At 45.2% G+C, this 288,358-nt stretch overlaps 2 pseudogenes; one reads left to right on the plus strand and one right to left on the minus strand.

The window, feature by feature from the left end:
- Positions 1-24,207: 24,207 nt before the first annotated feature.
- On the plus strand, positions 24,208-24,324 carry LOC136638073 (5S ribosomal RNA; annotated as a pseudogene).
- A 171,902-nt stretch (positions 24,325-196,226) lies between these two features.
- On the minus strand, positions 196,227-196,344 carry LOC136637239 (5S ribosomal RNA; annotated as a pseudogene).
- Positions 196,345-288,358: the final 92,014 nt, after the last annotated feature.

Consider the following 288,358-nt stretch of genomic DNA (forward strand, 5'->3'; position numbering starts at 1 on the left):
GGGATTCCAGCTTGTTCCAGGACTGTGTTGTTTGGAACTTTGTCCTGCCAGGTGATGCCGAAAATGCGTCGGAGGCAGCGCATGTGGAAAGTGTTCAGTTTCCTCTCCTGTTGTGAGCGAAGAGTCCATGACTCGCTGCAGTACAGAAGTGTACTCAGGACGCAAGCTCTGTAGACCTGGATCTTGGTATGTTCCGTCAGCTTCTTGTTGGACCAGACTCTCTTTGTGAGTCTGGAAAATGTGGTAGCTGCTTTACCGATGCGTTTGTTTAGCTCGGTATCGAGAGAAAGAGTGTCGGAGATCGTTGAGCCAAGGTACACAAAGTCTTGGACAACCTCCAGTTCATGTGCAGAGATTGTAATGCAGGGAGGTGAGTCCACATCCTGAACCATGACCTGTGTTTTCTTAAGGCTGATCGTCAGTCCAAAATCTTGGCAGGCCTTGCTAAAACAATCCAGGAGCTGCTGGAGATCTTTGGCAAAGTGGGTAGTGACAGCTGCATCGTCAGCAAAGAGGAAGTCACGAAGACATTTCAGCTGGACTTTGGACTTTGCTCTCAGTCTGGAGAGATTGAAGAGCTTTCCATCTGATCTGGTCTGGAGATAGATGACTTCTGATGCAGTTCCAAAGGCCTGCTTCAGCAGGACAGCGAAGAAAATCCCAAACAAGGTTGGTTCAAGAACACAGCCCTGCTTCACGCTGTTTCAGATGTCAAAGGGGTCTGATGTGGAGCCATCGAATACAACAGTTCCCTTCATGTCCTTGTGGAAGGATCTGATGATGCTGAGGAGCCTGGGTGGACATCCAATCTTCGGGAGAATCTTGAAGAGGCCGTCCCTGCTGACCAGGTCGAAGGCCTTCGTGAGATCTATGAAGGCTATAAAGAGTGGCTGTCGTTATTCCCTAAATTTCTCCTGCAGTTGTGTAAGGGAGAATACCATATCAGTAGTGGACCTGTTGGCTCAGAATCCGCACTGTGATTCTGGATAAACGCTCTCTGCAAGTACCTGGAGCCTCTTTAGTGCAACTCAGGCAAACAACTTTCCTACAACGCTAAGGAGAGAGATGCCACGGTAGTTGTTGCAGTCACCCCTGTCACCTTTGTTCTTGTACAGCGTGATGATGTTAACAGCGTGATGATGAATTTATCTAAGAAGCTCTGTATTATTGCGTAAATGCCAATAATAGTTTAAAATAATTTACATGGGAGAGAACATTTCTGATTAAAGCTCTATTAATTAATTAATTAAATTCTGATAAAAGCTCTATTAATTAATTAATTAATTAATTAGATTGACAACAACAAAAACCAATATGCAAAGAACAGCTTAGGCACATGCAGGGGGGGTTGTGATAGCCCAATCGTTTGACCTTTTCTTGGAGCCTCCAAGGACCTAACTAGATATTAGGCAGAAGATTTCTGTTTGATTCACCGCATCTTTTTCCTATCTTAAAAAATAATAATAATAAAACTGTTGAGGGAAGGGGCTCAATTTGAATTGGGGGAATGGCAGTTCACTTTTCTCCTCCATGCTGATTCCTAAACTGAAAATGCTCCCTCTTCAAGGTGCTGTTAGCTAGGGGGAAAATTGCAGACTGCTGCCTGGCAGTGAGCCTTTTCGGGGTGGGGTAAAGGGTAAGGGTAAGGGGTGGGGGAAGGGATAGAACTGGGAGGAAGAGAGCAGACTGTGGGGCAGACTGGGCATGGGAGGGGGTGGAAATGAAAGCAGACTATGCCACCAAATCCTAAGCCCTTTCCCACGCTGAAAAAACTGACATGGGTCTTCTCAGTTCTTTGCTACTCAATAGTGGGTGCAGATCCAAGTAGCTCCATAAGGGCTGCTGTTGCTCAACATAGGATAGGGGAAGGAGACCCTGAAGAGATCTCTGGGAGCTCCCTGACCCCATAGGATACAGCGGCAGCCACTTTGGCACGACTGTAACCCTGGGCACTAGGGAAACATAGGATTGGGCCCCAGATCATCTCCCCATGCCTGCTTGGGCAAATGAACTAATAGTGCACATAGTAAGGAATCTTGAACCATTTGGCCATGGCACACCCACTTCCTGAGCCTATACTGGACACAAAGGAAGTCACATCCTGAATGCAACTCAAATGACTACACAGTTTATTGAGTGAATGCTCAATAAAAGGAGGGTAATAAATCAATCTGTAGCAATGAGTGAAATTGACTAGCAAACCAATGGAGCTTCATATATTAGGGCAGCTTGCCTGACCTTTTTAAAAAAATTTCTTTTTCATTTTTCTTTTCTCATCAGTGCTCCAGATCTAAACTTGTACTACATGCTGTTAATTTCCCTTTAAACAGTGTCAAAACACATGCAGACTTGATCTAGGCCATATGTTCTTGACACACTCAAAACCAGAGAAAGGAGGTGGAGTTGACTATTGGGGACTATGGTGATTCTGTGAACTCCACTGGGGTTGACCTTCTTCTGGGACCTAGCAGTTCTAGTCTGAAGGTACAAGATTCACTTTCTCATGTTTGTATGTGCTAATACAGGTTGGTGCTTTTTGATGAGACCAGGGCTGCATTTCCAGTACAGCTTTAATCTACTTTCAAAGCACTTCTATTGCCCTAATGCATTCTGGGGAAGACTGCACTTTGTTAAGAGCTGTTAAATCTACCTGTTAACTACAGTCTCCAGAATGCATTGGAGGAATAGAAGTGCATTGATTAAAGCTGTGATGGAACCACAGCCCTGGATAGGCAGAGATGGAGATATCCAAATTTATTCTGTAATAAATTTGTTTTGAACTTTATAGTTTGTTTTGTCATGGCCCAGGCCCCCTGGAAGCCCAGGCCCTGGGGATTTTGTCCTCCCCCTCAGGCCTGCGAATCAGAGTGTGGCAGGCAGCTGGTTAGCTTAGGCATGTGGTTAGGAAGTTTACTCCCAGCCATCCAATGCTTTTGACCAGTACTTCAAGCCTCTAAGAAGGAGGCATGCAAGGAGAGGAAGAATCACTTTTCCTATGAGCTTGGAATTTTTGCTGAATTGATAAAGAGGACCAAATCTACAGAAGTTTGCTGGCAGACATTCAGACTCCTGGCCTACGAATGAAAAATGGAGAGTCTAAAGCAATGGTTTCCAAACTGTGCCCAACTGACTTCCAAAGAGCCAAAAATAGTGATTCTCTAGGAGTGCTGTGGGATGTCTCCAATGGCCCCTTCCTCCTGGTTCTCCCAGATGCCGCTGTCTTGGCTGGTTGAGATTGGGTGAGATCTTGTGCAATTCTTGCGAGATCTCATGCTATTTTAATGCTATTTTAATCCTGTGATGACCATGCGAGGTCTGTGGTACCACCCTGACACAGTGGTGGGGAAGGAGGGTCCTAGATCAAAGTAAGTTTGGGAACCACTGGTCTAAAGTACTGGATTGTGCAATCAGTTGATCTGCATGCAGAAGAGAAGACAGCATGGGGTCACAGTATGCCTGTCTTTGGTCTACTGAGTAGGTTCCAGAAGAAGGAGAACAAGAGAATAGGCCCAAAGGCAAGCTCCCAGAGAAACTTACCAGTGAGCTTAGGGTAGGTCCAGGAAATGGGAGCTAGAGCTCAGTTCAAGCAGTTACTAAGGAAATTTGTGAAAGACTGTTTGGAGAGGCATACAGTGGCATGTGGACAGGATATATACAAGTGCTTGTTGCAACCTTTGGTGAACCTTGTTAATTAGGTTGCAGGCAGAGAGCAAACAAGGTATTTCCATTAATGTTGGGAAGACTCCCTCCCACGCTTGCTTTCAGGCACTGCTGTTGGCCAAGGTCTGATCAACGTCCATGCCAGGAGGAAAACAAGGAGACAAAGTGGAGATGTCTGGCAACATATTGTGCAAGAGTATTTGGAATCTTGTGTGCCGTTCTGGTCATTACCTCTCGAAAAGGATTCTGGGAAAGGTACTGAAGAGGGCAACCAAAATGATCAAGGGGCTAGTGTGAATATTTGCCGAGTTTTATTTTAGAAAGAAAGTGACTTGGGTGGGGGACACAGTATGCATCCTATCCCCCACCATTGGGAACAATGCAGCCACATCAATGGGGTATGACCTGGATCCATTGGTGGGGGGGGGGGGAATAAGAAGGACTGGCAGAAGTAAGGGAAAATATTTTCTACTTACCTCTGCATAGACCTTCAGGTGGCCTATGGGGCTTCTTGGACCAGCTATACCTCTGGCATACATCTGGGGAGAGACAATGGACAGGCAGGCTCAGAAAGGGGATAGGATCCTGCTGCATGCTGGTGCCACTGGAATCCATCCCTCTCCCTCCATGCTCCCTACCTTCTTCTCCCTATCTTCCCCCTCCCTGCCCTGAAACTCCCCTGCCCTTCCCTTCCCCCCCACACAACACACCCTCACTACCAACTTCCCCCCAGTGGCAGAGCATCTGGGAGCCACTGTTGCGCACACTTTGCCACCCGCCTTTTGTGGACGTGCTAACAGTGGCCCAGTTTTCACATTGCCGTAAACACAAGCAGAGCGAGACTTGAGTATCCTTGAGAAGCTGTAGCCTTGGAGGGAGCTGGGCAGAGAACTTACCATCCTTTCATCCTGATAGGGAGAAAAAGGAGACATGGGTGCTTAGAGAGAAAGTATTTGCCCAAGAAGTTTGGCTGACCAGCCCATGCTGACTGCATCAGTTTGGCAGCACTGGGGGAAAAATGTGCAAGAAAGGGATAGGGTGGCTGACAAGCGTAGGGTGGGCCAAGGGAGGTAACAGGCAAGCATAGGGTAAGTTCACGGCTTCTGCACAGAGAGCCATTTAATTATTTTATTTTCTCTATAACCTGCTCTGTCAACTCTTTGGTTGAAAAGTGGATATTTTTTGTTGGCAACCTTCAGTCTCGAAAGACTATGGTATCGCGCTCTGAAAGGTGGTTCTGGAACAGCATCTAGTGTGGCTGAAAAGGCCAATTCGAGAGTGACAATCCCTTCCACACTGGGAGCAAGTGCAGTCTGTCCCTGGTCTGTCTCCCTGGCTATGGGCCTTCCTTCTTTGCCTCTTAGCCTCAGACTGTTGGCAAAGTGTCTCTTCAAACTGGGAAAGGCCATGCTGCACAGCCTGCCTCCAAGCGGGCCGCTCAGAGGCCAGGGTTTCCCACTTGTTGAGGTCCACTCCTAAGGCCTTCAGATCCCTCTTGCAGATGTCCTTGTATCGCAGCTGTGGTCCATGAAAAGTGAACCATGAAAAGTGGATATTTATAAGTGTGCTTAATAATAAGTCTTAATAATTAATTCCTCAAAGTCTAAATAGGTCTACTGTACTGAAGTACATTAGTTATGAATGTAGTACATCAGTGTAGGCCCGATGGCAGGTATGCCCTAAAAACCAGTCCCAGAAAGTACTTATGAGAACTTGTGAGAACATACATAGCATCAAAGATGATCATTTCACTTTTATTTTCTTGTTTGGCTTTTTGACATGAAAAGAGCTTTTCCTTCTCTATGGAATGTCAAGGTAGTACTATTTTTACAATAAACACTCTTAAAATGTTGCCCTTCAACATCACAACTAAATTACTATTTTCCCGGTTGTGTGATTGCATTAGCTTTTCTTCCCATCTTAAATTGCTTCAGTTCTGGGTCCTGTATACGCAGCATCCATTTGAATAATTTTTCACAGATACCTTGTCATATTGGTAAACAGAATTCAAATAAGTGGGGCTTATTATGTTTATTTACAGTGTATAATGATAACCTCTCCCATCCTACACAAGCTGATTATTCAGAGAATAACAAGAATTCACAGCAAAAATCTCGCCTACAGAGCTGAAGGACTGTTCTGTATGATCAAGTTTGTGTACATCACAGATACAGTTGTTTTCGTACATGTAATGCATAGTTCATATATCTTTCACAAGCATGATTGCTTTGAGCGTGTCCTTTTCTTTTGTCAATCAAATTGCTATGTTTGTGCAGAGGGGAAAAAAAATAGCCAAGTATATAGCTAAGAACAAATTTCCACATATCTTAATAAGGACTCTAATTCTAACATTAAAATGATTGTGCCCATTTTATAATTAACCTACGTAGGGAAAAAAATGTGTTTCTGTCACTCTGTTGAACATCTTTTTGTAGCAGATGTGATATTTTATGCTAATTCTTTCATTTGCTAGTTTATTCTGGCAAAAACCATTTCATACACACACAAAAAGAACAGAACAGAAAACAATTCTGATGGAAGTATTATTCTGCTTAAAAACAAGGCAATATACCAGCATAAAATTAGTGATAAGACCCTGCCTGCAGTCTTATGATCAAACTAGAAAGACATATAAAGAAAAGAAAAACAAGTGGGTAAGGAAAGACAGGGGCAAAAGACAGACATGGGATGTAAAATAAAATGTCAGCAAGTTAGAGAAGGTATGGGAGAAAAAAAGATGTCCTATTGTGCTTAGTGAAGAGATGACTAGTTCTTATGTATAACTTGATTGCTTATTCGGATGGTTGGTGTCTACTAGGCCAGTGGTTCTCAAACTCTTGCGCAGAGTTTTCCAACCACTCAGAGCCCAATCCTGGGCTCAGCACCGTGGCTCTGTGCCACCATGCACTGTCACAAATGTGCCGTAAGGCACATTTGCAAGCCTCACCTCTGGTCTCCTGCCCATGCTAGCCCAGCACTGGCCGGTGCTGGGCTAGCGCTGGGCTACCATGGGGTGGCGCCCAGCCTCTGTGGCTCAGTGGTCTCATGGACCACCAAGCTGCAGCACAGTAAGTGGAGCAGGGAGGGGGGCAGGGGGGAGGCATTCTAGGGAGGGTGGAGGCCGGCGGGGGGCGGAGAGAGGGAGGGGGAGGTGTGATGCGGAGGCATGACACAGGGAGGGGGTGGGCGGGAGGCATAACGGGGGAGGGAGGAAGGCAGGTCCGTGGAGTTCTACTCCACAGGATCCAAGGTGTTCATGGAGGGCTCAGCACCTTTACTAGCCAGCACCCCAGCACTGTCTGTTCTAGTGGCTGTCTGCTGGTATTCATTTGCATCTTTTTAGATTGTGAGCCCTTTTGGGACAGGGAGCCATTTAGTTATTTGATTTTTCTCTGTAAACCGCTTTGTGAACTTTTAGTTGAAAAGCGGTATATAAATACTGTTAATAATGTTAATAATTAATAGCCCCATTGCAGGGCTGCTTACCTTACCCAGGGGAAGGGGAGGAAAGCCCAGAGCGCTCAGGATCCGGCAGCAGCTGTTCTTGGCTGGGTGCCCAGGGCAGCTCAGGATTGGGTTGCCAAAATAGCGACACGATCCCAAGGATCACGCCACTGTGGGGAAAGCGGGGCTGTTTTTTATTATACTTTACATTGCTTTGGGGGTCCTGGGGGGTGTGGGGAGCCCCAAGGAGCGCTCTGCAGGGCTCCCTGAGGCTTGTAGAATGTTTTTTAAAAAAGATTGCAACCTACTTCCCAGTTGCAATCGCTAAACTGAAAGTGGGTTGCGATCTTTTTTTAACATTCTCTAAGCCACGGGGAGTCCTGCAGAGCACTCCGTGGGGCTCCCTACACCCCTCCCCCGGACACCAGCAACAAATAAGTAGCGTAAAAAACAGCCCCCCTTCCCCCACAATGGTGCGATCCTGGGGATTGTGTCACTGCTTTCCCCCTGAAGGGTAAAGGGCAGGCCTCCTCAGGCTGGGGGGTCACGACCCACCAGTTTGAGAACCACTAGGCTATTAGCATTTGCAAATCATGACTTCTAGCCTGGTAGAAATAAAGAAATCAGTGGTGTTATTGTTATCGTTTTGTGTTTATCACCGCATGCCAGGTGATAGTTGGTTTCAGCCAGACCAATGGTGTCCCACTGTCGCAAGTACAGGGTGGTGCTCCTTATCCATCTGACCCAATGTACCTCCCTGTATCTCCTGGACATGACCAGAAGAGTATTCTGGGGAGGCCTGGGGAGGCTCTCAAAGGCCTCCTAGGACCTTAGAAGATGGCCTCTGAAAGGCACTTCCGGTTTCTGGCTGAAACCAGAAGTGCCTTTCAGAGGTCTTTCAGAAGACCTCTGAGGTGTGGGAAGCCTTATGCAGCCTCGCCAGACCTCTGAGGGCTTCTGGGAGGCTTTTAAAAGGCTCTTTCAGTTTCAGCTGGACTCTTTTGATTGTGTCTGGGAGGTACAGGGACAGCCAACCCATGGATTCATTTATTCGTGGGTTTCAATATCTGCAGGGGTTCCGGACACCCCACAGATACCAAGGTCCAACTGTACAGTAAAGTAATTGCCTCTGTCCACTGTGCTACCATTTTGAGTCTGTCTCTACCAGAAGCGCGTTGAGACACTGTTTTGCACCCAACTGGTACAGGTTGCTGATGGGCCTTGAGTTTCAAATGAAAAACCAAAATAGATTCTACGTGCCTGAATTCTACCCTCCTTTACACTATACTAAGCTCCACTGTTGCACCTGGATAAAGTTAAAGTGACCTTTAAATGGAATTACCTCTGCCACTTGAAGCAGGCCACTTTTAAAACATTAATGAAAGGACAGTACAATTTCTTATCTTGGTCAGGCTTAGAGAAAATATATGTACCTCCCAGATCGTTTCTTTTTCCTTAGTGTTGCTACAACCCATCCAGAAACCGATGAGTTTATGAACTCATTATCCTCCTATAAGAGAGGTGATTGGTTACCTTTCTCTTTTCATACTTTTAATCAAAAAGTTGAGTTTCTGAACATCAAGGAGCATTCACTAAAGGATTCCTCTATCAAACTTTGTCATAACACTAGCTTATAAATGATTGTATGCAAACTGTTGTTATAGCCTACACAGCCCAGGCTTAGGAAAGATGAGGGGAATGAAGCACCGGGAGATAAAATTGATTTTCTACCCTTTTTGCTAGCTAATGATACCTAACATCCATCTTAACTTATAAGATCAAGGCTAGGAGCTTGGAAAACATTCAAGATCAATATTATGCATTATATTCCTGCTCCATGCGATCTGTAGTGAAGTTAATGCTACATATACAGTCTGCAGGTGGTAAAAACAATTTAGCAATTCCTCTCCGTGTGTTTAATGTGAGACAAGTGTGAGGACAAAGATGCCTCATCAGCTCTTTCCCCGTGGAAGTAGCATGTCTCCGCAGAGACAGAAAAATACCAAAGACGCAGGCATAATGGGTTCAAAGCGTGCTTCAAGTTCATTGATTTATGGTAGCCACAGGATCACTGAAATAGTGCCACCAGTGTTCAGAATAAAATATGTGAGCTTTCAAATTACACAGATAGGCACTGAGAAGAGGAAAAAATATTTATATGAGCGCTTTGGTAAAAAATATTTTCTTGAACTGACCCTGCGGCTATTGTTGTGGATTCACTCTATGACGGAAGGACACTTGGGGTGCAATCCTAACCCACTTTCCAGCACTGGCTTAAGGGCAATGCAAACATCCCCTTACCTTGAGGAGGCATCCATGACTACCCCCCAACTGCAGGATGCAGCACAAGCCCCACCAGCACAGCTATGCCAGTGCTGGGGGTTAGTATTGTGCCCATAGTTAAATTTAACACACTTATGGCCCCATCCTAACTCTAGGCTGTCCAACTGCCCATGTTTCTCCTCAGATCTGTGGCAGCTATTTATCTAGAATGAGGAGTCTTAGGGGGCAGGTTCAGGCTCAGAAAAGGGACTTGGATCCTGATGTGTGCTGCTGCTGCTGAGATTCAGCCCCTCTTATTCCCAAACCTGGTCCAGTTCCATTCCAAGATCTTATTCTCTGCCTGGTCCAGTTCCTTCCAAGATCTTCCCCTGGACTGTCCACAACCCAACCCACTGCCACCTTACCTGCTCTGGTGCATGATTGTGGTGCGCTTTGGGCTATTAACCCATGTATGTACTTCAAAGTACTACCAGAATGTAACATATTTTGTTAAAAACAAGCATCTATCTATCTATCTATCTATCTATCTATCTATCTATCTATCTATCTATCTATCTATCTATCTATCTATCTATTTCAACTTCAGGGTTCACAGATGACAAGGGACACCTGCCAAAATTTCCTACACAATTGTTCAAGGTCCAGGAACCCTAAAGATGCAAGGTTGGCCAACCCTGATCTAGATACATATGTGCTCCCTGTTAACAAAATATGCTACATTCTGGTAAAAATAATTTGATCTACATAAAAAGCAAAACCACACTTCATTTTAAATGGAGTTGATTGTTCTGATTCAAAACCCATTAGGTTAATTACAGGCTGTCCGACAAAACTGTGGCAAGATTTCTTTCTTTACAAGGTACATAATTGGGCTCCTACACATCAGTGTAGATCAAGTGTAAGGATAATGAAGGTTGGCCTTTTCAGCCACACTAGACGCTGTGCCAGAACTACCTTTCAGAGCGCGATACCATAGTCTTTCGAGATTGAAGGTTGCCAATACAAATACAATACTCTTCCTACTCTTTAACTTCCTGTTTAAGGCTTACAGTCACTTGAGAACAGGGTATATGACACCTGAAAAAAACACCTGAATGCACTGAATCCACTGAATAACTGTACAAGCTCAGTTGTCAAGGCAGGAAGAGGAGTTATGACTGTGTCGTGTACCAGGCTGGGAACACACAAAAGCATCCTTGGGTTTAACCTTAAATAACTGCCTGGTCTAACAGGATGGTTTATAACCAACTGGGCATCCAGTGTACCCCTTGATGAAGCTAAGTGGGTTTGGAGATCCAGAAAGTGGATATGGGCTAGCTAGGGGCTACTGTTCTTGCTGGACTCACAGCCCAATCCAATGTAAATCCCTGTGCGGCAACGCAACGGCTCTGGTGCGGGCTATACAGTCCCCTTGTCCTGGGCTAAACTCCAGGAACTGCAATGGGTCTACACGAAGCTGTGACAGTGATGTCGCTGGCACAAGTTCCTGTTGATCCATCCTGGCAGATCTGGCCCAGGAATGGCCTTGGGATTCAGTGTGCACTGCTGCCACTAATCCCAGCCCCTCTCAGGTTCAATCTGCTCATCTCCCTTCCAGAGACCAGCAAGGCTTTTCCTATCTCTAGAAGCCCTCCCCACTGTTTGTTCTCAAATGTAAGGGTGGTGGTGGTGGTGGTGGTGGTGGTGGTGTGTGGGTGTGTGTGCGTGTGTGTGTGTGTGTGTGTCAAAGTAAACCGGGTTGGGAAGTTCCTATTTTATAAGTTCCTATTTTATTTTTTCTTTATCTCTTTAGCATTGGTCTTTCAAATATGTCCTAAAGCACAATCCCCCCCCCCCAAACATGTCCTATTCCAACTATCCATGTATTGCTCCACTGAAATGTTGCTCCATTATCAGTCAAAGCAAATTTGATGGTCATGTGAGAGACCGGGAGGGTTGCCACCATTGCCTCACTGTTTTTTCCTCTGCTGGTAAGGAAAGGTAGAATTCCTGGAAGGAATGCCTGGAGCAGATTCGTAAGACAAGACTGAACCAGGAACAGTCCCAGATGGGGTGAGAGAGTTCATGTTCAAATGCTTTACAAAACCATCTAGAAAATACTGGTTCTGTCTAAACCTAACTTGCAGCTCAGCAAGACTCCGGGGAAGGTTGTGTAAACATGTTGCATGTGTCAAGCTATAGCATTTCTATTGAGCCAAATGTAAGTCATGTTGAGAGTACAAAACCGTTTCCCCCCCCCCCTTCAGCTCCGTGCTGGGTTCTGACTGGAGAAACTGGGCACAAAAGGTCGTTCCAAAGAGAAAGGAACCTAGACATGAGAAGTCTGAGTGGGTGACAGCTCTTGCTTCACATCTTTCCACTGGCGGTTGTAGAGAGGGGATGTCACTCAGTGATAGAGCACATCTGTGCATGCAGAAAGACCCGAGCTCAGTTCCCTTTGAGCATCTTCAAGTAGGGTTGGGAAAAAACTCTGTTTGAAATTCTGGAAAAAGGCTGCCAATCATTGTAGACAGTGCTGACATACAGATCAGGCCTATGCAAGTCTACTCAGACGTAAGCTCCGCTGAGTTTAATAGATCTTACTCCTAACAAAGAGATAGATAGATACTTTATTTACGATCATCTGACCAGCTAATTACAAACAACAAAACAAAATACACAAAATTTAAGACCAACACCCCTTTACACATATATAAAATCATAAAATCAGAGGTTTACACTCTCAATAACAAAGAGCATATAGTCAGCTTTTGATGACAAGCACAGGATTAAAACAAACCAAAAAAAGAGCACTGTACTATAGAACCCTCAGAAACTGTTAAAATGTATTTCATGTTAAAAACAAAATCTTTGTGCCTACCCCCTTGTTAGTAAGAAGGAAGGGGCTTTCATATAACCTTAGAAGGCTCCCTTTAGTGAGCAAAGAAACATGACCTGTGTTTTTGTAGGATATCACAATACTCAGAACAGTCATCCTTCTAGCGATCACAATGCTTTTTTAACATTGCTGGGGAGGTGGGGGTTAAAGGGTGTCCAACCAGTAGACTATACTATCAATTTGACTTCTATAGACTCTAACATACTGCACAACTCCAAATTAATCTCCAGCTTTGCCAGTATAAAGACCACTGCTGTTCTCTTCAGCTTCTGCTCTCTGTTGGGCCTGAAGATGGAATAGAGCTGTGGTTTTCAAACTCCCAGGGAGTTTGAAAACCGCAGTAAGTTCTTGCGGGGCGGGGGGAGGCAGCGGGGGTGGGGGGAAGACAGAGGCGTGATCCCCAGGATCATGCCGCTCAGGGGAGGCTGCAGGGGCTTAGGTACACTTACCATAGCCTCGTGCAGCCTCCCAAAGATGCGGGGAGCCCTGCATGGCTGTTTGCAGGACTCCCAGATGCTGCCAAAGTGAAAGTGGAGAAATTGCGCTTCACTTCCGGTTTAGTGGAAGCAGAGCGCAATCGCTCCACTTGTGAAATTTTGGGAAGCCCTGCAGACAGCCACGCAGGACTCCCCACACCCCTGGGAGGCTGCAGAAGGCTCTGGTAAGTGTACCCAACCCCTGCAGCCCCCCTGAGCGGTGCAAGCCTGGGGATCACGCCACTGCCTCCTCCCTGGCTCCTGACTGTCCAAGTCCCTTAAGAGAAAACAGGCCAGGGCCCACAGGCTGGGGCGTTGTGATGCCCCAGTCTGAAAAGCCCTGGAATAGAGTAACTTACATTTTATATTTTATCAAAATAGGAAAACAGTCAGGGGAACTGATGGAAAAGCCACCATTATGGTCTGTTCTTCATCCCAGAAGCCCTGGGGGCAATCTCAGATCAATGTTTATCTCCCTGTGAGGCTTATCCACTGAAGTCTCCTTATTCTTCCTAAGGTGTTTCTTGGAACTGTTATAGACTGCAGGCCTTTGGGGCTTTTACACCAGGTCAAGTTGGTGCATGTTTTCCTTGACTTAACATGCAACCTGGTGAAGAATGCTGGAGAAATGCAGGGGCATCAAACTCATTTCATACAATGGGCCAAATTGCATCCATGGCACCTCCTGAGAGCTGGGAATGACATCATTAAGCAGGAAGTGATGTCATTAAGCAGACAATGGCCAGTAATAAGCACTCTGTTCTCACATTAGCTGCTAAGGACAAAGAGAAAATGTGCAAATCTCGATCATATTTTCAAGATATGAGAGAACTCAATTATCATGTGGGTTGCGCTTTCAGCAGTACTGCTTCTGCCGAGGCATCATTTTACCACTCAGCAGGCAGCCCGCATGATAATTGGGCTCTCCCAGTGTATCCACAGCTTCTTCATGTTTCACCGCTCTTAGTCTGCCCCTTCCCCTGAGCCTCAGCAGAAGTATGGCACCAAATTATCATGTGGCCTGCATAAAGAGCTTCCACAGGTCACATCCTTGTGTTTGATAACTCTGATCTCCCTGCTCAAAATGTTGTGCCATTTTGCTTGGTCCTAATAGTACCAAATTATGGCTTTTGGGTGTATTCTTTCAACAGGAGCTAATAATATCAATGTTACAACACAAATATAATCATTTCCATGAGAAATGGGATCATCTGGTGAACTCTCATGGGCATTGCCACCATACGGGAGGGGTGGAATGGTCCCCCTGAAGATCGAAAGTTTCCTGAGGCAGTTTCCCTTTCTGAGATGCTACTGTTCACAATTCATTGGTTTCCCAACCTTTTCACTGCAGTTTAGCAGGAGAGGAAATGGACTTAAAAGAAAGTCTCCACTTTTACTTGAGAGGAAAAGGGGGGGGGGAGATACAGGATGAATGCAAGTGACCATTATTGCTACTCGGAGGCTGAACTTTTCTTCTCTTGGCTTCCCTTTTCTTCAGAGCGCCAACCGTGAATCACACCACACTGTGCAAGCATCCGAAAGATTAGAGTCATAAGGAAACAATTACCCACTTTTACAAAAGCACCAGCAAACAGTTTCTTCTAAAAAAAGAGATGAGGTCATTAACAATGGCTTGGTGGGGGGCGGGCGCGCAGGGAAACAGGCATACACAGATTAAGAGTCAGTGTTCATGAATCCCCGCGCACTAATTCTTGTCATGTAAAGGATCTTTGTGGCTGGTTCCAAAAGACTTCACAATGACAGGGAACGACTTTCAAGCAATTATGCAATGCAATTCTACAAGCTCTGCACAGACTGCTTCTGCTGCATCATCGGCCAAATACAGAGACTCCCAAACGATATCCGTTCCTTGTTAAGAATGAGGCAGCAGAGTTGTTAAGAATGTCTGTTCCTTGTTAAGAATGAGGCAGCATGGTGGACAGGTAGTGGACTAGTGAGAACTTTTCATCCACAGCCTAACTAGTCTCTGTGGCAGGATCACATCAGAGACCATAGCTCCATGACCATGCTGGGCTATTAATTCCATTACAATGCATTTTCTGTCTGGAGAGATCAACGGGAAGTTGGAGAATGTATCTCAGAATACAGCAAGTGTATCTATTATCTAGTGGTTTTTAACATTTATACTTACGACTTCTGTAGCAGAATGTCATGCATCTTCCGTGATTGTAAATACCTATTTTCTTTATGAAGATTAATCAACAAATTACTCTTGATCATATTATTAGCAGTGTTTTTAGACTCACTTCAAACTGCATTATGGCACCTCCTTTTAAATATTCACCATTTCTGCGTTCAGGTAACTTTTGAACTCCCATCATCACATTGCTTTTTTAAAAATAAACAAATACAATCATATGATTGTAACACATAGGAACATATGAAGCACTGCATCAGGCCAAAGTGCCATCTAGTCCAACTTCCTGTATTTCACAGTGGCCCACCAGATGCCTTAGGGAGCACACAACAAGAGACCTGCATCCTGGTGCCCATTGTGTTACCATGAAAGCATGAGACATATAAAATTATGCATGGGGTGGATAGAATGGATACAGGGAATTTCTCTTTCCTCTTGCACAACACCAGAGCAAGGGGACCACTAAAATTGACTGGCAGGAGAATTAAAACAGACAAAAGAAAATATTTCTTTCCCTAGTGAGTAATTAATCAGTGGAATTACCCATTAATCTGTGGAAACATCCACAGGATGTTCTGATTGCACCTGGCCTAGATTCCTTTAAAAGGGGATTAAAGGGGGATTTATGGAGAAAGAGTCCATCACTGTTTCAAGCTGTGTGGTGACTGTATGCAACTTCCAGGTTTCACAGGCAGCCTATCTCTGAATGCCAGATGCAAGGGAGAGGCCACCGGATACAGGTCTCTTGTTGACTTGTGTGCTCCCTGAGACATCTGGTGGGCCACAGTGAGATACAGGAAGTTGAACTAGATGGGCCCATAGCCTGATCCAGCAGGGCTCTTCTTATGTTAGAACATAAGAACAGCCCCACTGGATCAGGCCATAGGCCCATCTAGTCCAGTTTCCTGTATCTCACAGCGGCCCACCAGATGTCTCGGGGAGCATATCTCAGGGATGTTCTTAAAATATCTTTGTCTTTCATAGAAATACCAAATCCAACAGTCACAATTGTTGGGACATTCATGTATACAGTGGACAGCTGAAATATTGCTGAATTATGACAATCATAGTTCATAAGCCTTTGGTTTTTTTTTTTTGGTTTTTTTTTTTTTATACTGCAATCATAACTGTATACAATTTTGTGTGAATCTGTCAGACATTTTGCACATTCAGAAGCAGAGTCCAAAACTGAAGGAAAGGCCTTTGCTCATGTTGATTTCTAGGATTTGTGAACAATCCTGCAAAACAAAAATCCATTCTTTTCTTATCAAGGTGGGATAAGCACTGAGATTCCTTCCAGAAGGATACCATGAGGCTTCTAGGAGATTTGTAGCTTTTTGCTTGCAAGAAAGGATATCGGTATCACATTGTGTCCTCATCACTTGGCCTGTGGCCTGAGCATCAGATTGGGTCATGCAATTTAATGCTGTGAATAGAGGTCAAGTTAGTGGTTTAGTTAAGGGATTCTCAGACATTGGACTCACGTAGCCTGTGACTAACATGTGCTGTCTTTGGTGACATGATTCTACCTGATGGTCCTACCCTTTGACTTACAAGTCACCTGATTTTTGGCTCTCCCTAAATCCCAGCTGTCGGTAGGGATACTGATCTCTTCTTCTGACTCAATATTTCAGGACTGAAATCTTTATCAGCTCTTCCTGCTTCCTTTTGATAATTGTTGTAGAGTTCTTTTCTTTCTTTTTTTTAAAGGAATTTTGGAAACAAGAGAATTTAAACCAGGAAATTAAATGACAAAGTTAATTCATTATTACCGCAGAACTGGCAGCTTTATAGTGGTAATTATGACAGCGGAGTTTTTAAAGCCTTACAAAACTAATTATCACATAAATTTTTAAGATCCGAAGCTGTACCGCAGTCATATGACCGGCATAAGACGTTTCAGAGGAACATTTTTTTTCTGCTGATCTGGTGCAAGAAGGAAAGAGAAAGAAAGATCTGAGGAAATGAAGCACTTGCATTGGCACTTTGAATCTATTTGCTTTTACCCTGATGTCATGATCCCGTTTTACATGTGGGAGTCCAGCGTTTCTGACTTCCCATCCCCTGCCTCCAGAACCTCCGGTGGAGAGGAGAGATCACACACTGCCAAGTGCCAGGTTTTCAAACATTTTGTGTTTTCTTTCCCACGAGTTGTGTGACTGCTGCTTTGTTTACTCATATGCCCTCCAGACAGCAGGAGAACTCTCTTCCGGCAGAAACAGCAGCCTCCCTTCTCTTTGGGGGTCCAGGGATGGAAACGGCCCACCCTCTCCGGCTATTCAGGTTTTTCAGTGAATCAAAACTCTTAGCTGAGAAGCTTGTATCAGCTCACATTTCACATGCTGGAGCTGAGTTAAACACACACACACACACACACACACACACACACACACACACAAAAATATCGTATTTTACTTCCTCACCTTTCTATTTATTACTGCTGTCAAACTGTAATAAACACATATTTTCTACAATTATTTTCAAGGGAATAATTGATTTGAAGCTCATTATACCTGGGTCAGATCTGTTGACTCTTAATATCAAATGCTTTTTTTTTTTTTTCATTTCCACCTCAAAGGAGTTGGATTTTTGTTTTTCTTGCTGTAGATTCAACCATGCTTGACAAATAAAAAAAAAATTGCAGGTGCTGAAAGATGACAAAATCATGTTTATTGAATTGGTATCGAATTATCCCACTTGTACATACTGCTTCAGTAGCGCAAAGAGCATCAAGTGTGGCATTGGGAAAAGGTCTTCATTTTTTCCTAACGAGTGAGTCTGAAACATATAGAAGAAATTCACAAAGATTCTGAATGAGATATGAAGATTTTTTTACTCATACATCAATTTTATTTCTGCATGATGACAACCTTGTTGCTTGTGATGTGCAACACAAATTCGTAATTAAAAAAAAAAAAGACTAGCAAACTCTTTGCAATCGGTATAAAGAGGAAGAAGAAGGCTGGCATTTACCATCACATAATTTTCTGTAGGGCTCAGTAATCCTGAATGCACCATAGCAGGAAAATAAAATCTGTCTTAGAATTGTCAAATATTCCTTCACAACTTGGTGTGCAAACTTTCAAGTTGTATAGCACTTTTCCTCAGGGTTGATGTCCAGATGCAACTGTAAATCAAGCTATTTTTATCAGCAGTGCAAGTTGGAACAAAACTATATGGTTCAAGGTTTGCATGCTCAATTAACTACCAGTGGATCAGGAACCACAAGAGCAACCCCCAGCAGCTGGTTAGTGCTTTTTGACCTTGCTCACTTAGAGCCCAATCCTATGGTCCTCACTGCGCCTCCGCGGTGCGAATCACAGTTGCTTACCGCTGGGCTCCCGCCGGAGGTGGCTCAGCTGCAGCCAGCGCTGAGCCACCGCTTGGTGGGCGCCCGGGTTCTGCAGCTCAGCGGTCTCTGTGACTGCCAGGCTGTGGAATGGGGTCGTTCCCGGGGGCTTGGGGGAGGCATTCTGGGGAGGGGGGAGGCGTTTCCAGGGGCATTCCCGGGGGTGGGGGAGAGGCGGGTCCACACAGTCGAGCTCCGCAGAATCCCAGGCACTCATGGAGGGCTGCTTGCCCTACACGAGCGCCTTCACTTTAGCGGCGACCAAACAGTCACCGCTAAAGTGAGTAGTCCCATTGCAGGACTGCTTCCTTTACTCGGGGGAAGGGGACGAACGTCCCCTTCTCCCGAGGAGCCTCCTGCGGTGGCACAGGAAGCTTGGGATCCAGCAGGAGCCCTTTGTGGAGCTGCTGGGTCCTGCAGCTCCGGGCAGCTCAGGATTGGGCTGTTATACATTACTTGTGGCTCTTTAGCTTGGTGAGGGAGTGTGTGGGCAGCCTACCATCATGCATGGAAAAGAAAATATGTTATAGCTGCTCTGTGTGGCCCCTGGTGTGATTTTTTGGAAAAAGACTGCATGAATGTATCATGAATGAGGACATGATATATGTAAGAACCCCCAGGTGGAGCACACAAAGAGGAGGGTTACTTCTGGAAATGGATGAACTAGAGCTCAACATTGATAGCACTGCCACTAGGTTTAGGGTAATGGTTTAGGGTAGGTAAAACTGAATTCATCAGACCCTTCTATTTTCTAACCTCATCACACAGTTGTACAGAGACCACAGGTGTTGGCATCTTTGGTTGCTACACAAAGCTCCACATTTTTTTTCATTTTTATGGTGACACATCTGCTCTAGGGCCCAACTAATCAAAGAGTTAGTTTGGGGGATAGCCCAATTCTATCTGAGGTGGATAGCCCAATTCTATTCTATCTGTTGTGTGCAGCCATTTAAGATGGCAGTGCTCCGTCGGTGGCCATTTTGACAGTGCTGCCGCAACAGGTGGCAATGCTACCTGCCCATTGGCACACTTCCCTGGACCTTCCAGAGCAGGTAAAGCAGTGGCGAGGTAGGGAGGGGTCAAAACTGGGTGAAGGGGAGAAATGGAGGTAGGGAGGCTGCAGGAGGGGGTCAATCTGGTGACGAAGGTGAGCGCCATGTCCTATCCCCTCTTTTTCGAGTCCCCCTGCCCCCCTTTGGTCCAGGGAGGCTCATTGCAGAGTGGGAGACTAACAGAGGGGTAAGGGGTTTAATTCCCCTTTCTCTTTTGAAGCCTCCCAATATGCCTCCCCCACGTGGTACAATACACACATTTTCAGTGCAGCTGCACCAGCAGGGGGAAGAACAGGATTGAGCCATTACTGAACTCTATTTAATCTTTATCCAGGGCTGCAGAGAGGGAGCAGTTGCCAGGTATAATCTCCCAGGACCCCAACTTTAAATGGGCCCCCCAAGTAGGCCCCCCAATACAACCTAACCTTTGACAGGGTCTGAGGACGGATTTACCCTACAGGAACAGAGCAGGAACAAACCACACGGCTCCCAAATGCTCCAAAGCACATCCCTGTTACTTATGCAACTGGGACACTTCATCCAGGAATGGGGCAAATGGAGGAGGATCAGAAGCACAGGTGCAAAGGGGCCTATGTAAAAACAGTCCCTGATGCCCACCTAACTTCTCTGCAGCAATGTCCTCATATTTCACTATTTGTTGCTAGAGAAGCATAGGTTAGGATCAAGGAGGAATATGCGTTGACCAAAATTGATATCAAGTTGCTGTAAATGGGTGGAGAGTCAAATATAAGGCCTGCAGGTCGGATGCACCCCCCAGAATCAATTTTTATGATAATAAAAATTCCCCCAGAATCTCCATTATCACTGGGCTCTTCCAGCATGATAATTAAACTCTCTCATATCTTGAAATTATGAACAAGATTTCTTTTCTGTCATTTGCAGCTAATGAGTTTTTATGTGAGAATAAAGTGCTTATTTCTGGCCATCTTCCACTTAAGCTATTTCAGCCCAACGTTGCATTCTACGCAACAGGGACCAAATGTGTACATCTGTGGACTGGGTAAAAATAGCTTCATGATGTCCCTTCCTGCTTTATGATGTCACTTCTGGTCCTTGGCAGGTGCCACAAATGTTATTAGGCCCACTATAGGAAACTAGGGGCCCAATCCTATGCAACTTTCCAGCACCAGTGCAGCCACAGTGCAGCCCTAAGGTAAGGGAACAAATGTTCCCATGCCTTGAGGAGGCCTCTCCTCAAGGAGGAGGAGGACTGTCACTTCACCACAGGATGCAGTGCATGCCCCTTTGGCACAGCTGCACCGGCCCTGGAAAACTGGATAGGATTGGGCCCTAGTTTGAACAGCCCTACTCTAAATCATCTGAATTCACAGGCTTCTCCCTTTCCTAAAGAAAGGAAAAAGGAAGAGTGTTTTCAGACATCCTTACAATCAATGAATGAATGCACAATAATGGACAATAATGTCAACTTTCATTGTAGCTATTTTCAAGATAGAATCTACCTCACAGTGTAAACAGAATTCTGACAGTAAATGATTCAATAATGGTGAGGTTAGCAAAACCAAAAAAACAGAGACTAGTTTACAAGCCTCCTGATGGTTACATGATGCAAATCTTGCAAAGTTTCATATTTTACAGTTACAAAAACTGAGTCAGCACAGCCTGCGTGTAAACTTTGTTACTGGAAAATATTTATTGGAGACATCAGTTACTGTATATGTCATTTCCATTAGGCAAAAACATATTTCTTAACAGCAAGTGTACGTTTAAAGCAAAACACACACACAGTCTCTGCAATGTGTCATCTGTTGAAAGAGTAGCAGGAGATGCCTCTTAACATAATGGAAGACTATTATTATTATTATTATTATTATTATTATTATTAACAGTATTTATATACCGCTTTTCAACGAAAAGTTCACAAAGCGGTTTACAGAGAAAAATCAAATAACTAAATGGCTCCTTGTCCCAAAAGGGCTCACAATCTAAAAAGACAATCTTATTGTCAATACAAAATGGGGCTGTAGAATCATAAAGTAAATATGTTATGCAATATATCTTGTGAGGATGTCCGCTGGCTTTTTCACACTTTCTGAATACGGCTATGTACACTTGCCTTTATAATGTGCTTTTAAAACTCTATAGGTGCCCTGCAGATTGCCTTTCTTACCCTATTCCTTAATGATGCTAATCATCATAGTTTGCCTTTATAGCATTTTTTACAGCTTTCAGAGCTCTTCACATGTATTATCTCAGTAATCTTATAACAATCTTGCAATGTACATCAGTAGTGTTATCTCCATATTGAAGATGAGGAACTGAAGCTTGGAGATAGTCACTTATCACTTAAGGCTGCCCAACGAGTTCATGGCTCAGGTAAAATCTGAACCAGGGATATCTCCCTTCCCGGCCAGCGTAACTAGTGTTGCGCTGGTGGAGGCTGCTTTATGGCAGTCACAAAGCAGCGTCTACTGATGCATGCTGCGGATCCACTGGCAAGGAGACCAGAGTGGACTTCCACATGACAGCAGATACATGGGGACTTACTGCAGCAGGTAGGGCCACACAGGGGGAGGGAACAGGGTTGAATGGGGGCAGAAGGTGGGTAGAATGGGGAAGGGGTGGAAGAAATTGGGCACTGATGGGGCAGTGCAGAGGGCAGATCAGGGCTGGGCAGGGGTGGGATCAATGGCAGCGGGGCATGCCGAATCCTGACCCACTTCCCAGGCCTGATCCACCTTCCCAGGTCAATGTGGACTCACATGAGCTGGTGCAGGCCTGGGTTGAACCATAGCGGCTGCTGGGGCTTACTTATGGCAAGGAGACAAATGTCCCCTTACCACAAGGTGACCTCCAGCAGCTGACAATCCCTTGTGGGATACAGTGGTAGCTGTGCCAGCACCACTGCATCACTGTGTGGGGATTTAGTTAGGATTGGGCTGTTACAGGTATGTTAACTCTGAAGTAAGTCAAACTGAGTTCAATGGAACCTACTCCCAGGTAACTGTTAAAGCTTTAGTTTACTACAATACAAATAACCCGTCTTAGAATGAAGTAGAGTCTTTAGCATTATTAATATCACACTGCACGTAATGGAGCTAATGGAGCCATTTTGTTCCACTGCTTGTATAAGACAATTAGAATTCACTGAAAATAATAAATGTGTCACCTCCATGTGCAGGGCAGAATGGCACACTGAAAACGTACATTTTCCTGAGGTAAATATGCTGGTAGGCTACTGTGAACACACTTCTTCTCTGAAATGGGATCATGCATATCCACCAGAGTCTCAATTAATTCTCTGTTCTGTTCATGCCTTGAGGAGACTCCGTTCTAGGGAGCAGCATTCAAACATGTTAAAAATAACTGTTTTCTGACTCCTTCGGGTGTGCTGTCTGTTGAAACCTGACTACAAGCTTTAGGGGTTAGTAACACAGGAGGTTTATTACACTGGGTTATATACAGCACCCTGACAGGGGTCTGAAACACAGGCCTCCAGCAGTGCACTTCTAGTTGAATGGAGGACAGGGAGGGAGCCGTGTGGAGGCTGGGCTTTGCGCAGACCATTCACTGTGCCTGAATATGAGACATTAGTAGTTTTGCTTGCAGGCATTAAAAAATAATATGCCTTTGATATGTTTATTTATTTATTTGAAGTATTTATAGCACACCCTTTGGCTTAGGCAATGCTCCCAGGATGAATTTCATGAAACAAAACAATGGGAAGCGCAGTGTGGGGAGGTGCTGGTCAGCTTCTCTGTCTCCTTTTTTCCTCTTCTTGCTTACTGCTTCTCAAATGTTGCCACCCATCTCCACAGCTTGCTGGGAGGGTGGGTGGGATGCTCCAAGTGTGATCCAAAGTGTGCCCCCTCAACATTCCCAATGTGCTGCTTCCTGCACTTATTTAAAACAGAAGCCCAAATATTGCCTGGCCAGTGGTTGGGGAAGCTTCACCTCATGAATTTCTGCCTGGATTCATCCCGCTCCTTGTCGGTGTCGAACTGAAAAGCCGAAGCAAAGTGTGGGTGCCTGGAACCTAATTTGTAAAGCAGCACAACATACAAAGTTTTGACTGCTTACATGGCAGGGCAATTATGGGAACTACCTTACTTTACAATTTCCTATGCTGTGGGGGGCATCATAGAAATGATAAGCATTTGGATACTGATCTTACATCAAAAAGGTTCTTTTTATATTATTATTTTTATCCTTAAAACAACCTCATAGGGTAACTATTTTATTGCAACTGAGGCTGAGACCGGCTGACCTAATGTCACAGGCAGCCCAAATCCTATGCCAGACTGGACTGCTGGTCATAGCATTTTGTGACAGCAGAACCGATCTTTGCTGCTGCAAAATGGCTGCCGATGGAGTGCACAGTGCTCTGTCGGCGACCATTTTGGGAGCACTGCTGCAAGAGGAGGCAGCACTCCCGGGACATCGCTGAACCTCGTCACAACCACTGGAGTAGGTAAGGCAGTGGCGGGGGCAGGGAGGCAGTGAAACAGGGCAGGAAGGTAGAGAAATGGGGGCAGGGAGGCTGTGGGAGTCGGTGCATCCTGTGGTGATGGTGTGCGCCTTTGGCAGTCTCCCCACCCCTTTCTCTCCTAGGACATGCAACAGCTAAAGAGTTGGTGACCTATTATGGAGTGGGAGGCTTACAGAGGCGTAAGGGGATTTAAATCCACTTTCCCCTCAGAATCCACTCAGTCTGTTTCCCGTGCTGGTTACAGCATGTGCCTTTTCAGTGTGGCTGCACCAGTGTGTGTTTGTGGGGGGGGGGGAGGATATGATTGGGCTCCTAGTGAGATTGCCACAGCAGTGAAAAGCCAAACCAGGGTAGTCTGGTTTCATAACTTCGTTTTTCAGTCACTTGCTATGGTGCTTGCTGTGCTACCTCTCAAGCTTGTACCTAGATACATTCAAATGTTAGCAACTGTTACCCTGCACATGCCTGATCCCGTCTGATCTTGGAAGCTAAGCAGGGTCAGGCCTGGTTAGTACTTGGATGGGAGACCGCCTGGGAATACCAGGTGCTGTAGGCTTATACCATAGTCTTTCGAGACTGAAGGTTGCCAACCAACCTAGGTTGCACAGGATGCATGCAGGATGTGCTAGTTCAGCAACCGATCCACTGCAGAGAGACTCGAGTCAAGTTCCAAGTCTCTGCCTCCTTTGATTCAACTCGTGCATGAGTCTTAATGGGCGACCTTCACAACTCTGCTGGAGCCTTTTTGGGATTCCATTTGACCTGAGTCAGAATCTTCTAAACAGAGCTGCAGTGGTGTGTGTGTGTGTGTGTGTGTGTGTGTGTGTGTGAGAGAGAGAGAGAGAGAGAGAGAGAGAGAGAGAGAGAGAGTTCTCATTTAACACTCCCCTGATGTCCCCATCCCATTGGTAAACAAAAATTCTGCTGTTCTTCAGGTGAGTGCAGCAGTGCAGAAAGTGCCAACTGGTTCCTTACAAGCCGAGTTTCCAAGTCTCCACTTTTTCCCGAGAAAATCTCTTGAGTCCCAAGTCACTTCCTGCTTCAAAACACACGTCCACATAAGTTCAGGAAAATGTGTGTTTAGCTAATTGAGTCCAAGTCTTACAAGTTGAGTCACCCATCCCTATCCAGCAGTGGCTGGAATTGCCTTTTGAATGCCTCATGTGAGTTCTTGTGGCCAGATAATGGGAACATATTCTGAAGGCAAGCATTTTCAAAAGGCGGCTGGCCAGTGCCAGTGGAATGCAATTGTTCATTGTTGAAGGTGCCCGGCGAAAATAACACAACTGTCCAGGGGACGTTTTTTTCAAAATGCCTGACTTTGTTGAAAGGAACAATACTGCATGCTGCGCAGCCCCAAAGCATCTCTGAAAGATGAAAGGCGGACAACAGGCAAGAAATCAAAAGAAACATGATGGTTAAATTAAAATGGCATTTGGAGTTAACAAGATGGTGCTAAAGGCCAGAGCACATCAGGTTCTGGTCTCCTGCCAGCAGTATGCAAATGATAACATTGCTGTCCCTGTGGTCTTGACAAGGACAAGTCCTGTTGGAAGCTGTAAATAATTTATTTCTGCAGCCTCCTGATGCTCAGTAGCCTTTGCCATTGATCGCTCCCTGGCAATGAATGAATTGGAGATCTTGGAGATCAGCCTTCAGCATGGAGGCGCATGTTTAATTATTTGAAGAAGGCGTTGGCCCGCCATGACTTGCAGTTAATGGAGGGGCTCCCACTGTGATCTGTGAACCTCTCCCGCTCCACCGTGCCAGAAACGATTGGATATCAACCATTCCTGACAGATTTCTTCTGTTTTCCCCCTCAATAGCAAACTGTTCCTGCCGACTGCTGATCCCACCCATTGACTTTCCAGCTCCCCAAGTGCCTGGGATCAGTGTTGCTCCTAGTTTAACAGCACAGTAAGAGACCTTGAATCAGTGCTGGAACCAGATTTCTGGGAGGGACTGGGGCAAATCTCTGCCCTAAACCACCAACCCCGGCATTGTCTGTCAGTGCATGAGGTGCCACCACTGTCACCAGTACTGAGCATTTAGTAGTCAGCATGGCCAGCGAGTTCCTCTAACAGGCAGAGTCCTCAGCCAGTGACCAATTCATTAAACCTGACACTACCCCGCATTACATCCTAATGCCAGCTGGTGACCCTGTAGTGGCTACCAGTGCAGCAGTATCTCTGGGAGCTATTTCGAGACTCCCCTTCCCACTTTCCATAGCATCATCATGTCATATGGGCCTTCCCATAGCCAGGCCCATAGCCCATATGGGAGAAGGCCCATAGCCAGGGACAGACCAGGGACAGACTGCACTTGCTCCCAGTGTGGAAGGGATTGTCACTCCTGAATCGGCCTTTTCAGCCACACTAGACGCTGTTCCAGAACCACCATTCAGAGCGCGATACCATAGTCTTTCGAGACTGAAGGTTGCCAACAATCATGTCATATTAGAGTTCAGAGCCCTCATTGCAGCCTCCTGAGTGTAACCCAGCGCTCAGCCCCCAATCCAGCCCACCTACAATAAACTATTCCACGGTTTGTGCTTAAACAAACGCCAAACCTATTTTATTACCTGGCTATTGCATTTACAGTGCTCTTTTAATCATTGCTGTGAAAGTCGCTGCCCCTTCGGTGATGACAAGCACTGGATTTTAGATGTCAGAGTTGGAATTCTCCCCCTCCCCAAGAATCAATGAAAATCAAGGCATGGGTAACTTGTAGCACAATCCAATGCACGTCTACTCCGAAATAAGTCCCAATATAGTGAATGGGGCTTTCTAACTGTGCATAGGATTGCAGCTTTGTCTATTCAGAAGTAAGTTCCATTGAGTTTAAAGGGGCTTACTTCCAGGAAAGGATATTCAGGATTGCAGCCAGAGGTTTGCATCTACTTGCCACTCACACTGGGTGGCTAATTTCGAACGCCATATCAGGCTGTCAAAGTGCAAATTCCATTTATTTCAGCGTGCCTTTCAATGGAGCAACACCTGTCAGCTTGTTCCCCCCAGCGGCCATTTCCTTTCTGTGCTTTTTCTAGATGACTGGTCAAGCAATGCCGTATTCCCAGGGGGGCTTCACAGACACTTTCTAATGTTAGTAATGAGGTGGTTATACATTTATATGCAGGCTGCTGCCTCTTCAGTCATACGTAGCAGAGGACATTAAGTTTGTTTGCATGCATGGAAAGGATTGAAACATCAGCAGAAATGTATATTATTCACCCCGGTTGACTACATCACACTTCAGCTGTTTTCTGAGACAAGCCTGAGTATGTACTAAGAGATTTCATCACAATTACATCAGGTGTGCTTACCTGTGAAAATGCGCACTATCAGAAGGATGTTTGCAAACACAGCTGCTTAACCAAATGCTTGGGTGGGGATGCAGAGAGACCCTTGTGCAACTGGAGAAAAGGTCTATTGATTTCTGCATCTCCTCCTTCAGCTACAACCCATCCCCAGCTCACATCCCACATACAGCAAGTCCTCACTTAAAGTTGTTGCATTCAACCTTGTTTTGTTTTAAAGTTGGTTAGAGATTCTCAATTTTCTGACCTCTGTGTCCTCAACAGCTGCACATTGTAGGGCTATTGGAAGCTGCTTCCAGGTCACGCCAGGCCCACAACCCACTTCCTTCACCTTGTCGTGCCCCAAAATGTCTTGTGGGTAGCTTCTGCAAGGCATTCTGGGGTGCGACAATGCTTTCATGGCGCAACGCGAAAGCACTTGGGGAGCCCACCACTTGAGAGAGTGTTATGAGAGTTTCCTTATGAGGAAAGGCTATGGCATTTGGGCCTCTTCAGTCTAGAAAAGAGACGCCTGAGGGGGGACATGATTGAGACATACAAAATTATGCAGGGGATGGACAGAGTGGATAGGGAGATGCTCTTTACACTCTCACATAACACCAGAACCAGGGGACATCCACTAAAATTGAGTGTTGGACTAGATGGGCCTATGGCCTGATCCAGTGGGGCTGTTCTTATGTTCTTATGTTACTGAAGTAAAATTGGTTCCAAATCATTTTGCTTAAAGTTGCAGTATCCAAGTACCGATCGGCAACTTTAAGCGAGAACTTGCTGTAGTTCTGGGTAGCCTTGTAGCCTGCCAGAGCAACTTTTCAGAGCAGCTGAGAGGAGAAATCTGGAAAGCCACTTGTACAAGTTGAACTCTCTGCTCACAGATCCTGGACTCTTGACTTTTGGAAATAGAGCCCACAAGAAAACTCAGCAATAAGCAGAGCTGCTCCTCAGTTCTTCATTTGCATTTTGTCATTGAGTGGAAACAAAACTCTTGTGGTGATTGACACAGTGTTTGCTAGGTAAGATCGCTCCAAATCAAAGGGATGGTCTGAGCTCTATTCAAACTGGAGAAATGAATCAGTCTTCACTAATGAGGACTAGTTTATATTGCTTACCTTAAACTTTGCCCTATTTAGATGTTGTGTAACTATGGAGGGTCTTCACCATTAGAGAATGTGCGAGAGTATATTGGTATACCCTGATCCTCCTAATGCATTCTGTACCCCACCTAACATGCTGCCAGCATCTGTCTACGTGGATCTAATTGGCACCCAGGGGGAGATCTTCTCTGGGATTTGAAAAGCTGAGCCCACTGGAGCATGTCAGTGACTAGGGCGAGGCTCTGTGGCACAGAGGATATTTGGGAGTGTGCCACAGAGCCTGTCCTTAGTCACTGACATGCTCCAGTTAGATACTGTCTGAAAATCTGAGACTCCCTGCAGTTAGAAAACATCTGAATAGGCCCCAATGTAGAGTGAAGACCAAATGCTCACACACAGAAAACAAAATGGAAAACAAAACAAAACACTCTGCCTTTGAAGCTTCTATTGGGTGAGAGAACACAGGTATTTATTGTCAGTGTGAGGACCAGTTTGTGAGGGGCTCTGGAGCACTGGGTTTCCCATGGTACATTGGATTTCCACCTCCTCAAGCTTCTAGGGCAGCAGTTTTCAATCTTTTTCATCACATGGTAGGCTGACATGGCACTAAAATGATCAAGGCTCACCCCCAGTTTTTTGACAATTGACAAGGCACCCCCTTGGGGCTCACACTCCCAATGGCCCTATTAATAAATGACCCTCCCCAAATTCTCACAGCACACCTACATAAGAACATAAGAACAGCCCCACTGGATCAGGCCATAGGCCCACCTAGTCCAGCTTCCTGTATCTCACAGCGGCCCATCAAATGCCCCAAGGAGCACACCAAATAACAAGAGACCTCATCCTGGTGCCCTCCCTTCCATCTGGCATTCTGACATAACCCATTTCTAAAATCAGGAGGTTGCATCATGGCTTGTACCCCGTAATGGATTTTTCCTCCAGAAACTTGTCCAATCCCCTTTTAAAGGCGTCCAGGCCAGTCGCCATCACCACCTCCTGTGGCAAAGAGTTCCACAGACCAACCACACGCTGAGTAAAGAAATATTTTCTTTTGTTTGTTCTAACTCTCCCAACACTCAATTTTAGTGGATGTCCTCTCGTTCTGGTGTTATGTGAGAGTGTAAAGAGCATCTCACTATCCATTCTGTCCATCCCCTGCATAATTTTGTATGTCTCAATCATGTCCCCCCTCAGGCGTCTCTTTTCTAGGCTGAAGAGGCCCAAACGCCATAGCCTTTCCTCATATGGAAGGTGCCCCAGCCCCACAATAATATTAGTCGCTCTCTTTTGCACCTTTTCCATTTCCACTATGTCTTTTTTGAGATGCGGCGACCAGAACTGGACACAATACTCCAGGTGTGGCCTTACCATAGATTTGTACAGCGGCATTATAATATTAGCCGTTTTGTTCTCAATACCTTTCCTAACCAGAATACCAGGCAAGAATACCTGCCAACCATTCTTGGGACACCAAGGTGCCACAGCAGATTTGTTGAAAATCAAGGTGTCTGCTCCTCTCCTATGAAGTGACTGATTCTTGGGCAGCAGCTCTCATTGGGTGGGAGGAACAGTGGCTTCTGTGCCTAGCTGACTATCCTGTACCCCCACACCTGCGCTATTTAATTGATTTATTTTTTGCTTTTTTAACACTGCACTTCCTCCCAGGAGCTCAGGGTGGTGTATATAGTTGCTCTCCTCCATTTGACCTCACAACAACCCTGTGAGGTAGGTGAGGCTGAGATATAGTGAACTGGCCTAAGGTCACCCAGGAGGCTTCATGGCTGAGCAGAGATTTGAACCTGGGTCTTCCAGGTCTAAGTCCAACACCAGAACTAGTGCACCATCCTGGCTAGAGGTGTCCAGGAATTAGCCCAGCCACATAGGCTCTCTGGTGAGCCAGAACCCTCACTAGTGCCGAACCTTACTAACCCCAACCTTTCATAATGCCTTGTTTCCTCCCCCCCCCCCGCTGCTACCCTACCTAGGTGAAGGGTTATTAGAGGGGAAAGGATAAACATGGGAAAAGGATCCACACTGCTGCAATACCAATTAAAATCAGGCCCCTGTTCTGCTGCTTTCAATGACAAAGGCATTATAGCTGATCTTAGATCTCTTGCATCCCTCCAGTTTGGCCCTAAGCCTTGTAAGGCTGCAACACACAGGCAGTCTGAGATGACTTCTGCAAAATACAGCTGAGTTAGAGATGTTTTGTACAATGCTGTGATTCTGGAAACCTCAAAACCCAAGATAATAATCTCTGTTCTGCCAGAGCAATAAAACTGTCATTGCATGATTTTTTTTTTTTAAAGCGCTTCTGGCTAATTACCAATTATCATGATTACCACTGTTCAAAGAAGTGTATTTCATTCTAATCACAGTGAGGTGCCTCATTGCTGTTAATGTTACTTATATTTACGCATTACCTTATCAAACATGCTAGAATATTTAAGGCAGAGCACATGCAACAAAAATGCAAATTTACCACTGACTGGTCGTACCTGTGAAGATTATTTCTAATAATTCTTCTGTGACAACAGATTGAAGACTCCTTTTGCCATGTTAGGGGCGTTTTTTAGCTTTTAGCAGTCGTCTTCACAAACTCTCTTCCCAAGTGCATGGAATACAGACATGGAGAAAGCAAAAGCATACAAGCTAACCCCATGTCTGCTGAACTGTTGTGCTCAGGACTGGCTCGGATGGGAGGGCAGTGTGATAACTGAAGCAGGGAATATAGCGAGGGTGACCAGATGTCCTCTTTTTCCAGGACATGTCCTCTTTTTTAGCCTCGTGTCCTGGAAAAGAACTTAAATGTCCTCCTTTTCCCTGTGAGTGACCTCTGCAAACAGCACATAGCCTTCTTGAAATTAATAAGTTATATGTAATAAATTATATGTCATATAGTTTTAAATCTAATAATTAGTTGCTATTTTGCCAGTGTAGACTGGAGGGGTTTGTGTTGGGCTTTTCAGACTGACATGGAGCAGAGAACCCATAGGATCCATCCCCCTCCTGCCCTAGTTCCTCCTCCTACCCACCTTCTGCTGCCCCCCTGCCCCAGAACACCTGCCCCCACTCCCAAGACCCTTACTGCTGCCCAGAGCGCCTACTATGCTCTGGGCAGTGTCCTCCCAGCAATGAGTTCAGTGCCGACTGGCACTGGGCAAGCACTGGCACTGACTCCTCTCAGGGTGTCACGGACATGCCTTATTATTATTATTATTATTATTATTATTAGTAGTAGTAGTAGTAGTAGTAGTAGTAGTAGTAGTATTTATATGCCGCTTTTCAGCGGGAAGTTCACATTTGCCTTATGACACATTTGCAATGCCCAGCACCGGCGGTGGAGCTCAGCATCGCTGCTGAGGTATGTTAGGGTTGGGCCCTAAGACCCCAATCCTAACTCCTCCAGCACCAATGCAGCCACACCAACAGGGTGTGTGCTACATCCTGAAGTGGAGGGGCAGTCATAGAGGCCTCCTTGGGGTAAGACCTCACATTCCCAATGGGTCTCCTCTTACCTACACCACCTCTAGAGCTGGTAAATGTCCAAGGAGAGTAGGGGAAACAGAATGGGCAACAGGATGGGGATAGGATATTGGAGCACATTGCAGCCACCAGGGTCTACATCCTCCCTCCCCTGAACCTCCTCCCACTGTCCCTGCCCAGAAACTCCCCCATTCCTCTCCTTTCTCACCCACCCTCAACCCCTGAGGCAACTTACTCATGCAAGGGGAATTGAGATAGCTGCTGCAATTTGGCCAAAGTCACAACATTTGCAGTGGCAGCTCCAAAATGGCTACCAGCAGCATGCTGTACATACTACTATAAAATAACTTATGACAAAGGAACTCTGTTCTGCTAGTGCAAGGCAGCCAATAGGATTGGGTTGTAAATTTGTTACTTTTCCTCCTGCAGGGAGGTTTTGTTTTTATAAAAAAATGAGGAGCAGCATTTATTTAAAATTAGACCTCTCTCTCTCAAGCAGACAGTAGCATAGCTAAAGGGGGGCAAAATGGTACATACTGCAAGCATCATTCCAGGCAGCGACGGCAATGCACAGGAGATGCCTTTTGTTTTGGCAAGCACCTGCACGCTGCCATCGATCATCGATACCCAGATGGCTCTGATGGCGTGTGGGAGGGGATGGTTACACAGTGCATCGCGGTGCCTCGGTACAAACCATTTTGCCCCCTCAGCTATGCTACTGTACATATATGAGCACATGCACACAGAAATACACATGCTTTTGTACATACACTCACAACTACAATCTAACGCAGTACAGTCCATTCTAGCAGGTCAGGACTCTTCCACCTCACTCTCCTATGTATAAAACCACACCTCAGATACGCATTGGGAGGGAGGCAGTCAATGTCCAACAGATTGATGCACAGATTGGTCCTGTCTGTTTTCTGCCAGTCCACTGCTGATATGGTACCAAACTGTGCATTTCCTGCTGTACCAAAACTCCACAAAGAGGCCTCCTTCGCAGGCAGGTTAAAAATATCTGATTCTTCTGAATCATAGTCTTTAGTCTTCATGCCCGTTGATTACAGTGTCACTAATACTAGTCTTTTTGATATCCCTGAATGACTTTCTCAATTATCCATTCCCACCTCTGGAGAATTCTCTACACAAAGCTCTGTCAGTATCTGGTGTTTAAAAGGGAAAGCTGGATCTCAACAGGAAAAAAAAAAAGTGTAAACCTGGGTGTGGGTGTGTGATGTGGCAGCACGCCACAGAGTTAACATGCCAGGGAGCAGGAGAAATGCCAATTACAGATGTCTCAGCAAGTGAGGCCTGGGATCGAATCCAACAGAAAACCGAGAGTATAATCACTGTGTGCTGCATAGGAAAGGGAGTAAGCCTCTTAAAAAGCATTTGACTTTGCACTAATGTGGGATCTCAGCTGAACCCCACCCAGCTGCCTCTGTGTGAACTTGCAAGTAGATTCTTTCATTCCTGTCCTTGTGTTGATTTTGAGCCAACCGATCCAATAAGCCCTCACCAAAACATTGCCCTGGAGAATTGCAGGACGACTGCCTCCGACATGGCTTAATGAGCTACAAACAAGAGTTTACATGATGGAGGCATCATATTTATAGGTGAACACAAAGCGAGTTCACACATCAAAGGCGAACATGGCTTTGTCTCTCTCATGTGTATTTAGTGTGGGTCTTTGATCCATGCTCAGACTCACATCATGTTTGTATGGGGCACAACAGAGCCAAAATGAAGCTCTTTTAAGCTTTGTTATTGATTTCAGTGGAAGAACTAAGCATGTGCTTGATTCTCATCCATTGATCTCCATAGGATATTAAACCATTTAATTTCAGCTGGATGATTTCCATGTGCTAGGGCTTCAACAATCCTAATAACCACTCCTAAGAAATGGTTTCACCTCTGACTAGTTCTGCCTTCTTTGTAGTAGTAGTAGTAGTAGTAGTAGTAGTAGTAGTAGTATTGAGCAACATGCACAGTTTCTTCTGGAGCAAGAACTCTTCCATTGGAGAAATGCAGGCAAGGAAGTTTCCTTCAAAGCAAGGAAACTACAGCTGCAACCCAATCTTAGCAGGAATCGCATCAGTGTTCTCTTTTTATCCAGTCTTTCCACTCAAAGGCAGCTCACAAAAGCATTAAAATGATAACAGTCATTGAAACAATTTCTTTTAGAAAATCAGTTATAAAAACAAGGCAAAAGAGAGCACGCTTTTTAAAAAAAAATGTTGATGCTATGCTGCAAAGATTTGGCGAAATATAAAGAGAATCAGGCTGCACTTCTGTGCATGCTTATTAGAAAGTATGCTCAGTGTTGCCCCTAAAAATCAGCACAGCTGTGCAAAACCCCTCCCATGCCCGTGCAACAGCATGGCAGCATCTTCCTGGTATTCAGTGATAACATTTACTCATTTAAAATATTTTTTGACTGTCATTCCTCCAAGCAGCTCAGTGTGATATATGTGGTTCCTTCCCTCCTTTTGTCCTCACAACAACCCTGAAAGGTAGGTGAAGCTGAGAGCTAGTGACTGGCCCAAGGTCACCCAGGAAGCTTCATGGGATTCGAACCTGGGTCTTCCAGGTCTAAGTGAATCTCCAGAACCACTACACCAATGGTTCCCAAACTTACCAGGGGCACAGCATCCCTGTAGCCTCTTCTTGGCTTACTTGGGCACTGCCATTGTGCCGAGATCACACAAGGTCTTGCATGAGCCAAGATGGAGGTGCTCGGGAGAGCTAGTAGGTGAGACCACTGGGAACAGCCTACAACTCCCCTGTGAGGGTGCAGTGGTGCCCTATGGCAGGGCCTCTGAGAGGAATTGTATCAGGGGGTACTAAGTTTCTTTTCACAAAGGGGGGAGGGGTGAAAAAGAGTGGGGAAGGGTTATGATGGCGAGCAGAATAAGGGCAGGGAGGGGCGAAGCAGGGTGAGGGGAGGGTAGAGACAGCTGGAAAAGTCTTTGGAGTCCAGGTCTACCCACCCATGTGGCATCAGTAGTGTTCCCAGCATCCCCAGTCATGGTAGTGTCTCCTGCATCCCGTAAGGGCAACAAGTCCGAGTAGACAGGAAAATGTCAGATCCCAGGAAATTTCTGGGCCCCCTCCTTTGGCTCCTGGGTCCCCCTTTTGACCCTGGGCCCGGGTACAAATTACCCTCTTTACCCCTCTCTCCTAGGTCCTGCCCTATGGCACCATGGTGCATGGTTTGTGAATTACTGCACTACAGCATCCCCGACATCAGTTCAACCAGGCTCTAAACTGTTCAGCCGCACAGCTAAGCAGCTTAGCAGGAATGCTGCCCTTGACCAAAGTACAACTGATATCCAAGAAAACAGGCACAGGATTGAGTCACACACTTATTCCCTAAAAACCTTACTTTGCAGGGACAGGGCTGTGTACTGACATCAGGACTAGACAAGGGCATGCTTTCTCCCATGCAAGGAGAATATGGGAGACAGAAGCCTCTCCCACAGTAGATGTTCTCTTGTGAACAAACCTCAGAAGTTCTTTTTTTTTAGGTGATAATTCAAATGCTTCTATGTGAAAACCCAATCTTGGGTTTAACATTGTTTTATGATGAAGCTGTTCTTCATTTTTAAAGCGAAACAGACATTTTAAAAGTATCAGAAACAGTTCACAAGTATATCCCAAGGAGATAACACAAGCAATAGGGTTTGATTTAATTATTAGCTTTTAAAAAGGCAGCACTAATAATCAAAAGGAACCACTGTTGTTTAAATGAAATTATTTATTGTATAAATGGGGGAAAAAATTATTATTTTGGAATGGCACTCAGATTTTTGGAATGTTTTGTCCTGAAATATCGGTTTTATTCCCTGGTACTGTCGAAGAAAACTGAGAAGGGAAACTTTTAGAGTGGTTAGCTATTTAAGCAGGTACAGGCCAATCCAAGGGATGTTTACTCAAAATGTGTTCCAATGAAGTTTAATAGGTCTTACCTCCTAGTATGTGTAGGATTACAGTTGTAGCCAAAACAGCTACATGAGCTGCTCTTCGGCAAAGGAAATACCTGTAAATTTTCAAAAAGTTGATAGTTTTGAGATGATTTCACTGTTCATTGGGAAGGCATAGTTTGGTTTTGGTTTCTCTCTCCATTTCCCCCCCCCCAATATATGCAAAATTTCCTCCTCAACCACAGAGGTAATCCATTTAGAGTACTATATAGTTTATATCTGACCTTTAAAATACTTATTTTATAGATCTTTTTTTTTTAAATACCAGTGCTGCAGCTGAAGCAACATTTTGGTCACATTCATGCTAACGTGAGTGTTCAAATTCAGTGTGTTTAATAGTTCTACTTTGTACTTTCAGAATTCAACTTTCAATGTTACTTTCATTGAAAAACTCCTGTTAAAATCTTGTTGACAAATTTGAAGAAAATAGCATTCAGTATGTCAGCTTGAAAGTTCACTGGTTTTACTTGTTCAGCCATTCCTCCCAGAAATGTCTACATCTAACAGCATCCATCATCTGGAAATTTGGTGGGGGGGGGGGAAGAATTAGGATAATATATAACACCAAATCATTGTGCACAAATTTAGACTAGAATTTTGCATGAGAATTTCTCCCCCAATTTTCTTTTGGTTTCAGCCAATTATCCATTTTCATCCTAGCAAAAATGTTTTCATTTGAGCAGCTAATCTTCCACTTTTCTATTCTCTCTTTTTTCCCCCTCACTCCACGTTTTTTTCCCCTTAACCCTCATTTTCCTTCTAGCACCCCACCACATGATCTTCAAATGAAGAGGATAACAGTATATTTCCCCACCTAGAGATGCAGCTCTAGGGCAACTGCTGATCTCGCAGGTCTCAATTTCTGTCTCGATTTTAGGTGGCTTAAAGTAGATGCTGTAAGCAGTGGTATCACTAGGTGGGTGAGGGAGTGACACACCAAGTGACAACATGGGGGTGACACCATAGGAGGTGAGCCAGAAATTTCCTGGTTGGGCTGAACAGGAGCCCAATCCTATCCATCTTTCCAGCACTGATGCAGCCATGCCAACAGGGCATGCACTGCATCCTGCTGGAGGGAAGCAGTCATGGAGGCCTCCTCAAGAAGAAATATTTGTTCCCTTACCTCAAGGTTGCACTGTGGCTGCATCAGCATGGAAACATTGTATAGGATTGAGCCCCAGGGCCACATAGGTGGTAGATCTGGGCTCCAGAAACTTTTGGCTCAGACTGTCACCACCCTCCATGTGCCCCTGAGCACTACAATAGCCAGGACTTGACACAACAGCAACACAGTAACCAGGAAGAACTGCTGGAGCAAAAGTGGCACCAGATATATCCCTTTGTTGTTGTGCTTGTTATGCATTCTGCTCCAATTCAGGCTGTGTCCACCCCAATAATGTGTACAGGGATTTCTGTGTAAATGGGAATATTAATTTCCACATGAAGTTAGTGTCTTATTCATGTAACGCTAAAGCCTGGTTACACCTGAACTGTGCCAAGAGCAGACTCTTTGGTAGTCATAAAAACATAAGAGCATTCCCGCTGGATCAGGCCATAGGCCCATCTAGTCCAGCTTCCTGTATCTCACAGTGGCCCACCAAATGCCTCAGGCAGCACACAAGACAACAAGAGACCTGCATCCTGGTGCCCTCCTTTGCATCTGGCATTCTGACATAGCCCATTTCTAAAATCCAGAGGTTGCACATATCCATTATGGCTTGCAACCTGTTATGGATTTTTCCTCCAGAAACTTGTCCAATCCCCTTTTAAAGGCATCTAGGTCAGATGCCATCACCACGTGCTGTGGCAAGGAGTTCCACAGACCAGCTACATGCTGAGTAAATAAATATTTTATTTTGTCTGTCCTAACTCTCCCACCACTCAATTTTAGTGGATGTCCCCTGGTTCTGGTGTTGTGTGAGAGGGTAAAGAGCATCCCTCTAGCCACTCTGTCCATCCCCTGCATAATTTTGTATGTCTCAATCAAGTTCCCCCTCAGGAGCCTCTTTTCTAGGCTGAAGAGGCCCAAACGCTGTAGCCTTTCCTCCTAAGGAAGGTGCCCCAGCCCAGTAATCATTTTAGTCACTCTCTTTTGCACCTTTTCCATTTCCACTATGTCCTTTTTGAGATGTGGTGACCAGAACTGGACACAATACTCCAGGTGTGGCCTTACCATCGGTTTGTAGAGTCTTAGGGCGCAATCCTAACCCCTTATGTCAGTGTTTTCCAGCACTGATATAAGGGCAATGCAGCTCTGAGGTAAGGGAACAAACATTTCCTTACTTTGAGGAGGACTCCGTGAGTGACACCCAACTGCAGTATGCAGCACATGTTCCATTGGCACCGCTATGCCAGAGCTGGAAAGCACTGACATAAGGGGTTAGGATTGTGCTCTTATTAATGTAATCCTAAAGCCTGGTTATACCTGAACTGTGCCAAGAGCAGACTCCTTGCAAGTCTGTCCCAGTATTCTTTGTGTCCACACATATCTTCTGCCTACCACTTCACCAATATAACCAAAAAGAACTGCAAGAAGCCGATAAATGATTCCAATGAAAATAACCCCTAGTCAGTTTGTCTACAACATAATGACAGCCACAGATCAATACTACTTTAATTGAGTTTCAGTGCTTTTCTTGCTTCAGGACACTAGAAAGCATGTCATAAAGAAAGACTGGAACCACTTGATCAAGTCTTTTTTTTTTTTTTTCTGCAGCATTCCATACTCCTATGAAAAAACATGACATCTAGCAGGAAATAACAAGGACAGTGATTTAACAAAATTGTTTTCACAATACACAATAAATAAAAGAATACACTGGGTGCAATCTACTAAAAAAAAAAACAGCTGAAAACAGGACCTCTATGAACATCCAGTTATATATGTGCAGACCTTCATCATGCTCAGGAAGCCTGCATTTACAGGGTTGGGAGCAGGGAACACAGTCCCAGCCCTAGCCACATGTTCAGCAAATGTAAGGAGGTCAGGGTGTGGTTTGTCCTTTGGAGCAGAAAACAAAATAGGAGGAAAAAGCCAATTTTATTATTTGGTAACTATTTGCCCGCTACAGATGTTTGGAAAGTGCCAGTTGAACCCACTTGCTCCTTGGCAATCATAAGCATAATCCCTGCAGACTTGCGCACTAGTGGGTTACAGCCCAATCCTGAGCTGCCTGGTGCCCAGGCCTGCAGCGCTGCTGAAATGGCTGCTGCTGCATCCCATGAATGTCGGGCTGCTGCCAGTGGAAACATTCGTCCCCTTCCCCTGGGCAAGGTAAGAAGCCCCGCAATGGGGCTACTCAACTCTGCACTGGCTATTTAGCCGGCTCAGAGTAAAGTAGCTCCGTGTTGGGCCAGGAGACCCGACATAGGGCTTTGGATCTGGTGGAGCTCAGCTCCGCCGGTTCTGCCCCCCTCCTGTCCAGCTCCCTCTCCGCCTTCCCCATACCCTCCCCCCACCCCGGAATGCCTCCCTCCCCATTCTGACTTACTATTCCGCCACCCAGTGCTTGCACGGAGCACTGGGCGGCATCTGGCCATCCTCTGACAGACCTGGCCCAGCACCAGGCCAGCTGTGGTACTGGGCCAGCACTAACTGTCACAGGCTTGCCTTATGGCACATTTGCGACAGTGTTCGCTGGCAGTGGGCTGGCGCAAGCCTGTCATGATCAGGTTCTTAGTCCCTTGTCGAAATCAATAGGCCATAAAAAGGTTTAACGTTTACTTGACCCTGCCACAGTTTCTCAGTCATACAAATTAGCTGCCCAACAATAATACAGTATTCAGAATTTTTGAGAGCAGATATTGTAGTAAAGGGGTGGCCCAATTGTATATCCCCCCCACCCCCGCTGGTTCAGACATACCAAAAACAAGTGTGCTGTATCACATGGAAGTGGGGCAGATTGGGAGACATTGAATTCGATGGGTCTCTTTAGCATGCACCTGTCCAAGGAGAGAAAGGGGGTGGAGGCTCAGAAAAGGGGGATAAGATTCAGTGCATATCACTGCTGCTGGATCCATCCCGTCCCACAGCCTCCCTGCTCTGTTACCCCCCCTTGCCAAGTTTCCCCCCTTCCTGCCCAGTTTCACCCCTTCCCTGCTCTCACCACTGCTCCAGTGTGTTCAGGGAACTCCACTGATGGATGGGGTGTGCTGCTGCCTCCTGTGGCAGCTCTCCCAGAATGGACACCAATAGAGTGCTGGTCTCTTGCTCCAAGGAGGCCTCCAGTGGCCAAAACCCATCTGCAGGTTGCAGCAAGCACTACATTGATGCTGCTGCATCACTGCACAGGGAGTTATGGTGGATTGGCTAGATGAGTAGTGGTAGATGTAGATGAGTGGAGAAGAAAATATGGTTAAAGGGACCAAATATCCAAAATATGTGTTGCCTTTTTGTTACATTTGATTCTTCCAAAGGGAATGTAAACACATCCTTCCTTTACCTCCTTGTCCTTCAGGCCAATGTATATCCTATATTTACCAATTGATTAACAGAACCTGGACTCAGCAAATATTTCTAATGAAAATACCCCTCCCCCCATATTTCAGTTGTATTACAGCATAATGAAAACATTTATTTGTAATCTGAAAACATATCATCAAAGCAAACCAACTGAAGTGATCGCATTATCGCTTGCTTGTTTTTAAGTTAAGGATATTGCAAGCGTTCAACCAGGAGAGCTCAAAATATTGAACTCTCATAAGAACATAAGAACATAAGAACAGCCCCACTGGATCAGGCCATAGGCCCATCTAGTCCAGCTTCCTGTATCTCACAGCGGCCCACCAAATGCCCCAGGGAGCACACCAGATAACAAGAGACCTCATCCTGGTGCCCTCCCTTGCATCTGGCATTCTGACATAACCCATTTCTAAAACCAGGAGGTTGCGCATACACATCATGTCTTGTACCCCATAATGGATTTTTCCTTCAGAAACTTGTCCAATCCCCTTTTAAAGGCATCTAGGCTAGACGCCAGCACCACATCCTGTGGCAAGGAGTTCCACAGACTGATCACACGCTGAGTAAAGAAATATTTTCTTTTGTCTGTCCTAACTCGCCCAACACTCAATTTTAGTGGATGTCCCCTGGTTCTGGTATTATGTGAGAGTGTAAAGAGCATCTCCCTATCCACTCTGTCCATCCCCTGCATAATTTTGTATGTCTCAATCATGTCCCCCCTCAGGCGTCTCTTTTCTAGGCTGAAGAGGCCCAAACGCCGTAGCCTTTCCTCATAAGGAAGGTGCCCCAGCCCCGTAATCATCTTAGTCGCTCTCTTTTGCACCTTTTCCGTTTCCACTATTTTTCTCTATTTCTCTTTTGCACCTTCTCCTGCACAGATATCTGTGAGCACAATAAAAATGAGCATGAGTGCGCCAATAAATGTTTGAATTGTCGCAGATGGATTGACTGCTCTTTTTCACATGAACTCAGTGCTCTCAAAGGCTTGCCATTCAGTGCACATATTTGAGGCTTTGCAAGAGTTCTAACTGACGGTTCACAGAGACTTGAGCTTTTTCCAACATTCTCTTGGAACGTGTACAAAAGCTCAACTTAATTTCAGGTCAAACACGGATGCTCACGTGTCCCTATAGTATCTTCCTTGGTCCGATTTACTTTACTTCTCTGGCAAGATGGTTGCCACGAAACCAGTTCTCCATAGTCAGCTCACTGCATAGTCTGGCTCATAGTGTCACAAATATGCTGTAGCACATGTTTGCTATGGCTTGTGAGATGACAATGCCGGCCCAATGGCCTGCGCTGGCCTGCCAGAGCCACATCCTATCCCAGCATTGGCCTGTCAGGTAAAGTTACACCAGGTTGGGGGGGAGGCTGGGAGAGGGTGTTGTGGAGACGAGGAGGGGGCATTTCTGGGCAGCAGGAGGGCAGAATGAAGGGAGGATCAGGCCCGGGAGAGAAGAGGGATTGGCAGAGGTCTCCTCCACCATATCCTAACCTAATCACCATCCCGGTCAGGTAGCCCTGCATGGAGCTTCCTAGATTTGTGCCAGCTATATAGGTGGCTCAGATCCTAAATACCCCATAGGGTCAGATGGGACATTACTCAGGGTAAAGGGAAAGAAATACTCTTACTCCAAGGAGACTTCCAGCTACCTCCTGAGCTGCACTGGATGTAGCAAAGGTCATGTGGCCATGCTGTTCCAGCATAGTTTAGGTTGGGGCTGTTACACTATTTTAGCAAAACGTAAAAGTGCTGAGTATGAAGGTCATTCAAATCACACGGGTGTTTCCTACACCAGCACTGCTCTTTCAGCAAGGCTGCCAATGCTGACATGCAGTACCCACGTGTTCTCAGTAGACCATCGTTCCAATACAGTATGAAAACTTTCCAATGGGAAGAGATTTGGCAGCAACAATGACCCCACGGAGGTAAAAATCCAGTTGAAGTACCAGGAATACTATAGGTAACCAAAGCAAGAAACCTGCTACTGTGCTGAGCAAACTGAAGGAGCAGGCTTCAAGATTAAATGTGCAGCCCCTGAAAAATAGGAAGTGTATCTATCTGCAGTGCAGGCAGAAGGAGGTTATGCAAATCTTGCTGCAAGAAGGTTGTTCAGCTCTTGAGCAATCGGGAACTTCTGCTGGCAGCAGAAGAGGAGCTGAATATACAAAACTAAGTAGTTGACCAGTTTCTCGAGTCAAACTATTTTGAGGGTTTGCAAAATGTGTTTGTGCAACTTCCAAATGAACCATTTATGAGGGTGCCAGGAAACCACTCCTTGAACTCGACGAAATCTTTCCACCACAGAGGCTGCCCACTGGCCTGGTCACAGCAGTACTTGCTGCTTTCCCACTCTCTGCCTGAAGGTTGTAGAAACAAATGGAGAAGGGATAGAGTGACACCCCTTGCCAGCAGCATGCCATCTGATCTCACAGAAGACTCGGTTAAGGATGCTTGTTTCAGTGCCTGGCCTGGTGACAGCAATCGAGATGAAGAACAGTTGAAGGAAAGTCCTGATCCAACAGCCCAGTCTCAGCAATGTAGGCAGATGAGACTAGATAGTGGGAGGCTTGATCTGGGAACCCCGGAAGGGTTTGTAATTATCTTGAAGTGATGCCTGAAGCCAGTCTGGGGTGGGGGTGGGACAGGGCAAAATCCCTTGGGCCTGGCCATGACCAAACAAACTATACAGTACAAAACAAATTCATTACAAAATAAATTTGGATACCTCAGTCTCAGCCTATCCAGGGCTGTGTTTCCACTACAGCTTTAATCCACTTTCAGTGCACTTCTATTACCCCAATGTGTTCAGGACCTGGGAGACCCAATCACGCATCTTGCCTTGGGCCCAAAGCCAGCTCTTAGTGGCCCTGCCTCAACCTGCCTTAAGTAGAATGCTTTTGCAGCGGTATAAGACACCAGTGATTAATACACTATCTGTGAGACTATACCATCTCACACAGTTGTTCTGCTGACCAGCAAAATGTGACACGTGAGGGTCTGCACATCCTTAAGTGTCAGGAGATGCAGCTATCCATATTCCAGCAGGAATCGAATCATGTTTGCTCTGATTGGTCCCACTTAGTGGATCCCACACAGGCAAGCGTGTGCATGATGACAGCCATTGAAACTTATGGTTGGAGCTACAAAAGGGGTGTTTGTTTTTGGATGGGACAGGATGAGTGGGTTAGTGATCAGTAATGAGGTAAAATGACCCACACTATAAAATCACAAACAGCACAATCCTATGCATGTCTACTCAGAAGCAAGTCCCCTTATGTTCAATTGGTTTTGCTCCCAGGAAATTGTGTATAGGATCGCAGCCAAAGCCACTTCTCTCTGTACCCAGACTCAGTCCACCTTTACTCAGCTGATATATTTGTTCAGTTCAACTGACCCAACTCGCTTCCATTGTCATGTGAATCAAAAATTATAAGAACATAAGAAGAGCCCTGCTGGATCAGGCAAAAGGTCGATCTAGTCCGGCTTCTTATATCGCACAGTGGCCCACCAAATGCCCAGGGAGCACACAAGACAACAGACACAACCTGCATCCCAGTGCCCTCCCCTGCATCTGGCAATCTGAGGTAGCCTATTTCTAAAATTAGGTGCCTGCACATACCTATCAGGATTTGTAACCCATGATGGACTTTTCCTTCAGAAATTTGTCCAATTCCCTCTTAAAGGCATCTAGGTGAGATGCCATCACCACTTCCTGTGGCAAGGAGTTCCACAGACTAATTACATGCTGGGTAAAGAAATATTTTCTTTTGTCTGCCCTAACTCTTCCATCACTCAATTTTAGTGGATGTCTCCTGGTTCTGGAGTTATGTGAGAGGGAAAAGAGTGTCTCTCTATCCACTCTATCCATCCCCTGCATAATTTTTTACAATCTGAAGCTAGCTAGATCTCTCTCTCTCTCTCTCTCTCTCTCTCTCTCTCTCTCTCTCTCTCTCACACACACACACACACACACACACACACACACACACACACACAGAGTTATTTCATCTTTCTCTCTTCAACTCGTTTTCATAATCCATGGTCAATTTTATGTTCAACTTGATTCCCTTTCTGCAAAGGAAGATCCCTCCTTATCTCTTCCATTGCCAATAGCATCTTTCACAGGGCAGGGAGGGGGGGTACCAGCATTTCTCTCACTGCTCTGAAGAGCTTCTAAAGCCCACTGAACAAAGCTGTCAGGGCAAATGAATTGCTCCAGCCCCTGATGTTTGCTATTAACAGATCATATACTGATAGGATAATAACCTTTTTTCCTCCCATACATGAAAGGCATTTTTGTGAGCTGAATTACGTTCTATTCGAAAGACGTGCTCTAGATACTACTAAACTACTATAGACATACTAATAAAAGACGTGCTTCGCGTATAACTACCAAGCTGCTTTTGTGCTCCACATTCCTCTCCGTAATTTTGTGTTTGTTATCTTGAATGGATGACAGTAACCACGGATCAGCAACTGAAATATATTTGAAATGAGTACCACATGTAGGGTGTTTATGCCAGCCCATAAGGCCAGCTAGTGGAAGGGGCCTCTGGTTTGCAGAGCCCTGTTTTTAATACTTTGTGCAATTTAATATCAAGTGCCATAACTGGAATATACAATAGCGAGAAGAGAGAGGTATGAAAAAATAAACCGCTCATGATATCACATATTGGTTTCCAGTGAGGCTCCAGGGTGGTTATGTCAAACAAGTACCTACTTGTTTATTTTAATATACTCAAGTGATCATTTTTCTTCGAGAGAAGATAAGTGTACAGATTTTTAATGAATGTAAGCAGTTGCTACTTGTTTAAAGATTGGAAGGCAAATGGCAAAGGTTTTGTTAATAGAACAATAAACTCTGGGAGATCACAGATTCATAAAGGGGCTAAGTGAAGATAGGAGAATGACAAATAGTTTCAACTTAATGCAAAGTAATTCCTTTTTGCATGTATGGCTGCCAAGATCCACATTTAGGGGGACTTCCCCTGCTTTCCTAAAACCCATTCAAGAGGAATATTGTCCCTAATAAATCTCGCTAGGCAAATCAGGATCCATGGTGCTTAAAGTCAACTTCAGAAATTTCACCGGAGACCAACTCAGGAGCAATGTCCTCCTCAAGTCATAGGAAATTCAAAGAAACACCAAAGAGTTCCAGCAGGGTCAGCTAGGTCAGGCCCTGGCCAAGCTGTGGGCATTGGGCATTGGGGCATTGGGGTCATGCCCAATGCACCATCCAGGAGTGGGTGGAAACACTATAGAGTCCAATGCAGGACTCTGCTGCAAGGCCCCCAGCAACCTGGGCCTGATATTGAGTTTCAGTATTACTATTGGACAGTTAACCTTTTTGATTAATTCTGATTGAGCAAATTCACACTGGGGTGAATCTCACAGGCCCACCAGATGCCTCGGGGAGCACACAAGACAACTGGTAGGCCACTGTAAGATACAGGAAACTGGACTAGATGGGCCTCTGGCCTGACCCATTGGGGCTTTTCTTATGTTCTTATGTCGCTGTTTCACTTTCAATATGCCAACTGGCCAGTTGGCAAATTGGGAGACAGCAGCCCAATCCTATTAAAATCCTCCCATGCCAATGCAGCAGGGCCAGCACTGCTTGCGCTGTATCCTATGGGGGAATTTTGCAGTTTGGAGGTGTTCTCGAGATAAGGGGACATTTTTCCCCTTGCCCTGGGGAAAGCCCCAGCCCAGGAATGGGTCAACTTGAACCTACATCTGCTAAATCACTGGCTCAAATTCGAGTGGATCTGCGTCAGTAGATCTGGCCCAGGAATGGGTATAGGATACAGTATGCATGGATGCTGCCCAATCCCACCCTCTGGGACACAATTTGCTCATCCCCACTGCTCTCTACCCATCCCCTGCCCCTCTACTGCTCGCTATGGAGTTTACCTGCTCTGTCACACACTGGCAGCCCAATTCTGAGCTGCCCAGATGTTCGTCCCCTTCCCCCAAGTAAAGGAAGTAGCCCTGCAATGGGGTTACTCAATTCTACGGCAGCTCTGGAGCTGCTGCAGAATCAGAGAGCTCTGTATTGGGCCACAGAGCCTGACACAGAACTCAGGGTATGGGGGAGCTAAGCTCCACTGGTCCCGCCCTCCTTCCGCCCCAGCATGCCTCCTTCCAACCCTCTCCCTGCCGTCTCCAACCTCTCCTGCCCCAGAACACCTCCTCCCCACCTCCCCCCGTGCTCCCACCTACCTCTCCACCTCCTGGAGGTTTGGGTGACTGTCGAGCAGTGGAGCACTGGCTTTCTACCAGCGCTAGCTCAGCGCCAGCTGGCGCTGTGATAGCTCCGGCACTTAGCCAATGCTGAGGGCTCGCAAACGTGCTTTACAGCATGTTTGCGACAGTGTACGCCAGCGGTGAGCCAGCACACACTGCTTAGGGTTGGGCTCTGAGTCCTGCACTGCGCCAGCAGGATGGCGCAGGTCTTCCTGCCTGTGCTACTGACTCCAACACTATCGCAACATGCTTTACAACACGGTTGCCCCAGTCTGCGCCAGCAGAGCACTAGCTTTGCCATAGCACAATATGATTGTGTCTCCTGCTGGTTTCTCAATGCTTATGTCAGACTGGTGTCCATTTATTCTTCTGCAGAGACACAACAATACCCTTCTTTCTGCCCATGAGAAACTGGGCTGAGGTTGACAGACCAAGGAAAAGTTCAGGTGCATGGAGCAAGTGCAACACAGATACAAGACTGCAATATTTTTACTTGGTGCAAAAGTAAAGGCAGAAGGCTTAACTTTAAATTGCTGTGCTTTTTTTTTGGTATGTGAGTGAATTTGTAAGAGCTTTAGCTCTTCTCCTAAATCAAAGGCTTTTTGATCCACAAACAAAATATAAGGCAAAACAACTCTTCTTCCTTTTCATGTCCAAGTGTCACTGGGGTAACCAGAGAGCACCACGATAATAATCTCCCCCGACTGCCCTTTCATAGCGCTTGCATGACATGAATACATCTTTACGTTATTTTATGAGCTCTGAGCCAAGAAGTCATTATCTGGTTTGACTTATCAAGCAATAAAGTGAATGCATGGCTTGTTCAATGATCATAACATCTTTGCTTGACTATGTAGGGCTTACCATAAAAATTGTATCCTACTCTCCCAGAGCCTTTAACATATGTTTCTTTCAATGCATATAATATTCAACATCAACCACGCAAGAGCATATTAGTGGAGGGGGTTCTTTGAACTTCCCAACTAATTTCTTCCATGCTGGGTTCCAGAGGCAACTGTACGAATTCCTCTTTTTAGATTCATGTTTGAGGGTCACAACCTGTTCTCAAACATGCACGTTCTCTTTGCAGTCATCATAGGACACAATCCACTGAGCCCCCGAACTATTGAGGATTGCATTCTGGCAGCGCAAGGCAATTTATGATGATGCAAAATAAGGCCGCTGTTGTGAGCTGTTCAGCAAGCACAGCAGCAGTGAGTGGCTCTGCTAGTACCATTGAATGGTCACTGGAGATGGGCCATGAATGGGGAATGACTGAGTGTGTTGGGGGAGGAATTGGGGGCATGTCAGCAGAGGGGGTAGATCTTTCAGTTGTGACTTGCACCCAGATTCTATTCCTGTAACCCTTCCTCAGATCACCCCCTGGCTCTCCTTAGACCTATGCCAGTAAAATGGCTGGCAATGGTCTGCGGCAGAAGTTTTCAACCTTTGCCATCTCATGGCACACTGACAAGGCACTACAATTGTCAAGAAAACACCATCAGTTTTTTTAACAATTGACAAGGCACACCCTCCCCCAAACTCCCACAGCATACCTGTGGACCATTCACAGTGCACCAACGTGCTAGAATATAAGAATATAAGAAAAGCCCAACTGGATCGGGTCAAACGCCCATCTAGTCCAGCCTCCTGTATCTCTTAGTGGCCCACCAAATACCTCAGGGAGCACATAAGACAACGGGAGATCTGCATCCTGGATCCCTCCTTATGCATCCAAGTGCCCTCCCTTAATGTGCTGTGGCGCACTGGTGAAAATCACTGGTCTGAGGAGAGGCATATGCGATTGGGCAGCCTACTTGGATAAATAAGTAAACAAAATATATTCCTACTTTCCTCCTGCAGGCTGTTTGATCCTCCCCCCCCCCCACCATATCATGCAGCATAGACTCTATTGGCATGGCTGCATGCTATAAAATGGCTGGGGATAGGATTGAGCAATAGGTCATTATTCTATAGAAGCCTAATTAAAATGAATGATGCTGTGCACATCTGTATTTATGCACAACTCCCACTCATTTCAATAAGGTGATTGCAGAAGAACGTTCATTAGACTGCGCCCATGGTTGATTTAAATTAACTGGTATGCCAGTTGCCCTTCCTTTAGCATTAATTGTGTTGTCTTCCTTTAAGTGGATTGACATTCTGTATAGTCTCAACATTATGTGCACAATCATCTTTCATTGTCTTCTTTCCCACCCATCATAATTGGTTGGATTATTAATGTTCAGGAGTACCCATAACCAAAGGAGTAACATCTAAATTGTAGGGAGCAAATAGGTTATGTCTTCTTCTGCCCAGTCCATCAGTCACCACTTTTATGAGGAAAGCCAGGGGAGATAATCTGATCAGGACTACACTGGGTAAATAGATTCCCCATTCCCTAGAGGGGAAAAAAATAGTCTGATGCTACCAGACCTTGGTTGCTAGATAGTGCATTGCTGAAGGTGCTGTTCCCCATGTTGCCATTTGTTGTGATGAGCAGTAGTCCTTGCTCCAGTTCCTCCCTCTTTCCCCAGTTCTGCCCTATTCTGGGTTCAAACTAGTTTGTCACCGCCACCATAGACAAAAGCCAGTCAGAGTGAGGACATCTTTGACAGTCTCCCTCCTAGGTGAATTCCCAAAGCCGTTTGGGAATTCTCAAATAATGTAGAGGTGTGTTGCCAGGGCTCAGCCCCAGTGATGCAGGCCTCCTCGGGAGCAAGGGGATCCTCAGGAGCAGGAGGCTCCTCAGGATAGGAGAACCAAACAAGTACTGCCTAGATTCAGCCCCCAGGCAAAGGGTGTCCTGGGGAGTAGGACCTGAGTTCTCGAGAGAGCTCAGGATAGTCACATGGCCAGAAGGGGGGGGAGCTGTTGGGTTCATAAGGAGCCCAGCAGCCAGAGAGAGAGAGAGAGAGAGAGAGAGAGAGAGAGAGAGAGAGGTTGCTCTTTCTTGAGCTCAGGCTAGGGGGAAGCTATGGCATCCTCAGTACCTTTCCTTGGCCTGTCCATTACCGTGGAGGGACGAAATCCACTCATCTGTTTGGAGCATCACCTCTCAGAATTGGGGCAAGGCAGGAGGGGGCCAGCCCTTTGGGCAGCTGCCTGCTGCACCGGGGAGAGTGGCACAACACCCCAGCAACCCCCTCCCCTCCAGGCAAGGGGTCCAAGAGACAGGAGGCCCTAACAGAAGAGGGCAATACCTGGGCAGCAGACCCAACCCACAGGAGGGTTTCCAGCCGCCGACAAGCAGCCTAACCAAACTCTCTGGTTCACAACAGGGTCGTGGCACCCACCTTCGCTGGAACTCCTGCTAAACCTTGGACTGTGAATGCTGACCCCTTGTGGTGTAACAAAGTAGTTAAATGAGTGTAAAATCACTTACTGGAATAGATTTATTTATTTATTTATACAGGTATTTATATACTGCCTTTCTTTTGGTCGTCAGAGTTCTCCTCAGACTTTAATCCAAGGCGGTTTACATAGGCAGGCTATTCTAAACCCCCGTAGGGATTTTTACAATTGAATAGTTCTAGTCTTTCATAGAACTTCTCATTCCAGCTGGATTCCTTCCTGGTCTGGCCTCTCTCTGGCCCTTTGCCTCCCACGCTCCACTTGACGGTCCAAATTGCCTCTGCGAAGCCAGCAAAAGGTCTCTGTGGTCCATCCTTTGGAGGAGTAAGTCAGTTGCACCTTGCCTGCCACACCCCTTAGCCCCAGACCATCCGGGGGGATACCATCATGAACATCACAAGGTGTCACACATAAGGCCTGCCGGCTGAATGAGCCCCGTGGAAGCAATTTATCCATCCCCCATTATAATTGGGCTGTCCCAACTTGATAATTGGGTTCTCTCTTGAAAATATGAACAAGATTTGCACATTTTCTTTTCAGTCATTTGCAGGCTAATGAGTTTCTATGTAAGAGCAAAGTGCTCATTTCTGGCTATCATCTGCTTAATGATGTCACTTCCGGCTCTCAGTGGGCACTGTGAATGCTAATTTCGGCACTCTGTATGAAAGGAGGTTTACATCCCTGCAATAATGTGTAATCTGAGTTCTTGGGGAACTGGGATAAAGCTTTGATTGAGTTGAAGAGTTAAACACATAGAGTAACTTACTGGGAAAAAATTATATGGGGGGGGGGGGAGACATTGAGTAAGTTTACATCTATGACTTGGACAATGAAAGAGTCCTGGTATGTAACCTAGAAATACAAGCAGGAGATTACAGGCAAATTTTCACAATCAAAATAATTTCCTTATGCATCTAGCTCACTTATTCCTAATTGTACATTCTCGGGGTTTCAGTTTCCTGGATTCCATTACATGCTTCCAAACCCAAGGAGGTAGTTAGAACTGGCCACAAGCATTTTGAGGATGCCAGGGCAGAACAGACACAAGCAGCCTTGGACTTGACCTTATATAATCTTGGCCCAGTGATGTCATGGCTCTGTCTCAATGGGAGTATTATGGCCACCTGGCCATCCCTGCCTGCCCTGGAGCCCTCTCAGGGCCCAATCCTATCCAATTTTCCAGCACCCCATAACTTGAGGAGGCCTCTGTGAATACCTCCCCACCACAGGACACAGTGCACACCCCATTGGCACAGCTTCACTGGTACTCAAAAATTGGATAGGTTTGGGCCCTCAGTTGAGCTGGAGTATCCAATGGAAGGATGGCTTATTCCAATCTCAGCTGATGGACCTGCCAGGATCTGTTGTTCTTTAGATATCAGCAGTGGCGTCGCTAGAGGGGTGCGGGGGATGCGGGCCGCACCGGGTGACATGCACATCAGGGTGATGCGCACTGGGGGGGATGACACACTAAAATCGCGGTGGTTAGGAGTAACCCCATCGTGTTATATACCGTTGGATGTGGAATTTCAAGCAGAATGCAATGCAAAAAACCAGAGTGAAATATCTCCTTTCTATCAAATGTTATGGCCAAAAAAATGGAGAACAAAAAATGCATGGATCCCTATGGAAAGTGAAAGTGAGCCGTATTGCGTGTTTACTCATGAGAAAATGAATGTACCTTAGTCCGTCAGAAAGGGCAGGCTGAGAGGAATCCAATGACACCAGAATGGTCCTGATCCAATGAATGCAACTCCCAAAAACACCTGAGAAGGAAGCCCCTCCCTCCAAGCAGGCGAATGTATTGAGCCCTATGGAAAGTTAAACTAAGCCTCACGGTCAAGCAAATGTGCCTTGGCTGGTATGGAAGATCAGGTGAAGGAGAGTGCAAGGCTACCAGAATGGACCTGATCCTGTGCACCTGGAGCTAAACAAGTGCTCCAGAAGGCAACCTTCCCCCCCTCCCCCCACTAAAAAGGATCAAAACAGAGGCTTCAGCTGATAAGGTGAACTTTTTGAGACTTGCAAAGCCAGGTGGATCCTGACAGTGATCTGTTTTAAACAGAGAAGTTCTCAAATTGAACTGGGCACTGGGTAGGGCTGAAAACCTTACTAGTTTTGGAAGGGGGGTGTTATTGCAGGCAGACTACAGAGGAAATTCACTTGGTCAACCAAGGCTGGCTTCGGCTTATTTAATTATTTGTTTTACTTTAATTATTTATACTTATTTATTTTAATTTGCCTGATGATTTCACCTCCACCATGACATCACTTCTGGTGGGTCTTGGACAGATTGTCATTCTAAAAAGTGGGTCCCAGTGCTAAAAGTCTGAGAACTGCTGCAATAGGGTGTTAGTAAGTTGACACCCTTGGGGGTGTGTGACACCACTAGTGACCACAATCACTGAAATCACAGTTTGGAGGAATAATATCATCATGTTATATATCAATCAACGTGTAATTTCATGCAGAATGTGTTCTATCTTTGTTCTATCAAAAGGTACAGCCAAAAAACCAGTGGGGACAGAGTGATGGTACACCACCACTGGCATCCCACACCGGGTGACGCGAACCCTAGTGACGCCACTGGATATCAGCCAAAGGAAACCAGCAATACTGTCTGCCTGGCCCTGCAACTTCTTCTGCAAGGGTGACTATCTCTAAGTGTCTCAGGGAAACAATGGGGGGAGCAAGGGAAGCTCAGTTATCACACCACTGAAGATCCTTCAAAGAGCAGCACTTAGAGCAGCAGCAGTAACATCTAAGGACCAAAGAGAGGAGATCTTATATCCTCATTCCACTTTATTATATTTTTGTTCTAGGAAGGAAGGGGCTGGAGAGGCATACAAAATACTTAGAATCAAGTAAATCTAAGTGCTGTTTACATAAGATTATGTTAGAATTACAGCATCAAACAGGACTTTAATGATAATCTGATCTCCTTCAATAGTATTTTCCCCCAGGAATTAAGCCATCATCACCTATTGATGCTCAAACACTTTACCCTTAAAAGAGTAAACTTTCCTCTGTAAAATTCCAAAACTCTCCTGAGTAACTAGTTCCATGACTCATCTAACCTTGCACTTAAAATGATGTACAGCATTTTTTCTCTTCCTGATTGTCTCATTTATGAATTGTAGTCATTTTTTTCCCCTCCTTTTCTCACAGTCCAACCTTAACCTTCATCCCTGGCTGTTGCAGCCATGCCAGAAACAGACAAGCTGTTTCCAGTGGGTAAACTTTTGTAAGCCACCTATTCTGCAATGGGTCTCCTTGGACCTGTCAGCGATTTTGCTGGCGCAAGTCTGAGCAGAGGGGGTGTAGAGGGGTTAGGATCACAGCTGGAGCCACCCTTTCCCACAGTTTGCTGCCCTGACCTCCCAGTTTTGACCTCACTCCACCCCATTCTGTCCTCTCCTACCTCCCCTTCCACCTCTCCAGCTGTCTTATCTGCTCCAGGAGATGACCAGCTATCCCCCAATGGGCGGTTGAAAGTCACAGCCTTCCTGCTGGCACTTGGGCAGTGCACTACTATGTGAAATATACTATCATGTTCCCCTAATTAGGAAAGTAGAGGAAATCGGTGGACCCTTCCATCACAGTCAAGTTTTGTGAATTCTCTACTCCTACAACAACAAAAACCTGCAGTCATCGTTACACAGGCAGGACAAAAAAACCAAGTTGCTAAAAAGGAAGTTAATCAGGTATAGGGAAGGAAGCAACTAACAAGACAGGTTACAACTCCCTCTACTGCTGGAGACTCTTTAATTCTCTGTGACTAGACACTGGTGACTGTACCTTTTGAGTACACACTGGCGTGCCCTGCTCAATTCCTGTCGCCTCTCCAACAATAATTTCCCATTTTTTAAAAATTCTATATTATGTTTGGCCTTCAATTGATCCTTTACACATGGTTGGCAACCTTCAGTCTCGAAAGACTATGCTATAAGCCTACAGCACCCGGTATTCCCAGGCGGTCTCCCATCCAAGTACTAACCAGGCCTGACCCTGCTTAGCTTCCCAGATGAGACGAGATCAGGCATGTGCAGGGTAACAGTTGCTGGTACCATTTATTCAAAACGCCATTATTGTCTTTATTGTTCTCAGAATGTTGCCTATCCCTCTCATGCCCTGGAGGTGGGGGCATCCTTTGTCTTGTCCCATACCTGCACAAAGCAAGACTGGGAAGCTGGTTTCTGATGGGCAGCCCAATCCTGAGATGCACAGCTGCCATGGCATCCTGAGCATGCTGGGAGTCACCGGCAGCTCCTCGGGAGGACAGTCATCCCCTTCCCTAGCCTAAGGAAAGTAGCCCCACAATGGGGCTACTTGACTCTGCGCTGGCTATTTAGCTGGGTAGAGTAACAGAGTCCCATGTCGGGGCCAGAGGCCCAATACAGGGCTCCAGATTCAATGGAGCCGAGCTCCACCAGTCCTGCCCCCTCCTGCCATGCTCCCTCCCCCATCATGCCTTCCCCCCACCCTCCCCCACCACAGGACACCTCCCCGCACATCCCCACTTACCTTTCTGCTGTAAGGCACTCCCACAGAGCTCTGGGCAGCAGTCGCCCGTCCTCTGCCCGGTGCTGGCTCAGCATGGGCTTGCATTGAGCCAGTTCCTGTGTGGGCTAGGCGGTACATGTCCCAGGTATACCTTATGGCACATTTGTGACACTGCGTGCTATGAGTGAGCCGGCGCACACTGGTCAGGATCGGGCCCTGAATCGACTTAGTCAACTCCCCTCTACCATTGCGCGGTCCCCGACTTTTACGTTTTGACTCCACCTCCACTTAAGTATTTATTCTCTTTTAAAAGAACTTTTAAAGGACTCTTATCTCTCTAAGTGGTTTAAACTTATTGATTCCAAGCTCCAATCATTCGATCTGTCCCCCAAATCCCTAGCAGATATTAACCTCCACAGGGCCCATTCAATTATCAAATCTAAACTTTGGGAATCTGAATTCAACCAACTTTCCTCAAATCTTAACCCCACCTGTTCTCCCCAGTTTTTTGGTCTCCCCCCTTCACTTGGTCGCCCTTTTAATTATTTTAGTATGCTGATTAATCCTATTAAGAGGAGAGCGTTTATGCTCGCGAGATTTAATATCTTCCCCTCAGCTGTTTACTCTAGTAGATTCTCTAATATCCCGCGTGATCACAGATTATGTCCTTTTTGTACCCTAGAACCGGACACAGTGGGCCATATATTACTCTGTTGCCCGGCCCACCAATCTTTTCGAGATGCTCACTTGAAACCTTTGCTGTCCTCCTTCTCTGGTACTTTTACCGATCTTTTACCTGTCCTCCTGAGTGATAACTCGGTGGCCACTACTAATGCAGTAGCAGAATTTCTTTCTGTGCTTCTTAAGCTAAAACCCCTGTCCTGACTCTATATCCCCCTTTTGTTTCCCCCTGTTCCTCCCTCTCCAGTCCCCTGTTGCGATTTTCTCCCTCGGCAGTACAGCTAATATGCTGGTTATTGTTATCCAGTATATTGTTTTAATGCCAGTAAAGGTTTATGGACTCAGTCAACTGATTCAGAGGCCTGAACCTGCATCTGAACGGTCAGCCTTGCCCCAGCAGTTCAGGTCTACAAGCTTGGTGATCCATCCCACCCACCTGCAGGACAGTGTGAAATTAGCTGGTCACCTTTTGGTGACAGCTAGGAATTATGTTGCTTCTCACCTGATTGGCTGTGCGTGGGATGTTTTTGCCTATCCCAAATTCTCCTTATGGTGTGATGTTTAGCCCAGGCAATTACACATGGCAAGTATAGGGAAGGACAGGGAATAGGATTGAGGATCTGGAATGCACTCTGAGGGAGTTAGAACCAGAGATGATCTCAACAGACTGACTGAATCAGGGTTGTCGGCTGATGATCCCTCAGGCTTGAATGGTAAGTCTGGTCATTCAAGCCTGAGGGATCATCTCAAAGGTTGTCACACTTGGGGTAGGTGGAGCAATTTGGTTGCCTTGACCACTTTTCAGGGGTTGGCACTGAAAAGCTGGGGTTGTTCAGAGATGACCTCAAGTTGGAACCAGGGTGATCAGCTGCAGTCCAAAGGGTAAGCAACAGCTGCATCTGGTAGGTGCCTGCACTGAGGAGGGGTGGAGTGTGGTGGAGATACTGCAGGATGATATCTATGACTGATATACTGTAAATCAACAAGTATGACCCAATACTGTTCCAAAGGTGACCTTGTCTTGCATCACTGCAGAGGGTATTGAGGCCATTGTTTTCATTATGTTTGTATCATAAGAGTATGAGCCCTGTCGAATCAGGCCAAGATCCACTTAGTCCAGCATCCTGTTTCTCACAGTTGATTCTGGGTAGCCCACAAGCAGGAGATGAAGGCATATCTTTCTTAGAACATGGTGAAAAAACTCAGGGCAAAAGACCATCTGTTACTAATTCCTGTGCTTTGCATATGATGCTTCTGTAAATACTATGGAAAACATGGAATTTGAATAACTATGTCAGTACACTCTGTTGAATCAGTGAGGCCTTTGATCAACTTGCAAAATGAGCAGGATGGCATAGGTTGATGTATTGTGTTAGGGATTCTCATGATTTAAAAAAAAAATGTGTATCTTTATTCCATTCATTTTTCTGTTCCAAAGAAGCTCATTTGTTAAAATCATGTGCAGTGCAATCCTATCTTGTGCTGGAACAGGCAGGCCAGGAGGCCTGCGCTGTTTCCAGTGCAAGATATGGGCCCAGCTCAGTCGGAGGCAAGGGGAAACTCTTCCCCTTACCTCCGGGTAAGCCACCTCAGCCCCAATGGATCTCCTTGGATTTGTGCCACCTCCAGAGGTGCTCCGTGCTGTTGGGGAATGGGAGCTAGGATCTGGCATATCTGCAGGATCCCAGCGCCACCTCCTTCTTCCCGCCCACCCATCCCTAGGACCGTTCTCCACCCGCCCTCCCCCTGCCCTGGAACACCTCCCTCTCGCCTCCTCCCCGCCCTCCCCAGACCCCTGCATCAGCTGAGTTTGGTCAATACAACCTACCTGGGGCAAGCCGCTGCAGAGACTGGATGCAGCCTCTGTGCTCAGGGAACCTCCATGCACTGGCATGGCTTGCTCCTGGGGTGGCGCAAACATGCTTTAGGGCATGTTTGCCACCCTCCTGGACTGGTGCCAGGGACTTGCACCTGCCCAAGGATGCTTTAGGATTGCGCTCTTAGTTTCATAAAAGTTTTCTGTTTCAATTCTATCCACCGGCTCCACTGGTGGAATGCACATTCCACCAGAAGTGCATGGATGCTAGCGAGAGTGATATTTCACTGGCAAGCACAACAAGGCAATGCCTTGTGACTTTGTGCGCAGGCCACTAGAGAGGACACTGTCCACTGGTGCCGGTCAATTGGTGATGGTGGTGGTGGTGGTGGGAGGAACAGGGGTATTTCTGGGTGGAGAGGGGAAAAGAATAGGGAGTAAGGAGTGGCCTGGGGGTGAGACTGGCAGCAATGGCACACATTGGATCTTCTCCACTCTTTTCCCCTCCCCTTTCCCCTCTTGGACATACGGCACCAAAATAATTGGCAACCCCAGAACTTATAGAGAGGTAAGTAGAATGTTTACTTCCTGTTTGTCTTCAGGTCCCCTCACCCACCATAGGATGCAGTGTGTGCCTTTCTGGCATGGCTGCATCAACGCTGGTGGCAGGGTCAAGATTGGGCTGTTCATTTGTGTTTATTTGTCCCATTCATTTTCATTCCTCCTTAATTTCATTGGGAGACCCAACTGCTACTGCTCATAACTTCTGTGTTTTCTATCGCAATTCCCTAACTATTATGAGCAGAGGCAGAGATGTCCAAGCAGATCTGCTACCTGAATTGGAACAGATCTGTCAACCCTGGTAGCTTGTAATATACCCCTTAAAAATGGGGCTGTGCAGTCCGACATGGGACTCTCCGATTCTGTGCTGGCTCAAGAGCAGACTACTTCCCTTACTGGGGGGAAGGGAATGAAAGTTCCCTTCACCCAAGGAGATGGCAGTGGCTGCCCAGTTGCATGTTGGATGCTGTGGTAGCCATTTTGGCGCCATTGTAGCCCCGCACTCCCGGCAGCTCAGGATTGGGCTGTCAGAGAGCTGATTGAAATGGCTGTATGTGTGGTGGACTCGAGGGGGGCAGCAAGCTGACGCAATGGACAGGGAAGTTCCCATCAGCTTGTGATCCCCCCTCCCCAGCTCATTATGTAGAGTGTCAGTCAGCCTCATGGCTGGGCCAGCCCTGATCAGAGGACTGGGACTGTAATGTAATCCAGGTTGTGATCTACAAACCTGACATACTTAATCCTTTTAAAACTGATGGGGCAGCTTATTTGGCTCTTTCAAATCAACAGTTTACACTTTCCTGCTCACACCTTTCTTTTGATTCAAGAACTAAAGGATAGGATATCCCCACTGTGCATAAAATAAATGTGATCCCTTGACAATGTTGGCAAGACCTGCTTACATCAATGGGAGCACTCAGCAGAATCATCACTGAACTGAACATAATGTGTGCTCTCTACATATCTATCAAACAGAATATATTTTCCAGCCTACCTTGCCCTTATTAATGAACTTGTGTCTTTCCTCTCAAAGAGCTTGCGGTGGGCCTCTCCCTCATGTACTACATTTTATGTAGAGGAGATATACAGACATGCACTACAACATTTCTGTCAATGACAGACTGCCTATGTTGGCAACCTTCAGTCTCAAAAGACTATGGTATTGCACTCTGAAAGGTGGTTCTGGAACAGCGTCTAGTGTGGCTGAAAAGGCCAATTTGGGAGTGACAATCCCTTTCACAGTGGGAGCAAGTGCAGTCTGTCTTTGGTCTGTCTCCCTGGCTATGGGCCTTCCTTCTTTGCCTCTTAGCCTCAGACTGTTGGCAAAGTGTCTCTTCAAACTGGGAAAGGCCATGCTGCACAGCCTGCCTCCAAGCGGGCCGCTCAGAGGCCAGGGTTTCCCACCTGTTGAGGTCCACTCCTAAGGCCTTCAGATCCCTCTTGCAGATGTCCTTGTATCGCAGCTGTGGTCTACCTGTAGGGTGCTTTCCTTGCACGAGTTCTCCATAGAGGAGATCCTTTGGGATCCGGCCATCATCCATTCTCATGACATGACCGAGCCAACACAGCCGTCTCTGTTTCAGCAGTGCATACATGCTAGGGATTCCCTATAGGATGGTGATCCCATAAGATTAAACTTATGAAAATCACCCTCCCCCACCACATCACTGCCATTTTTCAAATCTGTAAGTGAACCTGTTATCTGACAATGAGCTTGTTGGTATGATAAATTTTTAGTCTGTTTCAAAGACACTCAGAAGAGGCAATGACTGAATTCAAGAATGGCCAATGAACCCCCGAAGATGCTTTCCACAGCTGAAAGTGAAACATTGGGACTAGATCCTACAGTGTGTTTTAACTTGTGGCTTAAAGATTCGAGCAACATGTTAAATTATGTTTTGATGGAGACACTGTTTGGTGAACGAGGAGAAGAGCAAAGTTCTTCCCCAATAAGGGAGGAAGCATTCTGAGATGGTCCTCTGTGCTGGCGGTGAAGAAAAATAAGCAGAAGAGGGCCTTGGCAAGATGAAAAAAAAATGAGTGTATGGAATCAGCTTCCAATACCTTTGCCTCATGGGAAAGGAGAAGGATGAGCAGAGAGATTGGGGATGCCAGGAGCACTGTCAATTCTTTTTGAATTTTTTTTTTTCCAAATACTGTACTTTGTGTTCTGTGATGGTTGCACAGTGACGAGATTGCATAACGATGCATTTTTCAGTACATATCCCCATCATTAAACAACACCTGTATTCAGAAATAACACACTGAAATCTGAAATGGTAGAGTTCCCATTTCTTCCGCCTCCACTGCTTTGTTCTTAATGAAACAGAAAAGTGGCAGGTCCAAGCCCAAAGCACTACCTAGCGTGGATGGTTGCATTTCCCTCTACGGTGCCATTTTTTCTCCCAGCTTTTAAGGAAAGTCCGTTTATGATGACGTCAACTCTCAAACATACTACTGCTGTTTCTCAGCAGCCAGTGGGCCAACAGGCATGATGACTACAAATGGTGGGTGGGGTTTTCAAGTATTTGTTTTCATTCAAACCACTTGATCTGCTTTAAAAAAAATATGCGTTTTGTGTCTATTGTTAACAGGAAGCCTGCTTGTTCTTCTGAGGGAGAGGTGTTTACATAGTTCAGAACAAGTCGGGATTGATATCTTGATGTCTGGATGTGCACAATTCCCCTGGGGCATTCCCTTTTTTTTTTTTTACATCAGCCAGACAACAACGTATTGACTCACACACACACACAGTTTGTCATGACTTATCGCAAGCCTGCATTCCTCCAGGCAACTGCCACTGAAATGTTCATTTTAGGAGAAAATCCTTTCTTTAACTTAAACTCAACCATTTTAGATGTGTTTTCAAATTTATTGAATGTTTTGTTTGCAAATTATTGGATGCCGCTTCCCCCACTGTTATGAGCTATGCAATTTTTATGAACACTGCTAATAAAAAAAGAGTTCTGTAATCTTTTGCCAAAATAATAAAAGTAGTGACAGTTATTGCTATGGGTGTGTGAGTGTTGATGATGATGAGTTAGGTTTTTATCATAATTTTGAGTGCCCAGAGCATATGATTTATTTATTTTTATAAAAATCCCACTTTCAAGCTCCAGATGTTTCCCAGAAGGCATACACAGGTATAACTTTGCTCCTTCATCAGATTGGCTTGGAAATGATACTTACTAGGTCAGGGCTGCAGTAGCAGTAATGCTCTCACCCTATGCAACCCGAGGATGAAAGGCCACAGGTGACCTTGGGAAATGTATTTCTCAATCTGTGTTTCCAGCATAGAATCAGATTAAAAATCTAGTGACATGACAACACAGGCATTCAAAGCAGCATCAAGCTGTAAAATTAATAAAAACTACAGATAAAAGCAACAACAAGAAAAACTGTAGCAGAAATGGTACCTCGATAATCTGCATGGCTATTCTCTTGGATAGATCAACATTAACATTTCATTAACAATCAGTGTTTTAGGTGGGCAGGGTACTGAGCTGAAAATGGGAGGCTAGACAAAGGCTATAAATGAGGGACTTGCCTGTTTAACTGCTCCTGCTCCTTGGACACTGTGCACACTTTGTTATTTTTTGTGGCTCAATTTGTTCCTCTGTTTCCCTGCTAATGCTTTTGTGCAGTGTCTTGTTATAGAAGTCTTCTGTCTAAGGCAGGGGTGTTCAAACTTTTAACAAGGAGGGCCATATCATCTCTCTGACACTGTGTTGGGGGCCAGGAAAAAAGAATTAATTTACATTTAAAATTTGAGTAAATTTAGGTAAATGAGTACATTAGAGATGGAACTTATATGAATGAATGAAGCGATAGCTCAAGGCCTATAAAAGATCTTGCGCGAAGCAAAGCCAGCCTTTCCTTTACTGCCACTGCTGCTTCACAGACGTGAAACAGCCAGCAGCGGAGGGAGCCCTTGGCCTGCAGCTCACAAAAGAGGTCAAGCAGTCAGCCCTTGCACTGAGAGTAGTCACATCGGGCCACCACAGGCTCCAGCAAGTCTCTGGGGGGCCAGAGGGTCATTGGAGACTGGGGGCTCCCTGCCGAACTAATTGGGGGTCCCCGAGGACTAACAATGGCCCCGGGCTGGAGTTTGATCTAAGGAATGACAACAGCCAAGACAGAGAAGCAGTTCAACCAGAGCAGGAGCTGGACCTCTGAGTTCTTAGTCATCTCTGGCAAGATTACCCTAAAAGATCTGAAGATGGCTAGATTTGCTGTTTCATCATAACCAGGCAAAGTAGCCTGAAACCTCAGGAAGTCTCATAAACCATATTTGTTTGACAGCCAGGATATTAACCAGTTGTATTTGTGCCAGAAAGAAAGAGGCACCCTGGTATCTATGGTTATATTAAACAGACTTCTACCAAAAGTGCTTGAAGACCTCCAACATTTTTTTGCTCACACAATTCTGGCAAAATACAAACCAGACTAAGGAAGACGTCAGCGGTTTCGGAGATGATCCCTAATTGGGCAATTGGATGTGATTCTGTGAATGAGTCACAGATGTAATTGTTTTGGCTGCATCGCCTTGTCTGTGTTTTCATGTTGTGGTTCATGTAAGACCAAGACGGAAACTTGCAGACGATTGATGTGCTGATACAGACAAGGCTTACAAAACGGCTATGAATTGTACAATCCAGGGCAAGGATCCCTGAACATGAAGCTTGGAGACAATTGGTCTTTGTGACACCGCTCTGGTGCAGCAATGCATTGGCATAATGCCTGTCATTGGCTTCCAAAGAAGTCCATGTGCAGCATGTTTAAACAATAAAGGTGATTTTTGCTAGAGGAGGAGGTGGCACACCCTTTTTGGCTGCTTAAGTTGCATTCTATGGCTTTGTCTTCAGAGCATTATTCTAATCAATGCTGGCACTAGGTTGCTCAGAGCTTCCACTGGGTCTCTCATGGCACCTCCCACCTGCCCCTTGATGGCAGTTTGAATAGTACCACTGCAACCAGTACTGATGGTTCAGAGGTTCGCTTGGCCTGGTGAGCCTCCAAGTGGATGTAGGTCCTTAGCCAGTGCCCTCCCTTGCTGGCCTCTGGTGCCTAGTCCTGTAAAGACTGTGGGTGTACCACAAGAAGCTTTAATGGTGAGCTGGTTTCCTGATCAGATAAGTGATTATACAGAGGCCTACTAGGGCCTGATGGAGGGGTGCAGGGTAAACGGGGTGTCAAACTCATTTCATACAGCAGTCTAAATAGCATTCATGATGCCTGCTGTGGGCCAGAAATGATGTCATAAAGCAGGAAGTGATGTCATGAAGCAGGTCATGACCAGAAATAAGTACTTTCTCTCACTTAGGAACTCATTAGTTATAGATGACAGAAGAGAAAATAAGCAAATCTTGATCACATTTTCAAGATACAGGATACTTTCCATTCTAGTGTGAGCCTAAATACTATGATGCTCATTTTCAGGAAGTGATGTTATGAAGCAGGTCATGACCAAAAATAAGCAGTTTTTTCTCACTTAGGAACTCATTAGCTATAGATTACAGAAAAGCAAATCTTGATCACATTTTCAAGATACAGGACACTTTCCATTCTAGTGTGAGCCTAAATACTATGATGCTAATTTTCAGGAATAATTTTCTATATTTAGGAGTGGGTTTGGTTTTCTGTATTACTGTATCTAGCTGCTGACACTGGGCAGGCAGATTGACCTGTGCTCTGCATTGGGAAGCCTACAAGACCTGGGCTTCAAAGACTTTTCTGGCTGTCACCACCCTCCCCCTACCCTGTTTTGCTGATCCTCACCCCTGTTCTGCCCACCCTCCCATCACCCCTGCTCTATTTCACCCCTCCCCACCCCTTTGGAAGGGACCCAGAAGGAAATTTGTACCCTCTGGTAGAATTCCTCTCAGAGCCTATGCTTGGCACCAAGCACTTGATACTTCTGAGATGATACTGAAAATAAATGGGGCTTCATTTAAAGCATTTGTATCCAAATTGGGCGTTATGCTGTCACTGGTCCTGCATTTGCAGGGGGTGGGCGGTGGACACAGCCACAGAGGCCTCCTTAAGGTCAGGGTATATTCAAGGATTCAAGTCTGAAAAGCTTTATTGGCATTAAATCCAGGTATATTTGATTCTTTATCGAGAGGCTGCATTGACACTGAAAAGTTGGATAGGATTGAGCTCTGAGGCTTGTAGGCCAGGATGACTGAGGCAGAGTTAGGGCCCACTGCACACCATGCGCTCAGCAAAATGGGTCACCTGTTTGCTGAGATGACTTGTTGTTCCATAATAAGACACCGTTTAAAGGAACCACTGACACACACGGCGAGTGTTTCCAAGAAGAGCCTGCTGAATAACGCTGTGTGTTGAAGGATTGTGTTCCCTTTCTGCTTAATAAGCACTTGTTGCAAGGCAGTGAGAGTGGCTGCTGTTGAACAAATCTTCTCTCGCATCCGGCAATTTAGAGCATGTTCAGAGAAAGGAGACTGCATGACACGGTTGTTTATTTGCATGTGCTTCCTTACTCAATCGCCGTCCCTGTAGCTGCTTGGATGTAAGATCAGACAGAGAGCACTGCAAGCTGGCACACCTCATGTTTCTGAAGCAACCCATCTGCTTCCGTAACATTAGATATGTCTTTGTTTAATTTCCCCCCACTGAGTCACTTCCTTTTAGCTGAAGGAGCTTTGTTCTAGCTTTTGTGCTCCGTAAACCATGTATCTTCTGGCGGCTTGAATTACAACCTCAACAGGCAAAGGTGAAGCATCTGCAGCATTACTCGGTGGTGTGCCAAGCACCATGATGGAGGAGTTATTGTGCCAATTTGTTTCCTTCTGAGCCAGTTCCAAGTCTGAAGGGCTCTTTGCAAAGTGTCCTGCATGAGCCCTGTCCTACATGAGCACTCTTCCCAGTGGTGCCACTAGGGTTTGCATCACTTGGGACAGGAGGCCAGTGCATCACCCCTATGATGGACCTCTTCCCATGTGGGTGGGGCAGTGCTCCAGGTGATAGGCACTGTGACGTACCATCACCCTGCCTTGCTGGTTTTTTGGCTCTAGTTTTTGATAGAATAGAGATATTTCAATGTGGTTTGTTTAATTGCTTTCTGCATGAAATTGTACATCAATTGATATGTAACCTGATGGTATTATTCAAAAATACCAAGATTTTTAAAAATTAAAATTTTTAATTTTAATGCGTCACCCTGTGCACGTCACCTAGTGTGACTTGTACCCACTGCACTACCCAGCAATGCCACTAACTCTTCCTCCTGCCCCCAAGAGTGAGAGCATCACTTACCTTGACAATGAAGCAAGGGCCTCTCCAATTTTTGGTAGGTCAGGTGAGATCACAGGCAAAAGCAATGATAGATAGACTTTTTGAACTGGAAGAATGGTTGCCTAAAGGTGGATGCCAACCTTGGTTCTTTTCACAAGCTGGGACCCTGGATGGTGTCACGGTTTGGGAGACCTGGAAGATCCTGGTTCAGATCCCAACTCAGCCATGATGTTTCCTGGGTGACCTCGGGGCAGTCACTATTCTCTCAGCCTCACCTTTCTCACAGGGATGTTGTGAGGACAAAAGGAGGACTGGAACCATGTATATCACCTTGAGCTCCCTGGAGGAACAGCAGTATAAAAATGAAAAAAAAAATTATAAAAATCATCATAATAAATAAAATACATTTAGCCCCAAATCCTAACCATCTTTCCAGCACTGGCATAGTGGTGCCAATGGAACGTGTGCTATATCCTGCAGTTGGGTGGCACTCACTGAGGCCTCCTCAGAGTAAGGGAATGTTTGTTCCCTTACCTTGGCGCTGCATTGCCCTTATGTCTGTGCTGGAAAGTGGGTTAGGATTGCACAATCTAAACTGGTTGCGCAACTGGTCCTAGTTGAGCATTGGGTGTAAACTGGGTGTAAATAAGTTCTTGGGATGAGGGAGACAGAATGGAGTCAGACAGTGGGGGGAAAAGGTGAGGTCCCCCAGGCCTGAGCTCAGGAAAGGTGTGACCTGGATGTCTGGGTATGCTGCTAAGCCAGGTATACCAGATTTTTAATTCTGCTGTTTACCATAACTCATTCTGTGGTTTTGTCTAAATGCCATTTTTAAGTCAGGTAAGAAAATAAGATCTGACTTGCTGGTGCAGATCAAAGATCTAACTGGCACTCCTTTTAACAAAGTAGAACTTCATTGTAGAAATGCAGCTCTAAACATTTATCAATAAATATGTAAACACTGACCAGCCAGATGTCACTGGGAAACAATTGTCACATGGCACGAGCCATTGTTGCATTTCCTGACATCAGCTAATCAAAGACGTGGGGTCTCTAAACATGAAGATAAAAGAAGTGCCTGAAGGATCACTGTTCTCTTAATGGAGATACAAATGCATTCATGTGCCACTAGTACTCCCATTCCTCCCCTCTGTTTACTATTTTGTTATCTTGCAGTCTCTGTGCAGTGTAGTCTTTTCCCTTAATCGGGTTTCTCTCCAGCTTGCATACTATCAAAATGGTGATTTTTAACTCAATTTATTGATTTATTTTGCTACATCACTGGCATAAGTTGGTCCGAGTTGGTCCATGCAATGGATCGGGACTGGGAATGGGGATAAAATATGGCGTGCAATGCCACTGCTGATCCTGCCCCCTCCCAAGCATGATACATTCACTCCCTGCCCTATTGCTACCCTCCCTGGTCCCGCTTCTCCTCCCTGCCTCCCCTTAGACCTGCACTAGACTTACCTGGTCAGGCAGTTGTCCCTGTGACTACCAGCATCAGTAGTAAGGCCCCAGCCTTTCCACCAGTGCAACAGTTAGAAGCACTGTCACAAAGCACTTTACAGCACTCATGTTCTTATGGTACGCCGGCTGAATAGGATTGAGTCATAAATATGTCTCAAACCTATTCCTAGCGTGGTTCAAAATGTAAATACAAACTGGCACAATCATTGCCAGGTTATCAAGGACCTAGAACAGTCATTTTCAACCACTGTGCCGTGGCACACTGGTGTGCCATGAATGGTCTGCAGGTGTGCTGTGGGAATTTGAAGGAGAGTGATTTATTCATAGGGCCATTGGGGAATGTAAGCCCCCCACCAACAGCATGGTATGCTTTGTCAATTGTCCAAAAACTGATGGTGTGCCTTGACTATTTTAGTACTTTGTCAGTGTGCTGTGAGACAAATAAGGTTGAAAATCACTGACCTAGAAGCTGGTGTCTCTGGCTTTTTGGCAGAACATCGGCTACTTTGCACAGGGACTCTTCTGTTGTGCAACCAGGATAGAGGCCTGATATGTTACTGGAAGCCCAATCTTCTGTTGAACAAGTAGGGCAGAGACCTGATGAATACTGGAAGGATTGTCATTGGCACCCTTAGAGCAGTGCCTAGAAGTCTGAAGAAATACCTTGACATTCTTGGCCTGGAGCAAATTGCACCAGCTTAGCTCCACACTGCTTGGAACAGCAATAATCCTATGGCAATATCTCTGCCATTCCCAGGATCTTGGCTTGATCCCAAACTGCAGGATATAACCAGGCCAGCACAGGCTGTGAGGAAATATTATACAATAATAACTCCTTGTGACATGAAGCTCTCTTATTGTGCCTGTTACTTTATAAAGTGTTGTCTGTTATAATAAATGAACAGACTCCTTTGAAAATTGTACCTTGCGTATGGTCCCCGGCTAACACTTCCCTTTTTATTGTAATCTGGTCTGTTCTGCTGTCTTGTTTCGATTTATGGATTTTAGGTGTTCATTGATTCACTCATTTTGTTATTGTTTTTAAATCTATACATGACTTTGAGTGTGGTTTTTTTTTGTAAAAAAAGCAGAAAAAATGGATTATAAATTCAATTAACCAACACTTTGTTTACGGTGGTAAATTTGAAAGTGGAGAAACATAAAAAAGATATTTCCTATATCTCATGATGGCCCACCAGGTGTCTCAGAGAGCACTTAAGGCAACAAGATACCTGCACCCTGTTGCATCTGATCCCTTGCATCTGGTATTCAGATACAGGCTACCTCTAAAACCCAGAGCTTGCCATGACTCCCCCAACCACTTCTCCACAGCCACACCTCACTAAGATTAAAATGAAACAAAATCAGTTCTGGATTTCTTCATTGGAATCTTTCCTTCTTCTGTTACTTGCTTCTACTTGAAAGTTCAATTAAAGAGCAAGCTATTTTTCTTTTTAAGCCAAACCGTTGAAGTGGGTTCCAGTCATTGAAAGGAAATAGATAAACACTGAAAAATTGATTTCAAAATACTCCTAATTCATATTAAACACATATTAGAGTGTTATCCTATTTATGTTTACTCTGAAATAAGTCCCACTCTGTGCTGTAGGGCTTACACCCAGGTAAATTTGCATAGAAGCATGAAGCCCAATCCTTCTGTGGGCTTACAGTGGCAGATCTCACAATCCACTGCTGTAAGTCTTGGTATGGCATCATAAAAGGTGTGCTGCTGCTCTGTGCTGGAGGACCACCAGCGCAAATGGCCAGAGGCCCCATGTGCATGGAAGCAGTGTGCAGAAGACCAGAGCAGATAAGGTGGTGGCGGGAAAGTTCAGGGGCAGTTTGGGGACGATCAAGGCAGGGAGTGGGAAAAGAAGGGGGCATACTGAAGGCAGGAAGGATGGATCTCAGAGGTACTAGTGTATGCCAAGATCCTATCCCTGCTTTCCTGGTCCAACATACTCTGGGGCTCCTTGGACTTACATCAGCTAAGTAGCTGGCTTAGAACCAAGGAAACCCATTAGTGGCCAGGTGGCCTATGGAGAGAGAAGTAAAAAATACCTCTCCTGGGCCATCTGGTCACCCTGCCACTACAGGATGTAATACTATAGGATGCAATAGGATTATTAAAAGGTCATTAATATTTGGAAGGAGGACTCAAGAAGATTCTCATTTCTCAATAGACTAGTAGACCAATGGTTCTCACACATTTAACACCAGGACCCACTTTTTAGAATGAGAATCTCTCAGGATCCACCAGAAGTGATGTCATGACCAGAAGTGATATCATCAAGCAGGAAAATTTTTAACCATCCTAGGCTGTAATCCTACCCACACTTACCCAGGAGTAAGTCCCATTTACTATCATTGTTAAAAGAAAGTACATAGTAGCTTGTTAAAAGTACAGGTCTGTGACATTTCCCCAAATGCAGTCACATACCATGGTAGCTTCAAGTCTTAAAAATAAAATATTGAAATGAATGGGGACCCATCTGAAATTGGCTCGTGACCCATCTAGTGGGTTCTGACCCACAGTTTGAGAAACATTGGATTAGACAGCTATCTCATTCTTATTTCTCAATAGACTTGAAGCAAATTTGTATGTACTACTACTACTACTACCACCTCTACAATAAATGTCAGCATTTCACCTGTGAACTTTACTCTCAGGGCCTCTGAATTCTCTGGGTATTCATAAAGATTATGTGATGCAATATGTTTGCAGCAAGCTGACTACTTGGAACCAGTTCCTCTCATTCCATTTCAAACCATGTGTTGTGCACAATTTGTAATCGATTACCCAAGATGAGACCCGAGGCACATTTAATGGGGATACGTTTAAAAGGGCAGATGGCAAAAAGAGCCTGCAGCAGAATCAGTCTGGTAGGCTATTTGGAAAGCAGATTCAGTCCAAATGAATCCAGGATGATACACAGCACAGTTGCTACACTTGGGGAACTCCATTAAAATTTCACACAAACAACTCCTTACTTCAGTCTCATGCCTCCAACTTTGCAAAGATGGAAATAGGGGTTTGCTGTAATACCCCAACTCCCACACAAAGGATTACAGCCTGAGGTGTCCTCCCCCACCTCCAGTATTCCACATTGCAGAAGGCTTCTGCTGGCCATGGGCTGTATTCATTACCCTCCCATTGCCTATCATCCCATGATCACAAAGCCAGGATTGCAAATGTCCTTTTGTTAAGTATACAACACCGCTGAATGATGTGTTCACATAGCAGTTCAAGATAAACCTCAACAGGTGAAGTGTATGAAATCACAGGTTGTGCCCTGCAATGATGTCCTAGTGCTCATGACTATGCATTTAGAAGCATGGGAACTAGAGGCGGGATGCATATTACTCACCCATCGATTGTTGGCAACCTTCAGACTCAAAAGACTATGGTATTGCACTCTGAAAGGTGGTTCTGGAACAGCGTCTAGTGTGGCTAAAAAGGTCAATTCGGGAGTGACAATCCCTTCCACACCGGGAGCAAGTGCAGTCTGTCCCTGGTCTGTCTCTCTAGCTATGGGCCTTCCTTCTTTGCCTCTTTGCCTCAGACTGTTGGCCAAGTGTCTCTTCAAACTGGGAAAGGCCATGCTGCACAGCCTGCCTCCAAGCGGGCCGCTCAGAGGCCAGGGTTTCCCACCTGTTGAGGTCCACTCCTAAGGCCTTCAGATCCCTCTTGCAGATGTCCTTATATCGCAGCTGTGGTCTACCTGTAGGGCACTTTCCTTGCATGAGTTCTCCATAGAGGAGATCCTTTGGGATGCGGCCATCATCCATTCTCACGACATGACCGAGCCAATGCAGGCATCTCTGTTTCAGCAGTGCATACATGCTAGGGATTCCAGCATGTTCCAGGACTGTGTTGTTTGGAACTTTGTCCTGCCAGGTGATGCCAAGAATGCGTCAGAGGCAGCGCATGTGGAAAGCGTTCAGTTTCCTCTCCTGTTGTGAGCGAAGAGTCCATGACTCGCTGCAGTACAGAAGTGTACTCAGGACGAAAGCTTTGTAGACCTGGATCTTGGTACTCACCCATATCGCAAATTAATTTGTGGAACTCTTTGCCACAAGTTGTGGGGATGGTCCCTAGCCTAAATGCCTTTAAAGAGGTATTGGACTGGTTTATGGAGGAAAAGTTCACCTCAGGTTACAAGTCATGATGGGTATATTCAACCTCCTAGTTTTAGAAGTGGGCTGCCTGAATGCCAAATGCAAGGGTGTGGCAGGTGAGCCACTGTGATACAGGAAGCTGGACTATATGGGCTTTCTGCCTGATCCAGCAGGGCTCTCCTTACGTTCTTATGTTTACCCATCCAGAGATTAATTAGAATCTTTAAAGGACTACTGCAGTTCTTTGCATTTGAGTTTGCCTGCTCATTAAGATCTGCCAGGGAAGACCTCTGGGCACCCTCTGACAGGTTTCACAGATTCAGCGAATGCAGACACACAAGGTCAACCTCATGACCACCAAGATGTGGAAGTCTCGGTCCCAGATGGCCCATTGCTGCCTCTCTTCTTCCTGTTCAACATCTATTAAAGACCTGATTTGTTTTCAGCAGGTCTTTAATTAGTTGTAGTTGAGTTTTGATTTGCTGGTGCTTATGTTTTGTGTGTGCTGTTGTTTACTTTTTCTGCTGCATTTTAATTCCCATTGTTGTATCTGAGTTCTCTAAATATTCTTATGTAAGCTGCCTTGAATTATTTTTGGTTGAAGAAGAAAAATCTAAATTCTCTCTTAAAAAAAAAATACTTGTAAGGCTCATCAAACTCAGTTGGACTTATTTCTAAGTAAGCATGTGTGGAGTCAGGCTGCATGCCATGATAGCAAAATGACCCAATGATTGTCATAAATAAGTCTCACTGGAAGGCATGGAATTGCTTGGAGCCTGAGCTCACGCATATGCATTTAGTCCCACTGAGTTCAGGGGGAGTTACTCCTGAGGAAGTGTGCATAGGATTGCAACCTTGGACATGAATAAGTTTTGGTGTGTGCAGGAAAGGGGCTTTTCAGTTACAAACTGAGCCATTTACATCATACAAATCAGGTTCAGAAATGGATCTAGGGAAACTAGGGAGTTTCTCCCCCTCCCCTTTAGTGGGGCACCTGCCCTGAGAGAGGCAGATACAACTGTTCACTTCTCCCATTGGCCTGGCTCCAACCAGAGATTGGCTCAGGCCACCCTCTAGTTTTCCCCAACAACCTCCAAAAAGGGGATCCAGGCAGCCAAATTACTTAGCTTACCCCAAGCTGGAAAGTCTTTAGGATGGACTTTGCAATTTAGGACTTAAGGGTCACCAATCAGCAACCCCAAGCCAGAGAGCATCTTATGATTGGTACTGGCTTCCCTCTGACCCTTGTTTACTTTAAGATGCACACTGGATTTCTACTCCTGGTCACAGGCTTGCGCTATGCCTGCAAGAAGTTACCAACTGACTAAACCACAATGCAGGGAAAATATTCTGGGGAAGGTGGAAAAACACTTAACCAATGGCCAATCAGGCAAATGTTACCTGGCCCTTTAAGAAATAACTCAATGGCTCCCTTAAAATGTTCTTTAGATATAGAAGAAGTCTAGGAATTGCACAGGACATAAGTTGTTATCAACAGAAATTTCATTCTTCATCCTAGTGTGCCTTTATATATAAAGTCAATCACATGGGTGTGTGTTTTTGTTGTTTTGCTTTGCCAGTCATTTTTTTTTTTTTTTAGGAAGGAGGTGTAGAAAATGAGGAAAAATGCAAAACAAAACCCACTCAGTAACAAAACAAGAAAAAAAAGACTAGTAAAATAAGGTAGCAGCTGGAAACAAGTTTTCAAATGGCAAAATGCAGCAAAAACAACCTTCAGTGTAACGTTTCCAGTTCAAAATGTATTTTCAGATGGGAAGGTGATCCAAAATAAATATGTCTGAAGCTGTCAGCAGGAAAAAGCAAGGCAGAGGAAAATGGATAGCCTTGGGTTGATTGTCCGATGTGGAGACCACAACAGAAGCAGACATACTGCAGAGCAATAAAAGACAGCGCAAGGCTTCTTCTCATAGAATTATGGAGTTGGAAGGTACCCACAAAGTCATCTAGTCCAATCCCCTGCCTGTATTAAGAAATCCTCCAAGACAGTGGTTCTTACACATTTAGTACTAAGACACATTTAGCAATTAGAATCTGTCAGGACCTACCAGAAGTGATGTCATGGCCGGAAGTGACATCATCAAGCAGGAAAATTTTTGACAATTGCAGGCTGCAATTCTACCCACACTTATCCAGGAATAAGCCCCATTGACTAGCATTGTTCAAAGCATATATGGAGTAGCCTGTTAAAAGTACAGAGTTGTAACATTTCCCCAGATGCAGTCACATACCATGGTAGCATCAAATCTAATATATTAAAAATAAAGTATTGAAATGAATGGGGACCCATGTGAAAGTGGCTTGCAACCCACCTAGTGGGTCCCGACCCACTGAGAAACACTGCTCCAGGAGCATCACCAGCAGGTACCAGTCAAGTCTCTGCATGAAGATGTTCAGTGAAAGAGAATCCACCACCTCCCTTCACAGTCTGTTTCATTGCCAAACCATCTTTATCATCAAGAATTTCTTCAGATGTCCAAACAGAATCTTCTCTGACAGTTTGTCCCCATGGGATCTAGTTCTACTCTCAGAGGCAGTTGGAAACAAATGTATTCCTTCTCCCATATGACAGCCCTTCAGTGATTTGAAGAGCACTACCGTATCCCCTCTCCTCTTCTCAAGCTAAACATACCAATGGCCTGATCCTATCCAATTTTCCAGCACTGATGCTGCTGTGCCAACAGGTCGTGCATTGCATCCTATGGTGAGGGAGCTGTCACAGAGGCCTCCTCAAGGTAAGGAAACAAATGTTCAGGACTCCGGGAATCAGTTCTGGAAAACTGGATAGGATTGGATCCCAAGTTCCCTCAACCTTTCCTTGTAGGCCTTGTGCAGAAGCCTTGGGAGAAAGTAATTCTTAGCCGTGTTGGTCCCACAGAACAACTAAGACCACCCTTGCTAATAGATTAACTTGTGTTTCAAATGGTATTAGGAAATTTTTGAGTCATACAAAACTCTGCACCAGATTGGGTGTTGAGGGGGAACAAAAAGAGATTGTGGTACATTGTCAGTTACATACTGGTTTCTTAGCAACTTGTAAAAAACTATTGCAGTAACAGAGATGCCTCTGCAGGAGCTGGTCTATATGTAAGAAAGGAAACAAACTGCTAGTGGTTCCAGCATCATGTGTGAATTGGCTCAGAATAAGTCTTCATGATGTACTGAACAGAAAAAAAAATACTTTTAATGAAAATGTTTGAGATTTATGCATGAAATAAATGAATAAAGAAGAAAACAAAAGTGGAGATAAGAATACTGTATATAGCATGACAAGGTTCCCCGCTAAATGAACATCAAAAACTAAGCACATAAACATGCATTTATAGCACAAACATACATTTACAGCTGACATGTGCTGTCGCAAAAGTGCTGTAAAGTGCTCTGCAGCAGTGTGAAGGCCAGGCACGCTGGTGGGAGAGCTGGAGCCTTTCTGCTGGCACTGATGGATGCAGGGACACCTGCTGGACCAGGGAAGTTCAGCATTTGGATGTGGGAAAGGCAGGGGTGGGTAGGGAGAGGGTGGAACGTGGTGGGGGTGGGCAGATTTGGCTAGGGAGCAGGCAGGACCAGCAGTAGTGCTGCGTGCCATATCCAGGTCTCCTTTCCAGGCTGGTCCACCCAATATGGATCAATTTGTGGACATGCATCAGTGATATTACTGTTTTACTTCAGAATGCAAGATGCAGGGAGGGCACAAGGATGCAAGTTGTTGTCTTGTGTGGTCCCTGAAGCATTTGGTGGGCCACTATGAGTTACAGGCAACTAAACTAGATGGACCTTTGGCCTGATCCAGCGGGGCTCTTCTATGTTCACTGGTAAAGGTCCAAGTTGATCTTTTGTGGCTGCTGGGGCTTACTCTGGGGCAAGGGGACAAATTTTCCCTTACCCTGAGGAGACCTCCACCAGCCAAAATTCCCCCACGGAATACAGCATAGCCCATTCCAGTGCTGCCACATGGGCACTGGGGAATTTAGTTAGGATTGGTCAGAAATGCAGGTCCCCAATTGCATGAACAGGCCAATGGGTACACAGTCTGTTCAGAATGCAGAATGAAAACATGCAGGTGAGGAGTAGGGATCTGCTGCTAAAATCCAGCTCTCCCCCCCCCCCCCCACACACACACAGTTGTTCAATAAACCTAGTAGTCTGGAAGGCCTTGTGTGTGACTAAGGGCACAATCCTAACCAGGTCTACTCAGAAGTAAGTCCTATTTTGTTCAATGGGGCTTACTCTCAGGAAAGTGTGGTTAGGATTGCAGCCTATATCATTATGAGATTGACAAGGAAATTTCTTGTTAACTGTTGTTACCAATTTACCATAAATCTCACCTAATCCAAGCCAGGTTCTTCTCTGTATTGGAGGAAACTTGGGTCAGTGCTTCTTCTGTCCCGGCTGACTCACTCCCACAGCTTGGAAATCTGCTACGTTTCTGCCACTCTCACGCCCGCCATCCAACCAAAGAGCATTTTGAGAAGTGCTGGGATAATTAGATGTTTCCTTGCAGGCTTTCTTTTGAAATGTGCAGCAAGTTGCGATTTTGCAAGCTGACATCTTCCACCGTTTCTGTTTCATTCCTCAGCCTGGGATGTAATTGGCGACTTATCTTGACTATTGGGTACAGATCACTGTGCACGTTGTATAGGACAGCTGCGGCAAGCTGCCCACTCCTTGGCAGAACAGAACTCTTCCTGGCAGGGTGGGAAAAAAAAGTACAGGGCAGAGCAGCCACAAACACATATAGCAACTGGGAGGAAGCCTGCCAAGGAGGGCAGCACTGCCAGGTCACAACCTTGAGAATTGTCCTGTCTTTTTATCAGCCCTACAGCTGTGGAAGAGGAAACAGCTGGGGCTGCTCCTGCAATCAGTGGTGTAGTGGTGAACTGTGAAATGCAGGAGCTTGTTAAGACCCCCTCTCACAGTCACACCCCACTAATATACAATAAGAAAATCAACATTGACTTTCTTCTTCAGAGTAATTTCTTCTTCAACTTATCCTTAACTCTGGAACTTCATATAGTACCATCAGTGTTTCTCAAACTGTGGGTCGGGACCCACTAGGTGGGTTGCGAGCCAATTTCAGGTGGGCCCTCGTTCATTTCAGCGTGCACATGTCAGACAAGAATCCAAGATCTGCGACCTGCTAGAGTACATAGCTTCGGCAAAGCACAGATGGGCAGGGCATCATCTGCTGAACAGGCGACCGATGGAGCACCAGAATCATGCACTGGATCCTGGACCACATCAAAAGAACCCCCAGCTGGCTGGCTACTCACTGGACATATATCTTTTCCAGGTCATTTAAACAACAAGGACTGCCACACTTAACAACAGCCGCACTAAGCCCAAAAAATATGGAGCGAGTCTGGGCCACATTGGGAAGATTGCCAATGAAGGTGGACCATCAAAGTAAGCCTGTATGTTAGACTTGATGCTACCATGGTATGTGGCAGCATTTAGAGAAATGTTATAGATCTGTATTTTGAACAGGCTACTACAGGTATGCTTTTAACAATTATAGTAAGTGGGGCTTATTCCCAGGGTAAGTATGGGTAAGATCAGCAGCTGCTTGGGAGGGTTAGAAGGGCTCTTCTTTAAATAAATTTTTAAACTTATACGTATTGTAAACTTTTAATTTACTTACTTAATTGATTTGTTTTGATTAGAATTTCCTGCTTGATGATGTCACTTCTGGCTATGACATCACTTCCAAGTCAATGACCTCACTTCCGGTGGGTCCCAACAGATTATCATTCTAAAAAGTGGGTCCCAGTGGTAAAAAGTTTGAGAACAACTGTACCATACATATTGGCCCTCTGTATCCACAGACTTGGAACTTGTGGATTTCATTATCCATGGGTCCAAAACTTGCAGGATCAGCCCAATATAAATCCTGCAGAGGCTATCGGAGTTGTGCTCTGGAGGGTGTTCTGAGATTCATGGAGTACACCACCCCGAGCTCCTTTGAGGAAAGACAGTATAGAAATGGGGCGGGGAAAATAAATAAATAAATTTCAAGATCAAGCTCATTTCATCCCAAGCTCATGCAAGATGCAAGTGAACTGCAATCATTTAAAACAAATGTATAAAAATTAAAGCACCAGATTAAAACATATCTCAAATAAATATAAAAAGTATATTAGAGTACTAGCCCCTGTGTGTTTATCCAGATGGAAATCCCACTGGGTTACACCCAAATACTTTTGCAGAGGATCTCAGCCTTAATGTGACATGAGCTACATGCTATCCCTCAGACAGCCCTTGGAAAAGATTACGGCCAGGCATTGACCTATACCCTAGACAAGTGTCTCAGTTTTCCTCCTGCTGAGCCAGATGTCTTCTCTTGGCTCAGTTCCTTGGAAAAAGACTTTCAAAGGCAACACCTGAAAACTTCTGTTTCTGTTGGAAACCTGCATCCACCACTAAACTTGATGCTTGCCCTTCAAATGTAGATGTGGTGTCTGAGCTTCTTTTGTTGTTCAAATAAGCCTAAAATGTAAAAGAACAGTCAGACAGCATTTCTTCTTTCCAAATCTTCAACTGTTATAGCAATCAACAGAGCCTTATGCTACTAGTTTTGGACTTTTCTTGTGTGCGTGTCATAGAATATTGATTGGCTACCAGAGGAGCAAAGGCAGCCAGTTTGTTTCGTTTTATTGAGTAGCAACTTCAAACTATGACCAGTTTATAGGCGCTGAGAGTCAAGAAAGTATAAAACTTTCACATCAGACCTGGGGAAATAAAATAAATTTCCAATAAAGTGATATAAACTTCACTTGTCCTGATAGAGCAGTTAACAGGAAGGATGTGAGCCAGGTTTATAAAATTCAGCATTTCTTCCTCCTCGCCCTCACTAATTCAGACTGATTCACCCAACACATACATGTGGCTTTTGCTAGGAACTGCACAGGCAAGAGGGTGTGGGTTCCAGCGTGTGGGAACCCAGCATGTGGGTTCAACAACAGCAACACGGCCTGATCAGATTGTGCACCTCACAATCATCAAATATAATTGTGCAACTGTTTATCAAATAATATGTAGAGACATCTCATGACTCAATGGGTTTTCAAAAATCATTTCCTGGCTATTTAATGATAGTAGGTGGAATCTTGGCTCCAGGCAAGACAAAAGACATATTTGTGTGACAAAAGACACACAAACAGGCACACACTAACTGACACCTGTGCATTCCCCCCCCCCCCCAGTAAATACCTTCCCACCAATGCCAATGGGAACATTTTTCCAGTCAAATAGCAGCTCAGGAGGCCGAAACTCGGATCAGCACCACAGCAGGGGCAGAGAATTAACCCCCGCAATGCCAAATCCCAATCCACAGGGATCAAGTTCAGCTGTTATGTATTACTAATCATATGCTAGTCATGCGCTTAAGTCAGGAGTCTCCAAACTTTTCAGTACAAGGGCCATTTCGTATATTTACACATTTTTGAGGGCTGAAGAAAAATCATCTTATAAATGAATGAATGAAATTCAAATGAATGAATAAGTTTTACTTGGATTTTTTTTTTTTTTTTGTAATGAGCATATGATTCAGAAGAAATGAGAAAAGTGACAGTTACAAAGAAACAATGCAGTGCTTAAACTGAGAAATGATATAGTGAGCAAAAATGTCAAATTCTAGCAAATGCTCTGACAAAAATAAAAAGTTGCTGCAGGCCTCATAAAATCTTTTGGTGGGCTATATGTGGCCCCCAGACTGTGGAGACCCCTGGCTTAAGTTATTGTCTAGTTTCATCTCAGGATTGGTGAAATTAATACTACAACCGATCCAACAATTGCCTCTAGTTATGAGTCCATCTGACCTGGGGTTGCTCAGACTCCTATGGAAATTGTTGAATTCATCCACTCCCACAGGCCTCTGCTGCAAATATTGTGTCCTCCCGGTCCTCACATGACCGTTCTCACTCTGAAGTCTTTTGAGCTTCCTTCGTAAAGGAAGAGTTGCATTCAGGATGGGAAAGGGAAGGGGTATGGAGCTGGCAATGGACCGACTGCTGTAAACTACATGGGCAATTAATGACATGTAAAGCCAGAAAAACTGTTGTGGTCATGGACTGCTGTTCTGGTTTTGGAAAAGGACTTTATGGTAAGTGAGGCAATATGAGAGGCTGCTGCCTCCACAGCCTTGCACAAACTGATGCTTTAATTGACCTTGGAAAAAAAAGTGTATATACAATAATTTATAAATATGATTAGCTACAGCAGCTGAAGCCAAACCACAAAATCAGGCCCCTGAACCATTACAGAGAGGAAGTTGAGCTGATTAAGACAGCTGGATTCTCCGCTTTAATGCTACCCGGGGGTGTAACGCTTAACCGTTTGGGTTAGTACCCCATTCTAGCACATGCAAACAGTTTGGGTGAGTGCCCTATTCCGGTAGATACTCTTGGATGAACATGGTTAGTAAATGACTTCACTGGGTTTTGATAGTAGTTCTACATCTGCCCATAATTAGGGCTTAATGGACCGTGTAGAGTTCACATCAGAAATGAAAGAGCACAAGAGACAGAAAGGATTTTATCCTAAATAGACCGGTTCGTGCTTTCAATGATGTTATACAACCAGTGTGGTCAGGATTATTATTGTTAATTTATATAGAGCCCCCCACCCCACCCCATGACCATGGTGCTTTTCAAAGGGTGAAAGGACAATTCTCTGCTCTGAGAGGCATACAATCTACAAAGGTAGACACGAGAAAAAACAGAGAAAAGGAAAAGAGATTGGGGTAGGTAGGGACAGAATCTGTGATAGTTTCAGTGATGCTTACTTTAGTTTAGTTACAGTAAAGGGGAAAAACAACTCCTTTTCTCTTGTTTTCCCATGCTGGGGCCCTTAGACTAGCTGTTGAGTCTCTGTATTCCTGCAGTGCATTTGAGCTGGTATCAAAATTGTTTCTTTCTTTATAAAACTTGTAGTCACTCGTAGCAAAATGTTGGCAGGGTGACTGACATCAAGACAAGTACTGAGTCTCAGTGCTGTGTGGAGGGCCAGCCAGTACTCCTGCACTATTGGCTGGTAGTAAGTAGTTTTCGGGCAGGGGGGAGATGAGGTGTGGGTGGAATAGGGTGGGGGGAGGAGGAACCAGGATGGTAGAGGGATGGACTCCAAGTTGGGCCTGAATTCCGTGTCGGGCCAGAAGGCCCGACATAGAGTCTCTCAAGCCTGCATAGGCAAAACAGCCAGCACAGATTTGAGAAGCCCGACTGCAGGGCTTGGGGCTTTCCCCGGAGGGGAAAGAGACAAAAGAGGGAAAGGGGAAGTGGGGAAGGGGTAGTCCCCTTCCCCGAGGAGACCTCCAGCGACCTCAGTGGTGCCGCTGGATGTAGCGATAGCCATTTTGGTGCCACTATACCTGGCAGAGCCACCTGCTTTAAGACTGGGCTGCCCATCAGTAATTAAAATCCCCACCCCGGCCCGATAGGGAAGCAAGGCTAATTAGGGGGTAACAGTTAATTAATCCCTAATGCCACTGGATGCAATTAAAGGCAGAAAGTGCAACAAGGACGCATCTTATTAAAGCACCGTAGCCTCAAAAAGCCTCAATAGTGCTTTACCAGGTCATACATCACAAACTGGGACAATGATTGCATTTTTAAGGAAGACTAAAAAGCAAAAATCAGGAAAAAAAGAGGACCGTGCAGAAAACTGTGCTGGAATGCAAGGTGGATGGCAACAACATCTTTGGTATTCCCAGAATAAGGGAATGCCAAATAATGGCGTATATTAGGTAGCTAGTAGAGAAGCAATCTATAAGGGTATATAAGCTTTGGCAGCTCAAGACCTGTGGGCAGCTACATTATTATTAGTCAAAACTACTTGAAGCACAGTCTGCAATGAATAAAAAAAATGAAAATATCATTGACTACCATTGAGTAGTTGATACATGATTCAGCCGTAGACCTAAATATCAACTAGGCATTGGCAGTAATGAACCTGCCCCATGGTGCCCTGGGGCGCAGGTTTGCAACATGCCACCGCCAAACGGATACTTACCTAGGCATAAAGGAACCTCATGTGACTCTCTGCAGTGTACGAGAAGCTTTCTGAGGTTCCTCAGTACTTTGGGTTTTGTCGGGAAACTGGAAGAAATATTTAAAATTGCGCAAGAAACCTTCTGAGGCTTCTGGCGCAATTTTAAATATTTCTTCCTGTTTCCTGACAGAATCCAAAGTACTATTTAAGACTGCACTAGAAGCCTCAGAAGGCTTTTTGCGCACTGCAGAGTGGCACGCGGAGTTTTGCTTGCCCACGAAATGGCTCTGATGGGCAGGTGGGGCTGCATGGCAGGCGCAGCGGGCGAGGCACCTGGGGCTTCCTACCCCACTCCCCTCCAGGCCTGCGACTGGGTGTTGCTGTAGTATTATAATGTTCCTAAACGAGTAGTATTTTTGCAGATCTGATGGCATTAACTGCAGTAATTCTCATCATCATCATCATCATCATCATCAGTTATTGTTGTATACTATTAATCTATAATATTAATATTATTATACAGTTTTTCAAAAATAAGTAGTTCACAAAGTGGTTTGTGCAGCAAAACAAATCAATACAAGTTACTGTGCAAATCCTGTGCACTTTGATGGTGCTGAATAAATCATAATGAATAACTGAGTTCCAATTGCATGCACTTTGTGCATGAAAACCAATATATTCTTTCTCTCATATGCATGCAGATCCACCGTCTCCTATGCATACTATCCTCTAGCATCGCCCTTCCAAATCCCTCTTGGATAAGGCAGTCTTTCATTTGCAGCCTCTCAGTTGGAAATCCAACGATTAGGATATTTTTAATTTGCACAGTTTTAGTGTAGAATGCATGTGCTTGGCTTGAATAAAGGAGACAGAGAGGCCCATCACTTGCATTTAATCACACCAAACAAGCTCTTTAAACAATTTGTTCTGAAATTCCTCTAATTAGAGCATGCCCTCCAGGTAATGCTCTGATCTGATTTACCAGTGGGTATAAATTAGGGACATTATGTAATTAGCCCAAAGACCACAAATGGAAGAAACAGCTGGGTGGCTTGGAGGGGAAGCCAATAAACAGCTCCCATGTGGCTCCTTGCATGCAGAAAGGGCCCCCCCTTTTTTGTGTGTAATAGGAGGGACTGCTATGCTTACCATGTTAAACAAAGAAGAGGGCATCTAATTCAATCAATGCATGATCAAAACATTTGTTTAAAAAAAAACGCTAGCTTTATATTCTGCAATTGTCATTTAGCAGATGATCTTTTCTGCGCTCAGACTTCTCTTAGAATTTATTTCCCGTAATGCTCTACTTCTGATAAGAGTGTTCTTGGTTGGGTTAAAGCTACATTCATTTTGCTGCCACCCCCCCCCGCCCCGCCCCTCCGGTTTTCTTTTTTTACCAGTCCTGCTGCTCTGCCCTACCAGGATCCAACACGCAGAAATGCTGCAGGTGTGTCTTTTCCTAGCATGGGGAGAAGAGGCTGAGAAAAGGATCAAGTGTTAATTTCTCTGTGTCATGCTGCTGTTGGAGGCTTAAAAGTAGGGCCATTAAAAAAAAAAAGTGATTTCATTAATCTTTCCTTGATTGCAGACAAGTGAGGACTGGTTGTCATTAATCAGTGGTAAGAGGATGCATTGTGCAATATGCTCAAAGGCAAATTCTAAGAGCAGCAGTCTTTTTTCTTCTTCTTTTAGTACATTACATGCAGATAAGTCTGTGTATGTGCTTGACTAGAATGGAAGAGTATAATCTAGTTAGCTGCAGGAGTAGGTTAGCATTAAAGTTCTAGGTTTATATAGAGAGTGTCAATATCGACACAAAGAGAGGAATTATGTGAAACTAGTAATGGGACAGACAACTCAAGGGATAGGGCTATAGCCAGGGAAGGTCTTAGGGCAATTTGGCTGATTGGACCAAATTGGGCCCCACACTTTGGGGGCCCTGCACAGCAGCGGCCACCTCATTCTGTAGCTGATGCTCTGGCATGGAATATTCAGCTACAGCGTGCAGCAGATGGAGCATAGTTGTGTGCAGCCTGCCCAACCACAGCCCCTGGGTTTGAATGACTCAGAATGCCCCCCCCCAAAGTTTGTTGGTGAGGGAGGACACCAGGATGCAACATGTTGTCTTATGTGCTTCCTGAGGCATCTGGTGGGCCACTGTGAGATACAGGAAGCTGGATTAGATGGACCCTGGGCCTGATGCAGCAGGGCAAATGTTCTTATGTCTTTATACTTCCATGTGCTGTGCTTTGCCCAGGGCCATCAGCCTCGCACTTGTTGCTGCAGTTCATCCTTATGAGTAGGGGGCCCCACAGGGGAAAGCAGGCCCCCAACAAAAATGTTTCGCATTCTAACAGTGTATTTGTGCAACTCAAGTTGAGTCAACCCGAGTTGAGTGCCCATACTCAGTCTTCATTCTTAATGCTGCTACATTCAGACATTTTTAGTATATAGAGAGCAATAATGCAGGGATCGGTTCTCAAGGTGCAAAAACTACTGGACACAAACTCTGGTGTCATAAAGGAAAAAAATTAAAAATTACACTTGTCAGATTAAATCTAGAAGAGGGATCTGCAACTAGAAGCCTCGTTTTTGCACAGTACAGGTCATATAGACAGCACATCCGTGTTCAGCTTGTATGAGTGCAGTTGAATGCAGAAATCCCATCCTGTGTATGAAGGTTGCTGCTGGGAGCAATCTCATTTGCCTCTTCATTTGTTGGTTGTTCCTGGGATTAAGCTAATCTGCTCAACTCTCTTGTCATAATCCAGGATCAGAGATGTCATGTATCCTCCTTTGAGTCAGGGCGTGAGTCATTCATTGAGGTTTCATAACCAGAAGTCACCAGTAGGATGTGGTGTTGTCTCTCAAAGATACAGCAATTCTGTTTTGACGATAATAATCTACAAGTTTAAATTAGTGTATTGTAGTGATTTATTTGTGACACTGCTTGTCTGTGTTGGTCTGGGATGATTTACTGGCTGCCAAAGTCATTGAATGTTTTTTTTTTTTTTTCTTTTGTATCATGATAGGTCTTTATTCTGTTTGCTTTTTCACAATGGTTGGTGGTTTTTATGGAATTTTGTTACGCCCTGTTGAATTTGACCTGGCAGAAAGATGGCACACAAATCTCCGATTTACTTACTTATATACAAATAAATACATAAATAAATGGTTAAAAGCAGCAAGTGTAAATGTTTCTCCGTTAGGGAATTAGCTATTTCGAAAAGCACTTGCATAATGGGTGATGGTTCTCAATTTCATTTTTTTTTTAAGTTGTATATATGCTTGCCTTACAAAGATCACTCTCATAGTGTTGGAAGGAACCAAAAGGCTACTGGGAAGAACCAGCCATGATTCCATTCTTGTCCTCTGGCCTTTGCTGTATATCTACGTCACATGGACCCTGGTACACCATAAACAGAAAGCAGGTGCACTGCAGAAGACGTCCATAGAAGATATTACTCCAGGTGCCGTCAGATGGGAAAATAATTGAAGCATTACAAAATGTGGATCATATTTACAAAGCCCTAACCATGACAGGAGTCCACAAAGCATATAAATACTTCTCCCCTGCCAGATAGCCAGTGTCTTTTGTCTTGACGTTTACCCTCTTTTGTTTGGAAGTGTCATCCCTCCCCACCTGAATTTATGTGGTTTCAGGTATCCGCAGGTTACAAATTCCCCTGTCACACTCACCTCATCTGTTTTTGTTTTGTTTGGTCATTTGCAGCCCTTCAAACTGCTTCCTCTTAATGTCTGCTTCTCAGCACTTAGTTCTTGCCCTCCATTAGAGGACAAGTACTCATTGGAGGGCATGTACATGTACTATACTACAGAGGTCTGGCCCCATCCTCAGAGTCCCATCCCACCTTCATGCATCCGTTAGAACAGGGGTGTCCAAAGTTTTTGGCAGGAGGGCCACATCATCCCTCTGACACTGTGTCGGGGGCTGGGGAAAAAAAAGAATTAGTTTACATTTAGAATTTGAATAAATTTACATAAGTTTACATAAATGAATATATTAAAGATGAACTTATATGAATGAATGAAGGTCTTGAAATAGCTCAAGGCCTATAAAAGGCCTTGCACAAAGCAAGGCTGGCCTTTCCTTTGCTGCTGCTACTGCATCACAGACGTGAAACAGTAAGCAGTGGAGGAAGCCCTCATCCCACAGCTCATGCAAGAGGGCAAACAGTTGCCCTCATGCTAAGAGCAGTTGCATTGGGCCAGTGCGGGCTCCAACAAATCTCCGGAGGGTCAGAGGCTCATTGGAGACTGGGGGCTCCCTGAGGGCCACATTGAGAGGCCTCGAGGGCCGCAAGTGACGCCGGGGTTTGGGCACCCCTGCATTAGAATATCTGCAGAAAGCCCCTGCATGTAGAACTGCACATAGAGGGGCTCTATACTGATGTGCTGATGAACATGTCCTGATCATGCCATAAAGCACCTTCCAGCAGTGCACTGTTGGGTTGATAGTGGGGAGGAAGGATCCTTCCTGCATGCATCACAGAAGCTCCAGCTGTATGCTGAGAAAGGCATGGTTGGGAAGGTGGGAGGGGTGTGGAGAGAGTGTAACCAGGGAGGGAAGGGTGATGGATGTGGTGGCAATGGTCCAAGGAGACCGTTGCAGAGCAGAAGGCTTATGCAGGGGTAAGGGAATTTAAATTCCCTTTCTTCTCTGAAGCCTCCTCATCCACACACACACACACACACGCACACGCACACGCACACGCACACGTACACGCACATATCCTGCTTGATATACCATGCCCATTTTTTGTGTGGCTGCACCTTTGGGGGGAGGATAGAATTGTACAAGAGGCTGATCTCTCCTAACTGCCTAGGACAGGGTATCAAACATAAGGCCTGGGGACTGGATGCGACCTGCTGAAGCTTTTTATCTGGCCCTCAATCTCTTGGCTACTGAGCAGTGCTGAGATGGCACTGCTGAAAGGGCAGCCGACATGATAATTGGGCTCTCCCGTTTCTTGAAATATGATCAAAATTTGCATATTCTCTCTTCTATCATTTGCAGCTAATGAGCTCCTAACTGAGGGGAAAAGTGCTTATTTCTGGTTATGACCTATTTCATGACCTAACTTCCTGCCAAATGACATCACCTCTGGCCCTCAGCAGGCATCATCAGTGCCACTCTGCCCACTGTATGAAATGAGTTTGACACCCCTGGCCTAGGATATTTGTCAGCAATGTGGAAGCTGGGCTGCAGAAGCTTCCAGAATGGAAACCTGATTAAATTTTCTAAAATGTACCTTTCCACTTTTGAGAACAGTCTCCAACCAGGAAATTCCTTGCCTGCCACTGTAGGAGTGTTCAGAACACTGGTGGGCACAAAATGGGGGCAGCTTTCATTTGGAGTTTTATTGAATTCGTTAAGCCTGTATAAAAGTGTACCTTACAGAGGTGTGAAAAATCTGTAACATGATGTAATGGTAACAGCTTGACATGTTCTTCAGAAATTTTCTTGTAAAAAAAAGAGTGCTGACTAAAGAAATGTTCTGAACAGATGTCCCTAAGCCGGGCAACATCAGCGTTCCTGGCGTTTAAAGTCCTGTTAAGCCTTTGAACCTTCTTAAGAGCGTGTATTATACAGAAGCTCAGCATTTCTATATAATATTTATGTCTGTGTTACAATGAAGGCATTTTATGATGTTGTATGTTTCAATATATCTCAGCGTGCTCACAGTTCAGTCAAGTGTGGCAAGTCAAAAAGTGACAAGAAACACCAGGCCCCAGAACTTCTTGGATTCCCATGTAGTCCTTTGATTTCTTCTTGTTGGCAACCTTCAGTCTCGAAAGACTATGGTATCACGCTCTGAATGGTGGTTCTGGAACAGCGTCTAGTGTGGCTGAAAAGGCTGATTCGGGAGTGACAATCCCTTCCACACCGGGAGCAAGTGCAGTCTGTCCCTAGTCTGTCTCCCTGGCTATGGGCCTTCCTTCTTTGCCTCTTTGCCTCAGACTGTTGGCAAAGTGTCTCTTCAAACTGGGAAAGGCCATGCTGCACAGCCTGCCTCCAAGCGGGCCGCTCAGAGGCCAGGGTTTCCCACTTGTTGAGGTCCATCCCTAAGGCCTTCAGATCCCTCTTGCAGATGTCCTTGTATCGCAGCTGTGGTCTACCTGTAGGGCGCTTTCCTTGCACGAGTTCTCCATAGAGGAGACTCTTTGGGATCCGGCCATCATCCATTCTCACGACATTACCGAGCCAACGCAGGCGTCTCTGTTTCAGCAGTACATACATGCTAGGGATTCCAGCTCGTTCCAGGACTGTGTTGTTTGGAACTTTGATTTATATGAACATATATATGATATTGTCATGCTAAGTACATCTAATCATTGGTCCATCAGTCCATCTAACTCCATGTAAGTGTTAGCTGGCAGTAGTTCTCCAGGGCCCTATTAGAGGCCCTACCTCTGGAGTAGTTTTCCAGGGCCCTACTGATTATTTATAAAAATAAAATAATTTTTAATTAATACAGAAGTGGGTGGAAGAAAGCCACAGTTGGGAGAACAGTTGGCAGGCTAGTGGGCAAGCATCATGAAAGTCACTGCATGCATATGGGGCAACTCCTGCCAATCTGCCCCTTCTCACAATTCTGTTGATTGAGGAAGGTACTTCACTCATGATCAGGCCTGTCCAGTATTTGCTTCACCTTTTGCTTTGGACAACAAAGGGTGTGTGTGTCCCATAACACTACCATAGGCAGAGCGGTCCCAAAACCTGGAACTTGAAGCAATGTGCCCACTACTGCATCTTCCTTTATCCAGATGCACTGCTGTAGCTATCTCCCACTCACCTGATGCTCTAGCTCAGGGGTGTCCAAAGTTTTTGGCAGGAGGGCCACATCATCCCTCTGACACTGTGTCGGGGGCCGGGGAAAAAAAGAATTAATTTACATTTAAAATTTGAATAAATTTACATACGTTTACATAAATGTATATATTAAAAATGAACTTATATGAATGAATGAAGGTCTTGCAATAGCTCAAGGCCTATAAAAGGACTTGCACAAAGCAAGACCAGCCTTTCCTTTGCTGCCGCTACTGCATCACAGATGTGAAACAGCAAGCAGTGGAGGGAGCCCTCATCCCACAGCTCATGCAAGAGGTCAAACAGTTGCCCTCACACAGAGAGAAGTTGCGACGGGCCAGTGTGGGCTCCAGCAAATCTCCGGAGGGCCAGAGGTGCATTGGACACTAGGGGCTTCCTGAGGGTCACATTGGGAGTCCTTGAGGGCCACAAATGGCCCCAGGGCTGGGGTTTGGACACTCCTGCTCTAGCCCAACATATTTCCTTTTAGAATCCGGGGATTGGGAAGAGGAGAAGCAACAAAGGGTGGCACAGGCAGGTGGCAGTGCCCCCCCCCCCGCCACAATCTTTTGCTTGAGGCATTTGCCTCAGTTGGCTTCATGGATTAGCTGGCCCTAACCATAGGACATTGGTAAAGCCTACTTGGCATTAGCTGGTGCTAAAGGCAAACAGTTGAGCAACAGGGACAACTTGAACAGAGACAACTTGAACTAGAATTAGTTTTTCTCCCAGATAAACAAGATGTCTTCTTGCTCCCCTTCAACAGGAACCAAACCATATTCCCAGAGGGACCAAACAGGGCCAGCCCTTTGGCGATTGGACTGATGCAACAGAATTGGGCACCAAGTATGAAGGGACACAAAGCTGGGATAGTGAACAGATTGCCTGCTGCTGCAGCTAGCACCTTACTCATCAGGGGGCAGGTGCAGGGAGCACAGTGTCTCCACTTCTCTGCCCTCCCTCCTGCCCCATGTCCATTTGGCCTGTCATAGGCCTCCCAGAAGCAGTTGGTGGTGACATCATCACATCAGCGCCACCTGCTTCCAGGTGGTGCTGCATTTGGTAGCAGTGCCATTGGTTGTGGGCATGTCTGCCTCTTTGGGTAGGGGGACATGGTGGAGATACGCCCTGCTGGGGAGAGGCCACATGACAATAATAATAATAATACAGGTATTTATATACCACTTTTCTTGGTCTTAATTCAAGACTTTATTAAAGGTGGTTTACATAGACAGGCTTATTTAAGTCCCCATAGGGATTTTTACAAATGAAAGAAAGTTCTTTCTTTCAAGAACCACAACATTCAGGTGTTTCTCTCTGATCTGGCTTCACATTCTGGCCTCCATCCTCCCACGCTCAGAGCAGATGGAATAGATCGGCTTCGACTTGTCAGCTGCTTCAAGGTCGCACGGTGCCGGTGGCCTCGAACTGGTGACCTTGTGGATGTTATCTTCAGGCAGACGGAGGCTCTACCCCCTAGACCAGACCTCCTGCCCTGGTGTCACAAATGGTGACACAAATGGTGTCACATCAGGCTCTGCAGTTTCTAAGGCTAGCTCTGGGACCAAAGAGTGACCGTTGAGTGACTTCTCCCTTGCCAGTGTCACATACTGGATACTCCAAACTTTTCAGTACAAGGTTCACATCGTATGCGTTACACATTTTTGTTGGCCGAAAAAGATCAGTTTTATAAATGAATGAATGAAATTCAAATGAATGAATAAGTTTTACTTGGATATTTTTATTTTTTATTTTTGGTAATGAGCATGATATGATTCAGAACAAATGAGAAATGTGACAATTACAAAGAAAACAATGCCGTGCTTAAACTGAGAAATGATATATAATGAGTTAAAATGTCAAATATTAGCAAAAGCTCTGACAGAAAACAAATGGCTGAGGGCCAAATAAAATCTTGTGGCAGGCCTGATGTGGCCCTCGGGCCGTAGTTTGGAGACCCCTGATTTAGGGTGATCATTAAATTTTACTTTGGGCAACATCTGGTGTGTTTGAACTGAAGAACAACCCACGACCTTTTCTTTAAATTATGCTTAGCTGAAATGTTAATGCCAGCTATGGCATAGTGATGGAGCAGAGATATCCCCCAGCAGGTGGGGCACTTTACCTGATCCCTTGTCACAGCATCAGAAGGTGACTTTGCTTTTTATCCTCTTAATAATAGTAATTCCTCCAACACAACTTTCCCCAGTTTGCTAGAGGGAAAAGGTTGTGTTTTTGTGGGTGATCAGGTGCAATCAGGTGCACTCGGGATACTCCTCGGCGGGAGGGGGGTCGGGGGCTTCTTGTAGTGGGGGATTCGATTATTAGAAACATAGAGAGGGGGGTTTGCGACGGATGTGAGGACCGCATGGTGACTTGCCTGCCTGGTGCGAAGGTTGCGGACATCACTTCTCGTCTAGACAGGCTAGTAGACAGTGCTGGGGGAGAGGTAGCGGCTGTGGTGCATGTCGGCACCAACGACGTGGGCAAGTGTAGCTGGGAGGTCCTGGAGGCCAAATTTAGGCTTTTAGGCAGGAAGCTGAAAGCCAGGACCTCAAAGGTAGCGTTCTCTGAAGTGCTACCTATTCCACACGCAGGGCCAGCTAGGCAGGCGGAGATCAGGGGTCTCAATGCGTGGATGAGACGGTGGTGTAGGGAGGAGGGGTTTAGATTCGTTAGGCACTGGGGAACGTTTTGGGACAAGCGGGGCCTGTACAAGAGGGACGGGCTCCATTTGAACCAGAATGGAACCAGACTGCTGGCGCATAACATTAAAAAGGTGGCAGAGCAGCTTTTAAACTGATCCCTGGGGGAAGGCCGACAGGAGCTGAGGGGCATCCGGTTCGGGACTCCTCATCCCTATGGGATGAGGATGGGGAGGTTAGAGAACAACAAGACAAAGGCAGGGTAGGAGAAGAAATTGGGAAAGGTAGGGTGATGGGATGTGATAGACGGTTTGGCACAATGAGAGGATGCGGGGACAAAGGAGCAAATAAGCAGCCCATCCTGGGGCATTCCGTGTATAAATGCTTTTATGCGAATGCCCGAAGTCTACGAGCAAAGGTGGGAGAACTGGAATGTCTGGTGACAAGGGAAAATATTGACATAGTGGGCATAACGGAAACCTGGTGGAATGCGGAGAATCAGTGGGATACCGCAATCCCGGGCTATAAACTCTACCGGAGGGACAGGCAGGGGCGTGTTGGAGGTGGGGTGGCCCTTTATGTTAAGGAAGGGATAGAATCCAGCAAAGTAGAGATTGAAGGTGGGTCCGACTCCACCGTAGAATCTCTGTGGGTTAAATTACCAGGCTTGTGCAGCGATGTAATACTGGGGGCGTGCTATCGTCCTCCAGACCAGAAATCTGATGGGGACCTTGAAATGAGGAAACAGATCAGGGAGGTGACAAGGAGGGACAGGGTTGTAATCATGGGGGACTTCAATTATCCTCATATTGACTGGGTCAATTTGTGTTCTGGTCACGATAAGGAAATCGGATTTCTTGACGTGCTAAATGACTGTGGCTTAGATCAGCTAGTCACGGAGCCCACCAGAGGACAGGTGACTCTGGATTTAATATTGTGCGGTACGCAGGACCTGGTTAGAGATGTAAACGTTACTGAGCCATTGGGGAACAGTGATCATGCTGCGATCCGTTTTGACGTGCACGTTGGGGGAAGAATACCAGGCAAATCTCTAACAAAAACCCTTGACTTCTGACGGGCGGACTTCCCTCAAATGAGGAGGCTGGTTAGAAGGAGGTTGAAAGGGAGGGTAAAAAGAGTCCAATCTCTCCAGAGTGCATGGAGGCTGCTTAAAACAACAGTAATAGAGGCCCAGCAGAGGTGTATACCACAAAGAAAGAAGGGTTCCACTAAATCCAGGAGGGTGCCCGCATGGCTAACCAGCCAAGTTAGAGAGGCTGTGAAGGGCAAGGAAGCTTCCTTCCATAAATGGAAGTCTTTCCCTAATGAGGAGAATAAAAAGGAACATAAACTGTGGCAAAAGAAATGTAAGAAGGTGATATGGGAGGCCAAGAGAGACTATGAGGAACGCATGGCCAGCAACATTAAGGGGAATAATAAAAGCTTCTTCAAATATGTTAGAAGCAGGAAACCCGCCAGAGAAGCGGTTGGCCCTCTGGATGGTGAGGGAGGGAAAGGGGAGATAAAAGGAGACTTAGAGATGGCAGAGAAATTGAATGAGTTCTTTGCATCTGTCTTCACAGCAGAAGACCTCGGGCAGATACCGCTGCCCGAACGGCCCCTCCTAACCGAGGAGTTAAGTCAGATAGAGGTTAAAAGAGAAGATGTTTCAGACCTCATTGATAAATTAAAGATCAATAAGTCACCGGGCCCTGATGGCATCCACCCAAGGGTTATTAAGGAATTGAAGAATGAAGTTGCAGATCTCTTGACTAAGGTATGCAACTTGTCCCTCAAAACGGCCACGGTGCCAGAAGATTGGAGGATAGCAAATGTCACGCCTATTTTTAAAAAGGGAAAGAGGGAGGACCCGGGAAACTATAGGCCGGTCAGCCTAACATCCATACCGGGTAAGATGGTGGAATGCCTCATTAAAGATAGGATCTCAAAACACATAGACGAACAGGCCTTGCTGAGGGAGAGTCAGCATGGCTTCTGTAAGAGTAAGTCTTGCCTCACGAACCTTATAGAATTCTTTGAAAAGGTCAACAGGCATGTGGATGCGGGAGAACCCGTGGACATTATATATCTGGACTTTCAGAAGGCGTTTGACACGGTCCCTCACCAAAGGCTACTGAAAAAACTCCACAATCAGGGAATTAGAGGACAGGTCCTCTCGAGGATTGAGAACTGGTTGGAGGCCAGGAAGCAGAGAGTGGGTGTCAATGGGCAATTTTCACAATGGAGAGAGGTGAAAAGCGGTGTGCCCCAAGGATCTGTCCTGGGACCGGTGCTTTTCAACCTCTTCATAAATGACCTGGAGACAGGGTTGAGCAGTGAAGTGGCTAAGTTTGCAGACGACACCAAACTTTTCCGAGTGGTAAAGACCAGAAGTGATTGTGAGGAGCTCCAGAAGGATCTCTCCAGACTGGCAGAATGGGCAGCAAAATGGCAGATGCGCTTCAATGTCAGTAAGTGTAAAGTCATGCACATTGGGGCAAAAAATCAAAACTTTAGATATAGGCTGATGGGTTCTGAGCTGTCTGTGACAGATCAGGAGAGAGATCTTGGGGTGGTGGTGGACAGGTCGATGAAAGTGTCGACCCAATGTGCGGCGGCAGTGAAGAAGGCCAATTCTATGCTTGGGATCATTAGGAAGGGTATTGAGAACAAAACGGCTAGTATTATAATGCCGTTGTACAAATCTATGGTAAGGCCACACCTGGAGTATTGTGTCCAGTTCTGGTCGCCGCATCTCAAAAAAGACATAGTGGAACTGGAGAAGGTGCAAAAGAGAGCGACTAAGATGATTATGGGGCTGGGGCACCTTCCTTATGAGGAAAGGCTACGGCGTTTGGGCCTCTTCAGCCTAGAAAAGAGACGCCTGAGGGGGGAAATGATTGAGACATACAAAATTATGCAGGGAATGGACAGAGTGGATAGGGAGATGCTCCTTACACTCTCACATAATACCAGAACCAGGGGACATCCACTAAAATTGAGTGTTGGGCGGGTTAGGACAGACAAAAGAAAATATTTCTTTACTCAGCGTGTGGTCGGTCTGTGGAACTCCTTGCCACAGGATGTGGTGCTGGCGTCTAGCCTAGACGCCTTTAAAAGGGGATTGGACGAGTTTCTGGAGGAAAAATCCATTATGGGGTACAAGCCATGATGTGTATGCGCAACCTCCTGATTTTAGAAATGGGTTAAGTCAGAATGCCAGATGTAGGGGAGGGCACCAGGATGAGGTCTCCTGTTATCTGGTGTGCTCCCTGGGGCATTTGGTGGGCTGCTGTGAGATACAGGAAGCTGGACTAGATGGGCCTATGGCCTGATCCAGTGGGGCTGTTCTTATGTTCTTATGTTCTTATGTTCTTAATGCTTACTTTTTCTTTTTTTTTCCCGGCTGACAAGCTAACTGGAGCAGACAATAATACACACAATTCGTTGCAGTGTTTGCACTTTTAGCATTTTTCCACCTACTTAAATAACAAATGATGCAAGTAAATAGGACAATAGCATGTTGTACTGTTTAAACAGGAATCTCCGCTTGTGCAAGTCCAACAATTCCAAGAAGTAAACATTTTCATTGGAGATGTCTAAACTGGGTCTCCATCAGTGTTGCTTATATTTTCAAAGGGAGATGAAGAATGGGACGTGTGCCTGCTGGAGGCTGGCCTCTCAGACCCCACTTACGCAGGCTATTGTTTCAGTCCATATGTTCTGCTGGCTGGGTTAAAAATTCAGGCATTTGTTTCTCTTCAGAATATGTTCACATCTCATCCAAAGAAGCAGCACATGGAATGTATAGTGTCCAAAGCACTTGACATAGGAAAGTATTCCGTAGGGATTACTGGTGGGCAGCCCAATCCTAACCAGCACCAAAGGAGTGGGTCTTAGCAGCCCACACCATATCCTGTGCTGGTTAGAAGCAGTCTTGAGGTCTATTTGAGGTAAAGGGACATTTGTCTCCTTACTCTATGTAAAGCCCCAGCTTGCCCCGTGGAGCTTTTCCGATTTGCACCAGCTAAAAGGCTGGTGCAAGTTCAAAAAACCTGTGTTGGGGGAAAAGACTCAGGAAGGGGTGTAGGATATGGTGTTAATCTGCTTTGCTGATCCCACCATCACCTGGGCCTGATCCTCCATTCTGGCCTCCTCCTGCCTATAAATTCCCCCTCCAATCTCTCTTCTCCCCCCCCCATGCTGTTCAGTACAGGCCTTTCCTGATCCAGTGGCCCCAGGTTCAGATCTGATGCAGGTGGGATGGCATGGGCCTTCCCACTGGTGTAGCTTACTCCCAAGTAAGTGGTCTGATGCCACAGACCTCTGTGGGCCTGATTCTATCAGGCCCATGCCTGCTCAAACCCAGCTCAGCACAAGTCCATGTTGAACCAGCACTGGATGGAGGATGGTCTCATGCCATCCAGAGCTCTGGAAGCACTAGGCAGCGGAGTAGTAAGTCTAGGTGGGGGAAAACATTCTGGGGCAGGAAAGGGAGGGGGGTGGTGGCGAAGGAGGTGGGGGCGGAGACAGCGGCCCAGGAGACCCAACACAGGTCTCCTCGAATTGTGCCCACTCAATAGTGGGTGTAGCTCCAAGGAGACCCATTGGGGCTGCCTGGGTCTTACACAGGGTATGGGAGCATAAGCTCCTTTACCCCGAGTAGACCTGGCACTGCTTCCCAGTCCTGCTGGATGCAGCGGTCACCATTTTGGCGCCATATTGGTTGCTGGCCCACACTGATACAAGTGGCTGATATAGAGGATCACACATCATTAGAGACAGCATGGAAACATTTGAATGCATCTCTGAGCAAAATGATCCCTTTTGCAAAGAAGGAGGGATTGCTGTACCACTACCACCATCTGTCTTGGAGCAAAACTACTGAACCAACAGCTTCGGAAGATCCCCAGGTAGACATTACTCTAGACTAAATGCTCTTCTCTGCCGATAGGAATAGATTCTAACATCCTTATATTGGTTGTGAAATAACCTGGGGCTTCAGTGGCCCTACCGACTCAGGTTATGTACAGTTTCTACAAAGCGGTGTTAGAAAAGGGCTACGCTTCTTTGCATTGCATCTCCCAGTTTGGAAATCTGCGTAGTGAAAATGTGGCGGGGAGTGAGAACACTACGCCCACCACCAATTTATCAGTCAGGCTCACATATGATGCTGGGATCATGACTAATTCTCAGATGATCACTGTGGTGTGCATACATCGAAGAGGCCTTCGCAACACTTGCAAGTACACTCTTGCAGCAAATAGAAGTCTGGGCGGAGGAAAGACAAGAGAAGGGCCAATGAGGGCAGAGATGACAGTCAAAGTCAATATCTCTGCCAGACCACCCAATTCATTTTCTCTTGACAGAGAAAAGCCCACCCAACGCTGTTGCTAATTTGTCAGAAGAATCATTTTGTTTCTTGAGCAGAAGCCTTGAAAGGGCCTTTCTGATTCTGGCAGGAGGGTTTTTTTGTTTTTTTTAATGGAACAAAACATCCCTGCTTTGTCCTTCTGAATATTAATTGCCACCATTGCCCACAACTCTGCTGTAAATGATCTCTGTTCTGTCGGGCTCCAGGCAGTTGGGAAACATTATTCTACTAGTGGTACAAGCAGCAATGAAAGAAACTGTTTTTCACCCAAAGAAATGGTTTGCTTGTCTGGAGGAAGGTTTCCCTAAAGCAGAGACGGGTTGTAGCTCTGTAGCAGAGTATATGCTTTCATGCAGAAGAAGGTCCTAAATTCAATCCGTAGCCATTCCCAGGGAAGGCAGAGAAAAAGTCATCCCTGGAGAAAGGAAGGGGAGGGCTGGTCCCACAATACCATCAAAGGTAGGACTGGGCCAAAATCTGGAACTTGAAGAAATGTACCCACTACTGCACTTTCCCTTATTTGGGTGGACTGCTGTGGCCGCTTCCCACTCCCCTGATGCTCTAGCCCGTGGGATGGGATGGGACCCACTTGGTGGGTCTAGACTCAATTTCTGGTGGGTCCACAAATATTATTTTTTTCTAGATAACCATTTTTTTTTAAAGTCTTGTACAGCTGGGGAGGTCCTGATAGAGCCTCCCACAGAGCCTCCAATGAAAACATGGGTGATGGAAAGATCAGATAACTAATTGCCTCTAGCCCTGACACTATTCAAAATCAGATAGCCGCCAACTGCCCTATAAACAGCTGAACTCCTGCAGTTTGCAAGCTTGTGTCAATATAGGGAGATATATGCTTGAACAACTTTTTTTTTCTTTCACACCCCCTAAAAAAACCATCAATGATAGATATCGGGGGTAGATGAAGGCAGGGTCACATAACTAAGTCCCTCAAGCTGTTAGGCTATTCATTAGGAGGAGGTCATTAGGGCAGGAGGTCTGGTCTAGAGGGTAGAGCCTCCATTAGCTCGAAGATAACATCAGAAGGTTACCGGTTCGAGGACACTGGCAGCTCCCTGAAAGGCTGAGAATGGCGAGACCTTGAAGCAGCTGACAAGCCCAGCTGAGTGATTCGCCTGCTCTTGGTGTGAGCAAGAAGCGTCTTGGCTGCCCTCCATGTGAGAGGTGGAGCTGCTTGTCAGCCTGCATGGGAGAACTGGAGGCCAGAAGTGAGACCAAACCAGGAAGATCCATCTGAAATGTTGTTGGTTCTTGAAAGAGAGAAACTCTATGATTGTAAAAATCCCCTTGAGGGATTTAGAAACACCTGTCTATGTAAACTGCCTTGAATAAAGCCAGAGGAGTAATCCGATGACCAGAAAGGCGGTATATAAATACCAAGCTATTATTATCATTGTTCTTATTAGAGCTGCCTCATTATGAGAAATGAAAAATTGAGGTTTTTTGCAAATAAATAAACTGTTACTTGTACATAAATAAATACAAATATTATTTCTTTCATGATCACCATTAAAAAAAAAAAAATCTTGCTCCAGTGCCAACTTTGTATTGGTCAAATGCCAATAAAGAGGCAATGAAGACAGGCTGTTCTGTAATGCCAGAATTTACAGTGAAGTCACCTTCACTGTAAATTCTGGCATTACAGAACAGCCTAGGTGAATCAACCAACCCACCCTTTGCTCATTACAGAGACCTTCTGAAAGAATCAGCAGGAGAAATTACTTTCTCTTCAGTTTCCTGACTTTGCAGCACTGAACAGTCGACTCTTTTACCCAATTCTTCCTTTTCTATTTTCATTTTGGTCCTGCTGCTCCGACTCCCCAATATAATATTTATAGCATTTTCCATTCAACTAGGGCAAATGTTGCCAGCAAAATTACATTATTTTATCACTCTTGTCTGCTCTGCTTCTGGCAAAGGAAGAATTGAGTAAAGGAAATCTAAGAAAGACTCAAGCAGGAGAGCAGACACATACCACTTAAGTTTTCTCTGCTTCTTTCAAAACATCATCAACTTTTTGCATAAGGCTTATATAAAAATCCAAGCCCAAAATCTTACAGAGCTTCTTCTCTCAAGTACTATAGCTAGACAAATTCATGGGAGACAGATCCATGAAGAATCATTCTGGACCACTGACCACACTATCCTTCAGGATCTCATTGCCAGGACTGGACTTAAGGGCACCATTTTGAAGTGGCTCTGATCCTTCCTGGTGAGTGGATTTCAGAAGGTTGGGGGTTGTTCAATGCCTTGGCCATTGGTATATGGCAGTGGTTTTAGCATCAGGACCCACTTTTTAGAATGACAATCTGACAGGACCCACCAGAAGTGATGTTATTAACCTGGAAATGATGTCATGGCTAGAAGTGACATAATCAATTTAGGTTTCAAATCAAAGCTGCGATCAGACAAAGGTTCCCTTACACAGCATGTTTGTGCAGTTATTTTGCATTGCTCAAAATTCAAACATTCCAGTTCAGAAGTGAAAGCAGAATGCAGACTTGGATCCTTCTCCAACCACACAGTACTGCTAGGCGACCCACCTAGTGGTCCTGATTCAGTTTGAGAAATGCTGGTCTATAGGATTGCAAAGGGTTCAATTCGATCCTCTATGTTTTTTAACATGTACATGAAGTCACCTGGGAGATCCTTTGAGGATTCGGGGTAGGGTGTAATTCTCATGTGGATGACACCCCCCCCCCGTCTCTCTCTCTCTCTCTCTCTCTCTCTCTCTCTCTCTCTCTCTCTCTCTGGAGATGTGTGTGTGTGTGTGTGTGTGTGTGTGTGTAGGCTGTGTGCATTACGGGTTACAAGCCATGATGTGCATGTACAACCTCCTGATTTTAGAAATGGGCTATGTCAGAATGCCAGATGCAAGGGAGGGCACCAGAATGAGGACTCTTGTTATCTGGTGTGCTCCCTGGGGCATTTGGTGGGCCGCTGTGAGATACAGGAAGCTGGACTAGATGGGCCTATGGCCTGATCCAGTGGGGCTGTTCTTATGTTCTTATGTGTGGAGATCTGTGAATCAGGAATAGGACTGTAAAATTGTTCGGAATGAAGTTGTATTTCTCTTGAAGGCTCAAGTTTCAAGTTTGTGGTTGCTTTTGGGTCCACCTTTGAACTTGGATGCCCGGGTGACACCTGTGGACAAGAGTGCCTCTAACCAGTGTAAGCATGTATACCAACTTGCTTGAATTTGTCAGATGTGGCTATGGTTACCCATGCACTGATGACATCAAACTGGACTATTGTAATTTATACTAGGTGGGGCTGTTTATGAAGACTGTTAAGAAATTGCAATTGGTGCAGAATGCAGCCAGAGCCAGGACTTGTGACCATATCAAATCCCCATTGTACCATATGCATTAGCTGCCTGTACATTTCTGGGCACAATTCAAAGTGCTCGCGATGGTCTATTAAGCCCTCAGTAGTTTAGGACCTGAATACCTTTCTCTCTGTCAGAATTTGCCCAACCTGTGAAAGCATCTAGGGATGCCCTGTTGAGGGTTTTATCTCCACTGGATATGTGTTTAGTGGTGACAGGTACTTCTTTCTTGTGGTGCCCATGGAACTCAGCTTATGGAACTCACTACCACTGGAGAACGGTTCCTGGTCTGTTGGCATTCTGGAGAGGGGTTTTTTTTTGTTGTTGTTTTACTCTTGTCTGACTGAGCTCTCTCTCTCTCTCTCTCTCTCTCTCTCTCTCTCTCTCTCTCTCTCTGTGTGTGTGTGTGTGTGTGTGTGTGTGTGTGTGTGTGTGTGTGTGTCTTTCCTTGTAAGTCTTGTTGATTTTATCTGGCTCTATTATTTTGTTGTTCTGGATCTGGTTTGTTTTACCCTTTGTTATTTAGTTGTTCTATTTTAAACTTGTAAGTCTTCTTGAGTTTCCCTGTCAGATAAGAAAGTTTCAATGTTTTAAAGACATTTGCCAGTATGATGAAAGGGAATCTTGGGGTTCATCCAACTATTGAATACTAGCGTTTCAATAATAGTGGACCAGCTGGGGCCTTCATGCCCTCCCAGTGGGCTTCTCAGGTGCATTGAGGTGGCAGCTTTGGGCAAGGTGGTCAAGCTGGACCTTTGGCAGTTCACATTTTATATTTAAGAATTTATTTTTTCACATATTTATACTTCCCTTCCTCCAAGGAGCTCGGGGTGGTGTACATGATTCCTTCTCTCCTTTTGTCCTCACAACAACCCTGTGAGGTAGGAGAAGCTGAGAGACAGTGACTGGCCTACGGTCACCCAGAAAGCTTCATGGCTAAGTTGGGATTTGAACCTGAATCTTCCAGGTTTAATTCCAACTCCCAAGCCACTACGTCATCCTGGCTCTCATCCTGGTTTTCATGCATTATCACATCACATGCAGCAGTGAAGAACTTCATTTTGTCTGTTCAGAACCCGCTGCCAATTAGCTTCATTGTGCAGTTCCACGTTCTGGGATTACGAGAGAGTGTCAATTGTCTCTGCTTACTCACTCCTTTCATGCTGCTCAACATGTAATGAATTTCCACCTTCCCCCTTCCGTAGTCCTCTTTCTTTTTTTTCCCCTTTGCTAAAGCTAAAAGCTTGCAGTACTTCAGCCTTTTTTCATAGATGATCATCTGAGAATGTCCTGTTCTGGCCAGATGTTGTGATGTGCAACACACTGCAGGCAGCAGTTCACACTATCTTGCTCAGTTCACCAAGGCCACCCACTGTTCTTTCTTTTGGCAGTTCTAGCAGAGGAGATAAACACAGAAGGAACAGCTCATGTCGGTTCAGCAGCAGCATTTGTGCGTTAACCAAAAAAAGTGTGGGAGGTTAGACAGCATGACTCCCTGGAGAAAGCTGATACTGTTTTGCGAGCAGAGAGTGTGAGTCTTGCCATCCTCCCCAGATTGCCACCATTACTGGTGATCCACACAGGCCCAAAGTCTGAGAATCTGTAGACTCTACAGGTCCTCTGTGTAGGCATAGGCGTGGGTGGGGCATGTGCATCCAATTCAAAATCACTATTCAGGTGTCCCTGAGACCATGGTTGGTGCATTCCATTTCTAAACTGGGTTTCTCTCAAGAAGGAGCCAAGGCAGCAGCAACAACAACAACAAAATACATCTCTGAATGTCAGAGATGCCAGCACTTAGGGCCCAATCCTATGCTGGGCCAGTGCTGGCAGCTGTATTAGAATCGCGGAAGAACTGGTGAGGAGGTGGATGTGGTGTCAGCAGTGGCCCCTTTAAGGGTAAGGCCTGGGCATCCAGCAGAGTGTGCTGCACAGCTGCAGCCAGTGGAAGGCAATAGGGCCCTCAGGGATATAACCAGCACCTGAGGCAGGAAGGGGGTGTGGGTTGTAGAAAGAGTGCAGGTTGGAGAGGAGACTGACTTGGCTTAATGACTTTCAATTTTGACTTGGATACTCTGATTTGACTGACTACCTGGAATCTGACCTTGGACTGTAACTCGGCTTATTGGCTCTGGACTCTGATTTGGCAACTCTCATTGATTGGACTGGTTTACTTGGAATCTGTGGACTGGAACTGGACTCTGACTTTTGCTTGCTGCACTGGTGAGTTTCACAAGGGAAACTAATCAGCCTTAAGTGGGCACGAGGCCCAGTGGATTGGGATTTGGCAGAACAGCAGCTGCCACACTGTCCCAGCATCTGCTGTCGCAAAAGTGCTGTAAGGCACTCCTGCACTGGCGGTAAGCCCACTGGGCCAGTGCTGAGGCCCAGCACCTGCCAGTTGGTGCTGGGCCTCAGTGCCAAGAAGATGATGCTGGAGTGGCTCTGGCAGTAAGCCCTTCTGCCAGCTGGTGGTGAGGCTATTTGGTATAGGGGGAGACGGGGAGGGAACAGAACTAGGCAGGGAGGGTGGGCATGAGGGAGGATCGGGCCTGGGAGAGGGGCAGGGATGGCGGCAGACTCTGTGCCTCTTCCCATGCCGGAGAGTCTGACACGGTTCTACTTGGTTCTGCACCTGCAAAATAGCCGACGCAGCTCTGACCCATTAGGGCCACAGCACCATTACTCTGAGTAAAGAGACAAATGTTTGCCTTTGCTTCCACCTGGAAGGCCCCCAAAGGGGAGGAGGGGCTGTTTGCACGCTAGAGTGAGGCTCCCTCCAAAACGTAGTGCTTTGCCCCCCTCTAGCTACACCACTCTGACGAGCCTCTTCTTCTTGTGTCTCTCGAATTGCAGCATCCTTCCTTTCCATAAAACTTCAGAAGCCTGCTTCGGAAAATTGCTTTCCTTGACAATATTTCCTATAAACTTTCAGCATAAATGGATGATGATGGAATCAGCACAGCTAAAATGAAAACAACACCCGGTTCAACTCAGGAAAACATTTCTTTCTCTCTCCCCCCCCCCCCCCACTCTAGTATTGGGAAGGCATTTGATCTTTTCCAAAACAGCACTGTTGACGCTGATGTGCTTTCAGACTTATAAAGATAGCGTTTAAAGCTCTAGACAAACCTGATCAGTGGAGTAGTTAGGAAAAGGCGCGCAAGACATTCAAGCATGTGGAAAGGGCTAATGCGCCTTTCTTCTCCTTAAACCACACTATATATGGTGGCTGTTAAACTGACATCCTGCCATTTCCTCCCCCTTCTGCCTTCCTTTGTTGCGACATCATATATAACCCTTAGAGTGCCTAAATTTGTACTGGGATATCATATACTTAATGATCTGGAGGCAGGAGTTCTGGTCTAGAGGGTAGAGCCTCCGTTAGCCCGAAGATAACATCAGAAGGTTGCCAGTTCGAGGACACCGGCAGCTCCCTGAATGGCTGAGAATGGCGAGACCTTGAAGCAGCTGACAAGCTGAGCTGATTCCACCTGCTCTTGCTGTGAGTAAGAAGCGTCTTGGCTGCCCTCCATGTGAGAGATGGAGTTGCTTGCCGGTCTGTGTGGGAGAACTGGAGGCCAGAAGTGAGACCAAACCAGGAAGATCCATTCTGAAATGTTGAAAGACAGAACCTTTATGACTGTAAAAATCCTCTTGAGGGATTTAGAAATGCCTGCCTATGTAAATCGCCTTGAATAAAGTCAGAGGAGTAATCCGATGACCAGAAAGGTGGTATATAAATACCGAGTTGTTGTTGTTGTTGTTGTTCTCTTGGAGACATCCAAGATCAAAGCACTGGCACCAGCTCGACCTGATCCTCACCAGACGCTCCAGCCTTCCCAGCATCAAGATCACACGCAGTTATCATGGTGCTGCCTGCGACACTGACCACTCCCTGGTGTGCAGCAGAGTGAAACTGCAAACAAAGCGACTGTATCACACGAAAAAGGAAGGAAGACCTCGCATTGATACCAGCAAGACCCGGGATCAGAGAAAAGTGGAGGAATTTGCACAAGCGCTTGAGGAATCTCTTCCAGGCCCGGCCGACGCAAACGCATCCAACAGATGGGAACATTTCAAGAATACCGTTTACAACACCGCCTTGTCCATATTCGGCAAGAAGACCAACAAGGCGGCAGACTGGTTTGAAGCCCACTCTGAGGAGTTGACACCAGTCATTGAGGAAAAGAGGAGAGCTCAAGCAGCATACAAGGCCTGTCCCAGTGAGCGCAACCTGCAGGTCCTCCGAACTGCTCGCAGCAAAGTCCAACAGACTGCCAGGAGATGTGCTAACGACTACTGGCTCCAGCTCTGTTCCGAGATACAGATAGCAGCTGACACGGGCAACATCAAGGGGATGTATGATGGTATCAAGCAGGCCCTAGGTCCAACACAGAAGAAAATTGCCCCTCTGAAGTCTGCCACAGGCGAGGTCATCCAGGATCGGGCGCAGCAGATGGAACGCTGGGTGCAGCACTACTCTGAGCTATATTCCAGAGAAAATGTAGTCACCGAAGAAGCACTGAGCAACATTGAGTGCCTGCCTGTGCTGGAGGAGCTTGACAGTGAACCAACCCTAGAAGAACTTCACGTGGCCCTGGACTCCCTTGCCTTTGGCAAGGCACCTGGAAAAGACAGCATCCCTGCTGAAGTCCTAAAATGCTGCAAAGAGATCATCGTCACTGAGCTGCATGAAATCCTCTGTCTCTGCTGGAGAGAAGGTGGAGTACCTCAAGACATGAGGGATGCAAACATCATCACGCTGTACAAGAACAAAGGTGACAGGGGTGACTGCAACAACTACCGCGGCATCTCTCTCCTTAGCGTTGTAGGAAAGCTGTTTGCCCGAGTTGTACTAAAGAGGCTCCAGGTACTTGCAGAGAGCGTCTATCCAGAATCGCAGTGTGGATTCCGAGCCAACAGGTCCACCACTGATATGGTATTCTCCCTTAGACAACTGCAGGAGAAATGCAGGGAACAACGACAGCCACTCTTTATAGCCTTCATAGATCTCACAAAGGCTTTCGACCTGGTCAGCAGAGACGGCCTCTTCAAGATTCTCCCCAAGATTGGATGTCCACCCAGGCTCCTCAGCATCATCAGATCTTTCCACAAGGACATGAAGGGCACTGTTGTCTTCGATGGCTCCACATCAGACCCTTTTGACATCCGAAGCGGAGTGAAGCAGGGCTGTGTTCTTGCACCAACCTTGTTTGGGATTTTCTTCGCTGTCCTGCTGAAGCAGGCCTTTGGAACTGCAACAGAAGGCATCTATCTCCGGACCAGATCAGACGGAAAGCTCTTCAACCTCTCCAGACTGAGAGCAAAATCCAAAGTCCAGCTGAAATGTCTGCGTGACTTCCTCTTTGCCGACGATGCAGCTGTCACTACCCACTCTGCCAAAGATCTCCAGCAGCTCATGGATTGTTTTAGCAAGGCCTGCCAAGATTTTGGACTGACAATCAGCCTGAAGAAAACACAGGTCATGGTTCAGGATGTGGACTCACCTCCCTGCATTACAATCTCTGAGCATGAACTGGAGGTTGTCCATGACTTTGTGTACCTTGGCTCAACGATATCCGACACTCATTCTCTCGATACCGAGCTAAACAAGCGCATCGGTAAAGCAGCTACCATGTTTTCCAGACTCACAAAGAGAGTCTGGTCCAACAAGAAGCTGACGGAACATACCAAGATCCAGGTCTACAGAGCTTGCGTCCTGAGTACACTTCTGTACTGCAGCGAGTCATGGACTCTTCGCTCACAACAGGAGAGGAAACTGAGCGCTTTCCACATGCGCTGCCTCCGACGCATCCTCGGCATCACCTGGCAGGACAAAGTTCCAAACAACACAGTCTTGGAACGTGCTGGAATCCCTAGCATGTATTCACTGCTGAAACAGAGACGCCTGCGTTGGCTTGGTCATGTCGTGAGAATGGATGATGGCCGGATCCCAAAGGATCTCCTCTATGGAGAACTCGTGCAAGGAAAGCGCCCTACAGGTAGACCACAGCTGCGATACAAGGACATCTGCAAGAGGGATCTGAAGGCCTTAGGGATGGACCTCAACAAGTGGGAAACCCTGGCCTCTGAGCGGCCCGCTTGGAGGCAGGCTGTGCAGCATGGCCTTTCCCAGTTTGAAGAGACACTTTGCCAACAGTCTGAGGCTAAGAGGCAAAGAAGGAAGGCCCATAGCCAGGGAGACAGACCAGGGACAGACTGCACTTGCTCCCGGTGTGGAAGGGATTGTCACTCCCGGATTGGCCTTTTCAGCCACACTAGACGCTGTGCCAGAACCACCTTTCAGAGCGCGATACCATAGTCTTTCGAGACTGAAGGTTGCCAATACCTTGTCGTTATTGATGACCTTTGTTTCTTTAGGGCTGAATTTTTCATCCACAAGCATATTAAACAAACAAACAAAAGGAACCTGTCCCCTTCCCATTTCTAACCAGATGCTGCCATGCAGTGATGACATAATCAACCTTGTTTGGGACGAGTCTCAAAAAGAAAAGGGGGAAAAAAGATCTTTTCCAGCTCAATAACCCTTAAGGGCTTCCCAGACAGAGCACATAAGCACACATATGGTAGTCTGCATTTTTTTTTTTTTTTTGGCACCCACCATGCTTTATCTGATCAATCAGACCATATTCCAAAGCCAGCTATCATGCTCGAGTCTACGGTTGTCAAAGACTGTGTAAATTGCACCTTTGTTCAGCCTCCAAGTTTGGAAGATATTCCTAATTATAGTTCTTTTGCCTCATTTGAGGAGGTGTAAATCATGCTTTCATGAAATGCAGATTGTACATTTGGCCACCTGCCCCTCACATCTCCCTAAAAGGCTCTCTGGGCATAGTGCTTATGTGAGGATTGTATGCTCGGGATTACTACTGAAAATGGCAATCCCATGCATCCTTCTTCTCTCTATTGTCATGTGCTTCTCGAGTTGTTCTATCATTTCTCAGGGTAGACATCAGCCAGTAAGAAGAGATGGAATAGTGTTGATTTGCTGTGATATAATATAGAGGTCTCTGATCACTACATCATGAACAACCGCCAAGAAAATTACCCTCCCCTGGTGATAGATGGCAATCCTACCACATTTTGCTTCCAATAGCCTGACATCCTGCATACACTTATACTTAAGCTGCATTTCTATGCACTCTTTCCCAGCAGTAAACCTCACTGGATACAGTGGAACTTACTTCTGAGCAGGCATGCTTAGAATTGCTCTATATTATAGGGAAAGATGTCAAAGGCATTGTACCAAAGTGTTCTTTAGAAGGATGGGTTTTAAGAAGAAATTTCTCCAACTCATACTACTCTCCTGATATGATTGTGATGGTGGGTCCTGAGAGGATCACAGCACCTGCACATTGAGCTCTGAGGAGTGGTCATGTTGGTTATATGTGCTGGGCAAAGAGAAGCCTACTTTTTCACAGGGTTGCTTTTCACCACACTTCCATGCTTCAGTTGTTGGTTGAAGCACTGGCAAGATATGACCCATCAACAATCCTTACAGAATCGCACTAATACTGCGTTCTGTTCAGTAGTCTGCCTTCAGCAGGGGTACTTTAGAACAGCATGAGGCACCAGCCATACATGATTTAGGGGCTCCATCATTTCTCTACAGAAGGTTGTTCATATTGTGCTTCCCCGTGAATTTATTTACCTGTTGTTTGGATTCATTTATAACTCTGACTGGGGCAGATCCAAGTAGACGTATTTAGGCAGTGGACCTTTTCCCGGGTTAAATTTCCTTACCCTGAGGAGACCTCTTTGACTGCCCCCTCCACCTCAGGATGCAGTGCACTCTCTGAAAGCCTGTATCAGCAGGGGGAGGGTTTAGTTAGGATTGGGTCCAAGTCATTTATTAGGATTTTTTGCCTGACTGTTCCTTAAGTTCAGGATGGATTACAACAACCAGAGTCGGAAGAGTCACTCATGAGTCACTCATGTCTCCTTTTTATAGCTTTTCTTTGCGATTGTCTGTCTTCATGACTAACTTGAGTGACAGGACCAAAAAAGTTGTGATGTTGGAGTTATTAGCAGCTGCGGGATTTAAATGGGGGCTATGGCAAGAGGGAATGGGGTAACCCTTTCTACTCATGCCATTTTTCCCACCGAAAAATGGGAAATGTTGCTGTTTGCACCCATATGTCTTTTCCTTCCCTGGACAAAAATCTTCAGAGGGATGGTTTTCTTTAGGAAACTAAAATAGGGGAAAAGTTCAAGGTCTCTCCTGCATGGTATTCCATTCAAATTTGCCCCTCCAGCTGTTTTTTTTAGACAGCAAAGCAATGACACATTTCTCATCCTACCTAGTTTGACCCAAGATATGCACTCCATGCCTCAGGAATTTTTGCAATATATAAGCCCTCCCTTCACACATGAGTCATCCATCATAATGATGGACATTTTGCTAGTTTTTAATATCCACATTTCTCTTGTCTCACCTGGCTATGTTAGTAGGCTTGGAAAAAAAAATTCCCTTACATCTTACCCAGCCTTATGATATGATAGTGGTGGTGGGGGAGGAATATGAAGCTGAGGATGATGGGAAGTGCCTTTTGATTATATACGTGATAATGATGAACAATATTTTACAAGCATTTATAGAGAAAAGGGGAGATTATCTTGTTTGGTTACCCATGTCTAAAATAGGTTAGTCTGTGTCTATGGAAGCATTAGGGGATTAAAGATAGGATTAGCATATGATTGTTCAAATAGTGTGAAATCCTTTCATGACTGTGGTTCGGAAAATGGTTTTATGCCCTCTTATTGTGTCTCTCTTGTACATCGTGACATTTGCCTGCAGTGGAAGAGGAATCGCGTCCTCTAATGAGGCTGGATTTGCGTCAATCTTATCTTAAGTGGCATCTGGAGTGATGAACAATAAATGCTTCATAATTAGAAAAAAAATGCAGGCTTTGAAAAAACTGGGTGGACGGCACCGAGAGTAGAAACCGCTGTTCTAAAAGGCTCACCTTTTAATCATCCCTATTTACGCATTAGCCTTGCAATCCCAGAAAATTAATGGGATTTGCAAATATATTCACAGAATGAATGGCAGAAAAATCATGCTGAACAAGACAAGAAAAAAATATGTTTTTCATTGAAACTGGAGGGGACAGTGCAGGCCTTTGATAATTGTGATGATTCACAAAACAGGTTCTTCTTTGGCTTCGGCCCACCTCATAGCAGAAAGGCAAACCAAATGGACAGAAAGGCAAAATATTCTTCCTGATCCAGACCAGGCTATCTGCAGCTGCTGCTTGCCCTGGAAAGGAAGATCCTGTTGGAACCAATGAGAATTTTCCTCATGAGACAAACAACAGCTGAGAGCAGACAGGGGGAATTAGTACCACAACTTGGGCAAAGGGTTAAAGCCCTTCTCCAGTCCCATAATCCCAATCTCTGTAAAGAACAGCAGGATCATTGACACATTCAAAGTCACATGCAGTTTGACCCAGAAAAGCCCATCAGCAAGCAATGGAGTTTTGAGTTGGGGGGTACACAGTCCTGACATCAGGTCACCTCTGCTTTGGATGGCTGTGTAATGCACATTTATTTAGGGTTACAATTTAGAGTGTGTCTGCATAATTACATCAGTTTGGTACGTTTTTGTATCATTTTGTTGTGATAATGTTGGTAATGTTGATAATGTGGTAATGTTGTAGTATTATGAAAAGGAAGAATATTCAATTTTGTAAAAATTTAGATCTTGATTGTTTTATAAGAAAGAACACTTTAACAATTCATCCTTACAGCACTCTGGATACAATCTCTGTATAGCCCTTCCTCGCACACCCCAAGTATTCCCTTGTACATGTGTGACTGCACAAAATGACACTCAAATACTCTCAACATGTTTTCTCATGTAGATAGATAGATAGATAGATAGATAGATAGATAGATAGATAGATAGATAGATAGATAGATAATACCAAATCACATATAAAAGTAAAACCAAATAATACATATGAATACATCTATTGGGTTTGCCCTAAATTCTAATCTGTTCAAAGTAATGACTCGCATAATTATGAAAACTGCATGTGCTAAACTGTTTAATAGTCTCTTGATTGGGATTACCAGACAAGGATGTGTGCCCATTAAAAAGCTGCACCATGCTATAAACACATGTATTAGTGGCAACCAGATGGAGCAGTTTTTTTTGGACAGATCTTTAATAGGATCCATTTTAATATTTATTTTTTCTTCAATGGGCAGTTTGAACAAGAGGTGGGCTATCATTCTACAGGGATGATTAGGAAGATATCACAAGCTGAGAAGGGCAGCAACTAATTTGCAAGTGGCAAGTGTAAGTGATTAATATATTCATTGGCCACAATCCCATCAGAGAGTTAAATGTGCGCAAGTAAGTTATTTTCAGTGGGTTCAAACATGCTTAACAATATTGAAAACGTTAACAGTTTTTTTACGCATATGACAGACAAACACGGTACAATTAAGGAGAAACATGCTGAAAGCTTCCATTCACTGAAACAGTTAGCTCTCACCATAATATCTCATTAGGCAATTGCTCATGTATACCCATGCGGTGGCTATATTTTCATTGCACACACATTTGGCTCCAGGTTAAAGGAAGCCCTCAGCAAACCGCCCTCCATGGGCCTCCTCCTTCCGGAGCAGAAGGAAGGAAAAGGAAGTTGCTTTGCCACACGCTCATGAAATGCTGTGGGTGGAGAATGCTGTGGGTGGCTGTGGGGAGCTGGATGCGAGTTCCTGCAGGGCTCCTTGGGTCAGAGAAAGTGAGAGTAGGGTGATCGTGCTCCGCCTCTGCAAAACGGGAAGCAGAGTGCGATCGTCCCACTCTCACTTTCCCTGAGCCGAGGAACCCTGCAGGTGCTCATGCCCGGCTCCCCACAGCCAGGGACAGCTGCTGCAGGGACTGGAGGGTGCACCCCAGTCCCTGCAGCCCCGTCAAAAGGGAAGAGGAGCGATTGCGCTCCACTTCCGGGTTAGCGGAGCGGGGTGTGATCGCTCCACTGTCACCTTCCCTGACCTGGGGAGCCCTGCTGAAGGTCACGCAGGGCTCCCCGCAGCCCTGGGGGGCTGCAGGGGGCTTGGGCAAGTGCACCAAGCCCTTGCAGCCCCCCTGAGTGGCGCGATCCTGGGGATCGTGCTGCTGCCTCCCCCTCCCTGCCCCTGCAAAGACTTACTGCAGGATTCAAACTCCCTGTGAGTTTGAAAACTGCAACCTTAGGCTGTAGCAGCACACTCACAAGGGTGCCATGGGGTCTCCCTGGTGGCCCCTCCTATCTGTTCCCCCAAGGCACGGCCATCTCAGATCTCACAAAAGCTCACAAAATCCAAGATGGTGGCACCCAAGTTTTGGGTGATGCCATCTTGGATCTTGCTAGATTTCATAAGATCCAAGATGGCAGAGCCCAGTTCAGCCAGGAAGAAGAGGCTGCGTGGCGTCTTGACCCACGTAAGTTTGGGAACCACTGAGATAGTGAGTTAAGGGATGGGAGTCAGCTACCTGACAATTGAATGGAATTAAACTACAGAATAATATCACAAAGGAAACCCTTGACGTATTTCATCCAGAACTTCCTGCAGTCTGCTTTTGTTCGTAGGATATTATCCAGGTGATGCAAAAGCTTAATGTTTCTCATGTCAAAATCATGACCACGTATCCAGTACCACTTTTTGAAAGTGATAGTTGTGATGAGATGACTGTCACTATACCTATTTTCCCTCTTTTTTTTTTTTTTTTTTTTTTTTTTTAAAGAAGGTATTATGAAGCACAGCAGGGTATTTTTGGTTAATTGGCAGCACTTTTCAAAACTTAAATTGGAAAACGTATGCCATGAAAGCTTCAATTTTAATCGAATTAATATTTAAAGAACTTTTAAAATATTCTGAGTCTTTTCCCCCCTCCTTTACTGTCTTTCACAAATATATTATTTTGTTCCTCTGCTCATGCATTATTAAATGAGCAGTGTTTTAAATATGCAGGTATTACAATGTCAAGTTTCAAAGGAAGCGCTTTGGAATCAGATGTAACTCAAAGGTATAGGCGTAGAGCCGTTTTTCTAGGAGACTATAAAGTAGGGCATTTAGTTACGTCTGTAAGGCAACATATTCAGGATTGTTTCTGGACCTGTGAGGAATGGGAGCACCTTACCTTCTTGTGTTTAAAAAGTGGTCGGCTTTGCATGATCTACGGTGTGCCAGCTGTGGCCGTACTTGAATCGTGCAGACCTGGCCACAGTGATCCATGCCACGGTGACATCGAGGTTAGATTATTGTAACGTGCTTTATGTGGGGCTGCCCCTGAAGACGGTTTGGAAACTGCAACTAGTGCAGAATGCGGCGGCCCGTGTGGTTACTGGAGATAGGCGGTTTGACTCTCTCAGCTCGCTTCTCCGGGGGCTGCGTTGGCGGCCCATTCGTTTCCAGGCCCAATTCAAGGTGCTGGTTTTGACCTTTAAAGCCCTATACTGCTCTGGGCCAGGCTATCTTAGAGATCGCCTACTCCCGCACAATCCGGCTCGTCCTCTTAGGTCATCAGAGAAGGCCTTTTTACAAGTGCCGCCGCCTAAGGAGGTACGTGGGGCGGCGGCAAGAAATAGGGCCTTCTCAGTAGTGGCACCAACGCTATGGAACTCCCTTCCCCTTGACTTGAGAATGGCTCCCTCTCTTGAGACTTTTCAGCAAGGTATGAAGACCCTTTTGTTTAAACAAGCCTTCTGAGTTCATGGCCTTTTTAACATCTTTTCTATATCTTTTAGTATTTTTACAGGCCTGATTCCTCTATGATTTGCTGCGTTTTGCTCTTTTTATCTGACTTTTTATCTGACTACTGTTTTTATGGTATCTGTTAATGTGTTTTAATATGTTTTTATTTGCTGTTAAATTATGTATTTTAATCTGTTTTTAACATGTTGTAAGCCACCCTGGGTCCCTTTGGGGAGAAGGGCGGAATATAAATTAAGTTGTTTATTATTATTATTGTATTGTATTGGCAACCTTCAGTCTCGAAAGACTATGGTATCGCGCTCTGAAAAGTGGTTCTGGCACAGCATCTAGTGTGGCTGAAAAGGTCAATCCGGGAGTGACAATCCCTTACACACCGGGAGCAAGTGCAGTCTGTCCCTGGTCTGTCTCCCTGGCTATGGGCCTTCCTTCTTTGCCTCTTTGCCTCAGACTGCTGGCAAAGTGTCTCTTCAAACTGGGAAAAGCCATGCTGCACAGCCTGCCTCCAAGCAGACTGCTCAGAGGCCAGGGTTTCCCACTTGTTGAGGTCCATCCCTAAGGCCTTCAGATCCCTCTTGCAGATGTCCTTGTATCACAGCTGTGGTCTACCTGTAGGGTGCTTTCCTTGCACGAGTTCACCATAGAGGAGATCCTTTGGGATCCAGCCATCATCCATTCTCACGACATGACTGAGCCAACGCAGGCGTCTCTGTTTCAGCAGTGCATACATGCTAGGGATTATTATTATTATTATTATTATTATTATTATTATTATTATTATTATCTGAAAAACATGTTCAAAAAGGCATCAAATGTGTGTTCATGTGACTACAAAGTTTGTGCGGATGGGATTTTTTAAGCACCAGTATTAGCACCTGTGGAACATTTCATCACTCTCAGGGCTACAGCTAGGAGAGCTGCAAATCTTGAGCTGCGCGGAGTTTGGGGCTGCTGCAGCGCCCAAATGGCTGTCACGGTATCCAGCGCATAACCAGGCAGCTGGCGGTGACTCCTCTTTTGTCCCCTTCTCCTGGGTAAGGGAAGTAGCCCTTCATGGGGCTACTTGATTCTGTGGCAGCTCTGGAGCTGTATTGGAGCTGAGCCATATTGGACCACATGGTCCCACACAGAGCTCAGAATCCGGTGGAGCAGAGCTCCACTAGTCCCACCCCTCCCCTCCCTGTTTCCTTCCCTGCCACTCCTCCTTCCCGTCCTCTTCCTCCCCTCCCCTCACCTCCCCTACCTCGGAACGCCTCCTCCCTGCCTTCCTCCACACGCCCACTCACCTCTCCACCACCAGGTGGTCTACGTGACTTCCAGGCAGTGGAACACGGGCCCAGCAATGGAGCTGGCCCGGTGCGGGCTCGCACTGGGCTAGCTTCAATGCTAGGTCCATGGTAAGGACTCACAAACATACCTTATAGCACGTTTGCGACAGTGCGCACCAGTGGTGAGCCGGCGCGCAGGGCTCTGGATTGGGCCCTAAATCTGGTCATCTTTATTGAATGGGGGAGCTGAATATTGTATTTGTCATTTTGAAAGGGTGATTTCTAAATAACTGGTTACATATTCCCTCCATTTATTAAACAACTACTTAGCAACTCTTTTGCTAATTGGGATTCTTGTTGTAAAGCTGAAGTGAAATGCGTGAATAACAAGGAACTGCCATCACATTGCATCAGGCCTCAGAGGAGAAGCCATAGCTCAGAGGTAGAGCAGATTTTTATATGCAGAAGTCATGATGACTATATGCAACCTCTAGATTTTAGGAGTAGCCTATCTCTGAATGCCAGATGCAAGGGAGTGACAATAGAATGCAGATATCATGTTGGCAGGATCCCAAAGGATCTCCTCTTTGGAGAACTCGTGCAGGGAAAGTACCCTACAGGTAGACCACAGCTGCGATACAAGGACATCTGCAAGAGGGATCTGAAGGCCTTAGGAGTGGACCTCAACAGGTGAGAAACCCTGGCCTCTGAGCGGCCCGCTTGGAGGCATGCTGTGCAGCACCACCTTTCCCAGTTTGAAGAAACACTTCCCAACAGACCGAGGCAAAGAGGCAAAGAAGGAAGTTCCACAGCCAGGGAGACAGACCAGGGACAGACTGCACTTGCTCCCAGTGTGGAAGAGATTGTCACTCCTGAATCGGCCTTTTCAGCCACACTAGATGCTGTGCCAGAACCACCATTCAGAGTGCGATACCATAGTCTTTCGAGACTGAAGGTTGCCAACTAAGAATCATGTTGTCTTGAGTGCCCCCAGAAGCATCTGGTTGTCTACCGTGAGATACAGGAAACTGGACTAGATGGACCCTTGACCGGATCCAGCAAGACTTATGTTCCAAGTTCAGTCTTTGGCAGCTTAAGGATTATCACATAGCAAGACGTCTGCACCCAGAGCTAACAATACTAAGCTAGATAGAGCAGTGGTGTGTCTCAGTGTAAGACAATGTCATCTCATCTGTCCAAAGGTATTTGTTTACACACACACACAAACACCAGATGCAAATAAGCTGATTATACATCTCTGTTTGCAAACATTTTATACTGGTGGAACATGAATTGCAACGCATCTGCAGGCTGAAGTGTTTATGGAGAGGTCTCATGTCAATAGCACTCATCATCCACTGCCATCATGGATAACTGCATTGTCCCAAGGTAGCTGCAATATTGGTGAGATGTCTGGCAGCAATGGGGTGGAAAAGAGCATGTGTAAGGGCATGTGTCTCCCATTCATGCTGGTGACTGTGAGCAAGTGTGGCATTGTCTTGGCCGTATCAAGGCCGCAAGGTGGTGAAATTGAATAGGTGGTCTGAAAAGGAGCCAATTTCATTTTGAAAACAGCAAGCCATCCTCCTGTCTGGTCTGGATTCATGCAGAGAGAGAGAGAGAGAGAGAGAGAGAGAGAGAGAGAGAGAGAGAGAGAGAGAGAGAGAGAGACTTTACAGAAGTCTATTTCAACCTTTTTGGGGGGAAAGTTTGATTGTTGAAGTTTCAGTAAAAGGACAAAATGTGGGCCTTGGGAAGGATAAAGAAAAGAATTTAATTCTTTCAGAAGGAACATGGAGAGGTCACACCTGTGCAGCTTATATTAAATGGGCCATTTCATGGAAAGTGTCTTCAGCACACCAAATTGGAACAGAGAGGGCCACAGAAAATATGACACGTACAGTTCAGACATATGAGAATGTCTGAACTGTACGTCGTTTAGTTTTGCAAAGTAGGCAGAGGGGCAGTGGGGGTGTCTGCGTTTGTGTGTGTTTTAATGAGACACAATTATTTGCCTGTCTCTTGAAAATGAAAACAAATGTAAAGGGTGCTTTGTGAATAACTTTCACCAGTATTTGTATAGCCCTTAACAATCACTTATTGTGCACAGTGTCTCCGTCCAGAAATGGAACCAATGGGAAGGTGTTGGTCGAAATGACCTCAAAAGGCCTATTCCAGAGAAGCCAATTTGAAAAAAGAGACACTAATTATTTAAACCTGTCTCTCTCATCTTAATAGCTCAATGCAAAGCACGGGCTGCCTCTAGGCAAGCAAGCTCAGTAAATAAAGATGAAGTTTTTGCAAGTCAGCAAGTTCGGCCAATTTGTTTGTCATTTTCATATAGAACGTACATACTCGATTTGTCAGTTTTGATGGCTGCAAAATTTTCCTCAGCCGCTGTGCAAATGTCCAGCTGTGGGTGAGATCACCTTCCAAGAAGAATGGCTAGTTTAAATACCCAACAAGCGCCAAGAGACAAGTTATGTGAAAATAGAGCTAACCTGTCAAAGGAGCAGGGGTTTAGCCTCACACCCTCCAGTCTAGGGGTTAAGCAGCCCCTGTGTGAATTTGGGTGTTAGTGAATTTTCACCAACATGCAAAGACGTGTAGTTCAAAATACCAAGAAATAGGGCTGGAGAGAAATAGCAATTTTCCAAAGAGCTGAAGGTGGGTATGATAAAAACCTGTTTCTTTTATGCCGCTGACTGTTTCCACTTTTATCTCATCTCCAACACTTTGTCCTACTGTCATTTCTCTGAACAAACAGGTTTTGCAGGTTTCTGAAGCAGAGCACAAAACCTGCAAAACCTCTTTGATCAAGAATGACGGTAAGAGAAACAGCCCAGTCCAGTGCACATTCCCTCACAGCGATGCAGCAGCACAGGAACAGCCAGCACTGCATCTTGTACAAGAGTTTTGGCTGCTGGAGGTCTCCTCAGGGTAAGAAGGACATTTGTCCTCTTGCCGCAGGTTAGCCTCAGCATCCACAACAGGGCAACTCAGACCTGTGCCAGCTATATTGCTGGCACAAGTCCATGTTGCCCAATGTCAGTGGATCAGACCCAGGAAGGCAGGTAGGATGTGGTGTGCACCAGCACTGCACACTGCAGTTGCAAAGCCTTAATGTCATGTTTTGCAATATTGTCTTGTTGTAACTGTTGGTACATTCTACGCTTAGTATTTATTTGTTGCCACAGTGCATTTAGAGATCATTGAGGAATATAAAATAGAAGACCAGGAAAGAAAAACACACACACACAAAACACACAAAAATTCTTCATTGCACTGTCAGATAATTTCAAAACTAGAGGCATATTCCACTCTTCCATGCAAAAACAACTAGACTGGCAAAAATACCATAAGTGCACAAGAGAGGAAAAATTAATTTTTGTCTGGGACGAGAAAATAGCATAGTTTGAATTATTTTTTCCCCTGACATAAATTGAGCCAATTGGGTTGTTTTCTCTTTGGCCCTATTTCTGTATCACTGCTATATCGTTACGCTTTTCTTTTGACATTTATGGGACCTGTGCCAAAGACTGACAGCTTCCAACGACTTAACACTTCTTGAAGAATATTATCCGAACACTTGACAATCACATTTTGGAGACAGGATGTGTGTGGAGTCCATTAACCCTTATTGTGCCTGACTTGTGAAACCATAGACTTGCCCCATACACTTGACCTGGAAAAAAAGAAATCCTGTACTTTTATTAAATGTGTAGCAAACAGAGGGTCTGCAAGTTCAGCAGTTGCGGACCTACCATAAGGTCCGATGGGGCAAAAGCCCCAGGCGCCAGGTACCAGGACCCTGCGGAAGCCTCTCTGAGGCTCTCGATGGGGGTGGAAACTGTGCTTCCGGTTTTCCAGATGCACAATTTATAGCGTCAGGGAACCTCACAGAGGTTTGCCTGATGTATCCCTGGTTTGCGCAAGGCTCCGTGAGCCTCAGGTGAGGGGGCAGATTTCTGTGGGGGGGGCGATATGATCATGTGATCATGGGCGATAGCCCATGGGGGCGCCATCACGGACCTTTGCCCTGGGCACGGGGCTGGAGAGGTCCGCTGCTGAAGTTCAGCCTCACACATGGTATTATCACAGGCATGTTGTAAGCCCTTCTTAGTCAGAACTGAGCATAAGTCTGTCACTTGCTCTCCTCTTCCTCCATACTCCAACTCTCCCTCTCCCTTTTTGGAATCGCTTTTCCTGAGCCTTTTCAGCATCACCTTAGGCAACTCTCCTACAGAAGCTCCACAGGCCAAAACATTTTTTGCCCTAGTTATCCATCAGCAGTTAATATTCACTATGTAGCATTGCACAGGCTTCCTTTTATTTTATTTTCAGTTTCAGTACCTTTATTGGCATACAATTACAACACATTGAGAACATCCATACATAAAAAGCTAGGGGAAGCCAAATAAAAAAAAAAAGGAAAAAAATACATATACTATCAACATAGCAGACTACAAATGACACCAAAAACCAAGCACTTCAGAGAGTAGGGGCACGCTTCAAATTGGTCACCACAATTTGTGAAATAAATTTAGCTATCTGAAAAACAATGTCTGAATCAGTGGTGGTTAGTAAGAATTGCAATATAGCAAAATCCTCAGCAAGGGAGTTAAGGTGAAATTGGAGAGCTAGACATTTCCTTCTGGCCTCATTATGAAGCGGACAGTGAAAAAGAAGATGGTCTAACGTTTCTACAGCTCGCTGAGGACAGGGACAGATTCTTTCCTGAAAAGGGATGCCATTAAATCTACCCCAAAGAACAGAAGATGGAATAGAATTACAACGGGCCATAGAAAAAGCCCTTCTAATTTTCGGCATTCCAAAATGTAAAGATAGTTGGGAATTTCGCCTACTTTAACCGGTAAGTGATAGTATAAAGGTGAACAAGTTTTGTTGGCAGCAAATAAAATATTGGAAGAATGACTGTCCAAGAGTCTCCCTTTAATGAGCCTGAAAGCTTCGGCTTGTGACAGATGACCAAGCAAGTCAGGCTCAACTCCCAATTGTTTTATTTTTGCACTCCAAGGTTTATCAGAGAAGTAAGGGTCATCAAGGAGGTGATATAGGAGAGTGTTAGGGTCAGTATTGTAGAGAATTTTGAGCCAAAATTTAATCGCTCTAATCCACGCCAGTGTTTCAAGTTGGATTTGGCCTGATTCACCTCATAAGACACACACCGGGGCAAACCCAGTGTGCTTCTTAAGAAAGCTGATTGAATCTGCTCTAATGAATTATTGAATGACCTAATCCAAAGCGGAACCCCGTATAAAATTGGGGGGGAGCATTTCGCATTAAAGACCTTCAACGCTGCCAGGATATACGACCCACCTTTACTATGAAAGAAGCTGACAATGGCTTGCGAAGAGGCTTTAGCAAGAGAACAAGCCATATAACCATGGGACGTCCATGCTAGGTTATGCGAAAAGAGAATGCCCAGATATTTAAATGTTTTAACCTGTTCTATAATTTGACCGTTGAATCTCCAAACACTTGGACTCCAAGATCTTCCAAAAACTATTATTTTATTTAATATTAGTAGCTTATTACTCGGATTTCTAGTGCCCATTCCTTCCCAGCCAAATGTGGGTCCCCTAGCAATTTTTGCCTATATAGATACACAGAAGCCATGAAATCAAACACCACCACATTGAAACAGCATTCACCCCATGGTGCCTTCACGCTTCCTTAGAGGAGTAGGCCTGGGAAGGGGGCAGAGATAGCAGCAGGCTCTGCTGCTATATCCTAACCCCTCTTCCAGGCTGGGAGACCTGACACAGGCCTCCTTGGTTTTGTACCAGCTCAACAGCTGGTGCAGATCCAAGGAGACCCATTGGGACTGCCTGCATGTTAGATGGTGGTAAAAGAGTGTTTGTTCCCGTACCCTGAGGAGACCTGGCATTGCTTCCCTGCCTCATAGGATACAGTAGTTGCCATTTTGGCACCGCTATAGCCCAGTTTAGGCAATGGAGGAGTGAATGTTTCTGAATTTGCTTTGCCTTTATGGTAGATACTCACCTTTAAGGCGAGAAATTTCTGCCAATAAATCAAGTGATAACCATCTCCTTGTCTTATGTGCAGGTCACTTATCTGCAGGCTCATCACAGCATCCAGAAGAAGCCCAGAAGAGAGCAAGAGGACAATGCAAGAGATAATTATTAGGCAATTAGTCTCAAGGGCAATGAGGCTTCAAGCTGCTGCCAAAGTTAACCTTTTCACTCCTGAGAAAAAAGTAAGCCAGGGCTCAACACTTCCATTTAAATCAAGCAAGCTTCATTCTCTTTGGCAGGATTACGCCCGACCTTCTGCACCCTCATTCCGTTTTGCGAATGTTTGGCAGATGTCTGGTTTTTAAAACACCAGGATGTAATCCTCCTTTCCATCTGAAACAAAGCCCGAGGCTACAATTCAGCGCATTGCTACATAAGAATAACATTCATAAAAAGCAATGGGTCTACTTCTGAGTAAATCAGGTTGCAACTATGTGTAGCTGCACTTGCTCACACTCATTCCTTGTTGCTTGTCCCTCTGCTGTGAATTGAATTGCTCACACCCAGTTATGTGTTATAAATTGTATGCTATACGTAGATCCTCTGGCTTAACACCCCAGGCACCTTAAATAAGGATTTGATTAATGGTCCTACTGGTATGTTGTTCACAGTGCACTTACTCTGATAGTGATAAAAAAAAAAGTTGTGAAGACCAGAACTTTAAAAGTTAATGTATAAAAATATATCTTATGATCTTTTACTATATTTTTAATAAATTAGAGATTGTAAAGTTTTTAGGAAACAATTATTGGTAGGTTATTTTTTCAGGATCTGGCATTGGATAAAATCAGACAAAATTATAGTCAGACACATCCCTAAATTTAACCCTTGAAAATTTCATAATTTTTTGACACAAATCCTGACCTTGACTTATCTGTGAGATCGACTTTTATTTGAGTATCTGCGGTAAGGACTTCTGAGCTCCTGTTTGCTTGCTTGCTTTTCATCTGCTCTGCCCCTCTCCCCATATTGATCTGTTGCTTTCAGCAAACATCTTTGTTTTGTGTGTGAATTTTCCATAAACTGTTAGATTTTTCCACTTGAAAACTGAGTGTGTGTAATGCCACCAGATCATTTTAAAATCTTCAATTTTTTTTTTGCCATATACAGTGGATTCTCCACATTTGTGGGTTCTGTATTTGCGGATTTAGGGCCCAATTCTGAACAGTGCACACTGGCTCACCACCGGCACGCACTGTCACAAACATGCCATAAGGTACATTTGCAAGGCCTTACCACGGGCCCAGCCCCCAGTGTGAACTCATGCTGGGTCAGCTGCAGCACTGTGCCCACATTCTGCTGCCCAGCAGTTGCCCAGATCGCCTGGTAGCGGAGAGGTGAGTGGGGGTGGGTGGGGGGAGAGTGGGGAGGAGGCATTCTGGGGTGGGGGGAGATGGAAGGAAGGTGAACAGAGGGTGGGGAGGAGGCATGGCAGGAGGAGGGAGCAGGACAGGAGGGCAGCAGGACTGGTGGAGCTCGGCTCCACCAGATCCAGAGTCTCACTTCAAACCACATGGTCCAATGTGGGAAGCTTCGATTCTGCACTGGCTCAAGAGAATCAAATAGCCCTATTGGGCTGCTTCCCTTACCTGGGGGACAAAAGTTCCCTTCTCCCAAGAAGGCAGCATTGGATAATGCGGCAGCCATTTTGGCGCCGTGGCAGCCCCGCACTTTGGGCAGCCATAATTGGGCTGCCCACCATCCATAGATCCACAGAGGCCTAAGTTGTGTCAAATCCAGAAGCCTCTCCTAGGTTGTGTCTGGCTAGCAACCCACTCTGTTGGCCTCCGTAGGCCACTAAATGACCCACAGAAGCCTCCAGAAGCTACTTCCATTTTTTGGAAGGCAACTTCTGGTTTGCTTCCACCTGCCGTGACCCAGGAGAGGCCGCTAGAGGTTCCAGGTAAGTAATTGTGTGTGCTTTGTGAATAAATCCCCCATGCTATTTAACATCTACATGAAACCACTGGGAGAGGTCATCCGGGGATTTGGAGTGGGGAGCCGTCAATATGCCGATGACACCCAGCTCTATCTCCTCCAGACTCCAGGGTGGCAGTTGAGGGCCTAGAGCGCTATCTGGAGGCAGTGAGGATCTGGATGGGGGCTAACAAGCTGAAATTAAATCCGGATAAGACAGAGGCTCTCCTGGTTTGGAAATCCTCGATGCTGGACTATCGGCTTGCGCTGAATGGGGTTGCACTCCCCCTGAAGGAGCAGGTTCGCAGCTTGGGGGACCATCTGGACTCGCAGCTGCTCCTGGATTCCCAGGTGGCAGCTGTGGCTAGGGGGGCCTTTGCTCAGCTTCAGCTGGTGCGCCAGCTGCGGCCGTACTTGGATCATGCAGACCTGGCCACGGTGATCCATGCCACGGTGACATTGAGGTTAGATTATTGTAACGCGCTCTATGTGGGGCTGCCCTTGAAGATGGTTCGGAAACTGCAACTAGTGCAGAATGTGGCGGCCTGCGTAGTTACTGGAGGTAGGCGGTCTGACTCTGTCAGTCCACTTCTTCAGCGGCTGCATTGGTGGCCCATTCGTTTCTGGGCCCAATTCAAGGTGCTGGTTTTGACCTTTAAAGCCCTATACTGCTCTGGGCCAGGGTATCTTAGAGATTGCCTACTCCCATACAATCCGGCTCATCCTCTTAAGTCATCGAAGAAGGCCTTTTTACAAGTGCCGCCACCTAGGGAGGTACGTGGGACGGCGGCAAGAAATAGGGCCTTCTCAGTAGTGGCACCAATGCTATGGAATTCCCTTCCCCTTGACTTAAGAACTGCTCCCTCTCTTGAAACCTTTCGGTGAGGCCTGAAGACCCTTCTGTTTAGATAAGCCTTCTGAGTTCCCGGCCTTTTTCAACATCTTTTCAACATCTTTTAATATCTTTTTTAAATACCTGGTTACAGGCCTGATTCTTTTATGATTTGCTGCTCTGTGCTCTTTTACCTGACTACTTTTTTTATCTGACTACTGTTTTATGATATGTTGTTAATATGCTTTTATCTGTTTTTAAATTATGTTTTTTAATTTGTTTTAACCTTGTTGTAAGCCTCCTTGAGTCCCTCTGGGGAGAAAGGTGGAAATAAAGTTGTTAATAATAATAATAATAATAATAATAATAATAATAATAATAATAATAATAATAATAATAATAAATCCCAGCATCTACAGAATTCCTTTTCCAGCAGTGGAGGGGGGTCCTGCAGAATTCCTTTTCTGGGAGGGTCTTGTAACCAAACCCCTGTGGGAAAGGATGGCCCATTGCATCCTGTGTTGTCCTGGCCTCAATTTTCCACTTGTACTCTCTTGTTTCCAGTGCCAGATTTTGGGGGTTTGTAGGGCAAACTCCTGCACTGGGACTCTCCTAGTACTCGCACTGGCTCCCGATGCTGCATTATCACTAGTTCTGTGGGTTCAGGGTCAGCCGGGCCTTGTGGGTCCTCTGATATGTGTGGGCTTCTGTTGAATGCCCTACTGACCCCTGAGGGAGGAGGTTGGACCAGATGACCTTGTGGGTCACTTCCAACTGTACGATTCCCTTCCTGATTGTCTCCCTCATCTTGAGTTCTACCACCCAGGTGCCAATCACCACAAAATCCCAATAAGCTGCCATCAGAGATTCCTGTTCCACAAAAAATCCTTTCTCAACCTCTACTAAATGAAGAAACTCTCTCCCTCCCCCCCTGCCATAAATGTCTTTGTACTGATCTGTGTGGAACAATGTAATTGGAGGTGTTTGGCACTGCTAAGGTGAACTTGAAAACGATGCCGAATCCGTGGCATTGATTCAAGATGAAAACCATTGAGGAAATCAAAGCAAAGCTCTTCAATGGCTATAAATGAGACGATGGAAGAGATATTTACACCAAACATTCATTTCTCCGTCTTCCATCTTCCTTCCCTCTTTCTCATTGCCAACTGAAGTGTCAGCCTGTCTCCTTTGAGTTTTATATCTTTGCCGGAATGTTCTTTTTTTCTTCTTCTTCTCCTCCTTCTCCACTCCACCCATATCTGTTCAAAGCCATCAGTCACAGTGCAGATTTGTAATGAACTTTCTCTCCGTGCCAAGGCGAAAAAAAGTGACATGATTTTCAAAGAGAGGATCAGCACTTTAATCTCGACGCGATAGGGAGCAGAACAAAGGAGACTCTTCTGGCAGCGGAGAAGTGGGGAAAGGAGGAGGAGTGGGGAGAGGGAGGCCGAATGAGAAGGGATTTTGTTACCTTTTGATGCTGCAGATAGTCCACTTGAGGATTTTGGAACATATTTGCTCGGGATAATTGAACATACCTGGTATTTGAGAGATTGTCTGGAGGTAATTTCAGAGGCACCATTATATATTGCACTTTTTGTGATACAGTGAGGAGGGAGGCAATGCTGAGGCAACACTTGACTTGTGGCCCATTTCTATGCTCCCCCCTTGGAGCCAGCACGAGGAGCTGCACAGCCCAAAAGCAAAAGATTTTTCCAAGGACCCCAAACTGGGAGGGGGGGCGTACTCATCAGGATGAGGCACCTGGAAGCAGCATCACCATCAACTGCTGGGGGGGGGTGGATTTCAAGCCAATCAGACTCAGGGGTGGGAGGGAGGGAAGGCTGTGCAGCAGCAATGCTCTGCTCACCGTGCTCTTCTTGTGAGGCCTCAGAATAAGAGATCCCATGTTGGCGCATCAGCTACAGACAGGCGCCAGCCGCAGCGGGGCAGCCCAATCCCAAATGCCATGTTGCCGCCTGGTGCAGTGGCACCAAAATGGCTACCTCTGCATCCAGTGGCTGCAATGGGCTTGCACCAGATGCTATGCCCTTCCTTGCCTCCCAACATGCCCCCTTTCTTTCCTTATTTCCAACATGCGGAAATAAGTTACTGGTCTCTAAAAGCACTTGATCTGATCCGTCCAGACTAGGTGTTTTTCCTCCCTTTCTTTTTTACATACACCCAATGCTACATGCCTGTACCCTGAGTGTATACATGTAGGGTTTAGGAATCTGAGGAGCACACTAGAAATGAGATGTGTACTGGTGATCCTGGCCCCTGTGCCACTGGGGGCCAGGACTGCAGAATACCCCCCACACAGGGCCTAAGGACTTCCGAGGCCTCTGGAAGGCCTAAAACATCACTTCTGCTTTTCAGATGAAAACCTCCAAAAGGCCTTCTAAGGGCCTAAAATGTCACTTCCGGTTAAAAAACAGATGTAGGGTTTAAAGGCCCCCTGGAGGCTTTAGAAGACCTTCAGAGGGTTGGGGAGGCCACCTGCAGCCCCCCACCACCATACAGAGCATAGGAAGGTGAGGGCGTGGATGGCACTGTTGCCTCTATAGGCATGGTACCCTGGGGCATTTGACCCTCTTGCCCCTCCCCAGGTACACCAGTGGTGCTGTGAGATCCACAAGCAGGAACCTCAGTGTTTGTTTTTAAAGACCAAAGGGCCTGCATCTGATTGGGACTGCAACAATTGGGGGAGAAAATTTACTTTTTCCATTCTCATGTATGTTTTGTGGAATGGAGTAAATACCACCTTTGAGAGAAATGTCAGTTGGGAAACTGGTACAGGGGGGAAAGGTAGACCCCTCCCCCCACCCCCAACCTGCAGTTGCTTTCATCTTTTTCTTTTCTTTTTTTAATTAAAAAAAAAAGCAGGATAGCTTGTTCACAGCCTTCAGTACATGAAGTCTGGTGCTCGATACAAAAAGTAAAATGAGAATCAGTCCCTTAATGAATGGCTGATGCTGCCGTACAGTTCTGAAATGACTTCATAAAATGCAAAGTTTAGACAACTGAGACAAGGAAGAGAGCCAAAAAAAGTCAAAGGGTAACAGAATTATTCTGCAGGGAGAAATGGTGTTGGGCAATGATTTTGGCAGATGTAAAAAAATGGCACCTATGACGGCTTTGATCCTCCTAAGACATATTTTAATGAGGCTACATTTTGCAGCATTTCAGGTGCGTCAGTGTTTTTAGCTTAAATAAAGGTACACACCGGTGCACTGTATTTCAGTCAACCTTCAAAGGCTTCACCTTTTATAAAAGTACAGAACGCTGAGGCCGACCATATGTTCAGAATGTTTGAAAACTATTTCCTTTTGTGCCATGGTCTAAATGTTGATGTGAGAGCCTAAATTAATGGATTGATACTATGCAATTCAAATCTTCTCTCTGCACTTAGTGCTTTTGTGACATCTCCTGGCAGGTATCCATGTGCCTTGTAAGGAATTCAGGAGATGGCTGTGACAAACAAACACAAACAAAGAGAACACAAGAGTTTGGGTGGTGGGTCAAAATTCTTTTCATAGAGAATACCTTTTCCCAATGCATTTTGTGCTGGAAATGAGAGCTCTTCATGAGAGCTCTAAAGTATGGGAGAAAAGTTATTTCTGTTCACCATTTCAACTTGTAGAGTAGGCTTATTGAATATGTGAGGGGGAAAAAAACAGCACACAGCAGGTCTCTTCTGATAACTGAGCTACTTATTGCGTGCAATCCACTGGAAAAACCCAGTTCATAAACTAAAAAAAAAAAATGACCACAACTTCTTTGCAAGCTGTCTCTAGTTTCTTCCTTGCCCATGTAGTCACAGAACTATTCAAGGCCTACAGAGGTCCTATGGGCCCAACCACTCAAACAGGTTTCCATGCAACACTGATTTCTCCTGTTGCGCACTCTTCAGTTGCACAAGGATTGGCACAGATATGTCACAGGAACATAGAGTTGGAATGGAACGGCAAGTTCATCTAGTCCAACCCCTTGCCTGTAGCAGGAAATCCTCCTAGACCATCTCCAGCAGCCTCTGCTTGAAGATCTCCAGTGAAGGAGAGTCCACCACCTCCCTCAGCAATCTGTTCCACTGCTCAACCATCCTGACAATCAAGAATTTCTTCCTGATGTCTAAGCAAAACCTCTTCTCTTTGTACCCATTGGATCTCATTCTATTTTCAGAGGCAGTTGAGAACAAATGTCTTCCTTCTTCGATATGACAACTTTTCAGGTATTTGAAGAGCTCTATCATGCATGATGAATTTTACACAAGTGTGCAGGGAGGTATCTACTTATATAAATTTATCTATTTTATCCCAACTTTCAGCCATATGTCCCACAAGCAGCTAGCAAGACAGGAGAACAAGCATACAATGAACAAGAAAACCACTGGATAAACCATTTTTACACAATGAAGAAGCTAAAAGCAGCAGTCAGCATGCATCACTGGACATCTACATCTAAATATGTCATTGGCCATCACCAAAGGCCTGGCGTATATGTATTTAAAGACTACTGAAAGGCTTGTAGAGTGGGAGTGTAATGAATCCCCTGTAGCAGCCACTTCCAGAGCTGAGGGCCACCCCAAAGAAGCCCCCCCACACACACACATCTTGTATACATACCAATCAAAACTCAGTCAGTGATGGCATGTGGAGCAGACCCTCACCTGTGGATATAATGGGTGAGTAGGCTCATATGGAAACTTTGTGGTCACACTCTGACTGAAACTCACATTATATTATCCATAAGAAACATTCTAGATATGTTGATAAAGTCATTGCCACCTGTTTCCTGAGTTTCAGATTAACTGTAATAATACCTGGACTTGCACCAGAGGCCTTGCGCGAGCATGTGCACTATTGCAAATGTGCAATAAGGCCTACACTGGCCAGCTGATGCCAGTTGAAGGCCTGTGCCCATTGGAGCAGGTAGGCTTTCTATGGACCGAAGGGAGGGCTGATGGGGTGGAGAAGGGGTCAGGGGTAAGGTGAATTGGGTCCAAGAGGGGGTGGGAATTGTGGCAGTGGCCACCACCATATCCTATCCCCTTCCCAGGCCTTATTTCCCAGCATGGGGCTGCTCACACTTATGCCAGCAATTTTCCTGGTACAAGCTCATCTAGCACCATAGAGGCTGCTGGGGCTTTCCCCAGGACAAGGGGAGAAATATCCCCATACCTCAGGCAGACCTTTAGCAACCTCTCTTCCCATGTTAGATGCAGCAGAGGCTACACCAGCACCACTGCATCACAGCGCAGGACTTTAGCTAGGCCTGGGCTGTAAGACTATTTTGAATCTTCCCAGAACAAAATGATATTAATAACCTTGAAAGAATTCCCCCCAAGGCATGGCTGGGTCATGTAAAAAGATTCTGTTGTTCTTCTAGGCAGCCACTATGTTCCACTTTTAAGCAACAGATGTGCTAAAACCTCACAATCAACAGCCAAGAAAGGTACTTTAGTGGTGTAGGATAAATGGCATAATATAAATGCAAAGTATTCCATTACCTACGATTGGAGCTTTATAGACATAAAAATGAGATATTCCAGAAGGGTAAAGAGGGGAGAGCTGGAAGCTGAAAATGTAGATAATGAAAGATAGCACCGTATATACGTATTTAAATAATCACGTCTGCTTGCTTTTTCTATGTAGACATAGAGAATCATGGTGCTGTTACACCTATTGTAGCCTGACCAGCCGTTTACGTCTTCCTTTTTATTTTGATGCGTGCAAGGAGCACACATGTACAGGATTCTAGGTATCTGCTAAGAAAGCACATCCCAGGCCAGTAAAAATAATCGGGCCCCACCAGTGTGAAATTAATGGAGCAATTGCATCATTGTTTTTCAATGAAGACCATGAAAGCAATTTGATAAGATGGCCTGGTAAGGTGCAAATATGATACAAGCCATCATAGAACAGGACAAAGGTTTTTCAACCTTTTTCACCTCATGGCACACTGGCACTAGAATGGTCAAGGCATATCATCGGTTTTTGGACAATTAACATGGCACACAGTGCTGCCAATGGGGGGGGCTCACATCCCCCAATGGCCCTACTAATAAATGACCCTCTCCCAAATTCCCATGGCACACCTGAGGACCATTTGCAGCACACCAGTGCCACGGCACAATGGTTGAAAATGGTTGGTACAGAGTGTCTCAAGAAAATGCATAACAATCAAGTATTCAAATGCCAGAATCTTGTTTCATGCCCATCGATGGAGTATACACTACACTTCCTAGTACCAGCGAGGTGTATCGTCTCTTAGGAGGATCTGACAGACCATTGCCAGTCTCCTGGGGTGTTCTGTAGACTGTTACAAATGCCCTAGCAATGTGTGTTCTTCACTAGCTTCTTTTTGACTCACATGAAAGCGATTCTTGCTTTAGGATTTAAATGCCTCCAAATTGTTGGTCATATTCACTCTGAGCTTCACAAGTCCTTCATTTGTCGAGAATCTCCTGCCTAACCCTAATTTCTGTTGGCCGATAGCGCATGCATGTCAGTTTTCTGCCTCGTAATTTGCACAGCGATGTATGATTTATGTGTGCTTTCTGACTTGGTCTGCACTGTAATCCGATCAAGAATGTGCTAAACTGGTGCTGTGAATGTGATGGTCTTAAAACTCTTATGGCCTTCAGTTTTATTTGAATTTTTTACTGAGGAGCAGGCTTGTCTGATTGTGTTCAGGCCAATTACTTCAAAATGTCTGTTGGATTCTCATTACTCTGCTTTTTGATTGCTCTGCCAAGGGCTTCCTCCATGAACTCCTTAATGTCACTTAAAGACCAATCCCAAGAATTGCTGATTGCCTCCAGTGTGTTTAAGAGGTTTTTTTTTTAAAATTCAGAACTGAATCTTTCTTTTTCTTTTTTTGTCATTATAATATCCCTTACACTTTGCTGTGCCTTTACTGTAGCAGAAAGACTGATGCTAAAACACGGGATCTCTCAGCTAACAACTTTTGGACATATGGCTTATAGAACAGTGTTTTTCAACCTGTAGGTCATGACCCCAAAACAGGCACGAAGCCTCATTTGCGGGGATCACTGTAACTTTCCAATGCCCGCCTCTTACAGGTACAAAAATGGTTCAAGCATCAGTTTACATTATAATCCACATCTATGATGGTGGTGGAGGGCGGACGGATCAGGTTCCAGAAGGGGACGGGATCAGCGGTGCGCCCCCATTCTCAAACTTCATTCATTCATTCATCCATTCATTGGGTTCATGGCATGAAAAAGGTTTAAGACCACTGTTACAGATGAAAACAACATATGGATATATTGTTGGACATTGGGAAGCCTTTTTAAAATATTTATGTATAGATTGCTTATTATTATTTGTAATATTTATCTATTTTATTTATGCTATGGATTTTTCTTTTAATTCACTAATAATGAACAAAGGAGAAAAGGGAGAACTACGATGCTCCTTATCTCAGTTCTTCGGCAGTATGCTCATGAATACCAGTTGCTGGGGAGGAATGATGGCCTAGGGGTATTGCCTTAATTTCCTGCTTTTGAGCTTCCCAGAGGCATTTGATTGGTCATTGTGGAAAACAGGATTCTGGACATTAAAAGAAGTTTGGAACTCAGAACTGGTAGGAGGCGCTGTAGCTCAGAGGTAGAGCACATGCTTAGCATGTAGAATGTACTGGGTTGAATCTCTGGCAGCCATGGGGCAAAGAGAGATTCCCATTGGAGAGCTTCCAGGAAATGTGACAATATCAATGTCCTGACTCTGTACTAGGCAGCTTCCTATTTAGGCCTTTGCTTTGATTCATTAGGGCTCTTCTTATGGTCTTATTTATAATTCTTGCTCCACAAAGTGTTGTGAGTAATGATACAAATGTCCCAACCAGATAACAAAAACAAAGCTTATTCCAGATTAGATATTAAATCTATTCATATGATCCAGTGGAATGTTGTATTTTTGCAGGGGTTTGACCTATCATTTCATAACATTCCGGGGTGTGTTATGACTGCAGATTGTAGCCACAGTCTGAAATGGGCTATGCCAGATGCAAGGGAGGGCACCAGGATGAGATCTCTTGTTATCTGGTGTGCTCCCTGGGGCGTTTGGTGGGCCGCTGTGAGATACAGGAAGCTGGCCTAGATGGGCCTATGGCCTGATCCAGTGGGGCTGTTCTTATGTTCTTAAACTACAATTCCCAGGAGGCCTTGCAGGTCTTCTTGTTATCTGGTGTGCTCCCTGGGGCATTTGGTGGGCCGCTGTGAGATACAGGAAGCTGGCCTAGATGGGCCTATGGCCTGATCCAGTGGGGCTGTTCTTATGTTCTTAAACTACAATTCCCAGGAGGCCTTGCAGGTCTTCTTGTTATCTGGTGTGCTCCCTGGGGCATTTGGTGGGCCGCTGTGAGATACAGGAAGCTGGACTAGATGGGCCTATGGCCTGATCCAGTGGGGCTGTTCTTATGTTCACATCCAGGGCCGGCACTCGGCACAAAAGAGGAAGGATAACTTGGCTGCTGCTTTCTCTCCCCTACCGCCTGGTTAGGTATGGCGCAGGGACGTTTGCAGGGCAATGGGAGCAGGAAGCAACATTTGTAGTTGACAAGAGATCTTTACACCACTGCTACAGAGGCAGCACAAAGGAGAGCTAGTTGCTGAACAGCAGATGGGAGGGTGGGCTGGCAAACAAGCAAGTGCAGGCACATGTGCACATGTGAAGTGAGGCCCACAGAGCTTGTGCCCAAGAGCTTCAAAGGTGATGGGAAGCAGCAGCTACAGCAATTTTTTCTCCTTCGTGCCAGACACCATTTTTGACATTCCAAGATGGCCCAGTGCCCAATGAAATATCAGAAGTGAGGCATCAGGGATTGTTACGATGGCACTGGGCATGAAGGAAGACATAACGTGGTGGCTGCTGTTTCTTCCTAACATTGCTTATTGAAGTCACAAGGATGTCTTCCAATGACACATAATTCATTTTTGAAATGTCCTGCCACAAAATGCAATGATGGTCAAAAGCTCAGATGGTGAAGGTCCAAATCCTAACCCACTTTCCAGCACTGGCATAGCTGTGCCAATGGGACGTGTGCTGCATCCTGCAGTTGGGAGGCACTCACGGAGGCCTCCTCTAAGGGAATGTTTGTTCCCTTACCTCGGAGCTGCATTGCCTTTATGTCGGTGCTGGAAAGTGGGTTAGGATTGCTCCCTAAAAGGGGGATTAAGTAAAGCCATGAAAGAGTAGCTTTTCAGTGGCTAGTAGTAGCCATAATGACTGTGCAGAGCCCCCATCTTCAGAAACAAGAATGGCAGGGCCAAGAGCAGGAAAAGTTATCGCCTCAAAGTCCTGCTTGGGACCTTTCTTGAAGGCACTTCCAAGGCCTTTCTTGGTGGGCCACTGTGAGAAGCTGGATGCCGGAGTGGATCTGCTCCAGCAGGACTCTTCTTGCATTCATCAGTACTGCCAAATTTCTGCCTGTAACTTCATGCCAGTTGTCAGATGCCAAACACACTGGCTCCTAACACAGAGTCTAGTTGATCAGCCACTGAAGATTAAAAGTGCCTTGAACGTTTGCCCAGCCAGAGAAAATCTGGAAGATATTTGCTATCAAATTCTGAAGGGCAAATTTGTTTCACTGTAAGCTAGCAGAGAATGAGAATTTTTTCTGGCTTCCTTAAAGTCACAATTACATAATTTGTAGTAGAGAAGTGAAATATTTACTTCACCCTATTTGCGAAACTTTTTTTTAAAGGACTATAGAAAACAATAGCCAAATATCTATTTTTTTTTTTAAAGACTCTTGATGAGAACCTGTAGGAGGGGATATGATTCTCATCCCAAGTAAACAAGCTGCAGGGCCTTCCTGTAACAAACTCTGCCGAGAGACTTAATGAAAAACGACAGGGATACAATGGTGTGAAGTTTCTGGCTCTTGTGTGTGGGGTATAGCGTGACTAAGCAACGCCTACTGGCTCATCAGATGTTCTGAAGGTTGCAGACACCTGAATTACTCACAATTGCATGTTCCCCATTTGCTGAAGCACTTGCAACTCTAGGCAATTTTACTATGGCATGTAACTTCAGAAGAAGAAAGCAAGATGACATTCTTTTTAAGCATCCAAACCTGTATCAGCGCACTGGGCCTCTACTAATAGATTCTCACAATGCTGAGCAGACTCTTTTTCTCCCCCCCCCTCCCTGTCCCATACCTGAAATTTTTTGGACTAGAGCAGTGGTTCCCAACCTGAGGGTCACAACCCCCCTAGGGCAGTGGGAAACACTGTATTCCCCCTTGAGGGGAGTGGTGATCTGGTGGTGACAGTGGTGTTGGTGACAACAGCACTTATGAGTTCACACTGCCACTAACTAAGGAGAAAAGGGTCATTTGGGACTTACCCATGTTGAGCCGTGGCAAGAACCCTGGTTTTGCAGCATCTCCAGCTGTCACCAAATGTGGGTAAGTCCAAGAAGCTCTTTTTTTCTTTAGACAACATTGGTGCAAACCTGGAAGTGCTGTTGATGCCGACACTGCCCTCACCACCAGAACACCACCCCTCATAACAGCCCCACATCAGCTTAGGTAATGGTTGGGAACCACTGGACTAGAGTCTCTGGAGAGGGAACCTTCTGCATGCAAAACTTGTGCTCTACTGGCTATGTCAAGCCCTGCACCCTGGTCCTGGTGGCGGCCCCCAATGCTTGGATGACTTTAAAAGGGCACTGGACAAATTCATGGAGGATCGGTCTCTCAATGGCTTTTACTCATGGTAACTCCAGATTTAGCTGTGTTATGCCTCTGAAAACAAGTTGCAGGAGAGCAATGTGAGGTCAAGAATATCCTATCTCCTGCTCTCCCTAGAGGCAGTTATCAGGCCACTGTGGAAAACAGAATGCTAGATTGCCTGGGCCTTTGATCCAGCAGGGCTTTCCATATTGTCTTACGCAAAGGAAAATCTCATCCCTATGACTGCCTAAGAGCCCAATCCTACCCAACTTTCCAGCACCGGTGCAGCTACAATGCAGCCCCAAGGTAAGGGAACAAGTGTTCCAATACCTAGAGGAGGCCTCTGTGCCTCCCCAACACAGGCAGCAGTGCATACCCCACTGGTACAGCAGCACTGGCACTGGAAAATTGGATAGGATTGGGCCCTAAGACAGGGGTGTCTATCATAAGACCCGTGCACCAGATGCAGTACCTGGAAGCTCTTCATCTGCCCCCCCCCAATGATAATTGGGCTCTCCCAATTGGGGTTTCCCAGCACCGCTTTTTCAGCACTGCCATTTCTGCCAAGGCTCTGGAAGGAGGCCTCAGAAGGCAAAGAACACAGAAGGCAAGGAAGGGGCAGACCAAGGGGGTGAGAAAGGGAGATGCTGTCAAGGTTCTAGGAGAGCCCAGTTATCATGTGGGCCACCCTTTCAAAAGCCCCGCATCTGCTAAGGCGCCGCATCACAGATCACCACTGAGCTGCTGAGCAACAAAGTGACACCGTGGCAGAAGCAGCGCTGCTGAACGGGCGGCCTATGTGATAATTGGGTTCTCCCACATCGTGAAAATATGCTCAAGATTTGCACATTGCCTCTTCCGTCATTCACAGCTCTTGAGTTTCTATATGACAGCATTGTGCCTATTTCTGACCACCATCTGCTTAATGACATCACTTAATGATGTCACTTCCAGCCCGTAGCTGATGAATGCTGTTCGGCTCACTATATGAAACGGGTTTGACACCCCTGGGCTAAAGCATAATCCGAACATGAATGCTGATAAACACTCAAGTGGAAATCTGAAAGTGCATTCCAGTCAAACTACCCTCCTCCAGGAACATTACCATGTTAACTGTTCCAGAGTGCAGTCTCTTGTAAAAGGAGCTACAACCAAAGAACATGGGGGAAAATTATGCAGGGGATGGACAGAGTGGATAGGGAGATGCTCTTTACACTCTCACATAACACCAGAACCAGGGGACATCCACTAAAATTGAGTGTTGGGAGAGTTAGAACAGACAAAAGAAAATATTTCTTTACTCAGCGTGTGGTTGGTCTGTGGAACTCTTTGCCACAGGATGTGGTGATGGCAACTGGCCTGGACGCCTTTAAAAGGGGATTGGACAAGTTTCTGCAGGAAAAATCCATTACGGGGTACAAGCCATGATGTGTATGCGCAACCTCCTGATTTTAGAAATGGGTTATGTCAGAATGCCAGATGCAAGGGAGGGCACCAGGATGAGGTCTCTTGTTATCTGGTGTGCTCCTTGGGGCATTTGGTGGGCCGCTGTGAGATACAGGAAGCTGGACTGGATGGGCCTGTGGCCTGATCCAGCAGGGCGGTTCTTATGTTCTTATGTTTATCTGACCAAGATCTATCTAATCCTGCAGTTTGTTTCCCATCATGAACATCAAGGTGTCTTTGGAAACCTGCAAGGAGGGCATGAAAATGACAGCAGTCATCCACTGTGGTTTGCCTCCAAAGTCTGATATAGATCATCTCAGTGTCTTGCAAAGTGTTTTTTGCTTGATGATAGCAAGCTGAACTCTTGGACAGTTCACTTTCACGGCCAGTGCCATTGCTCAGGAAACCAGCGAAGGCAAAGCCGCCCTGAGCAAAGGCAAAGCTGATTTTGACTTACCACCCATGTCTGAATGTCTGCCGCCAACTGAAATATGGTTGGCAGCAGGAACAGGAAAGAGTGCCTTCTTTTGCATTGAGACACATTGCCTCCTTCCAGGTTGTTTTTAATCATATGTTGAAGATGTGTTTTTTAAGTAGGCTGTATTTATTTTCAGTTAGGATTACTTAAACTAGATGCACTGCATTAGACATTTTCAGACTATTCCAGTGTTTTTCAAACTCTGGGCTGGGACCCACTAGGTGGGTCGTGAGCCAATTTCAGGTGAGTTCCCATTCATTTCAATATTTTATTTTTAATATATTAGACTTGATGCTACCATGGTATGTGACTGTATTTGGGGAAGTGTTACAAACCTGAACTTTTAATAGGCAACTATGTGTATGCTTTTAACAATGATAGTCAATGGGGCTTACTCCCATGTAAATGTGGATAGAATTGCAGCCTTTGGAATGTTTGAGGAATTTTTTTTAAGCAAATCGGTCACTGCTCGGGAGGGTTAGGAGGATTCTTCTTTTTTTAAATAAATTTTTAAACTTATATGTATTGTAAACTTTTAATTTACTTATTTAACTGATTGGATTTGATTTTGTCATATAGGGATCACGGGCGCAATCCTAACCAACTTTCCAGCACCAAGGTAAGAGCAACACAACTCTAAAGTAAAGGAACAAACATTGCCTTACCTTGAGGAGGCCTCCATGACTGCCCCCCAACTGCAGGATGCAGCACTTGCCCCACTGGTACAGCTATGCCAGTGCTAGAACGTTGGTTAGAACTGTGTCCGATGTCTGTCATTTCTGGCCACGACATCACTTCCAGGTTAATGACATCACTTCCAGTAGGTCTTGACTATCATTCTAAAAAATGGGTCCCGGTGCAAAAAAGTTTGAGAACCACTGTTTTATTTGGTTGGTGTTTTTTTTTTTTTTTTTTTAATGTATTTTATTTTTAATCCTTGGAATCTGCCTTGAGCTCTTCTTTGAATTGAAAAGGCAGGATCTAAAGTAATAAAATTGAATAAAGGGCAGGAGGTCTGGTCTAGAGGGTAGAGCCTCCATTTGCCTGAAGATAACATCCACAAGATCACCAGTTCGAGGCCACCGGCACCGTGCGACCTTGAAGCAGCTGACAAGCTGAGCCGAGTTATTCCATCTGCTCTGAGCGTGGGAGGATGGAGGCCAGAATGTGAAGCCAGATCGGAATGAAACATCTGAATGTTGTGGTTCTTGAAAGATAGAACCTTCTTTCAATTGTAAAAATCCCTACGGGGATTTCAATAAGCCTGCCTATGTAAACTGCCTTGAATAAAGTCTTGAATAAAGACCAAGAAAGGCGGTATATAAATACCTGTATTATTATTATTATTATTATTATTATTATTATTATTATTATTATTATTATTATTATTATTATTTTCCTGGAGGTTAGTCACACTGGACCTGTCTCAGAAACAGGCAGCTACCGGAACACCTGGGCTGAGATGAAGGGTGTTGTCATCTTGTCCTTTCAGCCCTTGCTATCACAGCTGCTGAGAAAAGAAAAAGATTGCAGCCAGGGCCATTCTTATATTACAGCCCCCCCCCCACACACACACACACTGCAACTAACTGTCACCTGCTGTCGGCTTCTTCCTTGTATCCAATTTCGGGTGGGGGGCTGTTTACATTGGGCTGATGCAGCTATAAGTAAAGAACCATCAGTAGCTGCTAGCAGCCAGATTACTTTGTCTTTTAATTCTATGCAAACCACTTTGAGAGCCCTTGACCTGAAAGGCTGTGTTCAAATAAATCAACACAATACATAAAATAAATAGATCCTACTAGTGTGTTACAATTGTAGCAAGTAGCTGTGGGAGGGGGGCACCAACAGATGGAATTGTAGTGCCCTCAGACAATGCCAGCTCTGAACAGCATCCTGAGAACATTTTTAGCAAGAGGTAACTGGCTATGTCAAGCCAACTCCTGCCGCAGCTTGACAGTGAAAGCACCAAGGAGCAGCTCACATACGCCTCTCCAAATCAGAGTAGCATCCGTTAATGTGAGTGAGCCAGGTTCTCGCTCTTTTTCAGCAAGACTGTCAAAGAGTTCAGTCATGAGATGGTTACTATCAGACTGGGGTTACAAAACCTGGGCAGAGTGAAATATCTTCCCATGATGCAAATCACAGCATGTGGCATAATGGAAACTGGCACGAGGACGATATTGGAACTGAGTATTCCGCAATCTCCGAAGAAGCAGACAGAACGCAGGCTTTGATTGCTCCACTACGGAAGTTTGAGCACCCCTAAAAAAATTTATAGTGCTCATTTTGGCAGAACCGGCGACAAGATAGCTCATGATGTGCTAATGTGTTCTGGAGGAGACTCTGATGTAAAGTGAATGGTAATAGAATGTTAATAATAATAATTCAACATTATAGAGCCTTTCACCCAACCTGCTAGCTTAGTGCTAATTTTACACTTGGAAAAGTTATTAATATTACATGAAATATTCGACTGGTACTATAACCAAACAGTCATTTCCTAGTCACCACTAAAAAAGAGAGAGAGAGAGAAATGTTATAAGTCCATGTGTGTGACAGATCTCAGCTGACAAATGGGCTACATTTGCTGAGTACTAACAGCCAGTGAGAGCTATCTAAACTTTGATTTCTTTTTCTGTGCTGCCGAGGGCATGATATACCCTCCTGAAACTGCTTAGTAAATTCTTTGATCTGGCTGGAATGTAGCTTCAGGATTCCATTTAGCATTCATAATTACAGGTGGAGAGTGTGTTGCGGGGAATGCTGCAAGTACAGCAAAGCCGCATTGATCCAGCAACGGATCACTCACCCACATTAGTCTGTCAGTACAGATTGCTGCTGTTAAGGTGGCAAAGGGCCTCTTGAGTCTTCCTCTTCTCAAATGGGTCAGTGGCATTTAAATATGGCACAGATAAATATGGCACAGGCATGGTACTGGATGGTGGTACAATAGAAAAAAATATATTGGTCCACCACTTTACATAGGCTGCAATTCTAACCACACTTTCCTGAGAGTAAGCCTTATTGAACAAAACAGGACTTACTTCTGAGTAGACCTGGTTAGGATTGTGCCCATAGTTTGAGAAGCACTGTTCTTAGGGACTTTGGACCCATGTTTCTAGGCTCCTATACAACATCGTAGCTGACTTTGAATAATGAGTGAAATCCATACCTGAGTCAAGAATTCTTTATCAGGCCTCCTTTGCATCAAAAACGGGGAAGGAGCAGAAAGATTCCTGAAACTGCACTCTCCATATATAAGTGCAAATTAAAATATGCCACCAGCATAATCATGAAGCCTTTGGAATGAGGATAGGAGCAGGGAGCAATGTTTCTTGCCCTCAGTCAGGTGTCTTCTGAGTAGGAAGCTGAACTTGCATTGAGGAAAAATGTCACTCACTAGTAGTGTGGCAGAGCTGATGCCACTGGTAAGTTTATTCACGACCACCCAAGTCAACCACAAGCCCCTTCAGCTTTGCGAGGCGGTGAAGAAGGGGGAGCATTTTGACCCAGAACAGGGGAAATCTCATAAATGGCTTGTGATGTGGCACACAGTAAGCAAAGCAAGAAAATTAAAATCTCACTGGGCTAGCTCTAGTCCTGATGTAGCTACTTGAATCCCAGTCACATTTTGCAAAAGTTTGACAAGTGGTGACAAATCGAATGAAGAAAATCTTCTTGGATTCCAAAATTGATGATTTGGCAACCAGAAACAGGGTACCTAGGAACTCTGGGCTTTCTTCATTCTCATTCTCAATCCATGCAGGATGACAGAACCAATGGCTTGGTCCTGCATAAGAACATAAGAACAGCCCCACTGGATCAGGCCATAGGCCCATCTAGTCCAGCTTCCTGTATCTCACAGCAGCCCACCAAATGCCCCAAGGAGCGCACCAGATAACAAGAGACCTCATCCTGGTGCCCTCCCTTGCATCTGACATTCTGACATAACCCGTTTCTAAAATCAGGAGGTTGCGCATACACATCATGGCTTGTACCCCATAATGGATTTTTCCTCCAGAAACTTGTCCAATCCCCTTTTAAAGGCGCCCAGGCCAGTCGCCATCACCATATCCTGTGGCAAAGAGTTCCACAGACCAACCACACGCTGAGTAAAGAAAAGCTGCACACTGGGCAAGCTAAAAAAGCACCACCTTAGATGCCCTGCACTGAACAAACCTCCCACAGCAGAAGCACATCAGCCCCTAGCCAGACACATTCATATGGCACGAGCTCCTCAAGGGCAGGAAAATGGAGGCATATAAAACTTTGAATTATTATTTGCATAAGATGTGTGTAAACTCATGCTGGACTATTTGACAGTAATAATATTAAAAGACAAGAGAGATTCTTTATAAGGCTGCTCCTTAGATCTTTATGTACTCTTTGATGGATGCATAAATTGAATTGAATGAAATACATCAAGTGAGACTCATGGACTGCCTGTAATTCTAATCTAAGTCTGATTCTTAACACTGAAATTCAAATCCCTCCTTGAAAAAGCGGGCACCACTGCACTGGCGACGCACTTATAAAACACACATCTGTTTTGTCTCCATCTCTGCCCCTGTTGTTCAGATGGTGCCTTTGTATGGCCAAGCAGAATTTCAAACAACCTTTTGAAGGCTGTAATCCGAAATAGGCTGGAAGCCATTTTAAATTGCACCACATGTTGGCTGTCACCATGTGGCGAGCTGTTTGGGCACATTAACTCATCACATGGATCGAGTGATTCTCTCCACATTAGTCCAAATCTCCACTTTCAATAACAGTCTGGTAGACACATAAAGAATAGTTGCTAATCTCTTTGATGACCAGAAGAGCACATGTACGACTCACCCCATAGAAACAGCTGCGACGAGGAACAATGGAAAGCTAGCCCTCTCCTCTCCAGGGCAGCTGCACTGTGTCCACTGGCCCTGCAATTCCACTGAAACAAACCAATTAAAAAGAAAACTGAGCACAAGTTTTAGAACTAAACTATTTTAACAAGTTTTCTGCTTGCTTAGGAGAGACGCTGCATTCAAAGCCCAGAGCTGAGGCACTCACTGTTCCTACTTCCTAGGAAGCTTGTGAGCATAGGAATGCAGAAGAGACATTTGCCATCCTGAGAGCCTTGGAGGAAGTGCAGGATAACCTGTGATCAACAATAGATATGAAACTACAATATCCAAGGGGGATCCTTCCCAGGATACTGAATTCCATGGATAATGAAATCCAGAGGGGGCCTCATGGCACAAGCCCTCTGGAGGTTGCGTGCAGTCTCCCAGCCTCCTCCGGAGCTTCCCAAAAGCAACTGGAAAGCACTTCTGCTTTGTGCCTGCAAACAGTAAGTACCTTCCATCTCATCCAGGAGGCCTTCAGAGGCCCAGGGAGGCCACGCACTGTCTTCCTGTGCCTCAGAACACCTCCCAGATGTGACTGGAATGCACTTCTGGTCACGTTCAGGAGGTTCTCTAAGGTCCTCCAGCTGTGGGCTTAGCATCCACGGATATTCAAATCTGTGAATGCCAGGCCCACTGTATATAGTTTCCCTGTCCACCCTACTAAGATTGAGCTCCTTATTTTGCATGCAGATTGGATCAGAAACATCTCCATAGCCACACACTCATCCCTATACACCCCTATATATACAGAAGGGGTGAGGGAAACGAAGAGGAGGCACTTAATTACACTTAATTTTTTGCAAACTATTTGATAAAAGGTGCACATCTGTTACAACGACAGTCCTGTTTCTATTTGGTTTCTGTTGTTCTACAATGTCCGTTTGCTGAAAACTGACTCCAGCTGTTGCTGAGCTCCAGGTGGATTAATGGAATTTTGAAATGTGGTGACCGCTACCCCTTCCTGTTGTTTCATGTAGGAACAAATGATGCTGCCAGAAGTGGCTTCAGCAGGATCTCAAGAGACTATGAGGTTCTGGGAAGAGAAGGGAAGAAGATGGGGGCACAAGAAGTATTTTCGTCTATCCTTCCTGTTGGAGGTCAAGGCACAGCAAGGGATGACTGGATCCTGACAGGGAACAGCTGGCTACAAAAATGGTGTGGCCAAGAAAGCACTGGTTTCTTGGACCATGGCCTTTGCTATGAGGGACTCCTGGCAAGAGACAGTAAGAACCTTATAAGTCTCATCAGGAGGGCTTTAAACAAAACACAAAGAGGATGGGAGAACAAAACACAGAGCCAAGTAGAAAAACAGGCACTGGCGACAAGATGGTGAGAGACAAAGGAAGAGACAAGCTTGCAGAGATCTGCAAGAAACTTAACCAAGGAAGTTAGTAGGAGGTGTTACCTGTGGTCTCCAATATCTATATACTAACACACAGAGTATGGGAAACAAACAGAATGAACTTGAAATATGAGAAGACAAATATGGCCTAATAGGCATGTAGTCCAGATCATGAGAAATCATAATTCTACTCCATTGTGCACCAGTTCAATTCGGCAGTGGGACAGATCTCCAAGGGAGGTGGTGGTTTCTCTCTCACTGGAGATTCTCAAGCAGATGCTCAACAGTGGACAGTGGTTCTCAAACGTTTTAGCATCAGGACCCACGTAAAAAATATTTCACTTTACCAGCTGTTCAAGCCTATGTGGCTATAATGGAGATAGGGCAGAAGTGCTCCCACCTAAGTAGCAGGTCGTTTAACTCTTGATGCGCATAGCCTAATCTGCCCTGTCCATTTTGCAAACCATCAGAAATTGGTGGGCCACGGACCCATAGTTTGGGAACTACTGCTCTAGAAGGATTTCCTGCTACACACAGGGGGTTGGACTAGATGACCTTGTGTGAACCTTCCAACCTTTTGACTCTATAAAATGTCACATACTTGCCATCCCCTTTCCCTGCATGGAACTGAATGGGAGAGCCATAGCTCATACCGAGCACCGCACTTGAATCAAAGTCTCCATGAAACACACCAGCACTAGTAATTTGGGCTGGCTGTGACCCAGAGCTTTGCAAAAGCAGGAGACAGCCATTGCCAGTGATAACAGACTGAACTCTATGAACTTTTGCATTCCTAAGAATGAAAAAGTCAAACTTCTGCCTACAGAGCTATACTGTGACCATTACACATCAAACACACTCATGCCTATGATTTGTGTTTCGTTTCCACAGAAAAATGCTTTAGGGTTGCAATCTCGGAAAACTTTTTTTAACCCTCTTGTTGCAATTTTCTTATCTTAGCAACAAAAATAAATTAGATTCTAATAGTTTCTGCAGTCCTTTATGTTATGTATGCAAGTTATGCAGGATCAAAATCCTGCATAACTGATTGGCCCAGACTTATGGCTGGCCATTCCGGTGATGGATAGAAATCCTACCATCCGATTGGCCCTCTAGTTAATGTTTCAATTGCACCAATCAAGGGGAGTCTGGGCAGAGCTAAAGGTTATTATTATTATTATTATTATTATTATTATTATTATTATTATTATTATTATTATTATTATTATTATTATTATTTGAAGAGACACTTTGCCAACAGTCTGAGGCAAAGAGGCAAAGAAGGAAGGCCCATAGCCAGGGAGACAGACCAGGGACAGACTGCACTTGCTCCCGGGTGTGGAAGGGATTGTCACTCCCGGATTGGCCTTTTCAGCCACACTAGATGCTGTGTCAGAACCACCTTTCAGAGCGCAATACCATAGTCTTTCGAGACTGAAGGTTGCCAATACAAATAATAATAATAATAATAATAATAATAATAATAATAATAATAATAATAATAATAATACAGGTATTTATATACCACCTTTCTTGGTCTTTATTCAAGACTTTATTCAAGGTGGTTTACATAGGCAGGCTAATTTAAATCCCCGTAGGGATTTTTACAATTGAAAGAAGGCTCTATCTTTCAAGAGCCACAACAATTCAGATGTTTCGTTCTGATCTGGCCTCCATCCTGGCCTCCATCCTCCCACGCTCAGAGCAGATGGAAATAGCTCGGCTCAGCTTGTCAGCTGCTTCAAGGTCACACGGTGCCGGTGGCCTCGAACTGGTGACCTTGTGGATGTTATCTTCAGGCAAATGGAGGCTCTACGCTCTAGACCAGACCTCCTGCCCGGCAGGTCTGGAGGCAGATCTCTATGCCTTCCTTTATTCGCATGGACCCACGATATAGCACTTTACATATGCTAATAGATAAATCTTTAAAAAAATATTTATTTTGCACACCTGCACATGTGTGTGATGGACTCCAGATTGGAAGGGTCCATCAGTCCAGTGTCTTATTGAGTCTCCCAACCCTACTGGGGGTTTGCCTCGGTGACAGTGGCCCGCATCACTTCTGGGGATAGCCACCATTCATTTTATCAATAATGCAATGCATCCACTCTGCTGCCATGTCACAGTCTTACCATGATAAAGTGAGGGCATCATATTATTGGGCTAAAAAAAAGATGAGCACTGTCACTCCCACCTCCATGGCAAGTCTCCACAAGGGTTTTGGGAGAGCCTTACTTTGGGGGCAGTGGCTCAGGCCCTGGGGAAGGCATCAGGACTTACCCATGAATTTTCTGGTGACCCTGGGGCCCTGTTCAGTTGCCAGTTGTTGTCTGACATATATGCATATACAGATAGCACCATCTTCAAGCACCATCATCATATTGGTCTCTCCAATGAAGTGGTTTATGCTCATAGAATGATACGTGCATGGATCCAAAAATAACTGTTTATTTCCCCATCTTGTATATGACATTATCCCCAACTCTGCCCCTGCCAGAACTTCTGGTCGGTTTAGACCAGTGCTTCCCAAACTCCTACAAAGGAGTTAGGAGCACTGTAAGTATGTGTAGGGAAAGGCAGCAATGCGATCCCCAGGATTCCACTGCTGCCAGGGATGGGAAATGGGTTTCACTTACCTGCAGCCAGCGCTGCAGTCCTGAGAGGCCTGGGGGGGCTTGGGGAGCCCTCTGTAGGGCTCCCTGCGCCTGCAAAAGTCTTTGAAAAAGGAAAAAGCACTTCCTGTTTCATCACGAAAACTGGAAGTGCCCTTTTTTTAAAAGACATTTGCAGGCAGTCTGCCCAGATCCCCCAGGACTGCAGCGCTGGATGCAGGTAAGTTAAAAAAACACCATCCCATCCTGGGGATAGCGTTACTGCCTTCCCGCCTCCCTGCTCCTTAAAGGGCCCCTTAAAGGGGAGGGAAAGGGCTCCGCTGGCAGGTGTGTCGTGTTTGGGAAACACTGGGTTAGCCCATAGATGAATGAACAGGTGGGTGCTCATGCCTCAGTGCTTGCTTGGGGATCAAAAGATCTTCTCCGGATGAGGAACCTTGAGAGACTGGCCAGAAGATTCTACCTTGGTGAATGCAGCAGCCAAATGTGCCTTCTTTAGCAGGCCACAGAGTTTGTAAATCATGAGACTTTGTGAGGAGTGACATATATCCCTCTAGTCTGTGAGTCATATGGCTGGAGTCTCCATCACAAGGTCCATTGCTTGTCTTTCAATGGGACCTTTGAAAATGTGCCCTCTCACCTCTGTGGGCCTCTCTTCACCATCTGTAATAAGGTAATTAAAGACTCTCTTATCTCATAAGGATGTCTTGAAGATCAACACCATAAATATTGTAAGGCAGCTAGGCATTTCGGCTGTGGGACGACATAAATAACTTAACTAGACAGCTATAAATCAAACCAAGTATTCAAGTTGCTAAACAGCGGCGGCAAGTTAAGATGGGCTGATGCGCTGGGTGATACAGGCAGGAAATTGCAAAATAAACAGGAAAGCATCTGTACATGTTACATTGCACATCTATGAGAGGCAGGCCAATATTTCTTAATGAATAAGCAATTATTGAGGAATGTCTCAAACTCAGAGTCAGACGAACAATACAGCAACTCAGCCTTTTGGAAAAAGGAAGATGACATCTTGCCAACAATTCCCTGGTGCCATCAGATTATCTCTTCAGGTTGGTTTAATAATCAACCTCCCGGTGAATTATTTACACTAGCGCAACCAGAAACTGCCATAACTTTATTTGCAGTCCTTAGCAAGGGCAGGGTGATGTGTATCCTTTGTTACTGCTTGCCCAAATGGATTGCCTTGATCTGCTCATTGATCGGACTGTGTACACCGTATAAATCTGTCCCTGACTAGCAAAGAGAAAATGAAACAGCAATTAAAAATGGCCAGGAAGAAACCCAAGCAATTTACCTTAATCTATTTAATCTGGTGCCGTTTAGCTTTCTCCTTCCCCCTCAAAGTGCTTCAGCATCACTTGTGTAAAATGCTTTACGTTTATTTATAGCTTCTCATATAACTCCGAAGAAGGTGCCAATGGAACCAAATACTGATTAGAACTCAGATAAGAGCATGGGCAGTACCTAATACCTCATACTGAATACACTGCAAAAAGGGACAACTGAAGGCCAGACCATCTCTGAACTTGATCCCTCCCCCTGAACTCTAGCTTTATATTTTATTGTAGTTGAGTTTTTGTTCTGTTGGTTTGGTTTGGTTTTCTTTCAAACAGCAAGGTTTTTGGCAACTATAGAACACTTAACCGCAAGTTGAGTAGTGGTGTCCCCTCATCCCCCCCCCAAAAAATATTCTGACTTTCAAGAGAAATAATGCCTTGGTACATTTAGCCAGCATTTAGGGATCAGAAATGGGTTGTATGCTTGTTCCATCACCTACCATTTAGGGCAGTGGTTCTCAAACGTTTTAGCACCGGACCCCACTTTTTAGAATGACAATCTGTTGGGACCCACCACAAGTGATGGTCATTAGCCTGGAGGTGATGTCATAGTCAAAAGTCACTTCATCAATTTAGGCTTCAAACCTAAGCCACGATCTGCCAGAGGTCCCAATACACACCACATTTGTGCTGTTAATTTGCATAGCTCAGAATTCAAATATTCCAGCTTGGAAGTCAAAGCAGACCGCAGATTTGGATCCTTCTCCAACCACATAACCCTCCAGTGTCTCATCCCCCAACCTATTCTAGGTGAAGCACCATGTCTCTCTCCCACCAAGAGCCCGCCCTGCCCAACAGCTCTGTACTCTGTATTTTCAGCTCTGTATTTTCAATGGCAGCTGAGCTACCACAACCCACCTAAAATTGGTTTGCAGCCCACCTAGTGGTCCCAACCCATAGTTTGAGAATTGTTGATATAGGGCAGGGGTGTCCAAAGTTTTTGGCAGGAGGGCCACATCATCTCTCTGACACTGTGTCAGGGGCCGGGGGAAAAAAGAATTAATTTACATTTGAAATTTTAATAAATTTACATAAGTTTACATAAATGAATATATTAAAGATTATCTTATATGAATGAATGAAGGTCTTGCAATAGCTCAAGGCCTATAAAAGGCCTTGCACAAAGCAAGGCTGGCCTTTCCTTTGCTGCTGCTACAGCATCACACACGTGAAACAGCAAGCAGTGGAGGGAGCCCTCATCCCACAGCTAACGCAAGAGGTCAAACAGTCGCCCTCACGCTGAGCGCAGTTGTGTCGGGCCATTGTGGGCTCCAGCAAGTTTCCGGAGGGCCAGAGGTTCATTGGAGACTGGGGTCTCCCTGAGGGCCACATTGGGAGACCTCGAGAGCCGCAAGTGGCCCCAGGGCCGGGGTTTGGGCACCCCTGATATAGGGTATTTGAAGTCACCCTATATGGGGCCCGGCAGCTGGTCTACCTATTTAGGGAAGAATTACCTGCCCTGGCTATCAGTGGCTCTCCAGGATTTCTTTCTCAGCCCACTTGAAGATGCCAAGGCTTGAACCGAGATCCTACTGAATATTCAGCTTAGTGGGTGCTCACTACTGACCGGGAAAGGCTTTTATTGCTTATACTGGCATGGAGTGGATAGTCATGCAGCCTTTGAAGAACAACCCATTTCCACCATATGAGCACCCATTGTTCTCCAGGGGTTTTGTTGGGGCAAGGACAATGGCCTTTGCTACTGTACCTAAAAAAAAAAAAAGCAAAGAAGAAAGTAGGGAAGATAGCCAAAGGTCTCGTCAGAGGCATTATTCCCCTCCTGTACTAGGGACACTTTGGAGAATACTAGGAAGGAGACAAAATGGGTGGGGTGAGAGTGGAGAGGCCTCAAAGAACTCAAGTCACTGGGATAGAATAGCCACAAAGTGGCATGGGTTAAGTTTATTTAATCACTGCCCTTTAGGATCCTGGCATTCAAAAAGCCAAGGGAGAGGTAGGAAACTGAGATGGTTAAACTGAATGTCATAGTAGTGACTAGGGCAGGACTCTGTGTGGAACGGGCTAGACATGGCACCGCAGGCCAAATCCTAACTCCCCCCCCCAGCCAGCCCATCATTAAACCAGGCTGTTGGGATTTGCACCAGTGAAATTACTGGTGCAGATCAAGTAGCCCCATAGGGGTGACTGGGGCTTGACATGGGGTAAAGGGAAAAATATCCCCTTATTCTGAGTTGCGCTCTAGCCATCACCTACCTTGCGCTGGATACAGTGCAGGTCACTTGGCCTGCCTTTTCCAGCGCAACTTAGGATGGAGCCGCTCCTCTGAGTAAAACACTACAGTATGTATCGTTTATCTTGGGTTATAGGATCTCTGCCACGCTGACATTAGAACATGCCAAGAATGAGTTGTGAGCCACAAGCCCTTTAACACTTAATATATACATCATATTATTTTTTCAAGGAGGAAACTTTCATCTGAATGAACTCCAGGATTTGATAGCTTTTGCAGAAAGGCCAAAGCAAACTTCAAGTTTGCCTGTACAATTCCACTGCCATTTGCCACACTGATAGCAAGGCACAAGCCTGCCATGAACAGATGTCTATCAGTGAATCAGATATTTTATCCAGAAGCAGCACAAGTGTCAAAGAATTTGATGCAGTTTTATGGTAAGCCATATATAAATACTCCTTCCCCCTCCTCCTCCTCCTCCTCCTCCTCCTCCTCCTTCTTCTTCTTCTTCTTCTTCTTCTTCCCTGGCACTAGTAAGCAGAAATAATTGTTCCCTTACCCTCTTTCCACAGAAAAGCATGTAATTGCAAACTCTTGGGAAAACAGATATGGCTGTTGCATTTGTGTTCTATTTGTGTTCTAAAATATGTTGCACAAATTGAACGGGGGGGGGGGGAGCCAAGAAATATATAGAAACATATTAAATGACTCAAAAAACCCCAGGCTCATTTTTGTGGCAGTTAAATGTGGCAAGGAGGTGGAGTCGATAATGATATAGAACCTTTCACCTCCTGATTTTAATTCATCCCAGCTACAGAATGCCTGGAAGTTGTTCAGATCTAATGGATGGTTGGCAAAGTAAATGAAATCATTGGGTAGGAATGGAAGAAATAAAAGTAAGATTTACAAATTCATGAAGCAAATACGTTTCTGCCCATGAATATGCAATTCAGAATGGTTCCCATTCCCTTTCAGAACCTCAGCAGACTTCCACGGACTTTGAATAATACACTTCATGCTTAACAGAAGAGTTTAGTACAAGTGTAATTCACACAAGTTTGTCATCAGCTCTTTTATTTATTTTTAAAATATTGCTATGCCACCTTTCCACCCCATTGTTTGATATTACCTGACTCTTGCGGAAGGGTGGGGTAAATATATTAAATGAAAAACAACTTTGATATTATGTGATAATATCAAACAAGAGACTTTCATCAGATCAAGATATAATACTGTACAAAATATAATACAAGTGGTTCCCCCCCCCCAGGTGTCACCAGAGAAAAAAGCCCTGCCCGTCTCCTGCCCAACAAATGTGTTTTAATGGCATGCCAGACAGCTGGGCTTGTGAGATAGAATGAAAAGTCAGGAAGCCTCACAGCAGTGAAGATGGTCCTTCGGGTAACCTGGTTCCAGATTGCGTTGGTTTAAATCTTAAAACTAGCTTTTGAATCTGGTCTGGAAGTGAACTGGTAATCAGTGTAGGAGCTTGGTCCTGAGCTTTAAAAATCACCTGAATGTATATTTTCTTTGTCACTCTGACAGTCCACTACTAAGTAAGAGCCGAATACTGAGCTCAGCATGCCAGCTTACCTTTGGCTTATCGCACAGACCAGAGCAGCGGAGAGGAAAGCAGGACTGTGGGGAGAGGTGGGGAGGAGGCGTTCTGGGGAAAGGGGAGGAGGGTAGAGGGTGAGGAGAAGGTGGGGAGGAGGTGTGATGGGGAGGCGGGAGGTGGGGAGAAGGCGGGGGAGGCATGCGGGGGCGAAGGAGCAGGGAGGGAGGGAAGTGAGACTGGCGGAGCGATGCTCCACTGGATCCCAAGCCTCCGCATCAGGCTGAGCACCTGACACAGAGGCTTTTTCCTCACTGGCAACCTTATGTTTGGCAGTGAATTGAGTAGCCCCATTGCGGGGCTCCTCACTTTACCTGGGAGAAGGGGATGAAAGTCTTCTCCCAAGGTGCCGCCTGTGGCTGCCTTGGGTGTACAGGATGCGGCAGCAGCCATTTTCGGTGTCGCTGTAGTCATGCGCCCTGGGAGCTCACGATTGCGCTCTAGGACAGGGCTGCACTTTACCACAGTGGAACGCTTCCGATGTCATAAATGGCCATACAGTGGCACATGTGGCACACTGCCAGCATTAATTTTGTGTCTGCCACCACAAATGCTGGCAGTCCTGGAAGTCCACTGTTGCTGCTCGCTACCCCTGACAGCGGGAAGTGGCTGGAATGGGGTGGACAGGGGGTGAATGGGGGAGTTTCTGGAGTTTCTGAAAGGGTATGGGAATAGATATAGATTTTTAAATGGGAGGCAGAATGGAAGAGAGAGGGGTATATCTTGGCACCACCAGTGTGAGCCGGACCCTAACCCTGTTCGGTCTCCCCTTCCCTCTCCATTACTCTCCTTGGATTTGCACAAGCAAAGTACCCAGTGCGGATCCAAGAAGACCCATTGGGGCAGCGGAGGCTTGGCCCAGGGTATGGAAACAAAAGTTCTTTTATGTTGGGGAGACCTCTCTGACTGTCCCCACTCACAGGATACAGCATGTGCTCCCTTGGCACTGCTGCATTGGCAGGGGGGAATTCAGTTAGGATTGGGCTCTGACTTCCTCGTAGTGCATTTTCCCTAACCTGTCCTTTTTAATATGAACTCACTGCATCATTCCTATATGAAGTATTTTGCTATGTCTGCTCTTGTCTTACTGTTGTATCCTGTCTTCTTTTTTTCATGATCAAAATAATAACCAAAGAGCTGATCGAGGGAGTTCTGTGTGAACTGCTGTATGAATTATTCACAAATAACTCTTGACATTGTTCAACAAGCTTAAAGTCACTGACATTCTGAATGGTGACAGAGATTGGAAGAGACCTGCTTTTTAGATCATCACAAACCGTTAATGTGTGTGTGCGCGTGTGTGTTTCTCAGCTTGTTCACAAATCTGAATGCCTTCACTGTTGCTTCTGCTGATGTGTTTGGTTTGTGCCACTGAATATTTCATACAGCTTGTGTGTAATGTAGGCTAACAAAGCCAAATCTTCTTTAAGTTCAACAAAACAGCCTGGCAGTATATGAACTCCATGCAATAAGCAAGGGGACAACCGTTCTGCGCACAGCAATGGTACGGCCATAACCTAGCATTGTGGGCTGATACTATGCTTGCCTTGTGCTCATTGCAGAGAAATGTGAACTGCATGCTTTATTCCCCTAGACCAAATTAGAAGTGGCATCAGGAGACCTGTGGTTGGAACTTTGCTGTTTTGTTAAAAAGGTAACAGCGGCCGTGGGAAGGGGCGTAATAGGATTGGGACTCTGGTGCTGGCAGGGCCACCGGGGTAAATATTTTCTTAATGTCATTTCCTGATCTAATTTCCCCCTCCCCCAGTTGCTATTTTTTCTTGAGATTTGATGTCAGGGCTTGGCCAGGTCAGTTGAAGGCCTGAGGTTGCACACACCTCTAAAAATTGGTACTAGGTGATTTGCTTCCAATCCTGGATGATTGTGTCCAAATCAAATGTATCCCAGTCATTGGTGTCGCTAGACATTAATGTTCAGGGTTTTTTTTTCTATCCCTGTTATTCCTATCCCACTATTAATGGGCAACAAACAAACTATAACTGGCCATGGGTGCAAACCTAACCAACTTTCCAGCACTGGCATAGCTGTGCCAGTGGGGCATGTGCTGCATCCTGCAGTTGGGGGGCAGTCATGGAGGCCTCCTCAAGGTAAGGCAATGTTCATTCCCTTACCTCAGAGTTGCATTACCCTTATGTCAGTGCTGGAAAATTAGTTAGGATTGCGGCCCATGTTATATACAGTGGTGCCTCACAATGCCTCGCACACCGAAAAACTCGCAAGACGAAAGCGTTTTTGCGATTTTTCTGGTGACTTGCAAGATGAATTTTTCTATGGCCGTGCTTCGCAAGACGAATTTTTAAAATTAAAAAGTTGAAGTTTTGTGCTTGAAATTTTTGAAATCCTCTGTACAGTATGTATGCCTTTAAAGAGCACTTAATAAACACTTTGTAAACCAAATTTGACTTTATTCTGACTTTTTTTGCCCATAGGAACGCAATAATTAAATTTCAATGCATTCCTATGGGAAACCGCGCTTCACAAGACGAAATTTTCGCAATACGAAATGACTTGCGGAACGAATTAATTTCGTCTTGCGAGGCACCACTGTATATGGTAAGCCTTTTACCATAGCCCTAATCCTAACCCCTATCTTTTTTAAAAAGTACCCCTGTTTTTTTAAAAAAGTACATCTAATATAAATATGCATATATTGGGACAAATGTCTGGGAAACACACACACACACAAAAACCAGGCACAAATGTCCAGGAACACAAATGTCCTGGACACATTTGGTTGAGACATAGTTGTTCAGGATGCAATGGCCCTATCACCCTAAAAATTCACCTCTGAAGCCCCCTCCCAGTACCCACCTTTGATTGGAACATTGGCAGTGAGAGGTGCTTCTCTGAGTGAGTTGCTGCGTTGCTGTCTTCTGCTGCCCTCCCCATCTTCAGAGGCCCTTACGATAACTCCTCGAGGTGCAAAGGACAGAAAGAGATGACAACAGAAGGAATCATTCGGCCAAATGAGTCACTCTGTTGTGTTTATGAGAGCTAGTGAGTGATCTTTGCTCAGCACCATTGAGAATAACAATAATGTCTGTTGGCATCCTTCAGTCTCGGAAGACTATGGTGTCACGCTCTGAATGGTGGTTCTGGAACAGAGTGTCCTCTCCAGTGCGCAAAGCCTGGGTAAAGTAGGTATGGAGGATAGGCTGTTACCCATGCAGCAAATCCCACCTCTCCACGTCACTGAAATGGTCCAATAGAAAGGCAGAGGCCAATACGGTTGGTTCCAGCGGCGTCGCAGGAGTTGCCAGAACGTGACTGTGTTCAGCCATGAACTGCCTCAGGGACTCCGGCTCCGGAATTTGCCTCGAGGTTGACTCCTGAAGCCTTTTCCATAACTGGATGTAGCCACAAGGCAGTGGAGGTTTGGGATCAGAGTTTTCCTTCTCTCAGATGAGCTGCCTTCCCAGGCTGACGAGTCCCATCTACCCGGTGGGTAGATGATGATGATGATGATGATGATGATGATGATGATGATAATGATAATAATAATAATAATAATAATAATAATAATAATAATAATAATAATAATAATAACTATTTATATACCGCTTTTTAACCAAAAGTTCCCAAAGCAGTTTACAGAAAAAAAAATCAAATAACTAATGGTTCCCTGTCCCAAAAGGGCTCACAATCTAAAACGAATCACTCACCTGCTCTCTTATTTTTCACAGCAGCTTTGAAGAGGTAAAAGTGTGTGTGGGGGGGGGACACATTTAAGTGCCCCTTTCTCCATTTTCAAACAGTAGGAGCAACTGACAAAAAAATGATGCATGGGAAAAGGGTTCAGCAGAGCAGCAGCTTAACAATAGCAGACTCCTTCAATTGACCAAGAATTGACAATGCAGAATAAGCTTTCACTCGCTATGTGAAGAGCGCAGTGGAGAAAGCTGGCAGATGTTGATCTCGCTTGGAGAATTTCCACAATATAGATGCTTGCAGCTAGAACCCAAGTCTCACCCAGACGCACCAAGACCAATGCTCCATTCATTCACTTTTGGTGCATCTGCATCAGTATTCCTATGAAGCACCCCATTGTGGGCACCAGGTCTATCTATTTTATCTATTACAGTATTTATATACTGCTTTTCTCATGCTCAAGGCAGTTTACCTTGGCAGGCTGAACATAAATCCAGTTTTCAATGAGGTTTTAACACATACAGTCGTATCTCGTTATCAGCTGGGGTTAGGTTCCTGGAAAACCCAGCAGATACTGAATCAGCAGATATGGAATCACTGATCCTATAGGATCAATGAGGTTAGGGGGAGAGGTAGCTAATCTGGTCAGGACTGCTAGCAGCATATAGCGTCAGGGTGGCTGCAGAGAGCTTCAGAATGGCCATGGATGCAGTGAATTGCAACAGATAACCAAGAACAGGCAGGCAGTAGATGCCAATGATGTGAGTTAGAGTCAAGTTCTCACAAATAAGCAAGTCCACAGGAATGGAGTGCATGGATAGCAAGAGCTGACTGTGTTATTCCATGAGAGAATCTCATAGAACCTTGTATTTTTCTAGATGTTTCCCTCCATACTGCAGTTGTCATCCTGGCTGCCAGCTTCTTGCACCTTCCAAGCTCTCACAGGCAGCTGCACTAAGCTTCAGACCAGTATCTCATACAGTACTTGCCAGCTGACTCTTCCACAGTCCACTTCTCCACCAGCAGCTCTCAGTCCCAGTCACTCCATCCAAGGCAGCTGATCTTGCATAGCTTTTTCAGGCAAAGCAACAGCTCAACCTTCAAATCACACATCCTGCACAAGCAGCTGAGTAGTTACTGGGATCCCAGGCCAAAGCCCTGTACAAGCTTCCCGTGGCACCCCAGTCAGCCCCCTGATGACATATTGACAGCTGTCACCATTTTACACATTGGCAGTACTGAGGCTTCAGGGGTCAGCCCAGCCTGGTAGGCCCTTTGATGGATGCAAGCCTGTGGCCAGCACCCAACTTAGCTGACCTCTTACATGACCCCTAAAGCACCTCATCCCTCTGCCACTTTTTCAAGCTGTGCCACCGCTTCGGAATCTGGTTTAATTTTCTCAGTGTGTTCTCAAACTGTGGGTCAGGACCCACTAGGTGGGTTGCAAGCCAAATTCAGATGGGTCCCCATTCATTTCAATATTTTATTTTTAATATATTAGACTTAATGCTACCAAGGTATGTGTCTGCATCTGGGGAAAAGTTACAGATCTGTACTTTTAATAGGCTGTTATGTATATGCTTTTAATAATGATAGTAAGTGGAACATACTCCTGGGTAAGTGTGGGTAGGATTGCAGCCTAGGATTGTTAAAACTCTTCCTGTTGATGATGTAACTTCCAGTCATGACATCACTTCCAATGGGTCTTCACAGATTCTCATTCTAAAAAGTGGGTCCTGGTGCTAAAAGCTTGAGAACTACTGCTCTAATACAATTGGCCATTGTTGTATCACCACTTTAAACAGGCAAATGCTAAAGTCATCAGGATACAACAGGCCTCATGAGAGAACTGGAGGAAACAGGTTCACTTTTGCAGCAGAGATCTGTGATTGAGCCTGAACAGGTCCCTGAACAGTTCTAATGGACCAGTAACCAGTGACAATGTAATGTGTGCTGCTGTCTTCACATATACAGTAAGTAGAGTTTTGTTATATGTGTTTGCATAAGGCATGTTGATTTACCCCCTAGCCCAGTGGTTCCCAAACGTTTTTGACAGGCGGCTCCTTTGACCTACTGGGCCACTGGCCAGGACTCCCCATTTTGGCTACAATCCTATACATTGTATAGGGCATCCGGATTTTTGTGAGGATTCTGTGGCTTTCCTGGCTGGTTTCTGTGGCTCCCTAGGGAACCACAGCTCACCATTTGGGAACTATTGCCCTAGCCATTCTCAATTAGCAGTAATCAGAACACAGATCTGATTGCATTGATGCTCTCCTACCATGAAAGTGTGCTTTGGAAGTGAAGGGTGTTCTGCCTCCAAGCACCAATGGCATGGATTTTGGTGGTTCAGGAAATGCCGTAAAGTTGCAATCCAATGCACACTTCTGAATAAACACACAGTGCATCAGGCTTCAGCAAATCAGAAAAAACAACAACAAAAAAACAAAAAGAGAACCACAGCATGGAGCTCAGTTTTGTGTTCAAATCAGGAGCTGTCAGCAGACACAGCTTTGGATCTATCGCTCCCACTTAACAGGGCAAACAGCCCCCAAACTTTATAGCTTGCTCCTACAACTCTTAAAAGAAACCCACAGACCCAAGAGCAATGTTATTGCAACCGCTCTCACTTTCCTTTCTTGTTAAGAAAGCACATTTCCCATCCATGCTGTGTACACAAGCTGTGCTCATGTTTCCAGCCCTTTGTGGATGGCTTAAAGAGAGACCTCACAGATTTCTGAACTCATCTGGCATCGGTACACAAAAACCCCAAGGATCTGAGACGTCTCCGGCCCTGGAATGTTTTTGTTTTTCACTAGCTGTTCTGAAATGGCAACATTTGTCACACATCTGGGAAAAGTGTGTCGAGGTTACAAGGAAGGAGTGGAACCCTTGGGGGGAAAAAAGCATGAAAAGAGAAAAGACCGGGTGGTAAATTGGCCAGAAGGGTAGGAGTACTGGGAGGGAGAAGAAAAGCTGATAGCGCACTTTGGCCTCATTCATTTCACAGGGCCTTGCGCTTGATACAACTCCGAGACCTGCCTGTGCAGTTCTAACCTATGAGTATTTACTTTTAGTCAAGATTAAATCACGGACTGTTCAGTGAGTTTTACTCCCTAGTATATGTGTTTAAGATTGCAGCCTTAAAGAAAGATGATGCAGTCAGCAATGTTCTTAGTAGCAGTAGTGTAGCTGGTGGGGACTGTAAGTTTTGCAGGTGCCATGACACGCTGTGTAAGCAGCTTCTCCCGTTCACCGTCAGAGCCGTTTTAGGCAGTACCAGCAGCACCAAATCAAATAGCATCTCCTGCACTTTGCCGTTGCTGCCTGGAATGGCTCTGATGTTGAGTGGGAGAGGACACTTACACACCGCATTATGGCACCTGCAGTACTTATGGTTTTGCACCCCCTCTAGCTATGCTGCTGCTTGGTACCCAGGTCAGAAAAGAGGTCCACCCCACACTCTTTAGGCACACATTCCAAAGTTGTTGTTGTCGTGTTGTTACTGTGTAGTTCACACATATGAACGGGTCCTTCTGGTATCATATCTAGGGATACTGCAGCAGCAAAAAGGAGACATCGAAGGCCTATCGCTTATTCATTTTAACTTTATAATGATTGAGGCTCTTCAGCTGGAAAAGAAAAAAAAGATATGCAAAACCAATGTCAAAACATTAGAGAGACATTTTTCATTCTCTAGCAGCACAATCCTTTGCATGTCTGCTCGGAAGAAAGCCCCATTGTGTTCAACAAGACTTATTCACAGGAAAGGGTATACAGGAGTGCAGCCTGTATTCCAGGAAATTTCTGGGTCCTTCTTTGGCTACTGGGCACCCTTTCTGACCCTGGGCCTGGGTACAAATTACCCCCTTTACCCCCCCTCCTAGGCCCTGGCACCAGGTAAACCCTCAAAACCAGCTCCTGACATCCCCTGAAATGGCCCGGCGCCCCTCCCGTAATGGCACCCAGACCTGCCCTTGGGGCAGAGCCGTGCCGGCTGGGTGCCCCGCCTAAGATGGCGCCCGGCACCATGCGCCGTGCCGCTACCTTATCGGACGCCACCGTCAACATGGCACCCGACCTGCCCCCCCGACCGTGCTGCAGCCAGCTGAGTGCCACTCCCAAGGTGGCACAAGCCGGCTCGGCACTGCTGCACATGCGCTGCAGCCCAACCTGTTGCCCATCCAAAAATGATGCCAGGCATGCGCCCCGTGAGGGGCTGGGTCAACCCGATGCCCCTCCCAACCAGTCACCTGGTCTCGGGCATGCACATAGGGAGGGGTGCACAAGCCCTGGCACCAGCACACACCCCCAGGAATGGAGCCCCCCACCCTTTAGGGCAAGGCAACACTGGGGGGGAAAGGGGGAGGGGGCGAGAGCAGGGGCCGGTGGGGGGCCGCTGTAGGTCCACGTGCCCCCTCACGCCTTCTGGTCCCCACCGGGTGAGGCTGGCCGCCCATGACATCCCAGGCCAGGCCATACAAACTGCAATCTCCCTGCTGTAATTGGGCAATCAGGATTTTGCTCCTGAACTTCCCCAGGACATCAGTCTAGGTGCACATTCAGATACACAATGCTAGGCTAGAGAGCTTGTTGTCATGCTCACACCGACTCAATCATCTGTTCTCAAAATAAGCAGGAGTCCAGATCTGCACCAAGATAAACATGTTGCTTTGGTTAGGAAAGGAAAGTATTTATACGGATTATGGGAAATGTGGAACCAATCAGCGGTAAGATTCCATTAGCTACTGTTACTTGGGAGATGGTTAGAACAATGCAAAGTGGGTAGCGGTGAAAGCTGCAATTTAGAAGAATCTCTACCCCAGGTCAACAATATGGAAAGAAGCAAGGCCTCTAGTCCTGAGATGTATACAACAAAAAAATCAGAAATGCCAGCAGACTATAAAATTATTAATAGTAGTGCCCCCAAGTCTAGCATGCTAGGGAAAGTGAAATGGATGCAACAAGCATCCATTCGTTATTGCTGTCCTTTTTTGGTGTGAGTACAGGAAATGCACTTTAGGCTTACCTAGGTGCTAAAATATCATGAGCCAGCCCTGAGTAAACTTCAGCCATTAATCTCCGTATTTGCTAATAATATGTACATTAGTTTCTAATCTAGGTAAACACCTTGGCCAATAAAGACCCTGGAGAAGGCAAAGGCTGAGACGACAATTTAATTCCATCATAAGCATGTCAGTTAATTTATTGATACATGAAAGCTATCAGGACTTGGCAATAAATCAGAGGCAATTTTCCAATAGCAGATCTTTCATGGCGGTGGAGGGAGCCAGCTTCAGATCTTCTGGGTCCTGAAGCAATCCAGAATCAGCAAGCCACAATTTCAGTGGCAGCATTATCCACCCCCTTATGGATGCTACCACTGTCATAGACAGTGAATGTTCAGGGCTCAGTCGAACCAAGTGATGCCTCTGATGGCTTGGGCTTTTGGTCAGTGCTTGATCTAGCCGACCCCTGACATTATTCCTTCCTTTTTTGCCACACGCCTCAGATTCATAGAATCATGGTGAGCATTCAAGGCTCTCTAGTCCAACCCCCTGCTTGAAGCAGGAAAATCCTCTCTAGAGTATCTCTGAAAAGTGTTTTTCAAACCTCTGCTTGAAGACCTCCAACAAAGGAGAACCCACCATTTTCCTCAGTTACCAGTTCTATTGCTGAACTGGAAAGCAGTGGAACTAAGAAAATTCAACTGGAATCTCTCCTCCTACAGCTTAAGCCCTTAAGATCTAGTCCAACTCACTAGGGCAGCTTCCATGTGAAAGCCCTACACTTACAGCTATCATTTCCACCCTCAAGCCTCCTCTTCATCAGGCTAAATAATAATAATAACAGGTATTTATATACCGCCTTTCTTGGTCTTTATTCAAGACTTTATTCAAGACGGTTTACATAGGCAGGCTTTATTTAAATCCCTTATTAAATAGGGATTTTTTACAATTGAAAGAAGGTTCTTTCTTTCAAGAACCACTACATTCAGGTGTTTCATTCCGATCCGGCTTCACATTCTGGCCTCCATCCTCCCACGCTCAGAGCAGATGGAATAGCTCGGCTTCAGCTTGTCAGCTGCTTCAAGGTCGCACGGTGCTGGTGGCCTCGAACTGGCGACCTTGTGGATGTTATCTTCAGGCAGACGGAGGCTCTACCCTCTAGACCAGACCTCCTGCCCTCACTAAACTCCTGCCTAAACTTCCTGCGTTCCCTCAACCTTTCCTCACAGGACTTGTTTTACAGACCTCTGATTATCCTCACTGCCATTCTCCGAACCTGCACTAGTTCAGATGCACCCATCTTCATTTAAGGTGTGGTGCCCAGAACTGGACACAGAACTCAAGGTGAAGTTTGACCAGTGTAGGCTAAAGTGGAGCCACTACTTACTTCTCACAGTTTGGAAACTGTGGTTCTATTAATGCAACCTACAATTGTGTTAGCCCTTTTTTCAGCTGCTGCACATTTGTCCCTGCTGAACATCCTTTGTAACCTTCAGCCCAGCATTCTAGTCTATCATGATCTTCTTGAACATTTCTACTGTCCCCTGCAGTGTTAGTTGTTCCTCCCAGTTTGATGTCATCTGTAAATCTGAAAAAAATTCCTTTTAGCACTTCATCTAAGCCATAGATCAGCAATTTTCAAACTTTTTAATCTCATTGCACACTGGGAGGGTAATAAAATTGTCAAGGCACACCATCGGTTTTATTGACAATTTACATGGCACACCACACTGCTTTTGGGTGGTTCACATCCCCCAATGGCTCTACTAATATATTGCCCTCCCCAAACTCATGCAGCACAACTACAGACCATTCGTGTCACACCAATGTGCCATGGCACAGTGGCTGAAAATGGCTCCATAGATAAAGATATCGAAGAGACAATGGCCCAGAACAGAGACCTGAGTTCTCCACTCTAAACCAAGCCTATATATCTAGCCTATATTTTACTAGTTTGCTAAACAAAATGTTCATTTAGTATCATCACTTTCTGCATACTATATAATATCTGTCCAGTGAGTAGATCACAGCTATTTTACTATATTCATTCATTCATTCATTCAGCACTATTAATTTACATGGCACTATGCATAGTGAAAAGCCAAATTCCTGATCAAAGGGGCTTGCAATCTATACTGATACAAGGGAAACAACCAAGGAAGGTAAGAAAAAAGCAGGTGGGGTAAATAGAAAAGAATTTGTTTTGTTTTGTTGCATGTTTTTAAGACTTCAATCCTATCCAGTCTGATCTGGAAGTAAGTCACGTTGACTATAATTGGTCTTACTTCTGAGTAGACATGCATTGGACTGGGCTGTCAGTGTAGTTATAAGGGGCAATGGAGAGTGCAGCTTAATTTGAAGCATGTTGATTCAGAAGTAAGTAAGTCTGTATTCAGTGGTAAGTGTGCTTACAACTCATTGTGCTAAAGGTTTTTCACAGAAAAGTTGAGTTTTAAGAAGAGATTTGAAGGAAGTAAGAAGGATAATAGGAGTAACTATAATAAAGAGGTATAGCAAAATGAAAAAGTTAGAAAATAAAAACAGTAATTAATTCCTTTAATAGTAACAGGAACTTACATTAAGGCACAATTCAACACCAATCCCCTGGATGAGCTAAACAGGAAGCAATAGCATAGGTTTGGGTCTGCCTATTGTCATTTGTGATAATCCAGTTATCAAAGAGTAAATTAGGGCTGATTCACACAACCCAGGAGCTGGGTCATGTGTCAGCCAGGTCAGGCACTGCTCAAGAACTCATATCTGTATTAGGACCCATCCAGCTGAGCTACACCTGGCCACCCAATCCCTTTGCCAGGTTGCTGGAGACTCTGAGGCAAAAGCTCACACTGAGTCTCCCATTGTGTATTTTATATATTTGATGAAGACTGGTTCAACTTGGTGGAACCTCTGGTGGGCCCTTGGTCAGGGCCCTGCCGAGCCAACACCTGACACCACTCTTTCCCAGAGTAATGGTGGTACAGGTAGTGTTTGTCAGGCAAGAATCTCACACCAATGAGGTGCGTGGAACCACTTTCTATAATTGAAGTGTCCCTCAGAGACCCTTACATCATTGCAGGGTCTATAGGTGACGATTCCATTAGCAAGCAGGTAGGGTGGAAGGACCTAATGTTCCCTGACCTCAGTAAGCCCAACACATCATAGGGCCCCCAAATCAGGTCATTGCCCCAGAACCTCCAGGAACTGACAGACACAGTCAAAACTTTGTGCTCAACAGTGAGGGAATCCACTGTACATGATATCCAGGTTGGTCACTTGGGAAAGCAGTCATTTGCTCTGTTTAGATCACTGCTCAGTCACTAAAGTCTCACCTAACATGAAATTCAAGGTGGATTTGGGAGTTCCCCTGGAGAATGTCAGAGAAAAACCAAAAGAGAGTTTGATGGAAAGAACAATTCTCAGAAGATTCGATCTCTTGTTGTCATCAGATTTTGGCTAATGCAAAATGTGATGCAAATTTGGCCCAGGCAAAAACATCTGAGGAATTTCGAGGAGGTCTAGGCGAGATTTTATAAGACATTGCAACATTTCTCAGGGGGGTTGTAGGGCTGGATTTTTCTCCTCACATCTCTAGTTCAGAGTTTGTTTTTCAGGCATCACTAATCTTAACCATGTGTGAACAGGCAGTGAAGGAAGGCATGGGCTGCGTATTCTCCAGGGCCTTCCCAATATCGCCTTTCAGCCTGAGGGAAAATTCCTGTCCAATGTCTCACTTGTACCTTGTTAACTTGTGTCTTTCCACTGCCCATTCATACACATGTATATTTTATGCATTTATTCATTTAAAATATTTATCTGCTCCTTTCTACTGAACTACAAGCCTCCGAGGCAGCTAACAATGAGAGAAAACTGACAACACAACATATATAATAAGGTGTTTTGTTTTTTTTAAGGCAGTGGTGAGTGATCATAGCTCTTGGGGGCAGACGAAGATGTAAAATGACCTCTCCCCAGCCTTTAATGCTTCTGCTGCCTCTCTAAGTGATCTCCTTTGAAGGCTTCTGTAGTGGTCACTGGGACCTCCCTCCCTAGCAACCAGGGTGTTTTTGACTCCAGGAGGTGAACCCAGGCAACTAGACAGGCTGTAGCTCCCAGCACTTCCCAAAACCAGTGCTGAATGATGAAAACTCAGTGGCGGGGCAGGAGTGGAGGATGGATGGGCAATAATGCCCCTCCTCAGTCTTTAGAAGTTACTTCTGTTGCTCTAACTATATAAAAGCAGAGCCCAAAACTCTCAACTGAAAACAATGCAGCTTGAGATCTGGGAAAGGAAGGTTGAAACTGCCCTCTAGCTTACCTTTTTTTTTTTCTTCTGTCCATTTCCAGACTTTCCCACCATCTTGGGGATTCCAGCTACCCCATCACAACCCTGGTGGGGGAACATCTGCTGACAACATGCAGCCAATGTGTGGCTGTACGTCTGGTCCTCCCACTGCCTCTGGGCCATCAAGTCACAGGGTTGGCTGCTCCTTGCAAGAGAAGGGCCTTTCTACTCTGGGGTGCTGGCCCTTTAACCCCAGGGCTGAAGCAGATAAAGCTGAGGGTGGGGAGGGGAAAGAAACAGCCCAGGATGGGGAGGGTCCAGGGCTTCATAAGGCACTCAGTGTCAGTGATAAGAGATCTCTGGACCTCCTCCTGCGACTGGGGCAAACTTAGGGAAGGAGAACTCCCTACCCACTGCTGAACTCTGAGGCCTTGTTGGGGAATCCTAGTTGTGGTCCAGCTATGCCCTCTTTTGTTTCTACCCTTTTTTTCCCTGGGGTCAAGAAGGACCCAGACACCAAGAAAAGCACCCCCTTTCTCTTGGCACTATTGCTGCTTGTTTTGCTCTGGTGATCCTCCCTGTAGCAGCCACCTGTCAACTGCCATCCCCAAGTGACATTCTGGGAATATATTGCAGCCACCATATATATATGGCAAGCTGGGGACCATAGAGAAAAGCACCACTGTGGCGGAGTCAGTAGGTGGGGATTTGCCCCCTGAACATTGTATCTCGGGTTCCCAGGCACCAACTTAACTCCTTGGCACTTTGGCAGCCTGCAAAGGGGACTGGAAAGTGGAAGGGCATTTCAGGTCAGCACCTTCTGAATTCACTGCATTCCTGTGATGAAACAGACCATAGGAAAACCCATGCCACAAGAAGCGAGGTGCCATGAGGCTTTGCTGTTTGAATGCCTAGACATTTTGCAGTGGCCACACCTTCCAGTATTTTCGTAATGCTGTAAGAGAAGAGAAAGCCGGAGATGGAAAATGACTTGCATTCCTAATTCCGCTTGGTGCTTACTCAACGCACCGAGCTTGTGATCTTTTAATTTGTGCCTAAAGGATTAATAATTGTTTGTCTCAGGAACCCAAGGCAGACTTTATAGGATGTTTTACTTCAAACAAGACGATCAAGTAAATATTTTGGTTAATCTCTTTTTTTCTTTGTCATCCTCTTCATGCTATTCTAGGCGAGCACAAAAGATGATTAATTGCATTCTCTAGCCAGACATGCAAAGGCATGTAGATAATTTCACTTCTCTTTTAATATAGGTAGAAACTGCTGGCAAGGTTGCTTAAGAGAGGGTGATGCTTTGCTGTGCACCAGGGGATGGCTTGACTCTAGAAGTGCCAGGAGGTGCCGAATGCTAGTCCTGCAACATTTGGTGAAGCCCCTCTTTGTCCCAATGAGCTTCTGCTTTGTTGCTGTCAAAATATTTCATCGCTGGAGCTGGTTCAAAGGACACAGGAGACCACCTTAAATCACTGACTCAGGTGTGAGGCTTACAGAATGATCTCGGGACAAGTCACTGCCTGTCATTGGACAAATCCCAAGATGGTTGTAAGGATAGCATAAAACCAGGATCCTGTATGAGGAGCTGGGCTTGGATGTGAGAGATTCAAAGGCGTCTGCACAATGTGAAGGAGCTGCCTTAAAGAGGAATTCATCCCAGTCTGTAGTATGCCGAGAAACCAGCTTTATATTAAAAGCTGTGTATGGAATCTGCAGGATCAGAGGACAGCAGGGCAAGGTTTGGACAATCTTGTCCAAAATACCAGTTGCTTAACATTGTGCAGCATGTCTGGGAAGCTCTCCATATTGTCAGTGGGTCCAGCCAGTTACTGGAGTATTTGTTCCGTGGCCCAACCAAGAGCGATTTTTTTCAAGGAGGTGCTGCATTCAGAGCTGGTTTTAGGAGCTGTGGGACCCAATTTAAAACATTTTTGAGGAGTCTTGGGGGTGGGTGGGGCCCTCCACTGAATCCCCCCTTCACTGCATGGCTTCCTAATTGCAAGCAGGTCCAGGGCTGATGGCACAAAGCACAGCAGGTGGAAGTAGATGGGGTGACATGATGAAGTCATCGCCAACTACTTCCAGGGGAACATGAATTCAGGCCAATCAGAAGCGAGGGTGGGCAGGTGGCCCTCTGGTAGCAAAGCTCCGCTTGCGGCACCAGCCTTGCAATGCCTCGCCATGGAGGATTCCAGGCCAGAGCATCAAATAAAGAGCGAGGTGCTGGCCGCGGTTGTGGGCAATCCATGCCTGATTCTCAGGCGCCTGGTTGGGCACAGTCAACCTATTGCCCTAAAGCCAGCCCTGGCTGCATTTCACCCCAGTGAGTTAATTGTGCAATGTCTCTGTAAGCACATAAGAAGAGCCCCTCTGGATCAGGCCAAGGGCCCATCTAGTCCAGCTTCCTGTATCTCACAGTGGTCCACCAAATGCCCCAGAGAGCACACAAACCAACAGACACAACCTGTGTCCTGGTGCCCTCCCCTGCATCTGGCAATCAGAGGCAGCCTGCCTCTAAAGCCAAGAGCTTGCACATACCTACTTGTAACCTGTAATGAACTTTTCCTCCAGCACAAGCCGAACTCCCGTCCACTCACCTCTTTTCCCTTAGACTAGTTGGGGACTCCCAGCTGCAGGCTTGAATTAGGAGTCCTGCCGGAAGCTGCATATAGCCTTGATATTAAATAACGTTACCATCTCTTGTGTGGAGCTGAATTCAATATCCAAGGCTTCAAAGTGAGGTCAAGAATTTTGACAATCAGAGCCTCACTCTTCCAGGTAGACAAAAAGTGTTGCTATCCCATCTGCAACTATATTATCTGCTCCACCAGGAGTCCAGTGTGAGATGCTGTAGTTTCAGCAATAGCTCCATATGTGCTTCTAGCGCCTTTTCACATTTCATACCATGTTTCCACAATGAAAAAATGCTGCACATCCAGCTGTGCAACTAGTTCAAGTACCTTTTCCACAAATACAATTTCAGTTGCCCACCCCAGATGTTCTACATCTTTTCAGATCAATGAGATTCTCTGCAGTTTCCCACAGTCTTCTTACTGCCCAGTCCTATCCTCCATCATTGGTGCCATTGAAGCCATGCTGGTGGAGTGCCCACTGCATCCAATGGTGGGGGGAGACACCTGCCAGAGCTATTTTTTACTTACCTCTGCATAGGCCCCCAATGATCTATGGGTCTCTTTGGGCAAACACCAACTATATAGCTAATCTAAGTCTGAGGAGAGAGAGGGGGCAGCGTGAGCTGAAAAATGGGGCTAGGATATGGCGTGCATGTTTGCTGCCCAGATCTTCCCTCTCTGGACCTCTCCCCATCCCCTGCCCTCCCCTGTCCCCACCACAATATGGTTCTGATCCTCCTACTCCTGGGCCCCACTGCCAACATACGTGAAGAGCCTCTTGAAGCTGTTTCCCTGAGCACTGTGCCTCTTGCCATTTGTGACAACAACAGCAGCCCAGCAGTGTGCGATAGTGGCCCAGCTTTCACAAAGGACCTTGTACTGCAAGAACACTAGTTCCAGCAGTGCAGTAGGATTGGAGCCTTAGCGTCCTCTATTGGCACCATGACGTGGCAGTGAAAAAAGCAGGGGACCACCCTTCAGTAGTTGTGTAGGGCTGAAGGAGGCGCAATGCTGATGAAACAGCTGGACACAATGGGAATTTGCTTGGGAATCTCCCCATATCTGGTGCTCCATACTAGCCAGTAGGTGGCCAATTGAGTTGAACTCCCTGGTTGCATGCTGCCAAGTAAGTATGTATGGAAAGCAGCCATGGTTGTAAAAGCATGTCATTAGAGCCACTGCCTTGAAAAAAACATTACTGAGCATAAAGTCATAGACTTGGATGGCATCCAATGATCATGTAGTCTGACCACTTAAGACAGGCACATTTGACAGAGAAACTGAAGAATGAGCCTTCAGGAAAGAATTGTGCTACACTGGAGAGAGAGAGAGAGAGAGAGAGAGAGAGAGAGAGAGAGAGAGAGAGAGAGAGAGAGTTTCCTGATGACTTCTTTTGTAGCTACACGAAAAATATTTTTGGGATCCTTTTTTGTGGGTGTTATTAGGCCAGGTTAGACAGTTCCATATTATCACATTCTGACATTATGTGTTATGGTAGAGATGCATGCTGGGGCACAGCTGGATTACAGAGCACCTCTGCAATTCTGCCGTAATAGAAAACACCCACAATAACTGTGACTGATGATGCAAGTTGAAGCAGGATGGTAGCTACATTACCTTATTATGGTCCTGGCTGAACCTGGCTCCGGTTTCTCCCAGGAAAGCAAGGAAGAAAGGTGGCGACATCTCCATTATTGTTGTCCCAAGGAACTCGATGGCATTCAATAAGGTAGCCAGCTCTTGCCCATGAACTGCTCCATTACATAGCGTGGTCTTGCTCCCTGAGATAAACCATTGATTGAAACAACACCTGAGGAAGCAAAATCGTTGCCATAATGCCAAGCAGCTTTATTTTCAGCTATGCTTTCCTGTGTCGTCATATTACCATGCATGCTACCGGAAATGACTTGCTCATTCTTCTTGTACCTGTACAAATGATAGCAAATGCAGTTGCATTGTGCTTGGTGGGTGTATACCTCAGTCTACCCTAAGATGCTGATCGCAGTGCTTTTGCGGTTTACAGTTTTAGTTTAGCCAAGGATTAGCCCCCCAAATTTGCTCTTAGTGGTAAAATTCTACAATAATAAAGAATTAAGAGTGCAATCCTAAATTGTGCTTAAGTTGGCGCAAGTCTCTTGTGCCAACCTCCAGATGTTGCAAAAGTGCTGTAAAGCACTTCAAGCCACTGTGGGAGTTGGGGAGGCTGGCGCAAGGACACACACCAGCCTCCCTGTAACAGATCAAGCTCTGACGATGGTGAGTTCACATCAGCGGTGAGCTAGCAGTATGGGGTTTTGGGGTGGGTGGAGGAGGGTGTTCTGGGGGTGTTCTGGGGTGGGTGAGGGCGGTGGAATGGTGGGTGGGTCAGTCCCAGGAAGGGAGTGGGACCGACCTCCAGCACATAGGCCAGATCCTAACCCTGCTCCTGAGCAGCCCAGCCTAACACTGGGCTGCTCAGATCTGTACCAGCGATTTAGCCCCCAGCCCATTACGGTGGCTGTGCTCAGGTTAAAGGGAAAAATATTCCCTTACTCCGAGTTATGCCACAGCCACCTCCAGCCCTGCCCTGGATACAGAGCAGGCCAGCCTGCCTGCCTTTTTCAGTGCAGGTTAGGATTGGGCTGTCAGTAGCATACAGGCAAAATTGCTTCTGAGCATAAAGCCTGCCCCTGAACAGCTACAATTCATCTGCATATACCTAGGAATATTGAGGGTAGAGTCAGAGTATTTGATGAGCCAAGCTTTTCTGGTATTTAGGGGCTTTTTTAAAAATAGAAATTGTACTACTAATGTGCTCCATTTGCCTGTAGCTGCAGGAAGGGTTTCTGTGACATCCCCAGTGTCCTTTGAGGAATCCCTTATCCATCTCCTGACCTGTATCCCATAGAAGTCACTAGGTAAACTGGATTTGATGGGTTATTTGCTCCAACTTTACCACTGGGACTAAATCTACGCCCCAAAGACTCAAAGAATCAATAGTTGCCACCAGTGACATAGCTGGAGGGGGTCCAGGGGTAGCAACTGCACCAGGCTGCAGGCTGCCTGGGGGCAACAGTCTGGCTGCCCACCCATGCAATTGCCCCCCACACACACACACACAATTGCTGCTTGCTCATCTTGCAAACAGTGCTGGGGGGGGAACACTCTTCTCACACACAAAAATTGCCTTTGATCACTTCCAGTGTCTTGCTTAGCAAGCAATCGTCACCAAAGAGGGTGGAGACCACTCGCAGCCACAACCGCTTGTCGGCTGTCTCTGTGGGCAGTCCATTCTCTGTCCTCCCTGATAGTCTGTAGGGGAGTGCTTGGGAAACAGACCACCAGACAGAGCAGAGGCCAGACAACCCACAGCCACATGTGGTCCACGACAATTCCAATTTTTGCCTCAGTGGTCTGCAGTCTTCTAAAGGTTGGGAACCACTGCCCTAGAGAGGTCATGCTTCCTTTTTCAGTAACTTGGATAAGAAGTCCAAAGTATTACTGTAGGATGCTTAGATCAGATCAAAACTTAGATCAGATTTAGACTGAAATACACCAGTTGATTTGAACCACAATATTTATTAAGAAACCCTAATAACGTTGAACTTGAGTCAAGGAGATAAGTAGGTCAACATTTTTATTCTAGCTCCCAATATTTGTTCTAGCTGACGTAATAGGCAGGTAGATTAGATCTTGTATGGCTGTATGGGATTCATAGTAAAATGCAATGGCTTTGCAACAGAAATCAAACATTTGTCTCTGCCCTCCCAGAGGAAGATGCAATTCAGGGAACGTTGCTTTTTCTAATTTCAGGAAGAAGGCATTCAGCAAAAGACTTGTCTGTGAGCTTCTAGGAAACTTGCCTTTGAAATTCACATGCAAATATAAACTGGAGCTGTAGGTTCTCTGTTTCAGGATATAGGGCAGGGCAAGTCTAGACTTGAGCAATGCATCCTGTCTCTATGATGAAACAAAATATAGCTACATTCAACCTTGCCTCTAAAAACTGAAGGCGGGTTGGATCATTGATAGGACCAAAAGAAGCTTTTTAAAAATTCTACAATTTATTAAATCCTAACCCTCCTTCTTGGTTCCAATCCACTGACCCAGATCAATTCGCTGGTGCAAGTCAGAGTAGACCATACCACACCGTGAAGGTTTATTGAATGTTCCCTTACACTCGGAGGAGACCTCCATGACTACCCCCACCCCCACCCCCCAGGATGCAGCAGTAGCTTTTTTGGTGCCACTGCGCCTGAAGGAGGGGAGGGAAAAGGATAGGATTAGGCTCTTAGAATCTTTCTAGGTAAGAGGGAGCTCATGGCAGGGGGAGTTTGCCAGCGGCCTGCTCAAACCTGGAGCTGTTTCTGCTTGTGAGCAAGGTTATTCATCATACTGTACGATGTATATTTCTTTGTGTGTGTGTGTTTTAAAGTGAACTCCTTCCAGAATCTTTATTATGGTCACATGTGCACCCTCAAGCACCTATCTACACTAGGGTGCCTTGACTGAACCATGGCCATATATGTTCTGAGGGCAAATATTCCTTGTACATCTGTAGACTGTATCAATCCCAAAGGGGAGACCTTAAGACATCTGAGTCCCACTTGACCTTTCCTGTGTTTGCATTCCATTGCCACCATACATTTCCTTTACTGGGAAGCACGGCTCATGCCCTTTCATGCCACACGAAACCAAAACGTAGATGTCCTACTTGAGGAAGGGAAAGCTTGAGTACAGTCGTTCCTGCAGGTCATCTCCCTAAAGCCCAATTTATTTAAACAGCTGTACATCAAAGTTGGGGGGGGGGGAGAGAAGCATTACCAGAGCCTTATCTAGTTAGCAATTTTAAAGAGCACACTCTAAAGTGTCATAACATTTCATATCTAATCTGCACAAGAGCATGTAAACTGGCAAAAAGTTTCATGTTTTGCAAGGACTACATTCTTGAGGCAGGCAATGTCACTACATGAGATGATCTCTCTGTAATACTGATTTTTAAACAGTCTCTTTGTGCCAGTTGGATGCATTCAGTGATCAGGGGAAGGATTCTGAATTGTTAGGAATGGAGCTATGGGAGAAGTGAGAAGGGACGCGAATAGAAGGCAAAGGGGAACTAGGCTGATCATTTCTGTTTTCTCTTCAATTCCAGATTTAGGTCTTCAGCCTAACTAGAATATTGGGAATCGTCATTTGGTAATGTGAGAGATGCTCAATTAAAAAACCCTAAATTTATTCTTATTCTTATTATTTTACAAAACTGCAATTCCCATCTGGATAGCGAATGATTATTATTATTACTACTATTATTATTGAATTAAAATATATATATAAAAACAACAAAGGTTCTTTACAGGTTGTAAATGGTATCAGGAAGTCCACAACTGGTAAGAGGTTACAATCTCAGAGCAATGCCCCCTCCCCTTTCATATTACAAAAAAAAGAATAAAAGATAAGAGTGAAGTAAGATTCAAAGAATTCCTATGTGCTGTCTTTGCTGAATCCACTTATTTAATGAAGGGGATAAGAAGTCATCCATGTGGTATCAGGTTTAAGGAAATAAATTCCTCTGTTTCTTAAGCAGAAAGGGATTCTTCACCTTGTTTTTATGCCATACGAAAGCACCGTCATGCATACCTGACAGTCTTTCACAAGAGGGACAAAACAGAGTGGCTTTTTTAAATAAAAAAAAACATTATGCTTTATTGAATTTCATGAAAATGTATGCCCAGATGCATATTTCATCCACTTTTAAGACCAATCACTTTACCTTCTGCATGAAGCTGATGGCTCCATCGTCCCCTATGGACCTTCTCAGATCTACACCAGCTCTTTTGAAGGCATAAAGCTGTTAGGACTAAGGGGGCATGTCAGGCCTGGGACAGGGGCTCTGGATCCTGTGGACACCAGGACCAACCTGTCCCACACCTGGTTCACGCCGGACCAATTCCCACCCTGATCTGCCACCGCCACCACAACTGCACCAATGGCCGGTCTGTGTGACGCCGCTGCTAGTGCATGGCCTCCCAGCCTTTGCCCCAGCAGCCTTCACAGATCATCAGAGGGGCAGCCATGAAGACAGACTGAATGGGGCAGTGATGGACCTCTGGATCTGCCTGCATACCATGCAGATAGGATTGGGCCCTTAAAGATTCATGGCTTATATTGCAAAATAATAAAAAAAATGACTCCGAAGTGAACAGAAGAGTGTACAAAGTCTCTACGACTTTCCCAACTTATTCGACACCCATCAATCTCAAGAGGCAGTAGTGTTGGCAACCTTCAGTCTCGGAAGACTATGGTATCGTGCTCTGGGTGGTGGTTCTGGTACAGCATCTAGTGTGGCTGAAAAGGCCGATTCGGGAGTGACAATCCCTTCCACACTGGGAGCAAGTGTAATGTGTCCCTGGTCTGTCTCCCTGGCTATGGGCCTTCCTTCTTTGCCTCTTTTCCTCAGACTGTTGGCCAAGTGTCTCTTCAAACTGGGAAAGGCCATACTGCACAGCCTGCCTCCAAGCAGGCCGCTCAGAGGCCAGGGTTTCCCACCTGTTGAGGTCCACTCCTAAGGCCTTCAGATCCCTCTTGCAGATGTCCTTGTCCAAGAGGCAGTGAACTTGTTTTATTGCCCTTCTGAGGGGCTACTGTGTCCAATTAGTTTAGTGCTACACCATTCTCTAATTAGCTGGGAAATATACATCATAGTTAATTGCCCTGTACACCTTGGAAAAGACTGGAAATAATTAAGAGTGTTTTCTTTATTTCACTGGTTTAGAAAAAAGAACATCCTTTTTCAAGCAGTAATCTGGAGAGTTTTACAGACCACAAATCAGCTGGATATGAATGGTTCTGCAAAGCCAGAGCTATGAAACCCCAAGCCTTGGTGTATTATGCATTATGTACAGTAACGTTGATCATTTTTGTTCATTTGCTTGCTTTCAGATACAATATAGGTGTATTTGTTTGTTTGCTCATCTACTTGACCACCATGTTTGTATCCCATCCTTCTTCCAAAGAGCTCAAGGTACTTATGGCTATCATTTCTTTGCTTCCCTATTCCATCAGGCAGCTTAGACCTAAAATACCCAGGGCTATGCGCTGCCCTTCATGGCTGAATGGGCTCTCAGAATCCAGTAACATTCTAGTTACTATTAGGAATGAAACCCAAAGGGATCTTGTTTCATGAAATCTTTGGCCCCCCCTTTTTTTTTTAAGTGCCCTCCCACTTTGGCAGTTTTGGAGGTTTGATTCAACAGGGGGCAAAGGTGTTCTTCCATACAGAAGAGGACAATCTCAATGATTCAGTTGGATGGAAGCGTACGTGTGACTCACACCTCCAAAACTGCTAAGGAACTCTGCCTCAACTCTCAGTTGATTTTGTTTGCTCTTAAGTGATGTTATTATGTAGCCAGACCCCCTTGGGTTCATAATATCATGACATTATAACATATATACTATTTCATTCCTGATTGACTGTGATCGCTGTAGGAAGAAGAAAACAGTTCCACCCAAACATAAACAATCATGTAGAAAAAAGGGAAAAGAGAAGATAAGGAACTGCTGTATATAGGTTTGGAAAAAGGGGGACAATTAAGGGGATTTTTGGAATTTTTTTAGGAAGTATGTTGAACCCCAAAGCTATATTTTCACCCTTAAAAATCGAAACAGACAAATGCATTGTGTGTTCCTAGTGCTATGCTACACCAACTCTTGCAAGGAAGTCCATTGCTATAAACCAGCGTTCTTCAACCTGCAGATCAGGACTCCACTGGGGTTGCGAAAGACTCATTTTAGGGTCTTTCAGACCCTAAAGCAGCAAACTTTCAGAGCCTGTGCAAGAGATGGCGTGAATGATCTGATCTAATCCAATCCAATCTTATCTAAACTGAGGTCTTGATATAAACCTGCACAGCCTCTTCAGGCTATCTTGCCCTGCAGCTCCTAAGGCCAGCCCTGTTTAGGCTGCAACTTTACAGGGTTGTTGTGAAGGCACAAGAGGTAGGGGGAAATGGGGCAGTGGAGGCAGGGGTTGAGTAATAAGGGGGGCAGATCAGGTACCAGGAGGGAGGGGTAGAATTAGTGGTCAGTCCCCAGTCTCATACTTTTTTATTTATTTATTTATTTATTTATTGGGGCTGCTGCATCAAAAAGATTGAAGACCACTGCTATAAACAAACAGGACACAATCCATAATGGGAATTCTCAAGTGTGGGAACACACAGATCTTTTTCACTGTAAGTACAAAGACTGTAAGTGCAAAGCTCCTTCCCACTCAATGTCTGGGCTTGCTTTGAAAATCTCCTGCATTGTGCAGTTTGGTGTCCTTCCTGAGCCACTTGATGGTATTTCATACAACTATTTAATTGTCTTGTATCATATTCTTCCCTTCCTCCAAGGGGGCTCAGAGCAGTGCAAGGTATTGGCTGCACCCAGACCAACAGCCTCAAAATGGTTGGTACATCAGTCACTTTCAAACCATTCTTTGGAACTGTCCTGCTGACACTTTTATTTGGTGGACCAGATCATTGTGGTCTTGATTGCATAGTTTAGTGCAGTGGGAGAGGACCAAAGTGACTTGGATGATCAGGGCAGATGTTGAATGTTACAGTTTTTTTGGTGCAATCCTATTCCACTGCAGCATCAGCATAGCAACTGCAAATATGCCATGAAGCACATTTGCAACACCCAGAGAGTAAGAAGTGCGGGCAGGAGGCCTGTGCTGTCCTACTAGCATTGAATTCAGGAGCTGTGCCCAAGAAAACAGGCAAGTTTCTGCTGGGCAGCACGGGGTGGGCGTGGAACAGGGCGGGGAGGGTTGTAATGGAGCAGGGCGAGGACAGACATGGGGTGATTCAGGCCCAGGAGGAGGTGGTATTGGCACTGCTGAATCCTATTCTTCTTCCTGGGCTTGAAAGACCAACACAGAGCTTCTTGGACTATTGGTCATCAGTCATTCCCTTCTCCCATGCTTCAGGTGGGCAAAGCCAGCTTAACTTTTTTAAAAAGCTGCATATGTATATCAATGCCACATATACATGTGGATATGTACGTGGAGGTTTGATCCACAACTATGGATTTATTTGAGGTCATGAAACTGCTCCCTAGACTGGAGGGGGGAATGTGTTTGTGACATCACAAGTACTTCCCAATTGACACCATCCACAGTTAATTATTTTCCCTGCTGAAAACTGATCCAGCCCCAAAAGGCTGTCAAATGGCATTTCTTCAGAGCTCACTTCAGAGGATTAAAAAAGTATGTTTGGACTTGAGGCACTCCCAGACCACCCCTGTGTTCTGCAAATGTTATGTCTATTTTCTTACCTGGTTTCCTTCAGACCCTTAAAAAAGAGGTTCTCAAAGAAAATGTGCTATAAAAATACTCCAGATTCTCCTATGGTTTCTTGTCTGTAGTGCTTAGTGGTTGATTGCTGTGTTTTAATTACTCTTCTCTCTTATGATTTGTGTTTGCTTACTAGAATGGGGTTGTTCGCTTTTCCAAGAATTCCATGGGGCATCTGCATTGAGACAAAATTCAAGCCTGCACTCTTGTTTATGTCAGAGCAATTACAAGAGCAAAGAAAAGACGAAATGAAGAATTAGAAATCAATCACTTATTCATTAAGCATTTCAAGCTGGTCTTAACCACTCTGGAAGCTTGCAAAGTTATGAATGTTTATTTCTGGTGAATAATACTACCAAGAGGAGCAGTTCTGTTTCAGCTTGCCCACACAATGGAAACAAAAGCCAAAATGATATTGGGGTACGTTGCAACTATGGCCATTTCAAATAATCCTTTCTTCTCTGTGTCAACCAGCAAAGCGGTTTTTTTCTCCATTTCAAATTGTCATTCATTGTTTAATCTGATTTTATATTTCATGCTTTGTTGACTGGATTAAATAAAAATGGAAACCAAACCTGAAACAAATTGTACATTGGCTGACTCACAGTTCAGACCTTCCCCCAAATGGAATACTATGTCATGAAGGAAATCTGTAAAGCCCTCCTAGAGCAATCCAATCCCATTTTGTTCTATCTGTTGATGTTTTTCTCTGGGTCTGCCTTGGATACATGGGTATCCTCTGCCAGGTATTAAAATGGCACAACTTCACTATTGCACTTGGTGCATCTTCTCCCTAACCACCCCACCTGCCCTACATGGTTTGTCCAGCCCTTAGACAGTGTCCTTCACCTTATCCATTCCTATATCTTGGCCATATCCATGCCCAGATGTTACTTTGGCTCACCAGGCAAGACACAAATGCACACCTGCCTAATTATTTCATAATTAGGCTGACTTCAGGCGTTTATGGGTCTGGATTCAGGAACGCTTGCTATGTGCTTTGTACATTATTCTGAAACCCATGCTAACAGCTCCTTGAGGACTTCCATCAGCAAGGCTGGGAACAGCCGCCTTGACTTTACACACATTATTTTCCAACTGCTTGAGAGAACTTAAGGAGAAAATAATGTTGGATCAGACCAAAGGTTCAAATAACCCAATATTCTCTTTCCAGCAGAACATGTCTCTCAGAACATGCTCAGTAACAGAACATGAGGTCATGTAACCACGGACAGTCCTATCCTGAAAGGGGGGTGAGGAACAGCTATCTATCAGCCTGGAAGAGGGAATAGTTGATGATAGAGGTGGATCCTCAGCCGTACTATATTAGCCATACAGCAAGTTTTGTTCTAGGACACTTTCCCTTCCTCTCTACTGGAGAGAGACAGCAGAAATTATTTATGCCATACCCTGGTATTAACCATATTTCTAAAAGATTGTGATAGCTGAGGTTTTAGCAGGCTAATGCTGTTCATCTCTTTGGATTTTTTGGTGTTTGATTCTTCAGCTATAAATTGGATTGATTTTTGAAATAGATGTTTGGCCACTGAGCTCACTTTCAGCTACATGGTTTGTTTTTGTTTTTTATGTGGCACTTTATGTTAGGGAGGTTTGAACTTACAAACTTTATGTTCAAACATGTGACTCTTTCCTGAAGAGTAAATATAACTGATTTCACTGGGACTCTCTCCCCTAGAATTGCAGCTCAAGTGGCCAAGGTGAAATACGAAGCTGAGGCGAGATGCTTCGAAAAGTCATCTTCACATTTTATATCTGACTGAGCTGTTTTGTCTTCTGGAGTGTTTTGCTTTGTTTTCATTTTGTTTTAGTATTTATAACCCAAATAGTTTGTTCAGCTTCTTTTTAAGGCATATCTAGACTACAGACATCCCTTTTCTCAGGGAACCTTGGGAATATTCTCTCTCTCTCTCTCTCTCTCTCTCTCTCTCTCTCTCTCTCTCTGTTTTGTGTGTGTGTATGTGAAGACATGAAAGGCACTATTGTCTTCGATGGCTCCACATCAGACCCCTTTGACATCCGAAGCGGCGTGAAGCATGGCTGTGTTCTTGCGCCAACATTGTTTGGGATTTTCTTCGCTGTCCTGCTGAAGCAGGCCTTTGGAACTGCAACAGAAGGCATCTATCTCCGGACCAGATCAGATGGAAAGCTCTTCAACCTCTCCAGACTGAGAGCAAAGTCCAAAGTCCAGCTGAAATGTCTGCATGACTTCCTCTTTGCCGACGATGCAGCTGTCACTACCCACTCTGCCAAAGATCTCCAGCAGCTCATGGATCGTTTTAGCAAGGCCTGCCAAGATTTTGGACTGACAATCAGCCTTAAGAAAACACAGGTCATGGTTCAGGATGTGGACTCACCGCCCTGCATTACAATCTCTGCGCATGAACTGGAGGTTGTCCATGACTTTGTGTACCTTGGCTCAACGATCTCCAACACTCTTTCTCTCGATACCGAGCTAAATAAACGCATCGGTAAAGCAGCTGCCACATTTTCCAGACTCACAAAGAGAGTCTGGTCCAACAAGAAGCTGACAGAACATACCAAGATCCAGGTCTACAGAGCTTGCGTCCTGAGTACACTTCTGTACTGCAGCGAGTCATGGACTCTTTGCTCACAACAGGAGAGGAAACTGAACGCTTTCCACATGCGCTGCCTCCGACGTATCCTCAGCATCACCTGGCAGGACAAAGTTCCAAACAACACAGTCCTGGAATGAGCTGGAATCCCTAGCATGTATGCACTGCTGAAACAGAGACACCTGCGTTGGCTCGGTCATGTCGTGAGAATGGATGATGGGCAGATCCCAAAGGATCTCCTCTATGGAGAACTCCTGCAAGGAAAGAGCCCCACAGGTAGACCACAGCTGCGATACAAGGACATCTGCAAGAGGGATCTGAAGGCCTTAGGAGTGGACCTCAACAGGTGGGAAACCCTGGCCTGTGAGCGGCCCGCTTGGAGGCAGGCTGTGCAGCATGGCCTTTCCCAGTTTGAAGAGACACTTGGCCAACAGTCTGAGGCAAAGAGGCAAAGAAGGAAGGCCCATAGCCAGGGAGACAGACCAGGGACACACTACACTTGCTCTTAGTGTGGAAGGGATTGTCACTCCCGAATCGGTCTTTTCAGCCACACTAGACGCTGTGCCAGAACCACCACCCAGAGCGCGATACCATAGTCTTCCGAGACTGAAGGTTGCCAACAATGTGTGTTGCCTGGTTAATTTACTTTGGGCACAATCCTAACCAATTTTCCAGCATCAAGGTAAATGCAATGCAACTCCAAGGTAAGGGAACAAATATTGCCTTACCTTGAGGAGACCTCCATGACTGCCCCCCAACTGCAGGATGCCACATGTGCCCCACCGGCACAGCTATGCCAGTGCTGGAAAATTTATTAGGATTGTGCCCTTTAACATTCATACATATTCATATATGAATATACATTCGTAGTACTGTATAGATATACCCTAAAGGTTCTTACCTTACTGACAGGCAAGCGTGCTTTGCTTAAAGATCTACTCCATCTTTTCCTAGATCCAGCAGTTTAGCTCAAGAGCCTGATCTGAGTCTCAAGTCAATCTGAGTCTCAAGTCCACCTGAGTCTCAAGTCACAAACCTGATATCTGACAACCCTCCATGTGTGCCAAGTCTGACCTGCCAGCATTGAAAAGACTCTGGTAAGATTTCGCTCACAACAGGAGAGGAAACTGAATGCTTTCCACATGCGCTGCCTCCGATGCATCCTCGGCATCACCTGGCAGGACAAAGTTCCAAACAACACAGTCCTGGAACGTGCTGGAATCCCTAGCATGTATTCACTGCTGAAACAGAGACGCCTGCGTTGGCTTGGTCATGTCGTGAGAATGGATGATGGGCGGATCCCAAAGGATCTCCTCTATGGAGAACTCGTGCAAGGAAAGCGCCCTACAGGTAGACCACAGCTGCGATACAAGGACATCTGCAAGAGGGATCTGAAGGCCTTAGGGATGGACCTCAACAAGTGGGAAACCCTGGCCTCTGAGCGGCCCGCTTGGAGGCAGGCTGTGCAGCATGGCCTTTCCCAGTTTGAAGAGACACTTTGCCAACAGTCTGAGGCAAAGAGGCAAAGAAGGAAGGCCCATAGCCAGGGAGACAGACAAGGGACAGACTGCACTTGCTCCAGGTGTGGAAGGGATTGTCACTCCCGGATTGGCCTTTTCAGCCACACTAGACGCTGTGCCAGAACCACCTTTCAGAGCGCGATACCATAGTCTTTTGAGACTGAAGGTTGCCAATACAAATACAATACAAAGATTTCAGTCTGAAATATTTGTTGCTACCAAGTAATCCAGTGAAGCCATACTTTGAATACTTTTCTGGTTTTTCCTGGGTCTCCAAAGAAATTCTCCAAAATTCTATACTTCTAACCACCATAAATTGTCTTTGATCATTTGAGTGGCTGTGCTTATGTCCAGAAGCAAAACATAATACATGCAATTAAAATTCTGGGTACATGCTAAAAAGAATATGATTGGAGTGAGAAGGTCACAGTGGCATCACTAGGAGGGTGCGGAGCATATGTACAGGGTGACGCATTTAGGGAAGGTGACCCCACTACTGGACAAAACTGTGAAATATTGGTAGTTTCAAATAATACCATCATGTTACATATCATTCGATGTGTAATTTAATGCAAAATGCAGTGAAACAAACCTCATTGAAATAGCTTTATTCTATCAAAAGTTATGACCAAATGACCAGAAAAGGATAACACAACTGCCCTATGTAACAAAAAGTGGATTACTTGAACTCAAAACTGACCAATGAAACTGACTGTTCCAAGAGCCAATGGGGTGTATTAGGACATTGTAGGGAACCAATCAGGTGTTAGTATGAGTCAGTTATCATTTCCATACTAGAATTCTTATTCCGTTGTGTGAGTGACATCAAGTTGGCCAGTGGTTTTTTGTTGGTTACTGATTTGTTGGGTGACCTGTACTGTTATATATTTAAATAAATAGATAAAGGGCACAGTCCTAACCCCTTATGTCAGTGCTTTCCAGCACTGACATAAGGACAGTGCAGCTCTGAGGTGAGGGAACAAACATTCCCTTACTTTGAGGAGGTCTCCGTGAGTGACACCCAACTGCAGGATGCAGCACACATCCCATTGGCACTGCTATGCCAGTGCTGGAAAGCACTGACATAAGGGGTTAGAACTGCGCCCAAAGTTAATCAGGTTACACTGACCCTAGTGATACCACTGCATTAGACTGTATATATGATATCCTAATTTATTCTGTATGGTCTGGTATGGGAAGAGTTTCAGCATTGGGGTGACGCAATGAGCTCTTGCTCTGGGTGACCAAACCCTGACACCTCTGGAAGGTCAATATTGGATTTGATATCAACAGGCACATTCTGATTCCCTATCCTCAACCAATCCAAAAATGGATTATTTTCAGCAGTTGCATTAACTATTGTCTTCTCCAAGACACCAAGTTCCATTCTTGCCTGGGTGCTGATTGAAATGTGTCCACAGTCCAGGAGTGACTGGTACAAAATGCAAACATTAAAAAATTTCCCCCATAAAACATGGTATTATCTCCCTGCACATTAGCATTGAAATGCTCCTGCATGGAAACAGAATAAGCCTTTACATTTCCTTCCAGTGGTTGTAGAAAGACTGTTTTGCAGATCTTTTTGTTTTGCAGTCCAGGTGCCTGGTTTCTCAAGGGATTGTTGAAAAGAGATTCATGGCTTTTCCTTATCTAAAAACCCTGAGTAAACTCAGACAGACCCAGACATCATCTGTATTGCAAAAAGCCCTGTTTGACTAATCTCCGCTGTAGACCATTCCCATAAAATTCTGTGTTATTCTTGCATGCTGCATAGCAAAAGATAGCACGTGTCTAACCTCTGATCTCCCAGCTGTCCAGCGCAAACTGGACCTATGCTGACCTGACTATATCATCACTTCCTCTCTGTAGCTGTTACAGAAGGGTATCTCTTCCTAAGCAAATAGCAAAGGGTCTGACCCTTCCTGAGTCACTGTACAGTCTCAGGATGCTCCCATCTCTATTTGTACAGCTTGTCTAAGGTCCCTTGATTTAAAGGTGGGGAAGGCGAAGTGAGCCAAGTTAATGCTAGCAGATGTATCATCCAAAAGTTCAAGGCAGCTTATGCCATTATTTCAGGCAAGTGGTTGCCTTGGATCTTGTGAAAATGTTTGCATGTAAACCATCTGATGGGGCTTTGTTGATCCCGGTGGGAAAAGGACTGGCCCCATTAGCTACTTGGAACAGGTGCACCTTCAGTGAGTGCAAATGGGGCCAGCTCTATTGTAAACAACAGAATCTATGGATTTCTGTCACCTGTGGATCTGGCATGAATTTAATCATAATGGACTGTGGTCGGTAGTCACTTAGATGCTAATGTTCCATCTGGTCATTTTTTTCCCCCAGTAGATGAAGGTGGGGGAAGCGGAAATTTCACATTTTCTGGGCTCTAGTGAGTAGCCTTCACCTCTGTAGAAACCCTATATTGGAAGAAACTGCTGGGGGGAGGGGGGACAGTAGACAACAGTAGACAATCCTATGTGCTATTCAACAGTAAATCCTATGCACTATTCAACAGTAGACAATCCTATGCGCTTGGCAGCATAGGCAGACCTATGTTGGAGCCAGCCAAGAGTCTAATGGCAATTTGATTCAGTGATACCATACAGAAAATTACAATGAATTTAGACATACAAGCAAATGCTAAATTGTCTCATTGCAATCAGTACAGGGAAGTTTTACAATCGCGAACACATTCTATTCAGACATTCTAACACCCAGGGTCACACCTTCTGCTTGATTTTAGAACCCTGGGTTCAGCACTGCTCTCTTCAGGAAAACATTGAAACCAGAAAAAGCAAGGGACATGGCTAGGGAGTGCTTTGGTAAAGGGGCAGGGCTAACCAGGGTTCTCGTATACTTCTCTAACTGGGAAAGGTGTATACAAATATGCTCATCTCTTCTGGCCCTGCATTCCTTTGCCCGCCCTCTACCTCACTTTTCCCTAGGACCTGAATAAAGTTTATCCCCAGCTTACTTTCTTCACTATCTTGAGTCTGTGGAAATCTCAGAAATCTTCATGTGAATTGTATTTGAAGATAATTATAAATGGCCTTTCTGCTTTCATTTTAGCCATGGAGTTGGATGAGAAAAAAATATACATATTCTTTGATTAAAAAGCAATTGAAATCCAGTTCAGATGATACTTTAGTGTTTGATCAAGCCCTCAATAAGTGGTAGAAACTTAAATATTTGTTTTGTAAAGGCAAATTTCAAAGAACGTTCATCGTTTTCATTCTTCATTGCCATGGAAGAGGCCGGAAGCAGAAAGCTCTTGTTGCGTCACTGTGATGAGTGATGGAAAGTAATATCACTTTTCAGACAAATCGTATACCCCATCTGAAGGAGTGTTGTGTGAACGGCTTTGTCCCTGTTAACCAAGGTGCCTTGTAAACTTTGTAACGAGGAGTGGGTCCTGGATAAAAGAGCTGTGGTGAGCCCTCTTTCCTCTCCAGCGTAAAACGGAGTTCAGTTGTTGCAGGACTGGATAGACTGGTTCAAGTCGGGCTCATTCCCAATCTGTCTGTGTGCACAAGGTAGAGAAGTAGCAGCAGTGGCTGTTCCTGCTCCACTTCATAGAGACCAAACAGAGAGTTATGTCTCATGAGCCACAAACTATCATTAGTCAGGAATTCAGGGGGGCATTATGCAAACATGACTGATTGCATCCATTCACCATCTCTTCACGTAGATTTGCCCTTTCTCCTCAGTTCAAAGACTGCCGTAGCCACTGCTCAAGCCTCTAGTACAGCGATTGTCAACCACTGTGACGTGACACATTACCATAGGACAGTGGTATTCAAACTGGGGTGTCACGACGCCCCAGTCTGAAGGCCCTGGCCTCTGCCACCTTAAGGAATGGGGGCAGGGGGAAGGCAGCGATGCGATCCCCAGGATCATGTCGCTCCGGGGGCTACAGGGACTGGGATGTACTCACCAGTCCCTGCAGTAGCATTCCTGGGGTGTGATGAGCCCTTTGCGAGGGTCTGCAGGGCTCCACAGCCTTCCAAAAGAGAAAGTGGAGTGGTTGCGCTCCACCTCCGCAAAACCAAAAGTGGAGCTCAATCGCTCCACTTTCACTTTTAGAAGGCTGGGGAGCCCTGCAGATGCTCATTCAGGGCTCTCCACACCCCAGGAAGGTTACTGCAGGGACTGGTGAGTACATCCCAGTCCCTGCAGTCCCCTGAGCAACGCGATCCAGGCATCACGTCGCTGCCTCCTTCCCCTCCCCTGCAAGAACTTACTGCGGTTTCCAAACTCCTGGAGAGTTTGAAAACCGCAGACTTAGGAGTTCCATAGGAGTTTGGAGGAGGGTCATTTAGTAGTAGGGTTATTGGAGGATATGAGCCCCCCCCCCCTCCATTGGCAATAAAGTGTGCCTTGCCAATTGGCCAAAAACTGATGGTTTGCCTTGACAATTTTAGCACCTTGTCAGCTTGCTCTGAGATGAAAAAGGTTGAAAATCGCTGCTCTAAGTGATGAAAGCTTCTTGCGTGGGATGGTGGCTGCTGCTCCCCAAGGTGTTAGTGATATACTCTGGTCAGTAGAGGACCCTTTGGCAGAATGTGTGTCCTGTCAGGTACCCAACCATGCCAGCTGCCTTGAAACCTACTGAGTCTCATTCCTGACAATCAAGCTGGTGCCCAATTTTTCTCTCATCTACTAGGTAAGGACAGAATAGAGAATAATGTCTCATAAGCCACCATCCTTTATTAGAGTGACAGCATTCAGAGTGACAGTATGCAAACATGATTGATGCATAAGTTCACCATAAGGTGTCTCGTCATACAAGTTTTGTCTACTTCATTGAACGGTCTTCACGTGGTAAGCGAACTGTTTACCCATGTCCTAGGGAACGTTAGAAAACAAATGTTTCCCAGGATGTGGTAAACAGTGTCCGTACTATTTTGGTTGTAAAACTCATAAAGCCATTTCCCTTTGCAAATACTGTGAGGGGAAAATGCTGCTAAGAGGCGCTTGCTTTGCGCAAGAAAGTGGTTGTATCCATTCTTCTCTGTGCGGTGACCTTCCCACTCCAAACATCTTTGCCACACTGACACATGTATCTGTACCTACACAAGCATGCACACACTCGTTCAGAAGATTCAGAAGATTGTATTGATAAGCAGAAACTAACAACTGCTTCCAATAAGGTCCGTCTCCCATTCTTATGAACAAAAGTCTGCAAAATGCCCTTGGAGCCTCATGGAATAAATACAAACTATTAATGATCTTTTAGGTCACAGCTGAAGGTCACCTCAGTCCATTTTCTGCTTGGCTGTGTCAAAAAGGTTTGGCTAGACTCACTTGACACTTTGGACCTGAGGGGCTGACAAGACTGTAGACACTGTTATCCAAGTTAATCCCCCTTCCGATGTCATAAACATGCCAGGGAGCACTGTTCTCAGGGAATTGGCACCACTTGTGGGTTATCAAACCTGTTGTCAGTCCACAAGTATCTGAAGTGCACAGGCTGTAAGGAAGGATAGATGTTTAACAGGAAAAAAAAAAAAGCATTGAGCATTTAGGATGAATATTATTAAGACCTTCCTCAGAACAAAGTAGCCCCAAGGAAATGATAGCTTTCTCACTGCTTTTAACATTTTGGTGCAAGATTGAGGGCCCGATCCTACTCCTGCCAAAAAGGCATATGCTGTATGCTATGATGGGGGTGTGGGGGGGGTAACCTGAAAGCAAATGGGAAGTGAATAAAACCATTTTTAGTTACTTCTGCAGAAGCTCTCAGGCTGCCATATGTCCTAGGGACATATGCCACTCATTTTGAATCCGACTGCTGTTGGATCTACCCCTCCCTCTTTGGCACACCCCCAGGTCCTCCCCCACAATTCTGGGGGCATATCAGGGAGGGGGAGTTGAATCTGGCAGCAGTAGCACACACCAGATTGCCGAAAAGCTCTCTGTCCCTTTTCCTTCTTTGGACATGCACCACAAAAAATGGGTGGCATGTGTCCAAGAAGACTTCTCCTCCCTTCCTACAGCCTGCGCCTGCTGCAGACTTGCCTGCACCAGGGGATCTGGGAAGGCTGCTGCCACATGGCCATTTCTCCTTGCTGCTTCCAGCAGCAGCCCAGAAGCACATTAGAGAGCATTGCATTTTGCCAGCACGCAAGTATTGGCAGCACAGCCCAATGGCAGGATTGGGCTGAAAGATAGAGACATTCTCAGTATTGAAGAATATTCGGAGGTATGATCTCAAAAAAAGCAGGCTACAAAATCAAATAACTAAACAAATGCAGTGGAGTTGCATCTTACACAGGGGTTCGTGTATAAAGTCAGCGCATGAAGTGAAAATCGTGTGCAGTCAAAATTACTATAGTTAATGCATATCTTTAGTTAATGCATATATTTAAACATGTGCCAGAACCACCTTTCAGAGCGCGATACCATAGTCTTTCGAGACTGAAGGTTGCCAATAATCTTTAAACACTTTGAGAGGCATGTGGGAACTGAGACTGATCCAGGGGTCAGCAGGTTTATGTGTCCCATCTCACACTCTGCACTCTGGGTCATATGCTCATTGAGTGGGATGGCAGAATTGCCTGATTTATTTAAATTATTTTTCTACTATTTTTTTTTGCGGCGCACACTGTTGAATTCTCATAAGTTTGATGCACATATTATGCAACTCCACTGTATTCTCAAGTAATTGCCCCAAATTATGGAATGTGACCCATTTGATGGCTTTGCATCTTTCAATCCAAGAATTTTACATACCTTTTGTAAGCTTCCCCCCCCCTTCTTCATTTGAGCTGGACATTCCCAACATATTTTGCATTAGTAGAACAGACTCTAATGCAAATATGAATTCTGAGAACATAAGGAGATGAATATTTTAAGACTGCTCTTAAAAGGGGGGGTGTTGTTTTGCACAATGCTGCTATATATATGACTCTAGAAAACGCTTATTCAGTATCTTGATACTTTTGAATCATCCTTCACCACAACTGCATTGTACACAGCATTGCCTTGGTTGCAGCTACCATAGAGACCAAAACGACTGGCTTGGACTATACCCACTAAACCTGCCTCTCTTCCCATGGTGGGATGGAATCACGCCCGTGGCGCTCCTCCTTTTCCTAATTCCATGAACTAGTGGTTCATTAGAACTCCCCCCTCACTCAAGATCCAACTACTAATCTATGTAGTATCTGGGTTGAGTGAAGGGAGTTTTCCATTTAACAGACACATGGTCAAGAAAATGGGAAAGTTATGTGGAAAGAAGCAGAAGGACGTATTTAATTTGGCTCCTAACAGTGTGATTTGCCTGGTTTGGTAAAAAAATAGTTGGAATTAACTTAAACTTATGAGTGGAGGGGCAAAGAAAGATCAGTCTCCTGAATACAGCTTTATTGCACTATACAGACCATTCACAAATTATATTTGTTTGCAGGATTGCATAAGTGAATAGGAAGCTCTTCTTACTTCTTCTCTTTCTTGGGCAGCCCAGGTTTCTTTATGACAACGTATTGCTACAATAGCAAGCCAGGACAGAGAGAGTTACAAACAGATAGATTTGATGTCTTAATATATTGTGACTTATTGCAAGAATTTGTGAAATGCTGCTAATGTTTGGGGCAACAGTCGCGAGTCTCGAGGCATTTAGACACAATTTTGCAGCAACACAAAGCATGAGGAATCACATTTTAGATTTAAAGGTATAGTATCCTTCTTCATATGAAGTGAGAAAATGAAAATTTACAGGAATGGTGCAAATAAGCCACACTGTTTTGCAGCAGGGAGACATATGCAAATTGAAATCAGAGCTGCCACTGGAATATTGCTCCAGTAAACATCTAAGTGAATGATAGGGTCCTTTCTCAGCTGAAACGTTTGAGGAATTTTGAGCATGTTTTGTACTCAGGCACAGTGGATTGACTTTGCACAATTCCCTTAAGCACAACAGCAGCTCAGTCTTAAGACTTCCCCTCACCCCTCCCTTGCTAATATTAGTAGAAGACACCCTGCTCATGGTCTGCCACTGCCCAGGTGCTGTACTGACCCCTGTTTAGGAAACCTGTAGCATTACAGGAGTGGGACTGAATAGTCAAGTTTCTACAAAGAACCCAAAGGGAAGAAATGGGTTTGCTTCCAAGCAAAGGTGGAACGCATTGCCCCAGCACCTGGGGAAAGTGATGTCACAATGTCACATGACATCATAACTTCAATTCCATGTTTTCCCTGAAGGAGGCAGTGCTCGTAGAAGCAGCTTCACCCCCCTGTTCCTTCTCCTGTGGAGGCTCCCCTTTGAAGGAGAAGGAATGGAGGTGTGAAGCTGCCAGCAGCTCCTCCATAACTAGAGCAGAGTCTGAGCAGGAGCCAAGGGAGGCACATAACTAGAGGAGCAGTTATGTGCCTCCCTTGGCTTAGTGCCTGGGGCAGGTGCCCCGCAGGCTCAGCCCTAGTTAGGCCTCTGCTTCCAAGATTTCCCCCACTGACAGCCCAATCCTTAGTTCCTTGGCACCCAGATGAACAGTGGCACTAAAATGGCCCTCACTGTATCCTATGGGCAGTGAGGCAGCTGCTGGAGTCTCCTCAAGATAAGGGAGCCTTTTCTCCCTTATCCCAAATAACACCGCTGTGGCTCCAATGGGTCTCCTTGGCTCTGTGCCGTGTAGGGCTCCACAACCAGGGAGGGAACACAGGATACAGCGCAGACTCTGCCTCCATTTCCACCCCCTTCCCTGATCTGATTTGCCCCCCTTCCCTCCCCCACCATACCACCCCCTCCTTGCCTCCTCCCCACCACAAGAAGTCTCACTGCTGAGCAGTGGCATTACCACTAGGTGCTCCTTGTTGACATCTTCTTGGCGCCAAGACCCAGCACCAACTGGTACTAGCCCAGTACCAGCATTCCTTGTTCTCTGGGTGCCATGAACATGCTCTATGGCACATTCATAACACCCGGAGCTGGCAATACATACATACCTCTGGTGCTGGAGATCTCAGGATTAGACTCTGAGTCACTTTACAAAATGCAGTGGCAGAACTGGAGCAGGAGGGCAAAGATGGTGAGGTGCACATTGTTGGGAAAGTGAATGGTAGTGATGCACACATGTTAGTGCCCGTGTGCTTGTGCTCTTGTGAGGGTGGGAATGGGTTTGGATAGCAGATCAGTTTGGGCCACTCCTTGCCAAAAGAGTGCCAAAAAGGTTACAATTATTTTGAAATGTTCCAAACATCCATGGGTTGTCACCGGATTTCACCTGAATTGAAACTTCATCCAGATTCTGAAAGTCCCACTTGGGTGAAAAAGAGTTTGATGAGACTCCAAGGATTAGAGTCTCCTGATCTCTATAATTTGCTTTTCTTCACAGGAAAGTACCTTGATAACTGTGTCAGGAAAAAGACTGTAAATCAGCAAGATGGAAACAGGAAGCGAGTGGAATGTGGAATGTGTCACACTTTTTGTTTAACTAAAAAATATGTTACATTACTTATCAGACAATATACAGCACACAGAAGATTACATGGCTGTAAATTTGTTTGAAGTGCTGTGCAGAAAACTATAAAGGGATTGCTGGGGTTCCTTATTTTTCACTGTCACTGGGCCTGAAGAATGAGCTACACTTTTGATCATTGAACTATAGCCAACCATGGACTCTTGTTAATAATCAATGGGACAACTTGTTTCAATTTCATGGGCCCAGCACACCAAAAGTGTTAAACTTCTGTAACCTAGGCAGAGATATTTAGCATTTCACAGATATTCTCTCTCTTTTTCTCTTCCTTTATTAAGTGCTGACACAGCTGAGAACAACTTTTCCAGCACTGCAGTAAAATTTAAGGCAGCAAATCTCAAATTAAAGAAGAAAAGAGGAAACTCCCAGAGAGAGAGAGAGAGAGAGAGAGAGAGAGAGAGAGAGAGAGATGCTAGATAAAATATACTTGCTAGATTCCTGACTCAATTGTTATCATGCACACTCCATTTAACTTGTTTTTACCTTTTTTTTCTTTGCCTCTTTAATTTGTTCATTTATTCAGTTAGATTTATAACTTGCCCAGTCCTCAAGGGCTCAGACAGTGTGCAACAGTCTTAATAAAAACAAATTTGATTGCAATGAATTATGGTAGATTATAAGATAAAATATATGAAAATATTTTTTTAAGATGCTATGAAAAATTATTGTAATATCTGCTCCAATGGCCTCTATTTAACAGACAACAAACAACAACAACAACAGTTATTTACCAGGGAAACAAACCAGACAACTCTATTTTGTCCCTCTTTTGCCTTTGGGAGAGATTGGGAAATTTATAATGTCACTAAAATTCTGCACTTTAGCATCCTCTTCCTGTCAATAGGGAAACAAAGCTTAAATCATATACCACATCAACATGGGTTGAATACATTACATGGTGCAGAGATTGTTTCAGCAATAGCAGTGACAGCAGTCACTCTCATTAAGTTGGTTGGGCGAGATCATGGGAGTCCCTTTACCACACGGGTGACTCTTTGTGCATTGGCTCTGGGGTAGTTATGCACAGATTCCATATAGATGAGGTGAACTAGCCCTCAGATTTCTGCAAAGGCCACAATGTGGATCACGCTTTGTTTGTTTAACAGCCCAATTCTATCCTATGCTGGAATAGGCAGGCCAATTGTCTTGAGCCATATCCAGCGCAGAGTTGGAGATGGCTGAGGTGCAACTCCAAGTAAGGGGATATTTATCCCCTACCCCAATTAATCCCCCAGTCACCCCAATGGGGCTACTCAGATCTGCACCAGGTAAATTGCTGGCTCAGATCTGAACAGTCCGATGTAATGTCGGACTGCTCAGGAGAAGAGTTAGGATCCAGCCTTAGTGCCGGATGCAAGTTCCAATCCCCTCCCAGTCCTGGTCCGCCCATCGTTCTGCCCTCCCCCTGCCCCAACCACCCCCGTTCCATCCTCCTGTCACCCTCCTCAACCCCTCATGCTGGCCTCCCTAGGTTGGCACATACTCACCCATCACTGACCTGGATCTGGCACAGGGTGGCCGGTGTTCGTCCTTGCACTGGCTTTCTCAACTCAGGAGTAGTCACAAGTATGCTTTATGGCACATTTGCGACACTCCCAGGCCGGTGTGACTTACGCTGGCTGAGGGCAACATTAGGATTGGACTCTTAATCACCTCTACTTTCACAACCTTGCCTTTTCTAATGCTGAGTTTTATGTCACATCTGATAAATGTGTACCGCCATCAGAGATGGCAATTTTAAGTGTATAATGTCCCACCAATGTCAGCTTTTTTATTTTGCTGTTTCTATTGGAAAACTAAAAATCAATAGAAGTATTCACCACACAGGCCTGAAACAACAGAAACAGCACAGAAGATGACAGCATCTTTTATTGGGAACAAAACAGCAATTTCTCCCTATCATTCCAACTGTGAGGCTTGCGGTTGCATGTTGAATGTATCCTTTACTGTTTCCACATAGCGCATATTATGTGTGACTGGCATCTCTCTTTCATGCACCCCACTGCAAAGAGGTTTTGGCATTTTGTAGTGTGCCAGAGATTTTAATGACTACATTGAAAGAACATCTATAGAACTCCTTTTGAAAGGGAGAGTGACTGGCAATTGTGTGACGCATTGATAGCCCGCTGAAACATAGGGAAGAAGGGTCATTTGTCACGGGGGCTGACTTGGAAGGCCAGAATGGCAAAATAAGCTGTCTATAACAGGCCACCCATACATCCAGTTACTGACATATTCTCCTGCTCCCTCCTCATCCCCTCCCCATTTTACAATCCTGAGTCAATCCAAAGGGAGCATTGCATTCCACAGCAGTCTAACAAATAAGCAATTACTGGTATCCTTTTTCCTTCCCAAGACCAAGCAAAACTCAAAGCTTAGCAAAAGAATGTGTTTGGAGGAACTTACAATCTAGATACTGGCCCAAGGCAAACAACAAAGGAAGGGAAGGGAAATAGAAGCAGAGTTACATAGAATAAATGTGATTGTTCCACCTGCAGATATTACAATTTAGTAACTGTAGGGCAGAGGTTCCCAAACTGTGTGCCGTGGTGTCTGAGGGTGCCATGGCAAATTCACAGGAGTGCCATGGGATGTCCTTGGCCTTTTCTTCCCAGTTCTCCCAGGTGTTGCCATCTTGGAGCACATAAGATCACACACGATTCTGGTAAGATCTCAGCATGATCCAAGATGGTGGCAACCAGGACAGCTGAGAAGAAGAGACCACCATGAAAGAAGGGTACCATGACCATGTTAAATTTGGGAACCACTGCTGTAGGAGGTGGACAGTTGAGCATGATGGAGCCTTACAATATCTATTATTTTATTTATTTTTTTCATATTTTTATATTGCCCTTCCATAAAGGAGCTCAGGATGGTGTACATAGTTCCTCCCCTCCTTTTGGTTGGAACCTTCAGTCTCAAAAGACTATGGTATAAGCCTACAGCACCTGGTATTCCCAGGAGGTCTCCCATCCAAATACTAACCAGGCCTGACCCTGCTTAGCTTCTGAGATCAGACAAGATCACAACCCTGTGAGGCAGGTTAGGCAAAGAGATAGGGATTTGCCCAAGGTCACCCTTCATGGCTGAGCAGGGATTTGAACCTGGATCTTCCAAGTCTAACACCAGAACCACTACACCATCCTGGCTCTCAATATTCCTGTAAAGGAGGCAAGTATTATTATCCCAGGATTGCCAATGCAGGAATAAAGATAATGGACATTTATATCACTTTTTTAAACAAAAACAAAACAAAAAAGCCATTCTCAAAGTGGTTTACACAAATGTTTCTCAACGTTTGTCCTCTGTTGTATCACTTCACATGATCCACCTATCCAAAGTGCCACCCAAAGTGACCGGCGATGACATGAAACTGCCAGTTACTTCTGTGTTGGGAGGCCAGATGTGACATGCTCAACACCAGTAAGAGGCTCAGGGTGGATGGGAGGGCTTTTTCAAGTACAGAAAAGCATGCTTTGGAACTCTGCCTGCCAAGCTGAGCCTCCTACCACTGTTGTATTGTGTCACATTTCTGATCTCACTGCTGGGTGGCAGGGGTCCAGGGGTTCTGCGAGTACCACAAGACACCACCTCAAGTACCACTGGTTGAGAAACACCGGTTTACATCGCAAAAGAAATGAGAAGATGGTTCCCTGTCCTGAAGGGCTTCACAACTGAAAAGGAAACAGTCACTGGAAGGAATGCAATGCTGAGTTGAATCAGGACAGTTGCTCCCCCACCAGACTGAAGGAGAGGCTGCCGTGCCAGTCTTCACGGTACCCCAGTGTATCATGAGGATAGGATGGAGCCCTTCATCCTCTCGTCAGGCTGTGCTGCTGGAACATGCTTTCCAGTGCAGTTCAACTTAGGATGTGACAAAGTAAGACATGTTGTCATGCGCTACGTGGCTGCTGCCAGAAATAGTAAGCAGTAGAGACTGGCAGTGGAACTCCCAGATTCCACCAGCACTGGTCAGTTAGCATCGGAAATGGGCCATGGGTGAGGAAAGGGAGGAATGAGGCATTTTGGAAGAGAACTGAAGGATAGGGGGAAAAAAGGGAAGGGAGATCTAGCAGCAGTCAGTTACACCTGATTTTATCCCCTTTTAAAAAAAAAACCCACCCTTTTTCCCTTCTTGGACATATACCATCAAAACAGGTGGCATATGTATGAGGCCTGAAGTAAGAAAAGAATGTTGTCTGTTCCTCTCCCCACCATAGCACTCAGCAGAGGGATACAATTGGGCTCCAAATGAAGATTCTTTTTATGAATTGTGTTGTTTTTTTCCTTAAAGAAAATACATCTGACCCATCAGAGACCTGTCAATAACTTTTGACAGCACACACTCAATCAAAACGACATCATAAAAAAAGATGAGGCAATAACTGTGCTGAATGCACAGATTAAGAGGAGATAAACTATTCATGAGTCAGAGCCTCTCACTGATGCATTCGCGCACCATTTATATCTGATTTTACTCTACATTAGATACCTCTGCATTCTATTTTTAATTCTTGTTGGCTGTCAACGCCACTCTCCCAAATGTCAGGCTTTCAAATCCAAATATAAGCTCAAAACTTCTATTTGCATGTGGAGATTTATGTAACAGAAACGCAAGCATGTGGAGGTTTTGGACAAGTACTCGGCGTTAAGGTGGAAAGCAACACGAACAGGAGAAGAGTTTACATTCTTTGCATATCATTATGTAAACCTGAGGGAAGAGGATTTGGGCTGGGGGAGGGTGTTTGCATTGCCCATGTGAAGCTCTGTGCCTCATAGTACACAGCTCTCCTCATGTTCCTGTCTGGATTGTTGGAAAAACAAAACAAAAATTTGCATCTATTAGTGCGACATAAGAATATAAAGAGTCCTGCTGGATCAGGCCAAAGGTCCATCTGGTCTGGCTTCAGGTATCTCACAGCGGCCCACCAGATGCCTCAGGGAACACACAAGACAAGAAGATACCTGCATCTTGTTGCCACTTCCTTGCACCCTGCATTCAGAGATAGCCTACTTCTAAAAATCAGGAGGTTACACATACCCATCATGCCTTGTAACTTCTGGTAGACTTTTCCTCCATAAATCTGTCCAGTCCCCTTTTAAAGGCATCTAGGACAGATGCCATCACAACATCCTGTGGCAAGGAGTTCCACCGATTACACAGATTAATTTGTGGCCTGATGCTTTAAACTGTCTTCAGCTGTGGATGTGATGTCACTCTCTGTGGGCACATTCAGGGGCCAACTGAGTGAGAAACAAGAGGGTGAATGAGAAGGGCAAGGACCCAGAAGGAGATACTATGATGGATTGGCCAATGTACCCCCTTTTCTTCACTTTCGACCCGCTAACCAGAAGCCTCTGTTCTTTCTGTCATAGCATCAAGCAGCTCAGGTTAGTGCCAGAGTATCACTAACAGTAACCTCATTTTTTACTTACCTGTGTTTGGCAGCAGCAACACCCAGAACTGCAGTACTAACAGATCCCCAATTGGGTTGCTACCCTCCTTAAGGGGGTAGTGTCCCAACCAAAAAAGTGCATACCTGCCTGGGGGTGTGTGACTGCTCTAACAGCCCAATCCTATGCATGTCTACTCAGAAGTAAGTCTCATTAAAGTCAATGGGGCTTACTCCCAGGAAAGTGTGGATAGGATTAGGCTGTAAATCAACTCTTCTTTTCAATCTCCATTGGGATTCTTACATTTATGGAACAACATTTGGTATTATAGAGTTAAGTAGAGAGCTATGTTACACTGCACATGCTTGAGAGTGTAAGATTTCCCTAGTGTCCTGACAATCAGCCTCCTTCTGATCGCATCTGGTTCATGAACTCCTGTGGGGATGATGGTCTGGATCCTCAGCTGCATTCTGTCCATATTTCTTTGATGCCACATTACTTTACATCACACTGTATGTGGAGCGCAAATAACCAGGCATTCATAAAGAATGTTCATCTGCATGGACTGGACATCAGCACTTTTTTTTTTTTTTTGCCATTAGGCTCGTTTTGTTTGGTGATTGGGAGAAAGGGAGGCCGGATGTGGTGAATAGTATCATACCAATTTCTGGATTCAATACAACTGCCTGGGTACCACCATGAGAAAAACAGTGTTTGTACATGAACTGATACAGCTTGGGGCGGAGGGCCAGGCAGCCATTGTACACTATTGTCTTTTACAACTTTTTTTATTCACCAGTTGACTTCTTCCACAGCTGATTTTTCAGCAAAGTGGGCACTGCACAGCAGAATGTCATGGAGCACCACCACATTAATGTGGGCCACAGCTTTTTCCACAGAACTGAAGTGCATAAGAATTGACATGGTGAGTGAGATCTAGGGTCCATCTGTCTCAACATTCTCACCAGCCCCAAACAAGGAAGGCAATGCTCTTGTTAATCTGTAACAGATGGTATGTGCTTATGTATCGTGGGTAGTAGTAGTAGTAGTAGTAGTCACTGATACAGGTCTTCTCTCTGCATGGGACTCAGTAGTAGAGTGCATGCAGTAGAGTACAGAAGTTCTCAGGCTTGATGCCTGGAGTCTCTAGGTAGGAAAGACCATCTGGAAACCACCTAAATCTTGGAGAGCTGATGAGAGTCACTGTAGAAAACATTGACCTAAGTGGATCTATGGTCTAACTCGGCATAAAGCAACTTCATAGATTTACGTTCATAGTATTGTTATACTTTGTCACAGCCTATGCTGGGCTGATTATAGTTTGCAATTCAGAATCTTGTCATGATCCTGGGAATCATAGCAATATTGTTGTCGCTTTCTCACTGTTCCAAGCAACGTTGATTTCTGGAGCTAAACTGGTGCAATTTGCTCAAGAACATCAAAGTGTTTCCTCAGATTTCAAGGCACTGCTCCAAGAGCTCCAATGACAATTGGCATAATATTGACTTTCTTCTCCCAGAGATGCTGGAAGTTCTCAGATCTTGATATCTTATGATCATCTCATGTTCTTAATCTTCAGTTCTGAACACGAGAAGACATAATAGTAGAATTCAAGATAAATCAAGATATGGAGTAGAATTATTATTGTTGTTAATATAGCTGGTAAACAGCCAGAAATATATATGAATATATATATTCCAATGCAGCCACAATGCAGCCCCAAGTTAAGGGAACAAACATTCCCATACTTTGAGAAGGCCTCCATGACTACCCCTTCAGCACAGGATGCAGTGCAAGCCCAATTGACATGGCTACATCAGCACTGGAAAATGCTGTGGAAAATAAGTTTGGCCCTTAATTTTCTGGCTTGGGGCCCCCATGGAAAGTTTTTTGACTAAATGTTAAATGTTGGTTATTTGCCAGTTAAGCAATGGGCTATGCTGTTTAAGCAAACTGATGATGAGCTTAGTGATATAAAGCTACAAGATTATACATCGATCCTTGAAGCAAGCAAACAGCTATTCTGAAACAATAGTATCTGTTTTATTGTTGGGTGATTTACTCCTAAGGTCAATTATTCTCATTAAGTAGCTGTGTAAATCTGATGAACTCTGTAAAAAGAAAAGTCCCTTTCGCACATGGAAATGATGAAATAGAAGAATTGCAATACCATCTTAGCAGAAATAATTGCCAACTTCTAGACCTTCTTTTACAGTCATGACACCCAGCTTCTTCCTCCCCCAGAAAAAGCAACCATTTCTAAACATATCACGAAATGGATGTCTCAAAGCATGGTGAAATAATAAACATGAATGGGGGGAAAATCACTCACAAGTGCTATATTTTGATGGTCTGCAGTGTTTGCTGGTTTCTTAAAAAATGTTGAAGGTAAAAGAGCACAATAAAATCCAGGGGTCTTGAACATACAAAGACATAGGACGCAATCCTAACCAACTTTCTAGCACTGACATAGCTGTGCCAATGTGGCATGCACTGCAACCTGCAGTGGGGAGGCAGTCAAGGAGGCCTCCTCAAGGTAAGGGCATGTTTGTTAACTTACCATGGGGCTGCATTGCAGCTAAGTCAGTGTTTGAAAGTTGGTTAGGATTGTGACCCCAGTCCCACAATACACCTGCATACTGTCCTATTATAAAAATGGGAGGACCAGGAGAGAAAGCAAACTGAGGTGTGTGGTGCCACCCTGATAAGCAATGAATGAAATATGAAGTGAAACCAAAATTTTAGGAAGGGCATTTGTTGCACTAAAGGAGTTTTCTATCTGGGTGTTCTCAGCTAGGAACTCAAAATACTTATACTGTAATCTACAAAACAGGAAATCCAAATGTTCACCTTGATAATTTGAAGAAATGTCAGCTTGCATTGGTTCCCAACCCAGGGCAAGGTCTGAGCATATCCTCAGCAAACTGCCTGCTCTTCTATGTGGATTTCCCCCGTAAGGTCTGTAATGGGGCCCACCTTGGCATCATAGGCTATGGGGAGCAGCATCAAAATTCCCATTCTGCATTTCGCTCTTCTCCCTTCCCATCGGCTTTGTGGTCTTATCCTGCTGGTGCTGGCAAAGAGCTCAAAAGACTAATGCTCCACTGCCATTTTGTCCATTGTCTATATCCCAGGGGTGTCAAACTCATTTCATATACCAGGCTGATTAGCATTCATGGTGCCTACTGAGGGCCAGAAGTAATGTCATTAAGCAGGAAGTGATGTCATCGTGCAGGTCATGACCAGAAATAAGCACCTTTTTCTCATTTAGGAATATTAGCTGCAAATGACAGAAGAGAAAATCCTCAAATCTTGATAATACTTGCAAGATAAGAGAGAGCCCACAGCTCTCCCTTATCACATGGTCCACCCTTTCAGCAGTGACAGCACAGTCCAGCAGTTGAGAGCAGCTGATGGTGATGCTGGGAAAGCCCAAGGACCAGGTAAAGAGCTTCTGTGGGTTACATATCACCTACAGGGCTTATGTTTGATACCCCTGGCGCATTCTGAGAAAGATATAATTCAATTCCTTCTAGCAGGTGATGGAGAGCATACAACCCTCTCAGTCGCACAGTTCCTAAATTTGAGTATTCTGAATCGAGCCAAGCTTTCTGTACCAAGTAATCACTGAGTAGGTTACATCTTGGCAAGATCTGCACAGTAACTGATTGTTTTCTATCTTTTAAATAATTCATGTTTGTATGTAAAATGTAATGTACGTTCGTTTCTGTGTGTACATGTAGGTGCACACATATACATATATTTGGGTACTACTTAGGTTTATACTCTCTCTATGATTTCTGTACAGAGTCTTCACCTATCAAATGTTTATGCCTAATAAAGGTTTTGTTGACTGTTGACTGATACCCCTGGCCTTCAGAAATGGGAGTTTTCCCTCATACCTTCATCTGTCATTGCATGAGTCTTTGGAGAGGAAACTTTCAATTTCTGATGGGATGTCCCATGGAACAGTGATGGTGGAACAACTCTCTTGGCTGAGAGAGGCACTCAATCCACACTTTGCCCATAAGTGGGTTGCTACTCTTAGAGGCTAATGAGATGACACACAGGCTTCTGGGGGCAACCTGTCATTTGCGAATGAGATGGACAAGATGCCTTGACAATGGTATGGTACTCTTGAACCACAGAATTGCTCCAGCATGGCACTAAGGTGGACACTGCAGAGATTGGTGCTGCAGAGATTGGACACTGCAACCGGAGCCCCAGCAACTATCCAAGCATACTTCTAATGTCTACCCTACTGCCTGCTAATGCTCCCCTCTCATGCTACACTGATGTGAACTTGAGTATCTGTGCAGACAGCCAAGCCTCAGCAAAAGCCCTTCAGTTCTGTAACATGGATATCACATTAACAAGGGCCATTTCCTCTAGGTCCATTGAGACCAATCTCCCATAGCAAGACGCAGCAGACTAAAGCTATCACAGACAGGCCTTTATCTAGGGCCTACAAAAGGAGACTTATTGCCGTTGGAGGCCAGATGTGTAGGACAAATGGTTGGCAACCTTCAGTCTCGAAAGACTATGGTATAAGCCTACAGCACCCGGTATTCCCAGGCAGTCTCCCATCCAAGTACTAACCAGGCCTGACCCTGCTTAGCTTCTGAGATCAGACGAGATCAGGCATGTGCAGGGCAAAACACTGAGAAATCAAATCAACCATTTTTTTTAATGCACCACAAATTATGGCCCTTAGTTCTAATCAGTCTAACAGTATTAAAACGTTCAAAGCTTCTGTGCAAGGTAACCTTGGATAGCTCTGTGAAGTAAACTACCATCACCTTAGGTCCATCCCTGTTTCTTACGCATAGCCTATTACTATGGCATAGGAGTGTCTTGTGGCCTTGAGTATGTTTATTTACTGTGTTCTCCTGTGAGATAGGGAGGTGCTATTACCAACATTAAACAGATGGGGAAATGAGGCACTGAATGACTAAATTGCTTATCCAAGGTCACACAGCCTCAAAGCAGCCGACTGGACCCATATCGCAGGCTAACAGTCTGATAGCTGAAGAATCTTCAGTGTGTGGGATGTGGTTGTAGGCCCCAATGGGGGATACTAGCTGTAATTCAGTCAGATGGCTGAAGGAGGGAAAGGCCTTACGCTGCCCTTTCCAAATTTGCACTGAAATGACAAGATTGTAATACTATACTCAGAGGGCCTAACTACATATTACGTGCAAACATATGCAACAAAAGTCAAAGAGAGAATGGCAAAGCAGGGCCGGCCCACCCATGAAGCCTACTGAAGAAGTTGCCTTAGGTCGCAGATGGGCAGGGGAATGATCGCGGCTGTCTGCCTACTTGTCTTCACTGCTCGTGCTTCAAAAATCAGAAAAGGAAGAGGGGGGCAGGGAAGAGTAAATATGGAAGAGAGGTGAGTGCTCAGCTAGAACAGTGTGAGTGTTCTGGAGGAAAAATCCATTATGGGGTACAAGCCATGATGTGTATGTGTAACCTCCTGATTTTAGAAATGGGCTATGTCAGAATGCCAGATGCAAGGGAAGGCACCAGGATGCAGGTCTCTTGTTATCTGGTGTGCTCCCGGGGCATTTGGTGGGCTGCTGTGAGATACAAGAAGCTGGACTAGGTGGGCCTATGGCCTGATCCAGTGGGGCTGTTCTTATGTTCTTATGAGTGGGAGAAGCAGAGGCTGGCACATCATTATGAAAGGGGGGCAGCATTTGGCATGCCACTTCAAGCATCAGGGGGCCAGCCCTGGGTTAAGGTGTGGAATTTGGAGCAGAAAATAGGAGGGGGGGGGGAAGAGTGATTAATCTTTAGCTACTTTCATTCTTACCCAAAACTGCTTCTTTCTTCTGTGGGGTCATAGGCATGATTTCCACAGAGGGAAAACTGCCTGGGCGAAGTGATTTTTAGTGGAGTTAGGGGCAAGATTAAGCAATGTTTGGTTATGAAGGGTGTCCAGTATAAGCAGTTCTGGGTTTTATAAAAGAAACATGGAATCATCATCATCCAAATAGGCCAACAACCTACAGTGCAATTCTATGTGTGTGTACTGAGAAGTAAGTCCCATCGTGTTCAGTAGGGCTTGCTCCCAGGGAAGTGTGTATAAGATTACAGCTGGGCAGCCTAATCCTAATGTTGACTTGCACCGGCAAAGGCCCCATGCGCTGACTCCCAAGCGTCACCAACATGCCATAAGGCACATTTGCACTGACTCAAAAGCTGGTGGTGCCAGCACATGGACATGCACCAACCTGACAGTGATGGATCGTACTGCTGTGCCAACCAACACAGGTAGGACTGCGTTGGGCAATGCAGGGGTGAGAGAGGGTGGCCAGACATTCTAGGGGTGGGGAGGGGTGTTTCTAGGCAGGGGGTGGATCAGGTCCAGGAGGGGACAAGATCAATGGTGGCAGCAGTGCTTTATCCTAACACCCACTCCCTTGCCGGGCAACCCTACATGGGCTGCTCAGATTTGCACCAGCTAAATAGCTGGCGCAGATCTGAATAGCCCCATAGGGCAGTGTGGAGCATTACACCGGGTAAGGGGGAAATATCCCCTTACCCTGAGGTGACCTCCAGCAGCCTTCTACCCTGCATTGGATACAGCACAGGCCATGAGGTCTGCCTGTACCACGGCAGGATTAGCACTGTGCCTCTAGTTGCATAACAAGAAGATAACAACAGTAACGACTTGTCATGTCTGAGTATCCACTATCGCTTACCACGATCAGTATAGCTCAAAAATCAGGTCCAGCAGAGAGAGAGAGAGAGAGAGAGAGAGAGAGAGAGAGTCAAAAGGTGGAAGGAAGCCTTGTGTTTTCTCCTTGTATTCGGTTTGGTTTAGTAACCTGCTGGAGAATGCAGAATAGGTGGAGTTAGGTCACTTGAGATAACATCACCTTGGAGTGATACATCCTCACACTGTCATGAGGCTGGCCAGTTTGGGCTATGACATCAGACAAGTGTCTAGCCCCCTCCCACTCACCAACACAAAAACAGCTTTCCCAGGAGAAGAAGGAGGCCACTTTAAGCAGAAGACTATTTGACACTATTGCCCCTGGATCACCCACGTCAGGCACAAACAGTCTGGTAGGATTTTTCAGCAGGATTTACTCCTTGGGCTTCTTGGAACATAGTCTGGTGAGCGAGAATTATATTAAAGGTAACATTATCTTTAATTCAGTAAGCAAATTAACAAGAGGCAATGCTGATCTTTGCCTATGATGTGCTAGCATTTCTGTTGCTTTTGCATAGCATTTGAAGATGATATGGTATTGTTTGGGGAAGGTGGACACACCATCACTATAAATTTCTGAGGAACTGAGTGGTTTGCTCAAGTAAATACATGCAGGAAGCTTATTTAAGGAATCTTCATTGTACCAGTTTGCTTGTTAGCACTGAAAGAACTTATTAAATTTTGGGAAACCATCTCATTTACCCAAAGAGGTTCTTCGCTGCCATTTCTATTATTGTTCTGTTACATTTTCTCTTTCTCTCTCTCGTTATCTGGATCAACTAGATAATCAAATTTTCATTTGACTTCTTTAAATCCTGTTTATTTTCTAATACGGTTTGGATTTATCCCCTAGTGAATGTTGCTTATGGTACTTACAGTGAAACGTATACAAGAATTTCAGGGCTAATGCAATTAAATAGATAGTTGAGCATTCAAAATGTATAAAGGGATTTTTGCAAAACTGAACTCCTATATATTGTCGTCATCGTCATCCCGCCCCGACGGGCTGTTTTGTCTTAACAGTGAATATAAGTGAAACAATAGCATTGTCCAGTGTGATAGACACCCTTGAGCCCTCTTTATCCACAGTAGTTCTGTTCCCAGAACACCTGCAGATGCCAAAATCCATGAATGTTTGAATCCACAATTTGGGCCACCTGGACCCTCCAAATGTGACCGGAAGAAGGTTCTGGCCATGCCTGGAATCCTTGTAAGGCCTGCAGAAGCCTCACACAGCCTCTGTGGGTCTCAGAAAGCCTCCCAGATGCAACAGGAACAATGTTCTGGTTGCTTCTAGGAGGTCTTCAGTTGGGTCCAGCAGTGGGTTCAGAACCCAAGGATGATGAAATCTGCAGGTTCCGAATCTGTGCATATGGAGGGCCTACTGTATATTGCTTTTGTTGGACTGGAAGCATTCACCAACTTAAATTATATGTTATATGAAATGTATATGTTGGCTCTAGTGCTTAGGGAATTTTATATTATTAAAGCATCAAAACATGAGCAGGGACACAATCTGGATTAGGATTGTGGTAAGGATGGAGAGAGGCGTTACACATTTGCTATGGTTCAGATTCAGGTTGGACTTCCATTTCTCTCCAAAGAGGAAAGCTCCCACTGGTGTTAATGAGAGTTTACTTCCTCGGCATGGGCCCCAATTCAATTCAGGACCAGAGTGGAGAAAGTGTTAAAGCCCCTCTTCTCCCCCGCCAATGTTCTGATGCCTCTGCCACCCATATCTGATTTTTAGCAGAAGCAAACGTTCAAGGACTTAAAGACCAAGCTATGAGTTCAAGGCAATGGCTAGTTCGGCCTTTAGGTTGCCTGCTATAAAAGTCGACCTAAAAAAATACAAAAAGAAATACCGTATTCAATACAATACAAAAAAAAAATACTGAGTTTGCTACCAAATGTACACTAAGTAGGGGGCTGCAGCTAATCAAGGCTCCCTAATGAGCATATCTGTGCAATTAACAGCATAATCCTAACGCACGCTTGAGCTGGTGAGGCCATCCCTGCATCAGCTCAGAGTGTCACAAACATGCCATAAGGCCATTTGCAGCTACTCAAGAGCCAGTTCGGCCAGTGTGAAGACTTGTACTGGGCTGCTGGTGCTGAATCCCATCCCTGCGCTAGCTGGCACAGGTGAGACTGGGCAGCAAGGGGACGGAGAGGGTGATAGAGGGGCGTTTTGGAGTTAAGATGGTGGGGAGGAGGCACAGCTCATGTGGCCCTACTGCACCAGCATAGCTTAGGTCTGGACTGGAAATGTGTTTGCAAGCCATGCTTTTAAATCTCATTGATTTCATTGGGAAAACTAAGCACATATTGAAATCTTTCTCATTGAAATCAGTGATATTTAAAAATTCCATTGGTTAGATTGGGCCCATGTGTTTGTCATATACTTTTTTAGATGCACACTGAAAAAAATATACAGGTATGGCCTTGGTCTCTGTGGGGGATCCATTCTCAGATCTCCCCCTCCCTGGAACTGAAAACTGTGGATAATGAAATTCATAGTTTTGGCCCTTTTAAGCCCTCTGGAAGCAACTGGTGCACAGCTCAGGTCATATACTTTTTTAGGTACACATTTTTTAAAAAATGTACAGATGGGGCCTTGAAATTTGTTCTCGGACCAACCCACCCACCCCCCAAATACCAAAAACCACAAATAATGAAATCTGTGTTTCAGCCCCTTCAAGCCCTCCAGAGGTGAATGGAGCTGCGTCTGCCCACAGCCTCTGCAGGCTTCAGAAAGGCCATTTTGGTCAAAAACAAACAAACAGAAAAACAGCTTCTAGTTTCCAGAGAGAAACAGAAGTGACTTTTTTGCCCTTATAAGATATTCTGAGGCCTGGGGAAACCCTCCAGGGCAGCAGTTCTCAAACTCCCAGGGAGCTTAAGAACCGCTGTAAGTCCTTGCAGGAGAGTGGGGAAGGCAACAGGGGCGGGGGGAAGGAAGTGACATAATCCCCAGGATCATGTCGCTAAGGGGGCTTCCCAAACTTCAGAAAGTGAAAGTGGAGCAATCACGCCCCACCTCTGGTTTGCAATTGTAAACCAATTGCAAATTGCCCAAAGATGGATGACATAAGCATTGGCACTGGTATCCAAGATAAATGTTTAGAATCTTTATTAGTACAGTTAACCCTTGGTTTAACTGAAGGGGAAAGGGGTATACATTAATGGTGAAAATCCATTAAATCCAAATGCATTGAATTCAAAATCTTCTATGACTAGTTTTTCATGGAACAAAAAAGTCTGTTGTTTCCAAAGTCTGTTAAAGCAAGGTCCATTAAATTGAGGGTTCATTCTATCGTAGGCAACTCTTGGTTGAATACCCTGTGCATGTGACATTTGCTCTGTTCATTGCAACTGAGGATGAAGATTGAGCACATGTTAAGAATGCAGAGGACCTATGACTTTGGAAATCAAAAAGAGAAATGACTGACCTTTGTAGAAAAGAATGGCTTCATCATATGATTTGTAAACTTGAAAGTCCAACTTCCAAGTGATTGACATGCTTGATGGTTAAAATCCTGTCCAATGGGGACCAAATACAATGAGGAAAACAACTCTGTTATCACAGGGATGTCATTTTATGATTTGGTGTCTCAGAACATACCAGGAGAATGGGGATTTTCAAGGTTTTAAGAGTGAAGCATTTATTGCTGGATCTAGAGATAGCATATCTTGGTGGAGTCTTCCAACAGAGGAAACTAGAGGTCATGAGTTTTATTGGTAGAGTTACCAAATCGTCATTCCAATAGAGAATAATGGAGGGTTTTGTTTTTCCCTTTTAGTTGGTGATAAGTTCTTCTGATCAAGGAGCCTGTAGATTTCCTACACTACACTCTACTACTTCCTCCACTATAACAGGATAAAATTGACTGTCCTTAAGTTGTAGCCAGGGATGGTGCTAATTACAGGAGACTTGAAGAAGTGTCTCAGTCTCCCTCCCTGAGTCTTCAGCTTTCATTTAGAAAAACAGTACAGACACAATCCATCCCACCCCGGATGGATTCCCTCCTTCCACTTCCTTGAGAACAATGGATGCCATTGTTCCATGCATTCTCAGAGCCCTGGCTTACAAAGTAACTTCTCCTCTGGTCAAGAGTAGCTTGTTGCCCAGCGTCCTTAGAAGGAGAGGGGGTGTCCACCCGGCTTCCATTCTGAGTAACAACCAGCAGGTCATGAATCACCCCAGGAGAGAAAGAGAAGAGAGATTTTTGTAATGAGTCCCCTGCTGAATCCCTCCTGTGGGCTGAACTGAACTGTGATGTATATTTTTGCACAAATTGTGTGTTAAATCTCCAGCCCTTTTACTTTAAGGACACACGGAGGAAAACATGCATTCCATACTTTATCTAATTACCCATTAAGAAATAACAGTGCTGTCATTTTTCCAGTGGTCTGCCCAATCAATCAGTGCAAAAGATAAGAATTAGGGGACTTGGCACTTCTTTTTAAATTAAAATTTAATTTTGATTTATTAAAAGGTTTAAATAAATGCTATTGAGAAATATTACATGTCTTATTTAAGATTATGCTGTTTTGCATTGATTTACCATATTTCCATCCCCACCCCATTACCCGTAGGTCCCACAGCAACCATATTTTTACAACAGGCCTAGGTCTCGTATTCTGACGATAGATGCTACCATAGTGTTTTATATCCACAACAGTTTTCCAGTATTTCTGCACCTTTTCCCAGAAGATGAAGAAATGTCAGGGGGGAAACTAACACAACTGAATGCAGAAAGCAAAATTTGCATGAGATCTGCTAAGGAAATACACTCTTGCTTATAAAAACAGTGCACTTAAAGTTACCTAATGGAGCCCAGACTTCATCAGCTACAAAGGAAGGCCTTCTGTCAAGTCAGCTGGAACAGATTAGTGTGCCAGAAAGCCAGTGGAGCTGTTTTTGCTCCCATTACCCTTTTCCATTCAAATCCAGGGTGTTTTTAGCACTCTCTTAGGTTAGGAGGAGAAGATAATTTAGGAGCCCGAGACCACTGTGGCATCTTATGACTGGCAAGCAGGAATAACCAGATCATAGAAATAGAGTTGGAAGGGACCTACAAGGTCATTTAGTCCAACCCCTTGCCTGTAACAGAAAATCCTCCTCTGACATACCACTTGCTCCAACGCCCCCTGCAGAAGTACCACTGGAAGTAACTGGCGATGCCATCATTGGTAGTTACTTCTGGATTCAGAGTCCACAACAAGAGCTTCCAATGGCAGTAAGACAATTAGGACCAGGTTTTTTGCCAGATTCCCAGTCCAAGCTTCATTTAGAGAATTATGCCCACTTTCAGCTAATTAGCTCCCCTTCTTTCCCCAACAATGGACCTAGTTCTGCCCTGCAGCACTGCTGGACTCCACCTCCAGGGTAGCTCGCCTGTTCAACCAGCAGAGGTCCTCCTTCCTCCCCTCTCCTGCCAGCAGCTCCCCCTTCCACTACAGCAGCACCTTAGTCCTTAGAAGGTCTTGGGCATGGCAGCCAACACCAATCTCAGTGTCTCCAACCATCTGTTTGAGCAGTCTCCTATGTCCATTCACCCATCAGCAGTTCCAGTAGTCCTTTAGTTCCTCAGTCCATCAATCCAGTCTCCAACTTTCGTCCTTCTACTACCCACACCAAACTCTCCCTTCATCAGGTGCTTTTATGCCTGAGGGCCCCACTGCCCTCAAGTGACTGCAGCTGTGCAGCACACCCTCTGCTGAATAGCCATTCCTTAACCCTTAAAGGGGCCACTGCTGACACCACATCCTACCTGCTTGCCAGATCTTCCGCAATTCCAATACACCAGGCGGGAGGGTTTTTTCAAGCACATGAAAACAGTGCGCTAGAGCTCTGCCCACTGAGCTGAACCTCCTACTGCCATTTGAAGCTCCTGTCATGGTCTTGCTGCCAGGTGACGGATGCCATGCATACCATCCAACACCACCCAGTGTATCACTGGTGGTATGTGTACCGCCAGTTGAGAACCCCTGTCCTAGAGCATCTCCAGAGGTATCCTATTGAGCAACTGTTTAAAGATCTTCAGGGAGGGAGAATCCACCACCTCCCTCACCAATCTGTTCCAATGCTGAACTGCCCTTACCACCAAAATTTCTTCCTGGTGCCCCATCAGGAATCTCTTCTCTTGCAGTTTGTATCCATTGGATCTAGTTCTATTTTCAGAGGTGGTTGATAACAAATTTGGCCTGTTGCCAACACCAAAGCAGGACTCAGGAGCTTTGAGATCCTAAGAGTGAGCTCACTGGCTTGGATCAAGTCAGGCATTCTCTTCCAATAGCTTCAGCAAATGTTTCTGGAAGGTCACAAGCAGACCGTGAAGGAGATGCCTGCTCCCTCTTTTACCCTACCATTTGGCAAACTGAAATACACTGTTTCTGTAAATGGTTGGCTGGTTGGCAACCTTCAGTCTCGAAAGACTATGGTATAAGCCTACAGCACCCAGTATTCCCAGGCGGTCTCCCATCCAAGTACTAACCAGGCCTGAACCTGCTTAGCTTCCAAGATCAGACAAGATCGGGCATGCACAGGGTAACAAATGAAGTTCCATTTAACTTCCATGATTCCTAGCCATTCATAGACTTACAACCCAATCCTATTCAGTGCTGGTGCAGTGAGGCTGCATGGCCCACATCGTATCCAGCACTGAAATTGAGCAGACCGGAGATCTCCTCAGGGTAAGGGAATATTTGTTTCCTTATGCCTTGTACAGCCTCAGCCGACTTAGCATTGCCTCATGTAAGGTTTTCAGACCTGGGATGGGGGTTAGGATACAGCAGAGGCCTCCACCACTGACCCTGACTCCCTCCTGGGCCGAACCACCCCTCTCTGCTTCTGTTGTGCCCTGCCCCGGCCCTCTGCCACGTGGTGTTGAACTTACCAGCACTGGTGGCCATCCTTGTGGATTCAGTGATGGTGGGATGACACAGGCCACAGCTAGCACTAGTGCTGTTGCAGTAGTAGCGATGCAACGCTACAATAGAAATGGGCCATCCATCTTAACTATCTTTTTTGGTCTAAACTGGTCACCATCACCTTATGTTGTGGGTGTAGATTCCATCAGTTTTGTTTTTTTAATTCAGCCCTATCCTATGGACTACAGCAGCCAACCTTCACCTGCTCACCATCATCTCTTTAATTATTTGTCTCTTGTGCCTATATTCCTTATACATTCCAAACATCAGCCCTGTTTGTGAGCGGGTGGGCAGGGCATACTACAACCTTGTGAGTTGGTGTGGGCCTGGTGAAGGTTCTTTGTGGAGTTGTTTGCAGCACATACGTGCCTGCACATGTATGCTTTGAATCAGAAGGAAGAACACAAGATTCTGGGAGTGAATGAATGCTGCTTTCAAATACAGGTGATCTACAACCTTGACTGATGCTTTTGTCTGAAAAGTGAAGGGTTTTGTCCTGTTGTTCTGTGGCTTGCAAAGTACCTCTCAAATAAACAGCAATGACAGAACAATGCGTTTGATCAAAATGAATGTGAAATTGTTCACACTATTCTCATTTTGCCTGCATTCCTTTCTCTTCCCACCTTCAGACATCCTGGTCTTCTATCCCTTCAGTGGCAATATACCGTATTTATTTAAACATTTCTTTGATACTCAAAAGTGCATTAAGAACACCCATTTTCATTTTCTCAAGGTCACTTCTAACATTATATTTCTCTACCTAAAGAATGTTGTGAACAGTCTTTATTATGTTTATTACCATTGGATTTTCTTTTGACCAAACTATAGCCATGTTTATCATCCGGTTTGTTAACAAAAGTTAAATCCTTGGATTCGAGTCTCTTTTATATGCATCTTATATTTCCTTACAATGCCATCATACGTCAGAGTGACACTCTAATCCTAGCGTAACTTGGTCCATGTTAAAACACTAATCACAGTACTAGGGAAATGCTTCCCAGACTTTTTAGCATCGAGACCCACTGTTTAAAATGACAATCTATTGCGACCCACATAGCTTTACGAGAGCAAAAAAAGTGATCAAGAAAGAAGTAATTTATTTTTTATTGAAAATAATTAAGTTATTAAGAAGTAATTTTTATTAATAGTAATTATGTTATTAATTAATGGGGGGTCCTGTGTTCACAAGGATGACAAAGACCTTACAGATACTGTAGTATGGTGGTTCTCACTCCTTTAGCACTGGGACCCACTTTTTAGAATGAGAATCTGTCAGGACCCACCGGAAGTGATGTCATGACCAGAAGTGACATCATCAAGCAGGAAAATTTTTAACAATCCTAGGCTGCAATCCTACCCACACTTACCCAGTCCCATTTACTATTGTTAAAAGAATATACATAGTAGCTTGTTAAAAGTACAGGTCTGTAACATTTCCCCAAATGCAGTCACATACCTTGGCAGCATCGAGTCTGATATATTAAAAATAAAGTATTGAAATGAATGGGGACCTACCTGAAATTGGCTCACGACCCACTGGGTTCCAGCCCACAGTTTGAGAATAGTATGTGTGTAGATACTTGCTAGACTCTCCCTAGAAATGGAGATCAAGGACATTTCCACCAAACCTTTACACTCATTCCAGCATACCCAGAAGGCTGAACTGGAGAGCAAGATGTGCAGTTAGGGACTTGCAGTTCAGACAAAAGGCTGAAACTGGGTTTACGAGAGCCATCTCTCCATCAAGATTGCCCCACATGAAAACTGGCTCATGAAAAACCCACATGAACCATTCCCAACCCACAATTTGGAAAACCCTGCCCTAGAGGGTCACATCATCTTAGGTGTGTCACACAGGTTGAATGTATCCTGAAACATCACACAATCATCAAGCATTCTCACAATTTGAATTTTCGCATACATGACAGTAAAGCAGTCATGTGTTGGATGGATTGCCCATTTTTATAAAGGACTTTCATTTGAAGGGGAAATTAAAAGGTAGTGTTGACATCCCCTCTGGTTATTCTTCTTAGGGATGAAACATAAAAAACACCTTCCATACTAGGTGGCAGCTGGGGTATGTGGGTGGAGGAAAGAATAGCTGACAAGTAATTGGTAGCCAACAAAATTCTCCTAAGTTGTGAAAAGGAGGGGAGGAGAAGCAATCACATGGCTTTTAATCAAATGTCATTATAGTGCAGTATAAAATCTTAGGAGCCTGAGGCTGCAATCCTAACCTTTCCTGAGAATATGCCCCATTGAACAAAATAGGATTTACTTCTGAGTAGGCCTGGTTAGAATTGTGCCCTAAGTTGTTTGGTCATAAGAACATAAGAACAGCCCCACTGGATCAGGCCATAGGCCCATCTAGTCCAGCTTCCTGTATCTCACAGCGGCCCACCAAATGCCCCAGGGAGCACACCAGATAACAAGAGACCTCATCCTGGTGCCCTCCCCTGCATCTGGCATTCTGACATAAGCCATTTCTAAAATCAGGAGGTTGCGCATACACATCATGGCTTGTACCCCGTAATGGATTTTTCCTCCAGAAACTTATCCAATCCCCTTTTAAAGGTGTCTAGGCTAGACGCCAGCACCACATCCTGTGGCAAGGAGTTCCACAGACCGACCACACGCTGAGTAAAGAAATATTTTCTTTTGTCTGTCCTAACCCGCCCAACACTCAATTTTAGTGGATGTCCCCTGGTTCTGGTATTATGTGAGAGTGTAAAGAGCATCTCCCTATCCACTCTGTCCATCCCCTGCATAATTTTGTATGTCTCAATCATGTCCCCCCTCAGGCGTCTCTTTTCTAGGCTGAAGAGGCCCAAACGCCGTAGCCTTTCCTCATAAGGAAGGTGCCCCAGCCCTGTAATCATCTTAATCGCTCTCTTTTGCACCTTTTCCATTTCCACTATGTCTTTTTTGAGATGCGGCAACCAGAACTGGACACAATACTCCAGGTGTGGCCTTACCATAGATTTGTACAACGGCATTATAATACTAGCCGTTTTGTTCTCAATACCCTTCCTAATGATCCCAAGCATAGAATTGGCCTTCTTCACTGCCGCCGCACATTGGGTCGACACTTTCATCGACCTGTCCACCACCACCCCAAGATCTCTCTCCTGATCTGTCACAGACAGCTCAGAACCCATCAGCCTATATCTAAAGTTTTGATTTTTTGCCCCAAAAAATCTCCTTAGGTCTCCTTTGCTTATCAAAGAGAATTACTGATATTGTCCTCAATTATAGGCTTGAAGTGCCTATGCAGGAGTAAAGATGTTTATGATTTTAATCTAGCAGACCAAGGCATAATGAGACCTGATGGTCTGAAAATGAAGTTGTGAGACATAATTCAGACTGGAAACATAAAAACAGGTTTTTGAGAGCTGAAATTTTATCTTTGGTATATTTTCAAGTACTCTGTGGGGCTTGGTTTTTCTTGTCTTCCTTATCAACAGTTGGATCCTTCCTGTCGATCATTCTTCATTTTCTATGACCAGAAAGTCCCATGTCTTGTATGCTTCTAGCAAGAGGACCTTGCAACCTGATAGTTGCGAGACAGAATTGAGAGACTGTCGTGATTATGTGATACGTGAAAGAGGGTAGTACGGACCTCTATCCAATAAAATTTGAGCTAACTAAGGGCCCAATCCTGTTGAGCCCAGTGTCAGTGGTATGCTCATACTGCGGTGCCAGGTGTCGTAGAAGTGCAGTGAGGCACTTTACTGCCAGTGCTTGACATACAGCGCCGGCACTGAGCCCAATGTCAGTCAGCGCTGGGTCTCTGCGCTGGGAAGACCCACCACAGGAGTATCCAACAGTAAGTTTCTCTGCTGACTGGTGGAGTGACTTTTCGGGGAAGGAGGGGCCAGAGGGAGGATCGGGCACAGGAGGGGGACAGAGACTGTGACAGACTCTAATGCCAAATCCTATGGCCCTTCCCTCGCCAGAAAGCCCAACACAGAAAGCACTGCTGGGCCCCAGGGTAGCTCACATGTTCAACCTACAGAGATTCTCCTAGTGACCTAGTCTCCTGCCAGGAGCTTCTCTAGCCGCTGCAGCAACACCTTGGTTCGCAGAAGCTCCTGGGCATGGCAGCCACACACCAGTCTCTAGCAGTCTCTGTTCATTCAGTCCATCAGTCAGTTCATTTAGTCAGTCCATTCTCTAGTGTAGGGGTGTCCAAAGTTTTTGGCAGAAGGGCCACATCATCTCTCTGTGTCAGGGGCCAGGGAAAAAATAATTAATTTACATTTAAAATTTGAATAAATTTACATAAGTTTACATAAATGAATATATTAAAGATGAACTTATATGAATGAATGAAGGTCTTGCAATAGCTCAAGGCCTATAAAAGGCCTTACACAAAGCAAGGCCAGCCTTTCCTTTGCTGCCACTACTGCATCACAGATGTGAAACAGCAAGCAGTGGAGGGAGCCCTCATCCCACAGGTCACGTGAGAGGTCAAACAGTTGCCCTCACACTAAAAGCTGTTGTGTTGGGCCAGTGCGGGCTCCAGCAAGTCTCCGGAGGGCCAGAGGCTCATTGGAGACTGGGGGCTCCCTGAGGGCCGCTTTGGGAGTCCTCAAGGGCCGCATGTGGCCCCAGGGCCGGGGTTTGGGCACCCCTGTTCTAGTGGCTGCAGCTGTGTAGCGCACTCATTGCAAGCTAAGATCCTGGTTTTAGCCCCATGCTTCCCAGATCTGCCAGAGCAAGGGGCCACTGTTGACACCACACCCTATCTCATTGAGGGATCTTATGCATTTCCATTACATATGCATATCTTCCGACCATAGGATGATACAGAATGGATTATATTGTTATATAAGACATTAGACCCCCCCCCCCCCAACAACTGATCTCTAAATGAAAGAGCGAATACTTTCAGGGACTGGCCGCAATTTTGGGAATTGGGATGAACCCTTTCCCTTCATCCAATTTGTGTAGGCTTCTGAATTTCTTTTTGGATGGGGCTTCTTTGTCGTTGTTTTTACCTTCTGCACCACTCTGTTCTTTGGTTCACTTCCTTGAGTCATCTGGAGCTATGGTTGAATTGACTAGACTAGGACTGGACCAGGGAGATTAGGATTCAAACCTCTTCGAAACTCACTGGATGGCCATAGGCCAGCTACTATAGCCCTATTCAGACTAATTATGTTCATGTAGATGCTATCTTCATGTTTTTGGGGGGAATGAGAGTGCAACAGTAAATGCTGTCCCCATACCAACATGTTTATGAAGCCCTCCCCCCACATGTACAGTGTTTGTGGGGAAAAACCCCACAAAATTCATGGGGTGGGACATTGCAAATGCATTGGCAATAGGTGGGGCTTTACCAGGACACTCTTGACCTCCCTCCCTTGAGTGGACAGCATCCACATGAATGTTAAGCCAGAACAGGGCTTGTCTCTTAGCCTCGCCTTCTTGAAACTTGGGAAGGATACAAATGTGATAATTAAGCATTAACTCTGACAGTGGGACACTGGACACAGTATGGTCAGGGTTGTTTAGCTTTTTCTCTCAGAGGGACTAACAGAACTATCTTGTGCATGTCTACTCAGAAGCAAGTTCCTTTGTGTTCAGTGGGGCTTACTCCCAGGAAAATATGCATAGGATTTCAACTTTAGTGAACAAATATCACTAGGGGGTGAATGATAGCCCAATCCTATCCACACTTTCCTGGGAGTAAACCCCATTAACTCAAATGGGACTTACTTCTGAGTAGACATGCCTAGGATTGGGCTGTAAGTGGGGACAGGTTTGTTATCTCAGAAACCAGTGCTTCTATAACCTGGTTCAAATATTAATTCCCTGATGTGGTATAGTCTTTGTAGGATGATGCTGATTTAAATTTTAAGATATCAGAATCTTAAGGTATCAGAATGACATGTAAACTTTTTCACATGGGATTCAGTTTGAGTTAGGCACTGTTTTAAACAACCAAACCCCTTTCTGCTGTGCATACTCTTAGGAGAGGACTGTACCATGTCAGGACCCAAACATTTGAATCAATGTTATGTAACTTTCTCTCACCTATGGACAGACACAACCACCATCCACAAAATTGGGATGAGGGGAAGGACTTCAAAGACAGCATAAGTGATTTTGAATCAGGCATGAACCCTTGCAATTTAAGTTTTAAAATTAAGCACTGACTCAGTCTAAACCAAAGTACCTCAATGCTGGTCCTGTGGCTTAACTAAAGTATTTTGGTAGAATGTACAAGCAGATTAGTGATGCAGGTAAGCATTCTAGTTACTTGTGTAAACAAGGATAGTTTCATAAATTCACAGAATAAAAATGTGAACAAGCATCATCACCAACCTTTCTTGCCCAAAGTGGCTTGAAGGTTACCGGCAGTGTTGATTCAAGGCCCGGAAAAACTGGAGGCATTTGGAGCCAAAAGGAGTTAACAATCAGTAATGGATGATCAAGGAATGGCAAATAATTAGGAAGCATTCCAACCAATGCAGAAAGATGTACAGAGCATTCAAAAATACTAACAGATGACAGACAGCTGAATGCAGACAAATGAATTGTAATTATGACTTTGACAAGCTTTTATGGCACAAGTCTACTCTTTGTTCCTGAGAAAATATAAGTAAAGACAGAGAGATTTTTGTCTTTTTTAAAGGCTGTAGGCAGGCTATTCTGCGCCATTAATGAATGATGTGAACAGAAAGGGAACATTTAAAAAAAAAGACCAAAAAAAGTAGATCAGTACATTTAATAATAACCCAGTTGTATGGAGTTGTGTGCTTCACAAAATATGAGTTTTGAGACAATGGTATGGAGCATGGGGGGGGGGAGTTCTTTGCAGCATAAACCTATGCATGTCTACTCAAAAGTAAGACCCATTGTGTGCAATTGGGCTTCCCTTTTAAGAAAGTGTGCATTGAATTGGAGCCTAAATGAGAAGTTTTTGTGGCTTTTTTTTGTTCCTTGAAGCTTCATGCACCAGCCACAACCAGAAAGAGCATTCAAATCAGAATCCTATTGGGGCGGGGGTGCTTTGCAAGCATTGATTTCTATAGCACAAACATCTGCAGACAAAATGGCCCATCTACTTTTCATTTTTTTTTTTATTTTGGCATTTTTCTGTTTCTGTGAAATTATGACATTTCATTCCTGTCCAAACCAGAACAATTTTATTTGCATTGGACTATAGGCTAGAAGATGCAAAACGCTTCTCATATTTCAGAAAAGAAATTCATTTTGTTTTATGTTTGGCTTTTTAAAAAATTCACATTTTCATATAAAATTAGTATTTAGTGTCAAGAGCCCCTCAATGCTCTGCTTGCCACTCTGAATGCTCAGATGGTGAGCACTGTGCACCCCTCCCCAGTGGTGAGACCAGCAAACCTCTGGATCTAGGCTGCCCCACCTGCCCAAGCCACGCTACACCACTGAGCAAAGGAAGGAAGCTAAATTGGTTTACATCTTTGGAATTTTCTCACTGTGCTGTGCTGCTTGATGACCCAATCCTATGGGTCTTACCACTGGTGGTGCGCATGTACCACCAGCTCTGGGTGTCACAAATGAGCTGTAAAGCACATTTGCAGCACCTGGGGAGCAAGGAGTGCAGGCACTGGGCCTCAGTGCTAGGAGAAAAATGGTGTGGAGTGGCCAGTGGTATTGCCACCAGCCAGCAGAGCCACTTTTGGGGGTGTGGGGAGGGCATGGGAAGGCAGAACTGGGGAACGATTGGGCCTGGGAGGGGGGCAGAGATGGCAACAGCCTCTGCCACCATATCCTGTGCTCCCTCCCTGTCAGAAAGCCCAACATGGGCTTCCTTGATTCTGTGCCTGCTCAACAGCAGGCACAGATCTGAGGAGACCCATTGGCTCCAGCTGGGTTCTACCTGGTGTCAGGGAGCAAACACTCCCTTACCCTGACAAGACTCCAGCAGCTGCCTTAGTGCCCATAGGATACAGCAGCAGCCATTTTGGCACAGCTGTTCCTTTGGGTGGTGGGACGGATAGGATTGGACTGTTAATTTCTGCTTTCTGTACTGATGGAGATTACATTTTGTTCTCCTTCCCCATGAACGTTTTTCATGTGAGGAGCTAAAATCCCTCTCCACTTTTATATAAGCAGGGCAGAACTATTTATAATACACCCAGCTACCACACCATGTCTAGTTTTGAGATATGGGACATCATAGTCCAGGGGTTCTCCTATGCAAGCTTCATTTAAGTCAGGGGTGTCCAAAGTTTTTGGCAGGAGAGCCGCATCGTCTCTCTGACACTGTGTTGGGGGCCAGGGGGGGAAAAAGAATTGATTTACATTTAAAATTTGAATAAATTTACATAAGTTTACATAAATGAATATATTAAAGATGAACTTATATGAATGAATGAAGGTCTTGTAATAGTTCAAGGCCTATAAAAGGCCTTGCACAAAGCAAGGCTGGCCTTTCCTTTACTGCTTCTACTGCATCACAGACGTGAAACAGCAAGCAGTGGAGGGAGCCCTCAGCTCACACAAGAGGTCAAACAGTCGCCTTCACCCTGAGAGTAGTTGCGTCGGGCCAATGTGGGCTCCAACAAATCTCCAGAGGGCCGGAGGCTCATTGGAGATTGGGGGCTCCCTGAGGGCCACATTGAGAGGCCTCAAGGGCCGCAAGTGGCCCCAGGGCCAGGGTTTGGGCACCCCTGATTTAAGTCAAGGGTCTCCAAACTACGGCCCAGATGTCCGTAACAACTTGTTTTTTTTTTAAATCAGAGCATTTGCTAATGTTTGACATTTCTACTCATATGATTTCTCAGTTCAAGCAGGGCATTATTTCATTGTAACTGTCACATTTCTCTTTTGTTCTGAATCATATCATGATTACAAAAAAGATCCAAGAAAAATGTATTCATTCATTTGAATTTCATTCATTCGGTTATAAAACTGATTTTTTTTTTGGGGGGGGGGGGCTGCAAAAATGCATGAAATATATGATGTGTGCCTCCTACTGAAAAGTTTGGAGACCCTTGATTTAAGTGAATGGAACTTGTGAAAGAGCAGTTCTGTGCAACAGTTTGTAGTGCATTGTGCCAAGAGTGAGTGACAACCCTGCTTCAAACACAGTTGATTTGTAGTACATGCTTACTCAGAAGTGAGTTTACTCCCAAAAAGACTTCAGTCCCAAACAAGATGTTTTGCAGCAGACAGATGTGAAATATCCAAGTGGGCCCATTTCTTCGAATTTCACAAATAACAATTACCAAGGACAATGAAGGATAAAGGTTCGTGGATAAAGGTTCATGCATGGTGGTTGGAAAGTCCTAAAAAAAACTGTTCTAGATTAAATACCCCTTAGATCAGAGGTGTCAAACAAGGCCTGCAGGCTGGATGCGGCCCCCAGGAACTCTTTATTTAGCCCTTGGGCTCTTCCAGCACCACCACCAGCTGCTCTCAGCTTCTGAGCTGAGGTGTCACTGATGAAAGGGCAGATCAAATAATTGGGCTCTTACATATCTTGAAAATAGGGTCAAGTTTCCATACTTTCTCTTTTGTCATTTGCAGCTAGTGAGTTCCTAAGTGAGAAAAAGTGCTCATTTCTGGTCATGACCTGCTTAATCACTTCCTGCATTATGACATAACTTCTGGCTCACAGAAGGCATCATCAATGCTATTGGCCTGCTGTATGAAACTAGTTTGACTCCCCCCCCCCGCCTTAGATGCACCCACTCACAATAACTGGGAAGCAGCCCTTTTTCCTGCTAGTTACTGATATGTTGCTGCAGAAACAGTACCTAATCCAAAATGTAGCTGAATGGGTTCCTGTAACTAGAGCGTATTTTGGAACTCACCTGGTTTGCAACTGGCCCATCCATGAATAAGAGTGTTGATGCCGCATACTGTTAAATATGTGAATCAGTTCTAGAGGGAGGAAGGCAGAGAAAGGGGAAATCCTTTCCTTCACTCTCATGACTGGAGTCTGACTCAAAGCCACAGACTAACTGCTCTGAATCTTTGCATCTCTTCAGGGAGGACTTGACAGCTTCTTTCGAACCTAAAAAGACCACAGTTAAAACTTCTTAGCTTGTCGTTCTGCCTGAGGCACAGAAAGGAGAGCAAAATTTCTGATGGCTCTAAAAGGCACACTGTCCTGGGGAATATATGAAAACTCTTGATGGCCAAACAGCCTGCAACGATGGTGCATTTGCTTGTGTGTAGCCACGGGAGTGCATGCGTATATGTGTGTTTGTGTTATACACACACATGTGTTTTCTAAATAAATTCTTAGCACAATCCTTCAAGAGCATCTGGCTAGAAGGCAGGCCACGCAGTTTGAAAACAAAATTGCACTCAAGTGATTTGGGATAAACCTTGGAAATATTATGTTATATCCTATTCTTTCCATCCTCCAGTCAAAGAAGCTTCCTTAGAAGGAAGTAGTCTCCCTTTAGAAGGACTTATTGCCTTGGAAGAAGCGTTCTTCCTCCAGAAGAGGAAAACTCTAAGATACAATTCAAGGAACTGGAAAAAGCAGCTCAGTTTGCTTGGCTCAGGGATTCAGTAATGGTGGGGCCACCCTCGACAAATCCTTAAATGCACATTGTTGTTCTGAAGACATGAAGATCAGCTACTTAGTACAACTTAAAAGGTCTAAAATATTCCACTGGAATGAACTGCTCCTCGAGAGATGTGTTCTTTGGTGAGAAATGGCAACGTTTGAAAGAAAAAAGAGATGGAAATGTCATTTATTCTAAACTATCCTGACCTTGCTTAAGCTCACCCTAAGCTGGCTATCCTTTGGGAAGATTTTGCAAGTGTGTTTACACACCAGATGGACCTTCTCGCTCCCCTGAAGGACTAATAAAAACCAGAGCCTTTCACAATCCTTGTAAAGAACGGGGATGATGTTATAAAAAATGTGACACATGTCAATGTCAAAGTATTCTCCGTGCATTATCAACATGAAAACCAGCCTCATACCTTTCTGCTGTGTTTTTTCCACTCCCATATACAGCTCACACCTCATTAAATTAACTCTCTCCCATCCTTCTGCCATCAGACAGGTTTCCTGAATGGGTGATGAATGTTTCAGTGGCTCAACAGATCTTCAAGACCATAAGCTCTCCCAACTGTCAGAAAATAGAAACTCCCATCTTGCATGAATTAGGCATACTATATAAGAAAATTAAAATAATGGACTGAAGGCTTTTCCCTTCCCCCCCCCCCAAGTTGAAATGTCTTACCTGTTTTAAAAATAATGTGCAAAGCTCCTACACAACTGGAGTTGCAAACCGACCAGGACAAAATGACCAGGTGTGCAGCAATCAGTAAGCAAAGCTTTTCATTGCATGAGGATATTGATTCAGCATTCATGTCCAGAGATCAGGTTTTTCTTTTAGGCACAGGCGCAAAGCCTGGTTAAAAACAAAGTTGGCAACTTTGTTTTTTTAACTGATTTGTTAACTGATTTTTAACTAAATTTTAACTAACTAAAGTTAACTAAATTTTAACTGATTTGTTGCTCAGTGACAGTTAGATCAAGTGATTTAGGTTTGAATTTAGGCCGCCTTGCAGAGAATGGTGGGGAAAGATAATAAATTTTAAAACTCAGTTCTGAACACTTCTTTGACATTTGCAAAATTCAGACAAATCTAATTCCTTAGTCTGTATATTTTCATCAGAATATACTATTTCACTAAGTCTTACCTCCTTCATTTTGAGTTTTTCTTCTGTTTTTAAAACTAGATGATCTAAATCAAAATCATTTTTGTATGCCTAGGCAAGATTTGATAGAATTCAAATCCATTTGTGTGAATCCATAATCAAGAGTTCCACCAGGCATTTTCATAACCTCCCAAATGCTCTTGTTGCCCTCAAAATGTTGTAGCAGTTTATCCACATACAAAATGGGACCCATCTGTTCAGTATTCTTCACTTGTTTTGTTTTGTTTTTACATTATATTGATTTTTCAGTACAATTATTGATTTGTAACTAAAAATAAGTTTAAGACAGCCAAAATCTTCGCTGGGATCAACAGGTATCTGTGGTTCCTTTTGACATCCTCTAGGAAAGTGCTGTGTTTCTTGATATTCTTTTCACCCATCCGCCTTAGAAGAACAGCTAGTTCTATTTAAAACCCTTCAAAAATAAAGGCATTTTCACACATGACATGAAAAATGCCTTCAAGCCTCTCTTGTGCTATTTGTGTGCATGGGTGAGTATGGCAAACGCAGGGCAGAAAGTGGAAAATGCATTTGTACATTAAGAATACCATACCCACTGTAGGTTTGAAGCTGGTATTACAGATGGAGAAAATACAGAAACATCCACCACCCACATTTACCTGTGTCATATATCGCAATATCCTAAAACAAAGACACTGATATTTCTATAGTCTTTAGCACATATCATACGTGCTTTTGTTTAACTAGATTGTTTGCCTTCTTGATTTAAACATGTACCCTATGTTGAGTAAAAAAAGCCTGCTCTCATTACCTTCTTAATGATGATGATGCTCTTTACTTACACCAGAGATTTACAATATTTTACATGTCCACACTGACAAAATGCTAAAATTGTCAAGGCACACCATCAGTTTTTTTTACAATTGACAAGGCACTGTGCTGTTGCTAAGAGGCTGATATTCTGCAATGGTCCTACTATTAAATGACCCTCACCCAAACTCCTGCAGTACATTGTATTTGGAAGATCTGGCGAGGAGGTAGATGTGGTGTCAGCAGTGGCCCTTTTAAGGGTAAGGCCTGGGCATCTAGCAGAGTGCGCTGCACAGCTGCAGCCACTTGAAGGCAATAGGGCCCTCAGGGATATAAGGAGCACCTGAGGCAGGAAGGGTTGGTGGGTTGTAGAAGGAGTGCAGGTTGGAGAGGAGACCGACTTGGTTTATTGAATTTGGAATCTGACTGTGGACTGTGACTTGGCTTAATGACTTTGGATTTTGACTTGGATACTCTGACTGATTTGACTGACTACCTGTAATCTGATCTCGGACTGTAACTCGGCTTATTGACTCTGGACTCTGATTTGGCAACTCTCATTGATTGGACTGGTTTACTTGGAATCTGTGGACTGGAACTGGACTCTGACTTTTGCTTGCTGCACTGGTGAGTTTCACAAGGGAAACTAATCAGCCTTAAGCGGGCACGAGGAGCTGTGGCAAGACATACATCTGTGGACCATTTGCATCACACTAATGTGTCACGGCACACTGGTTGAAAATCACCTAGTGTTGAAGTCCCACCAAACCCAATCCTATGCAGATGCCATGCTGATGTCACATGGATGCCAGTGCAAGGTCCATCATATCTTAAACCCACCCTGTGCTGCACTGATGCTGACAGAATGAGGGCCATACGCCAAGCTTGACCTGGAAAAGCAATGATAGTGGAGCCCTTTCTGGTAAAAGTCCCAGTATCCATGGAAACATAGACAAATCCATGGTATACTGATGGCAGCACATCATCGCCATGACATTCGCGATGATGTTGATTCGCGATTGACATGTTATCTATGTGACATCCATGTGTTATTGATGTAAAGTCAGCATGTCATCCATGTAACATCCATGTACCATTGGTGTGATGTCCACTCACAGCATTCAGTCATCCCCAACAGTGTGGCAGTCAAGGCGAACTGAATGGGGGGGGGGATGCTGGGCCAATGAGTGGCCAATAATGGAGGGGACACCCTCTCTACCACAACTAGAAACATAAGAACAGCCCCACTGGATCAGGCCATAGGCCCATCTAGTCCAGCTTCCTGTATCTCACGACAGCCCACCAAATGCCCCAGGGAGCACACCTGATAACAAGAGACCTGCATCCTGGTGCCCGCCCTTGCATCTGGCATTCTGACATAGCCCATTTCTAAAATCAGGAGGTTGCGCATACACATCATGGCTTGTAACCCACAATGGATTTTTCCTCCAGAAACTTGTCCAATTCCCTTTTAAAGGCATCCAGGCCAGATGCCGTCACCACATCCTGTGGCAAGGAGTTCCACAGACCAACCACACACTGAGTGAAGGAATATTTTCTTTTGTCTGTTCTAACCCTCCCAACACTCAATTTTAGTGGATGTCCCCTGGTTCTGGTATTATGTGAGAGTGTAAATAGCATCTCTTTATCCACTCAATCCTTCCCATACATAATTTTGTATGTCTCAATCATGTCCCCACTCAGGCATCTCTTTTCTAGGCTAAAGAGCACCCAAATGCCATAGCCTTTCCTCATAAGGAAGGTAACCCAGCCCAGTAATCATCTTAGTTGCTCTCTTTTGCACCTTTTCCATTTCCACTATGTCCTTTTTGAGATGTGGTGACCAGAACTGGACACAGTACTCCAGGTATGGCCTTACCATCGATTTGTACAACTGCATTATAATATTAGCCATTTTGTTCTCAATACCTTTTCTAATTATCCCAAGCATAGGCCTTCTTCACTGCCGCCGCACATTGGGTCGACACTTTCATCGACCTGTCCACCAACACCCCAAGATCTCTCTCCTGATCTGTCACAGACAGCTCAGAACCCATTAGCCTATATATGAAGTTTTGATTTTTTGCCCCAGTGTGCATAACTTTACACTTACTTACATTGAAACGCATCTGCCATTTTGCTGCCCATTGTGCCAGTCTGGAGAGATCCTTCTGGAGCTCCTCACAATCACATCTGGTCTTCACCACTCAGAAAAGTTTGGTGTCGTCTGCAAACTTTGCCACCTCACTGCTCACCTCTGTCTCCAGGTCATTTATGAAGAGGTTGAAGAGCACCGGTCCCAGGACAGATCCTTGGGGCACACAACTTTTCACCTCTCTCCACTGTGAAAATTGCCCATTGACACCCACTCTCCGTTTCCTGGTCTTCAACCAGGTCTCAATCCAGGAGAGGACCTGCCCTCTAATTCCCTGACTGTGGAGTTTTTTCAGTAGCCTTTGGTGAGGGACCGTGTCGAACACCTTCTGAAAGTCCAGATATATAATGTCCATGGGGTCTCCTGCATCCACATGCCTGTTGACCTTTTCAAAGAATTCTAAAAGGTTTGTGAGGCAAGACTTACCCTTACAGAAGCCATGCTGACTCTCCCTCAGCAAGGCCTGTTCATCTGTATGTTTTGAGATTCTATCTTGGATGAGGCATTCGACCATCTTACCCGGTATAGATATTAGGCTGACCGGCCTACAGTTTCCCAGGTCCCCCCTCTTTCCCTTTTTAAAGATTGGTATGACATTTGCTATCCTCCAATCCTCTGGCACTGTGGCCGTTTTGAGGGACAAGTTGCATATTTTAGTCAAGAGATCAGCAACTTCATTCTTTAATTCCTTAATAACTCTTGGGTGGATGCCATCTGGGCCCGACTTATTGATCTTTAATTTATCAATGAGGTCTGAAACATCTTCTCTTTGAACCTCTATCTGACTTAATTCCTTGGTCAGGAAGGGCCCTTCGGGCAGCGGTATTTACCCGAGGTCTTCTGCCGTGAAGACAGATGCAAAGAACTCATTTAATTTCTCTGCCATCTCTAAGTCTCCTTTTATCTCCCCTTTCCCTCTCTCACCATCCAGAGGGCCAACCGCTTCTCTGGCGGGTTTCCTGCTTCTAACATATTTTAAGAAGCTTTTATTATTCCCCTTAATGTTGCTGGCCATGCGTTCCTCATAGTCTCGCTTGGCCTCCCGTATCACCTTCTTACATTTCTTTTGCCACAGTTTATGTTCCTTTTTATTCTCCTCATTAGGGCAAAACTTCCATTTATGGAAGGAAGCTTCCTTGCCCTTTACGGCCTCTCTAACTTGGCTGGTTAGCCATGCAGGCACCCTCCTGGACTTAGTGGAGCCCTTCTTCCTTTGCGGTATACACTTCCACTGGGCCTCTATTACTGTTGTTTTAAGCAGCCTCCATGCACTCTGGAGAGATTGGACTCTTTTCACCTTCCCTTGGGGCAAGGAATGAATAACACGTCCACAGTCTGCACCTGAAACATGGGAAGATGCTCCAAGAATACTCCCTCACACACACACACACACACCATGACAAAAAGAAGTCGAAGCACCCCTCCCATCCCACAGGACTCACAATAGCATCAGCAGCAAAGGGTCAAAAGTAAAGAACTGCTAAGAAACTCTGTACCTGGGGTTCAAGTCCCCTTATCCCACCATATAAACACATATGCCCAAGGAATATCTTTTGAGCATAGCAGGACAGCTGAGCACAGGTAAAAAAGATAGCTCCCTTGGAAGAGAGCAGCCACGTGAAACAAACAGACAAGTCTTTCCAGGACAAGGCTTTAAAAAGGACAAGGACTATTGCAGAATGTTTGCCTCAGCTACTTTTAGGATGCTGAGACATCACAGAAACCTCTGTAGAGGGGAGTAGGGTTAAAAGATCTAGAACAGGGAAAAATCGGTTAAAAAAGTAAAATGCTTTCCCCATGTGCAAACTTACACATGTACACATCGACATGAATATCCCTAACTACATCTACTACAGTATACTGACACATGTCCATCTTGGTTTCAGATCAGAATAATTTGACAAGGTATCCCCAAGGTTATCTATATAACCAAAAAAACATGTCTATTCATCTGCAGGAGATTCTGACTTTCGGATCACTTTTCTCATGTCATTAGAAGGCCACAACTTTTCAAATGAGGCGCAGAGAGAGAGAGAGAGAGAGAGAGAGAGAACATTGATATCTCCTTGTGGGGCTTTCAAGATGAGAGGAAATTGGTGAGACTCCCTTGATGTCTTTGTCCCTTGGGAACAGACTCTGAGAAATTGCCAATAGCTATTCTCACATATGATCAGCTATGATTCTATCAAAATCTACTTTTTAAAAAATGGAAGAAAGAAGGCAGTCTGTCAAGTGAAATAAATTGCAGCACCAGCAGATAAGGATGGGACACCAGAGGACAAGGATGGGTTTTATTCTTGGTAGCTCTCTAATTAAAAACATTCCAGGAATTTTTTTTTTAATCTGTCCAGGACAATATCCATTACAGAGATCCCATATATTTGCAAGGTCACCAAGGTCACTGGCAAGTATTATCCCCATGTTAGTATCTTTATTTTTTTCCCCCATATGAGCCAAAGGCAACAACTTACTTCTAAGAGAGGAGGTAAATGTGTGCATTTGGAAACATCACTTGAGTGGGTTAAGGGGGAGCTGGATATGCTTCCTGGTTCCAGTGAACCCAATATCTGGGATGAGAGACAGGCATTGCCATTTCTCAAGTGTGTCTCAATCAATTTCCTTCGTCCCACAGAACTTTCTAGATGCCATTCAGAACTGAAGTCTACACTGATTTGTAGGTCCCCACTCCTTCATCTGCATAGCCTTACCTTTTGCTCTGTTGCTTAGGGCACAATCCAAACTGGCATATATGCTGGCTTAACTCACTTGCGTTGTCTTCTGGGTGTTGTGAACATGCCATAAAGCAAGTTCATGCTACGTACCTTTGGATGTCGGGGAGGCCAGTGCAGGACACATGTTGCCCTCTCTGCACCAGATCCAGTACTGGACCCAGTGAGTTCACGCTGGCTGAGAGTGACTGGTGCAGGGGGTTGGGGAGGGTGGAATTGGGGTGTTTCGAGGCAGGGAGTGTGGGTGGGGGGAGGGAGTGGGACTGACCTCCAGCACTTAGGCCAGATCCTGACCCCCTCCCAAGCAGCCCGATATTACACCAGGCTGCTTGGATCTGTGCCAGCAATTTCACTGGCCCAGATCTGTAGCCCCATTGCAGTGACTGGGGCATTACTTGGGGTAAGGAGACATAAGTCCCCTAACTCCAAGTTGTGCTCTATCCACTCTTAAACCTGTGCTGGATACAGTGCAGGACAGTCGGCCTGCCTGTTCCCACACAGGTTAAAACTGGGCTGCTTGTAAGGCTACAGCATGACACAATTTGGACACTGGATTTGCCTGATATAAATACACAGTATGATATAAAGTATGTTCCCCCCACCTGAAGCACTATCCTATTGCCCTTTAATAATTGAGCCACTCAGAGGTGCAAACCAAATACTATTTTAACATTGTTGTGATTAGAGAGCAGAAAGAAGATGCCTTGATCAATGGGAGATATACGGCCAGTATTCTAGGGCAATAGCGATGGTCTGTGAGTAGGCGCCAGTATATAATCTAAAATCATTGCGCAAAACTAACAGTCTGATATTAAACATGTCTATTTGGAAGTAACTCTCACAGTGTAATGAGGAATTTTTTGTGTACTTATTTGGGAGTAAGTTCTATTAAGTTCAGTAGGTCTTCTGAATAGTACATGCACAGAGTTGGGTTACAGAAGTCTCTTCCTCTATCAGTCATCAAGGGATGACTTGCATGTGTGAGTTATCAGATACGAAGTTTTTCACATCTGAACTCATTGCAAATGTTACTGTTCACATTTTCACTTATAAATTATGTGCAAGCATGTGTGAATCAGCTGTAAGGCCACAAGTAAGTGAAAACAGAGTGTGGTTCTACCTTTAGGTGGCCATTGTGTTTGCCATAGATATACCAGTATGTATAGTGAGAAAATGTGACCCGAATGTGTCCAGGTGTGTGTGAGCAGGTGTTTAAGGGTGCGCCATAAGTTGCCTGTGTGTTATTTGAACCCCAGCGAAGCACTAATGCCACATACAATTGCCACACAAAATGTGGAACCACTTCTCACTAATTTCTATAAAACTGTGCTTAGCGTCACAGCCTAAGAGTGTTGTTGCATCTTCGAAAACCAGAAAGGGAAGTGGCGATATCCTCGGTGACAGCTTTGCTAGAGACTGAGCTGTCCTGGAGTCCAGCAAATTTCAACTGTTCTATTCCTGATGAGTGTTGAGTAGCTTCCCCTGAAGTAGAACATAAGTGTCTGAATTGAAATGCATCCAGAAATCTGATTCTCATTGCCCAGTCCTATCCCCTGCCATGCTAAAGCATGAGGCCATGCTATGGCAACATGCTCAGCATGCTGTGGTGAGACAGGGAATCAGGAGGCCTGCTCAAGGTAAGGGAAATTGGGTTACCTCTTACCTCTGGTTCCCTTACCTCTGCCTAGATCCCTGTTGGCCTATGGATCTCATTGGACCCACACCAGCTATACATCTATATAGAGAGATAAAGAGAGCAGAGTGGGTAAAAAAATGGGTGATAGGATCTGGCATGCACATTTGCTGCCAAGATCCACCCCAGTCTGCCCCCTGCCCTCCCCCAACCCATTCCCAAACACCCCTAGCCTACCCCCTTCCCACTCATAAAATGCCCCTGCCAACTTACCTGCCTTGGTGCAGTCCACGGTCCACAGCAGCACAGCTCCAGAGGACTAATGCACTGCCCTGATGCCTGGGGCAGGGACATCACTTCTGGGTTCTCCCCAGAGGAGGGGGCACTCACTGTGGCAACTTTGCACCCCTTGTTCCTTTTCCCATGGAGGCTCCCCCTCAAAGGAGAATGTGGGGGCACAAAGCCACCAGCACCTCCTCTGTAACTCGGGTGAAGCCTGAGGGGCAGTCATGCGCCTCCCTTTGGTGTAGCGCCCCAGGGCAGGTGCCCCTCCGGCTCTGCCCTAGTTATGCCTCTGCGCAGCTCTGATTCTGCTGCCACTTTGTAAGGGCAGCTTGGTCTGGTCTGGTCTGGTCTGGTGGTGGTGTGCTCTATGCACTGTCACAGAGCCAAGGTACAAACAGAAGGGTCATGCCACACTGCAAAAAAAAAGGAAAGAAAAGCAAAGCCAATTGATACAATAAGACTTTGTCAGAGAATGGCCCAATCCTATCCCTTGTCATAAAGGGTAAGACTAGTGCATAAGGTTATTGCAGAGACTGCACTCCTACACATTTACTTGGGAGTCAGCCATATTAAACACAATGGAACTTCCTTGTGATTAACAATCGCAATGGACAGGCTTGGGATACCATAACATGCACGGGTCATAATAAGAGAGGGCAGGAGTTTAGTGGGAACCAAGGCAACCTGATTTTAAAGAACTTTACTTGCATAAAAGAGGTTACTGTTATTAATCTGCAATCTATTCAATACATGGAAAGACGCATTGACTTCAAGGAGCCATTATTTCCTGCCTCAAGAAAAATCCCATTATTTTTTCCCCTTTCACTCCCCACTAAGGCATAGAGATCACATCAGCCTTTGATATGGAAACTCAAAAGTCTGCTCTGAGGGTGGAAGGCTTCTCTCTTCTCTTCCCAGGGGGATCTTGCTTAGGGTTGTAGTGCAATGGATGTGTCCCTCCTCCTCGTCTGTTGTGCACTGAGCAGGATTTGCTCACTGGCATGGCAATCAAATGGCATGGCAATCAAATGCCACTGAATGAATGAGATGAACGCCTAGTGGTCAGGGCTCTGTGTTCAGGTGCCAGTTTTACACCAGAGTAATCCAAATTCAGTGCCAACTAGCCAGCTTCTACAGTTGGTCTCAGTTGTTTTTGAGAAAGACCAGCACCCTTCATTCCCCAGATATCAGTAAATAAAACAGAAGGAGGTCTGAATGAGTCCCTGGCTTTAAGCCTCTGTTGTTCATCATTGTTCGCCTTGAACTAGAGTTGCATTCTCTGCAAACTCACAGCCCAATCCTGAGCTGCTTGCGGCAGTTGTGCAGATGTGGATATTTTTTGCTCATTTGATCCGTGCCTATAGAACATGTAGCATTTATATAACATATAGAACACGTAGCATTTTGAATGCTCAGAGCACTTTATGTACATTATCGTTGTCACCCTTACAGCAACCCAGTAAGTTAAGTGAATATTATGATCTCCATATTGCAACTAAGAGGGAATGGCTGGCCTAGGGCCACCTGGGAAGGTCAGGAAGTCCTGATTCTCAGCTCAGTCTCTTAGCTTCTTTGCTACAACAGCTCACCACATATACTATTCTACAGAGCAATGCTCACATTTTAAACTGTATAATTGCAATAAATAAGAAGGGTCAGTAAGACACATGCACAGCATACCAAGGGCAGGGGAGGGGAGGGCATGGTCTCTGCCAGAGGACAAATCTGCCCAGAGTGTTAATGGCACCACTGAGCAGCCAGTGGAGCTGGCCTTCCCCAAGAATTTCAATGCAGAGGCCAAGTCTACCCTTCCCTATAGATTACAGACCCTGACCATAGGTCCTGAGGGAATTTTGAGGTGGACGAGTTTTCTCTTCAGAACCTGTAAGGGCATGCCTAAAGGAAGGGTAAAATCTTGGCAGCAGCATACAGGAGCCCCTCGGCTCCTGGGACTGGGCAAAATGGTAATGCAGAAATGTCACACACCCCCATGTCATTGCGTTGCCCTGGCCCTGCACAGGACACACCTTCCTGCTTCTGGAAGGCTCCATTTCAGAGCCGTTTGGAGCAAATGGAAGTCAAGTGGACCCAGTTTGCAGTGCTCCCCCCCCCCCCAAAGAGCCCTGGAAACACCGGGAGCACTGTGAAGGGAGAGTGTGCTGCCCCAGTTGCCTCCCCCTCCCACACACACACACACATATCACAGGCCCCTCTGACACCCCCAAGTGCCCTGGTCCCTAGCCCCCCTCCCCCGCCCACCCACTTTGTCCACTGTCTTGGGTAGACTTCTGGCAACCTGGGCATAAGGCAGCAATCCTATACACACTGTCCTGGGAGTAAGTCCTGGGCTTACTTCTGAGTAGACATGCATAGGATTTTGCTGTAAGTTGTATATTGTATACAATATTGTATACCAGGGGTGTCCAAAGTTTTTGGCAGGAGGGCCACATCATCTCTCTGACACTGTGTCTGGGGCCTGGGGAAAAAAGAATTTACATTTAAAATTTGAATGAATTTACATAAGTTTGCATAAATGAATATTACTAACAGTATTTCTATACCACTTTTCAACTAAAAGTTCACAAAGCGGTTTACAGAGAAAAATCAAATAACTAAATGGCTCCCTGTCCCAAAAGGGCTCACAATCTAAAATATATTAAAGATGAACTTATATGAATGAATGAAGGTCTTGCAATAGCACAAGACCTATAAAAGGCCTTGCACAAAGCAAGGCTGGCCTTTCCTTTGCTGCCACTACTGCATCACAGATGTGAAACAGCAAGCAGTGGAGGGAGCCCTCATCCCACAGCTCATGCGAGAGGTCAAACAGTCGTCCTCAGGCTGAGAGCAATTGCCTCAGGCCAGTGCGGACTCCAACAAATCTCCAGAGGGCCAGAGACTCATTGGAGACTGGGGGTTCCCTGAGGGCCGCATTGAGAGTCCTGGAGAGCAAGTGGCCCCAACACTTTGGTTCCCAGAAGCTCCTGGGCATGGCAGCCACACACCAGTCTCTAGCAGTCTCCATTCATTCAGTCCATCAATCAGTTCATTTAGTCAGTCCATCCTCTAGTGCATGGGTGTCCAAAGTTTTTGGCAGAAGTGCCACATTATCTCTCTGACACTGTGTCAGGGGCCAGGGAAAAAAATAATTAATTTACATTTAAAATTTGAATAAATTTACATAAGTTTACATAAATGAATATATTAAAGATGAACTTATATGAATGAATGAATGAAGGTCTTACAATAGCTCAAGGCCTATAAAAGGCCTTGCACAAAGCAAGGCTGGCCTTTCCTTTGCTGCTGCTACTGCATCACAGACTTTAAACAACAAACAGTGGAGGGAGCCCTCATCCCACAGCTCATGGGAGAGGTCAAACAGTCGCCCTCAGGCTGAGAGCAATTGCCTCAGGCCAGTGCGGGCTCCAACAAATCTCCTGAGGGCCAGAGGCTCACTGGAGACTGGGGGTTCCCTGAGGGCCGCATTGAGAGTCTTGGAGAGCAAGTGGCCCCAAGGCTGGGGTTTGGGCACCCCTGTTGTATACAAACAAAATGCCATTTTGTTTATGGCAAAATAAGGCTAAGGAGGCTATTATAAATTAAGGGTTCTGAGCCCTTTCCCTCCTATATTTCGAGTATTGCCCAGAACAGCGGGAGAGTTGCACTGGATTTTCACTCATGGACAAAGTTGCTGTGATGGTTCTACTTGCTGGTCCTGAGAACTAGATGAAGCCAAATCTCTTCCCATCATGTCCTCCCCCCCCCCCCAAAATGAGGCTCTATGATTCCAATTTCTCTGATTTTCAAATACTTAATTTTTATTGAATATGATTTAACTCTATCCTATAAGATAATAAATCTCCATGGATGGCTCTGTAAATCATGTGATACAACTATATTACTTTATCTGTCCTCTTTGTTTGAATTATTATTTTAAGAATACTGAAATGCCTTGTACCCTTCAAGAGCAGGGGCCTAGGAAATTGCCTGGCCCATCTTGCCCCTAAATCCAGCCCTGCAAGCCGAAGACAATCAAATGGAATTTAAGCAAGCGCACTGAGGACTAGAGCCTTAAAAAAATGTCCTGTAAAAACAGGCTTTTAGTATGGATGCATAACCCACCTTCCCTGAAGTAAGAAGCCCTCTTTCTGAACATGCTGCAGTTGGTTGAGCGTTTATAGTTCTGTTTGCTGTTCAAGCTGGTTTCTTTTACAACTATGGAAAACATGTTAATAAAATTTTTTTAAAATGTCCCTACACTTTTTTAAAATAGAAAAGTCTGTGTTTAAGGGTTGGTTAAGTAATCAGGCTATAACAAAGATTAATAATTCAAAGGAGGAAAAAATAAATCAGCCTTAAGGAAGGAGGAGCGGGTGGAGGTGGGAGATTGGAGTAGGCGGTTAAATGCCTGCATCTTCCTACTTGTCAGATTTTCTGCTCCACACAGCTACATGCTAATGTCCCTGCAAACTGCCTAATCCTGTGCTATACTGCCACCTTGACTAAGCAAAAGGATTTGCACAGCAACTCTGACAGATACTATGTGCAATTTGGCTTCCCTGCTCCTTACACAGGACTATGGGTTTTTTTCCATCTTCCTTTACATTTTCTATCTCCCATCTCAGAGGATTTTCTCCAGGTCAACTTTGAAACCGATAATGGACTGAAAGGGAATAGCTATTGGTTCCATCCCAAAGGATTTTAATTCCTTTAGGAGATCATTTTATGATTTTAGCAAAGGAAAAAAAAAAAAATGTTAACCAACCTGTTTTTAACCAGTTCAAATCCAAACTGAATTTCAAGGTCCTGGGATTCACTAGACTGTAGCTGTCATTCACAAACCACTTACAGCCCAATCCTATGCATGTCTACTCAGAAGTCAGCCCCATTGTGTTCAGTGAGGCTTACTCCCAGGTAAGTGTGCATAGGATTGCAGCCTTAAGAGCCCAATCCTTTGCATGTCTACTCAGAAGTCAGTCTCAGTACAGTCAATGGGGCTTACTCCCAAGTAAGTGTGCAAAGGATGTCTACTCAAAAGTCAGTCCCAGTACAGCTAATGGGGCTTACTCCCAGGAAAGTGTGGATAGGAGTGCAGCCTTAGTCTGGAGTAGACCCGGTGTAGTCAATTCCTGGCCCCATGTGCTATCTTTTTCCACATGTAGAGTTACTTTAGAGAAGGAAAGGAGCTACACACCCCCTCCTTTCCTTCCACCCCCTCCATTTCTGCCCAGCCCACAGGTGTACACATTTTATCACTGTTGCGTATGTGCAACTTTAGGCAGAAATGGCTTAACTCTCTGCACGCGTGGGAAAACTAATGACAGAAGTAAGTAGAATCAATCTATGTAGGGCGGGTTACATCTTGGGTTCTCCTCTGCGCCCCGCCCCCCCCATTATTCAATACATGAGTGTTGGAGCAGCAAGGCAGAGAGCCACATGGTTTCCTCCTGATCTCCTTAGTGATGTGACAGACGGCCATGCACCTCTCATCTCAAATGTGCCCTGGCCCCTCCCAGACAGGCGCCCAGTGGTCACAGCCTGGTTTGTGCCAACCATCCCCGGACGACTCCGCGCTCCCTGCAAACCAGAATCCCTGCACGAAGCAGAACCAGATTGGAACACGATCGAGTCTTCGCGGAGACGTAGTAGGTGGCAATCTCGAGAGGGAAGACTGGCAAGCTTGGCTCCCTTCCCCTCCCTGCCTGTGACGCCACGAAGTTGTTGTAAAATGCACACGCGCCGTCTCTCGCGTACACACCCGTGGCCAGTGTGAAGCCGATTCTTCCTACTGTTCCACGATCAGTGCCCGAAATGGAGATGGGGGGCAGAGACAGTCCAAATGTCACAAAGGGAGCAGTGAGAGAGGGTGACCAACTTCCTGCTGAGTAAGGCTGCAATCCCTATCCTCACTTTCCTGGGAGTAAGCCCCACTGACTGTAATGGAGCTTACTTCCGAGTAGACCTGGCTGGGCTCTGAGGCTGCAACTCTAGCCACACTTACCTGGGAGCAAGTCCCTTTGACTATAATGAGGCTTACGTCCGAGTAGACCTGGATAGACTTGGGCCCTGAGGCTACAATCCTACCCATTCTTACCTGGGAGCAAGCCTCACTGGCTATAAGGGGGCTTACTTCTGAGTAGACATGCATAGGAATAAGCTCACAGGCTGCAACTCTATCCACGCTTACCTAGGAGTAAGCCCTACTGACTATAATGGGGCTTACCTCTGAGTAGACCTGGCTAGGTTTGGGCTCTTAGGCTGCATTCCTCTCCACACTTACCTGGGAGTAAGCCCCACTGACTATAATGGGGCTTATTTCTGAGTAGACCTGAAGAAGCTTGCGCTCTTGGCGCCCTCTCCTTCGCCTGGAATCCAAGGATGGCATTCCCTTGGAGAGTTCCGTCGGGAACTACGGTAGTGTCTTCCTCTCTCCGTCCTTCCATTCATCCAGAGGAGAGCGGGGACGCGGGCCACGGAGCCACCCCTCACTCGCCCCCAAGGCAGGGCCGCCGGGGGGCTGTGCCAATCGGTGTGTTTGGGGCGTGTTTCTCTGCAGAGGCGCCGGGGCCAGCCGTCGCATCAGCGGCTCCCTCCCCTGGCGGCTGCCTCCACTCGCCCGCAAAGGGTTAAGCGCCTCCCGCTTCTTTTGCTAGACGGCGGAGTTTCGAGGAAGGTGCAGCTCCCGCTTGCGGCTCCCCGGCACCATCCTCGCCTCTCGGAGCGACGGCGCTTCTCTGGGCTCCGCGTGGCCAGCGTTGACTCTCCTGCAAGTTGGCCGAAGACCTGCAGCCGTCGGGAGAGGTGTGCGGGTGGCGGCGGGGATTGGATCGGCCGCCCTCCTGCTGCCCCTGGGGCTCCCTGGCTCGCACCACCGGCTGGACAGCGGCTGGGGAAGAGCCCTGCGCACGTCGCCCCCAGAAGCCCGGGCGAGGATGAGGACGGTCGCGGCTCTTGCCAGCTATGGAACCGAGCCAGACCTTGGCGGGGATCCTTAAGCCAAGACAATGCCGGAGTCGGGCCGCTTCCCTCTCCACCTGCCTGACCCAGTGGGGTTTGGGTGAGATCCGAAGGAAGGAGAGCCACCGCGGTGTCCGCAGGTAATCGGCTTCTCTCTCTCTCTCCCCCCCCCCACCCTTCTGCTTCTGTAGATGCTTCCCAGGACCAGCTGCTGCTCCTCGTTGTGGGGGCTTAGGGTACAATCCTAGCCACACTTACCTGGAAGTAGACACCACTGACTATAGTGGGACTTACTTCTGAGCAGGCATGCATAGGCTGGGGCTCTTAGAAACCAAATTGAGGCTGCAATCCTAGCCACACTTACCTGGGAGTAAGCTCCATTGACTATAACGGGACTTACGTCTGAGTAGACATGCCTAGGATGGGCTCTGGGGCTGCAAGCCTATCCACACTTACCTAGGAGTAAGTCGCATTTATAATGAAACTTAATTCTGAGTAGACATGCATGGGAGGGAGCTCTGAAGCTGCAATCCTATCCACACTTACCTCGGAGTAAGCCCCATTGACTATAATAAGACTTACTTCTGAGAAGACATGCGTAGGATGGGGCTCTAAGGCTGCAATCCTATCCACACTTACCTAGGAGTAATCCCCATTGACTATAACGGGACTTACTTCTGAGTAGGCACGCAAAGGATTGGGCTCTGAACCCGGGACCTTTCCCCCCATCCCAGTAAGAGGCATAGGCGCGCAGGTTTAGCTTCTGGGCGACTGCAAGAAAGGAGAGATGGCTGGGGAAGCTCTCCCCCTGGCCAGGCAGTGCAGCCTGCGATCCCCATTCCACTTTCTCCAGAGTAACCGTATTTGGGCTCAGTGTTTCAAGGTGGCCGGTTCTGCTGGGAGGTTTTCAGCTCAGGTCTACACTTCCAATCCTATCCACACTTACCTGGGCGTAAGCCCCATTGAGTATAATGGGGCTTACTTCCGAGTAGACATGCCTAGGCGTGGAGGGTGGCAGTGGGAGGGGTGAATTTCCTATCCGACGATTGTGTATGCATTTGTTTATCGCGTAGACAAGGTAGGGGGGGGTGCAGCTCCACGTGGAACAGGATCGTGGGGGGGGAGAGGCGACGCCGTGTCTGGGCTCTCGTGCCTCGCAAGAGCATCCAAATCCGGACTGGATCAGCTCCACACCTGTGAGCGTCTTGGGCCGGTTTCCTCCAGAGAAAGCGCCACTCTGAGTTTTCTGGTCGGGCTTAGGCTGCAGTCCTAGCCACGCTTACCTGGGAGTATACCCCCGTGACTCTCATGGGACTTACTTTTGAGTAGGCATGCTTGGGATTGGGCTCTTACTCCCGGGCAAATGCGGAAAGGTTTGGGATCGGGCTGCGATTTCGCGTCGTGGGTTGTGTAGAAGACACCCCCTCCATTAAATCCAAACGTTCTGCTGAAGAAAACAAGCCCCCCCTTCCCCATCAGCCAACCACCCACTTGCAAATACAACCCTCCCCCCCGTTTTGCCCAGCAAAGGGGTGCTAAACGCTTTAGGGCAGCTTTAACCCTTTCGAGCCTGGTGGTTTCCTCCATGGCAGGAATCTACATGCACAGACGAGAGATTTTACTGGAGCTCCCCCCCCTCCGCCGTTTTCCTTCCCATTGGTGATCATTTCCACCTTGCTCTTGATAACGGTGCCAGCTTTCTCCCTCCCCCTGACTGATCGCGCTTCCGTTTCAGGCAAGGCGGGACTGGCTCCATCAGAGAATGATCTAGGGGTCAGAGCGGGGGGGCTGTCATGGGGAGGGGCAGTGCAGGGGATCAGCTGCCCTGGAAAGGAAATCGGGCCACTGGGACCCGCTGGTGACCTTCTCCACCAAGCTCAGACGTGGGCGGTGATGGTGGCACCAGTGCCCAGGGAAACAGGTCTGGTAGCGTGCCCTCCGGAGCCAGTCTGCCTCGACTTTCCCATGTAAATAGCTTGGCAGCTTTAGCCTCCACTTGGAAGGCCCGGACAGGCACTTTCTTGCTGCGATCCTAGCCACATTTACTTGGGAGTAAACCACAGGGACTAGGATGGGACTTGCTTCCGAGTAGACCTGCATAGGGTTGGGATCCAAGTGTTTAGCAGGTTTGGCTGGTCTGGGGATTTTCTGGAGGCCCTGCGATCGACACACTGCCTGCCTTTATCCTCTCATCTAGTGCATTGCTGTGATCGTGCAAATCGGGTTGCTTGTGCGTGTGGGCGCTGCAAAAGGGAAGGGGGAGAGTTGAACTTTCCTATCTTAGCACCAGAGAGGGATTTCACTCCAGCTTATACAGTACAATGATTAGACCTGATTCACTCACCCCCCCCCATCCCACACTACAGTAGATGGATGGTCAGCTCTGCAGGGACCACAGTGAAAAGTATGGTTTCTTGAGGTGATCTGTGGTAATAGATCTCTGTGCTAGGTTGTTCACGCATCCAAGCCATTCACACGTGCAAGTGACTGCTTAACGCTGCCCCCCCCCCCAATGATGAGGATGGAGCAAACCAAGTGAATTTGGAATATTGAGACCTCTTGGGTCAAGTGACTGGGCTTTTTTTGAACTGTAGCAGAGCAGAAAATGACAAGGCAGCCTGGAAAGGAAAACAAAATACTGAAGGGATTTCAATTGCTTAAAAAGGAAAAAAAAACAAAAAAAAACAACCTCCCTCAAAACTATTGAACACATGGCAATGATCAGTTTCACTGATTTTTCCTCTACTCCTGGCACTAAAAATAATGTAAAACATGCAATCTGGATAATGTATATTTGAACCAGCAAGATCCAGCAGGTTCAACCTCTTCCCCCCTCCCCAGTTTATATTGTAGCAAAGCTCTTAGAACATAAAAATTCAAATTAATTTTAGACTGGTGAAAACAGACCAGAATTCCCATTCATCTACTATATAGCAGATGCAGCTTGGACTTGTTTGAAAAGTGGCTTGCTGGTTTACTCCGAATGCATCACTGAAGGGTTGGATTCTCTCCCCCTCCCTTCCACAGACTCCTGGATTTCTCCATCCATTTAGAAAATCCAAGATAATGTAAAACAGATCTCTTCCTTCTCTAGAGATCTACTGATAACATCCATTGATTTGCTTTTGCTAGATAAAGGTTTTGAAAAAATTAATAGTAATCATACTCATTAGATTGCATTCGTAAGGCCAGGGGCCCACCTAGTCCAACATCCTGTTTTCCCACAGTGGCCCATCAGCTGATTCTGGGAAAGTCCACCAGCAGAAAAGCTCAAGTCTCTCCCAACTTTGCTCCCCTGAAGCTGGTATTCAGAGGCATGCTGCCACCCAACCAGGAGGTAGAGTACAGCCACCATGTCTAGCAGCCATTGTTTGGCCTGTCCTCCATGACTTCCAATCCCCTTTTAAAGCCATCCAATCTAGTAACCACATCTTGTGCCAATGGATTCCACAGGCAAATTGTGCACTGTGTGAAAAATTCTTCAATTTGTCCTTCCTAAATCCCACCCATCCATTTCTTGAACGGTCCCTGGCCCTAACAGTGTGCCAGAGGGAGAGAAACTTCTCCCCATATCATTTGGAGAAGCCAACTTCATTTTATCAGCCTCAATCATACTTCCCCTTAGTGAAGAATTTCTTTTCATGCACATTTTCACCTTTCATGAATGTAGCATATTATAGCCAAGGGGGTCTCTTTCTCACTCCCCCAGTGCTATTCCCATGGGAATAAAGGTGCATCCATCTACTTCCAGGCAGAAGAGGATCAAGCAAGGAGGCCTTTATTCAGAAAGATCTCATAGAGTCTAAGAGCAGTGGTTCTTGAACTGTGGGTCAGGACTAACTGGTGGGTCACAATCTGATTTTTAGTGGGTCACCAAAGAGTGATGAAAAGATAGATAATTGCTTCAAGCACTGAAGTTATTCAACAATTAGATACTGTAGCTTCTAATAGCCCTGCAAAGAGCTCAGCTCCTGCAGTTTGCCAGCGTGTGTAAATACAGGGAGATAAACGTTTGAGGGTCTTTTGGTTATTATTCCTTATAAATAAAATAAAATATTTTTTTTTCTAACTCTCCTTTTTAAAAAGTCTGGTAAACCTAGGTGGGTCCCAACAGAGTGTCCTTTAAAAAAGTGGGTCCCGGTGCTAATAATTTTGGGAACCACTGGTCTAGGGAGACCCTCTGGGACAAGAGGGGGATGTCAGGGAGCCTCTATTGGGGCAATTAAAGCAGCCAGCGCAGGGCAGAGCCACGAAGTCGAAGGCTGAGCGGCTAGGATTCGAATTGCTACTTGGTCCCGTATTCTCCCGAATAGAGGCGCGCGTCATTAATAAAGCCAGGCAGACGCGCCTCTGAGCCATCCAGGGAAGAGTGGGTTAAATGATTATGAAAAGGGGGGGGGGTGAGAAAGGGAAGAAAGCCCCCTAGTCCGGCTTAGGCTCTTGGAAAGCTTGCAGGCTGCTGCAGCCCTGCCTTTCAAGCATTCTTTGCAACTGGAAATGTGGGAGGGGCTCCAGTGGGGGGGGGGAGATGGCTATCAGCTGAATTCATTACTGTAAACATCTCCCTGGGGTGTCAGGCAAGGAAAAAGGGGAAGAGGGGAAGGCAGGGCTTCCATTAGCTGGGAAGAGCCCGTTTGGAAACCTCATCGCTCCCGGGATCAACCTGCAGGAGCTGCTGCTGGAGGAGGCAGAGCGAACCTTGGAGAAGCCGGAGGAGGGCACAGGCAAAGCAGCAAGCGCCAGGCTTGGAGAAGAGCTGGGGGGAGGAAGAGGAGGCACTCCAGACGCTGAACACGGATCCACACGCGTGCACACAAGCACGTCTGCACGTGCCCAGTGGAGAGCTCTGCGGGTCCTGCCTGCCTGCCTCCGCCTCCCTCCCATGTGATCCTCTTTCCTGATCTCCGAGGACAGAGAGAAAAGTGCCAGCAGGCTCGCTGGGGCGCTCGCCTCTCCGCGGTGCCTGGAGTCGATCGCCTCTCTCCTCCCCGCGAGGTGGCACCGGGGGCGGGGAAGCGCGTGTGCCTTCTCGGGGATGCCGGAGCCCTGGGCTGCGCGTTGGAGGAGCCCGGGAGAGGATGATGCTGCCTCCGCCGCCACCGCGTAAGAGAGGAAGGCGCAAGAAAGTGGAGGGAGCGCTGCGCACAGCCGGAGGCAGCCCCGGGCAGCGCCACCAGGCTGCGGGCGAGCGGGCGGCGGCCACCAGCGCCCGGCCTGGGATCGCCCTCGCTTTGGCTGCCCAGCCTTGGATACCGCTTGAAGCCACGGCGGCAGCAGGAGGAGGAGGCGGCGAGGCGCGCCGACAGCTGCCGAAGTTGGGTCGGTGGCGGCGGGGCCAAGGGCGCCCTCGGGGGATTACGATCGCCGGGTGGGAGAGAAGCAGTCTCAGCCTCGGAGCCATCAGGTAGAGTTGGGGGTTTCGTGTCTCCCCTCCTGGATCCCTTCCCGGTCCCGTAGGCAGGCGATATCCAACCCCCCCCCCCCCCCCAAAAAAAAGAGTTTTAGGCTGCAATCCTGTCCACACTTACCTGGGAGTAAGCCCCATTGACTAAAATGGGACTTACTTCTGAGTAGTCATGCATAGGAATGGGCTCACAGGGTGCAATTCTGTCCGTACTTACCTGGGAGTAAGCCCCATTTACTATAATGGGACTTACTTCTGAGTAGTCATGCATAGGAATGGACGCACAGGGTGCAATTCTGTCCGTACTTACCTGGGAGTAAGCCCCATTGACTATAATGGGACCTGCTTCTGAGTAGGCAGGGAGAGCATAGGGCTGTTTGGAATTTTGCTCTCTTCAGGAGAGAGGAGGAATGAAGGCAGTTCTTGATCTGGGATCAGGCTATGGATACACTGATACCTTGTGTGTGTGACACAATGATGTACACGCAGGCATGACCGCAGAGAAATTTATCAATGGCTGTGTGTGACAAGTGTTTGGGGAAGGAGGATGGTGGTTTGGCCATCCTATACCAGTTTGTGATTCTTGTGTGTGTGTGTGTGTGTGTGTGTGTGTGTGTGTAAGAGAGAGAGAGAGAGAGAATATTCACGTGAACAGAGGGATAGCTTTCTAGTTTCTAGCCCTCTCCCCAATGCGTAGTGCTATCCAATGTGCCTCCTGGCCATTTCTTAGCCCTAAAAGAGACAACTCCCCCCTTTGGTTCTTTCCTACTCACAAGACACCCCCCCCCATCTGAAATGAGGGGCATATATTGGGAGAGGTTGAGGGAAGAGCTCTTCTTCTTTGGAAGGGAGAACTTGCAAAGTTACCCCAGGCTGGGAAGAGAGACAGCAGGTTAGCCCATGCTGACAAGCATTATGACATTCAAATGGAGGGGGACAGGAAGGCAACTGCAAATTGCATCAGTATTCATCAGAGCCCCATCAGTGGGTACATCAGAGTGGGCGGATTTGATGCCTTGTGGGAAGGAGAAGGAGGCTGAAATGGTATTTCCAGTCCCTCAAGTGGACAGCGGCATTGTTTCATGGAGCTGGTCAGACTGATGATGGTTCCTGACAAGCCAAGAAGGAACGGAGGTTGGGTGGGAAAGAGAATCAGAAATTGACCCAAGCAGCCCCAAAAACCTCTCTAGGGTTTGAGATGCAATATACATTTTTTTAAAAAGGCAGCCTGCAAGCTAAAGGAGAAGCCATCAACCTTTTTCTCTGGAATGAGGAAATCAGTCAACAGGAGCTTTTAATTAATTTTAATGGAGGAAATCTGTTTTAAGGCTTACAATAAGCTAATAAAGTCCAAGGCACAAATCCATACAAAAGCCGGTGGTTGCATATAAGAAAGTGCTGATTAGATTTCCTCAGCAGCTAGATTGTCTTTTATTTTTGTTTGGTTTCAGTGAAGACTTGGTTTAGCGAGAAAGGAGGGAGGGTGGGAGCATGTGAGGGAACATGGGAAATTGACACATAGAAGCAGAGCTCTCTGCCTCACACACTCCACTCCGGCACCTTCGCTGGTTTACTTACTGCCTCTTAACTCCTCTGTGCTTATACACCAAGAAAACCAATTTGGATCTGAAGTGTAATCTTGTACAGGCGGCTTAATCCCACGGTCAAAATTCTCAGAGAGTTCATTCATGGATTCCTTTCTTAAGAGGTGTTGTGGGGAACTTCTTTTCTTGATGCCTTTACTAGCCCTCCTTGGATTCAGGGCAGACTAAAGGGTAGGCCCCCTGTGATGGAGTGTGGATCAGTGAGGCCCTTGAGGTGGCATTTCCGCCCCCCACATGTGCACACCACAGATCCATTGAAGGCTGCAGGATCTTTATAGGACAAGAAAAAGGTGGTTGTGGGTTTTGCTGTCATAGGAGGCAGAGGGCTGTGCATCTCTCCTCACAGGAAGGGCAAAGCCTTGAGGTAGGCCCTCCTGAGATAACAATGATTCATTTTCTGTTGAAAATTGCAGTAACCTATGTGATTCTTTTGAAAAGAACACAGAATAAAGACTGAGTGTTTGGAAAAGCTTGTGCAACTTGCCCTTTCTGTTTAGATGTGATTGGATGGCGATCCACAAACTATTTTTGCCTAAGTTTCTTTAAGATGACCATGACTGTCCCTCCTTGTATGTACTTGCAATGGTGAGGAATGAATCCCTTTGCTCCCTGCATAACATAGTATCTTTCAAACATTCTCTCTTTCTAGCCAGGACAGTCTGAGTTCCTTTATCTTATGGTCAGTTTTCCCATGAAGCATTGTCCCATACATAATACAGCATCAGGAGAGCTACCCAGTTAGAATAGCTCTTGCCCTGTGCCCGTAAACTCCTTTTCCCAATAAACTTTTGTTTTTCCAACTCTTTTTTTTCAAGCTGGCGTTCCGTGAATAACTGGAGATTCTGCTCACATACATCTTGAGCTTCACACATGTTAAAACAGGGTTGGTTATTTGCAGCTAGGTCATACTGAATACTTTAAGCAAATAGGAAGCTGCAGGCCCAGCACAGTTGGGAAATGGACCTAGTCAATGGGATAATGTGCTGTTCTGCTTGCAGCTTGGCTTCTGATCAGAATGCTGGACACTGTTTGCAGGAGTCTGGAGCGTAGACAAAAGAGAAATTGTTAGAATGTACACATGCTAGGCTAAAGATTTGCTCTTTCTTATATACAGAGAGAGAGAGAGAGAGAGATGTTGAAAAATGTGATTTTTATCTGCATTTGACTTTCAGTCTCTGGATTTAATTTGAGCCATTGCTATAAGTCATGATTATATCCTGGTCTGCTGGAGAGTTTGATATAGAATGAGACTTATCTGTCTAAAAACAACCCCAGCTCCTCCCATTTTGAAAATGCATTACTTGGGCAATGGTTTCAGGCAAGAATCAGGAATGCGTGTGTCTGTAAGTGGTTAGAACAGCAAATCTCCACTGTGTAGGACCCTGTTGATTTGATTTTCCTCTCCTTTCCTTGGCACCAGGAACGTAGGTTGGCTTGTTTGAAAACAAGCTGTAGTTTAAGCATGTTAACAATTGTGGCTTTCAAGCATGTTAACAATTGTGGGTCTATTTAAGAGCCCCTCTTAAGATAATATTGTTTGTTTCCAAAAAGGAGAGTTTCTTAGTCATCTCTGCAGCCTTTGCTCTTAATCTCAAAGTGAGTTCATTTTTCACTAGATTACTTTCATATAACTTTGTGGTTTCTGCCACAGTGATTCAAATTCAGTCCATTAGTGACCTCTATCTGTGAGAACTATACAATCAATGCATGTTCTCTCTCTCCTCCCTTCCCAGTGTCTTTTCTCTGCAAAGTGTGTTGCAAAAAACAAAAAAACAAAAAAGCACAAAAAGGCGAGAGAAAACCAGCCACATCTGAATTACTCAGCTTACTGATACCTTAAATTACGGTTTACTTGCTGCATACAGAAATGGTGTTTGATGTCCAGTGTCTTACCAGCATTTCACACTGAAACTAAACATTCAAATTCAGGCCCATTGTTAATAATGTAGAACTATAGTCATTTGGATAAGGTTCTCTGTAGCTCACAGAGAATAATACAGTCAGCCCAAGAGACCAAATGCTACATATTCCATTTGATGGTCCATATTTGCCTCCCAAGTTCTGTGATGAGTGATTTTATTACCCCAGAGAGACTCATAACCGTTGGGACTTGAAAGGTGTACTTAGAAAAAGAGGTACAGCAACCAGCGTTTCAGCAGAGTAGCAATGTTCTCTTAGTTACAGCAGGGGAAAAAAAAAATCCATCTGTGTCTATATCATGAATGCACATCAGAGATCAAGGGAAAGGGTTGTTATTAACAGATGGTCCCTTTTAGAGGATTATTAAACCCAGCTTCCAATACCAATTTGTCGTGTGCTTGTATCCAGATCTATATTTCATGTTTTAGTTAATTATTGTGACTTGTGAATCAGGGGCTTGAAGAAGTACAGTGCTTGGGTTAAGGGAATAGCTTTATTTTTGACATTTTCTAGATGATGCTTGATGCATTAGTGGTGGATAGCATGGTAGCTTTGGATGGTTGATGATTCCTTATTTTCTTTTGCCAGCCTTTCCCCTGAAGTAAATCTTTTCCTTTTTTAACTGACACACTACATGAGCTGAAAAGGTCCCCAAGACTATTAAATATCTTTAAAAAAAAAAAAAAATTCATGCTCTTTTCAGAAAAAACTGAAGGAAACCACACCAAATGACTATTCTAAGGAAGGCTTCTGCAGCACAGACTGATGGCATCAAGCTCAGTTCCCTAAAGCAATAGATGACCTTTAGATTCATCCCTCAGCTTTCTTTTTCAAGAAAAATAAGTCTAAGTTTCAAAAAGTTTTTTTAAAAATCTTTATTATTAAATCACAACACAGACTGCTTACAAGAGGCAAGAACTTTGGAAGAAAATAATTCCAGCCTTTTCTGAATCTATTCTAGTTCAGTTGTCCAGCAAAATGCTTAGCTAGTACAATGAACGTAGTTATCTTTAGCCAGTGGCCCAAATTGTTAGGATCTTCCTGTCCTTTAATTCTCCATTGGTGATTTACACAACTAACAGTCTTTATTTCTCTTTGATTTCTTCTGCTGACACGGCCCTTTGAATTGAATCGAAACTCTGCAGTAGTGAGCTCTTAAAACAAATTCATCATGTTATGTTCAGGATTCCAGAAAGCTTAATGGTCCATAAAGAAATCTGTAAAACATCTTTAAACGTAAGAAGAAAGAAAGGTAGAAAGAAAACATTCTGTGCTTTCAGATCTGTTCCTCAAAGGTCGCCTGTCCATTTGTCTTTGAACTGGATCTATGCTTATTTATTTTAAAGCCTGTCTTTCTGATTTCGTTAAAGGGAATATCTTGACTCCTGCATGTAAATGGAAGGTTTTCATCTAACTGGTAAAAGGAGAGTTACAAAAAGTGATCCTGCCACCAGGTCAATTGCCCAGTTAGAGTCTTCTTTCCTAAAACAGCTAGCATCAATCTTCCTACAAGGTGGTAGAATTATGGACTGTTTCACCAGACTGTATGGATCATATTCATTTCATTTCATTTAACCTTTATTGGCATAAAAATGGATCATATTCTAGCACACTTCCCCATGTAAAATGCATATAGTAAATGACAGAATTGCAAGAAAAGTTAAATGCACAGATCTTTTTTTGATTTGCTGGTTTGGATTACCTTTAGGATGTCCTTTGGATGGGGGGATTCAAAAATATCACTCCCCTCCCCCCGCAGCCTGAAGTGGAACACTCCAGAACTTTACCACCTGCCTCAGCTTATGACTCGCCCTTGCATGTCATAAGTGTTGGTTGCATCTGAGATGTAGGTTTCAGTTCTCAAACTGGTTGCTCTGAAGACTTCCATGAAAGTTCAGACTACAGATTTTTGAAAACTTCTGATGGGCTCCGTTCAGTTCCGAAGTAAGCAAACCTTTTACAACTGTGCTCAGCCTATAAGATTATAGGGTATTTTGTAAGAATAAGGCCATGTTCCCAGTTCTGGGAACATTCACTCCCAGTTTGCTTGAATACCCCACTCACCTATTCTTTAAATGCAATGTTGAAAGAGATGGGGAGGTGCTCAGCGCATCACAGGATGATTTTCCCTCTTGCTACATAGATAGGTCCCCAAAAGGTCACAACAAATATTCCGACATGGCTTTTTGAGTCCTTCGTAATTATTAATCACTGGGCAGCTAGTCAACTGATAAATTAATAGAGTAATTCTCCGTGACAGTTTATGGGCTAAGGACTATAGTCACAGGAATTAACATAAAGGAAAAGTGATTTGCAAACGTATTGGGGGTGATAACCTTTAAATAGTAATGATAATCAGAGAGTCAGATCCTGATAAGCTCTCACTCTTGTGGGACCTAAGCCTATGCAAAAGATTGACTGTCTTGGGATATTTGGTGTTTTTTTTAAAATTCGCTCAAATGGTTGCCCTTGTAGTATCATGTAAAACGGGGACTGATTTCTCCTGCATTTTGCTCTATTCAGGAGTGAAGTGATTTATTGTTGTTATAATTTATATAAACCTAAAGGCTGAAGGAACCCCAGTTCCCTAAAAGGCCATGTTCAAAGGTCCCATGTGTGGACAAGTTCTTCTGCGCAAAATTGAGAATGGGGCTGTAGTTCAGCAGTAGAGCCAGTAGTGTAGCCACGGGAGGGGCAGCACGATAAGTGACGGCGCTTGTGTTGCCATCACTGCCCAGGATGATTCAGAGGGCGAGTGGGAGGGGCTGCTTGTATAATGCATTGCAATGCCTGCAATACTTACCACGTTGACCCCCCTGTAGCTACGCTATTGAGCAGACCGTACACTTGTACACCGAAGGTCTCGGGTTCAGTCCCTGAAATCTTGCAGCAGGGCTAGGAAAGATCTCCGTGGAACCCCAGAGAGCCCCTGCCCATCAATCTGACCACAGCATAAGGCAGTAACTATGTTTGTCCTGCTGAACTGAATTGGATCTGTAGAAATGCACATCTCAATGAAGCTGTGTATGGAATAACTTTCCACTGGGTTGTGCATTCCGACTGACTACTGAAGCCTCAGCCTTCCATCAAATCCCTTTTTGGATTGCTCTAAATAAACCGTGGGATTTATTCTGTAGTGCTCACTTGAGGGTTTGTGCATACCCTGTCACCATCCATCTCTATGACACCCTGATGTAGTCAGGATTTGCCTTCTGGTCAGCCCCTGCTGATCATTAAAGAATTACTTCTAGTGGCTTTTAAAAATCCTTGCAGGTCAAGGCAGCAGAGAATGTTCTAATTAAGAGATATTGTGTGAGAGTAACAGGTATGGAAAGGGGAAAGCCGAGAAATTCAGGACCAATTCAAAACATGTCATCCCTCTCCCTACCCAAAAGTGCATTGCGCTTTTATATTTTTTTGATGTATTTTTTATAATATATTAACTACCTTGAACAAACTTATCAAAAATAGGAAGACATATTTATAATGAATACATCTAGCAGGTTTTTTTCCCCATTGCAATTACTGGCCTTTTGCATATCTTTACCATCTGATCCTAGGCATGCCTCTGGAAGTAGCTGCTGTCAACTGTCCACCAGCTATGAAACGATGCACTGATGTAGAAGGTCAGAGCCCAGAATGGAAATGGAATTCAGTACCTTATGAGGACAGAAATGGGTTAATGCTCCCAGGAGTGACACACCCAGCTGCAGCTGGTGGTTTCTGTCACTCACAGGAGCAAAAACAAATGGGAAAGTGGAGGTCACAGAGAAGGATACTTTCCATTTTCAAAAAGGTCCAATCATACCATGGGTTTTCTGATCAACAAGAAGACCATTTCCACTAATTGGAGTGCAATCCACAGTACATAGTCATTGTCAGAAGCTAAAGAAGCGTATTTTTTCATTCCATTTGCTGCAATTTCTTGCAGTGTGCGCAATTATATTTGTAGGATAAACAAGAAACCCAGAATACTGGGCTCCTGCACACAGTTACTGATGTACATGCATCACAACATGTGATGTGGTTGGGGAGCACTGTAGCATGCACATCCTGCTGTATATATGACATAATTTATGCAATGCATATGTAATGTATACCATATTTCATACATGCAGTGGGAAGAACTTTTGTGTTCCCTCTTCCACAGTGCTACAGGATTCCCAGTCACTGAGGATGTCAAGCAGTCCTCTGTATTTTAAAATATGTGAACGGAGAGCTCAATCCTGAGCTCGGCGCTCCAGCTTTTTGCCGGAGCGCACTGTCGCAAACATGCCGTAAGGCATGTCTGCGAGGCTTACCGCCAGGCGAGCACTCATGCTAGCCCAGCGCTGGGCTAGCGCTAGGCAGGTGCCTGTCCTCCGCTGAGACGGCCAAGCCGTGGCATGGTAAGTGGTTGTGGGGAGGAAGCATTCCAGGGAGGGCGGAGAGAGGGCGGGCGGGAGGTGTGCCAGGGAAGGGAGCGGGGAGGCAGGAGGCGGGTTCAGTGGAGTTCAGCTCCACTGAATCCTGTTCATTTGTGCAGGGCTCGGCGCCCTACATGAACACCTTTACTTTACTGCCGACCTTTTGGTCAGTGGTAAAGTGAATAGCCCCATTGTGGGGCTGCTTCCCTTACCTGGGAGAAGGGGACAAAAGTCCCCTTCTTCCGAGGTGCTGCCCCTGGCAGGCTGAGGCATGCAGGATGTGGCGTGAGCCATTCTCAGCACTGCTGCAGCCAAGCACCACAAGCAGCTCAGGATTGGGCTGTGAGTTTGCAGAGAATGCAACTCTAGTTCAAGGCGAACAATGATGAACAACAGAGGCTTAAAGCCAGGGACTCACTCAGACCTCCTTCTGTTTTATTTACTGATATCTGGGGAATGAAGGGTGCTGGTCTTTCTCAAAAACAAAGCAAACAAAACTAAGCTGCTGAAATCTTCATTTGAATAGCCATTTCATCATAGAATCATCATGTTGCAAGGTACCAGACTCCTCTGGATCCAAAGTCAGGGCCATATGTCTACCAGTCTTTCCAAGAGTCCTTTATCATCTGCTAGACCTCTGTGTGCCACAAGTGTAGGGGAGCCATTTGCAGAGCACACATTTCTAGATGGTTCTAGCAATCAAGTCAGTCCACATATTTCAAGGGAAGAAATTCTTTCCCTAAGAAAATGAACCAGCTTTCCAACTCCAGCCAGATAGCCTTCAGGATCCGAAATCACTATGATAAATCATAGTAGGTTTGGGAGCCCAGTGCATCATCCCCATGATGGACCTTCTCCCATGCGGTGTGCGGGGCAATGCCCTAGGCAGTGGGTATGGTGGTGCACCATTGCCCCAGCCTGCTGGGTTATATTTTTGGCTATAACTTTTGATAAAATAGAGGTATTTCATTTGTTTTGTTTGTTTTATTGCATTCTGCCCGAAATTACACATCGATTGATATATAACATGATGGTATTATTCAAAGATACCAAAATTTTAACAATTATGGCCAGTAGTAGTGTCACCCCCCCTGTGCGCCACCTGGTGTGACCCACACACCCTGCTAGTGACACCACTGATAATACTCCCCTTCAGTATGGGCATAATAATGCTCACCTTACAGGCTTGTGGTAAGGATAGTTTCAAAAATTATACAGTTGTGGCGTTTTGCACATGAGAAAGCGCTATATAAATGTTACGTACCGTATTATTGTTTACAGCTATGAGAGAAGAGTATGAAATTGTCTTGAAATTTGCTGTTCCAGTGAACTACAAACAAAGTCTCATTTTCTACACACCAGCCTTTGGATATCTGTCTTTTGAGTTTCTGTAATGTTATTTTAGTTAGTGACACCACTATTGTCATACATTTATAAATATAGTTGTACATTTGTTCAGTTCCCTTTTAAACGTATAATTCATGTCACGCCACTGAAAACACAAGCCATTTTTATTGGTGCATATTAGGCATTTAAAGTAAATACATGTTAATCAGAGTCAAATTCCCTTGACACTAATGAGAATTAAGAGCAAACTGAGAGCAACTGGCAGCTGGGAAAGCTGGCTGACTGTCCAAAACTTTAGGACTAAAATGCCTATTTTAAAATGGAGACCTAGACATACTTTGATGCTTCATCGAAAACAGATTGTTTGTGTATGCGCAAATGCGCATGTATGTGTGTGTGTCATTGATTTTTAGAAGACAGATTGTTTTTCCTACTTCTCTCATATTTTCGACAATGAACATAGGTCTTTTGAGTTGTTTTTCCTGTCTTAAACAAAAGGAATATATTCATGTAAAAACAGAAAGAGAAAAATGCTTTCAGTTTTGTGAAACACCGTCTCTCTGTTGCTTGGCCCTCAGGGAACAAGGCAGCAAAGTTTTTGTAAGTGCACATTTTTGTCTCCTTAGATAAAACCCTTGAAATCTGGGCAGCCCTGGGCAGGACAGTGAAATCCCCAGAGGGAGGGAGGCACCATCTTTTCACACTTGTGACATAATATCTCATCTCCCCCACAGTAAAATGCATGCACTGGATTTGAAAATAGGATACGTCATCCACTTGAGCTTCCTTGCAACACCCAACCTTAGCCATTCTTGTTTAAGGATCATATCCAAGGATGGCCTGAAAGATGACTTCCAAAGGAGGAAAGCAGGAACAGCTTTGGTTATTTTTTTTTTTTTACATGTACCAATTTTAAACAAAACATTATCACAGTGCAAGAATTATTGTGCAGGCAAGGGGTAAGAGGGTTTCTTGCCCCTAGGGAACTCACGGTCTAAACGCAGGGCTGCTGCAGAGGAAAGGAGGGGAAGAAACTGGAAGCAAGAATAAACTGGGAAAGAATATGTGGCTATGGGTCCAATCCTATCCAACTTTCCAGCACCAATGCAGCACTGAGATAAGGGAACAAATATTCACTTACCTTGAGGAGGGGTCTATGACTGCCTCCACACTCCAGGAAGCAGTGCATACCCTGTTGGCTTGGCTAAATTTGTGCTGGAAAGTTGGATAGGATTGGGCTTTATGGCATGTTTCAGGTACTTAAACTTAGTCCCAATTTGATGTGAGGTCTTTCTGGATAGTCACTCCTCACAGGAGGAGGCTTGATGGAGTTGTCCTCCTCCCTCATTCATGTTAGTAGTGGCTCTGGTTTACTAGGGGCAGGCCCTACTTTCTCGGTTCCCCTCACCTTGGTACCTGCTTTCTTCCTCTTTTTGACATTTAAGGATGTGAAATAACTCCTGTACCTTCCCACTGTGCGTTTCCTAGTTCCCACTGAAGTCAAGTGCCTTCCCACGAGTCCTCAGAAGTTCCTCTTGAGCAAGGGAAATTGATGTATCCTGAATCTAGTGCACATTCATGTCAATGCATGCACATGAATGCTCAGGAGCCACTCTGTGCCCAACTTGTCACAAAGTGCAGCTGCTGAGGTATATTCTGACCTGCATTGAAGGACAATTATGGTTTTTCTGAGCATATCTTTAATCCAAGTGACAAGTGGCTTTTAAACTGGTGGAAGATAGGATTTATTTGGGCTGTACTCTTCTGCACACTTAGCTGACAGTAACTCCCATTGTACTTAATGGGGCATACTTCTGGCTAGACATGCAGAGGACCAGTGGTGTAGCTGGCCCCTCTGGCATCCGGGGCTGTGTCTCGTGATTTCACAAGTGTCTAACCTGGAAGTAACTACGGTGATGTGATGATGTCACTGCCAATTACTTGGGGGCCCGGTGCCCTCGGAATGGTTGCACACTGCTCTGAGTGGCTGACCACTTAGTTTTTTGCTTTTTCCTGCTTTCTGGGTGCCTGTGAAGGGGGGTGCCAAACCAGAAGGTACCCCCAGCTTGACACTTCATCAAAGCGTGGTATGCAGGGCCCCCTGCCTTAGCTGCACAACTGCATAGGACTGTGCTGTCAGAGTAACTGAAGATGATATCGGTTAAGGGTATGGTAGAGCACTAGACAAGGTGAAATTGGGGTGGGGGGAAGGCAGCTCTTGGAGAGTACCCCTTGAAAGGAGAAATGTTAGGATGTTACAATTTGTTGCTGTTTCTCTGGACTTGGCAAACTGCAAATGAATTCTGTGACGTTGCATAAAAGCAGAGATGTCTGACGCTCAAGACTGCCATCAAAACCAAGACAAAACACTGTATGTACTCTACACATGCATTCAGAGACCTTTCCCTAGAAATCAGCATTCCAGCCCTTAGTACCAGGTAGAACTAATACAGGAGCATTCCCTCCCTTTTTTTGGCCAGATGTGACAAGGAGATTGCACTAATAATAATAATAATAACAGTATTTATATACCGCTTTTCAACTAAATGTTCACAAAGCGGTTTACAGAGAAAAATCAAATAACTAAGTGGCTCCCTGTCCCAAAAGGGCTCACAATCTAAAAAGATGCAAAAAAGATGCACTAGGGGGCAGAACTGGAGTATGTGCTTTCTTGACCAGCAGTCTGCATGGGACAGTCATCCCATTGAAAAGTAAAGCACAGTCCAGGTCTGCCTTATGATCATCCTTGGACTTATCCCCTTATCAGGAACCTTTAATGCCTGTGTGTTTACAAGCTCTTATCAGCCTTGGATGTAATCCGTTCAGGGTGTTAATGATTAATTTCTACTAAATAGTAATAAAAGAAAGATGCGTGGAGTCTTCTTGCTTCGCTGCCTGCTACGATTCTTCCTGATCGCATACATACAAGGCACCAAGCAAATATATCAATGTCCCTTGTATGTACTGCCTGATTCTCCCCTTGTGTTATTTATTGAATTAGAAGACGCCGAGATGGAAAAGACCTCCAAGGCAGCACAGTCTATTGTACCCTGCCTGCTTAGGAACATCACATGTCATGTAGTCCTCCAGGATATTGTGCAGGCGTATTTGAGTTGTTTTAAGGATTTTCAGTCCTAGGCTGCTGATATTCTGTATCTAGGCAGGAGATATAGCCCTTTCTCTAGTGTCCACTTATCTCCTTCCCTTAACAGTTCAGAAATGCTACGTTCCTCAACAGCGTTTCAATTGAAAGCTGCACAGGCTCTGTTAGAACACAGAGCCATCTCATGTAGATAAAGGAGTCAACACATACATTGAATTGCTAGATTCCTTGCATCAGGTGGGTCTGTGCCCAGTGGTAATGCTAGCAATATCTTGGTTTGGCTTTTTGCCAGAATGCTGAATGGAAATCTCTCTCTTCTTCTCACCTCCCCCTGCTTTAAAAAAAATTTGATCTGCAGTTCACCAGTAAATTGTAAAAAAATAAAAGGTCTTTGCTTGTAATAAGCTGTTTTTATTTGAGAAATTACTTTCCCCAGTTGATGAAATTAATTTTAGTACCTTTTTATAGTAGATACGGGCATGCTACACAATAACGGTCTTTACTTGGGGAGAAAAGTGTCCACTATTACAGCTTGGAAAATAGCTAAGTAATAAAAAGACACAGCATACATCTCTCTTCTTAAGAACTCAAATGCCTTCTCAAGCAGACTGACTTGGATCTTCCTGCACCATTTGCAGAGACTGTTCTTAGCGAGCATTTGCGGTGGAGCCGCAGACAGTGCTGTCGATTTTAATTGCTGCATCCCTGCAACCCTTTTAACCAAAATATTCTATGCATGTGAGAGTATCTCTAAAGAAGGCATATATAAATGTCAAAAGCTAAGCTCCACACTCTCTGCACAGAGGACCTTTATAAATCTGGAATAAATTAGGTATTTAGTATTGCTGCCAGCAGCCCTGGCAAAGGGGGGGTAGGTGGGTGGAGGGGGGGAAAAAGCCTGTAGATCTGCCGAAATCTTGTTTTCTTGTCCAGATTTCTTATCAGCAGATGCGTGCACATGTGTACATACACAAAATGATGCAATTGTGGAGCCAGCGATAAGGGAGTAGTTTGACTAAATGCAGATGAATTGGACCTAAACATTTGGCCGAGTGCTGCACTGTGAGGCAGCTGAGGCCAGAATGTCTGTGCGCTTTCGGCAGCCAGCCGAAGGATAAGTAAGGAGTTGCCTTGCTGGAATACTTTGGCATGGATTCTTTGCCCTTCATTTGCCCAGCATTGTAAAGTGTATAAATCAGTTTGTATGGGGCTGTGATGACTCCAAGATTCACAATCACTCATCTCTTAGTGACATTGATGGAATCTTTATTGGATCAAATGCATTGGAATTCTAATTATGACTCTCTGCTCTTTAGTGTTTCCCTCCAGCTATCAATATCTTGTAAACAATCATATTTTACAGGCAGGGACGCTGAGAGCTGGCATTGGGCCCGGGATGAGATGCCTGATTGGACCTCCCCCTTCCCCACCCTTCCCCTAGCACGCATCCCCACCACCCTCTGACATCCTTACTTTTCTTCCACCTCAGCAAAATCCTCCTCATTTGCTTTTTCTTCTAATAATAATGCAAGGACATCCAAGGATTGGCTTTCACTCTCCCTCATTACTGTGTGATGATTTTGAAAAAAAATCCAGGTGAAATAAACTTGCCTGGCCTTTTGATTTTTCTACCCCTTCCTTTTAACTTTCTTCTGTGCTCCAGACTTCTATTTGTAGCCCATACTGTTAATTTCACCTTCAATCAATGCCAAAACACATGTAGACTTGATCCAAGGCCATGTGTTCCAGACACACACTAAACTAGCAGAAGGGGTGAAGCTGACTATTGGGGCCTAGGAATGGTGTGAACTGAACTGGGTGACCTTTTGCTGGGACCTAGTAGTTCTGGTCTGAAGGTGTAAATTTCACTTTCCCATGTTTGAATTTTACGAATATATGTTGATACTTATGGAGAAGAACTGGGCTGCATTTTCACTACAGCTTTAATCCACTTTCAGTGCACTCCTATTCCCCCAATGTATTATGACAGGACTGTAGTTTGTTAAGGATTCTGGGAGCTGTTGGAGCTATTCTTAACAAATGACAGTCTCCAGAATGAATTGGTGTGATAGAAGGGCATTGAAAGTGAATTAAACCTGTAATTGAAACGCAACCTTGGATAGGCTGATATTGAGGTACCCATGTTTATTTTGAAATACAGTCAGGTCCCTGTATCTGTGAATCTGGTATCAGCTGATTCAGTTATCCACAGATCCATGGATCCGTACCTTTGTTTTATGTAGAAGTGCCTGCAGCACAAGTGTTTCCTGTTTAACAATCTTGCACACACACCCCTGGTGCCAGTGTGTTCAGATGAGGAAGGGGCTAGGAAACTGGGAAAAGACCATTGAAACTACCCCATATGCTTTTGCCACCCTCTACTGTTCTGATGGTGGCTTGGTGCATTTGGCCCTTGCTGGCAATGAAAAAAAAAAGATAGCTAAGGGTCTAGTGAGGATGTATGTGGGTGGCTTTCTGAGAGGAAAGTGTGGGAGGATGTAGCATGGGCTGTCCCTTGTCTGGTCTGCTGGTGCAATTTGCAGTCTGCTAGAGAGAGGCTAGCTGTGAATTTCTCCCATTGTATAGATAGAGACATGTTTGCCCTACTGCCTGTTTAGACCATTACAGGCTGACAGCCCAATCCTATCCACACTTTCCTGGGAGTAAGCCTCATTGACTTTAATGAGACTTACTTCTGAGTAGACATGCATAGGATTGGGCTGTGAGATGTCGTTCTGAAGGTATTGTCATTCAGTCAGAAATTAGACAATATGAGGACTGAGTCTGCTGTTACTCCAGCTCTTGAAAGTGAAGGGGGAGGTCTGCCACAAGGCACTTGGAGGCCAAGGTTAGGCATTCTCATAGTAAGTCATCATTAATAGCAATGTGACTTTTCATATCTTCAGATAGAAGAAGACACTTGTTTGAAGTTCAACTTACTGTCTTCTTATTGTACTTTAAGGGTTGATATAGACAGGATAGCTGCTGTATGGAGGCTGCTGGAAAACACTAACCCTTATTGGTGCTGCCTACTGTGGGTATCAGGGCCTAAGAGAGAGGGGGTGCAGGGAATAAATTGCACCCAGGCATGGAGTCAAAAAGGGGGCCATGAGCCAAAGGAGAGGAGCCATAATTTTTCCAGTATCTCAGAATATGTTTGCATATACAGTTTGTGCCTCGTTATCCACTGGAACAGAACCCCCAGTGGATTTTAAAAAAATCAGTGGATACCAGATCAGTGGAAGAATAGCTTTAAAGACCCACTTCCAAGTTTCTTCCTCCTCCGGTATCACCCCAGAATGTAATTGTATAGCTGCTATACTGCATTCAGCCACTAGATGGGGTGAATAATGGAATCTAATGGAATGAAATTATTCCTTAGATTCCATTATTCACCCCATCTAGTGGCTGAATATGGTATAGCTTCTATCCCGATGCATTCTGGGGTGACAATGGAGGAGCAAGAAACCTGGAAGTGGGTCTTTAAAGCTGCCTTTAACCCCAAGAAGTTTGCATCCAGGGCAGTTTAACAGTGCAAAGGTAGGAAATTGGTTTTTTTTTTCCTTGTTACAAGGCATTTAAAGGTGGATTCCAGTACCAGTGGTGAGTCAAATCAGTGGATGCCAAATCAGTGGATACCAGGGTGTCACCTAGGCCCAGCCCAGGTGGCTTGGAATCAACCTGGAGCAGGGTCCTCCTCAGGGGTAAGGGCCTCCTCTGGAGTAAAACAGGACTACTATCAGGACTGGGACCCCAGCCAAGTCCCTTCCCAGGGAGCAGGCCCTGGTGCCTCCTGGGAGCAGTCAGCAGGCACGTGGGTGGAAAGGGCGGGGCTGGAGCAGAACAAGGGGAGCCTCATAAGGAGGCTGGGAGGCGAAGGGAGAGGTGGCTCCTCTCCAGTCGGGAGAGGGATCCCAGAGGAGGTGAAAGGGGGTAGCCACCCCGGCCTCATCCAGACAACTGAGGCTCCTCAGGGAACTCGGCAGACCTCAGCCCTGGAGAGAAGGGCCAGGGGCTGGGAGCCTCCAGACCCTAGTCATGCCTGGGGTCCTGGGGTAGAAATCAGAGAGGCGAGTCTACAACAGCCAGGACCCCCTCTCAACAAACCCCATTGGAGGCCAGGGATTCGAGGGGCAAGACCAGAGGTACAAGGGGCCCTCCTGAGGACAGCTGAGCAGACCCCCAGCCAAGGTACTGCAGTTCTCAGGAACCCATACCCCTGGCCGACAGACAGCAGCGGGAGAGCCAGGCCTGAAGCCCCAAGGGGTCAGGCCGACGTGGGGAATGGACCGGGTATGCGCCGACGCCACCAGTCTATGTAAAACAAAGGGGCCTGTGACGTAACAGGCCCCATGAGTGTGAAGAACTTAACACGAGTAAACCGGCTGTATAAATCCACTATATCTGCCTCACGTTCTTCTTTTCGCCGACGACCGACACGCATCGTCCGGGTAAGCCCCCCGTGCTTGGGCACACCCAAAGGGGCGGGGTCTCCGCCAGCCATGGACGTCACACAGGGTCCCACCTGTGTTGCGTGAAGACTGGCACACACATTTTGTGTAAGCCTATATAGTTTTATATATTGTAATTCAGAGAAATTATGATCCAATGCTTGTATGAAATTATGATCAATGGAGAAGGGAAGGGCCCCGAAAGAAACTTTGTGCCCCCCAAAGGGGCCCAGAAGAAACTTTGTACCCCCTGGTAAAATTCCTCTTGGAGACCCTGTTGGATATAATGTATCTGTGGTATCTTTGTAGTTGAACTTCTTCTCCTGTTTGTTTCCCATAAATTGGTCAATCTAGAGCCCTGGTAGGAAGAGTGAGGGAAGGAGCAGGGGAGGGGAGAAAAGGAAAGAAAGGAACATAAGAAAAGGAGTGCCTATGAGTAAAGAACCAAGCTGGAATGTTTGAATCTTGCTTGCTGCAGCTTGCTAACTAAAGGCCAGTTACAAAAGTATTGTGTGTGTTGTATTTTGTTGGTTGGTTTGTGATTTTTATATGTGGTGAGCTGCATTGAATGTTTAGCTACGGCAACAAAAAAAGAAAACAGAATGAAGACAGTTTAATACAAATGAAAGAGTTGTTTTCCCAAAGCCCATACACCTGCGAAGGGTGTTCACTGTTTCACCCATGCCGTGCTGGTGTGCTGACACTTTTAATTGACTGATGTACCAGGAAAGAACCTTTTGAACACTCTGTCCTCTGTGTGGAGCGCTAGGTTTTGGCAGCCTTCGTGAAATACCCACAATGTTCCACTCACTCCTAATGCAGTAGCATTTGAGTTCCAGTTTAGAACAGAAAGAAATGTATTGAGCCGAGGTGGGGTGGGGGTAGGAAGGAAAGCACGAGATCTATCCACCTAAACTCATTTTTCAAGCAGATTGAATGGTGTGCAGAGGAATATGCATATTCTCGTTATAAGAAAAAGAAATCCTTTTGAACAATTAATCCACCTCCACCCTCCTGTCTCCATTCGACAGGAGAGAAATAGGCATCCTCAATTTTAGACGTGAATCAAGAAGCTCACAATGATGAAGCTAAATGAGCCACCTGCCACATGTGGTCCAGTGGTATCTCCTGCCAAATAATTTTGGAAATGTTAATTCCCGAATGTACATTTTATCTACCGCCCTCAAAATATGATGTTCATATTTAGATGCTGGTTGTCATTATCACAGAATGCAGGCCTTGCTTCTCATTTGCCAAATATTCATCATTTCAGTGTTTCGTGCAAGCAAATGTTGTGAGGATTGACTGCAAACTGACTTTGACATGTAAACAGTCAGCAGATACTAATTTTGTACGTGTTAATGTGTACCTAGTAGGTCAAACTTGATGAGATTGTGAGATGTCCAGGATTCTCTCCCAATTCTTTCTTTCTTATGATAAATACAGCTATGAAGGAGCCCATTTCCGGTCACATAGCCCATGAGTAGCTCCTGGGATGTGACTTCAGCTAGCAAAATGGTACGGGGAGAAAAGCTTCGGCAGCTTGGTCCACTGCTGTGGTCTCAACCAGAACTGCATCCTCTAGAAACTGCATCTGCTATTGAAAAAGGTGGGGAGGTGGGCATCAGTCATGGATCTGATGCCGCCCCATTTTGTCACACCCACAGTGAGAGAGAGAGATCTAGCTGTTAAAGTGAACTTTGTCACAGTTCAAGTATTTTAGCTCTTTAACAGGCTGCTGAGGATCTCTTTTGTACCTGCTTCTGAGAATCCAGGACGCTTGTGAGGAGCCTGGTGGAGTGTTAGTGGCAACCTGCCAGTTCTGTGATATAACAGAGCATTTTGCCAAGTGAACAAGGACTTTCATGTTGGTGACTCAAATGAGAAAAAAAAAATAGACTTGAGTAATTTGTAATGATTGCTACTGCTTTGGAAGTGAATTTCTTAAGGAGCTCATTGTCGCCACGATGCAGTTACACATAGGACTGGTCCCTCCACCTCTCCCTTTCACTAGCACATCCATGCACTCTTAATGGATTAACTATTTTTGGCAGGCCTTGGGTAGTTTCAATTCAGTATGGATGCCCCTCTATGTTTGTCTTTCTTGGAATGTTTAATGCTCACGACTTCAAATTTTTATTGTGTGTCGAAATGGCATAGAGGAAATGAATTCCTGGAGACAGAAGAGGAGATACACATGTGTTAGAAGAGCTGTGGGAGTCAGGCAGTCCCACACACTGCAAAGCTGAGTTTACTGCAACAAGGGAAGAACTTTTGTTACCCTAACACAAGCAGTGGACATTATGCAGTATAGGCAGAACAAGGAGGCAGGAAAAAGAAGAGAGGTCTAGTGAAGGTAGAAAAGAGCAACCCATAAGCCTTTAACCAAGTATGAATGTAGATTAGAGCTCCCTCTTCTCGTGAAGTCACACCCTTTCTAACTACAGTACATACTGAATAGCTGTGTTCACATGCTATCAGTCTTCCAACACTTCGAATCTCTGCAACACAGCTGATTTTCCCTGCCAAGCTGCCATTTTAGAGCTGCTAATGCTTGAGAAAGGCACAGTGTCTAGAGGCCTATGACTATTTCTAAGAAGCTTATCTTTGGGGCTGTTTATATCACTAAGAAGGAGCTACAGCTCAGCGGTGGCATTCATGCCAGAGGTCTCCAGTTCAATAGCTAACATCTCCAGGTATAAGGATTTGAGGTAGCTGCGTTGGGAATGAGTTCTAGCAAAGGCTTTGGAGACCCGCTACCCATCAGAACTGATGACACAATGGCTTCACCCAGTATAAGGCAGCTTTATATATTCCTATGTTTCTCATCACAGTCGCTTGTCAAAATGGGTTTGCTAGTTTTCAGGTCACATCAGGCATTTCCTCTGAAAAGCTGAAGCTGGGCTGTTGGAAAGATCAAGGTTACTTCTCATGCTTGGCAATGCTCGACTATTTAAGAACCTTTCTATGTTTCCACCTATTCTTCCTTTTTCAGTATAGAAGTGCAAGTTGTCAAGCTGCTGATGGTGGGTTAGGCCACTGAATGCCTCTGCACCAGAAATGGGGAAACTTCTCACACTGCTTCATAGAAATAATTGTATAGAGGCCCAGATTCCATTTTTTGATTTGGCTGACCCAGCAATGCAAGCTGACCCCATCAGAAAGCTGTGATGTACTTTGCTGGGTGAAAGCTGAGATTCCAGAGAAGAGGGGCCAAGTGAAGACATGGTATGGTTTTCATCCCATCTTTTTAGCATAGAAAAACAGCCTGTTTAGCTAGTTATATATTACATGCCTTTGTGTTGCAGATGCTCCATATGTCTTCAGCATTACAAAACATATGTTTTTTTTCAAAAAGATCTAGAATTTTTCAGAACCATCAGAGGACTGTTGCAAACTGCAGCCTGGGACCGGATGCAATTTATGAGCTGGATATAGAACACTCTTTGTAGCGTTCAGGCTTTCCAAATGCATTCAAAAGTTCTCAACCTTTATAACTAATTGAAACATCCTTTAGATGACCCTTCCCCTGTGCTGGGCCATAGACAGGGAATAAAAACACGCCGCCTCATTTTAATCAATAGCAAGCCTTTTACCAGAACTGGCCAAGCTGGTGAGGCAGACTATTCCACCTGAGAACAAAAAAGCACAAACTTGATTGAACATTGCAAGGAGGGAAGGGAACATGCAGAACTGTGCAAACAATATAGCTTTCCAAACTTTGACAGACACCATCTTGCTTCCTTCAAGGAAGATCCTGGGCTCAGTTTCAAGGTCTCGGCAGATAAGGTTTCCAGCTGACAAGTTATGCAAGTCTGAGTGACAAGCAAGATACACTTTAATGTAACTGATTTGTAGATAACAGATAATGTTGAATCTACATCCACACGCCATATAGCAGGGGTGGCCAAACCGCAACTCGCAAACCATATGCGGCTCTTTGACATAAGATGTGGCTCTCAGAAATATATTGGCTGAGCTCCTTTTTGCATCACCATTAATGTCAAAGATACATTTTTTTAAAAAATCAAGCTCTATAATTATTTACTGGCTATAAACTGGAGAGTCCACTGGATTAAAACATAATTTTAATGTTCATGATGAGTAAATATATTTAAGAATTTAAATGCTTCCTAAATATTGTGGCTCTCAAACATCTGGTTTATTGTATGTGGCTCTTAAGCAAGTTTGGCCATACCTTCCATGTAGTAAGATACACTAGACACCATTTCTGGACACTCTGTTTGTGTCGGTACACTGATTCTCAGCACAGTGCCCCATAACGCTGTGTGGACCCATGGAGCTTTAAAAGGGTAGCAAACAAAATAGGTTTTCAAATGTTTTGCCTGAGTAAGATCCTCTCAATTTGTCTCACGTTTTGCTTTAGGTGAAATTGACAGTGGATTACAGATCTAGTAGCTGCTTGCCAGCAAGAGTGTAAATGGCATGGGTTGAAGGTTTTCAAGAAGAGGTTGGATGGCCACTGTGGGCCATCTGTGTAGCAGTTTCCTACACTGAGCAGGCAGTTGGACTAGATGACTCCAAAGGTTCTTCCAACATTCTGTGGTGCTAGGTTTCTGGGGTGTCACTACAATTTAGGGACAAAGTAGGACAGCCAGGCAAATGGCTCTAGTTGTAAATAAGTCCTACTGTTGGCAATAAGAAACTGTCCTATTTGCAGAGTTGATGCTGTTGTCTGCTCAGTAGCATTGCTTGTTTGTGTTAAGACTGCCCAAGACATTTTGATAACTGAAAATGATAAAGGTACATGTATGGTGGTTTAGTAATAAGACAGATTAATTGACAGTTTGCTGCTCTTTAATGGTTATGGGCCAGTATGGGCCATCACATCTAACTTAGTGGCAGATCCATCATTTAGCCTTCCCTGTACTGAAGGTCAAACCAGCACAACTACAGCATTTTGAATTGAGTGCGAAACATAGTGGAAGCAAGTGAAGATCTTCTAAAACTGGTGGCACTTGCTCAGTTTGTCCAGTCCCAGTTCAAAATACTGGTAGGCATGTCCTGAATGAAGTGACATTCCCCAATAGACCTCAAGAACAGACCCATGGACTAGCTCTCTTTCAGTAATCTCTCCATAGCATGGATAATAATGGCAAGGCAGTTTCCCTTGCTCTGGGCTGAGGGCAACAGATGCTGCAACCTGACAAGTGCTGAGCAATCTAACAGCCCAACCCTGTGGGCCATTTATAATGGCAGATCTTGTGATCCACCATCATAAACTATATAGCAGAGCCTTAAATCCATATGTAAATGCACATGAGTGCTGCCGCTAGTGGAATTATTTGCTGAAGGGGCAAGGGAATCTGTTTATGTCAGTGGTTTCCAAACTCCTAGGGAACCAGGTGTGTGTTGGTGGGGGGAGGGCAGTGACAGTTCTGCAGAGATTGCAGCGCTGTTGCTGCCATTACCAAGGGCCATTTGTTACTTCCTGGGGCGGGGCAGCGCTGGCCTCCTGCAGGGTCCTGGAGGCTTGCAACCCCCTCTGATCTCCTCTGAGGCTGCTGTAAACAGCCCGTACCCAGGGCTTTGTAAACAAGCTGCAAAGGAGATCAGAAGGGGCTGCAAGCCTCGAGGGCTCTGCAGGAGGCCAGTGTTGTCTCCAGGTAAGTAAAAGTTCCTTGGCAGTGGCAACACTGTGATCTCTGCAGCACTGCTGCTGCCATTAGAGCAGGCTCATTCCCCTTAAGGGTTGAGGGGGAATGGAATGGTTCCCCACTGGGTCGTGACCCACCAGTTTGGGAACCATTGGTTTATGCTCAAGCTGATGTTTCCCTTATCGTTGCCCGCCTTCTCTCATCACCCCCTAGAACCTTGACGACCAGGATATCTTCAGTGACCTTTTTCAGCTGCTCTTCATATGCATTTGATCACCATGGACATGTAATAAGGCTCTGAAAAAATTGCCAGGCTAACCTTCATCGCTGCATGTCAGAAGATTGCGGGTGTAATGGCTTTTATCGATGCAGCCGTAGACATTTGGCACTCTGCATTAAATTTTAACTGATTGGTTTTAGGGAGTTAAATACTGTCTCCTGAAAGCGGCAAACGCAGTTCTGGGAAGGTGAAATAATCACCGGATCCTGTCTGTGATTTCTTTGCAGGTTGTGTGTGTGTGTGTGTGTGGGGGGGGGGTGTTTGTCTTCTTCTGCAATGGATGCCCATAGTACCAGCATGGCTAAGCAGCTTGCTTTTGCTGAAGTGAAGATAACCCAGCTCTCTATAGTGCAGAGCAGCTACACTGCAGGTCTGTCAGAGTATATTTAACCTTCGGATTTTGCCCAAATCTTTAAAGAGCTATCACCCTTACGGGTTGCACATCAAAATGACAGCTGTTGTGCTGAAAAAAAAATAGGAGCTCTCAATAGATGGCAAGAAGCACTTACTAAGAAGTTGCTATCATGACATCCACCCACATGACTGGGTTGAGAAGGCAAGCAAGACCAGCCCACCGTTTTGGTATTGTTTCTCGGTGCTGTGGTCCTCAGATGTTTGCATTATTCAAGCATCAAAAAACTTTTTGCTTTAAGATGACATTTCTGGTGCTTTCATTTTTTGTTTGTGCTCCAGAAAGCATGGAAATTGCAAGTTCTGGTAGGTGCCTGAACTTGTGCACCGTGTACGCAGGGAAGTCTTGTACGTGATGTCGGCTTTACCTATTAAGTTGCATGCAGTCGTACTTTGCCTTGATATTTCAACTGGATAGCGGGCTGGGGAGGGATGCATCAGTGCAGAAATTCAACAGTTAAAGCTTCTCCATCACGTGCTAGAGATCCCCCTGATGAATGTCTGCATGGTACATTTCTACAAGGCGCAGGTCTTCTCCAAAATGCCGCCTACTAGCGTAGATGTCCACACAGATTTCATTAGTCTTAACTAAGGCCACAGCATGCCACATAGAGATGTGCACCACAACGTATCGCACACACATACCCACACACATGCCACAGCGCATCGCAAAACGGACACAGCAATACACAGGATGCACGATGTGGCGTACCACACTGTATATACACCCAAACGAGAGCTGCAGTGCGCCACATGCATGCATTGAACACACGCCAGAATGTGCACACTGCAACATGTACATTGCAAAGTGTGTGCCACACACATCGCATGCGCCACAACATGCCACACACCAGTGGGCACCACAGAATGCCACACATGTGTTGTGTATGCGTTCATACACAACGCATGCTGAAATGCACCACATGAGCAAGAACACAAAACACCCGCTGGCGACACCTACTGCATGCAGATGTAGCATCTCACCTTATCCATCTACGGATACATGCTGTTGCAACTTAATCACTCCAAGAGCAGCCATTTTTGTTTTGGGAAGTGAGCATCAGTTCCCATATGGATACACAGTACACCTTTAGTTATAATATAAAATGGGAGCTTTAAAGCTTTGTAACTTACCAACTACATGACAGATTTTCTTGATTCCAAGGAAGCACAGGCATTATTCTTGAATTTTTAACATAATCTAAACCAGGGGTCTCTAAGCCAAAGGGCCACATCAAATATCTGGCACAGGGTCGAAGGCCCCTCAAAAAATTAAACAAAATTTAAAGAAATACAGTAGAGATGGAACTTGAATGAATCAATGAATCAATGAATGAATGGGCTCAAATGTCCAGGATTTCTCCAGGCACCAACACAGCCCAAGTAATAAAGCACACACTTAAATGGAACCCTATTCCTCCATCCCACAAGCACAACTCTGGTTGTGTTTGGTCAGCTGGGCCAGAGGCTCTCAGGGGATCAGAGCCTGACCGCGGGCTGCACAGAGGCTCTCCACAGGCTGCATCTGGTCCCCGGGCCAGGGTTTTGAGACCCCTTATCTAAACTATTAAAAGAAAGAATTGGGGGGAAAAATTAAGTCAAAGGGAGACCTTACCCCAAAGCTGCAAACCATATGAAGCAATCTACAATACTTCAGAGCCACATTTTAAAACTGCTGCAACTCATCTAGGGCCAAATCCAATCCAGCTTTCCAGCTCTGATGTAGTCATGACAATGGGGTGTGTCCTGCATTATGGTGGGAGAGTAGTTATGGAGGCCTCCACAAAGTAAGGGAACCTTTGTTCCCTTGCCTTGGGCTGCACTGCAGATGCACTGGTGCTGGAAAGTTGCATAGGATTGGGCTCTTGGTCTCCATCGGAATGTTCTGAAATGTGGTAAGATAATACCCCTCACAGACTGTTGCAAGCATGTTGTGACAGCGCAGAAGTTAGCAACACCGGCGGGAAGCCTGTGCTGTCTCGCTGGTGCCAATGCAGTATTCCATATCACATGCATCAGAGCTGGTAAGCTCTGTGCCAAGCATTGGAGGAGTAGGAGGAGGGCAGGGAGGGGTGTAACAGGATGGTGAGGTTTGGATTGGGTCCCAGGCGGGAGAAGGAATTGGTGGCGCTGGTGCATTCCATATCCTGTCCCCCTTCCCAGGCCAGATTCACTAACATGGATCCACTTGGACTTGCATCAGTGATTTAGCAGGTGCAAGTCCAAGTAGACCTTTTGCCACTGTTGGGGCTTTCCCGGGGGCAAGGGGACAAAAATCCCCTTACCTCAAAGAGACCTCCAGAACATGGGATACAGCACAAGTTGCAATGGCCCAGTGCATCGGCATGGGGGAATTTTAATCAACTTGGGATGCCATTTGTTCAGGAAATCTGCAGAATTTGGTATTCCTCTTTGCTTGTGATGAATGTTACATCTGATTGCTCTGTTTATTGATATCTGTCTTACTCTGTTTTGCATATTGGGACAATGCAACGGATATGAGATTCAGCAGTTAAGTTTGTTCGATGTGTATTGCTCTGTTGTAGGCTAATAACTCTGTGTATTCATAGTGTATTTGTTGAGTTTACAGTGAATCTCATTGCAGGGCCAGTATTTGAGCTTGGGGCTCTATGTGCCTTTGTGCATGTGTACAGCACATCAGCTTGCTGGAGAAACAAACCAGAGTCCTTGTTTTCCTTTTTACATATGCGCTGTAACACACATTATGCAGTGATGTGGATTAAGCACCTTGCTCATTATCTAATAATGCCTGTCTGACACAGATGGGAATCATTCTTGCAGTATAATTAAAATCCTAGGAGACTTCAGGTCCCCGTACAGGCAGAGGGGTCACTGAGGACAGCTGCTAAGGTGGAGGAATGAAAATAGATTTCTGTATTCTCCCTTGGGATGTACACTCAGGACACCTATCTTTGCAGAGGCAGCTCTTCAAATCAGTGGGACTGTTGTGTATGTTAATCAAGGACCTGCCCACTAAAGCCCTGTTCTTTAAACACAGTGGCTATAATTTAGTAGTACCTAAAGTGGCATCCCATGGTTGCCAAGAGGAGCAAAGCCACCCATCTCACATGAAACTGCCTTGCACAGCATTAGGCCATTAGTACATGTTGCTGATTACCTTAAGGACTTCCTGCTCCCCTGTGAACCTGCCTCACCGTTAAAATTGCCCATGGGGGCTCCTGCTTTCTGCTCTGCTACACAAGAAAATTTGTTCTGCAGCCCACAGAGACATGGCCTTCTCAGTGGTTGCACTTCCTTCCTAGAGAGGTTAGACAAGCTTCCTTTTTCCCTTTGTTTTAAATAGGAGTTGAAAACCTTGGTCTGGAAAGCTTATGGTTCTGAGCAGAGCTGTTTTTATGGTGCTTATGATTACCCTGGATAGATTTTTATTGGTTTATTGATACCTGCTGTTGTCTGTCTTTTGATTTTATGTCTCCTTTGTGCTTTATAAGTCACTGTGTGTTTTGGAATGAAAAGTGCAACATGATTTCAGGAAACAAATAATGAAAATACTGCCTGCCCTGGTTGGAAGCGGTTCTCCAGGGTCTTGGGCAGAGATCTGCCTACCTTTGTTAAAAGAAAGAGGGCAGGGAGTGAGTCTGGAACCTTCCATGTACAAATCAGATGCTCTGTCACAGAGCCATTGCCCATCTCTGTGCACTTCCATAAAGGATGCTAAGCAAAGAGCAACTGGGCTTTGCCTGTATCCGGCTGCTGGGTCACGGAAGTTATTGGAAGGGTGCCAGAGTGAGGTTCACGGTCACTGCTGCCTATTCTCTCTCTCCTGGGCTACAGATCTTTGTGACATACATGTGGCGAGGAAATGGGAAAGCACCTGGCAGAGGTCGGGATGGCTGCTCCTTGGCCAGCGGTAAGGCTTGGTTTTGGGACTAGCCCAGAGGCATCAGTGCTGCTATTGTAGGGTTGCTGAGCCGATTGATCCCCTGAACATGCTGCCCTAGTGAAAAATGAAAGAAAGCCACTGATGGGTCCAACTCTTGTCTTGAATCCCAGTCTTAATGGCGAATGGAAAAGTGAAGGTCACAGTATCGGATTTCAAATGTCAGCCAAACCACCTTTTGCCATCGCTTCCTTGAGCAAAACCCAAATATGTATCATGGAAATTGCCACTCTTGTCTTTAATTTGAAGTGGCATTACTGTCACTGCCCACCAAGGAATGGTGGCGCATGACAAAAAGTCATTGGAAAAGACAACAGGCTGGCAGGCATACAGTGAAGAGTCAGGCACACAGGCCAATCTCTCCGGATAAATGTCGATATGCATTATTAAAAGTAACAGTGGTGAAGACGCAGGTTGTCAAATACAGTTTTCTTCTGAGGACATGGGATGAATGGAAATATATTTTCAAAGCAGGTGCCTTTGCTTCTTCAATCAATTCCTCATTTATATGTTTGAAGTATTAATTACAGCACTACCTCCCCCCCCCCCCCAAGAGCTATCAATGTGGAGGCAGATCATAGGATTAAAAAAGGACCTGAGACAATTTCCTGAAATGTTCATCATAAGGAGTTTGGCCACCTGATATCCTTTTAAATCAGAGATCCATTTCATCTGCTTTAGCAACATCAGAAGTGTCGGGCCTCCTTCCGAAATACCTTCGAGGGGGATTTCGTTGCAAGATCAGTTGTCACTTTTCAAGTTGCTACTTTTTTTTTCACCTGCAACTTGACATATTGTGAGATCATTAGGAGATCATCTCACAAACTCTGTAAACAGAGGATATGTGGGTTTATGTCCATTGCATACGTATGTGTTATTCTCCTGAAAATAAGATAGGAATGGAAGCATATAAATTATTATTATTAAGAATATTTCTATGCTGCTTTTCAACAGGAGTAGTTCTCAAAGTGGTTTACATAGTAAAGTAAATCAACAAATGGTTCCCTGCCCCAAAGGGCTTACAGTCTAAAAAAATACAGAACAGACACCAGTAAGAGCCACAGGAAAAGAAACCATGAGCAACAGAGGGACAGTTGCTCTCCCCTTGCTAAATATAAGAGGATACCACTCTAAAAGATGTCTCTTGAAAGTAAACCATTGCTCACCCTGTCACATAACAGTAATTTAAAAGGTGACCAGTACTGACAACACAGTTGTATACAAAGATACACGTAGCTTTATAAATATATAAAATTTTGTGATATCTTTGATATGAGGTCGTGAAAGCTCATAACACAACACTTCTGTTGGTCCTTAAGGTGCTACAGGACATTTTGTTGTTGGCTCTGTGTAGAGAGAGAGAGAGAGAGCAAGAGCAAGAGAGCGAGAGAGCTAATTGCTTTTAGGTGCCTGTCCTGGAATGAACAGCATGGTACAGAGCAGTGGTTCCCAAACATTTTAACACCAGGACCCACTTTCGAAAATAACATTCTTTCAGGACCCACCTAGGTTTACCAGTCTTCAAAAAAAGGAGATCTAGAAAGAAATAATATTCATTCATTCATTTATAAGTTAATAAGCAGAAAAAGACCCTCAAACTTATCTCTCTATATTTATACATGTTTGCAAACTGCAGGAGCTCAGCTGCTTGCAGGGCAGTTAGCAGCTACCTTGCAAATAGCAGAAGCTGAGCTCCTTGCAGGGTAACTAGCAGCTACAATATCTGATTTTTCAATAGCCTCAGGGCTTGAGGTAGTTAGTTATCTGATCTTTTCACCACCCTTCGGTGACCCATCAAAAATCAGGCCGCAACCTACAGTTTGGGAACCACTGGTATAGACATTATGAATGCAGTAAATGAAAGAATGAATTTGCTAAGCAAAAGCAAGATGAGATCACCAGTGCTACATATGACTGAAAATCATATCTTTGCTTGTTGGCTGTAATAAAGCAAAAGGGGCTGATGAGATATCCCAGGAAGTGTCAGGCAGTCTCCTAACCATACGCTGACTACACCCAGGGCTGCTTAGTACAGTCTAATTGTTGTAATTAATATGCCTTCAGATGGCAAAGCATGCAGTGGTTTGGTGTTGGGCTTGGACCAGGGAGTTTAAACCCTTCCTTGGCCATGAAGTTCACTGGGCTAGTCATTTTCAGCTTAACACTATCTCACAGTGTTCTTGTGAGGATAAAATGGGAGAGGGGAGACAGTGCCTTGAACACTGCCCCAAATGTTTCTTTGCCATGCTTGGCACCTTCAGTTCTTCATTTGATTGAGAGTCTCTGGGCTTATGAAACTCACTGCCTCTTTAGTTCATCATCTGAGATTCACGTTCTACATCCCCTGGCTGTCACGGGTTCAATGGGGGGGGCACTGGCACAGAAAAGGGCCGTTTTGGTCACGACCCCAGAAAGCTTGCCCCCCTCAATTTTTTGACATTTGACAAAGACTTTTTTTCACCAGGCATTCCAGGTATTTTGATTTTCTGTCGCCTATGTTGTCGATCTTTTCCCATTGCTGATCTCTGCCTTGTGATTTGATTGCATTGGTTTTTGGTTTTCCAAATTGTTTTATTGATTACATTCTATTGTGGCTTTTGCTTCTATTTCAGTAAGTTCGCTACACTTCAGTATGTTCAAGATGGCCTGTTCTGTGTTGTGGGCCACTTTGGGCAATACTTTTAGGGCCCCAAACCAGGGCATAAACCTTTGAATAAATTAAAAAGAATAAAATTAGTTGTCACTTCAGAGTGCTATTTTCTCATTCCTGTGTCAGTCAGCCCCTACTATACTTCTGTGGGTTAGGGGCGAAGCTTCTATAGCAGAGATTTTCTACAGGTGAAAATCTATAGATAGATTTTCACCCAGGACTTCTGGGTTTATGTTTATGTGTTTGCAAGCTCAATATGATTGTGAGTCTGGTTACTTTGAATGTTCATAGTATCTGCCAGTGATCCATCTGTGTCCATCTGCGGGCTGTCATTTTCTCTCAGTCTGACCTACCTTACAGGATTGTTGTGAGGAAGCGTGTTGGAAGGGAATAACTCTGTGTGATGCCTGAGCTCCTTGAAAGAAAAGCCGATGGACCCAGTCTATGGGAATCCCTATCCTGCAATAGCTGATAAGCACAAGGAAAAAATCTTAACAGCCTGTGATTTCTCTGTTTAAAAAAACAAAACTCTCCCCTTGCTGTAGGATTTATTTTATTTTTATTCCGATCTCCTGGGAATGATATGTTTGGCAATGGGGAATTGGAAACCAACAAGCATTTTTTTTTCCACCTCTCTACTCAGCTGTGAAAATTCTGCAACTCCAATTACTTTATCACTTTAATTGTTCACCCTGTTTTAACCCTGAAACTCTTGGCGCATTTCAAGATATGCACTGGTCCAATGGCAGCAACTTTGGACGCTTTTGTTTTACAGGCAATTTATAAGATGAAGACACACACAATAATGAATCTTTTTGGCTTCTTACTGCCTGTGAAATAGTACTCTCCTGACAAGTGGGTGCTCCAGACTTTGACCCATAGCCTTCTTTTGTGGGAGAGTTCGTCTGCAGTCCAGCAGATCAGATCGCAGGAGAAAAAGGGGTCGTATTCAAATGCCATGCATTTCTGGCTGTAGGAAATGGCTCCCATGTAACAGTGGTGACTCTAGCTTTTGGGGAGTCTTTGGGCCAGATCCTGCAAGTATCTCCAATGGTACACTCCCCCTACCCCCGGGGAGTTGGAAATAGGTTCTCTTGTACGCTACCACCTGCAACTACACAGATTGTCCTTTTAGTTCTCTGCCACCGTTTTAGGATTCTAAGATGCCTCGGCCTCCACTGCTGTGTTGGAGGACAGGACACTTGGAATTTGTAAGATAGCACTAGGGAAAGAAGAAGATGGTCTAGTGCTGCCACCGCTCCCTTATATTCACTTCTTAAGCATCCCAACTTACTGGTGATGGTGGTGGTGAGGAGCAGTGACAGTAGAAAACCCACACTGCCTCAGGGGTTGGCAAGGCAGGGGCTGACCCTTGCATAGGCTTGGGCCACCAGTATATGCCCCTCCTGTGGAGTCACCCCTGTGCATTATGATGAACACAGAGGTAGTCCACAGGACGGATCCAGTACGGGACAGTGGTTGTTGCACCAGACTAGAAAGAGCTGGGTTCACGGTCCCAGTCAGCCATGATGCTCACTCAGTGACTTTGGGCCAGTCAATGTCTCTCAGCCTAACCTACCCTGCAGGACTGTTGTGGCAATAAACGTGGAGAGGAAGAACCATGTTTGTGGCCTGAACTGTTTGGAAGAAGGGCAGAATAAATAAGACATGTTCCTGCCTAAGGGAGAAAATCCCAATGGTAATCCCAGTGGTACAATGTCAAGCTAATTAACTTTCTGCCTTTCAGTGGCAACACAGTGGGCTACCTGAGGAGGTTGCTTCACACTGCCTAATGAATGGGCCAGTCTGGTGTGAAGGGCAACTTAAAGTCCTGCCATGTGTTTATTTCTCATCATCACTGTCCAGTTGTGGCAAATACTCTCTTCCCTTGTTCTAGTTTCAGTCCCAAGAGTGACCTCACAAAAAATCCCTATGAGCAACAGTTCTGTGGTAAGGAGTCCACATGTCCATATACATATGTCCATATATACATATGTCCCCTTCTGTAATTAAGCAAAGTATGCATCACTAAAGCGATTCCGCATGCCTCCCCGTTTACCCCTTCCTCCTCACTCTGTTGTCTTTTTTGCGTCAGCAAGCCCATCAGGGCAAGGACTTGCCTTTCCATTCTATGTAAAGCGCCACGTACAGTAATGGTGCAATATAATAAAAATACAGTATGTGTATTATTAATATACGCAGCAGAATAGCATTATATACGTCAATCCAGGTTGCCAAACCACTTCAGGATCTTTGCATTCTCACAGAAGAGAACCATAGGAATCATAACTGAAAATCCAGAGGCATGCTGTTTTGTATATATGTGTACATATACAGAGAGACCAAGAACATTTTAGAATAGTTATAGACCTAATAATATAGTTGAAAATATGTGGGTAGGATTGATGACATCACAGTTGCTTCATTCTGGATTTGTGGGTAGAATAGAATCCTTTAAGAAGATGTGACAACTACCTGCCATCATGTTCCACGCAGACATCTGTGCATTGCGGATGAGCTTGGGAAATTTGGTTTCAAAACCCGACTGTGCCTGACTCAGGCATAGGTGGTCCAGGTGGCCTCAGGCAAGTTCTCTCTTCTTCTATATTTCTTCTTGGGGGAAAATGTAAATATATTAGCAACTGAATCAAGAAGATTTTAGTAAAGTGGTTATGACATTGGGTAAGGGAGATCTTGGACTTGTGGCAGAGGGCTAATGACATTGGAGAATCTGGCCCTATGCGGTAAATTTGTTAAAACAGGCTCTCATGTTGCAATGTGGGATGAAACATCTTGACTCCAAAAAGGGTCTTGACGCTGAAAAAGAGTTGTGGATTATTGCGTTAAAAGCTTTGACTAGGACATGATTGGCAGGGACTTCCCAGAGTGCTCAGGAAAAAATACTGTTGAACATTTCAGGTTCACTTTGGGAATTCAGTCACGCAGACTACATTTGTCTTTGTCAGCGTTGTGCACTGGCAATGACCACACAGGCTGAAGGGTGCACAGTCTTGCGACCAGAGATGCTGAAGCAACCTGGAAACATCCCAGGCACATAAGGTGCCTTTTAGACTTTTTCCCGGAAATTTGGTAACATCTTTGAGCAACCCCAGTGCAGATGGGGTGGGTGAGCGTTTAACTACCCCAAATGTACAGAAGGGGCTGATTGCATCACAGACTATATCTTTGGAGTGGAGCTGATTTTGTGGGAAAGACACACGCAGTTGGCCCATCACTGTGTCGAAGGGTTGTTTAGATGCCTTCCCAGCACTGATAAGCAGCACTCATACTAAATAGCATCTTAGGGCCAAACAACACATAATGTAGAATGTGCATTGACCTAGTGATCCTGCTTTTAAAAAAAATGTGCATGGGGGACGGACGGACACATACACATGATTTGGGATGAGACGACAGTGCAGAGATGGGGGGCTTAAGCACTTTGCCCCCACCATGGTTCTTATTGTGATCAAGCCTGTCCCCATGAGCCATTTTAATTAGGACAGAAAGCTTCCACTGAAAGCCTAACAGAAGCATTAGGAAGAATGCTTAGGGGTACATGACTTGAGGCCTGCCATTTCCGCTTGCACTTTTGTGCATAGATTGGATTTGAATTCCTGGCACACCATATCCCAGCCGTTTCAGTAGAGTGACAACACTCAAGATTCACAGCCCTAAACTATTCTTTCATGGCCTAAGAATAAAGCTGCCTCTGACTGCAGTATGTGTTACAGATCAGCACATGCAAAAAAAAAAATGCGTGGGTGAAATTTGGGTTGCAATCCTAGCCCAAATTTGCTAGGGCGTAAGAGCTATTGAACTCAGCAGGGCTTACTCCTGAGTAAACATGCTGTAAAAAACGAATTTCAAGGAGGAGTTTTCTTGCTGTCCGGAAGAAGTTGATTTATTTTTCCTGGTAATTTCGGTTTCTGGTGATTGAGCAGAACAGTGCCATCTTCAGAGCACATCTTGTTTGTTTTACAATTTGCTGGAATGTAGGACAGAATATGTTAGCATTGTATATGAGCCTGAATCCCTTAGAAAGCAAACAAAAGTTGTCAAAAGATGCTTCTGGGTCACGTATGCCAATGGTGTACATTATCGTCATGCTGTCTTGGTGCCAACAAACAAAACAAAAAATGCTCATGGAAAGCCAAACCACATTTTGGCCTGATTTTATTTATAGCTATCTTTGATTATCTTTTTCTTTTTCCACTGTCTTGCATTGCATTCTCTTGATTAAGATGACATGCAGTTGAAAATCATTGGGAGGGCTACAGCAGTGGCATAGCTAATGATCGTGTAGCCCGTTGCCAAGCTCAAAATGTTGCCCCGGAAGTGATGTCACACCAGAAGTGACGTCACACCCAGGCTTTTTAAAAAGTGAAAATTGGGAGGAACCCACCTCCTCCCCCAGCAGCTCACCACCCATTTGCTCTGCTGCCTCCCCCCAGTCAGTGTCATCATCTACAACCTGGGGTTAAAGAACATTTTGTAACCCCCCCCCCCTTGCATGACAACATAAACTTGGTGCATTCACTTTGCCAGCTGTATGGTCTTAAACTTCATATTAACTTCCTCTGTTATTTTTAGCACTAATCCTCCCCTTTGGTCTGATAGCATGGAGCCTTTTTCAGTGTCTGCTTAACCAGGTTTAGCACTGATTAAAGCGCCTTTCTTTGAGCTGCTGCTTTGTGTTACATATAGTTGCCCCTGGCAAAGATGTTTACGAATGAGACCCCCCTGCTGTTTGATCCTGGACCGCACCTAGGCTCAGAGTTGAGTACGCACATTTTCTCTGCTACCTCTGTCAATCATGAAGCTTCTGCTATCAAACAGTAGTCTGTTTTGTCTCTCCGCTCTCGGCAGACAGATAGGACTGAATTTTTCTTATTAACATTATTTTGGTATGGCATTATTTTGGCATTAAGGGCCATGTATTTTGAGGAAGGGGTTTCTCCTGTATCAGCCATTCCACTGAAACTCTCAAATGAGACCCTGCTCCAGAGTCTACCAAACTAAGATGCAAGCAGGGCCTTCTTGGTTGTGGTGCCTCAGTCCTGGAACAATTGCCTGCTTAAAGCGGCTTCACCTACAGTGGTGAGGTTTGGAGTTTGTATTTATTTTTTTTAATCTTTCAGGCTTTATAGGGTACAAGGGATAAAATGGTTTCGTACCCAAAATATTGCCTCTTAGAAACATAGGGAGCTGCTTTCTACCAGATTAGGCTATTTGTCCATCAGGCAGGAGTTCTCTGTCCGAGCACCTGTTGTTAATAATAATAATACAGGTATTTCTATACCGCCTTTCTTGGTCCTCAGATTTCTCCTTAGACTTTATTCAAGGCGGTTTACATAGGCAGGCAATTTAAATCCCCGTAGGGATTTTTACAATTTGAAAGAAGGTTTCTGTCTTTCAAGAAACCACAACATTCAGGTGTTTCTTTCTTGATCTGGTCGCACATTCTGGCCTCCATCCTTCTATGCGCAGAGCAGATGGAATAGCTTGGCTCAGCTTGTCAGCTGCTTCAAGGTCGCAGGGTGCCGGTGGCCTCGAACTGGCGACCTTCGGATGTTATCTTCAGGCAAATGGAGGCTCAACCCTCTAGACCAGACCCTGTTACCAAACCTCCTGTTACCAAAAATGGAGATGCCAGAGACTGAACCTGAGATATTCAGTATGTAAAGCATTGGGCTGTTGGTTTCCTCACATCCTGAATGTATGTGGTTTCTGATTTTAGATGTTTGGATGGACAGACAGACAGACCCAATAACAAATCCTGATGGGAACTTGAGTTTGCACAGGCAAGATGCCCAAATTGTCCAAACATATGGACAGGGACACAGTTTTATAAATATATTCCTAGTTGTCTTGGTACCCCTTGTACTCCAGGGAACAGCATGGTGTAGTATTTATGAATAAATGAATTTATTCATTAAACAAGAACAAGATGAGTTGTGCAGCATTGAATGGAAGCAGATTGAATGGAAGCCTTTGCTTGTTTTTGGTAGGAGAGTGGAAATCTAAATACAAAATTGGTTGAAGTGATATTCCAGGCTTTATATTCTCCCTTCTCACAGCTGGTAATTAAAGGGATATACCTGTAAAGTGTACGTTATCTTACCAATGGAAATTGAAAGGAAGAGGCAAACTTTTCAAGGATGGAATGCTCTTTTCCTTGTGGTGATACATAGTTTGCAGCTCAAGCAGGTTTACAGGATCAGGCCATTAACACCAGGATGGTATAGTTAGCATCCAGGAGAAAGTGGTACTAGTGCCAGACCAGCAGCCAGACCTAACCCTGGAACAAGGAAAGAGATGGGCTCTTTTGTGGCATCACTGAGGGAAGAGGTACCTGCAAACTTGTTCTATAGCAGCAGTGGGCAACTAGAGACTTCTACCAGAAGTAGAGACTTGTGGGCACAAAACCCAAAATGGGGGGGGGAGTACCTAGTAAGTAGAACTGACAAAAACCTTTACTCATATTCCTAAGAGAAGATGTAGAGCTCAATTATAACTGGACTGGTCCATCCATGTGGCCAACTGAAGTGGTTGCCTCAGAGATAGGTGGGGGGCACCTATCTCTGTCCACCTACTTGCCCCCATTGCTGTGTCCATCTCCTTCCACTCCTTGGATAGAAAAAGGGAGAGGGAGACAGAGAGGAAGAGGAAGTGTGGAGGGAAGGGGAGTGCTGAGCTAGAACATTGGAGAGTGGGGAGATCAGAGGCCGGCACATCATGGGGTAAAGGAAACGGTATTTGGCCTGCCTCCTCCAACGTCAGAAGGTCTTGGGCTGGCTCTGGTTATAGCCTGGATTGTAAAAACTCTTCATGACAGCTATGGAATTGCCTTTATTCTTTTAAAGAGAAAAGGAATGAATATAAGCTATCAAATTTTACACATCGTCTCCTTCGCAAAGCCGTCTTACCTCATTAAGCTGGAGGGCAGGTTTGCTAGATCGATATTTAAAAGAGGAGAAAAGAAGGGCTTTAAAAGAAAAAGAGTTTGTAAAAGGGGGGGCACTTCAACATAGAGCTGAATCATCCATGTTGTTTAAAGGGGCTGAAGCGATTTGGAACGACAGGCCCCTTTATATGCAGGGTGGATTCATCATGTTCATGGAATAAAGGATGGTCTTTTAAAGCAAGCATCATTTGGGGAATCAGCATAGAATATTTCCAGTATATTGTTAGGGTGGAAACTCTTGTTTCTTAAAGGGGAAGGTGCTCAGTGCCACTTGAGCTCGTTCATTTGCATTCTGACCTGCACCCAGTTCCTTGCCATGTCCCTATTGCAGTCAGGATTGGCAGGATTTGTGCATCAGAATTTGTAAGAACGCCATGATGTAGCAGTTGAAAAACATCCCTTTTCTAAACTGGGTACATCGCCTTTGCGCATTAGCACGGCTTGAGAACAGAAGGTGACAGGCTTTCGCAGAGAATCGTGCTGTTCATAATAACACTCTCCCCTGTGCCATCGCTTTTGGCACTGGACGCCACCGTGGCTTTGGAAATTGCTGTCATAAACAGGCAGTGATGTTAATATTAGTTCCTTAACTCCTCCGAAAAGCAAGTCAAGGATGCCTCCCTGTCCAATTCTCAGGCGTGGATTGTGTGCAAAGGTTTCTCCGAACCCACCTGGGTGGATCATGTCAAATTTTGGTAGCATCGTACAGCAGGGCCCGTCACCAACAATGCAGACATCCAGTGGTATGCCTAGTCAGTGTCCTGACCTGCTTTCCAGGAACATTGCTCCCTGCTGCGGAAGCCAAATTCTTTAGAATGGCTACTGCGCACTTCTGCCAATTTCCATGGCCTCTGAAAGGCCAGGTCCCCCCCCCAGCCCCTCCTCCCGGATATGCTGCACAGAGTGGGTGCAAAAGCTTTGCTTTAGTTCCTGCTCTCCAAAGCCTGGGAAGACACCGGGCTGTGTACCTGTGTCCCTTTTCAAATTTGTCCTCTGCCTTGAGCAATCAGATGTTCTTAAACCAACTTCCCCCACCCCCCCATCATAATATTATGGCTAACTGACCTGAGTAGGGCTGGTGCCAGGCTATTCTGCAACCTAGGCAAGGCTAACTGCTTGCACTCCCCCCCCCCCATTTTTAAAAATAATTAATTATATTCCATAGCACTGTTGTGCTTAAAAATTTTGCAGGTTGAGCCTCATTATTCGTGTGGGTTCTGTTCCAAGCACTAGCTTAAAACGCACTGTAGCAAATCAATTTTAAAAACAAAGTTTCTTTGCTCCAGTGATTTAAAAACCGCCTTGCTGACCTTTGTGGTGTTAACATAGAGTCATTAAGATGGCAATCCATCTATCAGTTCTCCTCCAAGAGCTTACAAAGGTGCTTTACTCAGTCCCTCCCTTTCCCAGTGCAAAGTGATCACCTTTCTTTCACGTGCTCAGGGGGAAGGGAGGGGTTGCCTGGAGCGAGAAGGATTGTTGGATTGTCAGCTAACTGCCCTCTCTTTCTCTCTCATTGCTATTGTTAAAGGACTGTTCAGCTTTTAAAACTGATTTTAAAGGGATGCATTTTTTCCCTTCTCCAGGGATCAGCACATTCCTTCTCATTTGCAGGGGCCATTCGTGTTGAGTCAAATCCGTGTATAAAAAATCTATGTATAACTAAGCTGGACCTGTATATGTATTGTCAGTTGCATTTTTTGCATGGGTTAAAAAAAACTAATCTATGTAAAACTGTGCTGCCCAATGGTCAGTATTATGTCCCTCTGAGGTCTGCACCCTAGGCAGCTGCTTAGTTGGCCTAATTTTGGCACCAGCTTTGCTTAAGAGGTACCTTTTAAAGCATTTTTAAGCTGCTGCCTTGTATTTAGCTGGGAGAGACCAACTGTCCCTATTCAACTCAGCATACTGTAGCATCCCTTCCAGTGGCTGTTGCTAGTGACTTCACTGTATTCTGTTTTAGACTGTGAGTCCTTCTGGGATAGGGATCCAGCTTCTCATTCTACAGTGTAGACCACGTAGGCTGCAATCCTATCCACACTTACCCTCCCTACTGACTAGAATGGGATTTACTTTTGATTAGACATGCCTATTATTGGGCTCTTAGTGAACTTTTTTTGTTGAAAAGTGGTACAGAAACATTTGAACGAAAAAGAACAATGAGCTGTTCTTGCAGCAGTGCTTGCAAGATAAATATCCCTTTGCCAGCATGGAGGACCAATCAGATCCCAGCGTCTGGGGGAGGGAACAGTTGTGGTCTTTACACCCAGTCCAAGATCTGATCACTGCATCCTGTGAGCTACTGGCTACTGCCAGACGCTTCTGAATAAACAAAGGAATTAAATAGTGTTCTGCAGCAACACAATTAGGTGCTGATCAAATAGCACATTGCTGTGCACTTGATCAAATCATGAGTCGCCTCTGAGGTCAGAGGTGAGAGTAAAGTTGATTTTTACAGGAAAGGTGGAGCCAGACATGTGCAACTAACAGTTAGCTGTGGCTGCAATGAATATGGTCCAAAATGTACCTGCTCACTAGTAAACTTGAATTTGCTGCTGTGTAATGAGAAATAGCCCCTAGAAGAGCTGTGGGGTAGGGGGGGACCATTGAACATTTTAGTAATTCTTAAAAACTTCTGTAGGGTTACGGACAACACATGTTTTATTGGCTTATATATGCATGAATGAACACAGATTTACATATGTTTGTGTGCAGACATACAAGGCAATATATTTGTAAATGGCCCTCCCTCTTGTTTTTGTGCCAATACAAATACAGGTGTGCACCACTTAGCGACGGGGATACGTTCTACAATCCCTGTTATGCGATCATGTTATTAAGTGATCATGTTGTTAAGCGAACATTCCACCCAATCTAGTGCCTTTGATGTGTAAACAGACACTCCCTGCCAGACACTTGCTGGCTGCACAGGCTACTGGAGATAGACTGCCTCTTCATTGCATTAAGAGCCTCTCTGTTGTGTAAACAGTCACTCTGCTGCAGGCTGTGGGAGACACAATTGCCTCATTAAGAGCGTCTTTATTGTGCTTTGACCACCGTCATATATGTGGTCCATCATTATGTGGTCCATTGTTAAGCAGTGTGTGCCTGTACTGTATATTTAGGAGTGTTTTTTCACCTGTAACTACTAATGTTTTAGAGTAGCATTTCTTAAACTGTGGGTAGTGACCTGATGTGCATGGATTGCGACCTGATGCTTGTTGTCACACCTTAGAGCACTATTGGGAACTGCCAGAGGCTGCTTCTGGGTCATGGCAGGCCTGCATTTCACTCCTTTGGCTGCCATGGGCCCCAGAATTCCTCACAAAAGCAACCGAAAGTGACTTCTGTTTGTGTCCGCAATTTCCAGTTTGCTTTCTCAAGGCGTTCCTTGGAGGCCAGTGGAGTGGGTCGTCGGCCTGGCACAACCCAGAAGTGCTCTGGTGGCTGCCAGTAATACTTTGCAGTTTGACCGTGAGCATGGGGTTGTGACCCAACCCAAAGGACAAGGTAGATAATGGTGGTACAAAGTTTGAGAACCTCTGCTTTAAAGGCTTTTGTGTACTCATTATGTGTGTACATGAATGCATTTTAGTTCAGGTTAGATAAAAATTAGAACTATTTTTAAATAAAATATGCATTCAACAATTTTTGGCTTTACATTCAGATCACAAATATAGAAACTGCAAAAATGGGCTTTCACTATTGCATGTGGAAATGATTTAAAACCAAGGCTTTTACCTGCCAGAGTACTTGACTGTTCCACCTATCCCTAACTCTCTTCTTCCTTGCAGTACTGAGCTGCCAAGCCTCTGATGCAGAGCAACAAATACAGGCTAATGCAGTGTTAACTCCCCCCCCCCCCAAAAAAAAAAGATTCCTCTAACCTTGGCTACGGCTGCTGCCTTTGCTATCTTAATACTCTTAGAGTGCCACTAAGCAGCTTGACCTCATTGCCCTTAAGGCCAGACAGTTCTCTTGGTTCTCCATTCACTAAATTTCGGCTACTTCATTCATGAACTAAAAAATTCCATCTGTCTTTAGTATGCTCCAGCGCTTAGTTACTGGATTGGGAGACTGGTAATACCATAATGGTTGGGACCATAAATACCGACTACATGCAATCAGTAATCCTTACCACTGCCACCTAAGGGTTGGAGGAACTTTGTGTCTTGGAAACAAAGAGTCAGGTGATACATGTCAGATGGTTACAAAAGTATTTTTTTTTAAACACTCATCAAGGGAGAACATTTCCTTTGTGACATTTCCTTTCATGTCTCTGCAGAAGTCTTGACAATTAATTGCACATCATTTGGAATAATTCCATTATGTGACTAGGATTTAGCACAAAACATTTGTCTGACTGTAAAATTGCAATTCCATCTCTAGAATAGGTGGCAGAGATAACCCCCAGGTACAGGGTTATCACAGTTTGGAGAACTTCCACCTGTTGGTCAAATAAAATATACTGAAATATGTCTAAAAAACCTTGCAAGATAATAAATAAGAGCCACCTCCAATGGTAGAAGGAAAGGACATCTCTCTCTCTCTCTCTCTCTCTCTCTCTCTCTCTCTCTCTCTCTCTCACACACACACACACACACACACACACACACACACACACACTCACTCACTCACTCCTTACTGTAGTATTTCAGAACCAAATTAGCCTTAACAGTTAAAAAGTGTGCCCTTATTTATTTATTTAAGAAAAGTATAACCATGGTGTAAGTAATAGGTAGAGTAAATAGCTGGTGTAAGTCTGTGGAGACCCATTTGAGGCCAGGTGGCCTATAGGGAGGTAGTATAAAAGATTTTTATTTACCTCTCCGGGGCTGTCTGGTCTCTCTCTCTCTCACTCACATACACACACACACACACACACTATGCAGCACATAGTCAGCAGTGCTGCCTGGCTTGGCCTGGCCTGGAGGAGGATAGGATTGGGCTGTAAAACTCCAGTTCTCACTTGGGACTTAGTCACATTAGTTTCAGTGGGACTTTGGTTTACATAAGCACGAGGACTGGGCTCAACACATTTTGTTGAATAAGCTACTGATAAAACAAATTAAAACTTGGAGCTCTAATTAGCTGGTATTGTGGTCCTTCCTCAAGAGCATGACAATGGCAAGTGCATCAGTGAATTGCGTGTGAGCCTGCTTTAAGTTCAGCCTCTGTGAATCCTGCCTCAGTTACAATCTGACCAAATACACAGCCCAGTCCTGAGCTGTCCAGGCACGGGGCTGCAGCAGCGCCAAAAATGGCTGCCGCTGCATCCTGCATGCTCTGGGCAGCCGCCTGCAGCTCCTTGGGAGAAGGACACTTTCGTCCCCTTCTCCTGGGTAAACTGAGTAGCCCCACAATGGGGCTATTGGATTCTCCAACAACCCAAAGGTTGGCAGTGAGCCCGACACGGAGGCTCTGGATCTGGTGGAGCTTTGCTCCACTGGTCCTACCTCCCTCCCCCTGGAACGCCTCCCCTCTCCCCGCCTCCCTCCCCACCGAACACCTCCACCCTGCCCTCTCCCCACCTTCTGCCCACCTCCTACCTCCCCAGAATGGCTTCTCCCTGCCTCCCTCCACGCCCCCACTTACCTCTCAACTGCTTGGTGGTCTGCGCGACTGCCAAGCAGCGGAGCTCCAGCAGCTACCCGGCACTAGCCCAATGCCAGCCAGGGCTGGGCTAGCACCAGCGCTCACCTGGTGGCAGTGCCCACAAACGTGTCTTACGGCACATTTGCAACAGTGCACACCGGCGGTAAGCTGGTGTGCACTGTTCAGGATTGGGCAATTATTCAGTTACCAAATTCATTCTTCAGTATGATGAAACCTTGTTTCATTTGTATATGCGTGCCCCCATTTCCATTCTGGAACCCCCTATGGTTAAGTGAAACCACAGATATGGGCAAACACATTCCCCCCCATCCTCTGGAGGTGAGGGAAGAGGAGCTTCCTTTGCCTGTGGAGGAGGTGCATGCAGGCGGCCCAGCGGATCTGATCTGCGGATAAATTAATCTGTGGATATGGGACCTGCAGATAAAGGGGTCCTCTGTACTGGTCTTTTCCAGAGGAAAGCAATATAGGAAAAGTTGGGGATTCTGACCTCTTGATTATGATCCACAAGCTTTAGTGCATCTAACTTTCTTGGACTCCTTTCACACCTCATGTGTGAAATTATAAAAAGGGAATTTAGGTCACCTGCTATATATATGGTTGTCTCTGGGAGCAAAAACCACAAAGAGTCCTGAGAAAACTTAAAGATCAACCATTGCTTATGATGTAACTGGGAACAGAGCCAACTTTGTTAGTTGTATCTGACTCCATGGGCTCTAGCCTTCAAAAATCAGGATGTTGATCTTTAAGTTGCCATAAGACTCTTGACTATATTGGTGTTGTGGATAGGCAATTCATCAAGCCTACACCATGGCGCTGTGAGCTTAGTATAGATTTCTTTCCTGCTGTATCCCTGGGGCTCAGGAAGTGTTCTGGGTTTCACAACCTGTTTCACAACAACTTGGTGAGGTAGCTTTAACAGCAATTTTCAATCAGTGACATCATCAAGCAGGAACATTTTTAACAATCCTAGGCTGCAATCCTACCCACACTTACCCAGGAGTAAGGCCCACTGATGGTTAAAAGAGTAGCTTGTTAAAAGTACAGGCCTGTAACATTTCCCCAAATGCAGTCACATACCATGGTAGCATCAAGTATGATATATTAAAAATAAAATATTGAAATGAATGGGGACCCACCTGAAATTGACTTGCAACCTACCTAGTGGGTCCGGATCCACTGTTTGAGAAACTCTGGCCTATAGTAATGAATTGTCTGTCTCTCTTCCTCTGCCGGCTTAGTCTCACAGACAATTCATTACTACAGACCATTACCCTTGAAACAGACCTGCAGAACACAGAAGAGTCTGTCAGAAGCCGGAAGTGACATCAGAAGCGGCAAAGACCATAGAAGAGACCATAGAGGTTAGCATACGTTGAGAAGAAAGACACTGCAAATTGTGGGCTTAGGCTGCAATCTTAACCACACTTTCCTGAGAGTAAGCCGCGCTGAACAAAATAGGACTTACTTCTGACTAGACCTGGTTAGGCTTGTACCCTTAGCCTTAGGCTGTTAGGGACTTGCCAACCACCACCAAGGCTGAAACATACATAAGCCTTGAGCTACTATACCCATCCACCACACCAAGATTGATATTCCTGCAAGTCGAGATCTGCTCTCCTGTAGTTGTGTGCCATGATTTGAGAACACCAAAGTACTGGTAGTTCAGTTTACCTAATTTGGAAGGAACATAAGGCTTGCTGTACCTCCTTGGAAGCCATCTCCTGTTACTTCGCTTAACTTTCTGTCTGGCTTATACGCAGCCAGGCTGCTCTGACGCAGGGAACATGAAGCAGTGGAATTAGGGCCCAAAGTAGGAGGGAACAGGAGGGGATTTTATACTGCTCAGGCTTCTAAAGAGCAGCTTCCCTTTTGAATTGGCTCTATTTTCTTTTAACGACCCTTTTACTCAAAGGAAACTCAACAGGTAAAATAAAGGAAATGTAAAAATACTGAGCAATCATTGCTCAGTTGAATTCCCCTTAATGTACTGCTAGCTGTAAGCCTGTCTTGTCTCTTCCATGTTGGTTGGGCTATTTCTTATCTCGTTTGTCAGAAATGAAAACATTCGGGGTTTTTTGGGAGACAGTCATCATAGTACATCCACTTATATAGTTGGTGTGTGCATTTGCTCAGAAAAAGGCGGCCAGGCACGCAGTCATTGTGATGTGTCATATTTTTGTTGTTGTTCAGTCACACAAAGGCTTGAGATGGTTGTGCTTTCACTACTGCAAAAATATTTGTTCCAGGAAGGCCCTGCCTAACATAGCAATGCCAGCAGTTAAACCCGGGGCCTTCTGCATACAACACCATGCTTGTCCATGGAGGTATGGCCCCAGAGTTGGCAAGGCTTCATGAAAGACATGGGGCTGCCGGTTTTAGTGGCAGCTCTGGGTCTCGTTTATTCCCTCCCCCTGTCAAGGATAGTCTGCATACAGTGTGCCATCCTCACGCTGTGGGTTTGCCCAGTCCTGCAAACAGCAGGCAGTGAAATGGTGGGGTGACTCACAGTGCTGAGTATCTCTAGATCAGAAATGGAGGAGAGACAGTCAAAGAAGACATACGGCCTCTGTTTACTATGGCAGCCTTGTGTCTGGTCTGCTGCAACACCTAGCCCTTAGTGGAAAACCTTGCTTTATTCGTATTCCTTTGCACTAGGACAGAATGCTTTATTGGAACTCATTCAGGCTTCTCTTATCATGTTATAGCCATTGTTTAAGAAAACTCTGGTATTGCAGGAAGAATAATGGGGCAGACATAGGAGTTCATCCTTCCTCTATAGTTTCACCGTTCATAAACCTTGCTCTATAACGTTAATGTTCTCTCCAGTTTGCTAACATTTTTGATTACAATAGGTGGTTCTCTTAATCTACTGCAGTGCATACGTCTTGTACGATCTGTAATGAGTTTCACCTACTCGTCTCACTGAAGCTGCAGAGTTGCTGTCAAAACGTAATAGCACTGAGACGCTTATTATTAACTGGAGCTAGATTATAAACAGTGTGCTGAAGTTTAAAGGCCCCTCTAAGCCCATTATCAATCATTTGAGCCATCTAATCCCTCACAGTTTTATTATTCTAATATCATGGCTGATACAGTGTTCTTTTCAGGGCAGACATTTTCTTCTGGACAGTGGTATGGAACAAAATAAGAAAGCATGAAGCCAAATCAGGCTTGGCCCATCAGAAGAAACAAAGGCCAGTTGCTATTAGATCATTGTGACATATATTCTGAATTGAGAAGTTAATGTTTTCCCCATTAGTTTTTTAATCTGAAGAACCTTACATTTTTGTTTTGTTTTGTCAGAGGGTGGGAGAGCAATTAAAAAATTCAACTTGATAACTGGCAATGCCCAAAGCAAATCATTTGTCTGAACAACCATAGGTGAGTTTTAGAAACTGGAAGAGCATTCATTCATTCATTCATTCATTCATTCCTCATATTAATATCCCATCTTTCTTTGAAAGAGATCGTGATAGCATTCATAGAAGGGGTTTTTTTTCCCCTTTTATTGTCACAACAACCCTGAGAGGTAGACATAGGCTGTGAGTGAGTTACTGGCCCAAGCCACCTCAGAAGCTTCATTTTCCAAGCAGAGGTCTGGACCCAGATCTCCCAGGTCTGATTCTCAAATCACATCTACAGGGCAGGCTCCCCCCTTCCCCGGAAACAGATGCAGTAGGGAAGCAGCAACCAGTTTTCCTAGATGTTTTTTTGATTCACATCAAAAAGAAGCAAAGGGGTTAAATTGCTTTTAGGAGGCACATCCACATGGAAGCTGTTTGGTGCAGCCCAGCTGACTGTTGCAGTACACCTGAGGCCTGCAAGCTGCAGGGGAAACTACAGCAGCCCAGAGAAGAGAGAAGCTCAAACAGCTGTATAGAATGGCCACAAGAAGACAAGCTGTGTAGAAAGAGACTGTCTCCTTTGTGTTCAATGCATTCTGATGTCTCCTTTCTTTGAAGGCAGGCACACTTCATGAAACTGAGACAGCTGGGTTATTCCAGTCATAATCTAGGAGAGAATAGAGAATTTCCCTTGATCTAGAAGCCTGCTTGCACGACACTTTTAGAGATATTTGAAAACAATGCCAACATATGGTTGTCAAAGACACGAGGTTAGCTAATGCTCCCAACTGACTGTACTTTATGTTGGTGGCAAAGCTGGGCCTGATTCTACATAGTGTGGAATTGTCCACTTAGGAAGAGTAAGCCTTAAAAGTACCAATTTCTGCTTGTGGAGGTATTAGTAGGGTCTGTACAGTCCAAATGATAAATGGCAAAGGACTTGTTAGATCCAAATTCCTGTAACTTTTTAGGTCTTTTTGTGACTAATACTGCTTAATTGCATGTCTGTATTAATGCTTAATACTGTTTTAATTCCAAATTGTTCAGCCAGCAGTGTGAAGAGCCAGGACCAAAGGCTGTGGGTCAAGAACTTTTTCATTATGATACAGGTTGGGTATCCCTTATCCAGAATGCCAAAATATGGAATATTCCAAAATACATAACTTTTTTGAGCGCCATCATAACTTTTTTCCGCTTTTTTGCCTAAAAAAATAAAATCACAAACTGTGTTTCATGCACAAGATTTTTAAACATATTGTAAAAAATTTCCTTCAGGCTATGTGTATAAAGGGTTTATGAAATATAAATGAATTTTGTACTCGGGCTCCATCCATAAGATCTCTCTCTCTCTCTCTCTCTCTCTCTCTCTCTCTCTCTCTCTCTCTCTCTCTGGTCCCAAGCACTTCCCAAGCACTTTGGATAAGGGATGCCCAACTTGTACTAGAAATGACACTACTGTCTTATTTTTTTAAAAAATGATGATGGCTCCTATTGCCTAGCAGTAGAGCACATAGCGCACTGTAGCTTAGCATGTTGAAGTTCTAGAATAGGAACTGTAGCTCAATGATGCAGCACCTGCTTGCTATAGAGAAGGTCTTGGGTTCAGTATTTCCATGATATTTCCATGTCAGACGAGGAAACACCTCTGCTTGAAGTTCTGCAGAACTGCTGTCAGTCACCATAGACAAAGCTGAGCTGGATGAAGTGATGGCAAACTCCGAATAAAACAGGTTTGCATGCTCTAAGCTTAGGACTAAGAACTGTCATGGTATTTCTGGTATATTTTTCTCTCCGCCATGTTTCAGAAATCTAGTGATATTTTCAACTTCATAGCTAGGCTGCTTTATAGTTAGAGGATCCCAAATGTGTAAATTCATTTGCGCTTGTAGATGTAAGACCCGTGACTTTCTGGATTCGTTTTGCTGGTTTTCGGAAAGCAGCAGAAGTTTGGCTTTCACTCAAATCCTCTGAAACATTGCATTTGCAAACGGCACAAATAACAATTTGACCTTTTGAAAAGCTTTGTCACGTCTTTTCCACAGCAGGGAACTGGTCCTCTGAAACTATCTTCACATTGCTATTTGATTCAGAACAACCACAACCATGCTCTAGTCTGGTGGTTCCCAAACTTTTCAGAGGCCCTAAAGGCTGCGGTCTGATTTATAAAAGCCAAGGCATGTGACTATAATGATAATTGGGTAGCAGTACTTCCCTCTCCCATGTAGCAGCTTGTTTTAATCGTTGATTTTGCTTCCAATATATAAAACAAATTTTTAAAAAATGTAGCTCTGCTTATTATGTAGATCTTCCATATTACACACAGAACCTCTATATCATTGTGTACCTCATAGGGTGCAATCCTAACCCCTTATGTCAGTGCTTTCCAGCACTGACAAAAGGACAGTGCAGCTCTGAGGTAAGGGAACAAGCATTCCCTTACTTTGAGGAGGCCTCCGTGAATGACACCCAACTGCAGGATGCAGCACATGGCCCATTGGCACAGCTATGCCAGTGCTGGAAAGCACTGACATAAGGGGTTAGGATTGTACCCATAGTCTCTCAGATGACTGGTTGCAGGTAGTACAAATCCTAAGCTCTGCAGTGGGAATGACATCCAATACGAACCTGGCTTACAGCTATTTTAATATGTTTGAATAGGTTTTCTTATTTTTGTTTTGAATAGGTTTTCTTGGTTTGGTTTTGTTAATTATCTTATACTTGTGTTCCTACTGGGCTATAAAATCTGTGTCTAAAATTTACAAAGCTGTCCACTGTACTATGAGTGATAAATGCTGTTAATACCTTAGAGCAGCCATTTTCAACCACTGTGCCGTGGCACACTAGTGTGCCATGAGTGGTCCACAGGTGTTCCACAGGAATTTGGGGAAAGATCATTTACTAGTAGGGCCAATGGGGATGTGAGCCCCCCACTGGCAGCATGATGTGCCTTGTCAATTGTCAAAAACCTGATGGTGTGCCTTGACAATTTTAGTGCCTTGTCAGTGTGCCACGAGTTGAAAAAGGTTGAGAATTGCTGCCTTAGAGGCTGTGACCACCCTGAAATCCATCTACTGTATATACCTGCATACAAGTCAAAAAATTTAAGCCTAAAAATCAACCCTTAAAAGCTGGCTTGACATATTAACAGGTTAACACCTATTTCCTACTATAGATGTGTTTGCACAACATTAAAAAAAGTTGCGTTTTTGCAACATTTTCAGGGAACCTCCAAATGCACATGTAGGGTCAAAAAACTGAAATCATAAGGTAATTTTCATTCATTAATTTTATTACTTTTAGTCTTCATTTAACACAGAGACACTATACCATTGCTACTCCAGTAAATTGTTCTTAGGTAACAATTACTCGTACAGGTCATGCCTCGTTATCCACTAGGGCTCTGTTCCACAATGCTCAGTGGATAAAAAATAATCAGTGCATACTAAATCAGTGGAAAAATAGCATTAAAGAACCATTTCCAGGTTTCTTGCTCCTCCATTGTCGCACCAGAATGCTTTGGTACAGACACTATAACACATTCAGCCAATAGAATAATGGAATAATTTCACTCCAATAGATTCCATTATTCACCCTAATTAGTGGCTGAATGAGATATAGTGTCTATACCTATGCATTCTGGGGCAATAGTGGAGGAGCAAGAAACCCGTAAGTGGGTCTTTAAAGCTATCTTTAACCTGAGAAGCTTGCAGCCGATGAAGATTAACTGCGTGAAGGTAGGATATTGAATTTTGGTGCTTTTTTCCTTGTTGCAAGGCATTTAAAGGTGGACCCCGGTGTTAGTGGTATGCCAAATGAGAGCCCAATCCTATGCATGTCTACTCAGAAGTAAGTCCCATTAGAGTCAATGGGGCTTACTCCCAGGAAAGTGTGGATAGGATTGGGCTGTCAGTGGATAATGAGGCACGACTTGTATGTTGTTTGATGTGTGAGAATGACCACCACCAGGAAGTGGCCTTGGGCAAAGTAATCATAAATCCTTGAAAACATTTCCATGAAAAAATCCTATGAAAAAATTTCATGAAGTCTTAAGTTTTATCTATGGATAAAGTCACTGGTTTTATCTATGGATCACAGCAAATTCCATGATTTTGGGCTCAGAACTTGCCCTTGACTCAGAAGCGAGATCAACTTATATCAAGTATATACAGTAGTTGAGTGGATCTGTCTAAGGGACATGGTGGAAAGGTGTTTTCTCAGTGCAGTTCCTTTGATACCTTTTTGGCAAAACCACCATGTAGTAAAGAAAACAGAAAATGTAGACTTGGTTCTGAAATCAAAGGGGACCCGGCTAGTAAATTTCTTGCTTTGGTGTACAAGGTAAAGAGAAATCCTTAGAAGTTCTGTTCTGTACCATTATGGATCAAAAGGTTCCGAATGACACATCATAAACATGCTTCTCATGGAGACACAGGATGCTGCTTTGATTTGTGCTAGTCACATGCAAGGAAAATGCAGTAGCTTCCAGCGCAGTTTGTCTTACAGTGAAGACTTTGGGGGGGGGGGGTCATCTACAGTGATGTTGCTGGCTGGTCAGCGCCCAGGGCAGGATGATTTGATGGCACTGTCACGTCACCACCACCATCATCACCATCACCACCACACCCGCATCAATGTGTCATCCCCATCTCTGGGATGGCTCCAGTTTGGAACCAAATGGAAGAGAGGGCAGACGGAAAGGCCTCTCAACACTCTGCTCGCTTCTCTGAACATTTGGGTAATGAGTGCTGCACATAATTCCCCAGTGGAGAGCTGAGCAAACTTCTGGATTGCCTCGGGGCTGGGGGCACAGGTCACCCCCACCACACTACGCCACTGTTCACCCATATAGTTAATTCCCTGTGGCTGCTTTTGCACCATACTGTTATGCTGGAAATGGCAGGGAATATAAGAAAGAAAGAAGCTCTGACTCACATAGGGCTATTGTTCCACAGCCACAGTTTTGGACTGAGCTGCTTAAAGTGACTCTGTCTCTGCTGTGCCTTTTGGGCTAGCAGTGATCAGATGCTTGGAAATTTCCCCAGTTTCTATGTTTGGGGCCAAATGGAATGGAGGAATACAGAACTCAAAGGTGTTAAGAGAATCATGGGAAGAAGAAGACTGTTTGTCTTAGAAGAGATTATCCTGTTTACACCCCACATCCATTATTGCTCGGATCATCCTGGCTGAATTTGCTGTATCTCCAGGGTTTTATGGGATATCCAACAGCAACAGCCTTTCAACACTTCCTAATCTCCAACACATTTTGCAATTCCCATGTATGTCGTAAGTAAAAAGTGTTCATGTCACTGAGGTGGAGAATTGAGCAACTGAGCAATTATATGTCTTGTACAAATTAAATAGGATCTTTGTGAACTCCTCTCCAGGACCTTACCGTCAAGGCCATCCTTGATCCTTTGCTGTTAATAAGTTCTTTTTTTATTTTCAGGCATGACGCTTTCCTCAGTGGTGCAGATTTTTTAAAAAAATGTATATATCACTGACTTTGAAATAATGAATGGGCAAAAGAAAAGTCAGGGTGAAATTTGAACCAACCACTCTTGAGAGAATGCTCTGTCAAGCACATAGTCAAATTTTCTTCTTTCATTGAATGGAATCAAAAGAGAGTTGTTAAACTTCATAGAGTGTTTGATGGTGCATTGCATCACTCACCGAATCTTTAGGCTAAATATGCGTTTTGAACAGTGAATTAAATACATGCGTATCCTTCAGAAGTGACTGAACCCATTGCCTGGTTTTGTTATTCGGGTCT

The sequence above is a fragment of the Tiliqua scincoides genome, chromosome 1 (assembly GCF_035046505.1).
Source record: "Tiliqua scincoides isolate rTilSci1 chromosome 1, rTilSci1.hap2, whole genome shotgun sequence".
In the NCBI taxonomy this organism is placed as follows: Eukaryota; Metazoa; Chordata; class Lepidosauria; order Squamata; family Scincidae; genus Tiliqua; species Tiliqua scincoides.